The sequence below is a fragment of the Dermacentor andersoni genome, chromosome 1, assembly GCF_023375885.2.
Source record: "Dermacentor andersoni chromosome 1, qqDerAnde1_hic_scaffold, whole genome shotgun sequence".
Lineage (NCBI taxonomy): Eukaryota > Metazoa > Arthropoda > Arachnida > Ixodida > Ixodidae > Dermacentor > Dermacentor andersoni.
This window is the reverse complement of record NC_092814.1, coordinates 265,706,798-265,995,155: the sequence shown is the minus strand read 5'-3', so window position 1 is coordinate 265,995,155 and position 288,358 is coordinate 265,706,798. Positions and strand designations below refer to the sequence as shown.

At 46.8% G+C, this 288,358-nt stretch overlaps 3 protein-coding genes and 1 non-coding gene across 4 annotated transcripts; 2 read left to right on the top strand and 2 right to left on the bottom strand.

Annotated features, from left to right (window-relative positions):
- Window positions 1-115,886: 115,886 nt before the first annotated feature.
- On the bottom strand, window positions 115,887-115,958 carry TRNAT-CGU (transfer RNA threonine (anticodon CGU)). Its single transcript has one exon. It is a non-coding gene; the product is annotated as a tRNA-Thr (tRNA).
- Window positions 115,959-140,465: 24,507 nt separating this feature from the next.
- LOC126548299 (uncharacterized) lies at window positions 140,466-213,848 on the top strand. The gene is made up of 3 exons (XM_055063095.2): window positions 140,466-141,136; window positions 175,716-175,863; window positions 207,566-213,848. The coding sequence occupies exons 2-3, from the start codon at window positions 175,822-175,824 to the stop codon at window positions 209,423-209,425; spliced, it is 1,902 nt and encodes a 633-aa protein (XP_054919070.1). The 5' UTR covers window positions 140,466-141,136; window positions 175,716-175,821; the 3' UTR covers window positions 209,426-213,848.
- Window positions 176,363-206,831, top strand: LOC140215485 (protein GVQW3-like). Its single transcript, XM_072286012.1, has 2 exons — window positions 176,363-177,717; window positions 206,583-206,831. Exons 1-2 carry the CDS (start codon window positions 176,857-176,859, stop codon window positions 206,829-206,831), a joined length of 1,110 nt encoding a protein of 369 aa, XP_072142113.1. The 5' UTR covers window positions 176,363-176,856.
- Window positions 213,849-213,881: 33 nt separating the features above from the next.
- tkv (serine/threonine receptor kinase thickveins) lies at window positions 213,882-279,495 on the bottom strand. Its single transcript, XM_050196340.3, has 11 exons — window positions 279,389-279,495; window positions 268,861-269,045; window positions 268,052-268,163; window positions 263,805-263,919; window positions 257,076-257,220; window positions 255,095-255,287; window positions 250,975-251,166; window positions 248,171-248,276; window positions 238,851-239,026; window positions 227,796-227,929; window positions 213,882-219,640 (listed from the first exon to the last, which is right to left on the bottom strand). The coding sequence occupies exons 1-11, from the start codon at window positions 279,489-279,491 to the stop codon at window positions 219,503-219,505; spliced, it is 1,599 nt and encodes a 532-aa protein (XP_050052297.1). The 5' UTR covers window positions 279,492-279,495; the 3' UTR covers window positions 213,882-219,502.
- Window positions 279,496-288,358: the final 8,863 nt, after the last annotated feature.

Sequence of the window (288,358 nt, the reverse complement as noted above, 5' to 3'; positions counted from 1 at the left end):
CATAAAACGCCCGTTTTTATGTGTGCGCCACTGTACTGAAAAAGCTGTTTGATTGCAACTCGCTTTATTTATTAGACATGAGCTGCCTTACTGACTACTTTTGCATATAACTTCAACTCCACATGCCCCATCGCTTATATTTAATTTAAAACCATTTATAAAACAAGTTCCAAAGTAAAACGTTAACGTCCAAAATTGGGCTAGTTGGTTTGGCATTATTCAAAGTATAACAGCGAGATTTATTGAACAAGGACAAAACCGAAGGACAGACGAGGACAAGCGCTCACGATGATAACCACTGAAAAATTCAAGGTTAACTTGATATAGCCGTACCAAGGAAAATAGTATCCATTGCTGCTGTCTTGTTTTTCGTTCCCTTTATTTCTTTTTCTTCATTTTGTTTGACCTCGCTGATTTAGACCACTGCAGCTGTTTGTTACCTCTCTGCCACAAATTTTATACAATTGCAAGCAGTATCGTCTCAGCATAAGGGAGAGCGTCCCTGCTTGATATCGCGGCGAAATTCATGATTTCTTATGAGAGAGAGAGAAAGAGAGAGAGAGAGAAACAGAGAGGGGGGGGCTCTTTATTAGAAGAACAGATAATTTTGTCGGCGCGTATATAACCGCTGACATGCTACTCTGTGTAGGGATGGGGAATGGGATTAAAAGATTCCAGATGAAAGTGGGAGAAAAAGAGTATAAAAATAAATATGAACTGTCCGAGTGGACCTGATACTAATATTTACAGGTGACATGGCGGGTAAATTTAGGCTTTTGTATATGAAGTGTGCAATCTTTAAAGCTTTCCTATGAGACCAATTTCTGACAGGTATTTGATCAATAAATCCAAAACCCGTCGCTGTTTTGAAGGGCCGGGCATTGGACCTAAGATGCTCGGTAACGTTAAAGGTTCGTGGCAAATCATGTCCATTTGTTGCTCAGAAAATTGTCTCTCGTCGTGGTACGCGGGGCATTCTAGTAATATGTGCTCCATTGTCTCTAAGTTGCGACAGTTATCACAGTATGGGTTAGTGGTAAGCCCTATGCAGTACAGATAATTGTTCGTGTATGCCACGTTCAGTCGAAGACGATGGTACAATGTCTCTAAGTGTCGAGGAAGGGGTCGTGGAATTTTCGGTCTCATTTCTGGGTCAGTGTAACGCAGGAAGTTATCTTGGTGAAGCGGCAGATTCCAGATGCGGTCTTTTTCTTGATAGGCATATTTTTTGCCGTGTTTGAAGCGTCGGCTTTTGTAAAAAAATGTCCTTTTGAACTTGCGGTATTGGAGTCCATTTCTGGCAGCTTCATCCGCTGTTTCATTTCCCAAAATGCCGGCATGGCCAGGTATCCACTGGAACTTTATGCAATGCCCAGCAACCTTAGCCCTGTGGTGAAGGTAAGCAATATCAAATGCGGCAGGTTGATTATTGCAACGCTTGTGCCTGTTCCACATGCTTTGTAGGGCTGCTTTTGAATCTGTGAAAATCACCCATGTCTTTGGCGGCTGCTGTCGAAGTACATACACAAGGGCCTCCTTAATGCCATATAGCTCCACTGAAGTAGATGATGTCGCTCACTCAAGACGAAACGAGAATCGTTGCCCTGTAGAGGGAACAAAAAGTCCGCATGATGAACGATGTGGAGTTGTAGAGCCATCTGTGAAAATGTGCGTTGCGGCTCCGTATTCTTTGTGCATATATTCCAAAGCTATCTGATAAGTCGCTGCTTGAGGCATTTTCTATTTCGCACTGATTCCAGGTATATATGGCACGATTTCCAGTAGGGGCAGTGTCCATGGTGAAATGTTTCGTGGCATAATTTGTGACGCCTGAGCAGGAATCTAAATAGATATGCTTCCGACGGCCTGCCCAAAGCTAGATGTAGCACGGTTTCTTCCCATGCTGCCCTTACGAGAACCGTGGCAGCCGCCGCTTCCACGTCACACGCCGACGCTACGGCCGTTGATGCTAATGACGCTATGATTGCCAAAATGCTATCTGAACTGTTAGATGGGCAGAAGCGGTTAGCTCATGACATAGCCGACATAAAGTAATTCCAGAAAACTGTCGACGAGCGTTTCGAACGTCTCGATTCTCGTGTGACTGCGCTTGAGTCTTCACCACCGGAAAAGTATACGACGTCTTACGTGCTCAACTTGATTCCTTGACTGTTGCTGTGGCGCAGCTGAGTAAGAAAAGTGATGACCTCGAAAATAGATCTCGTCGCAATAACTTAATCTTGTATGGCATCTCAGAAGACCCAAATGAAGATGGGAACGTCTTATTAAACAAGGTGTCAAACATCATCTCAGAGAAATTGTCGATCCAATGTCCAAGAATCGAACGCTGTCATAGGCTTGGTAGGGTACGCGAGGACCGTCCACGTCCTGTTATTCTGAGAATTTTGGACTACTCCGAGAAAATAACCATACTAACGAACGTACACAAATTTAAAGACACTGACTACCATGCAACCGAAGAGTTCTCCTTTAAAATGCGTGCGCTCCGAAAAAAACTTTGGGAAGCGTCCCAGGTATATCGCAACAATGGCTCTGAGGTGAAGAAAGAGAAAGAGAAAGAACACAGGCAGTCTCTCAAACGTACTGCCCGACATTCTACTACGCCTTCTGTTTGACGTCCTAAGCACAGGCATGAAAAGCTCTCGATTATGAATATTAACGCTAGAAGCATTATAAACAAATTTGCTGACTTCTTGTCTCTTGTGTGTTCGCACTCCCCACATATTGTGGGCATTACGGAAACGTGGCTTCACAATGGCGTCCATGATTCTGAATTTATTCCCCCAGGCTATGTGGCGATACGAGCGGATCGACAGGATAGCAAAGGCGGAGGGGTCGCTCTTATCGTTCGATCTGACATTAAGTTCTCCGTTATGAAGGCGCCAGCAGAAATTGAATCTGTCTGGTGCAAAATTTTTCTTAATGAACAGTCCATTGTAATCGGCATTCTTTATCGACCGCCAGGTTCATCTGTCGATGTATTGCGCATCCTTAATGATTATTTGAACATACAAACATTCAAACTGTCTAATCTTATTTTGATGGGCGATTTCAACACTCCAGGTATCCATTAGCCATCATTTACGTTTTTTGGTCGGGATACATCCATCTGTGAAGACTTGCTGAACATTTCCTTGTTCTTCTATCTAAAGCAGATTGTTAACGAAGCAACAAAAGGTGACTCGCTGCTTGACTTGGTCTTTCTCGGCTCAAATATTGATAAGTGTGGTTTTGAATGTGATAGTGTTGATGGAATTTCGGACCACGAGGCTGTAGTAGTTACTATTAACTGTCCTGTTTTCGCGCCGCTGTCGACTTTCACCACATTTCCTGATTTCGCTCGCGCTGGCGATATTGCTATCACCGATTTTCTTGCTTCTTCTTTCGATGCATTTCACACGATTAGTCACATGGGTGACATCAACGAAGTAGTCAGCAAATTTGAAACTATTGTCAGTGACTGCATGCAACGTTTTGTTCCGCTAAAAACAAAGAAAAAGAACCTCAAAGTACCCTGGATGACATGTGATATCCTTCACGTATCACGCCGCGTTGGACGCTTCATGCGCGTGAAGCGTTTATCAGACCCTGATAGTGCTATCAAGTTTCGTAGGGCAGAGGAAGAACTGCGAGTAATTACGAAATCGGCAAAAGATCGTTTTTTCAATGTCCAATTAGGAAATCTTCTAAAAACTAATCCTCGCAAATTTTGGCGCTCTGTCTTGCCAACAGAGTCTACATCGGCATCTATAATCGTCAATGATGAAACAACTAATGATCCGTTAATAATAGCTGATGCTTTTAATGCCTACTTTAAATCTTTGTTTTCATCAGATACCCACGAAGTTGACCCTCCTTTGACCCTCCTAAAGTTACAACTCCGATTACTGATATCATGATTAATGAGCATGGTGTACTGAACCTAATACTACAGTTAGACATTAAAAAATCAACCGGTCCTGATGGTATACCCAATTTTCTCGTTCGTTATTCATTGTGGTCCGCTCGCTACCTAACCATCATCTTTCAAAAGTCCCTCAATACCGGCATTGTTCCATCCTCATGGAAGCTGGCCAAAGTACATCTATTATTCGAATCTGGTAATAAGCAGCGCTTATCTAATTATAGACCTATTTCATTAACATCATATTCATGTAAGATGATGGAGCACATAATTCACAAACATATAGTGAAATTTCTGGAATCTAATAACATGCTTTCTAACTTTCAGCATGGTTTTAGGAAAGGTTTCAGCACCTTAACACAACTAGTTGAATTCTCACACGACATCCTCTGCGCCCTTGATATCGGCACCCAGGTCGACACCATATTTATAGATTTTTCGAAGGCTTTCGATACTGTACTGCATTCTAATCTCTTAATAAAGCTTAACATGATATTGAAAAATTCTCACTTGGTTAGTTGGATTGCCAGTTTTCTTTCTCATCGGTCACAATTCGTATGTTATAAATCAACTAATTCTTCTTCTGTTGACGTGTCATCTGGTGTACCCCAAGGGTCGGTTCTTAGTCCTTTACTATTTCTACTATACATTAATGACTTACCTCGAAACGTCACTTCACACATACGCCTTTATGCAGACGACTGTGTTTTGTATCGCGTGATTAACACACCAGAAGATCATCTTGAACTAAATTCCTCATTTGTCAGCTTCTGTACCTGGTGCAACACTTGGCAAATGAAAATAAATTTTACTAAAACTGTGATAATGTCATTTTCTAATAGTGCCTCTCCTTCATTGACCAATTACACTTTCAACGACTTATCCTTGCACAGGGTCTCAGAATACAAGTACCAATTGGCGTCATAATTACCACTAACATGTCCTGGCCAAACACATTAATTTCATTTGCACTAAAGCACTCCGGAAGCTCGGGTATTTGAGGCGCAATTTCAACATTTCTCGAAAGGAAACTAAGTTACTAATGTATAAAACTTTAATTCGCCCAATCCTAGATTATGCTTCTCCTGTCTGGAACCCTCATAAGCAGTGCGACATTAACTCCATTGAGAGCATACAACGAAAATCTATTAGGTTCATACATCGTCGCTATGATCACTCTTTTTCACCCTCTCGTGCCTTATCTTCTTTGAACCTAACCCCTTTATCCCTACGCCTTCACATTCAGTCATTGAAGTTTCTGCATGGCATCGTCAATTTTTCTTATCGTGTCTCACATCCCATATATATTCCTTCAGACATTCCTCGGTCAAGTAGGAGTCACCATAGCTTTAATATTAAGCCTTACTTTGCTGGATCTAATAAATTTAAATACAGCTTTTTCCCACGTACTATTGAATTCTGGAACTTAATTCCCGGAACAATTAGGTCACTGCCATTAAACGATTTTCTGTTAAAGTCAACCACACCTGATTTTATGTATTTTCTTGTTGTTACAGTGTATTGACTCATTCTCGTTTTTGTACTGACTCCCAGTGTTGCTGTTATTCTGAGTTTCATTTGTGTCATCTGCCTTATTTCTTGTGAATTTTTATTATGTTATTCTTTACTTGCTTTTTTTATGACTTCATTTTGTCTAACCCACTGCTGCAATAGCCCCATAAAGGGGCTGCAGTATGTATAAATAAATAAAATAAAAGATGTAGCACGGGTTCTAGAAATATCCTTTAAAAAGTGAGTCTTCGTATGAATGACGTGGCGGAGGTGAATCCGAAGTGTCTCCTGCGAAGATAGCACTTCGAGAGGCAGGCATCCAGCTTCTGCTACAGTTCCTGAGCGGGACGACCCCTTCGGAAGGCCAAGACACACGCGAATGCAGTTGTTTCGTGCCGCCTCAAGTTTCCTCTTGCTTGCGGGAGACATATTGTGCAGGATCGAGAGGTAATAACGTAGTGTTCCGTCGACGTAGGCCTTATGGAGGAGCACCATTGATCGACAGTTGCTGCCCCACTGTGATCCGGCTAAAAATCGGTATACGTGCGACGCCGAGGAAATCTTCTCACTCATTTTTTTCACTTGGGGCGACCATGTGAGGCTCCTATCGATCGTCACTCCAAGAAACCGTTGCGTCTTGAAGTATGGAAGGGTACGACCACCCAACACTAGTGGGTATTTTTCCATAGACCTCCGCGTGAAAGCCATGGCAACGCTTTTGTCGGGGGACAATTTCAGGCCCCTTGGATTTAGGTAGACCGATATATTTGCTAGCGCTCTCTGGAGACGTTGCTGGGTGGTACTGCGGGAACGCGCCGCGCTCCAAATGTAGATGTCGTCCGTATAGAGTGTGATATTGACGCCGCGGGACAGGTTTCTTCTCAGATGGATGAGGACTAAATTAAATAATATCGGGCTTAACACAGCTCCTTGTGGCACTGCCTTTTCGACGGCATAAAGTGCAGTGGGGCCATCCGGGGTACACATGAAAAGTTGGCGTCCTTGGAGATAGTCTTCAATCCATGCATAAAGCCGTCCTCCAAGACCAAGGGTTTCCAAAGCGTCAAGTATTGCTTTATGATAGGCCGAATCATATGCTGCCTTAATCTCCAAAAATAATGCAGTAGGTATGTTTCCAGAGACCAATTCCTCTTCAATTGATGAGACCAAGGCAATGACATTATCAATTGCGGACCCATTTTGCCGGAAGCCATTCATTTCCTCCGGGTAAACTTTTGTAGTTTGCAGGAGCCAATTTAGCCGTTTGTAGGTCATTTTTTCGAATAGCTTCCCTACGGAGCTAAGCAGAGATATGGGTCTGAAGGAGGCGTAATTTGTTGGCTGCTTCCCTGACTTCAATATAGGAATAACTTTCGCAAGCTTCCATTCCGTAGGAACCTCCCCAGTTATCCATGAGGCGGTGTAGTACTCAAGAAGGCGTAGGCGAGATGTGCTGCATAAATTTGCGAGCGCTTCATAACTCACACCGTCATGGCCAGGTGATGATCGCTTGTTTACGTCGCCGATTGCTGCCGTGAGCTCTTCGATGGTGAATGGTAATTCTCAGTCAGGAAGGGTAGCTCGAAGTGGACTAGTCTGATGACTTGCAATTTGCCTAAAAGGTTGTGCCCCGTTGGAAAGGAGCCTGCAGTACTTCTCTGCCACCTCTTTCAGGGATGTGCGCTCATGTAATGAGAGGGCGATAAAAGGATAAAGCTGTTGCGGCTCTTTGCGAATGCCTCTGACGACTCGCCAGATTTTGCTCAGCGGTTGTCGTATGTCCAGTGTCCCACAAAAGTACCTCCACCTTTTTCGGTCCAGTTTGATGAGGTAACATCGTGTATGTCTTTGTGCCCGTCGACAAGTTCTGAGGTCTTCGATATTCTTAGTATGTAGAGCCTTCCCTTCGGTACGCCTTCGAATGGCACATAACCTTTCAAATTCCTCGTCGTTAGTTGGTACATTACAATGCTTAGTGGCAGAGCGGGTACTTTGTACTCTTATGAAGTGTTCTAAGTTACGTGATTGGAGAAGCCTAAAAATCGCCCAATAAGTAAGCAACAACAACCGTGTGTCCACTTGTCATTACGTCGAAAACAAGATAAATAAATAAATAAATAAATAAATAAATAAATGTGAAAAAGACAGCTATTTATGCTTTCAATTTAGCTCTAATATTACAGTCATGAACTAAATTGACATATGTTTGGTCAAGGACTGGGATATTGGACTCAGCAAAGCAATTGGATATATCGACGTGGAGTGAATGAGTGAATGAGTGAAAACTTTACAGAGCTCCAGTAATTATTTTTTCTGCGGCTGGGGCGGATTCTTCAGGGTAGTCTTCCTTCTTGTGTATTTCCCGGAGGTCTTCGCCCGCTGCTTCGTCCGTCCTCTATCGCAATGGTCGGCTGCCCTCAGTCCAGCGCTGCGCTGGCTTCTGCTGTCCGTCGTGCACGCTGCGCTAGAGCTAGCTGGTCTTCGCAGCGGTCGCTGGACAGCAGTTCCTCCCATTGCTCCGCACTTGGGTGTGATATGATTGGGACTACGTCGGTTTGTTGACATGCCCATGTTATGTGGCATAATGTGGGTTTCTCACTGCACCATGGACATTTGTCCTTATATAATGTGGGGTGCATTTTACTTGGCACGTTGAGGTTAGGGTACGACCCTGTTTGTAGTTGTCTCCATGCGACAGCTTCTTCCCTGCTAAAGGGACTTGTGCGGCGGGGGTACCGCTTCCTGCTGCTTATGTAATTGTCTAAAATGGCCGAGTACTCTCGGGGTACAGGCGTGGGTTCCTCGAGGCTGTCGACGTTGGACGCTCGGTAATTAGTCTACTCTCGAGCTATCCTGTCCGCCTCTTACGAGCTTGTGTGTGATCGCTTCATGTGGTTCTGTGCCTGTTTGTTGTTGTGTTTTACTGAGCAGAGTATGCGGAGTGCTCGGTGACTGATTCTGCCACGTTGCGGCAGGCTGTTTGCGAGTCCGAGAGTATCGTTAGCGACTGTCCGATCCGGTAGCGCTCCGCTGCCGCTAGGGCAACGGCCACTTCTTCAGACTCAACTACCGTGCAGTCTTTTAGCGAAACGCTGGTTCTCTTTCGTAGCGCCGAGTCGACCATCGTTGCTACTGCATTCTTGCTTGCCCTTTGTATACTGTATATGGCTGCGTCCACATACACCGTTGTCTATTGGGGAGCGTAAATTTTCTGGAGGTATTCGGCCCTTACCTCCCTGCGACCTTTATGGAGGTTGCGGTCCATGTTCCTTGGGATTAGTGCTATTTTAAGCGTGCGGCGGTACTCGTCGGGGATAGCTTCGGTCCTCGAGATTTCCCGCATCTGCTCAACGTAACTGAGTCTCTGGAGGAGAGCTCGGCCTGTGGCTGTTTGCTGTAGTCTGCACATTTGGGCCGTGAGTTGTGCGTCTCTTAGTTCTGCGAAAGTGTTCTGCAGTCCCAGGGCTAGGAGTTTTTCGGTTGAGGTGTTTTGGAGTAATCGGAGCGCAGTTTTGTACGCCTCGCGCATTATCGAATCCACCTGTTGGATTTCGCTCTTGATGTGGCTGTGGTAAGGACATCGTCTCGAACAGACACCATGGCTTGCGAGAAGAAGACACAGTCAAGCTAGTTCGAAGTGTGGTGGTCAGTCGAATGACATACAGTCTCCCGTACCACAGCCACATCGACGTGGAGGCAACGTTATTGCGCGAATCAAGCACTTGCACCCTTTGGCATGCTGGCTGTTAGACACCTTCATCTGCCAGTTGCGAGCGGAATTATCCCTATGTAAATGCACAAACAAAGCTTTGCAACACAATCCAGGCGATCGAGTTCACAAGATTGTTTGTGTACAACCTGAATATCGAAGCAGCTCCGAGTAACGGCATTGCGCCCACTGCCGGGTCCAGTAACAACGAGTCCCACACAGAATGCCTTCACCTTACTTATTAGAGATCTGCAGATTCATTTTCTTTGGTGCAATAGAACAAACGGTTCTTTCCACAATTTCGCCATCCGTATCTAAGGCGCAGAATTGTTATTATTCATTATTTATATCATTTAAAGAAGTAAGTAAATGGATGTGAATGCGGCTTTTATCATGCTTTCGATGTTTCCCAGAATTTAATATGATAAACACGATTTTTTTTGCCCCTCACAATTTCCGAAAACTTTGCGTCTGTACTCATGGTTCGCTTTTCCAGTGTGCCTTAAGTGGACGACTACCCTTGTCTATAGGCGACATTATTGTCTACGCGCAAGTTTTTAAAGAACAACGAAAAAATTCGAGTTCATCTTGTATATAGGGTCTTTAAGAAGCCAACTTTTGCATGAGACCTTTCATTTGAGGGTTTCATGACGCATGCAAAAGAAAGTCCAGCGTCGTATGGCTAAAGTGTAACGGGAGTCATTCTGTCACTCGCTTGATCCACGAAGATCGCCCTCACCCATACGGAGAACAATTAGGGGTCTTCGTTCAAGTCCGCATCAAAGCAAACCCTTTGCTGTTCAGACCTTCTATCAGCGCCGCTGGCAGCTTGAAGTGGCTTAAGAGTTCTGTGCGCGGGTTTCTGGGTCCGTGGTCATCACTACTGACGCAGCACAGAGTGACGTCCCTCAGGCGCGTGTACCAGAAAAGAACGTGCCGTTTTCGCTCGAAGAGTTCGACGCTGAGTTGGCGACCTGCAGGTGTTCTTCGTCACCAGGACCAAATGAAATCACTTAGGCTGCCCTATGCCATACCTCGGACATGACACACGTGGTGAACTCCTCAAATACTACACCCGCCGTGGTTGCTCAGTGGCTATGGTGTTGGGCTGCTGAGCACAAGGTCGCGGGATCGAATCCCGGCCATGGCGGCAGCATTTCGATGGGGGCGAAATGCGAAAACACCCGTGTGCATAGATTTAGGTGCACGTTAAAGAACCCCAGGTGGTCGAAATTTCCGGAGTCCTCCACTACGGCGTGCCTCATAATCAGAAAGTGATTCTGGCACGTAAAACCCCATAATTTTTTTTCAAATGCTACAATGAGTCGTGGCACAATGGAATCCTTCCCAAAAAATGGAAATCGAGTTGCTTGATCCCAATTCTGAAATCTGGAAAGTCTTTGTTTGATTTATCATCATATCGGTCGATTGCGCTTTCGGGCTGCGTCGGCAAAGTTATGAAAAGAATGATTCTTGCCCACTAGTAATGGTACCTCGAGCGATTCAACATCTATCCGGACGCCATGGCGGGTGTTCGTCGAGGCCTCTCATTCATCAACACCGTTATTGACCTCGTTACCTGGGTCCAAGGACAAAAAGGCCTCAACCGCCTATCAACGGCACTTTTTCGCGATGTCAAATGAGCATACGACAACGTCGCCCATGAGGCCATACTGAACTCACTTGAGGCTGTGGGAGTTGGTGGCCAGATGTATCAATTGATTCGGGACTATTTTATTGAGAGGTGCTTTTTCTTACAAATAGAAGACGGCCCGGCCCATCGTCGGAACATTAGATCTGCCGTAATGTGCCACAGGGTGGGGGGTTGAGCCCCAGATTGTTCAACCTCGTGCCGGTAGGACTTGCCGAGTAGTCACCGCGGGAAGTTCATGTCTCAACATACGCCGACGACATTTGAACCTGGGCCTCTGCGGTGACTCGGCCACAGGTGCGGGCCAGACTTCATCGGGCGGCAACCATGACGGAGTCTTATCCCTGAGAACAAGGACGCACAAACAAATGTCTTTGCATCCCGTTTCATCAATGGTCAACCTGCCTCCTATGTTAAGACGCATCGCTTTCTGGGCGTCATTATTGACCACAACCGCTCGTGGAGGCCTCACTGCGTCTATCTGACGAAGAAGTTAGCTGCCATTGCTCAGGTCTTCAAATTTCTGTGCGGGTAAACCTGAGGTACACCAGTCTATTCTATGCTACAGCTGTACAGGATACTGTTCCTGCGACTCCTGCGTTACAGTTTATCAGTTTTCTCAAATACATGCAAGACCAACATTCGCTCTCTGGAGAGCGTACAAGGCCAAGTCCTAAACACGTGTTTAGGCCTGCCTCTGTGCACCTCAACACCAACAATTGCCACCACAAGAACTCTGCGGGATTTCGTGGCAACACTTATAGACCGGGAGTCACATAACGCAAGGAACCCCATCCGAGCACAAGGTTTCAAGGGCGTTTTGATGGCGAGCGGGCTCGTCGCGGCATTTCGCAGAGGCCGCAGGAATCTACGGAGCGCATGTATTTCAATTCCGAAACATTATGGGCATAAAGTTCTCATAAACTTTTGATGCGAAATGTGCATTGACATCTCCAAAGTTGTGCTTTAGATTTTCCATTCCGGAACTTTGTGGGTTTAATGTTCTTATAAACATTTGATACCAAAGGTGCATTAAATTTTCTAAATTCGTACATCGGGCCATACAACGAGACAAGCCAAATCAACCCACTATCATACAAGTTGGCAAAGCACGCAGCTAGGTCCTGTGGGGCGAAGCGTTGTGCTGGTTCATTTGCACCGTCATGTCGCAGAAAAGAATATCAACATTTTTTACCTGCGCCAAAGCATCGATATTAAGACAGCAAAGCCAGCAAAGATAACTACGTTCTTATTTAGTTTTTCTACTCTGACTTTCATTCGCGAGGACACATTCAGCCTCTTCAATTTTCGTGTTCTCGCTACTCGCGGATTGCCAGAACCAGCCAGAGCGCATGCGTTTTTCTCGTGTTGCCCCGACCACCGCGTGGCGCCATTTGGTGCACGTTCGTTTTTCTCTGGACGAGTGTATTTTGGCCTGCCATAGTTTTGGGCGCTTTCTAGCTAGCAGATGAGAAAAAGAAATTAATGGTCGCTCGCCGCAATCACTGTGGGGACACGATGGATTGTAACGCCTCTGCTTTAGGGCATCACCTTCACTTTGATGTTATTGCAACCTCTCCGGAAAGTCTTTTGTCTCGCCCGCGTAGGGCACCGAGAAGTATGCGTATGGTTCTCTGTGGACCAAGCGTTTCACGTTTTCTTCGATATTCCGAATCCTTCGGTAGCCACAATAGGGTCCCGAAGTAGGCATTTGATTGTGGCCAACATGCTTTCCTTTGCGTTTTTTTTCACTTCGGTGCCCCCACCCCACAAAAGAAAGACATCGTTGCGGCGTAGCGAACTGTCGTATGGTGAAAGTTCGATTTTGTTACTTCTTTTGCGGAATGTGATGGGCCATGAGTTTCTGATATTCTTATTAGATTATTGCGATAGCAATTATATAGACACTTCAGGCACATTCCTGCCGTTGCCGTCATATTCCGTGTAAACTCCAACAGCTGAAATCGAATGTTTGAGGGCAGCCCGTCTGGCCGGAAAAATACATGTTGAATAAACGCGAAAAGACTGCTTGATTTTAAGGCCTGAACGACTACTACTACAAGCAAGAACATCGGAGTGCAAGGCTAAGGTCCGTATGCTGGAAAATCATACCTTCCATGCCCGTCGCCGAATAGAGTTCCTGTGCCCTGCCGAAGTTGCTTCAATACAGCTACACGCTAACTTTCAAGCAAGCGTGAGAACACGAAATAACGACGTCATGCACCATGCCAAGCTGGAGAGGCTGCGAACATCCTGAAACGATACGTCCCGAACTTTACCAAGATAGGCTATACACAATATTTCTTCCTGCAAGCCTGACAAAGTGGAATTCTCCGTCCTGAGCCTTGGTCTAAACTTTAGCACAGGGCCCACACGAGATACGAAGTAGCTGATTTGTGCTGTTGAAAAGGCTGGTAAGCCAAGTCGACGCCACTAGACGTGTTATTAACGTGCTTTCAAGGCTTCAAAACCCTTTTTCAAACTCCGCGCTTGCGCTAAAGGAACATTAGTATATCGACCGGCTTCGAAGGAATCCAGACATCGTCATTCTTCAGGCTGACAAAGCAAACGCAACTGTTTTGCTTGATAGTGGTGACTGCACCAAAAAGATGCTGGCACTGGTCAGTGACGCCAATACCTATATTCGCCTGACGCGTGATCCCACAGGAAAACTGCCAAGGGACATCCAAAAGTTTCTAGCTGACGACTTCCATTTGGTCCCGCCCCAGCATAAATCACTCTATTACCGACTACTTTGTCACAACGGATCAGCTACTGCTCTTTATGGCCTACCAAAGATACACACGCAAGGTGTTCCTATGCCGCCCATTGTCGACTACACTGGCTCACCTCTGTACAAGCTGTCAGGTTTCTTACACCGGACGTCTGGTTTGCGAGAGCGGCGTTAACTCAAGTACTGTCCGTACACGTATCTACACCTTCTCTCTCCCTTCTCTCTTCCCCCAGCGTAAGGTAGCCAACCAAACCTTGGACTGGTTAACATCCCTGCCTTCCTATATTCCTCTCTCTCTCTTACACCGGATCATTTCGCCACTCATTGGAAAAAGCTGCACTCACGTACGCAATTCTGGCGACTTTATTGAAAAGATATGACACGTTGTTCCTGCGCATGATGACGTCGTAGTCTCATTTGATATTAAGTCACTATTCAGAAGCGTTCCAGTAGAACTGGCTGTAAAGGTTTGCACCTCTGCCCTCGAAGCTGACGGGTCGCTGCCCGATAGGTCTCCGATTGACGTTTCAGACCTGCCTGCTTAGGTTCTGTTTGTCGAATACATACTTCGTCTTCCAACATAATTTTTACTTGCAAACGCATGCTACGGATATGGGTGCATCTATATCAGTTCCTGCTGCGAATCTGGTCATGGAGGACGTGGAACGTCGGGCGTTGGCATCTTTTAGCCATTCTCCAAAGGTTTTCCAGGGATATGTAGATGATTGCTTCTGCATAATTCACAAGGATGCTCTCGCTGCCTTCACTGCTCATTTTAGGAGCGTGGAACAGGCGACTCAGTTTACTGTCGAGCAAGCATACGGTTGTCTACCGTTTCTTGACGTTATTATCAAGTGCTGTGACTCTGGCCTTTATTTCAACGCCTAAGGAAGCCCCCACACACAGATCGGTACCTGCATTTTAACTCGGTACATCCGCTTTCACACAAAAGGTCTGTTCCTGCTACGCAGTTCCAGCGAGAAAAAACCGTTTGCACAAGACAGAAGGACTGCACGCGTGATATCGGGAACACCTGTGAAGATTTAAGAACCTGTGGCTACCCTCCGTCCTTTTTCTCCTCGGTAAAGAAAGAAGTGTCACTTCCAGAAAGACAGCGTTCTACGTCATCTCCGAGGTGCGCTGCCATTCCATATGTCCCTGGCACAAGTGAGACCATCGCTCGTATCATGCGTAGGTCAGGTACGACGTCAAAATTGAGCATGTGCCAACCCGCAAACTGAGAAACGTTTTAGTAAACGTAAAAGACGAATTGCCGCAGGAAAATTTCTCCGGTGTGGTCAACGCCATAACGTGCGAGAACTGTGACTGCAAGTATATCAGCGAGACAAGTGTCTTCAAGAAACGCGTGAAACAGCATGAGTATGACGTCAAGAAACGGAACGTGGCCTCGCGTGCCCTTGCTGAACAGGTGGAATCTACAGGCCACAATATTGACTGGGCAAGCGCATGTGTCCTGGCCAAGGAAAAGAAGCTTACGTCACGCCTGCATCTAGAATCCTTGCACATGCAGACCACAGCGCACACGCTGAATAGTCATGACGGGACACTTCCGCCGCTGTACACTCGCTGCTTCCGTCACGTACTGAAACGTACTTAAATACGTTTTATATCTGTTATGGGTTTTGTTGTGAACAAGGCTCCCGTATGGGGGAGACGAAACGTCATTAAATTTCCAGTTATCTTGGTTGGTGTATCTTTTCGCCCTTATTCACCAAACTGCAAAGGCGATAACATCGTCACCGCGCGCTGCATGATGCACGTGCAAGTCAAAGCGTAGGGGGGGGGGGGGGGGGGGATAGGTGAGCCGACGATGGTGGATCACTCTTGTGTGCGCAAGGGAAAAAAGCGGGGAGCTAGCGCGCCGTCTTCCGTCGCACGCGATGCATCGGGGAGAGAGGAGGAATGGGGGGGGGGGGGGGGGGGGCGGACCTCAGGATTCCGTGATCTGTGAATCTGTGATTGCGGAACATGTTTATTTGCCTTGTTTGATGCATCATGTACAGTGACTTTTGTTTAGATACGTAGATTTATTGGAGACTTATATGTATATTTAAATATCTTGTTGCGAGCTTTTGTGTATTCATGCAGTGAATTAACTTTATTTTCAGTGACACTTTCTTGCCCTTTATCAAGCTGTACTTCGTATTTGTATATTCCATTGTATCTTAGCATTTCTAATGTATATGTTGCAGAACTGCTTCTTATATGTGCTCTCTGTTGCGACTATAATTTTGGTGCAATTACTCACAATACACGACCGGTGACAGCTGTTCCTGCGCAATACATTGGAACGAAGGAAAGCGCTGTTGACATTTTTCCCTGGCCATTGCATATGTACAAAAGTGTAAAGAAGGCTCTTGAATTACAAAGTTTTATTAAAGTATTTCTCTTGTTCATTTCATTGCCTTCACGCTTTTCATATCAGTGGCATGCACTGCATGGCTGGTTTCGAACTGATATAGTTTTAAAGTTCGTGCAATATTTTCTTTAAATAGACAAAAAAGGTGGAAGCATTGATATCAGTTATTTGTGGCACAATTTTTGGGGACCCCCATACGGATATATTCTTATATGAAAAAACAATACGTATTTTACATGTCTTGACAGTGCGTAGCGCTCAGAAATTCGTTTGCAGCATATTTGGCAATGGTAATGCAGTTATCATAGATATACGTGATCCTTCGACAAATTCTATTAGGAGCAGGCCAAGTTGAAACGTGGAGCTTACTGCGGATGCCTGCGAAATAAAAAAAAAAAATACCATGTGATAAACCCGCTTGTGCGCCGTGATTGCAGCGCTCCCAAACATTTCTCGTACCAAAGAACATAGCATCTACCAGTAAGCAGACGCAGCGGCAGCGCACCCGGCTAAATGTTATGTTCGTCTGTAACGGGTGAGAGCAGTATATATATATATATATATATATATATATATATATATATATATATATATATATATACCGACAGTTCGACCTCACCTACCACAAATGCCGCTTTCGTCGTTCCAGCTAGAGTGATTACAGTTGAATTCAAAGAGTCACACATGACTTCACCTACGGTGGAAGAACTTGAAGCCCTCCATGCCACTGTGAACTACTTCACCGAAGAGCCGGCGCAGAAATTGGCCATATTTTGTGACTCTAAGGTTTCACAGTATCAAGTCGGTCTTACATCACAGAATATACGAGCCCATGATATCCAAAATTATGGAAATACACAATGCTCTAGAAACAGGGCACAACATCGTCCTTGAGTGGATTCCTGCTCCCTGTGGCCTTGTCGGCAACGACTTTGCTCACAGGGCTGCCCGGTTTGTCGACGAAGACACCCAGACGCGTCCAACACCTTTGGCAAGGTCGGACGCTGCCAGGAAACTTCGTCTGCTTGCACGCAAAAAGTCACAAGCTTTCTGGAGTTCTTCAAGTACCTTCAATAGCCGATTGCATAAGCTGGACCCTTGCTACGCATACAACTGCCATCTAGCATTTCCCGCGGCGAAACAACCTTGCTCTGCCGCTTGCGGCTGGGAGTGGCGTTCACGAACACTTACTCCTATCGTATGGGAATGGCGCAGAGCCCGATGTGCGACTCCTGTGTGTGCGAGGAAACCATCGAGCACCTATTGTGTACCTGTCCTCGCTACGACGTACAACGCCTGTCTCTCAGGACAACTTTAAGCCGACTGGACTCGGGGCCGTTCTCTGAGACAAAGATACTCGGAGCGTGGCCACATCCGTCACTGGCACAAAAAGCGATTCGTGCACTATAGTACAGTACTTGAAATGCACCGGTTCGAGAGACCGCCTATAGTGCCCTTGTACATCTCCTATGTGCATTCAGTGCTCACTCTCTTCCTTTTTCTGCTCCCCCTTTCCCTTACCCAGTGCAGGGTAGCAAACCACTCTAGGTAGCAAGACGCTCGTCTGGTTGACCTCCATGCCTTTCCTCTTCTTGCTTTCTCTCTCTCTCTCTCTTCAGCGTCTCAAAAGTGACCTTACTCACGCTTTCGACTTCGGTAGCGGCAACTGACACCATTACCGAATTTTTTTTTCAGTTTCAGTTTCAGTTTATTGATGCGTTTGAAATGTTTTACAGAAAAACTAACTTGAGGAGGTCCCACAGTCAGAGACTAGGGAGGGACCTCCTACAATAAATACATAAAAAAGTACACTAATGCGGTTAACAACAGCAGTAGCCATCCAATGGAAAAGAATGTATTAACAAAGACAAGTCATAGTAATAATAGTAAAGTATAAACACAAAAGGTAGATCCTAGGAGTATTATTTCACATAAATATAATCGATACAATAATCAAAAAGAACAAAATAACAACAACAACCGTATTTTCCGGATTTAGTTCGCGGATTATACAAATTTAAAAGGTGAAATTTTGCTGAGTGCAGACTATATATGCGTGCGGACTATACAAGACTTTATTATATTTTTTAAGTCTGAAGCACGCTTGAAAAAAGCAAATGCTCCTATAAAATTTTTCCCGCGCTTAAACAAAGGGAAATCAGCTGCGCACGAGCGATATTTTCCGCCCATATTGGCAGCTAGTGATATGCAAACGAATGCTGTTCGCCATACGTAATATGGCTGCTTTTAAAAAAAAATTATGGGGTTTTACGTGCCAAAACCGCTTTCTGATTATGAGGCACGCCGTAGTGGAGGACTCCGGAAATTTCGACCACCTGGGGTTTTTTAACGTGCACTTAAATCTATGTACACGGGTGTTTTCGCATTTCTCCCCCATCGTAATGCGGCCGCCGTGGCCGGGATTCGATCCCGCGACTTCGTGCTCATGCAGCCTAACACCATAGCCACTGAGCAACCACGGCGGGTGTGGCTGCTTTCGATTTGCGATCACATGCGCGAAACTTCGTCACAGCATGTAGCATGCATTTATACGCAACTTCATAGATGCGCAAAACGCAAGAACATTCTTTTTTTAACAGCACAAAGGACGAGATGAGTGCACATATACAGCGCTGACTTACATTGTACGTCCTTGTCCTTTGCGCTGTTAAAAAATAATGTCACACCAACTTGCCCAAGCTTCAACATCCTGTACTTTATCATGTACTAATTGAATTTTATTCATCGATGTTCACACGTGCCGTAGGTGCATGCTGCTTTTGTAACTCGTATTGATATGCGCGAGGCGCCTGTTTTCTATGTATATATATATATATGTTTCCAAACGGGCATTCAATATCAGTTGTGAGTGAGCGCGTGTAGTGTGTGCTTCTCCTCTTGCGTCATTTGTGTTTCTAGCCCTCTAAGTTTTCACTAATTTAATCGCATGAAATGTTTATGTTTATGCACTGCATCGCTCATGAGATACGAATGTTAACACCAAATCAGTCGGATTGAGACGTCTATACGCAGTGATATCACGACAACAATGGCGATTTTTGATGCTTGTCCGAGGGAAGAATGGTGATGAGAGGTGTATGGGCGCAGAGCGGTACGACACAAAAGTTAATGTATTTAAGGATCTTATACCCAGTGTGTCGCAGTGGCGCATGCCCGTTCTGGACAGAGAGAGAGAACAAGAATGAATAAAACTTTCTTTGGGATTGCTTACTGTGTCGTAGTTCGGATATTGCCCGGTCAACGCGCAGCAAATGGGGTCCTCTCTCCTCCGTCCGGGATTCCAGGAGCCCGGGCTCGCGCCCGCCACATCAGCTGTGGCTGGTCGTGCGGGTAAAAACTGTACAGCGCAGCTCCCCACTGACTTTGGGTAGAGTGTGGTACAGAGGGCAGGGTCGGTGTGCGGGAGCATTCCCTACTGGTGTGGCAAAGTGAAGCATACCCCGCGCAATGGGGGTCATCTGTATGTGTAAATATAGTTGGGTGCAAGGCATGACAAAAACTGAGGTGGGGGTATGTGTATGCGTGTAAGTGGCACCAGGGGCGACAGCTTCTGCCCAGATATATTGACACGTGTACTTATGTTTAACGGGTAACCACGTTTCGCCGCCTAACAAATGTTATCGCACAGCGCGGGATGCGTCTGCATGTATCCGAAGTTTCTGGAAAGTTATCGATGCTTCTAACGCTGTCTGTTGTCGCCGAACCTTGTATTATCTGATTTCATCGCGTGACTCGAATGTTGTAGAACTTTGTGGAAAGCATGCGGGTCCCAACGATTAGTCTGGAACATTCGACGACTGTTGTATAAAAGCCGACGCGCTTGACCCGCTGATCAGATTTCCGACGATCGCCGACTGTGTTCGCCGCTTTCGTTGTGCTATAAGTGTAGCCTGTTTTGTGGGCACAAGTTCGCCCAATAAAATTTAGTTTTCTCGTTCACAGTATTGCTACTGTGTTCTTCTACGTCACCACCACGTGACATCTGGTGGAGGTGCTTTGCGTTCATGTACCGGACGCCCCCACAAAGCCGTGACCCAAGCCCTCACTCGGAAGACACCAACGTCGCCAAGAACCAGCGAGGTAGCCGCAGGCTGCAAGGACTGCCCCCGGAGCACGGACTTTTGCCTGAGACGACTAGGAAGATGGCCACCACGTCCACCCCAATGGCAGCCCCAGCGTCACCCGTCGTGCTGCAGCAGCCCAGGGAGCCTCCGACGTTCCGCGGTTCAACTTTCGAGGACCCGGAAAGCTGGCTCGAGACGTACGAGAGAGTCGCTACCTTTAACAACTGGAACAGCGACGACAAACTGCGATATGTCTTCTTCGCTTTGGAAGACGCGGCCAGGACGTGGTTCGAGAACCGAGAAGCCACCTTAACGACCTGGGAACTTTTCCGAAGCGGCTTCCTGCAGACGTTCGCAAGCGTCGTACGCCGAGAACGAGCCCAAGCGCTATTAGAAACCCGGGTGCAGCTACCTAATGAGACGACCGCGATCTACACGGAAGAAATGAGCCGTCTCTTCCGCCACGCCGACCCTGAAATGCCCGAGGAGAAGAAAGTCCGCCTGCTGATGCGTGGTGTGAAGGAGGAACTTTTTGCCGGAATGGTACGAAGCCCACCGAAGACCGTGGACGAGTTTCTTCGCGAGGCCACCAGCATCGAGAAGACACTCGAGATCCGAAACCGGCAATTCGACCGCCGCACAAACTCGACGAACTACGCCGGAGTTCAATCACTGGCCACCGACGACCTGCGCGAGGCTATCCGAGCGGTCGTGCGGGAGGAGCTACAAAAGCTGTTCCCACCATCACAGCCTCAAGTGGCTTCGATTGCCGACGCCGTGCGTGAAGAGCTCCAACAACAACTTGGAGTAGCCCCTGTATCGCCCCAGCCTGAGCCGCAAGCGATGACCTACGCCGCCGTCGCACGCCGTCAAGGTCCCCCTCCGCGACCGCGCCAGGGCCCTGTCACGCCGCAGTTCCGTCGTCCGCCGCCGCCAGCGCCAGCACGACCACCCGTCGCCCAGCGGACCTACGCGAGGAAGACGGACATTTGGCGCGCTCCTGACCACCGCCCGCTCTGCTACCACTGCGGAGAAGCGGGGCACATCTACCGCCGATGCCCATACCGGGAGATGGGACTGCGAGGTTTCGCCGTTAACGCGCCGCGGCCACAGATTGGCGAACGACCTCGCGATATCGCCGACTACCTCGCCGCCACTCAGTGGAGCCCTCGACGAGCTTCCCGTTCACCGTCACCAGGCCGCTACCTGTCGCCGCAGCACCGACCATACACTGGCCCAGCCCGGGGCCGGTCCGTCAGCCCATATCCGGAAAACTAAAAGCAGCAACCGATGGAGGTGCGGTTGCTGTTCGTCGAACTGACGAAGATCCTCCGCCGCCGACGAAGACGACGAAGAAACCATCTCGACGACTTAATGACGACACGCCGCCGTCCCGAAGAAGTCGGGAAGCCAAGACTACACCGTCGAAAGACGACTTGACGACGCGACGTTCCAGCTTCAGATCAACACGACGCAGCCGTGATCCGACGCCAAGACCCAACTGCAACGCCAGACAAAGAACCACCGACCTCGACGTGCTTCTCGACGGCCACGCAGTCACTGCCTTAGTCGACACAGGGGCCGATTACTCCGTAATGAGTGGACACATCGCCGTCCAGTTGAAGAAGGTTAAGACTGCATGGGAAGGCCCTCAAATTCGGACCGCTGGAGGACACCTGATTACGCCGACAGGAATGTGCACGGCAAGAATTACCATTCACGACCGGACTTACCCTGTCACCTTCGTTATCCTCCAACAGTGTTCACGAGACGTCATTCTCGGCATGGACTTCCTCAACCAACACGGCGCAGTCATCGACCTGAAGTCGAAGTCAATAACGCTGTCGGAAGATCATGCAATACCGCCGGAGAGCCCTCGTAGTCACCACGCCTTGAGTGTGCTTGAAGATCAAGTGAGCATCCCGCCTCGCTCCAGCATTGTTATTTTGGTCGGCACCGAAACACCCGCTGACGTAGAAGGCGTCATCGAAGGCGACCAACGTCTACTGCTCGACCGTGAAATTCGCGTCGCAAGAGGGATCGCTCGACTGCACGGAGGAAACACGAAAGTGTTGCTGACAAACTTCAGCAAGGAGTTCAAGCACATCAACAAGGGCACGACGATCGCATACATCGAGGAAATTGTGGAAACCAGCGATGCCTTTGTCCTCTCGGATTCTATCGCATCTACCCCGACAACCGTAGTTCCCGAGCCAGACTTCGACATAAGTCCAAGTCTCCCCGTGATTAACCAGCAACAGCTCAGAAGTCTGCTTCGACGATACAAAGGCTGCTTTTCGACGTCATCGAGGATTCGACAAACACCAGTCGCAAAGCATCGCATAATAACCGAAGAATGCGCTCGACCACTACGCCAGAGCCCTTACCGAGTTTCGACGCGGGAACGTGAAGCTATAAGAGAACAAGTCGACGAAATGCTGCGCGACGACATCATCCAGCCGTCGAAAAGCCCGTGGGCATCCCCTGTTGTCCTGGTAAAGAAAAAGGACGGAACCCTACGTTTCTGTGTCGATTATCGTCGACTGAACAAGATCACGAAGAAGGATGTATACCCCCTCCCACGGATAGACGACGCATTAGATCGGCTCTGCAACGCTAAATACTTCTCGTCGATGGACCTCAAGTCTGGCTATTGGCAAATTGAAGTCGACGAAAGAGATCGCGAAAAGACCGCCTTCATCACCCCAGACGGCCTCTACGAGTTCAAGGTTATGCCATTTGGACTGTGCTCGGCGCCTGCAATGTTCCAGCGCGTGATGGACACGGTTTTAGCAGGATTGAAGTGGCAGACCTGTCTCGTTTACTTGGATGACGTCGTTGTCTTCGCCGAAAATTTCGACGATCACCTTAGGCGGCTCGCAACAGTACTCGAGGCCATCAAGTCATCAGGGCTCACTCTGAAGCCAGAAAAGTGCCGCTTCGCCTACGATGAGCTTCTGTTCCTAGGCCACGTCATCAGCAAGTCTGGAGTCCGCCCCGACCCGCAGAAGACAGCTGCCATCGCAAAGTTTCCGCAGCCCACCGACAAGAAGGCAGTGCGTAGATTTCTTGGCATGTGTGCCTACTACAGGCGATTTGTCAAGGACTTTTCACGCATCGCTGAGCCACTGACGCAGCTAACTAAATGTGACATCGAGTTCAAGTGGGAAACGCCGCAGGCCGACGCATTTGAAGAACTCAAACGACGCATGCAGTCGCCGCCCGTACTTGCGCACTTCGACGAGCTCGCCGATACCGAAATCCACACTGACGCCAGTAGCCTAGGCCTCGGTGCCGTCCTAGTCCAGAGAAAAGATGGACATGAACACGTGATAGCTTACGCTAGCCGGTCGTTGTCAAAAGCGGAAGGCAATTATTCCACAACGGAAAAGGAATGCCTCGCCATCGTTTGGGCTACAGCGAAATTTCGCCCCTACCTATATGGCAGGCCATTCAGAGTGGTCAGCGACCATCACGCGTTGTGTTGGCTAGCTAACTTAAAGGACCCTTCAGGACGGCTGGCACGGTGGAGCCTCAGACTACAAGAATACGACATCACTGTAACATACAAGTCCGGTCGAAAACACTCAGATGCCGATTGCCTATCACGCGCCCCCATTGACCCGCCGCCGCAAGATAACGAGGATGACGACGCCTTCCTTGGAATAATAAGCGCGGAAGACTTCGCTGATCAACAACGAGGGGACCCGGAGCTAAAAGCCCTTGTCGAGTATTTGGAAGGGCACACCGACGTTGTCCCTAGGGCATTTAAGCGTGGATTATCTTCGTTCACGCTTCAAAACAACCTACTCGTGAAGAAAAACTTTTCACCAGTCCGCGCCAACTACCTTCTTGTTGTTCCGTCGGCGCTGCGTCCAGAAGTACTGCACGCCTTACACGACGATCCCACTGCTGGGCACCTCGGATTCTCCCGGACGCTGTCGAGGATACATGAAAGGTATTACTGGCCGCGTCTTACCGCCGACGTCGCCCGTTACGTCAAGACATGCCGAGACTGTCAACGACGCAAGACACCACCGACAAGGCCAGCAGGGTTACTACAGCCGATCGAACCTCCTCGTCGACCATTCGAGCAGATTGGGATGGATTTGTTGGGGCCGTTTCCGACGTCAACATCCGGGAATAAGTGGATCGTCGTGGCGACGGACTATCTCACCCGATTCGCTGAAACAAAAGCTCTACCGAAAGGCAGCGCAGCCGAGGTGGCGAAATTTTTCGTCGAGAACACCCTGCTGCGACATGGCGCCCCAGAAGTCCTCATCACCGACAGAGGAACGGCTTTTACAGCAGAGCTCACCCAAGCCATTCTGCAATATTGCCAGACAAGCCACAGGAGGACAACTGCCTACCATCCGCAAACTAATGGTCTCACGGAGCGCCTGAATAAGACCCTCGCCGACATGCTAGCGATGTACGTCGACGTTGAGCACAAGACGTGGGACGCGGTCCTGCCGTATGTAACCTTCGCTTACAACACTGCGGTGCAAGAAACAACACAGATCACGCCGTTTAAGCTGGTTTACGGCAGGAACCCGACGACGACGCTCGACGCCATGCTGCCCCACGTCATTGACGAAGAGAATGTTGACGTCGCTAGCTATCTCCAGCGCGCCGAAGAAGCCCGACAGCTCGCCCGCCTCCGGATCAAGAGCCAGCAGAGGACCGACAACCGACACTACAACCTCCGACGACGCTTCGTCGAGTACCAGCCCGGCGACCGTGTTTGGGTATGGACCCCGATACGCCGACGAGGACTCAGTGAGAAGCTACTGCGACGCTATTTCGGACCCTACAAGGTCATCCGACGTATTGGCGCTCTGGACTATGAGGTCGTGCCAGACGGCATTTCGCATTCACAGCGGCGCCGCGCACGATCTGAAGTGGTCCACGTGGTGCGTCTGAAACCCTTTTACGGACGCTGACGAACTTCCTTATTTTTGTTTTCTTTACTACGGGTGTTTTTCTTGATTGCTTTCATTTGTATGCAGCATCGGGTCGATGCTTTTTTTAAGAGGGGGGTATTGACACGTGTACTTATGTTTAACGGGTAACCACGTTTCGCCGCCTAACAAATGTTATCGCACAGCGCGGGATGCGTCTGCATGTATCCGAAGTTTCTGGAAAGTTATCGATGCTTCTAACCGCTGTCTGTTGTCGCCGAACCTTGTATTATCTGATTTCATCCCGTGACTCGAATGTTGTAGAACTTTGTGGAAAGCATGCGGGTCCCAACGATTAGTCTGGAACATTCGACGACTGTTGTATAAAAGCCGACGCGCTTGACCCGCTGATCAGATTTCCGACGATCGCCGACTGTGTTCGCCGCTTTCGTTGTGCTATAAGTGTAGCCTGTTTTGTGGGCACAAGTTCGCCCAATAAAATTTAGTTTTCTCGTTCACAGTATTGCTACTGTGTTCTTCTACGTCACCACCACGTGACAATATGATTCCGGAAGACTCGCCAAGAATGGAGCACATACCCAGGGACACATTCCCAATAGACCAAGAATGGGTAGCCCAAAAGAAAGGAATTTAAGAAAACCAAGGAAGCCACTGAATATTGACACGTGTACTTATATTTATCGGGCTACCACGTTTCGCCGCCTAACAAATGTTATCGCACAGCGCTTGACGCGCCTGCATGTATCCGAAGTTTCTGGAAAGTTATCGATGCTTCTATCCGCTATCTGTTGTCGCCGAACCTTGTGTTATCTGATTTCATCGCGTGACTCGAATGGTGTAGGACGTTGTGGAAGGCATGCGGGTCCCAATGATTAGTCTCGAACATTCTATGACTGCTCTATAAAAGCCGACGCGCTTGACCCGCTGATCAGATTTTCGACGATCGCCGACCGTGTTCGCCGCTATCGTTGCTATCGTTGTGCTGTAAGTGTAGCCTGTTTTTGTGGGCACAGGTTAGCCCAATAAAAGTTAGTTTTGTCTTTCACAGTATCGCTACTGTGTTCTTCAACGTCACCACCACGTGACAATATCTTGCGCGGTTTTGTTAAGAGGTCTGTGTGCTTTAGAGGTATATATGAGCCTACGTTGTATATTCAGGTTTTATGTCGTGACCAGGGGCGTAGCCGGGAGGGGGGGGGAGGCTTATGGGGCTTAACGGTCGAACCCCTGTGGTTGATTGACACTACCGTAAAATTGTTGCTGTTGCCATACTGAACCGCGTCAACGAAGCAGCTGCCGCCAGGGAGTTCTGTTGAGCGGCGTAGGAGCGCCACCACTCTGGCCTTCCTTCTTTCTACGTTGCGCTGGGGATGCATATTGCGCGGGGCGGGCGATATGATGATGTTATCTTTCTGCTCTTTCGGAAGGCCCTGGTAGGCTTCTTCGACAGTGGCCGGGGGGACGCCCATCTCAGTTAGGAGTCGTCTGCCCGCCCTGGTGCCGGAGAGCCTGAGAATCTGTGCCCTTTCTTGTGCTTCTGCAATCTCTTCCAGGGTATTATGAATAACCAACTGCAGGAGTCGGTCGGTGCGTGTGTAGTTTGGTAGTCCGAGCGCGCTCTTGATCCCTCTCCTTATCATGGCATTTAGCTTGTCTCGCTCGGCCCTCTTCCAGGCGTGCATGGCCGCTACGTACGCAAAATGGCACAACAAGAAAGCGTGGACTAGCCTTAGCAGATTCTCTTCGCTCAGGCCTCTCCTTCTGTTAGCTACCCGCCTGATTAGACCAATGACGCTATCAGTCTTTTTTGCTAGTTTGTGAATGGTGATGCTATTCGTGCCCGTCCCTTCGAGTGTCATTCCCAAGATTCGAATAGACGCGACTTTGGGAATGGGATCTCCGCAATTTGTGTAGAGATTAATGTTAATTTCAGTGGGGGGGGTTTCCAGTTCTGTTGCTTGCGGCCCTTTCTACTTGGGCTGTAGAGAAGGAGCTCCGAGTTCTTTGGGGAGCACCGGAGTCCCGTGTCGGTTAGAAAGCGCTCTGTAGTGTCGACAGCTTCCTGGAGAGCGGCTTCGACTTGTCCGTCACTGCCACCCGCGCACCAGACAGTGATGTCGTCCGCGTAGATCGTGTGGCCGATTCCCTGGACCTTGCCTAGATACCTTGAGAGGTCGACCATTGCGATGTTGAAGAGGAGTGGTGAGATGACTGACCCCTGGGGGGGTGCCTCTTCTGCTCAGCTCCATTTTCTCCGATTCCAAATCTCCAGCCTTGAGGATGGCCCATCGTTTGCTCAAGAAAGACCTGACGAAAGCATGGAAGGACGAGCCCAGGTCGAGTTTGGAGATGGCGTCGAGAACGAACTCGTGACGGATGTTATCAAAGGCCTTCTCCAGGTCCAAACCAAGGATGGCTCTCGTGTCCCGAGTGCAGCGTTCCAGGATTTGGATCTTGATAAGCTTCATGGCGTCCTGGGTGGAGAGGCCTGGCCTGAAACCTATCATGTTGTGAGGGAAAAGGTCGTTGGTCTCGATATACTCGGCAATTCTGTTATGGATGGCGTGCTCGGCCACCTTCCCTACACATGACGTCAGTGAGATTGGGCGGAGGTTGTCCAGGCTCGGCGGTTTACCGGGCTTTGGGATTAGTATGACCTTCGCCAACTTTCATTCTTCCGGTACAATTCCCTGCTCCCAAATCCGATTTATCTCATCTGTAAGAAACTCGATCGATGCGTCCTCTAGGCTTCTGAGAGCCTTGTTGTTAATGTGATCCGGGCCGGGTGCTGACCTACCATTGAGGTCGTGTAGGGCGCGGCGGATTTCACTGATTTTGAAAGGCTCGCCCAGCGCGGAGTTCGGCTTCCCTTTGTATACTGGGTATGCCGCCTCATCGGCCACAGTTTTGAGCGGCAGGTACTTCTTAGCCAACATCTCCAGCATGTCCTTTTCCGAAGACGACTTCTTGGCTTCGTGGAGCGCTTTAGCAAGGACACTTCTCTGGTTTGACTTGGTGCCGGAGTCGTCGAGCAAGTGTTTGAGAAGATTCCACTTCCCTCCCGTGCGCATCTGCCCGTCGATTGAATTACAAATTTCGTCCCATTGCCTCCTAGACAGGGCTTGGCAGTGCTCGTCGATCTGCTTGTTGATCTCGGCTATCTTTTTTCTGAGCTTGCGATTCAAGCGTTGGCTTTTCCACCTCTCGAGAAGTGATTGTTTAGCCTCGAGAAGGTGTGCTAGCCTGCTATCCATTTTGTCTGTCTGTAGATCCGTCTCTATGGTTTTGGTGGTGGAGCAGACATCTTGCAGAATTAGTGCGCACCACTGGACGAGACTCTCCGGCTTTTCTCCATGGGCGGCGCGGGCCTTGCGAACCTCACGGAATTTGTCTCAGTCAGGCACCAAGAACCTTCTTTCTTTTCTGCTCCACTTGTAAGCTGGTGACCGTGATGTAGTGATCACTACCGAGGTCTATGAGCAGATTCGACCACATGGCTGAGCCAGCGTTTTTAACAAAGGCGAGATCCGGGACAGAGTCCCTGGTCGAGGAGGTGCCCCGTCTGGTGGGAAAGGCTGGGTCCGTCAATAGAAAGAGTCCCGCATCTCCCGCCTCCTGCCACAGGCTTCTGCCCTTGACCGTGTCGTGCGTGTAGTTCCACGCGTGAAAGGGGGCGTTGAAATCGCCGGCCACAACCAGTGGAGAGTTTCCGGCGAGCTTCGTTGCCCTAGTGATGATGGTTTTGAAACGTTGTCTGTGATCGCTCGGGCTGCTATATACGTTAAGTATAAAAATGCTAGAGATGTTGGATTGGCTTGGGCTGACTTCTACTACGGAGGTCTCCGTCTTGCTAGGCCGAACACTAAAGCCATCAAAAGTAACTACGTTCTTATTTATTTTTCTACTTTGACTTTTATTCGCGAGGACACATTGAGTCTCTTCATTTTTTTCCCGCTACCCACGGGCTGCCGGAACTAGCCAGAGCGCATGCGTTTTCCTCGTATTGGCCCGACCACAGCGCGGCGCCCTTCGATGCGCGTTCGTTTTTCTCTGGCCCGAGTGGATTTTCGCCTGGCCGAGTTTTGGATGCTTTCTGGCTAGCAGACGAGAAAAAAGAAACAGTGCATTGTCGCTCGCCGCCATCACTGCGGGGACTCGACGGAATGCAACGCGTTCGCTTGACCGCAGCCTCTCCGGAAAATTTTGTCTCGCCAGTGTAGGATACCGAGCAGTATGTGTATGGATCTCTGTGGACCAAGCGTCTCACGTTTTCTTCGATATTCCTTCGGTAGTCACATTAGGTGCCCAAAGTAGGCATTCGGTTGTGGCCAACATGCTTTCCTTTGTGTTTTTTTATTTTCATTTCCGTGCCCCTGACCCACAAAAGAAAAAGAAAGACATTGTTTCGGCGCAGCAAATTGTCGCATGGTGAAAGTTCAATTTTGTTACTCTTTTTTTTTTGCGGAAAGTAATGGGCCACGGGACGCTTCAGTTGCCGGACACTGTTATATTATTGCGATCGCAATTATATGGACACTCCAGGCGCATTCCTGCCGTCGCCGTCGCCCTCGTGTTACGTATAAAGTCCAAGGGTGATAACATCGTGACCGCGCGCCGCATGCTGTTTGTGCGAGTGAAAGCGTAGGGGAGGGGGGGGGTGGCATGGGTGAGCCAACGATGGTGGCTCAGTCTTGTGTGCACAAGGGAGAAAAGCGGGGAGGAAGGTGGCGCGCCACCTCCTGTCGCGCGCGATACATCAGGAGGAATAAGTAGAGGGGGTGCTGTGATCTGTGAATCTGTGATTGCGCAACATGTTTATTTGCCTTGTTTGATGCATTATATACAGTAACTTTTTCTTAGATACGTAGGTTTATTGGAGACTTATACGTATATTTAAATATGTTGTTGCTAGGTTTTGTGTATACGTTGTTACGATCGGCCTGCAGGGGTACTGCTCTGCAAACCTATCCCAGCCCGCTGCAGTTGTTTCGATCGCCCCGCGGGGGTGGCATCCTTCAGATAACCGGCGACGATGACAGCGCTAACAGACCATGCCCTTCCTTCGGAGAACTGAAGACCACGCCAGCGTTAATCCACCATGCGCTTCCTTCGGAGAGTCGGCGACGGCAGCAGGGCTGACCACGTTTGGTGGACCGTGTATTGTTGGTTGATTTGCCGTGGCCCTCGTGGTCTATTTGCAGCAAGAGAGCTCCTTTAACAAAGGGTGTTTTACGGTGCGTTTCCTCGGGCCCCAGGATTCGTCATAGTCTGCTGACACTCGTGGCGGCTACCGGATAAGTCAGCTCTGGAATTAAGAGGCGCCAGCTAGGGTCAAGCGTTACATACTAACTACGAGGACCCGCTCAAACCGGTGGGTTCTGGGAATCCAAAGTGCGTATGTGAGTGTGTGAGCCCTCCCCCTGAAAGGTGGGTCGACTACGCCCCAACGACTGTGGACGGTCCGATTGGACAGCAGTTTTCCCTCCCCTAAGGATCTAGGGAGGACAGAGGCTTTTTAAGCAGCAGTTTGTCGGCTGCTAGGAGGGTGCTTGGAGCTCGTGTGCTGTGTGCTTCGTCTTTCGGGCATTTGGGAGTCATGCTACACTGTTGAAATGTATCGTATGTTTTAATGTAAATATGTAAATAAATCCTGTGCTCCTAGTTCTTTATGAGAGCAAGTTCATCCTTACAACCACGTCCCAAGCGTGGGTGAGTTAGACGAAGGCATGGGCCAGCTACCACATAGTTCATGCCCGACTACAAACCTTACAACGTGCAGTGAACTTTGTTTCCAGTGACAATTTTTTGCCCTTTATCAAGCTGTATTTTCGTATGTGTATATTCCATTGTATCTTCGCACTTCTAATGTACGAGGGCAAGCCAAACGAAAGTTAGCCAGCCCACTCTGCGCAATAATGGTTCGGTTTGTTATGTGGGAAGCATGCGCGTAGCACAGAGGCATATCTCATTTACAAAAGTGACATGCAGGTGTGAGGATAAAGGTTCTTTAATGCTCTCATACTCTGGGTTGAACATGGTTGCGTGACATCATGGACACTCCAAAAGTTGAAGAGCGTGGTGTCGTGACGTTTTTGACAGCTCAAAATGTTTCCCAAAAAGAAATTAGTCGCTCTATGGCTGCCGTGTACGTTGAACAATGAATTTCAGTCGCCACTGTGAAGCGTTGCAGGAAACGCTTCAAAGAAGGACGTGAAAGTTGCAAAGACGATCCAAGACCGGGTCAAAGCCACCGTACAATCACCCCCAACACAACTGCAACAGGGTTTGGGTACGGGCTAGTTGGTATTCCATTGTTGCAAACATCACTTGCAGCGCGTACATAGACAGGGAGCAAAAGAACGACGAATACAAGCGCTATCTTCGTCGTTCTTTTGCTCCCTGTCTATGTACGCGCTGTAAGTCATGTTTGAAACAACTGCAACGGCTGATTAGACAAGAACGGAGGATAAGCATCGATGAATTGGCAGGGTGTTTGAACATGAGTCATGGTTCGGGTCACACCATAATTCATAAACATCTCGGTTATCGGCTCTTGTGTGCGCAATGGATACCCAAGATATCGAACAGCCGCCAGAAGCCCGAGAGGTTCGGCGCTGCCTTGACTCATCTAATCCGGTATCACAATGAGGGCGACGACTTCTTGTCTGCAATTGTGACCGTGGACGAATCATGGTGCCGCTACTACGAGCCTGAAACACGACAGCAAAGCTTACAGTGGAAGCATTTGATTTCACCATCCCAAGGAAAGCAAAGGCCGTTATTTCTGCTGGAAAAGTGTTGTTGACTTCTTCTCGATCGTCAGGGGACATTATTGATAGAATTTGCTAAACCTGGAGAGACTATCAATTGTTTTCGATATTGTGAATCCTCGGATCGGCTGCGTGTCGCAATCAAGAACAAACGACGTGGAAAATTGAGGAAAGGGGTAATCTTGCTCCACAACTATGCCCGTCCCCACGTCGCTGATGTAGTTAATACAAAACTGGCAAAGTTGAAGTGGAAGACGCTGCAAAATCCGCCATGCAGCCCAAACATGTCGCCTTGCGACTTCCAGATTTTGGGGCAATTGAAGAAACTGCTCAAGGGAACCAGATTCATGCCGAACGATGATGTGAAAGAGTCAGTTACAGATTTTTGAAGCAGCGACCCAAGGAGTTTTATGAGACGGGAATCACGCGTCTCGTTATTCAGTGGGACAAATGTCTAAATGTTCATGGAGACCACTTTTAAATAAAGTACCCCGTTTGTGATATATTCGCTTTGGCTCACTTTAATTTGACTGGCCCTCGTATATGTTGCAAAATTCCTGCTTTTTATACGTGCTCTCTAATGTGACTATAATTTCGGTGCAATTACTCACAATACACGACTGGTGACAGATGCTCTTGCGCAATACATTGTAACAAAAGACAGCGTCAGTGAGATTTTTCTCTGGTCATTGCATATGTACAAAAATGTAAACAAGGTTATTGAATGAGAGAGAGAGAGAGAGAGGTGCAAATGACAGAAAGACAGGGAGGTTAACAAAGTTTCGTTATACTATTTGTCCTCAACTTGTTCGTTTCATGGCCTTGACATTTTTCATATCAGCGGAAGGGACTGCTTTGCTGTTTTCAACAAAGCAAACATGCACGAAAAAAGAGACCCTCACTAGCATTGTGGCGCCTTTGTGCATAAAGCTGTTAGGAACTCCCTTTGAGCGTTTATTGTTCCCGTAACGAATATTGCTGGCATGGCTCTACAGATATAGCTTATATGTGTCGTAACATCTGCATCACAAGGGTCCATAAGCTTATAAGCGCCAATGATGCACTATGCGCGGTAAGAAGCCACGAGCGCCAGCCTCGGTGTGCACACATGGGTGTACACACGTGGACTTGCACACAGCCCCAACATGGCACAATGTGTCATACAGTTGTGGTTGTGTGTCCCAGAAGCGCCTCTGTCCGCATTAATTCGCATATCACACTAACCGATACGCACATCTTCGAGTCACACCAAGGCTTTGACCACCAACCAAGAAACACAGTCGCTAGTTGCGCGTTTTCTTGCTGTGTAAACTGAGGCGTAACAGCTCCAAAGGGACGCGAAATCATGCGCTACGTGGCTTACTTCATCAACTACAGGTACAGAAGAAGAAGAAGCGCCGATATCTGTATACAGCGTGGTGCAAAGAGAGGAGGAGATTAAAAAAAAAAGAAAGAACGTTGGGAAGGCACTAAAGTAAACATGTCTGGAGATTCCACACGCAGCGGGGGTCTCCAAAGCAGCTCAATGAGTATACGTAATGCTCCTAAGCGGCCGCGTGAGTTCACAGAAATAGCTGCGCTCTTTTCACGAACGGTCGGTATATATATACAGTCGACGCGGCACGGAAGGCCGCAAACACGTAGCATCGCTGGACGCTGCAGTGTTGAGTACACTCGCGCAGGGCTATCGACCCAATTTTACTCCAAACAACTGCGCCCGGCCGTCCGTCTTTGGCGCCGAAAGGAGCCGTTGCCTGTAGTCCTTAAAAAGGAACAAAGATACAAAGAAAACTATATTACAAAGCCAAAACATATCAAGCACGCGTCAGAAGTGAAGCGGCGAATACGCGCTCGCTCGAGAACGTGCGCGGCAGACGTATACGCTCCAAATCGAGATTTCGTGTATGTCCGTTTCCTTGGGGCATTTCTCTGCCGTTTCACGGTGCGCTCGCTTCTTTATGGTCGAAAGAGGATAAAGAAAGAAAGAAAAGAAAGACAAACAAGTGAAGCGGGGGGAGCCTCTTAGAAGAAAAAGTAGGTGCCTGTCTTGGAGTGATGGAAACAACTGTATAGAAAAATAAGAACAGAATTCTAGATTATACGCATCACAGCACAATTTCTGGCAATACACTTCGAAGTGCTGCCTGCAGGACGCGCGTGGCCTTGTATGATATAACAGGTGTGTCTCAAAGGCCTCTGCATTATGTTAAAAAAATTTATTCGCCAAACTTCCAAATACGTCAACGTGGCCACCTTCAAAATTAATACTCCCCTTAAACACAATACACTGGTTCCACTTCTTCTTCCATTGCTGGAAGCACCCTTGGAAGACCTCTTCTGCTAAATGCTTTAGCGGCGATGTCATTTCCTTATGAGTTGTCGCCACTCCTCCGTGAAATACCGCCTACGGAGCATCAGTTTGTTGCATTCGGGGAAAAAAAAAGAAATTCGGCAGATACATTTAAGACTGCTGACGTGCGAGAATGTGAAAGCAATATAGTCGCTTTGGTGAAATGTTTTTTCTTTTTTCCTGCGCGTTCCTTGTCCGCGCAAGCTCTCGCCTGCGTTCTAACGGCGTCTCGGTGAAGCCAAATGAAAACGCGCCAAGCATCTCAACGCACTCGGGTACCCGCGAGGAGTTCATAACACGAAGGACCGCTCAGTGGCGTTCAGGTGGACATTAATTCTTGTTATTATATACACTCATGACGTGGCACCACCTCCTACCCGTTGGCTGCGCTGTCACGTGCCCAGCGATGCATTCACTATTAGCCCTGAGAACGAACTACAGGGGAGCTGCGAGCGCCGCTCGCGTGAGGTCAGGGCACGGACTCGCGCCTGTCGTCTGCTACAGTTCGGGTACAGTGACTATAGTTCAGGCGGCGTCCGGGTGCTTTCTGCGGCGTTTTCGTTTGTTCGCCCTCGTTCTCTCTGCTTGTGTACTTATGGCGGTCGTCTTAAATATATTTTTACGACATCTTAATTCGCAACAATTTATTCAAAGAGCTCATTTCTTAGACGACAATGCAGCTCTCAAAGGCAACGCTACCGTGCAAGCCGAAGGAGCGCAGACCGGCCCACTGCGGGTTTTTCTTGCGCGGATCGACAACCGCAAGAACATAGCATATAAGAACCCAATTATGATACCATGCCTGCCGCGGTGCAACAAGTATGTCACAAACGCTGGCTATATATGACTTCTACAACAGTTACGTTGATTTAAATCCGCTAAAACAGGTTTGCTCACGATGAGTAGTTCACGGTATAATATCGAATTTTTGCATTTCTTCACAGAAACGCTCGGCAGTAACACGAGGACTTAACACTGCAGTTTAGATTCTACAAACACCACTTGCTTCTTTATCTGCTTCTCAAAATTAGACGGTTCTTCACGCGTTTATATTAAGTGGCAGTAATTGGAAATAAAGCTAATGAATGCTTACAGCTATTTGCAGAATACGAAAACGAATGTATCAATATATATTCGCTTTTCTATGCTAAACGTTGAACTCACTTGAGAAATTTACTGGTGCTTGTTGCTTGAGGAATATACATGACGAATCTGTTTGGGGAACTGGCACAGGCTGCTCGGCCCAAAGTTTTGTGTGAAATAAGCCTTTTGGACCGTATAATTGCAGCCAGAAAGAAGTCGAAGTGTCAATCATTCATAGTATGCGACATATTGAAGATATCATAATTCCCCGGTGGAGGGTCAAAAATTGAGTGAAATATGTAAGATTTGTGGTGTTTTCTTTGTGAAGGTTTGCGAGGTTCTCTTTTATGTACCGACGAAACGAATAGGTCTCTGTTTGTATAATTAAACAACGCTGAATCGAGCCATGGTGAGGCAGAAGGTACTTGAATTTTCCTTTTCTAGGCATTCTAAGCTGCGCTGTAGTACCTCGAGAATACTTTAGGCATTCCAATTGACACTGTAAAAAATGCTTTCGGTGTTTAGGGAAGCATCATACACAACTTCGCGGGTTGAATTTGCAGACATTCCTTTTACGCAAAATTTATGGACAGACACGGCACATATATGCATTGTAAAACCGGTAGACCCCTTCAACGCTACATAGCTTGCCATATCCAAGCCGTAAATTTTCTCGACTCACGCGCTTTTGAAGAAGAAACTGTGGTTCAGGCATGACAGCAGAAAGAAGCCGACATACCCTTCATTAAGTACGGCTCGAGCCGCCCATACCCCAGGCATCCACGAAGGGAACGAGCGCGCGCAGCAGCCGAGCCAGCCGCAGCGAGCGGCGTCCTGGCCGTGACGTCACTCGCGAGAGGGCGCCACTCCAAATTCACGCCGCTAATAGGCCACATGTTTAGTCAGCCAGATGGCTGCGACGTGACGTGCGCAATGACGCACAGACCAGGCACGCATTAAGTCAACCAGAAACGTGGAGCCGACGTGGCGTCGGGGAAGCGTGCTCGTCCCTCACCCCGGATGCCCCAGTTTGATTCCCAAGGAGACCCAGGTTTACCTCATTTCCTTTTGAAAGGAATTAATTTGCTTTGCTTACAGGAACCTCCCCGAGAAGTTTCACATCGATCCGAGTATTTTTCGACGTGTTTTTACTCTTTGCCGTAGGCCATTTTTGGTAACATAATTCGGTCACGCCGCCGACTACAACGCCGGATTTTCGCGTAAAGGCTTTCGCATTAAAAGTCCAGGAGGCTAAATCCAAAAAGTAGGGAGGGGTGTTCCAGCACAGTGATAGCAGTGCGTGGCGAAAACTCTCACGTACTATCAATACGCAGAGTGCTCAGGGGCATTATCCTGGAACAGAATCCAGAGCCCGTCTTTCGACAAATTTCGTCGCACACGCGGCGCACACGATCTTTTTGACGCTACCCAATCTCCACGTATATAGAAACCTGTGCAGACAGTTTGACGTTAAGGTACGGATTCGTGGTACACAATTCCGTCGCAGTCAAAAAACGCGGTCAACATGAGTAACTTCTGCTTTGTTCTTCGTCGCTTTATTTTTTTTTGGGGGGGGGGGACGAGGGGGGGGGGGGGGGGCTTGACTTACGTTTATTTTTCCACTCCTTACTCTGCGACTTGAGCTCGATCTCGTAAGTCAAAGTCTTGTCGCCGGTGACGACTCTTTGCAACAATTCACCGCTGTAGTCTTTCAAGGAATGTTTTTCAATGAATGCAAATCTTTAGGTCGCAACTTTTCTCATTAGTCAACAGTACCGCCATCATCTTGGCGCAAACTGCTTTCATTTCCAAATTTTCAGTCAAAATCTGGTGAACGGTTGACTTTCCCAAACCGAGTGCTTCTGCTATCGTTCCAACAGTCATTCGGCGGTCACTGAGCGCAAGAGAACGCACACGATCGATATTTTCATCTCTCACGAGGTGGACGGGCGTCCTGATGTTGGCATCGTCCTGGCATGGTATCTTCACGGCTTTCCCAAGAACACTGGGCCCACTTGAACGCAGTTGTTTCCTTAAAGGAGTCTTTTCCATTGCCCTTTGGAAGATTTCATGAATTTCTGCACCAGTCTTGCCCAATTTCCCAAGAAATTTGATATTACTCTGTCGTTCCGTTTATTCTTCGCTCTCCATTTCGATGAAGACTCAAAACGGGTCGCACAAAAAGGGCACGCAAAAATATTCTGCCTATGCATACAGCAGTCCCGGATTAAATTTGGCCGCCTGGGTCCTTTTAATCTGCACCAAACAGCACGGTATATAATTAGCGTTTTCTTTTCTTTCTTTTTTTTTTACTTCTGTACTTTCCGAGTATAATGCGGCCACCGCGCCTGGGAATCGAACCTTCTGCCTCAGGCTTAGCAGCAGGACGCTGTAGCAGTTGAGCCAAAATTGGCTGGTCAGTGTCAAAGGTGAAGCAACTATAGCGACTACACCCCAAACGAGGATTGCCATAGATTATCCCTCCCCCCTACCCCGTTGTAACCAAATGAAAGAAAAAAAAGTAAGCTTTTTTATTTACGCGCAGCAATACGTAACACAGAAATGGCTGAGGTTCCACACAGTATTAGTGTGCGTGCTGGATGCAAGTATACGGCGGCAGAACCGATACTCGCGATTCCCAATGGATAGTCCACAGGGTCCGTTTATGGTTAAAAAAAAAAGGAAAAGAAAGAAAAACGCTTGACGCGTTTTTCCAACGAGGCCGCAGGCCGGGTATAGTCACGACCTATGCTGCCGAGCATCATCAGTGTCGTTGTCTTTTTCTAGAGACACGTGCCAGGAGGCGTTCGAAACAGCTCTACGAGCGTTTGGATGTACGACCGAACACATCTTCGCGCCATGCGGCCGAGAGTAGGGCAGCCCTCTTGCCCGGTCCTTTCCCGCAACATGATAGCGTCGGATAATAACGCTTCTGAGCCAACAAACGCGGTGGCCGATCGTTATCCGCGCACGACCGAACCGCGCGGCCCGCGCACACACAGGCAATACGGGCGCAAACGGTGCAACCGCGCCGCAAACGGTGCAAACCGCAGGCAGGCATGATGCGGTCGACCGTCGGACCACTGGTACGGTAATGATATCTGAAGACGCGTCCCTTTAGAAGGCGGAGGCACGGCGGATTCTTTTTCTTGCCTTATATTTCGTGACCAAAGAGGAAACTTCTTTTTTTTTTCGGATACTCGCCGCGCAGCAAACAAGTGAGTGGGAGACACTAGCCGCGATATACGCTGTATGCACGGGCCGCACGCGAAATTCGGCGGTTGCTCTGAGGCTGTACAGGTGCTTAAAAATTTTTAAAAATTACGCGATTTTACGTCCCCAAACCACGATCTGATTATGAGGCACGGCTTAGTGAGGGGCTCCGGAATAATTTGGGCCACTTGGGGTTCTTTAACGCGTATCTAAATCTAAGTACACGGGCGTTTTCGCATTTCGCCCCCATCGAAATGCGGCCGCAGTGGCCAGGATTTGATCCCGCGATCTCGTGCTTTTCAATGAATGAATGAAGCCACGGTGGGTACAAGTGGTTACCATCGGCCAGGACAAGCGGCGTTACAGTGTATGTATACATCCGACCGATGCTGGTGAACTGACTCGCCGCTGCTATTTATCCCTATTTAATAGCATATGGCTAAATCATGGCCGGGTCGTGTCCGTGAGCCTTTAGTTCCTACGCGAGCTTACGGATAGGGGCCATTCGTTGAGTCGGCGATGCTGTGTAACCCAGCAGCCTTAGTTAGTAGAATAAGAAAATAAGGTTAGTAGTAGTAGTAGTATAGTAGTAGTAGTAGTAGAAGTAAAATGTCGCAGTTTCGCGTGAAAAACGAAGCATCGATTGCGATAGCAAATTAGTGGACAGCTATACGAAGTAAGAATAGGAGCTTTATTGACCGTATAAACTTGTAAACATAGGCATACTAACTAAATTAACAGGCATGGTGTCACGCGCGCACAAGCAAACATGAACACATATCACTCGACGACCGCCGAAACTCGCTGTCAAAACGCTGCAGTGGGCAAACGCGGCAGCAGCAGCGAGCGAATTGACCTTCCTGCTGCCGCTTGCATCAACGCGAACTAAGAAGCGAAAACTGAGCGAATCCCGGCCACGGCGGCCGCATTTCGATGGGGGCGAAATGCGAAAACACCCGTGTACTTAGATTTAGGTGCACGTTAAAGAACCCCAGGTGGTCGAAATTTCCGGAGTCCTCCACTACGTCGTGCCTCATAATCAGAAAGTGGCTTTGGCACATAAAACCCCATAACTTTTTTTTAAAACAGAGCGCAGCGTGGGACTCTGTACCCGTCGCAGATGTCTTTAGATACAGCGGCCCGGCCGGGTGCTCGCAGCCGTCCGCCCTTACAAAAATATTTATAGAAGGTCTATAGACAGTCTATAGACATTTGTCTATGAAGTCTATAGACTATCTATAGACATTTCTTTAGACTATTCTAAAGACACTCTATAAACTTATATCCATACACTTTTATAGACTAGTCTAAAAAGTCTGGGTCTATAGACGGTCTATTGACGTATGGCCATACACTTTCTTTAGAGTAGCCTATAAGAAGTCTTGGTCTATAGACTGTCTATACACTTTCTATGGATTAATGAAAACACGTTTGCTGACAAATGTCTGGAGAATGTCTATAGAAAAAAGTGTATAGGCTTATATAGTTCTACTTTTGTAGACTGAAGTCTATAGAATGTTTAAAGATAAATATCTATAAACTGTCCATGGAGAATTGTATATAGACATTTCTTTAGACTAGTCTATAGACAGTCTATAGACTTACGGCCATACACTTTTTATAGACTTGTCTATAAAATGTGTGAGTCTACAGACACTCTATGGACTGTCTATACACTAATGAAAATTCATGCTTGTAGACAAATGTCTGCAGAATATCTATAGACAAAGATGTATAGGGTTATACAGTTCTACTTTTGTAGACTGAAGTCTATGGAATGTCTATAGACAAATGTCTATAGATAAATTAAAGACATTTGCTTATGGACATTTTATAGACTTCAGTCTACAAAAATAGAACTCTATACAGCAGTTCTACTTCTGTAGACTGAAATCTATAAAATGTCTATAAACAAATGGCTATAGACTATCTATAGACATCCCATAGACTTCACTCTACAAAAATAAAGCTATATGAAGTTTTACTTTTGCAGACTGAAGTCTACAAAATGTCTATAAGCAAATGTCTATAGACTATAGACAATTGTCTATAAACATTCTATACACTTCAGTCTACAAAAGTAGAACTGTATATTCCTATACATTTTTCTCTATAGACATTCTGCAGACATTTGTCTACTAACATGAATTTTCATTAATCTACAAACAGCTTACATAGTATCTATAGACTCGCACCTTTTTTAGACTAGTCTACATAAAGTGTAAGGTCATAAGTCCATAGACTGTCTGCAGACAATTCCTGCAGATCAGTCTATAGCTAATCCACAGGCTTTAGCCTAATACTATTTGTCCATTATGGTCAATACAGGATGTCCGAGCTAACATAAATTCAGTGACGCTGTTGAACGAAGAATAATGTAAAAAAAGACGGTGCAGTAAGATCCGAATTTAAGACTTATGGTGTTCAGCCGTCGGAGATCTGACCTGTAGGTCTCTTTATAATAGTATATCTTGCACCGTGTTCGTATTAAATCTTGTATTTTCATTGCGCAGATTGGCTAAAATAGTCGGGATCTACATCCTATATACTAGGTATATAAACCATGCATTTTGCCAAATACGTTTCGATTATATATAAGTACTCGCTGCTGGGGTTGTTAACGAGCAGTCTATTGGAAATGTCTATAAATATGTACTGCATCCAGCATACATATGGGAACATACCCAGGGAACTGTACATAGAAAATCATGCATGCGGATGGAAGCAGTCGAAAAATCCCAAATGCATGTAGCCTTGAATCTTTATGCAAGACTGCATGAGTATTTGTGCACGAGCACATTTAAGAAATATTACAGTTGCATGCAATGCATCCGATTGAACGAAATCTGCTAGCTATCTGCTATCTACGAGTTAGTTACATTTCTGTTTACACATGGCGGCAAAAATTTTTGAATGTATATTATGTATGTGCACGTGTTGCTCCTCATCTGCACTTATGCAGTGATGACGATAGCTTAATAATGCTCCTGAACCAGCTGCACTTTCATATGTTGCATTAACAGAAAAAAAATTGAAGCAATTCCACTAGTGCTGAATCAGGCAATGAAAAAAAGAAAACTAGTGCACCGGAATTGAATTAAATCTTTTTATTGCGCGATATATTAATTTTCTTAAAATGCAGGTCTTACGCTATGATCGAAATAGACTATTTACAGACTACTTGGCAAGCAAGGCCGCCAGGCCGGCCTTGACCTTCGTGTCATATGTTCCAAAGACGCTGCAAGTGTATGCTGCAAATAAGTAGATGCAACAATGTGAGGCAAAAATAACAATTGTGTATTCTTTGTATGTTCATTAATCCGGTTCATATATTTACTCAAACCATTTAAGTCAATACTCAATGCGGTTTAAGTATGAGTAATGGCTGGTTGTGAATACAAATCAGCACTATTATGCAATGTTTCATTTTATGGCTTGATGAACAATTAAACAGTCCCAACTGCTGCTAGTGCCACAGCAACAGTATGTTGCCTTTAAGACAAGTTCGTATATGACAAATCATTGTAATTATCCCTAGTGGTCTCTATATCAATTGCTGAAACAAGGTTACCGAGTTCGAATGTCTGTGCATTTTTGACGTGTAATTAAATATGCCCGCGCCGAGGGACATGCTCAGAAGAGTAGCTGGACTATTCACAGTATCATGCCAAAGATTGTAATTTATTTTCCTTAATACGCATTTAAATGTATTTCTCATACTCTTAAATGAATGGGTCATTGGCCATAACTTCACAGAAAGCAGACGTATTGATTGTCTTGATATGGTCACTTAGTTTCTTACAGGTAATGAGGCCTCTTAGGCATGCTAACACGTTTGCTAGTTAGGTATACCACATGAGCACCCGAAATACCACGCGAGCACTTTGTGTCATGGCACGACAGACATGCACCTCCTAGGAAACAGAACTGATACTATAGTTCGAATGAATTCTATCACAGTAAATTACTTAAGGTGCTTTCAAAGTTAAAAATTTTTTCTAGGATTTCGAGGATCAAGACTTTTAGTTAACGCAAAAAAACACAAATTGAGTAAGAAATGCCATGTCAGTATCCTTGACTTTTCTTTTTTTCAATAAATAGGACCAATTTGCCTCAGCTTTTAATGAGGTGAAACGTTTTAAAAATATATTTAACAGAGACTCTCTGGAAACTTTGTATGACATATAACAAGACAGCATACCTATGCAGTCATTTTAAAACCCCCCGATGAATCCCGGCCACGGCGGCCGCATTTCGATGGGGGCGAAATGCGAAAACACCCGTGTACTTAGATTTAGGTGCACGTTAAAGAACCCCAGGTGGTCGAAATTTCCGGAGTCCTCCACTACGGCGTGCTTCATAATCAGAAAGTGGTTTTGGCAAGTAAAACCCCATAATTTAATATTCCCCGATCTTTTTACAAGCCTTCCTTGACTGTTTCCATGAAAATTTCCTGGCAATCTATGACACCCGCAGCTTAAGTGCAATAAAAAAAATATTGTGGTCTAATGCTTGCCAAGTACTGCCAGTCCATAATATTTAGATAAAAACGATTAACACGTCAGTCACTTGACATGCGGTATTAGATCAACTGACTTGAATCCCTTGTTTAATAAAGCTGACAAGTGCTTGGGCAAGTTCGTAATTCATGGCCACACGAGTACAGCACGGAAGACAAGGACACAGAAAGACACACACGCAAAGCAAATGCAACAATGTGAGGGAAAACTATTCAATGAGTTATTTTTACGGTTCAATAGTAGTTTCATATATAGTTTGCCCTCATCACTTATGTCTCTAGTTAACTTGGCTTACCGCATGGCAATATGAATCAGTACCATTATGACGTTTCGTTACATTACAGTATGATGAGCAGTTAGACAGCCGTAATGGTCGCCGGTGCCAGCAACAGTACGTTTCAAGACGGATTCACGTGACACACAGTGTACTTATAAAAATAAAAGAAATGCGAGAATCCCAAACGATTCCTATAATAATAATTGCTGAAACAAAGATACCAGGCTGGACTGTGCACATTTTTCGGGTGTTAATGCAATATGCCTGTGCCGAACGAACATGTTCAGCATAGTGACTTCGGTTTTGAACAATCACGTTAAGAATTGCAATTTATTTCCGCTTAGAACAGTATGCAATGTCTCTTTTCTGATACTTCGAGACGAATACATTTGCCATACTTTCAGTAGAATTCACATGGATGGGGGCGCATTGATGAGGTTACTTATCAGCTAAAACATGTTATGATCTCTTACGTGTGTTGATAAGGGTAGAACAAGTGCAATTTGCACTAAATTATTTGAATAATATGTGCGTTAGCTACTAAGAAAAGACCACCAAATGGATAATCTGGCTTTCTTTTTTTTTCTTTTGTACAGCGCATGTAGTATACAGTCAGTCCAAGACGACGGCACTAAATGCAACAGTAATGAAAACCGGAACACTTATTACGCACGACAACGGCTTCATACCATGCACGATTGGCTCAATGCGAATCTGCGCCAGCAGCCGCCTAGTGAATAACAGCACGTAAACTGCACAACGCCGTAGTATCGAACGGCGCTTAACGCTTTTCAAATAGCCCGGAAGATAACTTCTGCTGCTAAAATGTTTATGAAAGAGACAAAAAAAAGATCTTTCAACTATCGTCGAACGCAATGCCTTCAATTTCAAACGTGTAAAGGTGCTTCCCCAAGTGACTAATTTATTGTTCTCTAATTTTTTCGGCTAAGTTGCGAAAAAAAAAAATTCTGGGGTTTTACGTGCCAAAACCACTTTCTGATTATGAGGCACGCCGTAGTGGAGGACTCCGGAAATTTTGACCACCTGGGGTTCTTTAACGTGCACCTAAATCTAAGTACACGGGTGTTTTCGCATTTCGCCCCCATCGAAATGCGGCCGCCGCGGCCGGGATTCGATCCCGCGACCTCGTGCTCAGCAGCCTAACACCATAGCCACTGAGCAACCACGGCCGGTGTAAGTTGCGAAGCTGCGAGTGACTGAGCTTATCGCAGGTTTCATGCTCCAAAAGCTTTGTGGTTGCATATATTTACATTGGGTGAATCTAGATATTTCTGCAAGTCTCGTGTTTTGCTTGCGGTAACTTCCCAAAATTATTTAGATTGGTTACCAGGAAACTTAAAAATACTGCTACTTTTAAACTATGCGAAAACAGCAGCGCACACACTGCTGATGCATGCCCTGCAAACATGGCGTTTCATCCGAATACGCTAGCTGTTATTAAACTATACGTCTCTGTTTGAAAATTCTTCATGCTAACACAATTTCGAGATATATACGTGAAGCGTGTCACGAGAATTTCACTGCACATGCGACGCAGAATTCATCGCGGCCGGATCGAGCGCCACGAAATGATATCTACCACACTGGCTGCCCAACTTACACATTCTGCTTAGTGGCAGCTCAGTATCAAGTTAGAACATGGTGTACTTCCTTTCTTACGCACATCAGCTATGACGCTAAAATCAACAAGCGTGAGCGATCGCTTGCCGTAAAACATTGCGTATAGTAGAAGCGAGAACAAGAGCGCGTTATCAAATCATGAAAACGACAAACCGATACTATGCCGGAGTCACCTGCGCTACATGCAGCCCGTTCGCGCTACGAAATACGCTAACCTAATGATGAGCTATTGACGGAAAACATCTTTGCTAAAGCTTACCGTTCAGAGTAGTTGACGTGTGATGCCACAAAGAAGATACGCATACACAGGCATCAAGGTTCAGGCAGACACCGCACACCGCTACAAGAGTTTACGTGCCTGGCGCACTCGTTGAGAATTCAAATTGACTCGGACAGATGGCGCACCGCCATTGCGCATGCGCAGGAACTACGAGAAGTCTGCGCACCTTTTCCCTTTTCATTTTTTTTTTCTTTTTTTCTCTCTCTCTTTCTGCGCGCCATGCGCGCGGAACGGGTTGTTTTTCTTTTCCATTTTTCTTTTTTTTTCATGAATAAAGGAAATGCGCTGACAAGTTGTATTACAAACGCTGTGGGCTATCGTATGAAACTGGAACGCACACATGGATGAATTCACTGTTTGTAAAAGCCGTTAGAGGGCCTTTCAGGCGCTTGCATTATCGCCAGCGACGATGAGTAATACAGTGCATTTGTAGCATATCTTCCGGCGTACCGCCAAATGTGATACCCGCACGTATGTTAGCGCAAATTTTTCGTTCCGATGATAGGTCAAAGCAATCAGTACAGCAATGATGTCCTCATATGCGTGGCCGCGCAGGCATACTGCCTGCGAAATATTGGGTGGGCTCAGAGAATTTGGCACATATTTTAAGTGAATGAGAAACTTTGATGAGTGTATAGTGCAAGATATCAGTGAACGAAAAAATACCCGATGTTAGTGATGAAGCCGCGATATGAGGACAACTTGAAAAGTATCTGAGAATCGGACGACACACAACGCGCACGTACACCACATGCGCGACATCGGTTCATCGCACACTCACAAAGTCTGCGTTGTCAGCTACAAACATTACGAGTATCTGTGCTGTTAGCTTGATGCCTGTTTGGAATCCGCTTGTAGCTAGACTTGGCGTTCCTAACATCTATTATCACGATTGGATAGCGTTTTGTTGTCTTTAGTCTACTGCCGTAAAAGTTATGCTATGACAACTGTGAAGAATGTCTTGGGATTGCCGAGAGCGACTACGTAGATCATATCATGTGGTCAACAAATGCGGAGGTATACACTATGCGTATACTAAAGTCTACAAATAGGCTCTACAGCAATATCAGCAGTATAAAACTTCAGTGGCTTAGATCAAACGCAGCTCCGTATTATCCACCGGTACTTGCGCTTGGTTACAGCGTACACGGGTTGGACCGAGATTAAAGACTTATGTCTATTGTCAATCTATAGACGGATGTCCCACCCTATGGCCTTCACCGGCGGTGATATAGGAAACTGTGGAAAATAATTCGAATTCCAAAGAAGTATACGGGGTGTATCACTTAACTTGAGCCAGACGTTAAAATACGCAAATGCTACGTAGCTGGAGAGAACCAAGGTAATGTTGTTTGCCGTCGCTTGGAGATACTCATATTATTTTTTTGCCCTCCCCCTGATTAGATAGTTACAGTCAATTAATTTCTCTATTATCATAAGTAGATGAAAATTCTCAATGATAAAATTGTAGGGCAACATGAGAACTCCCGATACAGCTTGCTGTTGCTCAACATGTGCTCCATAGAAGTGTTTTTCCGAGCGTGAAGAAGCCCGCGATTACACGCAATGCGCCTCGAGCGACCGGTCGCGCAGCAATATATATATATATATATATATAATATATATAAGGTGCCTTGTGGATGTCTCGTGCTGAAGATGCCCTCTCGGTGAGCGCATATTTCACCCCTCATCTTTTAAGAGGTTCAATACATACAAGCATTTGTCTAGCAAACCAGATTTTTTTTTCAAGGGAATTTTCCACGTCTCAGTAATTTCTCTCGTCGTATTCGAGTGCTGATTGCCGTGTTATAGTTTGTTAACGAAGCTTTCCCTCAAGTCTAAATATTTTAAGGCAGTTTTCCTAGCCTCTAAAGCCGCTCGAGTTCGCTCTTCTCCTTGAGCGGCCATTTTTCCTAGAAAGTATGCCTTCCAACTACTCCGCCCTTAAACTGGCTCTCTCAACTACTACACGCAGAGACAAAGAAACAGCGCGCGCATTAGATCCCATAGATGAGATGAATATTTACAATTAGTATTAGGGTTATAATTATATTCGAGTGCTGATTGCCGTGCTATCGTTTGCTAACGAAGCTTTCCCTCAAGTCTAAATATTTTAAGGCAGTTTGTCGTGTGCGTATCATGGCTACGCACGCTTATATCGCATTCCGTTTCTCTACCACGGCTGCGCTTTAAAACCACGGCGCTGCAGTTTTTGCTTTTCTTTTCTTTCTTCTTCTCCGCCCTTAAACTGGCTCTCTCAACTACTACACGCAGAGACAAAGAAACAGCGCGCGCATTAGATCCCATAGATGAGATGAATATTTACAATTAGTATTAGGGTTATAATTATATTCGAGTGCTGACTGCCGTGCTATCGTTTGCTAACGAAGCTTTCCCTCAAGTCTAAATATTTTAAGGCAGTTTGTCGTGTGCGTATCATGGCTACGCACGCTTATATCGCATTCCGTTTCTCTACCACGGGTGCGCTTTAAAACCACGGCGCTGCAGTTTCTGCTTTTCTCTTCTTTCTTCTTCTCCGCCCTTAAACTGGCTCTCTCAACTACTACACGCAGAGACAAAGAAACAGCGCGCGCATTAGATCCCATAGATGAGATGAATATTTACAATTAGTATTAGGGTTATAATTATATTCGAGTGCTGATTGCCGTGCTATCGTTTGCTAACGAAGCTTTCCCTCAAGTCTAAATATTTTAAGGCAGTTTGTCGTGTGCGTATCATGGCTACGCACGCCTATATCGCATTCCGTTTGTCTACCACGGGTGCGCTTTAAAGCCACGGCGCTGCAGTTTCTGCTTTTCTCTTCTTTCTTCTTCTCCGCCCTTAAACTGGCTCTCTCAACTACTACACGCAGAGACAAAGAAACAGCGCGCGCATTAGATCCCATAGATGAGATGAATATTTACAATTAGTATTAGGGTTATAATTATATTCGAGTGCTGATTGCCGTGCTATCGTTTGCTAACGAAGCTTTCCCTCAAGTCTAAATATTTTAAGGCAGTTTGTCGTGTGCGTATCATGGCTACGCACGCTTTTATCGCATTCCGTTTCTCTACCACGGGTGCGCTTTAAAACCACGGCGCTGCAGTTTTTTTTTGCTTTTCTCTTCTTTCTTCTTCTCCGCCCTTAAACTGGCTCTCTTAACTGTACTACACGCAGAAACAAAGAAACAGCGCGCGAATGCGATCCCATAGATGAGATGGATATATATATATATATATATATATATATATATATATATATATATATATATATATATATATATATATATATATATATAGAAAACTATCAGTCATAGCTCTCGTAGTATAGCCCTCTGGGCCGTTTCCTTTTTTTTTCGAAAGTAGTCCTATTAGGGTTATTATAATTACACGAAGGTACTTCGCCCTCATCAGCAGCAGTCCTTGGTATAGTTATTCTGGCGGCTAGCTTCCCACGCTATGCGTGACGCCATCGCACCTGGTTAAGCTTTTCCTAGACGCTAGAACTATGCTTTGTCCGCGCAACCTTGAGCGATCGGAAAGCGCGTTTCCCCCTCTTGGCCGGCGGAGAAGGGATGCTTCGTTCCGGCCGCGAAGCTCTCCACATCTCTGTAAGGTGCCTTGTGGATGTCTCGTGCTGAAGATGCCCTCTCGGTGAGCGCATATTTCACCCCTCATCTTTTAAGAGGTTCAATACATACAAGCATTTGTCTAGCAAACCAGATTTTTTTTCAAGGGAATTTTCCACGTCTCAGTAATTTCTCTCGTCGTATTCGAGTGCTGATTGCCGTGTTATAGTTTGTTAACGAAGCTTTCCCTCAAGTCTAAATATTTTAAGGCAGTTTTCCTAGCCTCTAAAGCCGCTCGAGTTCGCTCTTCTCCTTGAGCGGCCATTTTTCCTAGAAAGTATGCCTTCCAACTACTCCGCCCTTAAACTGGCTCTCTCAACTACTACACGCAGAGACAAAGAAACAGCGCGCGCATTAGATCCCATAGATGAGATGAATATTTACAATTAGTATTAGGGTTATAATTATATTCGAGTGCTGATTGCCGTGCTATCGTTTGCTAACGAAGCTTTCCCTCAAGTCTAAATATTTTAAGGCAGTTTGTCGTGTGCGTATCATGGCTACGCACGCTTATATCGCATTCCGTTTCTCTACCACGGCTGCGCTTTAAAACCACGGCGCTACAGTTTTTGCTTTTCTTTTCTTTCTTCTTCTCCGCCCTTAAACTGGCTCTCTCAACTACTACACGCAGAGACAAAGAAACAGCGCGCGCATTAGATCCCATAGATGAGATGAATATTTACAATTAGTATTAGGGTTATAATTATATTCGAGTGCTGATTGCCGTGCTATCGTTTGCTAACGAAGCTTTCCCTCAAGTCTAAATATTTTAAGGCAGTTTGTCGTGTGCGTATCATGGCTACGCACGCTTATATCGCATTCCGTTTCTCTACCACGGGTGCGCTTTAAAACCACGGCGCTGCAGTTTCTGCTTTTCTCTTCTTTCTTCTTCTCCGCCCTTAAACTGGCTCTCTCAACTACTACACGCAGAGACAAAGAAACAGCGCGCGCATTAGATCCCATAGATGAGATGAATATTTACAATTAGTATTAGGGTTATAATTATATTCGAGCGCTGATTGCCGTGCTATCGTTTGCTAACGAAGCTTTCCCTCAAGTCTAAATATTTTAAGGCAGTTTGTCGTGTGCGTATCATGGCTACGCACGCTTATATCGCATTCCGTTTCTCTACCACGGGTGCGCTTTAAAACCACGGCGCTGCAGTTTCTGCTTTTCTCTTCTTTCTTCTTCTCCGCCCTTAAACTGGCTCTCTCAACTACTACACGCAGAGACAAAGAAACAGCGCGCGCATTAGATCCCATAGATGAGATGAATATTTACAATTAGTATTAGGGTTATAATTATATTCGAGTGCTGATTGCCGTGCTATCGTTTGCTAACGAAGCTTTCCCTCAAGTCTAAATATTTTAAGGCAGTTTGTCGTGTGCGTATCATGGCTACGCACGCTTTTATCGCATTCCGTTTCTCTACCACGGGTGCGCTTTAAAACCACGGCGCTGCAGTTTTTTTTTGCTTTTCTCTTCTTTCTTCTTCTCCGCCCTTAAACTGGCTCTCTTAACTGTACTACACGCAGAGACAAAGAAACAGCGCGCGAATGCGATCCCATAGATGAGATGGATATATATATATATATATATATATATATATATATATATATAGAAAACTATCAGTCATAGCTCTCGTAGTATAGCCCTCTGGGCCGTTTCCTTTTTTTTTCGAAAGTAGTCCTATTAGGGTTATTATAATTACACGAAGGTACTTCGCCCTCATCAGCAGCAGTCCTTGGTATAGTTATTCTGGCGGCTAGCTTCCCACGCTATGCGTGCCGCCATCGCACCTGGTTAAGCTTTTCCTAGACGCTAGAACTATGCTTTGTCCGCGCAACCTTGAGCGATCGGAAAGCGCGTTTCCCCCTCTTGGCCGGCGGAGAAGGGATGCTTCGTTCCGGCCGCGAAGCTCTCCACATCTCTGTAAGGTGCCTTGTGGATGTCTCGTGCTGAAGATGCCCTCTCGGTGAGCGCATATTTCACCCCTCATCTTTTAAGAGGTTCAATACATACAAGCATTTGTCTAGCAAACCAGATTTTTTTTCAAGGGAATTTTCCACGTCTCAGTAATTTCTCTCGTCGTATTCGAGTGCTGATTGCCGTGTTATAGTTTGTTAACGAAGCTTTCCCTCAAGTCTAAATATTTTAAGGCAGTTTTCCTAGCCTCTAAAGCCGCTCGAGTTCGCTCTTCTCCTTGAGCGGCCATTTTTCCTAGAAAGTATGCCTTCCAACTGCTCGGAATCGGAAACCGACTATCGCGGACAACATGAGTCTCTTTCCACGTAAGTGTGAGGCTCGGAGGAGGAGCTGTGGCGCTTGAAAGTAGCCTGGGGCCTGACGAACCAACCGACTGAGCTATCTTTCCGGGCAACATCGAAGGGTCACGAGTTCAAATCACCTGTTATGTTCCTTTTTTTTTTCCGCCCCTGTTTCTTTCTCTTTTTTTTTCTTTCTTTTAATGTCTTTTCCTTTATTTTATCACTGTACGGGAACCCTCCTAAAAAAAAAAAAAAAAGAAAAAGAAAAGAAAGATATATATCTTCAAATAGGTATGGCCTCACACTCACATGTGCAGGTCATAAGTACCAGGTTCTCTAGCCGAGTGCCATCCATGCGGTATAACAGAGCTCAGATTGGTCCACCTTGACTGACCAAGTAGGGCACCACTGTAGGTTAAATGAGGCGTACAACTCCTGCGGGACCCGCCGTGGTTGCTCAGTGGTTATGGTGTTAGACTGCTGAGCACGAGGTCGCGGGATCGGACCCCGACCACGGCGGCCGCATTTCGATGGGGGCGAAATGCGAAAACACCCGTGTACTTGGAATTAAGTGCACGTTAAAGAACCCCAGGTGGTCGAAATTTTCGGAGTCCTCCACTACGGCGTGCATAATCAGAAAGTGGTTTTGTCACGTAAAACCCCATAAATTAATTTTTAATTTAACTTCTACGGGGACGGTAGAGTATCCGTCTCCAGTGCAAGAGGACCGTGATTCAAACCCCGGTGCCGAGCTATTCTCCACCGGAAAATACTAAAAAAAAAAAAAAAAAAAAAACCGTGTGTTGAGAAAATTGCACAAACAGGCCTGGAGTGCGGCCTGATCCCGGTGACCAGAACCGGTAACGCACTCTCTCACCAGAGCAGGATTGGCCACCCTGGTGCAGTACTTGGCCACAACCTCCTATATGAATACAACAATCGAAACCCGGCCCTCAGTCCCCAGCAGCCGCGAAGCAACTGACCACGGCGGCGGTCAGATCTGTGACGCTGCAGAGGGTGCTAAGAATACCTGGCTCCGGACAGGCCGCCATTGGAATCTGAACCTGGCAACGTTTAACGTTAGAACGCTATCTAGTGAGGCGAGTCTAGCAGTGTTATTGGAGGAATTAGAGGGTAGTAAATGGGATATAATAGGGCTCAGTGAGGTTAGGAGGACAAAAGAAGCATATACAGTGCTAAAAAGCGGGCATGTACTGTGTTACCGGGGCTTAGCGGAGAGACGAGAACTAGGAGTCGGATTCCTGATTAATAAGGAAATAGCTGGTAACATACAGGAATTCTATAGCATTAACGAGAGGGTGGCATGTCTTGTTGTGAAACTTAATAAGAGGTACAAAATGAAGGTTGTACAGGTCTACGCTCCTACATCTAGTCATGATGACCAGGAAGTCGAAAGCTTTTATGAAGACGTAGAATCGGCGATGGGTAAAGTCAAAACAAAATACACTATACTGATGGGCGACTTCAATGCCAGGGTAGGCAAGAAGCAGGCTGGAGACAAGTCAGTGGGGGAATATGGCATAGGCTCTAGGAATAGCAGAGGAGAATTATTAGTAGAGTTTGCAGAACAGAATAATATGCGTATAATGAATACCTTTTTCCGCAAGCGGGTTAGCCGAAAGTGGACGTGGAGGAGCCCGAATGGTGAGACTAGAAATGAAATCGACTTCATACTCTGCGCGAACCCTGGCATCATTCAAGATGTAGACGTGCTCGGCAAGGTACGCTGCAGTGACCACAGGATGGTAAGAACTCGAATTAGCCTAGACTTGAGGAGGGAACGAAAGAAACTGGTACACAAGAAGCCAATCAATGAGTTAGCGGTAAGAGGGAAACTAGAGGAATTCCGGATCAAACTACAGAACAGGTATTCGGCTTTAACTCAGGAAGAGGACCTTAGTGTTGAAGCAATGAACGACAATCTCATGGGCATCATCAAGGAGTGCGCAATAGAAGTCGGTGGTAACGCCGTTAGACAGGAAACCAGTAAGCTATCGCAGGAGACGAAAGATCTGATCAAGAAACGCCAATGTATGAAAGCCTCTAATCCTACAGCTAGAATAGAACTGGCAGAACTTTCTAAGTTAATCAACAAGCGTAAGACAGCGGACATCAGGAACTATAATATGGATAGAATTGAAGAGGCTCTCAGGAAAGGAGGAAGCCTAAAAACAGTGAAGAAGAAACTAGGAATAGGCAAGAATCAGATGTGTGCGTTAAGAGACAAAGCCGGCAATATCGTTACTAATATGGACGAGATAGTTCAAGTGGCTGAGGAGTTCTATAGAGATTTATACAGTACCAGTGGCACCCACGACGATAGTGGAAGAGAGAATAGCCTAGAGGAATTCGAAATCCCACAGGTAACGCCAGAAGAAGTAAAGAAAGCCTTAGGAGCTATGCAAAGGGGGAAGGCAGCTGGGGAGGATCAGGTAACAGCAGATTTGTTGAAGAATGGTGGTCAGATTGTTCTAGAGAAACTGGCCACCCTGTATACGCAATGCCTCATAACCTCGAGCGTACCGGAATCTTGGAAGAACGCTAACATAATCCTAATCCATAAGAAAGGGGACGCCAAAGACTTGAAAAATTATAGACCGATCAGCTTACTGTCCGTTGCCTACAAAGTATTTACTAAGGTAATCGCAAATAGAATCAGGAACACCTTAGACTTCTGTCAACCAAAGGACCAGGCAGGATTCCGTAAAGGCTACTCAACAATAGACCATATTCACACTATCAATCAAGTGATAGAGAAATGTGCAGAATATAACCAACCCTTATATATAGCTTTCATTGATTACGAGAAAGCGTTTGATTCAGTCGAAACCTCAGCAGTCATGGAGGCATTACGGAATCAGGGTGTAGATGAGCCATACGTAAAAATACTGGAAGATATCTATAGCGGCTCCACAGCCACCGTAGTCCTCCACAAAGAAAGCAACAAAATCCCTATAAAGAAAGGCGTCAGACAGGGAGATACGATATCTCCAATGCTATTCACAGCATGTTTACAGGAGGTATTCAGAGGCCTGGAGTGGGAAGAATTGGGGATAAAAGTTGATGGAGAATACCTTAGCAACTTGCGATTCGCTGATGATATTGCCTTGCTTAGTAACTCAGGAGACCAATTGCAATGCATGCTCACTGACCTGGAGAGGCAAAGCAGAAGAGTGGGTCTGAAAATTAATCTGCAGAAAACTAAAGTACTGTTTAAGAGTCTCGGAAGAGAACAGCAGTTTACGATAGGTAGCGAAACACTGGAAGTGGTAAGGGAATACATCTACTTAGGGCAGGTAGTGACCACGGATCCGGATCATGAGACTGAAATAACCAGAAGAATAAGAATGGGTTGGGGTGCGTTTGGCAGGCATTCTCAAATCATGAACAGTAGGTTGCCACTATCCCTCAAAAGGAAAGTGTACAACAGCTGTGTGTTACCAGTACTCACATATGGGGCAGAAACCTGGAGGCTTACGAAAAGGGTTCTGCTGAAATTGAGAACGACGCAACGAGCTATGGAAAGAAGAATGATGGGTGTAACGTTAAGGGATAAGAAAAGAGCAGATTGGGTGAGGCAACAAACGCGGGTAAACGACATCTTAGTTGAAATCAAGAAAAAGAAATGGGCATGGGCCGGGCATGTAATGAGGAGGGAAGATAACCGATGGTCACTAAGAGCTACGGACTGGATTCCAAGAGAAGGGAAGCGTAGCAGGGGGCGGCAGAAAGTTAGGTGGGCAGATGACATTAAGACGTTTGCAGGGACAACATGGTCACAATTAGTACATGACCGGGGCAGTTGGAGAAGTATGGGAGAGGCCTTTGCCCTGCAGTGGGCGTAACTAGGCTGATGATGATGATGATGATATATATATATATATATATATATATATATATATATATGGGGGGGGTGTACGTGAATGTGTGCATGTGTGTGCATGTGCGTGTTTGTGAAGAACTACGTAGAGTGGCAATAGACAAGACGACTCTCCTCTATAGCAGTCTAAAGACAAGACTGAACAACAATAAATAGAAAGGCAAGGTCGTCTATAAAAAGTCTATAGACTTACTATAGACAGCCTAAAGTCATTTTTGTAAGGGCGCGCGCCCGGAGCAAGGTACATATACCTGGTAGCGAAGCTTCCATAGGAGCCCATACGTTCAAAACATGCGGTTCATCGGCGGTTCATGGGGCTTAGCGCCTCTGTATGTGGAGGGAACACTTTCGGCGGAAGAATAAATAATGTGACGTCATATCCATTAAAAACAGAAGTGACGTAATTTTGTTTTAGAAGGCGCGAAATTTGTTTTGTTGGCCTGCCTTTAGAGCTATATATTCAAATGCCCCGCCATTCGACTTGATGGGCGTTTCGAGCTTTCAGCGCGGAAAGAGATGCAGGAAAAGGCCAGCCCTACGGTCGTTGAAATCGCACCCCTCCACAGAACATACTTTCGGTGGAGGCCGTCGAAAGCTTTAGGTGTAGAGTGCTGATCTTATCGTCGGATGCCAAGCCCGTCGGCCAGCGCAGTCGCACGAAAACAACTACACAATTATCTGGCGGTCGTAACTCACTACTTTTGACTGAACAAGTTAAGAAGCAATGAAGCTACCCGCGTCACACAAATTAAGACAAACTTCGACAAACTTCGACAAGCAAAACAGCACAACGTGTGAGGGGGGCGTATTTCAACAGGTGAACTTTACAAGCGCGCCTTTCTGCACATTTCAAGTGGTGCATTGCATGGCGAGTGATAGCGGCGTCAACGCCCCCTGTAACGATGGGCGCCGAAATGTATTTATTGATACTAATCAAATTAAATAAACTTGTATTTTCTTAACTCGTCGCGAATATGTAAAATTGACGAGGAAATGCTGTTTTCGTTGAATGAATCTAACTGTGTCTCGCTTTAATTAAAAAAATGCTTTTTTTTTAGGTTTGTTCCCTCCAAACCTAGTCGCGCTTCAATCGTTGCTCCCATAACATAACCACCCTTGTTGATGTCGGCGACAATTTGTACTGAACCGCTTTTCATCCGAAGCTTCGCGACCTATTTGGATCGACCTCGCCCGGAATACAAATATACACCACCCCCCCCCCCCCCCCCCCCCCCCCCCCCCCCGCTGAAGCCTTGCGAGCGACGGAAGGCGGCGTGCTTCCTCTCAGCTTTCCGCCGTTTCGTGCGCGAAATTGAGCCGCGATCGCCGACTTTCACTCGCACATACAGCACATGGCGAGCGGCGACGAATTTATCTCCCTTGGACTTTATCCAGAACCTCACGGTGACGCCGACGTCGACGGCAGAAATGCGCCTGGTGTCTCCATATAGTATCGCAATAAAATGCGAAGCAAAGAAGCAGCGTACGCTGTAAAAGCGCATGATTCGCAGTCCGTCTCCACTAATTGCATGGGGAGTGGTTGCAGGCGAGTATCATTCTTGAGAAGAAAGGCATGCAGATTGGGCGAGTTGGTGGTTTTCCATAATGTTTAAAAACAACACTGTCGACACAAGACACAGGTAGTCGATAGCACTGTATTTCTTGGTTCGTTGTGTTTGGGCGATAACACAAGGATCTCAAGATTCCTTATTTTTCTACTTTTGTGACACGTTCTTTCCTTACCTGTAGTATACACAAAATGCACGAGATCGCTATAAGGATGCATTCTTTCGTTAAAATAATTTAAAATGGCGAAAAAGTATCTCTCCGCCTAGAAATAATATATGTAAAAGTTCTCTGCGACTTCGTATTCTTGTTTTTCGGCTAATAATCCCCTGTGCTGGACGATGTCCTATTCACTCTGTTCCCGCACTCACCCCTTCTTGTCGCTAACAACGTTACTTGAAGTTATTTGCGTTGTTAATCCCGGCGCGATCTATCTTGCTTATATTGAACATTGCGCTTCATGCTGTAAGAAAAAAACTAGAAAAGTGGCAAGCACTCTGGACGAGCTCTTGTATCGTCTGCTTCTTGTCCTGGCCACTTTCTTGAGTGCACACCTCTTAGGCACCCGTTCCTGCGGTGAGTGTTCGCGTTGTCCTTCGTAACCGAGCGAACACAGCGAAGGATCAAAGCGGACACGGAGAGCAGCTGGGGAAGAAAGACGGCGACAGCGAGGAGGAAAGCGCAGGAGAAGGGGGCAGCGGAACCATGAGGAGGAAAGCGGATGAGGAGGGTATGGCGAAAGCGTGAAAAGAAAAGCGTAGTGCCGTGCAAGTCGGGCTTTGCGGCGACGATGGCTACGAGATGGCGCCAGAGTAGCGTGTGTCGTCCGCATGGAAACAAAGCGCTGCATGAGCAGAGGTTTGTCTGCGGGGGCTGCTGTCACTCGCACCCCCGCGTCACCCACGTGCTGTGTCTCTGCGATCTCCCGATTAGTGAGGCAGTCGCGCCGCACTTCGCTCCGTTTACAACGCGCCGCACGAGACAGATTGTCCGCGCCAGCCAATATATCGCGAAATGAAAACACGTATAGAGCCGCCCTCAAATTTCGCATTAGGAAGTATCGTAATCGTCGGTAAATTTTTTCTCTCTGAACGGCATCCAACTTGCCCAACATACGGTACTTCAGCGTATAAGCTCGTATAACGTAATTTAACTTTACCTAACTTAACCTAACACACCCGCAGGTAGACTCCTTGTAAAAAATATACTGGTTATGCTGTATGTGGCCGCCACGCAGACTATACACGCAAGTTCCAACACCCTGCACAACCTCCGCATCGTATGCGTGCTTGTAGTGCTCCTCAATAGAACTGTCGGCGACGTATGTACCTTAGTATGCTTTCCTGGGCATTTATGCACAAGTACGTACTTTTGATATAACATATTATAGGGCCAGGGCGTTTAGGTACTAGAAATGCTGTTTTAAGTGCCTATGACAGGAACCAAACCTGTCATTTAATTATTAGCGCTCAGTATCTTCCTTTAGACGTATATAGGCTCATTTAACAAGAACATCCGCTGGGTATATTGGGATAAATTATTATTTTCTAAGGAACACAGCCGACTAAACCCCCGTTTTGAGAAATTCATTTTATGTTTCCGATAAAACGGAATGAGGCAAGTTGTGCAAGTTACAAGATTTATCTGAAACCTAGTGTAACTAGACATTACGAGAAAAGTTGTGAAAGCAGTGGCAAAGAAGTATCATCTTAAGATTATCCGCTCTAGTGGCTATGATTTCGCGCTGCAAAACACAATGTCGCGGGATCGAATCCCGGCCGCGGCGGCCGCATTTCGATTGGGGCGAAATGTAAAAACGCCTGTCACGTGCATATGGGCCACGTTAAAGATCACCGGGTTTGAGCCCTTCTCACAGCGATGCTCTAGTCTGCATGCAAAGCTGTTAATAACCTAGGCGCTCACTGAATTAGTGCAGAAAATGCAGCCAAATCGAAGCAACCACAAATTTCACCGCACGAAACAGACATCGCGTGGCGACACCGTGTCTTCGATGCGGATGCACGCACGCTGCGACGCTACTCACGACTGAGTCGCGGTTCGTCAAGTGTGATCTTAATCCACTGAAATGCGTTCCGACATCTCGTAACCAAGGCTAGCAGCAGAAGCCGCAGCGAACAGTAGCACGACGCTCTTTCATCCCTGACACGAAGACCCACACCCACGGGCACACGAGAACCGCTCGGAAGGCTAACAATTGCTGCCCTCGCGAACGGCACAATGGGAATGCCATAATTCGAGAGGAAAGTAAACTTGTCTACAGCGAGAAGAAAAGAGAGCAAAGCAACGAAGCAAACAAATTTCTGGCACCAATCACTTCTGTATGCGTTAGGCTGCAGAAACATCGCCGTGGAGATGAAAGGCGATCGGCCCGTCATTGAGCCAACGACAAGGCGCGCAACGCCGGCAATTTACACGGCCCCGAATTGACACGTTTGCGCCCGCTTACACGTCACACTGTGACAACGCTACGGAGCGTACCGTCGATCGGCGAATTCGCGTTGCTCCCGTTGCATACGTAATACACCCGTCGGGCGCCTATACAGGTGCGTCGTTCTTATACGAAATAACAGTCGTTCCGAAGAAATAACGGTACTTCCCCGCTTCGGTTAGCGCGTCCGCCGCCAAAGGGGGCCGAGAGAACGAGAGCTGCCCGTTTCAGGCGGGCAGGCCGCAATCAGTGTAAGGAGGCCGCGTCGCACTGATCGCTGCGCTGCCGATGGATTCGAGGCGAACTACACGAGTGCCCGTGTGCCCCGATCAGCCATACATTGATTTAAATAACCCCTTGGCGTGCCGGTGAGCGCACTCCGAGCTGCCTGCTCCAGGGTGAGCTCGACGTTGTCCGGTAGCAAGTTGGTTCACGATGGGGGCACAATGTGTATGCGTGTCCCGTGAGCCGATTTGATGCGCCGTCGATCCCCACGGTGAACCTGCACGTAGAAGAGCACAGCAGTCCTGCTCCTCCACCGGGTATACCGAGCTCGTGCCCCGGAGTCAATGTGCAGGTGTTGCAAGCAGGACGCGCTGACCGCAATGTTTGCGCTCGCGGCTTTGTGCGTGACGCAGATTCTGAAAGTGATGACGTCTACGTGCGTGCATTTCAGAATTCGCAACAGCCAATACCTTAGTGAACGAAGACGGCGTTGTACGCTCCGCATAGAAGTTGGTCTCGAGAAGATAGTGGTAACTGCTCGTTTCGCAGTGAATAAGTTCAGAGCAGGAAGAAATGCTCGAGTCTATCGAATTTTTTTTCTCGATTTTGTACAGCAACGCATATTAGCGGAGGTGTACTTTATTCGCTATATGCGATGATTAGCGATTAACGGATTGTCTAATATTCAGTATTTAACATTTCTATAAATATTTTAGCGATAATGTTGCGATCGCGGAATTAAGACCGGCCAGTTTTCAAGGAATGCTCTCTGTCCCCAGCAATCCCAAGACTACCACTCCAGTTTTTAGAGATATTCTTCCCCAAAATCTGCTACGAAATACAATAATGCTCCGCATATAGTTCTGTCCCGCTGCGCGCAAGCAAGGCTTCGTGCACGGGAAGATATGGAGCGAAGGCGCCATAACATTTCTCCGCAAGACACGCGGCGCAGCAACTGCGTTGGACTGCACTCCACGCTTGGAATCCGCGCTTTTGAATAGCCATCTCATCGCAGTGAAACCCACAGCAGAGGCCTCGCATGGGTGCACGCGGCTTATCTAGACGGCCGCAATCGGTCCATCAAGCAGCGACTGCTGGCGCGCCGCCGCCTGATCCCAGGGGTCGACCGACCGACCGAGCTCCGCCCGTCTCGGCCGTAATGAAGGGATTGGAGTCCGCGCGGGTGCCCGTCTTGCTCCTTGGTGGGCGCGCGTGCGAGGAGGTTTGCCGCCGTGCAGAGCAGCACCTCGTGACCTGTGTACACCCCCAGCGTTCATGTCGTCCACATCTGTGCTCGAGAATGCGCTCGTGCCGTATACTCAAATAAGAGGAAAGAAGAAGAAGAAAAAAAAAAGGGGGGGGGGGGGGTTCTTTTAAGCGAAACTATGAAGACGTGACCAGAGAAAGCCTTGCCGGTGTCAGGCAAAATGCACCCCACAGAGTATACTTTGCTGTCAGTGGGCTACCTCAGCATAACGGCTGCACCGACGTCTTACTCTCCAGCCATTCCCGTCGTTCCACTCTCCTATGCGCACAGCCGTGTAAAACCATCGAGCTTCCAATACGGCCCTCTCGGGAAGTGCCTCAGGATAAATCAGGAAGCGTATTCTTTTTCGAGGAAACACAAAACGTCCACTTTGCCAACAATTTATTTATTCTTGAGGGTCATATTACTGGAAGTGAAATTAATTCAAATTTCACAAATGGTCACCTAACACGTGAAAGCAGATTTACTGAAATACTTATCTATAGGCAGAGTTCAGTATGCCGTACATATATTGTTTTTCTGCTTAGTATCATTCGATAAACTATTCCGTAAGTTTATAATATCACGAAAGAAATAAAAACTGAATAAATCAGGGTAAGCACAAGAAAACTAACTGCTGCACGCAAACAATAACACTAACGATGTCATCACGATATCATTGCCATCATAGGCGCTACTTGTACGTTCCTCATGGCGTCGGAACGACGACGAAGTGTTTTTATCATACAACGCTTGTACCTTTGTCTCGCTTTGTTTCTTTCCAAACTCTGGGAGCTGCCGCTCCCTGGTTGCGGCAATGGATGAAGAAGCCCTCGAAGACCTTCCTGGAGCCAAGCCATCACGTGGGGTCGCGTCCAGGAAGCGTGGAAATGCGTCAAGTGACACAGACAGCGAGGCAACCGAGTTGTACTCGGACAGCGCCGACTCGTCGGACGATGGTTTCACACTTGTCATGAGCCGAACCACAAAAAGAAGACTGCTATGTAGGTCATCGTCGCCAAGTGTCTCCACCGTGAAGACAACACCACAGCGCTGGCCGTACACTATGCTCTTCATGCCTGTGGACCCAGTGTCCAATCTGCTACTCCTAAACAGGCAAGTCCTTTCTGCGTTTCTTGAGGGAATCGCGCCAAACGAGATAAAGGACGTGAGAATAAACGCACGGAAGAATGTCCTTGCAGTAGATGTTCTACACCGTAGTGCACTGCAAAGCCTGCGGCACGTAACGGAGATCGACAAAGTGCAAGTGCGATCCATGATACCTACAGGCTGCAATGTCACTGTCGGCGTCATTTATGATGTCGATATTTCTATACCAACCGACGACTTACCGATATTAATAAAGCCAACTACAGAAGGCACTCTTATCACGCACATCACAAGACTTGGCAACACACGTTGCCTGAAGCTGTGGTTTAAGGGAGACAGCCTTCCCTCCCACGTCAAAGTTGGCCACGTCCGCCATCCAGTCCGCCCATACGTACCAAAGCCCCTGCAATGCTACAAATGCTGCAAGATGGGACACGTAAAAGGTGTCGGTAGGAATAACCTTCTGTGCCCACGGTGCGCCGAATCTCATTCAGCAGATGCCTGCCGTGCAACTGTGTTAAAGTGCCCTAACTGCCATGGTACTCATGAGGCCTCATCCAATTATTGCCCGCGGGTGAGGAACGAGCGAGCAGTACTCAAACGTATGGTACGGGACCATTCAACACACGGAGAGGCTGCCGCTACTCTCAGGCGACGACGAAATCGCCACCGAAGAGCATCACGAAGCGTTACATCTACTGAAAGATATACACCATCTTCCGGCAAAGCGGCTACCGTATCTACGCCGACTTCCACAAAGACAAAGACAGACACTGTGAAAACGAAGAAAGGGGCAAGACTTGCACCTCCTGAAGAGTGGCCTACACTTCCACGAGCACAACCTGTATCGGAGTCACATCAAATTGCGCCGCCCTCAATGACCTCACAAACCGCGGATGCGACGACGACTGAAGACCGCAAAGTCATAGTGATGCTGAAGTCACTTATGGACGCCATGCGCATTCTACTGAGCAGCATGAAAACCCCGTCGGCACAGAGCGCATTGCAGGTGCTGGACACCTTGAGTCCGGTTCTTGCGGCTCTAAGGTAAAACTACGGCCCTAGAATTGCCATCGTATCAAGAGGAGGTGAAGAATGCATCTGTCTTTCAGTGGAACTGCAGAGGGCTTAAGTCACGCATGTCCGACTTTAGACAGTTTGTCTTTACGCACCAATTCCCCATTATCGTGATTTGCGAGCCCAACCTGTCAGCTCCTATCAGACTGTCCGGGTATGAGTGCTTTATGTCCTCTACCCACGGAGAGTGCAGCAAGGTCGTTGTGTTCATACGCCGTGACTTGACTTATGTACATCACCCAGTGCCTCCTGACGAAGCAAATCAATACGTTTGCTTAACAGTGAAGACGAAAAAGGTCACGTTCACAATTCTTGGAGCCTATTTATCTCCAACAAGCCGTCTAGATTGTGAGCGCTTACGGGGAATTTTGACATCGACTCCACAGCCGTGGGTGCTCACTGGGGACTTTAACGCCCACCATTACTTATGGGGAAGCTCCAAAGTGAACTCTAGAGGCAGAACGTTGGTGTCCTTTGCCTATGAACTTGAATTTTGCCTGTCAAATGATGGAAGCCCTACTTACCTGCGAGGATCAGCGTATAGTAGCTGCTTGGACCTTACCTTCGTTTCACATTCGCTTTCGAGAAGAGTGCACTGGTTTTCGGAATTAGGAACGCAGGGTAGCGACCACATCCCAACCTATTTGAAGATCGAAGGTTTGACTAGTTCCAAGTCCTCCAGAACCGTCCAGTGCACCGATTGGCCTAAATACAAAATAATAATGGAAGACTGTTGTCGTGACGGCACCTCCTATAACCTACAGAGCGCGATAAAGGATGCCATACAAACAATCACGCATTTGTTTTCGAAGAGTTCTCCCCGCACTGATTTCGACATCGAACTAGGGAAACTTCGAGCAATTCGCCGTCGTGCGGAGCAAGGATATAGACGCACGAAGTCCAATTATGATTTGAGATTGGCTAGACGAACACAAAGGAAAATACAGCGTCACATGAACAAGCTGGCTTCGCGACAATGGGTATACTTTGGCTAGTCCCTGGATGCGCGAAAACCTTTGTCGCTTACATGGAGGACTGTTCGTGGCCTTCGCACAACCTTTGGTCAGCGCCACCCGTTTAAATCTCTGGCACTCCATTTACAATGTAGAGATATTGACGTCGCTGAATCTTTCTGCAGAAAGACTACTGGCGAAGCAAATTCCGATGGAACGGGTACGGGAATGCTTGACCACCCACTGTTCTCACGCGATCCGCGCATGGAACGCCCTTTTTCTATGGAAGAACTAGAAGCTGCGCTGGCTTTGCGCAGGCGTTCTCCAGCGCCAGGACGTGACGGCATTACATACCGTGCCCTGTGTAACCTAGGAGACCAAGCTCGGAAGGCACTCTTGCTCCTGTACAACGACTCCTGGCAGACGGGTACGGTTCCGCAAGAATGGAAGTCAACTCGCCTCATTCCACTTCTCAAAGCTGGCAAGTCGCCTTTGGACATTTCCTCATACCGTCCTATCGCACTTGCCAGCTGTGTCGGAAAAACGACGGAAAGAATGATTTTAACACGTCTAGAATGGTACTTAGAGTACTATGAAATCTACCCAGATGCTATGGCCGGATTCAGACGTAGCCGTTCGTCAACAGACAACGTTGTTGACTTGATAACATTTGTGCAACACCAAAAGGCCTGTAAGCGACTATCTGCTGCTCTGTTTCTAGACGTTAAAGGGGCTTATGATAATGTCACCCATGAAGCCATCCTTAGAATGTTAGAAGCCATCGGACTTACAGAGCTACTTACAGAGGAGACCATTCTACGTGCACACAGAAAATGGCCCGACATCCGAGCATTACGGTAGCCGAGGAGTCCCTCAAGGCGGAGTGCTTAGCCCGACTCTTTTCAATCTCACCCTCTGTGGATTAGTTGACAACCTGCCAAGCACGGTACGACTTTCCATCTATGCGGACATTTGCATTTGGGCATCAGGTGTGACACGACTTCAGCTTCGCGCTCGGCTTCATAATGCAGCCACAATGACATCTTGCTACCTTCGTAAACAAGGACTTGAAATTTCATGCGGGAAGTGCGCAATGGTGGCATTCACGAGGAAGCAAATGTCTGCTTACGGCGTATCGATTAACGGGCAACTTATACCATACAGCAGAAGTCACAGGTGCTTGGGAGTCGTAATTGACAGAGACCTATCTTGGACTCCGCACGTGAATTACGTGAAAAAGCGGCTGACTGCTATCTGTCACCTGTTCAGGTTCCTGGCACGAGAAAGTTGGGGAGTATCTATACACGCTATGTTACCGCTGTACATGGCGTTGTTCGTTGGATTCTTGCGATACAGCCTGCCTGCAATATCCAACACCTGCAAGACTAACCTGCGTACGATTCAGAGTATTCAAGCCCAAGCCCTTAAGATATGTCTTGGCTTACCACGGAGTGCATCAACGGCTGAAACCATTGCCCTTGCGCAGGATTACCCAATCACGACGCACATTACCGTTGAGACAATGGGTATGCATCTAAGGCATTATGCTAGGACCCCTTCCCACCACTTGGCGAGCCTCACTGCTGCAAGGCCCTGCTCGACATTTAGCGGTATTGTCAGTGCACATCGTGCGTCGTTTACTTCAGGGTACGCACCTGCGGCCAAGCCAGCATTTCCTCCGCGGTGTTTGAGCCGTCCACAAGTACATATAATGATTCCAGGACTACAGAAGAAAACAGATCTACCGGCCCCTGCTCTAGAACAGCTGAGCTTACTTCTTTTGCATGAAAAGTACAGCAACCACGTGCACATCTATACCGATGGATCGACTACGTCACGCAGTTCTGGTGGTGCCGTGGTTATACCAACGCGAGGAATGACACTGCAGTTTAAGACATGGTATGTCACGACCTCAACGGCGGCAGAACTAACGGCCCTGCGTCGAGAACTGGAATTCATTGATTCTGAAAGACCTAGAAAATGGGCTGTGTTCTGTGATTCAAAACCGGCATTACAGTGCACGCAGTCAGTTCTCCGACACGGATGCCATGACCAATTGACATACGAAATCGGGAAACTTTACCATCACGTCCAACAAAAAGGTCACGAGGTCGTTTTTCAATGGGTACCTGGCGATTGTGGAATCAGTGGTAATGATTCCGCCAAAAACGCTGCTCGCACAGCACATCAAGAAGAGCACAGCGTTCCAATTCCGCTTTCGAGGACAGACGCCGCAAGGCAGCTTGGACACATGGCACGCAGTCTCACACTGACCGAGTGGAACTCGCCAAACTTACGACTTACACGACTGCATCGACTAAACCCCTCCCTGCAACTCCAACCTCCACTAGAACTTCCTCGACGTGAAGCTACGCTTCTCTGTCGCCTTTGGTTAGCAGTTGACTTCACAAAGGCATACTCTACATTAATTGGAGTGACTGACCGTGCAGCATGCGAGGTCTGTGGCACCGAAGAAAACATCGACCACCTGCTGTGCCACTGTCCACGATACACCCAAGAGAGACAAGAACTTGCCAAAGCTTTGCAAAAAAATGGACAATCGGCCGCTTTCTGTGCAGGTGCTGCTAGAACGCCGCCCCCATCGCCCGTCGGCCCATAGAGCGGTGAAGGCGCTCTTCTCCTTCTTAAGGACGACGGGCTTGTGCGACCATCTGTGACTATTAATGCAATTTCTGTAAGACCACACACGTCAGCGAACTCACCGCAATTTCCTTCTTTCCTTCCCTCCTCTCTCTCCCTGTTATCTTTGTTTTCCCCCTTTCCCATTCCCCCGGTGTAGGGTAGCCAACCGGACGTTATTCTTGTTAACCTCCCTGCCTTCTACTTATCTCTTTCCCTCCTTCTTCATGGCGTCGAAAGGGTGGGGGAAGGACAGGGGGCACTAGACCCGACTTCTTTGAGCGATAATGCACATGGAGGCATTTCCAATGTTAAAGCGATCCAGATAAGTCTTGGCATATACAAAATCTGCGTTGAAGTACGAGAATGTCTGCGGAGTAACTCCTCCTCCCTCCTTACCTTCTTTCTTTAACGAATTAAGCTATACAACTGACAGTATCGTATGCTATTTTCTATAGAAAAAAAAATCCGAAGCGTAGTTGGCCTTACATCATCATCAGCAGCAGCCTAGTTTATGTCCACTGCGGGACGAAGGCCTCTCCCTGCGGTCTCCAATTACCCCTGTCCTGCGCCAACCGATTCCAACTAGCGCTCGCGAATTTCCTCATTCCATCGTCCCACCTAGTCTTCCGCGTCTTCGACTGCGCTTCCCTTCTCTTGGCACGCAATCTGTATCCCCAATGGTCCAACGGTTATCTAACTTATGCATCGCATGACCTGCCCAGCTTCATTTATGTGTCTTAATGTCAATTAGAATATCCGCTATACCCGTTTGTTCTCTGATCCAAACCGCTCTCTTTCTGTCTCTTAACGTTATGTCTAGCATTCTTCGTTCCATCGCTCTTTGCGCGGTCCTTAATTGTTCTCAAGTTTCTTTGTCATTCTCCAAGTCTCTGCCCCATATGTCAGCACCGGTAAAATGCACTGATTGTTCACCTTTCTCTTCAATGATAATGATAAGCTTCCAGTCAGGAGCTGACAATGTCTGCCCTATGCGCTCCAACCCAATTTTATTCTTCTGTAAATCTCCATCTCATGAACAGGGTCCCTTATTCTTGTACCTTGACCTAGGTAAATGTACTCCTTCACAGACTCTAGAGGCTGACTGGCGATCCTGAAGTCTTGTTCCCTTGCCAAGCTATTGATCATTATCTTTGTCTTCTGCATATTAATCTTCAACCCCACTCTTGCATTCTCTTTGTTAAGGTCCGCAATCATTTGTTGTAACTCGTCTCCGGCGTTGCTGAACAGGACAATGTCATCTCCGAACCGAAGGCTGCTGAAATATTCGCCGTTGATCCTTACACCTAAGCCATCCCAGTTTAATAGCTTTAATATATCATCAACAATATATTCGACCATGTAACACAACACGGACATAATTATAGCCAGCTGATCAGTTAAGTCGAGTTTAACGCTTGCCTTCCTGTTCTTTCTTGCAAGACGCGTCTGAAAGGTCCTATAATAAGTGAACGCAATACTATTACCGATCCGCGAGTGGGGCACTGGGGATATGCGACCTGCGCGGCAACATCGGTTCTGAGCCGAAACAAAATTGGCCCGCCGTTGGCAATGCGGTATGGCATAAACTTGCGGCCTAAAAGAGAATAGTATAGGGACGATAACGAAGGGCGGATCAACCGGACAGCGCAAGGAAAGAGAAGCCAGTCAACGACGTACAAAACACTGCATGTGGGCTTCTCCACAGAGTGGGGCGCCATCGCAAAATTTGCGGTACTCACGTTCAAGGCGGCGCAATGCAGGGAACGCATGCACGCGGTGGGGTGTGCTACTCTTGAATTTTTGCGTGGGCATGCTCGCCATGTCTCACGCGAATTCGGGCAGTAACCCCTCGGGGCTGGGGGTGAACATTTTGCGAAGAATTCTAGGTGCTTCTATCAGCACATTGGAAAGCCTGCTTACGGAATTTTGCACGTCTAAATTCCTTCGTAAAAAGTGTGGCCTGCAGATGGTTTGCAGGACGGGCTTTTTTCTTTTCGCTCTCTCATCCCCCCCCTAAAAAAAAAGGAACCTTGCCGCTGCGGCACTGACAGAAATTGAGAGAGGCATAAAGGAGAGGAGGCGGGGCCCACCCGCAGACGCGACTAGGCTGCCGGAGTCGAAGGTCGTGTGTGCACCGTCGGAGAAGGGTCAATGTCGCAGCCGCCGCGCAGGTGGGGCACCGCCGAATTATGGTCGCGTCCTAGAAATGCCGCTTGACACGGCCGTCTCGCCCTCGCGAAACCCGCTGCCTCGGCGGCGGCGACTTCGGCCTCACGCGAGCGATGCGTACAGCCGCTCAGCGGGTGTTTAACGCGCTAAGCGCCAGGGGCGTGGGAGTGTTGGCAGAAGAGAGGATTGGGAATTGCCGGGACCGAGTACCGTAGCTTATAGGCCTATGACGAGCGTGTCCCCGGTTCTGTTCGGGTTGTAACAGGCCATCGCCTTTTTCTCCTTATTTATTTATGTCGAAGTATATGGACAGGTCGACGCGCCAGATTGCTTGCATAAGAGAGCAAGCGAAATTGGCATACCGCGCGGAGTTCTTGAGATGGACGAGAGAGAGAGAGAGAAAGAAATTAAATGATGTGGGCAACAAGACCAATAACGAAAATGGAGCACCCCTTTAAAAGCTTAGCACTCGGAGGACTTCCTTCTTCGGGCAGGTGAAGTTTTATAACGGTAGTTCCGTTCAACAAGTCTATAGTTATTTTTTTTTTCATACTGATTAAGCGCTTGTGTCGCTTTATTACGAAATAAAAGCGAGTGTCGCGTCGTGGGCGTGTGGTTAAACACATTTGACGGTGGGATGACAAGAACATTTCTTTCCTAAACGCTCTTTGTACCGACAAAAAATAGAAGAAATAAAGAGAACACGCGCTTTAAGTTACGCACTGCGCGTCGGCTGCGCGTCGGAACAACGTCATCGACTTCGAGGCACACGCTTCAAGGATTGTGCCTCCTCCGCGAGGCACGGCAGCGCTTGCTTCGCAGTCCTGCCTCTTCGACGCTCGGACCGCTAATATTCACCGCGGCTCGACCACCCTTTTCCACGATCGATATCCCTCTCATGCCGTTTATCTCCCCATCGAACAAAGGGGGCTTTACTTCGCCTAAATGTTCGGAACACTCAGACATATGGCACAAATAAACACATCAGCCACTTCTCATTTCTTCGAATGCCCGCTTAGAACCGACATCGCTGAACGAGATCTCGTGCGAAGAAAACATTTTACGCCTTCTCCCAAAGCAATAAGGCCCAATGTGCCGCGTCAGCGAACTCTAACGCCACTAGTGGCCGGCAAGGTGTCACCGCTGATCGACACACTTCTGTGTCCACTTCCATGACAGAGTGCATATGCGGCAGTGTGGTAGCCGTACATATAGCCACGCGAAGCGAGAATAAAAGGCGGGGCTACGCGTCGACGGCAAACTTCTACTGTGCATGCACTCCCGCATGAACATCGAGTGCCTTGTACTGACTGTATGCACCCACTCCTGTAACAGCCCAGCAATAGCGCTGACGAGATCAATCTAAATGAACGAAGGAATATGTCTGTTGAGCGGTGTTATAGGCTTAATGAAACGCGGCGCGAAGACGTCGCACTAGTTCCTTAGGAAAAATAATCAGCTCCCATATTCACAATAAACCTCTCACGCCGGAATTGCCCCCTCGTAAGAAAAAAAAATTCAACCACTCCTGATTATGGACATATTATTAGCGATGGCGGCCGGCCAATGGCAAACAGTACCGTAGGAAATAAAGGTTTTGTGAAATTCGGCCTCCAGGTGCTTAGAACGACAGAAAGCTGAGCAAGTTGATGGCGTGGAGATTCGTGGTGCACGAAAAGGCAGGCGTACACAGAAGCAGGAATAACTAGAAGGACACAAAAGGTTAACGTTAATTTCGACCATCAAGGCAGAATAAAGTTCACCACCTGCCTGCCTACGGCTTCCTTATAACGAGCCCTCAAATTTGCACGGCTTGTTCGAGCGCGTTTGCTTTCAGTGCCGATCGCCAATGTGGTAGCCACTGTCTGGAGTAGCCCGCGACTCCGTATTCGGCAGCAGAATGCCATAGTAACTGAAAGACCGCGGCGGATATACATGCTATACGGCGTGACAGCTTTTAAATTTTCCGGAATTCTTAGAAATCGCCTATGACAGATACGTGCCCTTGAGCTGGATTATTCGAAGAGGCGAGCATTACTAGCACGAACAATCGAAACACATATTCAACTACGTAACAAAAACTCACTTTACGGCACATATTGCAATTTACGAACTGTAGCCGAAGAGCTTGTAACACATATACACACTTGAAATTATTCTCGGGGATGGCACCACTTTCGAGATATTATTGCGCACAGTGTGGGACGAAGTACATCGACTTTCCAGTTACTTTTGTACTTCCATGCATAAAAGAACGCTTTGGTAAAAAAAGTAAGTGGAATAGCGGTATGTTTTTACGGCCTGTTCGATGGCGCATACTTCCAAACCGGTGTCATTCTGGAAATTTATTTGAAGTGAATAAGCCTTGCAAGCTCACCGGCTACAATCCGGCAATTGCGATATGTGCCATTAAGTATTTGACTAAGAAGTTAATCAGTGATTTTTTTCATTAGTTGAATATTTCTTTCGATTTCCCGTGCAAGTAGTGTCCGCCTCTCTGAATAATGCAGCTCAAGGACTAGAATTATGATATCCCCCACAGGCGATCTTTAAAAATTCCGGAAAACTTAAAGTGATCACCCCGTAGAACGCGTCATTAAAAGCACCAACGCGTTTGATCAGGTTGCTCCTCCGCTGCCACAAAACGCCAGTAACAAGCAAACATTCGGCGCACCGATGATGACGGTGCACATGAAGGAGAGGTAATCTGACGCACGCAATTCACATTCAGTGGCGTAGCTAGGAGGCGGCACACTTTGCATGTGCCCGCACCCTCCCCTCCCCGAAATTTCTGTGTTAGCATGCGGCCTGCCCAGCCTCTCTCCCCCTTCCTCCCCATCCTCGTCCCCGGTCAAGATGGTGCGCCCTCCCTCTCTCCCCTCCGAAAAAAAAAAATTCTGACTGCGCACGCATGCGTTCAAGTTCTCTATTGAGCACGCTTGCTATGCTGAGAGTCATGCCAGGCCACGTGCATCCGCCGTTCGTTCTTACGCTGATCAAATACGGTCCCCGTAACATTTGTCTTAGCGGTGCGCTCAGTAGTAAGTTTCCCTTGTTCACGTATAGGCCACAACTTGCTTTAACCGTGAACGGCAACTGTCGGAACCATGGTTATGGTACACGAATTTTTGCGCTCTGTGGTATGAAGTTTGAAGCTTATTCTGATAAAAAGGCATATACAAAGTTGGGTATGATATTGTTGGGTATGAATTTGTTGAACGACCACATTGCAGCTCTTTTTATCCTTCTTTGTGGTTCAATAGGCGATATGCTAAATTCTGCGAGCGGGCTTTCGCACGCACCTAACTCACCGTAACCAAAGATGGTCGACCACACGTTAGTCGAAGCTCAGACACGTTTGTTGAAAGCTTGGGTGGTCATCTTGGTTCGCTCGAAGTAGGTGCGTGGCGAAACGCACTTGCGGTTAGCTGCACAATGCGTCTCCCTAGCAGTTAAGCTCGGTTAGCCCAGAATTACTCCCTTCTATCACGCAAAGTCAAGTGCATGTATAAATGCAAGGTAATGTTGAGCTTCCGTGTCGCTAAGCTTAAATTATGTTTGGTAAGTAACACTCAACATGCGTGACTCTTATTTTGTAATCCGTATAGATATATTTTGTAATGATCTGAAAACCATCGAATGGTATAGCTTATAGGCTAAATGAGGCTATATTTATTTTCATAGGACGTATCTGCTATGAAAAATATGCTTCAAGAAGGCTAATATAAGAATACAAAAGGTCGTGCGAAGCCACATGGACGAAGTTTGGGCTTGCGCTGTCAATCATTCACATACTGGATGATCAGGCATACTGGCGACGCACGCGCACAGACAGTATTCGTAGTAGATGTGCGGCCGTAGCCCATACACTCGCGATTCCTGCTCGGCAATCGGGTTTCACGGCTTCCCTTTTCTCAACGACTATCTCTACCCTACGCCAAACCAGCCTCAGCCCTCTCTAGTACAGCAGTCTGTACAGGCTGCATATCGAAGGCGCGTTTTATCGCTTAGCGTGGCGTATCGCTCACTGCAGCGCATGTCTCCGGCGCTGCAGTGAGACACAGAGATGTAGAATATAGCTACGTGGTTAGGCGTGAGTAAATCTTAAAGCACACACACGCACACACAAAACTAAAAAAGAGGATGAAGCATTTTTCGCTTTTCTCTAGTTTTTGTCTGCTCATCGTTTGTACGCCTATAGCTGTATACCTCTCATCGTTTATTCAATATAAGGGATATCTAGGTTGATATTCGTCCCACTTCTTCACCGTCACCTCAGCTACGTACGGCTTTAAACAGAAGAAGAGGGGAAAAAATACACATACAAAGTATTCTCTGCGGGGCACAAGCGCGAAGAGCACACACTTATGGCCCCGCAGTAGTTTGGCGCTCCGCCGAAGGGCTCCGGGACGCTCGGAAGCCGGAGACTGCTCCACCCCGGGCCATATCCGCGCCGCGAACCGGTTCGCTCGACGTTCGCAGGCAGCAGCATGCTATCCCTCGTCGGCACACTGCACTCGGCAAACAGCTAGAGACCCGACGATCGGCACCGCCGCCAACGGCGTGACTCGAGCGGGAAACCTGAGCGTCCCGGGCGTGTTCGCATGCGTACACCGCGCGCACAGACACGTGCAACGCGCAAGCCGGGTCCTCAGGCGTGCTCGCACCATTTTCGCCCGCAGCCAAGGAACGCGGAACGCGCGTCGGACGCTGCCAGCTCCGCCGGGTACCGTTTAGGCCGGGTAGACGAGTCGCCGAGCGATCGGAAATGCCCCCTCGTGACGCGTCCCGGAGCGCCATACAGCCCCGCGGCCAGCACTGCTTCGTTGCTGCTGACCAAGCAGTGCGTCTTGCTGCCCGTGTGTGTGTGTGCGCGCGCTCAAGGCGACGCTGCCGAACGGGTAACCACCACGAACTCTCTTTTTCTTCGCCTTGTAAGAGTGAGAGAGAGAAATCACTAGACAGAGGGAAAACAATGCCGACTGTGGCCGTTGTTTTCACGGTAGTGTATTCGTCCGATAGGAGCGCGTTCCGATTGTGAGTAGTCACGAAAGCACAAAGAAAGAAAGAAAGAAAGAAAGAAAGAAAGAAAGAAAGAAAGAAAGAAAGAAAGAAAGAAAGAAAGAAAGACGTCTGCCCGATGCAACCCCGATAACTATACAGAGTCGCAATCATGGCTGCACGCGATAAAAAGAAAAAAGAAAACTAACTTTTCAACAAACAAATGTACAAATATGAGGGCGGGGGGGGGGGGGGGGGGCAGTACAGAAAGTAACATCTTCATCAGCAGCGGGAGGAGCCTATCTTTAAATCCACTGCAGGACGAAGGCCTCTCCGTGGATTTAAAGATAGGTTGCTCCCGTGGTTGCTCAGTGGCTATGGTGTTGGGCTGCTGAGCACGAGGTCGCGGGATCGAATCCCGGCCACGGCGGTATTTCGATGGGGGCGAAAACATCCGCGTACTCAGATTTAGGTGCACGTTAAAGAACCCCAGGTGCTCGAAATTTCCGGAGTCTTCCACTACGGTGTGCCTCATAATCAGAAAGTGGTTTTGGCACGTAAAATCCCATCATTTAACGAAGGCCTCTCCCAGCGATCTCCAGTTACCCCTGCCTTACGCTAGCTGATTCCAAGTTATGCCTACACGTTTCCTTATTTCATCAGACCCCCTGATTGCCCGACGTCCTCGACTGCGCTTCTTTTCCATTGGCACCTATTCTGTATTTCCAATAGACCACTGGTTATCTGCCCTACGCATTACATATGGCTTGCGCAGCTCCACTTTTTTCTCCTAATGTCAACTAGAATGTCAGCTACCCCAGCTTGCTTTCTGATCCACACCGCTGTCTTCCTGTCGCTTAACGTTATGCCGAACATTTTTTATCACTCGTTGCGCGGTCCTTAAAACCTCCAAATTTCTACCCATTGTGTTAGTACAGGGAAAATGTAATGACTGTACACTTTTCAATAATAACGATAAGTTACCGGTTATGGTTTGGTAATACCTACCGTATGCGCTCCAACCCATTCTTATTGTTCTGTAAGTTTCCTTCTCATGACCAGGGTCGCCTTTGAGTAACTGACCTATAGATAAACGCACTCCTGAGCAGACTCTAGAGGCTGACTGCCAATCATTAATTTGTGTTCTCCTGCATGGGTCTTGAACACTGCCTTTGTGTTCTGCACATTAATCTTCAACGCTACTCTCACACTTTCTCGACTAAAGTTCTCGATCACACGTTGCAATTCGTCCTCAGCGTTGCTGAGCAGGACAATCTGCAAGCCGTAGTTTGCTGTGACATTCACCGTTAACCTAAAAAAACAAGATATCAGGTCATAAAATAAGACTGACACGCTAGAGGACATACGCGCTAATGTATATGGGTAACCAGCACTGAAACTTCGTGTGCCAACACTGCAGCAGTACTGTAATACACAGCCAAGTGAGCGGAGAAAATAGTTTTCAGTGCGACTTCACGTCAGAAAATTCACCGCTCATCTTGAGGAATATCAGTCCATGGTCTGACCTGATTGGTCACCGGATTTAATGAACGTATAGGAGAGCGTGGACAGGGCGTGGACAGGGACAAACCCTGTCCACGGCCGTGGACACGGTTTGGCTGGACACGTCGGGCCATACGGCAAATGTTGATACATGCGCACGTCCGTCATCGCGCAAGGTATCGTGCCACTTTTCGCGTTTTCTCCCAGCGGACGGTGTCGGCGTACATTATACTGCACGCTCAAACTGCCGTACCGCCTATTGGCCAACGCTGGTTCCCGACGCAGAGCAAAAAATGCATTGCTTAAGACGTGATAGCGGTTTGAGATTCTGTCCCTCCGCAACCAAGCCCACAAGTGTTATGGTGGTCTAGAAGGGTGCTGTCATATTCCATAACTGATGACCTCATCGCCGAGATGATGCCCTCCGCATTCTTTATATTTTCTTTTTTTTATTATTATCTCTAGCGGGGGGTGGGGACGAAGGGAGGGGACGGCAAAATAGTACTTTCACAAAATGCACACAGCGATCGCCCACCGCCGCAAAGCCTCGCGGGGTCTCCACTTTGTCCTCGAGTTAAACTTACCGAGTAACTAAATATAAGTGCAGAAAAGCATACGCCGATTTCTACCGCTATATTTGAACGTTGAAAATCGGGGTCCGTATTGAAATAAGCTCTTACGCTAAAATTGTTTGTAAGAGCAAATTATAGCCTATTCTGATGCTGGTCGTATTATCAGAGAAAGTGGCCTGCCAATGGCATACAGCACTCACGGACGAAAAGCTTTGTAAATTTGGACCCACAGAACCACAAAGCTCTCGGCTCATATTCACAAAAGCTCTTACGCTAGAAATATTCGTAAGGGCAAATTCCATCCAGTCCTGATCGATGCAGGACCTAAGTTAGCGAAGGCAGCCAGCCAGTTGCAAAGAGCACTTAGGAACGAAAATCATTGTTAATTCGGCCCCTCGTTCGTAAGTGAACGTAGCGAAACAACGCCTTCGCTAATGTTCAGCATCAGTATTGGCTAGAATTTACGCTTTATACGTACGCGTTTTAGCGAAAGCGCCTTTGTTTTTTTGGTTTTTCTGAATACGGGACCGGAAGCATTACTATGTCGGTTATCATAGTCTGCCGGACACTTGACACACACACGCACACACGTGTATGTGTGCGTGCGTTGTTAGAGTTGTAGGTCAATCCCAGCGCTGACATCCAGTTGTTAGGATTGGGGGCTCAATCCCATCGCTTGTAATCAGTTGTCAAGATTGGAGTCGGGCATGAATTAGATGGTAGCTGGCCCATGCCGCCGTCCAACTTATCCACGCTGAGGACGTTGTTGAAGCGAAGGACTGCTTCTCATCGAGAACGAGGAATATGGGTTTATTTACAGTATCTACATGCAGTTTCTAGCATGACTGCGAGAGAAAGTGAATCAGTCTAACATGACTGCGAGAGAAAGTGCATCAGTCTAGCATGACTGCGAGAGAAAGTGCATCAGTCTAACATGACTGCGAGAGAAAGTGCATCAGTCTAGCATGACTGCGAGAGAAAGTGCATCAGTCTAGCATGACTGCGAGAGAAAGTGCATCAGTCTAGCATGACTGCGAGAGAAAGTGCATCAATCTAACATGACTGCGAGAGAAAGTGCACTGAGCAGCCGCACAACAGCGGTTTATAAACACTCGGTCCTCCCTCGATCCCAAGGTGAGGGAAACGGCCGACCAGTCATCGTAAACGAGTCGCCTCTCTGCGAGACGGCTTACACACACACACTTCCGCACAGGTTCACGGTCCGGAAAACCGACGTCAGACGGACTTCGTAGAACTCGGGGCTTACTTCAGGAAAGGCGCCTTTTATTCCCCGAGCTGAGCCCCGCAGCGCGCCGCCAGGTGCCCATTGTCTTGCCTCTTGAACGGCGCGTGGAAGGAGTCTCGAACTACGTTCCCTCGGGGACTCCCTCGTTCACAGCAGACCAGGTTGGCGGTGGCGGGTTCAGGCACAAAGCCTGCTTCGTCGCACTCATCTTGGCTCCAGCGACGGAGAGTCGAGGACGCGCGTATTGTTCTTCACACACAGTCGACTTAGTGACGCCGTGGCTAGAGGTTTGCGGTGGCGTTCCAGGAAAGTTGACGCCGCTGTCGCAACTGGCTGGTAAAACTTGCACCTCAGCTGGGCCGTTCTTAACAGCGCCTCCACGTTCTTAACAGCGTGTGATGGCTGCGTGCGTGCGTGCGTGCGTGCGTGCTTACGCCATGTCAAGGTATGGACCGAATTCACAAAGCTTTTCGTTCGAAAGTTCTCCTTGCCATTGGCCAGCTGCGTTCGCTAATCTGTCCAGCATCAGGATTTGCTGAAATTCTCTCTTACGAACAATTCTAGCGTAAGAGGTCCCTGTGAATGCGGGCCTAGAAGTGTTGTTAAGAGCAGAGGCCGAATTCACAAAGCTTTTAATTTGTAAGTGTTCTTTGTCACTGGTCCGCTATTTGTTCATCTCGTTGGGGAGTTGCATTTTCAAGATATCCGCAGCCGCATGGAGCGAAAAAAAGAAAAGGAGGAGAGAATAGTCGGTAAAACAAAAAGCCACTCACATTAACCTCACTGTTGATTATGCAATTAGCTGCGGGACGCCACCACTGCAAGCGCGAAATTTGCCTTCCGCAAAATTAACACGATCAAGCATGGACAGGGACGTACGAAACATTGTGCGTCTAATATAGAAATGACCGTTGTCGATCAACGCCTGTCCCTTTATTTCAAGCAGCGATGTCGTCCACTGAATACTGAAATACACGCCGAAAAAAAGTCGTAGTTTCGCCATAAAGGCGAAGCATCGATTGCGATAGCAAATTAGTACACAGCTCTACGAAGTAAGGATAGTAGTTTTATCGGCCGTATAAACTTGGAAACATTCGCTTACTAACCGAATTAACAAGCATGGTGCCAGCGCGCACAAGCAAACATGAACACATCACACTCGATGAGCGCGGACACTCGCAGCAAAGCGCTAGACGCTGGTGTGAGCAAACGTGGCAGCAGCAGCGAGCGAAGTAACCTTCGTGCGGGGTATCGCTTCAGCACAGCGCGCACGAAGGTGTGAGCCGTCTGCAGATCCCTTTCTAAAAACGGCGCGCGCTACCGTGGGCGGCCGCGCAAAGTACGCACTTGTTGGCGGAGTCGAAGCCGCCTCCCCTCCCTCCCATGCTGCCTCTCCGCTTTCCTCCATATATGGCGCGCCAGATTGAGCCGCGATCGTCGTCTTCCCTCGCATGCTTTCACTCGCACATACAGCATACGGCGCGCGGCGACGGTGTTATCGCCCTTCAACATTAAGAAGTGTTGTTAAGAGCAGAGGCCGAATTCACAAAGCTTTTAATTTGTAAGTGTTCTTTGTCACTGGTCCGCTATTTGTTCATCTCGTTGGGGAGTTGCATTTTCAAGATATCCGCAGCCGCATGGAGCGAAAAAAAGAAAAGGAGGAGAGAATAGTCGGTAAAACAAAAAGCCACTCACATTAACCTCACTGTTGATTATGCAATTAGCTGCGGGACGCCACCACTGCAAGCGCGAAATTTGCCTTCCGCAAAATTAACACGATCAAGCATGGACAGGGACGTACGAAACATTGTGCGTCTAATATAGAAATGACCGTTGTCGATCAACGCCTGTCCCTTTATTTCACGCAGCGATGTCGTCCACTGAATACTGAAATACACGCCGAAAAAAAGTCGTAGTTTCGCCATAAAGGCGAAGCATCGATTGCGATAGCAAATTAGTACACAGCTCTACGAAGTAAGGATAGTAGTTTTATCGGCCGTATAAACTTGGAAACATTCGCTTACTAACCGAATTAACAAGCATGGTGCCAGCGCGCACAAGCAAACATGAACACATCACACTCGATGAGCGCGGACACTCGCAGCAAAGCGCTAGACGCTGGTGTGAGCAAACGTGGCAGCAGCAGCGAGCGAAGTAACCTTCGTGCGGGGTATCGCTTCAGCACAGCGCGCACGAAGGTGTGAGCCGTCTGCAGATCCCTTTCTAAAAACGGCGCGCGCTACCGTGGGCGGCCGCGCAAAGTACGCACTTGTTGGCGGAGTCGAAGCCGCCTCCCCTCCCTCCCATGCTGCCTCTCCGCTTTCCTCCATATATGGCGCGCCAGATTGAGCCGCGATCGTCGTCTTCCCTCGCATGCTTTCACTCGCACATACAGCATACGGCGCGCGGCGACGGTGTTATCGCCCTTCAACATTATGCGAAACATCACAGCGACGGCGGCGGCAAAAATGTACCCCGAGTGTCCATATAGTTACTATCGCAGTAATACAATGTATAGGGCACGCATCGCTCGATTCCCTCGACCCCGACGAACCTCATAAGCTGAGCGCATGCATCTCGACGATGCCGCCCGTAGTCGTTGCGTCGGTTGCTCTCAGCGATGTGTCGCATATTGCAGCGGCTGTTCCGCAGGCACGCGGGCTGTGCACGTCGGTGATTGCAGCCTTCGGGCGAGCGACGATGCGCGGGGGCGGACGTGCTCGCTGGCGACAGAGGGCAACGCATTTGCACCAACTGACAGCTGAATGAACACACATGCGCTCGAGCGAGCGAGCCGATCTAAAAGTGGGCGTCGTCGCTGGCTTCGCTCCTCGGCTGCCACGCCCGTAAGAAGCCGGCTTTTTAATCAGCTCGTCCGAGCTGGCTGACGTGCTTGTGCCGCCTTCTAAGGGGGCGCCCTGCCCTTCGCTAAATCGTTTCGGCCCGAGCAGCGCGGTACAATAGAGCTGCCTGCGCACTCGAAACGGAGGCAACCCAATGCCAAGCACAGATGTGACCGCCTGTACACGCACTCTCGAAGCGCTAGCGTGTCAGAGAATAGACCCGAGAGTAGCCTATAGGAAAATGCTCGGTGGCTTACAGTGCACGAGCAGTTGCGGCGAGCCTAGCTATTAACTTCGGGCAAGTGTAATTTACAGGAACGAAGAACGTCTTGCGTCTGCTCCTTAATTCGATCGTCTAGCGGCCAATCCTGGACACCAGATGCGCAGATGCTACAAAGGCACGCTCCCTACCTGCTTTTATAATAATAATAATAATAACAATAATAATAATAATAATAATAATAATAATAATAATAATAATAATAATAATAATAATAATAATAATGATAAAGTAACTGTCAGTGTGTTAAGCCCTACAGCGTCACAAGGTCTCCACCAGCATGTCCTCGGCGTTAACGGAGCGCGACCTTATTTCCTAAGGCACCGTCTGCGAACAAAAGCAGCAACCTCACCGCCTGTTTGGACACCGCTTATACTACTCCCCTTCCGCATGAAACGAACCGATGCAGTACATCCGCGTTCGACAACAATTCAGAGGTGTTTCGCAACGGACAGCGCTAACTAGCTCTTCGCACTTTTCGCTTTGACCAGAGCGGTCTCTGTTTGCAGTCGCATATAAACATACAACGTAGTAATTTTCGTTTTGCGTGAACAGTTGGCAACCCTCATTGAACGGAATGTGTGAAAGTTCAAGTTACTGAAGAAACGGGAAGTTGAGAACATTTTCATATATATGTTAACACCATATTCTCAGGGACGAGAATTACTGCAACTAGCGAAACCTAGCTTGGTCTGTCTTTAACAAACTACAACGCTCTGTATACATAGCGAGTGCTGTACTTACCTACCCAGTGGGAAACCACATGATAATCTATATGTTTGTGGTTACTACAGTTCGCGAAAGTTTGTTAAACACATCCCATTAGTTCTAAACCTCAATGACAAAACATTAAAGACAGTTTAGCAATGCATAAGGCAAACGATCTGCGATGATTTTTTTTTTCAAGGAAATAGTGCTGATTATGATTTGTTTCATACTAAATTTGTTTTCTTGAGTAAACAGCGCACTTCGTGTATGAAGAATACAAGCGCAAGGATTTAGGAAAGCCTTGATTCAGGAGAGAACACCTAAAAAAGAAAGAAGCGAGAAACATTATATGCTGAATTTGTAAGGACACGAAAACGTGCTGATTGAGAAGCTAGCGAAACAAATTTACAGGATAATTAAGAGACACAAAGCAAAACTATCCACCGCAAGCTTTCTCTATGTGCGACAATGGCAAAACTTTAAATGACCTGATGGGACATAAACATATAAAATTTTCACAAGAGGAGGCACCGCTACGGGATGTGATATGGTAAATGCATTAAATAATTATTTTACCAAGAGACGATGATGATGCGTCCGGAACATGCAAGACGACATCGATCCTACCAAATAAAAGCAATTTTCCTCCAACCAGCACGCACGCACGCACGCACGCACACACACACACACACACACACACACACACACACACACACACACACACACACACACACACACACACACACTGTGTGACTGGATTTTTCAATGGGCCAAGTGTATTTAGAAAGATGAGCAGCACAACTTCGGCGGTTATCTTTGGTTTATTTTCCCAACAATTTCGGTCGGCAGACCGACCTTTTTCAAGGTCCACTGACCGAAACTGTTGGGCAAATAAGCTGATGATAGCAGCGAAGTTATGCTTCTCATCTTTTATATATATTTAGGTATAGTCACTTTGTCTGAATCTCTGTCTGTGTTTATTGGCTTGTCGTTGACATGAAATTGTACCATTTTTGCTGTGCACCATATAATGTAACCCTATAGTTGTGTTCTTGGGCACATAATAAAGACATGCATGTATGTATGTATGTATGTATGTATGTATGTATGTATGTATGTATGTATGTATGTATGTATGTTGTATGATACATTTTTATGAGACATATTATAGAAGTAGTTCTATAAAGTTCTATAGAAGAAGTTATAGAAGTTATAGAAGTATAGAAGTCCAGCCCAGCAGGACGTATTAGTGGGATATGTGAAAGGAAGCAGTCCATGCTGAAGCGGCTTGGCGGAGGACGCAGCATTTAGCGCCCTCCTGATAACTCGGTTTATGCGCGTTATCCAAACTAGCACGCGCTATGGACGAAAAATAATGAGAAACACGATGTCGAGAAAAGGAAAAACAACACCAGCTTCTTCTCAAGGAAGGTAATCGTTCGTGGAGCGACTGCCGCGCGGACAGCCGTATTCGGACGCCTCCGCATGCAGGTCCGACAGACCGGCTTCGGACGAGCCGGATCGTAACGCGTGTCTGTGTGCGTGCGTCTGTTTTAGATGAAGGTGCAGTGGTGTGGCAGCCGGGGCGTGTGTGAGGTCTGCGCGAGCACGGGGAAAGGGAGTGCGTGGAGACGGTTCCCCCTTTTCTACCTTGACAATTGTCACTTACGGACACGGCGCGCGAGAGTGCGTCGTTGCGAAGAGGCCACGCACACGCGCGAGCTGCCATCCACACTCGCCAAGGATACGTGTCTCCTCCCCCTCCCTCTTTTCTGCCTCGTCAGCGCGACTCCGTAATGGTTGCGGCCACTTGAGGAGTGTGCGGGCCGGCCAGTCGGACAGCAGCGCTGACGCCGTCGTATCCGGGGCGAGTCGCGCGTGCATTAAGAGAGCGGCGAACGAGGGGGACCTCGTCTGCTTCCGTATATGTATTTGACGGAGCCGTGCAACTTTGCGGCTCGCCGATCGTCAAAGTAGGAAATGTCTTCCTCCTTTCCTTTCATTGCACCCCGAGAAACCGCCGAAATTAGTTGCCGTAACGCTTGTCAGTCGTCTGGTCATAAGCATATAGCACGCTCATGCACAGGGTGTCCCAGCTAACTTTAACCAGAGTGTTAAAATATGCAAATGCCACATAGCTGAACAGAACCAAGGTAATGTTGTTTGCCGTTGCTTGGGGATACTCAAACTATATTTTTCATTCAACCTAATTAGATAATTAGTCTTACTTAATTAAGCAGCTTCTCAAATATTATAATTAGATGAAAAGGGTCCATGAGAAAATTGTACAGCGACATGAAGAACTCCCGATAAAGCTTTCTGTTGCTCAATAGCTGCTACGTAAAAAAGTGTCTCCCGCACGTGAAAGAAGACCGCAAATGCACGCAAAGTGCCTCGAGCGGCCAGTCGCGCGGCAATTTAGCGTGCATTTGAGGGCTTCTTTCACGCTCGGAAAAACCCTTTTATGTAGCACGTATTGAGCAACAGAAAGGTGTATCGGGAATTTTTCATGTCGCTCTACAATTTTCTCATTGACACTTTTCATTTGATTGTAACATTTGAGAACCTTCTTAATTAGGTAAGACTAATTATCTAATTAGGTGGAATGAAAAATATAGTTTGAGTATCCCCAAGCAACGGCAAACAACATTACCTTTGTTCTGTTCAGTTACGTGGCATTTGCATACTTTTAAACTCTGGCTAAAGTTAGCTGGGACACCCCGTATATGAGCGTACGAGTTCTTAATGCGTTAGCATTCTTAGGTACTTCACGCACTGTCCTTGGGATATCTATCTATCTAGCCGTTTTCCCGCCTACTTGGGTCACTGGGTGGTGCGTGGTCGAAGGAGCATCAGGCTGATGTGCTAACAGGATTCGAAGCAAACCATTAGAACAACTTGGGTCACCGTGTATGTGGCAATGTGTGCATACGTGCCGCTCCTCAACGAACCTCTTTCACGCTGACATGGGTTGCTGTAGACGCGGGACTGAGGAGGTGCCGCTGTTCGTCTTTGACGCCCACTTGGAGCACTGTGTGCCACTTGGTCTGTGGTGGTCTTCAGTGAACCTCTTTGACGCCAACTTGGGTCGCTGCACATGTGCGAGTATAGGCGTGTGCCTCTCTTCAACGAACGCCTTTGTGACGCCAACTTGGGCAGCCAGGCACGTGCCACTGGGAATGTGCCGCTTCTACAATGACGCAGAAGATCCCTTAAATTTCCCCCCATGCTTAGCGGAATCGAACCCACGTCACAAGGTTTTCTCAAGGACAGCAACCCGATGCATGATCAGGCTGCGCCACAAATGCACTGGGCATGTGCCGCCCTTCAGCGAACCTCTCGCCAACTTGGGCCACTGAGTCTGATGGGCGACTGGGTGCGCGGCAAGTGAGTGAGCAATTCTCAGCGTTCACACGCACCGGCGCGCCACGCTCCTGGTCTCGGAGGCCACGCGCGAACTTCTCGGCAGTGCCACTAGATGACGAAGCATGTCCAGAATGAAGCGCGAGAGAGGAGCCCGGTTGCCGCATGACGCGTTTCTCAGCGCTCGCACGCACCGGTCGTGCCATGCATTTCGGATGCGTTAGATGGCGCCGAGTGTTCTTAGGGAAGCGCGAAAGAGGAGTCCCGCGGCAGTACACGCCTCATACATATACCTCGTTTCGACGGTGGCAATACGTTGTGTCGCTATATTGATTGAATGCGAATGCATTACCGTCGACAGCCATCATGGGTTCTGCAGAATGTTTTATTCTTTTTTTTTCTCTTCTTTTTCTTTTCTTTTTTTTTTTTGGGGGGGGGGGGGGGGTCTTACTTGCAGCACGCGCGTGTTCTTCGGCTGACTGTGGCGCTCGGAGCGCCTGAGGAGCAGTCACACTCCTTATTCTGTGACATGATTGCGCGTGCAGGCTGCCTCGCAGGACAGCGACCACTGCCTACAATTCTTCGTAACCTTGCGCCCTTCAACCCCCCGGCCGCCTGAAGTTCGTATGAAAAGTTCAATTCGTACAATTTTCTGGGTGCCGGGTCACACCGGAATGGAGGGTAACCAGAGGGCCGACAGTCTAGCTCGCGAGCTCACATAACGAGTGGGACAGTCAATGGACCGGAATACCACTATGACGGTGGAACCAACGTACGCGGAAATACTAAACCATCACAGAGGCAAAAGGATAATATATCCACCACCCCACCCATCTTTAACACAACATGAAGCAGTCGGCTGGCGAAGGCTGCAGACAGGAACATTCTCCAATCTACACATCCTACATAAAATGTTTCCCAGTCAATACAGGGACACATGTCCATGGTGTGGGGCTATCCCAACACTATATCACATCACATGGAAGTGCAGAAAGAACTTCTCTTTCCACAGAGGAAAAAAAACCCAGTGCGGAACAGTGGGAGGGCCTGCTCACCAGCGGCGTGCTCACAGTCCAAAAAGGATTGGTGCAACACGCTCTCAAAGTGGCCAGGCTCAGCGGTGCTCTGGAATAGGGGCGCCGACCACTCAAAACGACGGAGACTTCAGTAAAACATGAAGACCTCTGTTAGCCGCTGAAAGATGTAAATAGAGCAATAAGGTTTTTCCTTCCTTCCTTCAATTCATAAACCCTTGGTATGTGTAGTGAAATGGACAGGATGGCCTCTCCGTGTAAATATATTTTTCAATATTTCAGTTTATATTTTACTGTACTGTAAAATGGTTAGGACACCAAAATTATTGCTTTCCGTTCTTTTCCATTTTCTTTGCACCACGATTGAATATAACGGCGCACTATAATAAAAGTGTATATTCTAGCCAAATCATTACTTATATGTGGAATAGGTGGAAAGACTTTCTCGATTTTGATTATTGCTACTGAGTTGCCAAATATTAGATGTCTCGCTTAGCAGGGTGACCGAGAAATCATAAGAACACAAAAAGGCCTTCTAAATGGCTCCGTTGGACCACAGAGAAGTATACATATACACTCTCTTTGTATAGTCTGCTTTAGCTTCCCTTAGCTCAGTACAATCACTAGGCCGGATATGTTGCCGTCCATTTGTTCCTTCAATAAATGAGTTCATTCACAACGTTCAGCGGTGTTTCTTTGTAAAAATTCTTGCTATAGAAATTGCACCTATGGGTGTTGCGCCATAGAGGCTTAATATTTTTATTTCTTTGTGTGATTGTTAATGATATAGTGGTTTCATAAGCTCCTGTAGGCACGTAAACACAAGTCTACTGTATAGGGATCGCCGAATATTAAGGTACTTGCGTTTGTAATGTCGTAAAAACTGTGTGAATTACAGCTGCCCTTTGCTTTCATCTCAGCTATTACCACAAGTGAGCAGTCCTCGTATTTATGAAATGTTCTTACGCGCGAACGACGTTATGCATCGATCCACACCTCAAGCACGCACCCACACACGCACACAAACACGCACACCTGAAAGCGAACGCAGACACGTATACCTGCCGCACAAAAAAGAACGAACAATCGCATCACTGCCACGGAGAGAAAAGTCGACGTTTGCCAATAAATTCTGCGGCTTCCCAGCCGCTTGAGGTCCGGACACCCAGACTCAACTAGGCGACGCCCGCACCGACCAGTGACAATCGTTTAGCATGCCAGAGAACAATGCAGCCTACACATTTCGTGGCCCCGTCAAAAAAGACAAAGCCATCTCGGCGACACCAGTGCCACTAGGGAAGAGCGGGAGGGGCACAGACGCAAGAAGGCAGGCGTTATACGGCTGACCCACATACTGGCCACTCGCGTCGCATTCGTCCGTAAAAACTGGCCGACCACGCCGCCACGCGATGGACAGGCATGCATGCGCCCTTTGCGTACAGCTCCCGTTACTCCGCTCCACGTTTGCGCTACATTCTTTCCGCAGCACATTCGCATTAACACGCGCACGCACGCACCCTCCCTCCCCCCCCCTCCCCACTCTCTCCCCAAACACGCACTCTTTGTCTTACTATTCTCCCACGAGGCTAAACCCGCGTTAAGGGAGGAGGAGGGGTCAGTAGCTGCGCTCGAGCTTCGGTGCTGTATACCACCGCCTCGGCCGCGGCACGGCGGGCGCAAACGGGCCCAACCGCGGCAAGGTGCAAGGGTCACGCCGGATGCACTCGCGGGCGCATGGTGCAGCATCCCGAGTGAGTGTGCCGCACAGCGCCGCCCAAGACGCACGCAAGCGCTTCGCTCGATCGGTCTAGCACGGTACGCAGGCCTCCACCGTCCTGTAGAGCCGGTGTGCGTGGCTTGCAGCCGTGCGTGGTATACGCGTACGAATGCGCCCGCTGCACCACGCGCGACCACCGGCTGCGGGCGCCGCTCCTATACGTAAGCGCGCTTGTTGCGTGGGCCCGCGAGTTTACAGGTAACGAACGGTAGTTTGGGGGGAGGCGCGCAAAGTAGTGCTCTCCTAACACCTGTGCAGCCGCGGACTCGGTGTCCCTGCCGGCGCACATCCGCGCGTGCGAACGTTCCAGGAGCACCCTGTTCTCGCTGCACGAACATTAGTTGGGAAGGCTCGGTTAGGTGGGCCGACACTTTTGTCTTCTTTTTGTGTGTGTTTCTTAGCTGTATGTTGAATGTCACGGGCATAAACAACAGGTGCGTAGTGGCCGATGAGCGATGGCCTCTCGAGGTGGTCGGTAAGAGAAACAACGGGGGCCGCGTCGATGGCTCCCAATTGCGTTTCGCGCGCGCTCGCGGGTGCGGCTTTTGTGAATAATGCCTGCCCGGCTATTGTGAAAGGCTTCATCCTGCTGGCTTTCTAGCGCACCGTAATGAGGCCCTCGACGGTGTGGCAACTCGCGCACATGACCGCCATTGTGCGTCTCGCGGCCGACGTACAACAATAATGAAGAAGGTACGAGTTCGGTGCTGGATATGAAATATCGAGCTCGGAAGGCCAGGCGTGGCTCCCGGCGCATCTTCGAGCCCCGACCTCGCTGAGCTCATTTCGACTTTCCATCGGTGCCTCCGGCGACGACTTACTCTTAATTGTTTCGTGGTCTGTCGTTTTGAACAGCATCGACCAAGAGACGGGACCACGCCATGTACAGCGCAGGAGACACTCAGGACTGTGAGGATCGACGACTGCGTGAATAATTGAAAGCATTAAAGTTAATTAGCTGTGTCTTGCTTTAATGACGGATTTCGAATCAGGAAAGCAAGGCATTGAAAGAAAAGAAGGAAGGATGAAACGAACGAACGAACGAACGAACGAAGCAAGTGATCCCGGTGCAGAAACGCGCTTTTCACGGTCAGCACTTTCGATTCTTGAGCGCGCAAACGATTTTACTGCGACAGCAATTATATGGACTTTCGAAGCGATTTTTTACCGTTGATGCGGTATTCCGGATATATATATATATATATATATATATGGAGGGGGGGGGGGGGGTTACCCGTCTACCTACGCCGCTTGCACAGAAGGAGGATGGCTGGCGTAACGCGTTGTAGGAGCCCGAGCAATAGAATGGGACGGGAGCAGCGGTTATGATGTCGGGGGGAGGGCTACGGTGGGGAGCGCAAGAAAGAGGACGGGGCGCCGGCGGCCGGGATTCTGCGGCGTCGGAGGATGCGCGCGGGGCGAGGATTGAGAACACGCGCGTCCGCGCTGGATTGACGAGCCTCTCGGCGGCGGCAGCTGAGTGGCCCCGGCGCAGCGTGCAAAGACAGCTGCGGCAGCGAGCTGGACAAGCGTGAAGACGATCTCGGCAAAAAAGGAAGAAGTTTCGCGGTCGCCGCCATCGGCGCACGGGGCCAACGCCACCACTTTGCGGATGGGCGCACGCCTCTCGCACATCCGACCGTCGGCTCGAGGCCGCGGCTGCCGTGGCGGAGGAGTCGTTATTCCGCGCGCCGGGAAAGCGGGATGATGAAGCAGCGCTCGTCGCGGGCGCCACGACGCAATCCGGCACTGCTTCGTCTTGTTTCTGCCCCTGAGAAAAGAACATCTATCCGTTGCCTCCTGACGTTGCGAAGTCCGCGTAGATCAGCCCTTTACACGCCTGCCAAATGCTTTATCGTCCGCCTTTTTTTTTTTTTTGCTTCCTAAAAATGCTTTTAGCTTCTTGGATGGAAGTTGTTAGAGGGCAAATGGCAGTAGCTTTATCCTCTCACATCTGTAAATCACGCCCGGACTTAGTTGCGAGGGGAAGAAAACGTCTTTGCGTAAGATTGCCGAACGTGGTTTCACGTTCAGCGGATTACGTCGAAGGGTACTCATTCTTCCCGTCTCCACTCTTCCGAAAGAACTGCAGGCTGAATAAGTCACAAAGCTTCTCGTTTAAAAAAGGAAGAAAAATCTACATATATTGAAAGGCAACGCCAGCAGTTTTTTTTTTTTTTTACCTCTCCCTAAAGACCACTGGGATTGCCTTTTAATATATGTAATTTTTCTTCTTTTTTTCAATTAAGAAACGTTTCTCTCTCTCTCTCTCTCTCTCTCTCGTAAATGATCTTTGCGATCGGTCAGACGCCTTCGCTAAAAATATGCCAACCCTCTTTTTTTTTTTTTTCACTTCTCCTCTTGCCCTTTGCAGTGTCCAGTGTGTAGAGTACAGTATACATCAGGCCTACCACTCTACGTTTCCTTCAATACGATCTATCTCTCCAGCCGCTGCGTTGACTGCAATTTCCTCTTACGAACAATTTTAGCTTAAGAGCGCCTCTGCGAAGGTGGGTCCGCGTCTCTCTGCGGCGTTCGCGATTTTTCGAATGGTCGAAACAAGCAGCGTCAGGCATGCAGCGTCTCGCCGCTGCAGATTGTCGCCGCCTTGATAAGTGCTTTCATCCGAGAGCTCGAGCGTTTCCCTCAGCACCGCGGCTCGCATTTATGTGACGCACGACATTCTGCACCGAATCGCGGGACCGTGTGCGCGATGTCTCAGTCACGTAACAAAGTATCTGACGCGTGCGAACGCTCTCGCTGCCCGTTATTTCGCACGCGGACCTGAGCAAATACAGGGCGGCGGCTACGTGGCCAATCCTGGTGCAGCCTCGGCCAGATCGTTCTGTCCCCATTTCCATCCAAACTCGCACAAACATTCCGCGAGCGGCGCGTTTTCTTCTCGCGTATGCCGTCGCCTACAGGATGCGCGGCCCATGGCGTCGTCGTCCTTGCAAGGTCCCTGCGGGGAAGCGGCGCGCGATTCCGGCGGGCGCCCAATTAAGGGCGGCTCCTCCGGCGGCGAGGAATGCCCCTCGGGCCCGCGGACCTGTTACCGGTGCGAGCCGTGCCGTCCGCGCGGCCACTGGGCCGCTCGCAGCTCGAGGCTGTTTCGAACGAAGCGCCCTGTCGTCGTCGCAGCGCCGCTTCCGCCTTGGCCTCCCCCCTCGACCATCGCACGGGGCCGACTGCGCGCTGGGCCATGCCGCGCTCTGTATGGCACGTAGTACACTAGTATAGCAGTATAGCGCGTAGTGTGTGGTATGCACACAGACACAAAGGGAGAAAAGAAGCCAGCGAAGCGTTTATTGAAGCCCTGTCTACTCACCCAAGTTCATTGGCGAATTCTTGGGAGTGGACCTTCCAGTGGTTCGTCTTTACCTCACTTTAACTCGGGGAAAGTCCAGTGGCGTTTCAAAACGAGAGTATAACAAAAACAATCAAAGACTGAAAAGAAACAGGAGGGAAGTTTAGAGCACAGTGCTAGTTGCCCTGCAATGAGCGCTGACGCTTCGACCTACGATGTCAAATGTGCTTTCATACCTAGCTTCCCCACAAAACCGATGAAAACCGCGTCCGACGGGCGCATAGCAGAAGAGTGGTTTGTTACCGCCACTTGTGACTGGCATGCCCGAATACAACCTTTTTACGAGAGTAGGTTTTCTCTAAACTGAGTGAGTGCGGGTGACAGAAGATGAAGTCAGCGGTTGGTTCGCTGCCCCGTTATCGTGGATTATGTGAGTCACATCACCTGCCGGATCCTCCTGGCGTCTTTCCACAGTGGCATCGTGTGCCAAGGACGCATAAAGGTTACGCTGAAGCCGAATGCTACAATAACTCAAAGATCACGGGAAAATTCGGTTTCGGTGCGTCTTGCAGGGTCATATGCTACTTCCGTGGTAGTCATATGAGACGACACGAAATGAGGTTGCGTGTGTATGCGTCACATCACAGCTTCAATTAAACTTTTGAAAGCACTGAACGGCACACATTTACCACAGGTGTGAAGCTTTTGACGCGCTTTGGGTGCGCGTTAGAAGAACGAACAAATGGTTTGTGGGACAGAAAAGTGGCAAAGCGTCTGACAAGCTGACTATATATATATATTAATGATATTGCAAACGTTGTCTACAAGCATATAAACATCAAACTCTTCGCAGATGACTGTGTCTTGTACATATTGGTTGGATCACCCGCCGACCAAACTTGATTTAATGACAATTCAACTAGTGTTGCTAGGTGGTGTAAGGACTGTGGGATGGTTCTAAATATTAATAAATGCGGTGTACTGCGTATTTGTAACAAGACTACTTCCATGACGCACCCTTGCTATATAGAAAACACACCAATAAGGGTAGTACCAGCAATCCAGTACTTGGGAGTAACAATCACGCGAACGCTAAGTTGGAACGACCACATAGATAACATATATATAGTACGGCACTCCGAGCCCTACGAGCCATCCGACGCAAGCTTTGCAACGCGCCGCTCCAAGTTGAGCTGATAGCTTATAAAACTCTTGTTAGGCCCAGTTTAGAGTATGGATAAACCTTGTGGGGCCCGCATACGAAACAGAATAATGCCAAGCTAGAGAAAATGCAGAGGATGGCTGCAAGATTCATTTGTAATAGGTACAGGGGTTAAAAAGATAGGTGAGCTCGTACGCGAGCCAATCTCTGATCCTGATATCGACATCTGCCACAGGGTATCCACGGCAAAAAAAGAATCAACGAACCATTGTTGTCCGACTCATTTTACGCACAAAACGTAATGCGCTACTCGCGAAATCAACGAAACCGAAGATGGTTTCGACTGACCGAGGCCACAAGGGCACAGAAAGTGTCATCTATGTTACCGGCACCTGACATGACAGAACAAGCAGCTCTTTGGTGCAGCCATAGCAAAAAAAAAAGAAATCCGCACATGGAAACATGTATGGACGAGTGGAGGAAAAAGTCTTGCTCGCGAAGATGAAACTTCAGATGTAATCTGCATAACAAGCACTACTGACTTAGATCTCATCAAGTGAAAAAAGGAAGGACAAAATGGACAAAAAAAAATCTTTTTCCTTGTCAATGGAAAAAACAGCACCGATGAGTAGTGATGCGTGTTCTAGATCTGGTTTTACCTTACTACATGAAAATATAAGGAGTCTTAAGAATACGAAGGAAGAACTTGATATATTTTTGAGTTCTCTTCATGCTGACCCTGATGCAATACTTTTCACAGAGACATGCCTGTGTAATATTGACATGTCTCCTGAATTTACCAATTATTCTGCAGCGCGATTGGATCGCGCTGGAAGAGGCGGAGGGTTAGCTATATACCTGAAGCAGCAATATTCATTTCAAGTACTTGATGGTCTTTCTATGAGTAATGGTGACATAGAATTCCTAGCAATAGAAACGAACTCGTTTCTGCTTAATGTACTATACAGACCCCCAACTGGATACAAGCGCCGTTTTCTAAGCTATTTAGAACAACTTGTGCATTGTTTTAATGACATAAAAAAGCTTATTTCATCATGGGTGATGTGAACATTAATATGATGAGTGAAGGTTTATTTGCATGCGCATGATCTTATAAACCTTATAACATCCTATGGATGTGAAAATGCTATTTTAGATCCTACCCGTGTTGCTCACAACAGCTCCACATCTATCGACGTCGGTATAACAAGCCTAAACAAATACGATCACAACGTAGGCATATTGTGCTCAGGCCTTAGTGATCACCTACCTTTTTATATTTGTACACAAAACTTATTCATTAAAGAAAAACTTCCAAATCTCCCGCGATATAGAAATATTAATGACAAAACTCTCCTTAAGTTTAGCGAATTAGTTAAACGAGCTGACTGGTCACGTGTGTATGTGCAAAATAATCCAGATAAAGCATATGACACTTTTTAAAGATCTTCGTTGAATGCTACAACACTGCTTTTCCGCTACAACAGTTCAAAATAAGAAAGGGTAAGAATAGAAAGCCATGGATAAATAGCGACCTTTTGAAAAGACTCAAGCAAAAAAACGCACTTTTTTTACAGATTTCTAGCTACGAGAGATATTACAATATTGCGAGAGTTCAAACAATTTCGCAACAGGTTAAACAGCGACTCTAGAAAAGCAAAAATAGCCTATTATGAAGTAATGTTCTCGCGCATAAAGTCAGATTCTGCAATAATATGGAAGCAAGTTAATTCTTTAACTGGAAGAACTGTGCCATGCAGTGCCCCTAAAGAAATAAAAGTTAATGATAATATTTTAGAAGGTAGGGATCTTGCGAATACAATTAATCATTACTTCGTGAATGTGGCTGTTAGCGATGAGGATACAATGCAATATGAAATTGAACTGGGTAACCAAGTGAATTCTCTCGTGCTGAACGAGGTATCACCAGAATAAATCCGCAGATACATAGCAGAACTAAGAAACAACGATGACGTTAAAGTGGCACCAGTTAAGGCTGTTGCATCTATACTTAGCCCTGTATTAGCATACCTTATAATTTTTTTTTCTGGTGGGAACTTTCCCGACGAACTTTAAAGTGGCAAAAGTTACTCCTATCCACAAAGGCGGCAATATTTCTGAATTAACAAATTATCGACCGATATCCGTGCTACCTGTCTTCTCGAAAATATATGCAAAATGCTTAAACAAGCGTCTCACGAATTATCTCGACAAACACAGTCTATTATCGCCATATCAATATGGTTTTCGAAAAAATAAAACAACGGAAGAGGCTCTAATAAGTGTTTAAAACCACATAATAGAAAATATAGAAAATAAGATGTTCACTTTAGGTGTCTTCCTTGATTTGCGTAAAACTTTCGATTCAGTTGTCCATCATATCCTATTGCTGAAAATAAGCCGCTATGGAATTCGTGGTGTTGTCCTCGACTTATTTACAAGCTACTTATCATCAAAATGTCAATTTGTTGGCATAGACAATGTAGTGTCCCAGTACTTAAGCGTAATAAAAGGAGTTCCACAGTTCCATATTAGGTCCCGTGCTTTTCCTTCTATATATAAATAATATTACGGATGTTCAATATACACCTGAAATTACAATGTTCGCTGACGACACTAGCCTGTTCTTCACAGGATCTATTATTCATGAAGTAGAAGCTTCAGCAAATCTATACCTCTCTAAACTTTCAGGTTGGCTAACAAAATACAAACTAAAACTAAACACACAAAAGCTATCTTTTTTTATATTCAGGCTATTAACAAGCACATCCGCGATAATATAATAATTTATTATAACGACCAACGCATCGAACAAGTAAACACACAGAAATTCCTAGGAGTCTGGTTCCATGAACACCTGTCATGGACACCACACGTGAAACATCTCTTAACTGATCTGGCTCGCTCTGTAGGATGTCTCAGTAGAATCGCTTCCCTTCTCCCTTTGTGGTTAACTAAATCACTCTACTATACATTATTTTACTCAAAACTACTACACGGAATGCTGGTGTGGGGAACAATTAAAACCAATTATGATAGGTTAATAATCCTGCAAAAGCGCATCCTTCGTATCCTAGAAAAATATAGAGGTCATGCCAAGGACCTAACCACTGAACCACTTTTTCCTAAACATGAAATCCTATCCTCAAAAAAAGTATATAATCTAAAGTTGATGCAACACATACATAAACACAAATTACAGGATGCCTTCCCGAGCACTGTATCCACGATATATGGGCTCAGAAGCTCCAGCCAAAAAACTAAAAAAAAAATACGCACGAACTATGGCAAACAGGCCATTGAATACAAAGTTGTGCAATTATTAAACCTCCATGAATCAAATATTGACCTTACATTACAAACCAAGAAACTCAAACGCAATTATCAATCATTCCTTCTCACTACTAACCTCATAGTCGATCCGTAAATGTTGTCAAATTATGTTTGTATATTTTGAGATGATTTTTTTTTGCTGGTAATCGCGAAAACAAAATTGTTAGATTCCATTTCAATGTATCTCTTTAAATGTATAATGTATCGTAGAACATGTTGAATACACATGTATAAACAAATACGTATGTGGTCCGATGTAGAGAAGCAGACGCATAGTACTTGATGAAGTGTATATTGAGTCGTGTCAACTGCTGCAGACTGTCTTGTTGATCAGGGGGCCAAGACCTCCTCAGGCTTTCTCGCTTTCTGTCTTTGCCTCCAGCAGGGAAATATTGTATTCTTCCTGCAAAATAAACATGTTTGATTTGATTTGATTTGACAGTGCTACAGAAATTATTAGTTTTCTTGGCCTCGAGTCCCTGCAATCTAGGCGGGCCGAAACAAAGTTGAAGCTCTTGTATCTCATGTATCATGATTTTTTACCAATTTATTTGTCTCCCTACGTAACCCCTGTGCCTCGCGGCCAACACTCGCTGCAATAATGACAAACAGCTCGAACAGTATCATACAAATACTGATACATTCAAGTCTTCATTTTTCCCCAGCACCATAGCAGCCTGGAATCTGTTACCGAGGGACGTTGTTGTCAGTCCCAATGTTGAAGTGTTCCTCGCAAAATTGAGAGCTATGTCTGAATGATGCATCGCTTTTTTTGCTCTTTCCATATCTTTGTAGAGAATGTCTACTCAATGTTGTTGTTTCTTTCTTCTTTTTTTTTTGGCAGTGTGTCTGCTCACTCCTGCATGGACTCAAGATAGTCGGCAGTATTGTAAAATAAAATTATATATATATATATATATAGAGAGAGAGAGAGAGAGAGAGAGAGAAATGCAGATCCTCTTTGCTCGTAAAAGGGGAACGCAGTACCAATTGCCACTTGTGAGAGAATTCCATCTTTTTTAATGTAATCTATATATATATATTTTTAAATAGTTTGCACCGTTTACTGTTGGAGGACAAATAAAACAGTAATTAAAAATCACGTAAAAACGCCTGAGACCGTCTAAGAGCGCAAAAACATGCAAAATAATTCCGCGTGTGTTTGGCCAGCACATGCGAGGTTGGACCTAATCTCTAAGAACGTTGGTTTGAACAATTGGAGCATATAGAAATCGCCAAATTCTGCGCAAAAAAGAACTATTTGTGAACAAAGTTGTGCACGAACTGTCCTTTAAAGTAGGTATAAGAACACGATATTCCTTATTCTTGAAAAGTGTGTCTTCAAAGTGCATAAAAATTTTACCTAGTCGCATTTTTCCACCCCTAATCATAGACCATCCGGTAGACAGCCATGGCTAGTCTCGAATACAGCAAACGAACGAACTCTGGTGAGGACCGCACCTATAGCACCAGCTGGTGTCGTGGTGCCCTATAGTCTATAGTTGTCAGTGGTGCCGAAAGTATGCGCCCTCAAAATTGGCTAAGCTCTGATTACAAAACAGCTCAGCGTACAATTAGGCAATGTTACTTTCACGCTGGCAAGTCTTCGCCTTGTTATGAAATTACGAAAAATACTGACCACATATCCTCTTGTTCTGTTTATCAGATCCGTTTGCAATTGATCCCAAGTGACATTGGAATAAGGGGAAATTCAGTAGTGCACAGAATGGTGGCTGCTGCGCATATTTCGAGGGAATAATACGCTATACCCGACCTCGGGGAATGAGGCGCAAAATATAAAAAAAAAGAACAATGGGGATCGAGGAGCGGGCGAAAATCGTATCTTTTGGACAACATAGGCCCCTTTCTTACGCTTCTCACCAAACATCAAGATGGAACAGGCATTAACAAGCATTAAGCGCACTCCTTACATCGTCTACACCTCGAAGGTGCGTATACGTACCCCGTTTTCTTCGTCGTATACGGAAAACCCCCTCCTCTTCAGACTGCGTACATTGTGGCAGACTGGAAGCTTCTGTATGATTTATCATCGAATGTCCACAATTTGACCAGTATAGGGAACAACTGCGTGATCTTCTTGACTCCTTAGATAGGGGTCCCTTAACTGCAAAAAAGAAAAAGAAATCTCGGTTTCTGGTTTTGTCTCTATAAAGAAGTAGCTCTGAAAGCCTTGCGTGATTTTCTTGTGGACAGTGACCTATAATTACTTCCTTGTGTATATATTGCTATTTGAGTGACGTATTTTTGTTTCTCACGGTAATGTCAAGAGTTTGTCGTCTCATAGACATTTTGTGTTCTTTGGTATGTTGTAATTTTTTTCATCTCAATTTATTATCGTGAAGACTTATCCGCCTTAGTGACTTTTTATGCACTTTGCCCTTAACTGAGACATTTCAACATGAGCAGACACTATACACTCGGGCTTGTCACATGTCACACGCTGACTGTGCATTACGTATGATTTTTATAGATTCGCAACATAATATCAAGCTTTTTCGTGTATTTGTAGGGTGAATGTAGAACGTTCTTTTTCTCTATTTTTTTTTTTCACTCGAAGCGATTGTGACGACATTTTATCATTATTATTTTTTACTATCCTCTCGTGTAGTGTGTTTTTTTAACATGTGTATGTATGTTTAGCTACGATTTTGGCATAGCGGGTTCTTCAGTAGGCCAAACTTTCCCAAAAAATATAAATTAAATTCTGGTGTTTTACGTGCCAAAGCCACGATTTGATTATGAGGCACACTGTAGTGAGGGATTCCGTATTAATTTTGACCACCTGGGGTTCTTTAATGCAAACTTCCCACATTGTCGCAGTCAATAAACAACAACAACAACATCCATCGTCTAATGGTAGCAACTGGCTGGGATGAAAAGCAGTCAGAGGAACTACAGTCTGACTAACGTGAGCACTTAGTGGAGACTTCCGTTTCTGGCTCCTTAAGTTATTCGCCCCTGCTTTCTCCTTCTCAGACCATCGGTTAAACGAATCTTGTCATATCGTGTCATGATAACGCGTTCACTTACTTCTCGCAAACAGACTCTAGGTTGTAGCCGGCGTTAGAATCCATGGGCTGCTGCCAACAATCGCTCGGCAAGACACGAATATTTGCCGAGGAAACGGTGCCAAGGCGGTTGCTTAGACGTAAAGGTTCTCACTTTCTTCGCTTACAATGCGGAACGGTAATAGTTCGAACTGGAGATTTAGGTTTTTCGTGTGTGCTACGGTTTTTTCGGACAAGATATACGTTAACCGGACGCTTGTCTGAAATTGTGGGGCGACTTAACATGAAAGCTGCATTACGTACCGTCCGTTGAGGTACTGTATTTTACGAGGAGACAACATGAAGCAGGAGATACGATCCCGGAAAGGTCATCCTGTCTATCATGATCGTGTTGATGTCCCACGAGTTGTCCTGTCATTCATGGAAGCTGTGCAACGCGACGACTATAGAAATGGGCAGGTGCAATCAGTTTCGGTGTTAAAGGGACCATTGTATACGGCAGTCGTTACATATAAAGTGTACGCAAGTAAGATGGCAGTCTCCACTGCGTAGCGTGCATGAGAGAGTTTGCGGGCATAACTAGCGCAGTTGCGGCAATTGCATTCGCAGGAGTTTTGTCTTAAGTAATCAAAATGGTTCTAGGCGTATTCGAAAGTTACCTCTCAAGCTTTCTACTGTAAATTCTTGAATGTGCACTTCGGGTGGCAGGGCCACACATGCGCACCGTACACATACACATCGCTGCGCGCGCTGCTCGCGTGCAGCTGCCGCGTACACAGTATATAACGAGGCCATCCGGGAGGACGCACTTCGTGGACCGCGTAGGACGAGAATCGATCACCACGGCGTTCATTTCCTTTTCTTTTTTCTTTACCTTTCGGTGGTAAATACCAAAATGGGAAGCGCGCGCGAGAGGCCCAGCGTTCACGAGACCGGTCGATTCATTAGAACGTGTCGTCTTCGAGATTAACGGGTCACCTAGCCGGACACACGCAGAGAGGGTGTGCGCGAGTGGAGATTCGTTAATGAAGTCAGCACGAGGCGGCCACTCCGAATCGGGCCTTCACTTCGCGCCCCAGATAAAGGAGAAGGCAGCAGAGACCGCATTCGAGAGTACGCGTGCGTTTAAAAGATACACACCGCATTTGTCGAGCCCTTGCGCGCGTTTGTCAGCAGCCCGCCTATAATCCAGATGATAAACGTACAAGGACGTCGAAGCATCAAAAAGGCATTGGCCTTTATTTCGCGGTTTCCATCCCGCAGCACAGTCGGATTTTGCTGAGGCCGTCGGCCTTCGAATTACGCGTTCCGCTGATGCACCGGAAGTGCTTAAGCGGATGTTTTTCGCTGCTTGTAAAATGCGCGTTTGCTGCCAACCATGTGAAGACTCGTTATGACGTGTGTCCCAGCTAAACGTTGTCGAAGCAGTTCGATGAAAAGAAATGTGATTCAGAAAAACAGGGTGCAAGATACAATTGTAAGACCTGAGGCGTTCAGTCCTCAGAGGTCTGACGACCGAACACCATAGGCATTAAATATAGTATTTTGCACCATGCACGCTTTTAATCTTTTTTTTTTTCGTTGAACAGCTTGGGTTACGTTATCTGGGACACCCTATATGCATAGCCGGCCATTACGAACGACGCCATTACTGTGTATCCGGAGCTCCACAAAAGCTGCGTAATTTTTTTATATGTCCATAACCAATTTCATTTGTTGCTATTCATTCTGGATTATTTGAGAGCTGTCGAACGCTTCACCAGTGGCCACGGTGACCACATGAATCAGGGGCAGAAAGCGGATAGCACTCTCTAAGAATAGCCAAAGTGTCTCGTTTGAATTCGCAGTGTACATATATGTACACTGCGAATTTGATTTTGGCATTATTAAAGGGAAATCAGACATCCACCCGTTCGTAGCAATTGCTACAAAAGAAACCCACACGGATTCGTCGAAAGAAAACCTCGCAGTTGAAGAAAAAATAGTACTGGTCCGGGACTTGAACCCGGGACTACCGCCTTTCTGGGGCAGCCGCTCTACCACCTGAGCAAACCAGGCGGCTACCAGATGGCAGGGCGAAGTCGAATTTGTCAACAACTCGAAGCAAAGACAAGAGTTTGATGTAATAGTTCTGCGGAAACCCGCAAGGTGGAGAGAAGTAATTATTAAAGGGAAAATCAGACATCCACCCGCCCGCAGCAATTGCTACAAAGGAAACCCATACGGGTTCCTCGAAAGAAAACCTCGAGCGAGGTCTTCTTTCGAGGAACCCGTAGCAATTGCTACGAACGGGTGGATGTCTGATTTTCCCTTTAATAATTACTTCTCTCCACCTTGCGGGTTTCCGCAGAACTACTACACCAAGTTTTGGCATGTTATTTGTGAGATTACTGAATTTGTTAAGTTGGTTAATAAATTTTGCAGAGGCAACCTTTAGTTATGTTTACAAAGCGAGTATTGCGGCCGGATACGAATGTCCTGCTTCGCTGCATCACGCGAAACTTGGAGATAGACAACCGCTCGGAACGTGAATCGAGATAAGCCCACTGATCGAAAGATTGCCTACAGTATTGGCGGAAACGAGCTCTGTTTTTCTCATTAAACGTGGATTTACATTTACAGTTCTTCACTAAAGGTTGCAAGAAATGACATTTGTTGCCCCACACGGCAGAAACATGAAATGACTTATCACGTGATCTTCTACTAGTGTATGCGGTTCTTGCTAATTTTATTAGTACTTAAATGCAATATACTCTTTTATATGATACTTTCTTTTCGAACTTGCAGTGTTTGTAGTGAGTAGAAAAATGGAGCTGCCTTCGCCTTCATTTTCGATTAGTTGGCTTGGCTCGTCTTTCATCTAAATAACGACGGCGGAGGCGAATAGGATACTTGGGGCAAAACGCGATAGACATATAAGAACGGTCTGTACAACAACACAAACTTATTGTACCAGCTTCTTATTTTCAAGAGTGGTTGAAAACGCCAAAGTACAGGTGGTTAACCACACTTGCACTCACTCCTGTGAAAGCAGAATGATAGATGGCTTTCACAATTTGCGAGGCGGGCTATCGGCATCGCTCTCACTTCTCACCGTCGCTGGAGGAGGGACTCTTTCTTTTTTGGAGGTTGCTCAGATCAAAAGAATTCTGCTTACAAAATATCTACGCGCTTTTGGAAGTCACCGCTGCACGTGTAAAAACTACCGAGGGTGACCTTTTCGTTGCATCATAAACGCTGGGTCCCTAAAAATTGGTTTTCAGTCCCTTTAGCGTTTGAACGCTGGACCCAACCAGACCGACGCCTTATCAGTCTCCATAACGGTGACCAAGCCATGAAATTCCACATGCCTCAAAAGTTAAAGCGCAAGCGAGCAAGTATGGTTGCACCGGAACTTACCTCGGTGTCGCGTTCACCAGGCTGCCTCTACCTAATGCACGCGACACACAACAATCATCTCATTGTTCACAGTGGACATTAGCCCAATTTGTGAACGTTGTCAGGTAGCCTGAGGCGCTTGTGCAAGTGTGCGTCTTCTGCCCCATGTATACGCGACAATGACAGAAGCTGGTCTGTGCGTCTGAACAAGCGTCGACGGCCCGACCACTCTCAGCAGACTACGTTTTGGGTCCTTTTAACTAATGCCAAGTGAACGAAACACTCGATGAAATGCATAAGCACACGGGAATAAATGCGTAAATTGACCTAAGCGCACACGCATATATACACAAACATGTACACGCGCACAACGAAGCCCACACGCACGCACGCACACATAAAGAAACTGGAAATGAAAGCCAGTTACTTCTTAAATAATTTTAGACGCAGCTTCAAAGAGTTACCGAGCAACGTCAAAAGCCTGTCAAATCTGTTCTTCATTTTAGAATAGACGTGCACAGCCTGGGACCCTAATATGAAGGCGAATATCGAGCTATAGCGAGAGCACAGTCATGATGTGTCCGTGTTTTTTCGGGTATACCTATTAACTACTTTACGAAAGGAGTTGACGAAATATCAAAATATTGAGATGGCCGGTTCCTGAAGACATGTTAAATTACACGTACGCTTATGCGATTTCACAGCATAATGGCTGAAGGAAGATTCATACACTCTTAGGCAAAGTTACACCCTTTGGCTTGCCCCTTCTGCCACACAACAACAATCGTCATCTGCCTTGATGCGTTTCCTTTCTTTAACGCTGCGAGCCCGGAACTTGCCAGTAACGAACGGCACGCGCGTTATCGGAAGCGGCACTCCAAAGGGTGTAAACTGTTCTATGCTGATAACGCGCGTGCCGTTCGTTACTGGAAAGTACCGGGCTCGCAGCGTTAAAGAAAGGAAACGCATCAAGGCAGATAACGATTATCGTTGTGTGGCAGAAGGGTTAAGCCAAAGGGTGTAACTTCGCCTAAGAGTGTACAGAGCACATTTAAATGAGTATTCGCCTGTGTCTTCCTGGATAAACGTATTCATTTTTTTTTTCTATAACCGCAGAATAGACTGGCCGGCCGGGAGAAAGTGGCTGTGCATCTCCTCTCTTCATTCTTCCTCCAAACGTTTCTTTTAAATTAACGGACTAGATATAATGTTTCAATTCAGTGTCGATATTTCTATTTTTTTTTCAGAATGCGTTACTCATCCTACTCATTTGTATGTCGTTTTTGTTTTAATGTTATATTGAGGTGACCTGGCTCTCCTAAATAACGTGGTAAGCGCGCGTGCTTCAGGGCCAGACTTCTACATAAGGAATTACTTAGAATAGAATAGAACGAAATGGAATTATTTACTAGTAATCAATTACATTTAATGAAATGCTGCGCTTCATAGATGACCCAGACACGAACATCGTGGCATCCAGTAACTACAAACTTGTGCGCAATGTGTTCATACGTAAAAAGCGCAGGACTCTGCAACAATTCTGTCTAATGGTGCATTTTTTTTCTTCCTTGTTATAACATGTTCTTTTGTTGAATGAAGTTGTGCTCTAAGGACCAATACTGTCTGACGATGTATCTTTCTTTTTCTTCATTAAGATAACATATTCGGAAGTTGTGTTTCTCAGGATGTATATGTTGTGACGTAAATTATTTTGCATTTATTATGAAATGACTTGTACTGTTTGTTGTATAAACTATTTGACCCCCCCCCCCCCCCACTGTAATGCCACACTGGCGCTGTGGGTTCTGTAATAAATAAGTAAATAAATAAATAAATAAATAAAAGCACCGTCTTTCCCTCCAGCGCGCACGTCGAGCGAACCGTCGCTGCCTGAATGCATCGCAGCCTGAAGCCTTCACAACAAAACGAGGGTAGACGACCAACGAAAATTTTTCTCAAAGCGATCATTACTGAAGGTAAATAACGTGTGAATGTCTGCAGTGGATGCACTGAAACAGCCAGGCCAGCTCGTTCTATTCACATGTATTTGTGCAACGTTAATAAAGCTTCGGAGAAACGTAACCTAAAAGTAATCAATTACTTTTTAGTAATTGATCAATAACTTTCCTGGGGCAATAACTGGTCACTGTGATGAATTACAGTTTTAAATTAAGTAATTTCCATTGTAATCGGTACTCTTTTTTTTTTCTGTAACGTGTCCAAGTCGGGTCAGGACCACCCAGTCCGTCCAACGACGCCTCGGAAAACATGGCTTCTCGAACTGTTGGAACATGCTGGAACATGTTGGAAAGCTGACGGAACCTTGCCCAGAATTTGTTGGCTGCCTTGTTGGTTGGACTCGTAGAAATGCGAATTATATGTTTCTTCAGCACGTGTGTTTTTCTTTACTTCATGTGCCCCTACTACGTGTGTCGTATCTTGCCTTCGGACTGCCCTTGCACCAGCGCTGGACAAAGATACCTTGGAAATGCACCATGACACAGATACAAAATATTGAGCCGATAACTATTTGCGATACAAGATACTAACTGATTAATTGCATCCGATACGATACCTGCCGTTTGTACCTTAAGGTACTTCGATACATTAGTTAGTTCATCACTATGGCTTCCGTGTAGGGGCCACTGCACGTTTACAATGTTCGTTACGCAAATATATATCAACTTCTCCAAATAGCCTATCAATTAATATAATTTTTTTTTCTACTAACACAGACAAATATTATTCCAAGTTCTAGAAAAGTAGTATATTGCCATCTCGCAGGATGTCAGGGCTTGTATCATATCAACAGAGATAAGCTGCGCAATCTATGATACTTCCACGCCACCTTTATAAGTTCTAGGGTGCTATGAAGGTGGCTATAGTTGGTGGCTCTTCATACTTGCTATGCGCTAGGGCCCTTTTTAAATGAAAGGGGAAAATAGACAACTACTCTTCTTGCATCACGGAGCTACAGAGGAAACTCACTGAGGTTTTTCAGAAAGATAGCGTTGCAGTTGAAGAAAAAATCGTCTTCGTCCGGAATTTGAGCGAGCAACCAACGCCTTTCCGAGCCAGTCGCTCTTCCATCTGAGCTAACCAGGAAGCTAGCAGGGCGAGGGCTAATTAATCGACAACTCAAAGCATAGGGACACTAAATCACGGTTGAAAAAAAAATTCGTCCTGGTCCGGGATTTGAATACCTCGTATAGATTTGTAAACGGTATGCGAGCCAGTGGTCAGGGCGCAAACCTTAAAACCGTTCAGCGAACTATTCTGCTACTTGTTCTCTCCACGTAAAGTTTGAGATTACGCACTGTGGAGGTCGGGATTGTTCCGTGGACACGACGATGTTTATAGACTACAACATCGCTCTACAGACCTCTCGTTGTTTTATTTTTTATTTTTTGGAGACAGTAAATAAACAGGCCTGAATGATAACTGCTAAGAATAGATGCACGAATTTTCAAAGTGTGCGCAACTTCAAGTGAAGGTACAGCTGTACGCACGGCCGATGATGGTCTTCCAAAATGTGCATCTTGCTTTCTATTTGTACCCGTCAGACAAAGAAAGGCCAGGTCATGCAATGGCAGTTGCATTGCCATCTGAAGTTGCCCGCTGTATATCACTAGCCGTGCTCAGCTTTTCGATATTCGATAGAAATTTTCAGAGAATAGAATCGCAAATCGTGCAGACCTCGCCTATTGACCGCACTTGGCAACGCTCCTCGTCTTACCGCAGTGCTTGTTTGCGCTCTCTAAAATGTGGTTGAAAAAAAAACGAGAAACTTTGCAACCTTTCGAAAAAGTTGACTCAAAGTGGAGCGAATAAATCACGTAACTATCCAGCAAATATTACGTTATCCTCGTGGACAGTGGCAGAGTAAATTGTCTTAGACCTAAAATGAGAACAGTGGGAACAAAATACTGAATAGGCGTACTCGAGAGGAAGCCAACTATCGAATTATATCAAACTACATGCAACGAAGTCAAAATAGAGAATACCTGCAGTAGTTCAAAGCGCTGCGCCCTGTTAGATGCCAGACTAGTATTTCTGGTTCTGGGAATCTGGCGTAATGAAGAAAATGTGCCGGTGACAATTCGTCCGTGGCGTACGGAAATCGTACATAAACTACTGAGCATGCTTTGTTAGCATATGGAGGTATCGCTCTAGAGGCTACTGAGGACCGATGCTTACCCTGTCCAAGGTCTCAGTTGTTAAGATAGCACGGGAAAACTGAATAAGCTTTGGGGAGACAACAGTTAAAAAAAAGGGCAGGAGTCACAGAGTTGGCAAAAGCAGCAAGTGGCTAAAACGTAGAGCTAAAGCGGGCTCCGCGTTACCTTAAACACTATTACGCTGCAGCCTAAACATGGGGACAGCCTTATTATTCTGAGTCGTTGTATCTAGATCATTCCTTGTTGTGAATTACCGACTAAATTCGGTGCAACTACTCTACAATCATCTGGCAACAACTGCTGCTTTTTTTTTTATTTAGGTCACGCATATTTAAACAGCTTGGTGGCGCACAGGGAGATGTGCGACTACGAGGCAGGGGCGACCGAGGGACAGCGGCGAACGGGATAATTGCAATAAAGCATTGGTCTTGCACTTAACGCCTGTGTTTGCGCATTTAAATTCCGTTACCGAGCGTCTGTGCGGGTATTGGGCAGTGACAGGATTTGTGTTCGTAAGTTGTATTCAAAGGTGTCAAAATGCTATGCTAAATGCGCTGCCCTTTAAAATAATACGTTTCCGCAATGAGGAAAATGGATCACGAGAAACGCTAAACTGAGACAGCAACGCCTTCCACGATACATTTATAATTCATATTTCTAAAAACTAGTCATATGTACAATGTTTCTTGCGCAAGGGTATAGCGTGTATGCTTTGAGTACTAGCTGGTTTCCATTCCAGAGTTACAGTTGCCTACCGACGACAATATGAAAAGGTAAATAGTGATCATTTTTATTAATAATCGCATTAGTATTACGTCATCAAACTTTAGCTGATTGGTCGTATGAATAATGACGACCGCTTTTAGTTTTCCTTCACTCCGCTTCTCGTGTTTTATATGCTAGTGCCACACACCGTCGATTTTATCGATACAGGTTGGCCGACGCTGGAGAGTCATTAAAATTGAAAAGCGAAGAATGTTTAGGTGGCACGTTGGTTCTGCGTTGGTTCATATTCTTCATCGAGCAAAAAAAAAACAATTGTTGTCTCTTAAATATTCCTCTATTGCCACCATTTGCTACCCTCCACTGAGTGGGCGTCGTCGTTGATTTTGCTAATTTAGGTAAGGGTATCTTGTTTCTTAAGATGGACGATATTTCAAGTGATGTATCGAAAGTACAGATACTGATACACGTCTGGCCGAATGTATTATGACACAAATACAAGATACCAGAGGATTATCTTGAGACAGTTCCTAAGATAGATGTATCTATAGCGCAGTTGCACTATAGTTGCGCAGTCACCATGTATCATGACAGCGCATCAGGCACCTGTAGCTGAGGCTATGCTCTGACTGCCAATCATCACTGATCTCCGCTCTCTGGCGGCTTACGTGTCTGGGCGTCGGCAAAAACGCTGACAAGCGCGGCCACTCTCGTGCACTCGCTGCGGCCGTTAGAGGAATGGCAGTGCGGACGATCGTGAGAAATCGCTTGTTCGCTAGAAAACTGCCGAACCAAGAGGTTCACGCAAGTCTGTCGCTTCTACGTCGTCTAGCTACGTAATGTGCTGACGGACGCCTGCTGGGACTGGAGTACTTAGACCTCCCTCTCCTCCCCCCCCCCCCCCCCCTGCCCCTCCCTTCTCTTAAAAGGGGAATAAAGTTCATTCATTCATTCATACATTGATCTCAAGGGACGTTTGTCTGCAGCGATACAGTGTCATGTAAAAAAAGGTGCGCCAGAAAAGAAGGCTCAATCGGAGGGCAGCTTAAGGCGTCTTCGTGCGTGCTTTTCGAACTAAATGAGCCGTCCCCTACCTGTATTGTGATTTCGAAATCTACGTTATTATTCAGCAATATACCTTGCAGTCGTAAACTGGAGACTGACACACATGCACAGAATTATCAAAGGAATCGTTTCAGCATTGATAGTCATTTAGTAGCTGCTCAGGTTTTGAAGAACTGTTTTTGAGGCACGACCAAAGGGGGCATTTTGATCTTTATGTTTTTAGTTGCGCGACCAAAAGGCATTTTATCGCTATTTTCAGCCCGAGTGAACAGACTATGATTGAATACAACTTTATCGTAGAGCCCACACAGCGCGCACCTGTGGCACCGATATTGTGTTCCAGCTTCATGGTGCCGCATGGATCAGAATTTACAGATAACCTATTTTTTACGTACTTTGCGCACATCACATTCAATACCGCATGCATTAGACCATACTGCATGAAACAGCAAGCTGGGCGACATTTAAAGATGCCATAACGGGACACATGGCTTTTCCTATATTGAATGCCTAGGTGTTACGAGTTCACCTGAGTAACATAGGTGGTAATAAGCCAAGGAAAACTTTTAACTTTGTATTTAACGACCACGCGCTATAACGGCCAAAGAACACCGCTTGCTCGAAACGTAGAGTGGTTTCGTGGGCCTGTATTGCGACGTCAAAATGTTATCATCCTTGACCAGCGAAAATCAACCCCCTCCCAACCCCCTACTGTCGAATGGCCTCATGTGGGCCATCTACGCGAGATATACGCGACGGGAGCGAAGTATACTGAAGCATCTTTCAACCGTAACATATGGTACAATAACATTTTCTTTTCTTGATACAATCAACCTGGAGCTGTCCTATATAAACACGTTTTGGTAATTTGAGACGTTTAACCGTGTTGTTCTTTCATCTCGCACGGAACAGCTTAGCATCACATGCGTTTGAAAAATAAAAACAACACACCTATCAGCGTGGACAGGCTTACTGCTAACGCACGATACTAGTAGGAGTGCAGAAAGCAGGTCAAATCATTCACCAGCCTTGGGGATCGTCATGGAAGTACCGCATTTCTAGCAACTACGACACCACGCATTATCTTCACGAGCACTAAAAGCACACTGGTCGATCGAAAGCAAACACAAATTGCCGGACATTAAGCACTATGGCCCGGATCCGCAAAGCTTACCGTTCGTGTTTTTTGCCATTGGACAGATGCCTTTGCTAATAGTATGTCCAGTATCGGGATTGGCTGAAACTTTCTCTTGCGAACAATTCTTGGGTAAGTGCTCTTTGTGAATACGGTCCCAACTGAAACAGCAAGAATCCTTCTAGCATAGAGAGCGTTCAAGTTGTGTTCAAGTTCCACAGCAGTGCAGCATGGATAACTAAATCATGCGTAAAAACAGCACTGCAAGTTTTTAGATGGCCTATTAGAGCACGTTGGCAAAAAGAAAAACCCCTGTTATCCTCAAGTAGCAGTCGTGGCCTCCCAGTCAATCGCCTGCAACAGCGCGTTTCATCGCTTACCAGCGGCAGCTCGACCGCCGCGGATCGGCGTCATAATGTTAAGACTGCTACCCCCCATATCCTAAAATTTTATTCGTAGTTCGGTAACTGCGACGGTCGTTAAAGTTTTGTGAATCGACCTGCGCTTAGCTTTAGCTCAAGTGTGGAAGTTTGCACCTGCGGATACGCGTCTGTTGTCGACTGCGGAGCTCGTTTTTACAGCGGTAGGCAATGTGAGCTTACTGGTCTTACGAACGTTTTTAGCTTTGCAAATACGCTTTTTTTTCGCAACATTTTTCTTATGCCAAAATTTGTTCGTAAGTTGGCTTTGCAAATTTCGTCCCTAGGCCGGTATTCACAAGATGTTCTTACGCTGTAGAAATGTTCGTCAGAGAAAATGCTAGCCAATCCTGACAATGGACGCATCATTAGCGAAGCCGGCTGAACAATGGCAAAGAGCACTCACGAACAAAAATCTTTGTGAGTTCGGCCGCTAAACCCCGGTTAAGCAATCGCCAATGCCTCCACGGCTCACTATCCCCTGTGCGCCCGCATCGCTGCTCCTCTTGTCTGTTTCCTCGTCGTGTCTCTTCTTTTTTTCTACTTTTCATTCTTGATTCACGCAACCCTCCTGCTCCAGCGCAGCGTAGCCAACTACAGACGTAGCCGTCGCCATAGTCGCAGGCCTATCCTTTGTCCTGCCACCTCCCCGTCCCAGATGCCGCTGTGCGGCTCCTCCAGTGTGAAAAGCAAAGTAGCGCAGTACAACAAAGCGGAGGACTATAGTCCGTGTGAAATAAATCGAAGCGTCTGCGGTTTCTAGTCTCTCTCCATGGTTCAGTGGTTCACGGTTCAACGCCGCACCCAGTAAACGGCGGTTAGGCATGCACGCTACGCAAACCGGAACAAGTTTTGAATCACTTTTCGTTGTCGAGGCGCCCGTGAAAATGAACGAAGCGGGTAGCGCACAATGGGACCCCGTGTTACGCTAGCAGCGCGCACTCGTCGTATATCATTCGAGCTTTGCCTCTGTGCCTCTGCGAAGCGCGCTCGCACTTCGCTGAGGGAAACAGTAAGACGATAGAGAACATCCGCTTTTCAGGAAAAAGGGTGTTGGTCTCTATATACGCCGACGTCCACGGCGAATTTAGAACATTCGAGTCTATTTGTGTGTGAGAGAGACACAGAGGGAGAGAGAGAGAGAGAGAGAGAGAGGCGCATTAAAAAAAAACTTGAGCGGTTTGCTTGGTGGACCACCTAGCTAGCTACTCCAGATGAATTCGATGACTAGTGAAATGATGCGTACAGTACACACGACAGGCACATGAAATACACAAAGCACACCGTAACACGCAACATGAAAAATTATAGCACCTCGTTGAGACCGGTGCCTCTCAGGAAGGTTAAAAGCGCCTTCGTAGGGCAGGGCGCACTGGCTATCTGCCCTTGCTTGACACTCGTAGTACGTCTCGCAACCTTTTTTGTCTTCACTTACTCATTTCCTATAGACACTGTGCGGATGAAAACAAATCATTTTCCGTTCCACCAGAAATGATGGCCTCTTGTTAGCTTGAGGTCGGAACCACGACCCTGTTCGAACAGCTCGAAGTTTACGCAGACTATGAGCCCTATAACGTAAAACTATTCCAATACGTTTCTATTCCAATGTCCTGACGTCAAATATGGGTAACCACAGACGCAACACCGGGCGGTCACCCACAGGGTTGTCTGAACAGACCAATCAAACGCTCTCCTCGTTCATAGGAGGTCACTTTTGTTTGCTTGAAAAACGAATAACATTGCCTACACTGAGCGGCTTGTCGTATCTAATTGGCTGACAAGAGGCGAGAAGAACGCTCAAGTGGAGAGGGATTCACTGGGGCAGAGCCAGTGCACTGAAAATCGGTAACCGGATGAAGAGAGTGGTGCCTGCGTCTGCGGTTGGTCGGCTTTCCCCTACTTAGCTTGTGGTGGCTGATCGAAAATCGCGGCGGCATGTAACGGAAGCTTAAGAATGACGCTAAAACTGACCCTCAGCAAAGAAGAGTTGGCAGAATGAAATAGTAAACGGGCCGAAAGTGCTTGAAAACGTTACACGGCCACGCAAGAAGTTTTATTATACGCAAATACACATATGCTCTCCGGCAGGTGCGAGTAGCCAGCGTCTCAACGATGGCGGCACACATCTTTTATTCCTTTCGGAACGGGGCAGCCTGCGGCTATTCCGAAAGAAATTCAGTTTTGTTCGGCATATTAATGCATCTTTGTCGCGTACACGTCACTTTGACGCGGTGAGTTCGTGCGGTTTTGTGACGTCGCGTGACAGGCAGGTGAAGTGGGTGCAGCCCGAAAACCTTTTACCAATAGCCGAGGGCTAATGGCGAAAGGGGTCGAATCAGAAATAACTGTTTTTCTTTTTTCTGTCAAATCATGCATAATCAGTGTGTACACATCATATCAGATGGGGAGGTATTGCGGTTTTCGTGACGTCGCGTGACAGACAGGTGAAGTGGGAGGTGGTCGAAAAAAGTTTTTGACCAATCGCGGAGGGCTGATAGCAGAATGGGAATAGAAAAGTTTGGAATAGTTTTACGTTATAGCGCCCTATCTTACTTCAAGCATCGCATCAAGAATAGATCGCCCCAGATAAGACTACCAAGTAGACCGACGCAGTCGCCGTTTGGTTCATAAGCCACGCTGACGTATCCAGACAGCGCTGTCATGAAGGTACCAGCTACGGACAAAACAGGTCCCACAAGCCCCTAAGGCTGATCGGACACCGACACGGGCTTGCGATATCAAATTAGTGGACAGCTATACGAAGTGAACAAATTAGTTTTATGGGTCATATAAACTTGTAAACATAGGAATACTAACTGAATTAACAAACATGGTGTCACGCGCACACAAGCAAACATGAACACATCTCACTCGATGACCGCGGAAACTCGCTGTCAAAACGCTACAGTGAGGAAACGCGGCAGCAGCAGCGAGCGAATTGACCTTCCTGCTGCCGCTCGCATCAACGCGACCTAAGGCGCGAAAACAGAATGCAGCGTGGACTCTGCACCCGTCGCAGATGGCTCTCAAGATACAGCGGCGCGGCCGGGTGCACGCGGCCGCCCAGAATAGAACGCCCCCCAGCCCCTCTCCCTATCCTCGCCCCGAAGCCTTGCGCGCAACGAAAGACGGCGCGCTTCCTCCCCGCTTTTCTCCGTTGCGTGCGCGACATCGCCGGCTCACCCTCGCACGCTTTCACTTTCACGTACAGTATTGGGGGCGAACTTCACCACTGGAAAAGCTGGCGCCAACGTCGGCGTGACGTGGCATGAGGAAGCGCGTGGACACAGCGGCCGCGTCGGCTGCTTCGGAAGCGCCGAAGCGAGCTGAAAAGGAAAGTTTAAAGTCCCACCTGCGCCGCGGTTCTGATTAAGTGGGGAGGCTTTACCGCCTTGGGTGTCTGCTTGACAACATTTGAAAGTACTATAATAGGTAGTGGCTGCCTTTGGAGGCGTGCAGCATGGTAGGCTACTGCTCGGTGCCGCAGTGCCGGACGCACGCAACGGAGCCCGGTGTCAGCCTTATTCACGCGTAGCCGCAGGACAAGGAGCTGCGTGAAGCTTGGCTGGCGAAACTTAGAACCGGCAGACAGCCATCGGCTACAACTCGGGTATGCAGCAAGCACAGGCGCGAGCAAGATTTCTGCTACGGCGCCGGGACTGCGATGTTCGGTGAGTAGCAGAAAACGCGCACTGAGACGCTCGCCCGCGCCCGCTGTCCGGCTAATGTCATGACGGTTTTGGTCTATGAACTTGTTGATGCTAGATACTGGCAAGTTGACTGGAACGGAAACGGAGCGGTAAGACGCACATTAAAAAAGGGCATGGCATATGGTCATGTTTGTGTTATGAATTAATGCACTGGATTACGAAAATGAAGCAGAGGGAAATCGCACGCTGAGAAGACCGATAAACATACAGTGCGAGGTAACTTGAGAAATATATCGAAATGTCCAAGAAACTAGAAGACAAAAAAAGATTGAATCGTCGCGACGGTACATCACAGTCGCCGTAGGCGTCGAAGTCTCTATAACAAAATTATTTTTGAACAGTTCTGATAGCGTCCACGCAACAATGGTTGCTAGTGTACTGTCAAATGCTCATATGATGCGGCCTGAAGCTCACGGCACGGTGCGAAAACGCGCTCACAGCGAAAGCAAAACATTGTGCCTGCATGTTCATGCAGACGCGCAGTCGGTCCCTGCGAACCCGTGTGATCGCTGCATTGAGGCTTCATTCCGTTATGCCCCGTTTGGTTATACAGACAACCCACTATAAGAACATATTTCACATAGTTTACTCTCAGCGTTTGTCTACCTCTTACGCAAGAAGCCGGTTTGGGATACTCCATCGCGGCGATCGCGCGCAGTGCGTGTTCACTGTACGTATTCGGTAAAGAGATAGCGTCTGTAAACAATTCTGTGCTTAGCGTCTGTAAACAATTCAGTTTGCCCAAGATTATTATATCGACAGTCAAAAACTTCCCTCGTTTTGAGAGTACCTACATAAATGTCCAGGAGGGCTGTCGCGTGGTGTTTTTATTGAGCGCCGTAAGCGAAACCGATGAGGAGCGCGCCGCGTGATCCCTCATACAACGCAAGGGAGACGCTTCCGACAGATGGCGACTCCGTATGTCTTCGCCCCAAATACGGCGCGCGGCAACGATTTTATCATCCTTGGACTTTATAAGGAACCTCACGCCGACGGCGACGGCAGAAATGCGCCTGTAGTGTCCATATAATTGCTATCGCAATGAAAAAAGTAAAGGAGACCGTAGGATCGACAATGCATTAGTCAGACGAACACCCGTGTGGCGACATCAACCCTCGACGTCCTCCACGTAAATGCTTCCGAGTACAAGGCACGCAACGAAATCGGGACACCGACGACCATGAGCTATCAACCACTACCAGCGGCAGTGTATATGGAGCCCGATTAGCGGCGGAGGCCGAGAGACGCAGGTGGTTGAAAGGGTCGGTTGTCTTTTTCTATGGTCCCGACACGGGGACTGAAAAACAAGATGGGGGAACAAGGTCTGTTTGTCCTAAGAGCAATGCGACAGATAAAAAAAAAAGGAGAAGAACTTGCCTGTGCAAGTTCTCAACTCCAATCCAGTTGCTTCCACTATCACAGTCCGGTTTTATCCCGTCAACGCTTTATTACTAACCCATCTTCCTACTTCTTTCCTCATTGCGGCTCCTGCATGTTCTTATATTTGCTCGAGATAAGCTGCTCATTTAATATGCAATGCAGCAATGACAGAGAAAATGTGACGAAGAACTATCTTCGTTGTTGTTTTTAATACGATAGCTTTAAGGGCACTGTGTCGCGAAAAATCCGATGTCGGCGTCGGACGTCGCTTGGCGAAAAATTATTCCGAACCACAACCACGCAGGCCCTCCGCGTGGCGCGGATGCGTTACTGAACAAATTGAACTCCTCAGAGTAAAATACGTAAGAAAAATCGTAAAGTACGACCTAAACACACCCTACAGACAAGATATCGTGGGAGTTTAATTAGAATGTACGAGAAAACGTAATTCTGTTACGCGGAAACTCAACAAGGCAAAACCCCTTTTCCGAGCGGCGCGGCTCGCTCGGTTCCTTGCAGCAACACTATCCATGTGGTGCTCTCCTCCGCGCAACCGCAAGAAAGGAAGCGTGAAGAGCAGTCAGAGATCTTTGAACTCCATCGGGGGTTCCACTCTCAAAGGCGAAGTTTAAGCGTCCTCCAAATTTTGTTGGCTTGCGGCGGATGGGTGGGCCCACATTGACTACAACCAGTTGTGTGAATGGGGTATCGAAATTATGCCATTCCCTGCCTATAACTATACTGTGTAGTTGGCTGCGCCGAGTCTTTTTACCAGAGCTTTGCATGAACATGTAGTTTAACATTCACTTATTCGATATTGCCATCAAAGAGTGAGTCCAGGGCTTGTGTCGTCCCTTACCCGTGTCTTTTCCGCTGTTTTCAGCACGGAACCTAAGCTAACCGAACCTAACCTAACCAAGTAAGCCAAGCTAATACCCTATTACCCGGACATGTCAGTGATATACCTGTCTTCAGTACGCATAACTGGTCAATCCAAACTTTTTCTTAAACATTTTCGGCGCGGTCGCGCGGTCGACCCGGACATGTAAGTGATATACCTGTCTTCAGTACGCATAACTGATCAATGCAAACTTTTTCTTAAACATTTTCGGCGCGGTCGCTATTGACCTGTCAGTGCGATCTGGACATCATCGGCATGTTCGTAGAGGCGGGTGTGTACAGGTTGTCGCGCGAGTGACTTATATCCCTGTTGTCATACCCGCAACTTAGATGCTCATCGAAATTCTTAGGAGGGATCGAAACAAGATACAGCTACACCGCCCAACTTGGTGCTCAACAAGATGTTACTCCTGATTGTTCTCCTGTATAGCAGACGTCACGAGATGCGCCGAAAACAGTAAGGTATAACGGGTTGACGAATGTGCCTGTGACGCAGTAAGAACAACGTATCTATAAGGTCAGTTCAGCAAGGAAAAATCCGTTTTATCTATACAATTAGTTGTGTAGGCGCAAGGAAGGCTATGCTTACTCTTTCAGCTGTGCCAACGATTGCAATCGTGGATTTGCAAGTTAATGTGCTATCTAAGCAAAACTAGTTATGTGAAACATTATCCGTTTGTCTTTATTCTTGTTCACGTTATTATATATTTTTTCTTGTCATTTTCTTCTTTCGTGCATGCTAGCTCGATAAGCTCGAGCGTCTTAAAGGCATCCTCAAAGGGCGAATTTCTATCGTCATTGATGAAACATGCCTGAATCAGTTAAGATCGAAATCAAGCCTGCTTGAAATTGACTATGCTGTAGCATTTCTTTAGCATCAAGTTCGATCACATTTGACTCAAGAACACTGTGATGCGTCTGTGTGGAAGGATAATCATTTTTCGTTTTGCTTCTTTTGATATGGCCGTCCAGCTTTGACATGAATAAGTATGTTTCGGTGCCAACATATCCTTATCTATTCATATCAATAAAAAAAGTGAGGTATGATGTCGCAGCTGAGGCAGGGACGATTGTATCAGTCACGATGAATGCCAAGCTCCGCACAGAATGTCAAATGTCATTTTCACGTGGAATGAATAAAAGGGGGTTAACCGAGGGGCCCGATTTTTATTAATCATATCATAATAAGCCAACACAGCATGTATGGTCGCAAATGGCATAATTATGTACTTATTCGTGAACATTGTCTGCTTGGTAAAGTGTACTCTTCCTGTATTTGCATATTATGTAAATCTCTTTTTTGGTTGTTATGAATACACTAGTTTTTTCATATCTCTTTTGTTCCCTGCACTGTGATTTCCCAGAACTAATCCTGTATTTTTTACTCTTGGAATGTATTCTCGCCCCTCTTCTCTGCAATGTACAACTATGTACGTTCAGGGTCTCACAAATAAATAAATAAATGAAGGACAACATAGGAGAAATTACTTGTACTGACTAATTGAAATAAAGAAATGATAAATTAATGGAATTGAAAGTGGATGAAAAAACAACTTGCCGCAGGTGGGGAACGATCCCACGCCTTCGCATTACGCGTGCGATGCTCTACCAATTGAGCTACCGGGGCGCCGTCTTCGCATCCACTTTCCGGGGTATTAATGTGTTACTACTATAACTAACCCTGGGAGTGTCAGCCAGCGCCACAACTCACAGACCATGGCGGCGGAGTGGAGCGTCCTTTCTGCCGCAGTTTCACGTGGAGTGTTTCTATAGGAGCTGGCCGACGGGCCAACAGGTTCCACTGCTGCTGTGCGTGTGTCGAAATGTAGAATGTAGACGTCTATCGAGCGTGTAGAAACACAAAGAACGAGAGATAAAATGGGGGTAAAATAATGTTTTCCTTTTATTATTATTTTTTTCAGTAAGCGCTGTGCTGTTTGTAAGTGTAAGACTGCTCAAGTGGAGCAAATACTGAAACGGCAACCGCAGCTTGAGTAAGTCCTGGCACTGATAATAATAGGCCCACAGCGCACCACGCCACCGGATGCACGCAGAACGCTACACCGGTTACATATGTGCTGCGGTGTAAGGTTTAAAGTGACCGTCTCGTTCAAATAAGGAATTAATATTCATAAATACAATACCACACACCGCGTTGCATGGTGGCGCTATAGCGTGTTAAGTCCCGCCAAAAGAGCGAAACATTGGGCAAGTTACGAAGCACCCTCGATTAGGTGCTATATGTTATCATGCCGTGCTAGAAGGAAACAAGAATTGATACCTGTTCGACTACGGTAACGGTTCCTTCCGGGCAACAACGGGCGCTTCCTGCAGCACACAAGTACTTATTCGGAGCCGAGTTTACCGGAAGAGAGAAGTATTTCCGGGCTAATAAGATAGGCTGAACAGCTGGCAGTGAAGCCACCAGTACAGAGCAGACATTGCCGGCTCTTTGCCGAGGGATGAACGTGCTGCAAAGCATCTGCATGTTCCGGAATAAGAGAGCACTCGAAAGCAACTAATGTCGAATTCTCGAACCCATTAGTTGAATTCAAATAATCAAATATGTTCCATGGACTTGTATTTGAAGCGTTGAACATTGGCACAACCTTACAGAAAATAATTTTCTACATACGCTTTCACCTCGTCGTGTGCGGATGTTGCGCTGGCCATCGACTTTGTCGCCGTATACGCCGCCATGCTCCTCTCCGTCTCGCTGGTTGTGGCCACTGTCCCCTTTGCTTCATCATTTATCTCGCCCATAAGCCACTTTGAACGACATTGCTCAATAAGCTCGCTGTGACAATAGTGACAGCCATGGAACTGACAATTAGCTATCGTTTAGAAGCGTTGAGTGGTTAAAACGACGACGCGATATCGTGGGCGGGATATTGCGCCCGACTCGACAATTGTGATTGGCCGTGATACATTAATCAGGTTCCCCAGTCTAGTCGCCTAGGGAAGACGACGGTATTAAAGGCGGAGACCTTTGGTGCAGTGAGGATGCTGACGTGCCCTTATGTGAACTCAGACGTTTAATATGCTCCTCTATGGAGTGGGCTTCCCGATCTGGAGCCAGTGTAAATAATGTAAGATAAACCCTTTTTCCTTCATTCCTACTACCGGACGTCCTCATTAATGGGCTTGGTGGATTCCTGGTCCAAACGCCACTTCGAGCCGCAATAGGAATGACAATGAATTTTTATAGTACCAGTTCTTTTAAGTGCCACTGAAAGCTTATTGGTCAGAGTCAAATTGAAATTCAATTTCAATTTGACTCCTCAAACGAAATGTACAAGGAAGAAGTAGCCCCAAGAAGAGTAGCCACAAAGCTGCCCCTTTACATCTTAAGCACCAGCCAAACTTCGCTTGGTTATGCTAAGTTGGTGATTTGTGCTGAACGTGCCTTTTTTTTTTTTTTTGAGTCGTTTATGCACTTGATCGTTTGTAACTGATCCTTCTTTTTTTATTTACTTCTATTGTTTGTGCTTTATTTAGTTGCGTCTAACTGCAAAAGCTGCAGAATGTGCGAACGTTTCCGAAAACTGCTGCATTGTCCAAATGGCTCGCACATCTCCGCGTGTTATCATCCTTTATTCATCTAACAATTTATTGTTTGTGAAGTCGGCGACAAAATAGTTGCCAACATTTCCCCCCCAATGATATCCAAATAAATAAACCAGTCAATAGCTTGCGTGTATACGACTGTTTCGAAACAAGTCGCGGAAGAACTTACAACAGGAGCTACATATATAACGAACGGGCCCCATGCAGAGCCAAGGAGCGCAGACACGCGTTTATTCGTTTCCGCGCATCAATCCGTCTCCATTCCCATGGGCGCCGCTCGCGCAGGCGCGAAACACGATCACGCAACAAAGTTGCGTGCGACGATACACGCAGTGGTGTACGCGAAGAAAAGACGATTGATGTGCGCCGTCGGAGTCCCGGGTATCCCGGCGGGGGTAACCGCGGCAGTCAGCTGACGAGGCGTGCGCCCAATCGAACGCCGGACTGCGCGCACACGCGTTGTCGCCTGCCCCGAAGAAAGACTCACAGCCAGTCCCGGCGAACGGCGCAAAGTGGTCCCATCCATCGAGCGCCGAGTACACACTTGTTGCCTCAACTTGGTTGCCGTGCCGCGTCCCGGCCTCTCTCTCGCCCGCCTCAGCGTCGCTTTTTTAATGACCAGCGCCCTGCCTAGACCTGCGTAGATGCGGACGTTGCTGTCAGGACGGAAGCGAGTGGCTCACTCGAGTGCCGCGTACCTATACTAAACTGCCAACAGACGTCTTTATTTTCCTTTTTATAATACGGCCAGCCAGGTGAGCACACGCCGCCCTATCGCACCGATGAGCTCCGGCGAGGTCCGTCCCTACACGTAGCAGGTGCGTGCGCTCGCTCTACGTGCCATGAATGAAAATTGCGGATGATAAGCGATCAAAGGGTGGCTACAAAGCAGCTACCAGGTGAGAGCGCGCCTTCTTAAAATGTACGCCCGGCGCAGTAATACCTCCGTAACAGTCAAGGAGAGCGAGCACATTTACACGTCGCAGGCATGTGATACACACCCCGCTGCCAGCTGCCTATCCCCGGCTTCTATTCAAGGGGTCGGCGCGGGTCAGCCTCCTCACAAGAAAAATGAGCTTATAATCCGAGCAGTCCGATTTCGCACTTTCCTAGCGGACGGGCAGCCGTCCTATCTTCTTCCGTCGACGTCTGTTTCAACCAACGGAAGCGCATACATCCTATATGACGACGTATAATACATAGGACAACGCGACGATGTGGCGTATTGACACACGTACATTATCTGTTTTCGGTGACCGTTTTTCACCGTCTAACTCAGTACCGTCACTACAACGTAACAGCATTAAGTACTAGCATGATGTGCGTTCATTCGGGGGCATTCCATTGCCGGACAAGGCCAGATTCGAACGTATGTCTCGCCGTACGCTCGATGAGCTTCTCCAGCGAAACGTGCCGCGGCAGCCGCGAATACCTTCCGCTTGCGCCAAGCGCTGCCAAGCACACGCAGCTAAAGAAGAAAACGAAAACAACAAAAAAGAGACAGACGACGAGCCCCCGCTCCTATACCTCTTTCCGCAGCGATGACCGACCCTTTGGCAAGTCGTCAGGTCGCACCCGTTAAAGAAAGCAGCAGCAGCAACGCGATCTCTTCGCGCGTGCAGCTCGGCGCCGCACAACACTTCCCTGAGTGTCACTCATCTCAAATAACGCTTTCGCGACGCGCAGTGGACCCGACCATTTCCTCAGTGGCTCAGCACACGCGCGGGCAGGTGCCGCTGCACGAGCCCGGAGGAGCCGAGCGCGCGGCGAGCGAGACGGGAAACGCGCGGCTAAGGGGCGGGGGGGGGGGGGGGGGGGGGGCCGTGCTGCGCTCTCTCGGCTGGCGCGCAGTGGCCCTTCCGCAGCCCGAGAGACGCGAAACTCGCGCGCATACCGGCTTCGTATACAGATGAGAGTCGCGGCGCGCGAAACGACGACTCCGCCGCAGCGCTCGTCACGGCACAGCGCGCGCCGAAAACAAACTCGACGGAAGAAGAGCACGGCGAAGTGCCGTGCCACGGAAGCTGCGCGGGTAAATACGTCCGCGTGTGTGCGTGTGTGTGTGTGTGAGCACACGCGCTGCGCACGGAGCACGTACCCGCCGCGACATTGGCTCGTCGTGCGTGCGCTCGCGACGAGGGCATGCGGTCGAATATGTTTGTTCGGCCGGGGCGCATTACGTGTGTGCGTCGTGACGCGGGACATCCTTTCCGGCAACGCCGCTTATTATTAATTCGCCTCCTGCAGCGCCCCGCAAAAGCGGAGCGCAGTTCGCGCGCTTGCAAAACGGACAGGAGGGGAGTGCGGAAGAAGGATGGCCATGGCCTCTCAGCGCACAATACGCGGCGAGATGCCGGCCCCGGCGCCTTAACCGCCTCGCGTGTTGTGTAACACACGCGTACATAACGCGTGTGTTCCGTATAGAAACGCTGGGGAGGTGCGGCCCGCCGCTTGTATTTTCTCAGCCGCCGCGCGCTCCCTGGGCTCGATTACGGAAAAGAAAAAAGCGTAGCACCCGGTTGTACGGGAACATCCGCGAGCAACCTATAGCGGCGCGAGCGCTGCGCCGCGAAGATTGGGGAAGGCGTCGACACACACGTTCGGCTTTAACGAAATTGCTCCCAGGAAACTCCCTTCTTCACGCTGCGTAAACAATTCACCGCGATTACAGCGGCGGCTCGTGTGAGCAAAGAGCGCGCCCGGCCCGCTCTGAGTTTATTATTCTCATTCGAAACACGTGCGCTGAATCGATGCGCCGAGCTTGCCGCGAATATTAAGCCGAACGAGTGTCGATGAAAACGAAACGAATACAGAATATCCGGGCTACATACAACGCGTGTGCATAGTTGCACGTACACAGCCGCGAATCTATAGCACGTCAACACGACAAACGAGCCGCGGTAGATCGGGCAACTGTTAGCGAGCAGCCGTCGACTGTTGCCGTTCTCAGTGGGCATGTCCCATTACGCAGAGGCGTTCACAATAGTCGCAGCTCGAAAAAAGGAGCCTCTGCACGCTTAAGTCGTCAAGCGAGAGCGCCGAAATCGATGCGAGCGTGAGACGTCAGCCAAACACACGCGCACGAACCGCGCCGTGCGGTCGCTGTGCGCTTCGTCCGTCATCGAAGCCGGAAGGACTGTCGCCCCAGCACTGAAAGCGGTCCTGTGCACTGTTACGTGCGGCGAAAACGTGAGCACAGGAGCCACCGGAGAAGTTGGGCTTCCGGTCAACGGGACTGCTCGCAGCATGGCACACAAGCTCGAGGGCACTGGGCTCCCGAGGGACAACCTTCGGAGGCCGTCCTCGGGTAGGCGACGACGACGACGCACATTCAAGGCGAGCGGCCTCGACGAGACGCGGTGGAGGTTCTGCTTGTGAGAAGGACAAAGGAAGGAAGGCACAGGCAGGCAGGGATAAAACTTGCGACGGTCTCACAACCCAGTGCACGCGCCCGTCTATCGTCACGGCAACACTATATAATGAAACCGTATAATTCTTTTTTGGGTCTTGATATAAACTCGAGATATGTTCGCAGAAATCCCCTTCAGAGAAATTCGTCATTGGACGGCGTCCCCGTGCCCGCTTGTCATGATGGCGATCGACGTAACAACGAGACGACCGGTGGCCGCTGCGATGGACAATTGCGCGCGACGCTTAAGCAACAGACTATATCCTGCGAGAATACGCGCCCTGGGCCCGTATCCACAAATGAACTCTTACGCTAAAGAATTGTACGTTCGTAAGAAAAAATCCCACCTAATCCTGACGCCGGACATATTATTGGCGAAAGTGGCCAGCCAATGGCAAAAGGCGCTCAAGAAAAACATCTTTGTCAATTCTGCCCCTGATTCCTGCCGAGCAATTTTTTGACTCGGTAGGATGGAAAGAAAAATGAATCAACATACAAATCTCATCCCGAAACGTGATTATGTGGGTTAACCGATTTTTTTAACCTGACTGACGAACATTATTTGCGTACATTACTTCGTATAGCAAAGTAATTGGTTGCCATATTTTGTAAGGATGATTTTTTTTTTTCATTCACCCTGTTTGGCCTTCATCGCTCGCTCGACGCATCTGCACCGCTGTTACCGCCGAGAGACGCCAAACGCCGGATGATAATTCGAGGAAAAGAGACCTTGCACAATAACAGCCCCTGAGAAACTAACGTTAGCTAATGATAAAGCACGTAGTTTCGGTTCGTTTAACAAACACAGACAAGAAGATCACGCAGTGAAAACCACGAATATTCTCTGTTGCCTTTAATTTCGTAATGACCTGGATAACCTGAAGAGAACTGCGTTTTTGTATTGGATGCCGCAGTGGAGGAATGCGGATTAATTTAGGCCATTTGGAATTCATTTAACGTGCACCTAAATCTAAGTGCACGAGCGCTTTTGCATTTCGCTCCCACTGAAATGTGGCCGCCACGGCCGGGTACGGAACCCCCGAACCTCGTGTTGTAGTAGTAGTAGTAGTAGTAGTAGTAGTAGTAGTAGTTGTAGTAGTAGCAGCAGTAGTAGTGGTAGTAGTAGTAGTAGTTGTAGTAGTAGTAGTAGTAGTAGTAGTAGTAGTAGTAGTAGTAGTAGTAGTAGTAGTAGTAGTAGTGCCTACAAATATTTACTTCCTTCACTATGGCTTATGTCTTGCAAGTCACCTATACCACGAAAGCTTCTAAAATCGATTTTATTCCATTGCAGAAGTAAAGCTTGTACTTTGCATACCTGAATGGGATGCAGAAGCGCGGTCTTTTAGTATTTTCCAGCCTCATTAGAAATTCTCTCCGTAGAGCTTTTTAGTATGCGAAACACCGATGACGTCATTCTCAAACAAATGCACAGAATGAAGCTTTATCGCGTCCCATCTCGATTTAAGAGCTTAGAGGCGACACGTAGCGCAATCGGGAGAACTGGATTAATTAAGGAAGTGACACTTCCAACAATAAAGAAAGCCGCAGCTCTTATCACTCTCGAGATTTTTCTCATTTGAGCAAGCACTGACGCTAATAATAGAAAGTACATCGGAATGCACAAAGGATATAATTATAGATATAAGGACTCGGGAAGAAAACAACTAAATTTTGAAGAAAAACAAAACTGCTTTTCTCACGGTTTCTTTTTTTTTTTTTCTGATTGAGTGCATAAAATACGGGGAAAGAAACTAGGCCCTCGAATTTGCCGAATAATATGAAGTGCATTGAGGCAAATCATCTTAAACTTGGTTTGGTTTCACTTTGTCTCTAAAACGTTCACATCACACATCATTTCGCCAAGTTTTGTAACACATTTGACGCCAGATGGCGGCCGCTAGGGATTGTTTCCGGCTCAGAGAGGCAACCTCGACATGCAGCAGCGTCTCTTGAAGAGGGACACATGATCCGACCTTTTACGGATTAAAGAGAGCTAAAAGAACAGCCCCGATTATGGTCTCGTTCATGGCGGTTCAGAAAGCACGGCTTCAAAATCCACGTTACATGTGCTGCCAAGCCACTGACTCACTCCGTGGACGTCTGGGTCAGCATGCAGTACAAAATCTGCCCGTCTTTTCATCTAGTGAGAAGGTGCACGCGAGCTGAGACATTGACTATTCTGTGGGAGCATTCTTCAATAGCTATGCGCTGTGCCTGCGTTTTCTGACATCAAAGCAAGCACATAACCTGGTTCCATCTTACTTTTTGACGCTATAGCGCAAAATCACGACCAATTGCATGTTTAGAAATAACTCCGCCTTTCTGCAAAGAAACGGCTTTGCTTTCAGTCTCATTCTGTCAAGGAACAATTCGATAAAAATCTCAGGAAGTTTCTAAATTTATTCGCAAGCACTTATCCCGTCTACCGGTGGCAGACGCCATCTGGTTGCAGAACATGATTCGATACACACCTATAGAACCAAATGTTAATGATGATGCCTTGAGCAAATAATTTGACCAGTCGGTACCACTAACAAATATACACTTTTCCCAATCTACCTCATCCCAATAATTATGCCGACGCGCCATCCTATTTAAATACACGTTCGTTCATTCACTCATTCAACATACGATGTCAACCGGCCTATTTGATTATGTTAAAGGGACAAAAAAATATATTAAGGTGTACTAAAGGAATGACGTTTAAATAACGGCAAAAGGGGCATATTTTTTATCTGAGGAGACTTAGTCAGGCAAAAAAATAAGCAACAATAAGCAAAGATGAAAGAAGGGTGGGTGAGATGCCACACTGCAGTTCACCACGTGGACTCGTTATGATGTCATGAATCTTGATAGCATTCGCGTGGGGCATTCAACACAATGCTTTTTAATTAAAGAAAGACTACAGTGCGTTCTGAAATAAGCCAAGACACAACCTCAGCGAGTACTGAAAACTCTTCGTGCAGCAAACGGTCGAAAAAAAGAGAAAATACTACAAGATTGGTGGCGTCAAACATACGGACAGGTGAGAGGTTTGGTTGAGCTTTTTTTTATTGCTATTGTTATTATTATTAACAGGTGCTTTCTCGCAGGTTGAATCAAGACAGATTTCAATTAATACTTTGACATTCAGGACTGGTTCCGAGCGAATGGTAGAAAAGACGATCTATGGCTGCCTCTTTCATACCGTTACGTAGGTGTATAAGTGCGCCCCCTCGTCTAATATAGCTCTCGCCATGCAGATCCCGCGACATGCAGTGGATCCCGCAACAAACAAACTAAATCAGTACAACTGCTCAAAAAAAAAAAAAAAATTAGAGTTCTGCACGCGGGCAGCCAGTGCACCAACCTACCCTCTCCAGCAAAGCAAAAGAGCAGCTTTCATGGTCAGCAGGCGAGAGTTCCAATAGATACAAAAAAATGTCCGAGCAAAATAAAAAAAAGAAAGCGAGTTATGTCAGCACCTGTCAGCACCTTGTCATAAATAAACTTTGGAAGCATCCCCTTGCACATACATTTGCTTGCATTTGTTTTTTTTTTTTTTATTTACATCGCTGCATGCTACAATAGTTCGTAATATCTTACCAGTGTTTTCAAAATTTTTGAAAAGAATTTGCCATGTTTTCTATTTTTTCACGCCTTCAAGATGTCCGGAAATTTTGCGTCTCTAGATACCGCATGCATTCGTGTCTTGTTTAGTGCCCGCGATGCATACGCAGCATATGCAACATGTGCTCTAGTCCAATGTTTCGTTCATCACCACCGAGTCATTTTAATTCCACAGTTAGAATGCCGCCCGAACTGTCACCTTGGTGAAGTGCGCAGTAAGCCAGACGCAAGGGCGCTGACGCGGAAGGAGCTGCCAAGCAGAGAGAAGTACACGGCAGCGCATGCAGAAGATCGCGCGCGAACTGCAGCACTTTCCACTGAAGCAAGGCCTGCTACCGTCGTCGTTGAGATTAAAGAAAAACAAAAACAGAAAATAAAATAAACCGCAGACGTTTTAAGCGCGTACAGCTGGCAACTCCACACCAGCAGTCACAGAAGGAGAGGTTCAGCAGAGCCCCTCGGTGAATAAAGTGTACGCACTCGAAGCGAGAGCGGAAAGCTGCAGCCCACACGCAGTATACGCATGCGGCAGCCGTTGCCGGGGCGCATCTACTGTGGGGAGGAGGTGGTCTATAATAGCGTGTAATTGTCAGACAAAGGGGTTCGGGGGCAGCAGCGCAACGCGTCCCTTGCGAGAGGCGTCCGGCAAGAAAGCGGGTCAGCGGGCCCCCGGACCACCCGGCGCGGGAATGCGCGCGCGAGGTGCCAACCGGCGCTCCCCCCCTCCCCCCAACACCAGGAAGGGATGCCCATTCTGTTTAGCCAACGCGCATCTGCAAGCGTAGACCATACAGCACACCGACAGAGACAGCTATAAGGCGCGCTGAGAGGCAGCTGGACGAGTATACTTTTGCTCGCCCTTTACCATCCTGCCTGCGCATATATGATTTCGAGGTATAGCGTTGACGTGTACAGCCACTATGGGCTGCTGACACAGCTGCTTTCGGGACGCAGCTAAGCTTGTAAATAAAAAAAGGGGGTTTTACGTGTCAAAACCACTTTCCGATTATGAGGCACGCCGTAGTGGAGGACTCCGGAAATTTCGACCACCTGGGGTCCTTTAACGTGCACCTAAATCTAAGCACACGGGTGTTTTCGCATTTCGCCCCCACCGAAATGCGGCCGTCGTGGCCGGGATTAAGTTTGTAAGCTTCAATGCGACCGCGCAGACACGTTCAGTGTGGGTCACTCGTTTTAAAATTGCTTTAAAAGTTAAACCTATCAAACCTATGCACAAACCAAAGAAACGCCAGCGGCGTGTAAACGCTGCACTCACACACACATACACACAAAAAGAAGTCAACAAAATTTTCTCAATTACGTTTTACTTACACACATTATTGCTTATAGTTAAACTACAACAGCTACTGGCCGGTGCTTCGGATTTTCTGCTCCGCGTAGTCGGTTTACTCCAGACATACCCAGAGCTATTCGTTTGCGAATGAGTTCATCACGGCCACGGAAACGCCGCTGTCGCAGTCCCGGCCAGCCTTCATGGCCGAAGCCTAACGGCCGGCGACGTCGGGCTAGGCCGTGGGCGAGGAGCTAGAGTGACGGTGTCGGCATCTTCCAAAACCTGGCAGCCTGGTGCGCCGTGGTACGACGGATCGAGTAGCTGCATCGCAGCGGTTACCGGTGCCTTTGGTTGAGTCGCAGGTGGCGTAGCGGCAACAGACTCGGGCTGGAGCAGGGCCAGCGATGCTGCGGATTCTGGCTGGAACAAAAAACAGTGGGGCGGTGGTACAAGTGGACTCAGCGTGGCAGCAGTGGACGGTTCGAAGAAGCAGCAGGACTCCGACAGCGGCTGGTAGGACGATCGTGCAGATGGAGACGCAGAGGCTCCGGCAGCTACGGCTGGATCGAAAACAGCTCGAGTGGCGCCGATGAACCTCGCTCCAAGCCCAGGGAAGAGCACGCGAGTCGGCATCGTCCTCTCCGGAGGCGAACGCGGTTGTGTGAGGCGTCGAGCAGAAAAGGACGGAGCACAGCGTTCCATGTTCAACGTCATCTTGATGAAGATGATGATAATGATATTAAAGACAGTGGCGCCTACCAACTCGGAGGAATTGGCTAAGAATCGGGCAGACTCATGAAATGTCTTCGAAGTAATAATTTACAGTTCTAGATTCTGGAGAAGCGATAGTTCTACATTTAGCATCTTTAGTCATGATAAATAGGTGAAAGCGAGTACAATACAGCGATCCCCCCTTTTTTTTAACTGTCAGTCTGATAGAGAACAAAAAAGAAAGAAAGAAATCTGCCTCGTGAACGCACATCATCTTCATCGTCTACTCTCCCTTGTCGAAATATGCATGGAGCAATAGAGCAGTCGAATCGCTCTATTTCCGTATTTTCCTTCTTTTTTCATCTTTTTTAACGTGCGGAACACGGTGCAAATGTGAAAGTCGCTTCAGAACATTTGACCAGACGGATCTGATTATAAGGCCCTGTGGCAATTAACAAAGGGCGCGTGACCATGTAGGGTGGCGAAGGTGTTTTACAATTTAAAAAAAAAATCGGGTATAGGTTGTACGTGAAATGTATTGTGCCTGTTGCACAGGGTGTGTGGGCATTACGGTACAGAAGTGACGCAACCGAACAGACAAGTTACATTTATTCACTTATTAGAAAGTTTACTTGCCTAACTTTTGTTGTGGCTATAGTTGGGGGTCTTACGGTCTAATTTTGCAATCGCTCTAGTGCCCTATTTGCAGTAAGCCCGTTTGTTTTGCAGAGAGATTTTGGACAACAGGATAAAGAAATGACCCCTCTACAAGGTGGCGCCCTAGACTACCTTGTCCCACTCGAGCCCGCCGCACTCGTCGATGATTGGGGCTCGATCCTGTGCTTGCGCTTCCTATAATAAAGACTGACACGTTCCGGCGTGGTCAAGGAGGTGTGGGTATATCCCTCTGTCTTGCTATGCCCGAGTCTCTTCACGCCATTTCAGGACCCACTGTGCCGAACGCGGGGGCGCCATAGCCGAGCGAGCGTGAAATTTCTGCAGCAAATTGCGCATCTAGTAGGTCCTAATGAGCACTAGATTGAGTTGGATGGATTATATCTATAATATGGCTGGGTGAGCTCTCTCAAACGCGACCAATCCTGCTCGAATCGACTACCGTATCTCTGAACGCCGAGCGAGGGGCCAATTTTAGCTCCAATTGCATCATGCCTGGCACGACAACGGCGTCGTCTGTGCACGGCATGCATATGCATCATCGAGTAATGGCTCTTTAACTCCATACAACGGTACCAAAGTAAAGCGCGTGGGTAGCATGGTTGCAAAGGTATAATCAATAATGCTGTAACATTGCATTCGTTACGGGCAGGTTTAGCAAGCGATTCCCTCTGACCGATCTTAAAAGACGTTTCGCGTCTAAATTACTGTCTTTAAAATCAAAGAACACAGTCTTAGTATTTGTTTTCTGCACCAGCGTCAAAATGGAACTCAGAAAAATCAATTGCAGAACATCACGCGATGAGCCTTGTGGAAACGCACCAGGCCTATACCAGACAGAATGATTGCACGAGTAGATGGAACAGTATACATACAAGAAATCGCCAATAAACCGTGCGACAGATCCTAGGACAGCGAACGCAGCAGTGAATAATAACTTTCTGTTAAGTATTTCTTCGAGTGCAGCAAGAAAAACGGCTCAAGAAAGATGTTTTCTTTTTAACAATGACTTCACTAGTAGGCAAACCTAAATTGCTAGGTCTTTATCTTTAGCTTTTTCTTTTTCGCCACTCTTCTCCCCTCGCACCTTTGTCATCGTGGGATAAATACGATCAGTTACGTTTCCTTTGTTCCTTTTTCTCTCCAAAACTGATTTTTATTTGACTAAATGTATCAGCATAGAGAGAGAGAGAGAGAGAAGGGAAGACGAAATGTATCAGCATAAATATTCTATAGGGTATGTACATGGCAGTGCCGTCAAAATTGCGACATATGACCTACACCATTTGCTATGCAAAGCTATATTGGTGCCGTAGCTATTCGCGCGCTGGAATAAATACTTTTGTTGGCTGGGAGTGATCATGCATCTTCATTTTTCGGATGCGGTAAGGTGCTGCTGGCATCTTCACTAGCGAAAGCGTCTTCTTGGCTTTCGTGTCAGCAAATGAAAAAAATCCGAAGCCACCTAAGCACTTCTTACGAGTTGTGAATGCGAAAGCATTGATGTCCACTTGAACGGCGCTAGAGCGGTCCTCGGAGTTTTGCGCTGCGAGTAACGTATACCACAGCGGCGCGTGCTGCCCGAGTCAGCAAGCAGCAGCAGTTTGCGGGGACCAACGCGGCGATGCCCTCTCCCCTCACGCAACACCTGGCGCGCCATTAGAGAGTTTTAGTTAAGGGTACGCAAGCGGCTTGCGTACGCAAGAACTAGGGGCGACGGTACTGCGCATGCGCAGACGTCAGACGCAGAGGTCTGCGCATGCGCAGTACCGTGGCCCCTAGCTCTTGCGTACGCAAGCCGCTTGCGTCCCCTAAACTAAAGCTCTCTAATGGCGCCAGCAGGTGTACCCTTTCACCCTAGGACTAGGGGCGCTCGTGACGTGACCTCGCAGCCAATGGCAATGCGAGTCTAGACTCGCAGACGACCTTCTGTGGATATGAAGGGAAAGCTACGGAGGCAGAGCGAGCACAAGTGAGAGCGCTTCTGAAAAGGGTCCCGCGTTTTAATCCACTTTAAGCTGGGGAAGAGAAAACATAAACACCTTATTAGCAGCAGTTATATAAAACAACACATCGCTGGGTGTAAGCGTTTACTTATTTTGCGGCGGTTCCCTTCCGCGTCTGGGCAAACGCGAGACCGTCGCACGTGGAAGCTGTGTCGATTCCCAGCGTCTGTTCCGAGCTATCAAAAGCAGTCAAACGCGGCGGGACTACTTGGCGCGATAACACTTATATGCAGCGTACACGCGCCCGTATAGATTTCCCTTCATAGTGACAGAAAGTTAAAAAAAAAATTAAATTATGGGGTTTTACGTGCCAAAACCACTTTCTGATTATGAGGCACGCCGTAGTGGAGGACTCCGGAAATTTCGACCACCTGGGGTTCTTTAACGTGCACCTAAATCTAAGTACACGGGTGTTTTCGCATTTCGCCCCCATCGAAATGCGGCCGCCGTGGCCGGGATACGATCCCGCGACCTCGTGCTCAGCAGCCTAACACCATAGCCACTGAGCAACCACGGCGGGTATGACAGAAAGTTGTCCGCGAGTATAGGTGCCGTTTCGCTGCTACAGACGACAGACGCTGACATTTTCGCTCAATGAGCCACTTGACGCTTTCGCACAAAAAAAAGAGGGGGGGGACGCGGTGTTCTTCTTAAGAGATGTTATCCCAGAAACGTGTTTCAAAAGGCACATACACGACGTTTGCCAATTGTTTTCTATTTTTTAAGGTATCTCGATGCACCTCTTCCAAACGATGTGTTTACAATGCTTGGTCTTCCTAGTATTTGTCTATTTATATATGACCCGCACGCTGAAAACCTACGGTATATAGACTTTCTTTTCTACGCCAATGTGCATTACGCGCTCATGCGTTTAAAATGCAGCTTCAACAGCATGCAAAGTTAACTGCCGCGTCAAAGAGGCGAAAGCGTGGCCGGAAATTCTAACCCCCCCCCCTCCCCCCGAGAGAAGTTCGGGCGACCGGTATGACAAATCGTCCATGTCTATCAGGTAGTCGTGTAATCGCCGGAGGAGGTCGGGACAGAAGCGCTGAATCAATGATACGGCTGCGTCCACGGCAGGGCCGGCTTTGGGATGCCTCTGTCACACCGGCAGCACGTGTGTGTGTTGAAGATGTAGCAGGCTTGCACGGCAACGCGCCGAGCTGACTTCGGGCACGCCGCAAATCTAGCAAAGGCGCGCCCTTTCCTCAGGGGTGTATACGCGTTCGTTCGAGTGCCGGTCAATGGTTGTGTCCAAGGGCTGAGGGACACGGGCAGGAGGATGGAGCCCCTGGAAAATCTGGGACTGGTAGTCCCACGCGACACGAGAGGGTCACCCCTCCGGGTGGCCTAGAGCACCGTCCACGTGGAAACGTGCTCAGTAGATAGGTCATTCGCCGCGGTAGCTTAGTAATGGCTATGGCGCTGCACTGTTCAACTCGAGGTCACGGGTTCGATCCAGGCCACATTTCTACGGGCGTCAAACGTGGCTGCATACCTAGACTACGATATGGAAATCTGGCGCCGCAGTCGTTCAGCCACCGGGGGAGTACTAAACAGTACCGTTTTGAAATTTCTACGATTCCGCATTGCACCTGTGTGAAAGCAGGCTGCAGCCTCTTTAAAGCGAAGCTTATTTTACCTTCTTAAGCTCACTTTACCTTCTTAAGGGAGCCACATATGCAGTAACACAATGCTTTTGTCGTCCTCCTCCTCAATGCCATTGCGCACGGCATTGGCTTCGCGCTTCACGCGGAAAAGGCAGCTCGCAGATCGCGGTGACCAACGCCGATACCGATGCTTCGGCACTTTCGCGTGGCCGCCGAGGCAGGCATTGAGCAGAGTTATTTCTTTCGAGTAACGCCTGGGACCACTGGTGCCGCGGCGCCTAATCATGCGGCTATTTTCATATTTCGCACATTTTCTTTATAACGCGGAAGAAATAATTACGCAACACATAGCACACTGAAAACAACTCAATCAGGCGTTTTAAAACGCAGTTATTACTCTTCGATCAAAATTCGCGCCCTCGATTTAGTAATTAAAAAGTTCGCTAATGAATCTCGTTTAATTATCGATAGTTCAAGTATGAAAAAGAAGGAATCTTCCTGGTGGGGCACGTCACTGCTGACAGAATGCCATTGGTTGCGTCCTCGTATGTCCTATATTTTATTTTTAAGAGCTTGACTAACGTTAGCCGGGACGCCCCGTATACATCAACAAACTGCGAAAGCGCGAAAACTTCAACGAATGGAAAGTGTGCAACGCTACGAAAGCCGTGCCCACAACGGACCTCGGGCGTCTGAGCGTCTACCGAAAGCCTACGTATCGGCTCACGCGCGCCAGGGGTCAACAATGCTACCCGAGTCGCCGCCGCCGACCCCCAATTGTGCGGCCCGCGCGGGTTACCCACACGTCCACCCGTCGCGTGCCGGGATCTCGCCGCGGCGCACCCGAGCGGCGCGCACACGCCGGGCAAGCGTCACGCAGCGCGAGCGGCATAATAGAGAGCTGCATAACAGCGGCGTCAGCGCTGTAGATGGTGAAAGATGGAAGGGAGCGAGGAAAGGAGAGAGCGCGCAACCGTCTCAGCTCGTCAATGCACTGCCTAGGTGGCACTTAGGGATGCCTGTCAGCGTCTGACAATACGCGGTCGCACAGCAATCAGATGAAGACCGCTACGCCGGACGGCACGGACAAAGCACGTGCCAAGTAGGGCCACCCGCGCGGCGCGGCTTCTTTCGGTACCTTTCTTGCGTTGCACAAAGGCGATGGGTGGTCGACAATGGTTTTTCCAAAAGGTCCGTTTGGTGCCAGTGGCGGTGTAAAGCAGCGTGAGTGTTTCCTGCAGGATGCTCGGTGCGGATGTCTGTGTATATATATATATATTATATAATCAGTACAAATCGGTATTGGTCGTCTAAATGGTTTTGCCAGAAAAATGTTTTAGATATACGTAGATATGTATATTGGATAGTATGGATGATTAGGAAGGTAGGTCCGCGGGGGAAGCATAGACATGCCGGATTTCGTAACGTCATGTTACCCGTAAACGGCAGCTCCAAATACGAAATGTTTTACGTTAAACCTCGCTTTAAGTTGTGTGCACTGAATATTAGTGACACTGACGGTGGAAAGAGGAGGAGGAGGAGGAGGAGGAGGAGGAGGAGGAGGAGGAGAAGCTTTATTTTAATCAGATCTTCGAATTACGTGAATTACTGCGTTATTTCTTCTGCCAGGCGGCATGAGGTGGCCGCAAGCCCTTGACTTTCGGCGACCTCCAAAGCCCAGTTGACGGTCCGCAGCTGGACTGCGGGATCCGAGATGGACACCGCTACCTCCGAGTCCGAAGTGTTGTTAACTTGGAGTTCCGCGCTAGGCTTTAGCTCGGGGCAGTTGCTCAATGTATGTGTCAGGTCCGCGCTTACGGGCGTCGCAGAACAGCAGTTTACGATAGGTAGCGATGAACTGGAAGTGGTAAGGGAATACATCCAGTTAGGGCAGGTAGTGACTGCGGATCCGGATCATGAGACTGAAATAATCAGAAGAATAAGAATGGGCTGGGATGTGTTTGGCAGGCATTCTCAGATCATGAACAGCAGGCTGCCATTATCCCTCAAGAGAAAAGTTTATAACATCTGTGTCTTACCAGTACTCACGTACGGGGCAGAAACCTGGAGGCTTACGAAAAGGGTTCTACTTAAATTGAGGACGACGCAACGAGCTATGGAAATAATAATGATAGCTGTAACGTTAAGGGATAAGAAAAGAGCAGATTGGGTGAGGGAACAAACGCGAGTTAATGACATATTAGTTGAAATCAAGAAAAAGAAATGGGCATGGGCAGGACATGTAATGAGGAGGGAAGATAACCGATGGTCATTAAGGGTTACGGACTGGATTACAAGAGGAGGGAAGCGTAGCAGGGGGCGGCAGAAAGTTAGGTGGGCGGATGAGATTAAGAAGTTTGCAGGGACAACATGGCCACAATTAGCACATGACCGGGGTAGTTGGAGAAGTATGGGAGAAGCCTTTGCCCTGCAGTGGGCGTAACCAGGCTGATGATGATGATGATGACTTGTAAGGGTTGGCAAATGAGCCAGCCTGCAACTGTCTCCAGGTAACCTGTTGCAGTTTATCCAGTGATTTATGTGGAAGGGGGTATTTTTGGCTATATTCGCGGTAGTGCATAGTAATTTCGTGGAACGTCACCATGCGATCTCTCGCTAAACCCAGGTCGAGGTCTCCCACCGCCCGGCTGACGAGAGCTCGGGAATAATTGTGGGCAGCCTCATATCCTGGGTGCGAGGAATGTGCAGGGACCCAGATGATTTGAATCTGGCGATCAGGTGGTTGATGTTTGTTTAGAATTTGCAGAGCGGGTTTGTGGATTTTGCCACTGACAAAGTTTCTAACTGCAGTTTTAGAATCGATAAAAATGATTTTCGCGGTGATGTCATTGATAGCCAGAGCTATAGCGGCCTCTTCTGCTTCCTCTGCAAGCATGCAACTAACTGTTGCTGCAGAGTGGGCCTGGCCTTGATTGTTGACTATGGCTATAGAGAAGGCACCTCGACTTGGGTATTCCGCAACGTCGACGTGGACTGCATCCTGCAGGCCTGAGTAGTGTTTATGTAGAGCTCTAGCTCTTGCTCTCCTGTTCCTATGATGTTCAGGATAAATTTTTTTGGTATGGGTCTATCCTTAAATTTCTGTGATATATTAGTGGAAGTTTACATATGGATGCGTGTGTAGTTGGATATCAGATCCTTAGGTCCTCCAGTTTTTGTCTTCCTACTTCGGTTTTGGATAGCCTCTCCAGCTGGGCTAGCTTGTGTGCCTCGGCCAGCTCCTCTAGGGTATTGTGGAATCCCAGTTCTAGGAGCTTCTCATTAGCCATGTATCTAGGGAAGTGAAGGGCTGATTTGTATGATTGTCTAATTAGGCAGTCGATTTTCTTCTTTTCAGCTGGGTAGGGGTGCTGGTAAGTAAGGAAATATACTATCCGGCTCAGGACGAAGGCTTGGGCAAGTTGCCTGAGATCCGCTTCCTTCATGTCTTTATGTTTGTTTGCTATTCGCTTGATTAGTCTGTTTGGCTAACGCACCCTATGATTTTGTTCAGGGTGACTGCGTTCTTTCCGTTGTTTTGTACGTACATACCCAGGATTCTAAGGGTCTGCACTTCTTGTACGTATGTGCTATCTACCATCACCTTGATGTCCGGTAAGACATTTTTGCTTGTGGTTGAGCCCTTATAATCAGAAATTCTGACTTTTGGGGGGAGCATGGGAGACCTATTTGATTCGCACGATGTGACACTCGGCCTGCTCCTGCTTGTAGTGTTTCCTCTATCTCACTATGGCTTCCGGTATTAGCCCAGAGCGCGATAATGTCAGCGTACAGTGAGTGTCTTAAACCAGGGATTGTGCTAAGTGCGGTAGCTAGCGGTATAAGACAGTTGTTAAACATGAAAGGGAATAGTACTGATCCCTGTGGGGTTCCTTCGCTGCCAAGTTGCAATGTAGAAGATGCGATGGAGCCTAACTGGAGTCCGGCAGTCCTGTCAGAGAGGAAGGCTTTGATACAGTCGTAAGTTTTGTGCTCGACATTAAGTTCCTCCAATGCAAGCATGATTGCTTCATGCTTAATTTTGTCAAAGGCTTTTGTTAGATCTAGGGTTAGGACAACTATAGTCATTTTCCTGTTAATAAGGTGTAAAACCTATTCTGAGAGTCTTACCATGATGTCTTGTGTTGGTAGATTTCCTCTAAAGCCTATCATAGTGTGCGGGAAGTCATTCCTGTCATCCATGTGGCTCTGCAGCCTACTTATAATTACGTGCTCTCACACTTTGCCTAAGCAGGAGGTGAGAGACATGGGCCTGAGGTTCTGTGAGTCAAGCTTCTTTCCAGGTTTCGGAATGAAGACGACCTTTGCATGCCTCCAGGATGAGCGGAGTTCCCCTCTTTCCCAACATTCGTTGAAGTATTTAGTAATGGCTTCGATCGAGGTTTCATCTAAGTTTCTTAGTGGTTTGTTTGTAACCCCGTCTGCGCCTGGAGCCAAGAAGGTCCCGAGTCTTTCAAGCGCAGCTCGCACTTCTGACTCTTGGATCACCTCGTCCAGTTTGTGGTTCGGGGTTCCTGAGTAGCTCGGCAGAGAGACCTTGTTTGATGTGTTTAAGTATCTCTCTCTGAGTTCCTCGACGACTTCTTTATCTGTGAATGCTTGGTTATGCGCTAGTCTAATGATGTTTTTACTGTGCGCTATTTTACTGTTCTCCGGATCCAGCAGGTGTCTGAGGAGGTGCCGAGTATCCTTGAGGCCAAGTTTGCCACTCATTTGGTCGTAGACTTGGCCCCATTGCTGCCTGGCAAGCAGTTGTGCCTAATGTTCTATCTCTTTGGATAGCTTAGCAATTTTAATGTGCAATGGCCGATTGAGTTTTGCGTTTGCCACCTTCTCTACAGAATGTCGTATGCTTCCCACATATGTAGCAGCCGACAGTCCAGAGATTGTGGTGTCTCTGAGGATGGGATTGATTTGGTTACTGTTTTAACATCACTGATGAGACCTTTGACTCATTCCTCTAGGTTGCTTATCTCATTCTCAGCGTTTTGAGCTAGCTCTGAGTTGTCTGAATTTGTCCTAGTCCGTAATTTGGACTGGTTTCTTGCCTATACATCTGAGGTTTTTTGGCAGTTATAGTAGTTGCCACTAAGCAGTGGTCACTGCTTAGGTTAGTCATGGTGTTCTGCCATGTCGCTTCACCTATACACTTTATGAGCGTCAGGTCCGGGGATGTGTTAACCTGTGTGCTCCTGCCAATTTTAGTAGGGGTGACTGGGTCTGTGTCAGTCGCTTCACCTATACACTTTATGAGCGTCAGGTCCGGGGATGTGTTAATCTGTGTGCTCCTGCCAATTTTAGTAGGGGTGACTGGGTCTGTGTGTAGCGTAAGCCGCGCATCCTCGATGTAATTCCAGAGGTGCGTGCCTTTCTTATTATTGGCTCTGTATCCCCAGGCCATGTTTTGTGCATTAAAGTCCCACACTATGACTAATGGATTCTGTTTAGAAATTTTGAGTGCCCTATTTATCGCTTCGATAACGCTAGGCTGCCCTCCCTTTGGTTTGCAGCACACATTAAGTATGAATGTGGCGGGTATGTCTACCGTTTGTCGAATTAGTTCTACTAGTCATATCTTATTTTGTTATAGCGCAAGCTTGCCACGGACAACAGAAGGCACAACTGACACACACAGCGGAGTTCCACTGGAATCTTCAGCTGAGGCATCTACGTGACTGGGTGAGCAAAGTGCGCGTGAATGCGACCTGCAACTTACATATACCGGAAGGACTCTGCCTCCCTGAACCTGTACGTGATGTCTTGGGGCTCGGACCAAAGTTTGCGCTGCAACCCCCGAAGAAAAAGTCAAAAAGGCGCTGTGTGTGTCAGATGTGCCTTCTGTTGTCCGTGTCAAGCTTGCGCTATAACAAAATAAGATATGCCGTACCAACAAGCCCTTATTGCTATCTACTAGTCATATATTTCTAGGTCATGTATTATGCCTTTAGATTTCTCTGGACTATTGTGGCGATTTGGTATTTCTCTGGAATTTTGTTTTCGTAGGTTTTATAGTTCCACAGTTCAACATTGCCAAGTATTTCTTGCAGGGCAATAATGTCGGGGACTTTTTCTTTAAGGTTTTGTACGTGGAGCTGCAGGTTACTTCGTTTTTTTTCCGAAGCTTCTACAGTTTCATTGCCAGATTGTTATGTCATTATGCAGTCCCGCCATGTTGAAGTACATGGGGAGTTTCTGGACGCTGCCTGGCATCTGAAATCGCTGCACCCTGCTCAAAGGTGGATGTAAAGCTAGCAAAACTGCTTCTTGTTTGCTTTGTCTAGCCTCAAGTGATTCGATTCGGCTGCAAATTTGTGCGGCAAACTGTGAGAAATTTTGCTCTAGCATAGACTTAAGTTCATCCATGGGGATTTTTCAGTCGGTAGAGGTCGCTTTTTTGCGTGGTGGTTGCGTTGTGGGGAGGATGATCGCGAAGAGGCTGCGGATGCAGCGGGTGTGTTAACTATTTCTTTTGGTGGTGTTTTCGTGCGGGAGTGTTGAATTATAGAGCTGTTAGTTTGCTCTCTCTCTTTGTTAGTTTCCTCCTGTGATTGAGTGACTACGGAGATTAGGTGTGTATTTTGTCTTTATAGGTGTATTCTTTCCTCATCTGCTTTGGACCGGGACGTAGGCGGACCCCAGCTTACCTGTTTTGACCGGTCTTTGGAGATGCTTCTGGCCAAGGGCGGGAAGGTCCTTGACCTGCTTCGACTTCTCGCTCTAGGGCCGCGTGAGGCTGAACTGGACCGGCATCTTGAGACGTGTCCGTTATTCTTTTTATTGGGTGGTACAGGTGGGGTAGTAGGTTTCTTTTGTTTTTCGTAGCGAACCTTTTATCTTCTGGTCCCAGTGGCGTGGTCTCCCTCGCAGACGATGCATTTCGGTGTGCAATCTGGTCTTCCTTTCTTCGGATGGTTTTGTCCACATCGGCAGCAGAGCTCTTGCTTCTCTTGCGGGCAGACAACCGCTCTATTTCCTGGTCTCCGGCAGTTTAAGCACGCTGAGGTTCGTGTGATCTCACGACACCACCGATGAGGTCGATGCTCTCCGGCACTCTTGCGGTGTTGACGAAGGTGATCAGAATAGACTTAATCTGTCCCAATCTTCTAGCTCCAGCGATTTCGAAGTCATTGCCTTTGTTACGTTGTTGTAGTCCCTGCAACATTTCGTCGTTGCTGTGGCCTGAGTATATGTTATAACAGATGGCCCGTACAGACTCGTCCTAGGGTGCAGTGTAGGCGTTCAATTCAAAGGTTTCGTCCTTGAGTTGGATGTTCTTGAAAAGTATTGCTGCGCTCTCTGTTCTGACGGAGTTGCGACGGTGTAGGAGTTATATGTAGGGTTAACACGGACCTGGTCTTCTCTCTTCGCATCCGTGGCGTTAACCGTTGCATCACAGATAGTGGCCTGAAGGAGTTCTATGACAGTAAATTTCTTAAAATTCACTCCGCCATTGGGCCTGAACACAATTTTGAAGAAGTCGGAAGGTAATCTCGGCAAAGGCCTCCACTGTGCAATCATGCGGGTCCGCACGGAAAGAAAACTAATTCCATAAACGGCAGCAAGTGGTGAAAAAAAGGATCAAATAAATGTTACATACGTTTGCTTGCAGTTGGAATTTAAGCAGAAACTGCGTGGATTTCTTCAGGAATTGATCAACGCATGCTTTGTAAGTACACTTAAATTACTATTGAAATGATTTGTCGGCGGCCCAAGGCTCTATTTTCTGCACTAGAAAACGAGAACTTCCTGTGTCTGCACGTATTTGGAACGAGAACATAAGAGTCCATGTGAGAGCCTGTCGATTAAAAAAAAACAAAAGAAAAGCCATTAGCAATGATTCTATGTTCCAGCCTGAGCGCGTATCGAGTCAGTACGAAAGCGCCTTAGTTACACAACCCTAACTGCAGCTGGCTGCCTTCCGTGCAGATGCTTTCAGTGACGGGAGATTTGGCTCTACCGGTGGGTCGTGCACCTGCGATTTCTGCATTATTCCTGGAGTCGTAAATTATAGGAAGTCATGGGTTAACAATGCCTTAATGCGGGTGAGTTAGTTCCGCTTCAGATGTTTGAACTGAAGCAGCGGAAAATGCTGTGCTAAGCAGGAGGTCGCGGGATCGAATCCCAGCCACGGCGGCCGCGATTCGATGGGGGCGAAATGCGAAAACACCCATGTACTTAGATTGAGGTGCACGTTAAAGAACCCCAGTTGGTCTAAATTTTCGAAGTCCCCCACTACGGCGTGCCTCATAATGAGACCGTGGTTTCAGTACGTAAAACCCCATACTTTATCTAAAATGTTGTAGAAAAACAGAGATGGTTGACTTCGACAACAGCGGTTGACATCGAGGAAAGACAAGATCTTCTGGAGCGCATTAGTATACATGTGGTTTATTTAGACTGCTCTAACTTCGGTATCGGCCCACCTGGGCTCCTGGTGTAATTTCTGCCTTTTTGCTTTAATTATGCAGTATTCCTGCTCGGTATACGTAGCTCTACGCTAACTTGGGACGTCTTTTTCGTTCCAAGTTTCGTGTTGACGCCTTTTTCGTTGTCCTGCGTGCATATAGAAAGCCTCATATCGCCTAACTTACGAGACGAAAGTGACCAGAAACCTAGATCTCATGAACCAGAAATCGATCTGAAGTCGCTGAAAAAGGCCTTCTCTTCAAAAAAGAAAAAAAAAAGAAAAAGAAGAATGCTCTGTATTCTTCTCTCTTCTACAACTATATCCCCTGCTTCATTTCAAGCACTTAAAGAGCGTGGCTGGCCGAAGCATGCTGTGAAACGCTAATGAGGAGTGCGTGATTTCTTTAGATCCTCACCTGTTTGTTGACCAGGCATTCTACATGCCTGCTTTTGATTTCTTTTATTTGCCGCTGCTATAAGCCGGTGCGGGACTAACCACGTGTGAGCTAACGAGCGCCTTTTCACAAGCCTGCAGACGTTGACGCATCGCGGCTCCGGGCTGCCATCATCGACGCATACGAGTCCCGATTAACCCGAGTGGAATTCCTCTGGATTCCTTCCGTTCCTCCCGGCGCCGAACAGGAGCATACGCTTGAGCGAGGGCACCTGCGCAGAGGAGAAGCCGAGCGTCCAGGAGGCGAGCATAGAGGCGAGCGTCGGGGAGACTCGCGATGCGAGGAGGACGGCGGCTGCGGCGACAGGAGCGGCGGCGGGAGCCGTTCTTTACCTTGACCTTCGCAGGAATGCAAACATTTAATAGGGAGAGGAGGAGCGCCGTCCGTAAGAGAAGGATGAATGGCCGCGCGGTCGGTTGCTCGGTCTGTCGGTCGGTCTACCGGTTGCGGCTCAATGGCTTTCCGCTGTATCAGAGCCAAAAAATAACTGGAACGGGAGAGCGAGAGGGAGGGGGGAGAGGGAGGGAGGACGCCGAACAAGGGAGAGGAGACGCGGGCAGCAGCGCCCGGCTCCTCCGAAACTGGACACACGAGGCAGTGCCGCTGAGCGCGCCGGCTGCCAGTGACGAAGGTGTCCCGGCCAGGACAGCAGACACTACCCAGCCGCACGCCCGCTTTGACACTGCCACCGGGCCCACGTGCTAATCGAGGTTCTCTCGAGATACACCTCGGACTTCGCTCCTTCGATCGAAAGACACTGCTGGGAGCAGCGGCCAGTCTAGCTCGCCCTTCGCCGATCGTCGCTTGGTTCCCCGTGGGCGTGAAATCCGTGTGATTCCGACTCTCCCGCCCGTTTCCGATTTCTTCACGGCGAGGATTTTAGAAGTGGAGGCGGCAAGCGAACACCTGCGACGCGACTGCTATTGCCCTGGACACACCGCGTGATACATCGTCAGTGGAGTCGACGTCTTGATCCGAGCCAAACGGTTGGAGGAAAGGAGCGACCCAACATCCGTCACCAGCAAAGGAATAAGCTAGAGTGGTGAGTAAACCGGAGAAAATTGTTTTCGTCTCCTTGTTTGTACTTGCCGTATGCTGGCTATTCGCCGTTTGGATTTATTGCCTTGCTGAAAATCTTGCTGCGTTCGCGTAGTACAGTGCTGCTTTCACGGAGGAGTAACGGTCACTACCTCTCCACGTAGTAACTGTTACCGCCTGGAAGCCGTAGATGCGCTTTTGCGAGGACTTACACATATTAAGGCTAATGAAAACTATGCGGCATCCGGTTATAAAACCGTTAATAATATTGCAGAATGCGTATTGAGCTTGTTAGACAGAGGGTGAGGGAGTGAGGCTTTCTCCTCTAGAGCCTCATTCTGTTTGCCCGAACGGGTCCTTTTTGACGAAGCAGTAAAAAACGTCGTATCAAGAGTGTTCTCCACGGTAACACGTTAACGGGCAACACAAGAAGTGGCTATGTGCACGATTGTGCTGTAGCGTGGATACAATCTTTAGAAGTAGTTTTGACCGACATTCATTATTTTGTTATCCCAATACATTATTTCATTTTTTAAAACTTTTATTAAATATGTATAAATAAATTCTCTCAGCTCTGAGCATGTCTTTAACTTAAAACATTTCACATGGGTGGATAAATATGCTAACTGGTATTCATATCATCTTCTTTCAATTGGAACCAAAGCTATACTATGTGTCCAAGCTAACGTTAGCCCAACAATTCAACGAAAAAATAAAATATTTAGAAGCACGATGCCCCGTGCTCTTGAAATCTTTTTTTTTTTTCGTCGCACAGCTTGGCTAACGCTAGCTGGGACAACCTATGTAACTGAATGTATATAAGCTTTTTGTAATGCATCCGCGAGGAGTACGACACGTGCACCTGAATGAATGGCGAAAAAAAAAAGAAAGAACATGTTCAGGAAAATCTCGCTCTACTTACAGTACGGGGGAAATTGCTATGGCGGGTATCTACTGTTTCGCGAGTTTGACAACCTCAGAATGGGCGCCAACATTTCAGCAGGTGCGCCATATACCAGCCGTGCTAAACTGACGATAGGCATCAAGCCACATGCGTGGTGTGCACTGCTACCCACGGGCCGCATTGAGACAATTTCGAAGCAGAATGAGAAGGGACAGTGATGGGTCGAGTGCGCCAAAAGATCACGCTGGCCGCGGGTTTGAAACTCCTGCTGGGTATCTGTAGTTCGCTCCTATGCCACAGTTGTTCGTGGTATAATATGGAGTGCTATATCGTTTGATCAACCAACTGCGAATAGGTAATGTGCCACTGCGTTGCACCTGCAAGTTTCGCATAATTAAATGTATATACTTTCGGTGGTAAATGTAGTATAATTGTAGTAATACATTATGCCTCGTGCACTATAGCATTCCCTTAATTGCCCTGGCACTTCAAAAAAGATAGGGTAAACTTGGTAAAAATGTAGCAGTGGCTTCTGTTGCTACCTTTTTACTACGTTTCTTTTTCTTCTCCACCTCTCTCTCTCCTGTTAGTGTTGTATGTACATTCGGCTCGAAAGTTCTGCCACAGGTATTAATGCGGCGGATTCGATTTTTTTTTTTTTTTTTTTTTTTTTGCTGAGACAGCGTGCATACCGATGCGGACATTTCAAGGGAAGAGAAAAAAATTCATCAACTTGTATGCATGCGAAAGTCTAAGCTAATTCAAAGCAACTTAACGCCCAAAAGAGGTGGGGCACCGCACCAGTGTGTGCAAGGTGTATGTAACGTCGTTTACCGTGTGTTGCTCGTCAAGAGGCAAAGACAAATGGCGCAACAGTTGGTCCTTTGAAAGCCGCCGCCACGAGACAGTTCCTATACGTTCCATCGGCTGAGGCGCTCGCCGAAAGGCTGCGTTTCGTACATCTGCGAAAGCAAATCCAAATTTCTTTCGGCTCATTGCGCGGTTATGTCCAGCGCGAAAGGCTGCTACCGTGATATTCATGTTTGCTTCTCGCGCGAGCCTATATCGGCTGCATCACCTACAGTCTCGAATAACGCACTTCGTAGCCTCCAGCAGTGAAGAACATTTTACTGGTGCACCTCCAGAAAATCCCTAAACATCGCTCGTACTTCTGACTGCACTCACGCACTGACGACTACAAGTCGTAAAAGCAGCGCATAGAGGACAATTACTAGCTTGGATAACCTTAGGACCACAGTGATGAGCAGTATATGCGAAGTGGCTGGATGGTGCACTGGTAACGGCACTGGGCACCGGAAGGGATGCAGAGGGTGAAGCTGTGTATGTATATTCAGACCTCCACCTGGGTGCGTGACGTCCGCCAGCGTGAGGCGCACGTCACATATACTATGCGGTATATTATATCATTAATTTAGTTGAGAGTTAGCGCTCGTCCTGTCTGCTTGTAGTCTGCGTCCGTGTCACTTCGCGCTGCAATCCAAGGTCATATTATGTTGTCGCTTCGGTGATCACAGTAGCAATCCCAGTGTGCAAGTTCGCTAACGCACTCTCCAGTTACGCCTTCCAACCAAACAGACGGATCACTCACTCGTCCAGTTGCCAGTCATACTATAGTGGTCATTACGGTCGCCAGTGAAACCTTCACGAACAGTTGCAGTACGGGAACAAGAGCTACAATATCGCGACTCAACGGTGCAGGTAGTCTCCAACTAAAAGCGACGCGAGCGCGCCTTGCGCACAGCAGGTCGATTGGTATGGTCGCAAATGTAGCTTTAGAATCATCGGTGAGGCACACACGGGGAGAAACAAAAGAAGTATTGAGAACTTTTGGTTGTCTACCAGTGCGTTGGCTAGTTTTGTTGCATTCGCCATTACCAAGCAACGATTAGCTGGAGCCTGGCGACTGCTTTAACCAACTCTCCTTGCGCAGAAACGACTTCGTGAATGCGGGCTGCACTGCGAAGGACTATCCTACTGCACTGCATATCATGTCGCTGCTTCTGCTCGCCATTTCGTGCACCTGACGGGAAAACGTTGCTTTCAAAAGAATTATGTGCAAGCTTTTTTTTCTTTTTCTTTTTTTTTTTTTAAGTGGTGTTTGGAAGGCTGTTCGTAGAGTCAAAGACAGCACTCAAGTTAAGCGGCGGCTTCAGGATCAAGAGGGCCGTTTCAATACCGGCTGATCAGCGTTTATTTCGCTTATTGATTATAACGGCACTTAACGTTGCCGTGGTAATGTTCCCCTCATTTTACGTATATTCATAAATACTTCCAATGCTCGTAATACAGACTGTCGCCTGAAAAACGAAAAAGAGCAGTGAAGCGGGCTTCTTCCCACGAGACCTCTTTCTGTGGAGAAGCCAGCTTTACCGAACGCCCTTTCGCTTAATAAATAACAGTGTGTGCTAATCAGTATGAATCCATTCCCTTACCGGACATAGATCAAGGAAGCGCGAGGGCAGTCTTTGCAACGATTGAGAATTTTTCTTGCGCGAACGATAAAAGGAGCCGAGCTACAGGTGATACGTAAACTGTGGCTGCCAATTCGGTTGGGAGGTAAACCTCTTACTGCCGTAACCCACATTCCCGCAAGGTGGAGCGAAATATAGTGTTTTCCCAAGTGAAATACGTGCTCACCCTCTTCCATTATTCCATAGTTGAGTTTTCCTTAGCAGCACTATCACGTAGACGACTCCAGGGTACGCGGAACGCGGCATCTGTGCGTGCCTTCTCATAAAACGTGAAGCCATTTAGTTCAGTCGCCATCGAGCCGTCAGAACTGCCATATTATCCGCACAAAGGGTGACGCCAGCCGCTGTCAGCGAGGCGCCCCTCTTTCGCGGAAGGCACTGACGTCTATCCTGGAGAAAACATGTAGAGGCGCACGCAACGGCCAAACACGGATATATACAACGCCTCCTCGTCTATACAGAGGCGGTACGCGAGCCCTTTCATCTCGTACGAGAACCTTCGCGTGTATCCTTCTTTCTCTTTCGCACTGCTTTGTGAATACAACGCTTGCACGACATAGCAGGTCCTATAACGGGTGTAGTTTCGCTCGCAGCGTGCGGAGAAAACACTGAAAATAAAGATATAAATTCGCGTTTGCAGTGCACGCACCTCGTGACCTGTGGGCACGCGCCGGCATCTCAGCACCGCTGGAGACGTTATGATGCTTCTCGCCACCCCCCGTGTTGGCAGCACGCCTGTGTTGTTGCCACGCTCGGGCGACGACTTGAGAAAGCGAGCGCGTTTTTATAACAGAGCGAGTCGCATTTTATGGACTCCCTTGTTGTACGCACGTCTTAGGGAAGCAGATATGCACACCACATACACACTATATATATATATATATATATATATATATATATATCTATATATATCGTAATTTTGAAATCGTGCTGAAGGCAAGAAAGCCGCCAGATCCCACGCCCTGTGGGCATCGATGTTATGCGGAGAGTCTACCTAGTTAATGAAGCGACCATGAGGGCCCCAAGACGTAGGCCGCTGTTTCATGACCTACATGACACGCATATTATGACATTAATGTCGTGACCTATCATTGATGTTCGCCATACACTCTTGTCATACTATGTCAATTGTGGTACATACCAAGTTAGCGAAGCGACCATGAGAGCACCAAGACGTAGGCGGCTGGATAGATAGATACTGCTAAAGTGGCAAATGTTCGCCAAGAAATGTTTCGCATTTAAAAATGCGTGAGTAGCCCACTGGATGGCGCATTCACTGCGAAAAGGGGATTGGCACGACAACCAAAGCTCGTGTATTGGGACCAGTAAATGTTCCAGCCATTACCTTAAATGGAGTTTAATAGGGAAAAATTCAAGCGACGAACTCCAACAGATAAAGTGCAAGGCTGGTCTGAAAGTCAAAGTGGGAGTGTCTGGAACAGCAGTCATTACGAGCGAATCAAATAGAATCGATTCATAATTATGCAACGCCGTTATCCACATCGGCGTGAGATAAACGAAAGCAAAGGAGAAAAGTGTAGGTCGTCATGCCTTGCTGACACAGCCGAGATGAGTATGGTATAGTACTCTCCATGGTAATGCGGGGACGTTGTTGAGGATTACGAGTCCTTACTAAAGGGAAAATCAGACATCCACCCGTTCGTAGGAAATGCTACAAAGGAAACCCATACGGGTTCCTCGAAAGAAAAGCCTCGCAGTTGAAGAAAAATTTGTCCTGGTCCGAATTTTTCTTCAACTGCGAGGCTTTTCTTTCGAGGAACCCGTATGGGTTTCCTTTATAGCAACTGCTACGAACAGGTGGATGTCTGATTTTCCTTTTAGTAATGACTTCTCTCCACCTTGCGGGTTTCCGAAGAACTATTAAGTCAAACTATTACGAGTCTTATGACGTAACCGAAGCATGCTGCACGTATCGCGGTAGCTGGTCGGCATGAAAGCCGAAGAAGCAGCCATCTTGAGACGGCTGTGGAGCGAATCGAATAAACCGCTCCGTAAATTTCATCCTCTATAAAAGAAGAAGTATCTCGTTATATAGCCGGAGATTCATAAGACGCACCACTAAGTTTCCTACTAAATTTATGGGCGTCTCGAGAAAAATAAATGATAATAATATAAAAAGACACCCCTCTCCCTTTGTAACAAGTACCGAGTTCAACTTCTTGCGTCCTCCCAATGAAGACTGCCGCGCGTGGCTCCCATGCCGTGCCCTGTGAACGACACCGGAAGGCGGCACGCAGAGACTCCAGGCAGGTGACACGCGCCGACTGGTCAAGGTCACGCGACCGACGGCATCAGCCTCGACCAGACCGCGCGCCAAAATGACGAAGAAAACGTGCGCAGCAAGGAAAAAAATAATAATGAGCCACACTGGGGTAGCTTCCGCAAACGATTCTCCGACGTGACGAGAATCGGGCTATAGGGCGCAACAAGGCGGCGATAAAGCACGCCGCGCGCGCGCAGACCGGATCCTCCATCGGAAGAAGAGACGATCCCCAGTGACCCACAAGCAGGAGAGCGATCGCAGCCCCCCCCCCCCCCCCCCCCCCCTCGTGCCGCAGGCGGGCGACACTGCCACCGACGCTCACGCGCTTCCTTGATTCGACCGAAGGTCTCTCCCTTCCTTGATGATGTTGCTTTTGCTTTTTCATTTTTTCCAAGGCCTAAGGCTAAAGCGGTATTCGACAAAGCCGATGTCCGGAAGTGCCGGCAAGGACAGAACTATTTTTTGTCTTTTTCTGAGTTCCGGAGGCGCACGAGCAGATTTGTATTTAACTCACTTCCTCAGAGCGTTTTGCGAGGGAAAACGATCTTCTGAGGAGCAAACGTCTGCATTGTCTTTCAATGCAGTCGCATCGCGCGCGTCATCTGTCGTGGCAGAGCGCGTTCACTCGTCCGAAGTTTGCGGGCCTACGAGGAAAACATAGCGGCAGAGAAAAAGAAAACGAAAAATGAGAAAATCAAGCGTCCGACTTCTTGCTGGTTTCAGAAGCAACGCAGCCCCAACGTATTGAGTGCGCAGGACTGCGGTGCAGGCAAATCGCGATATAGTAAGCCGCGCAATTGTTTTCTTAGCCAGCTGCGTTGAGTTAGTATAGTCTACATTCACATTGCGCATTCATGACCACGGCAACTTACAAGGCGAACGCAACGATGTGCACACAATTAATAAGATAGACACGTACCATGTTTGTGTTGTGTACAACCTTGCTGCGTCCCGCATGTTTGTACAATGTGACCCACTGTTTTATTTCCTGTTCTGCGAAGAGGAAACACACCTCATTTATAATTACAGGTAAAGAGTGAGTTCAAGCTTTCCACCTTACGGGGACGCTAAGCTGTCCTTACGTGTACATGGACACGCGCTTAATCAGTCGTGCGAATACTCTACCAAAGTGGATGGACGCTCCTCAGTGATGTGCGATATTGTATCGACGCGGTGGGGCAGTTTCTCCTTTAAAAGGACACCAGCCTCCAGCAAAAGTTATCCGCTCGTGAGAAGGTTAGCACGAGGCATTAAAATGGGAACTCTTCGCAGTGAGAACGCAGGACCATGTTGTGTATCTTATTCGGAAGGAATGACTGCACTTGGAGGTATGGTATACACTTCGCGTTAAGCTCTCCAGTTACTTTTCAAGCACGTTGGATTACGCTTTAGCGCAAGCACGTCAAGTTAATCGGTCGCAAGCGTACAACGGAGGAGCAGGCGAAAACAAAAGTTGAAGAGGAAAATTTGGTCTGTATATATACAGGCGCATGGGCAAGCACGAAGGCAAACAGGATGGGTGCGTTTTACCGAAGAATCCAAACAATCTACGGTATTGTAGATTCTTTGGAGATAGTGCAAACAAAAAAAGAACAAACAAACTGCAGGTTCAATTAGAGTCACCGGTACAAACGCATAATTGACCTTATACAAGCGTTCCGAGAATTCATCTCGCTCCACACTCGCTCCGGTCGAGTCGGCAACATCCTCGATGCTCTGCATTCGTTAAGATCGTAATCTCTGCTCAGTTTTTTCTTTCTTTCTTCTTGTTCCGCTTTCCACGTTGCGATAAGATGGAGGACGCCCTCGGCTAATTAACTGGCGCCCCGCCTACACTCGCGCGTCGCGATCACACGCGGCTGATGGCGCACGTGCTCTCGTTCGGCGCGGGCGCCCGCGGCATCACGGGCCACCAGGAGCCGGCTCCCTTTGATCCCGGGAGCACCGCGGCTCCTCGTCCGCGTCGGTGCCAGGGCGCTGTCACGTCGCAATTGCGCCACGCGGAGTGCGGCGGCAGACGGCGGGATGAGCGAGAACCAGTTAGCTCCGGGGGCATGGCTGCCGCCCCTGCATTTGTGCTCGCATCTTCCGCTCGTACCAGAAACCGGTTGAAGCTGGTTGACACGGCTGCTGCGCGCGGCGACACGATTACGTACGGAGGTGACCGCGTCGCAAATGGTGAATCAACAACTTGTGAAAAGAGAAGGCTTCTGCGTGCAAGGTTGTGACAGGTGCGAGGCTAAGCAGCCTGCTCAATCTTCTTTTTTTTTTTTTTTGTCTTACTAATAATGCCTACTCTGCGTGCAAGGTTGCGACAGGTGTGAGGTTATGCAGCTTGCTCGATTTTTTTGTCTCCTTTTTTTTGTCGATTTTACTAATATGCGTATTAGTCTGCAAGGGTCGAAGGTGCGACATTTCTATATACTACACACGGGCCGCATTTCAAGCCGAGCAGGGGCAGATAATTCTTCACGATATACGGTATATATAGGAGGGATTAATTCATATACGTACTACTAGTTATACATTTATTCGCTTCTACTTTTTTATAGTCGACATAACTTGGCCGACAACTTCGGGTAAAGCAGAAATGCATATTATCTTGCACGTACGTTGCAGGCGCGATTACTTCATGATGCTTATTTATGGTTTAAACTGCGTCCGCCATCTTTTTCTCGTGGCAGAAGCTTTAATGGTACCTCAGCGGTAGTTCATACTTTAACTTTGTTCACGGGATGTCATGAATTCTCGAGCGAACTTACATCGTAATTTGCGATGCATCTTAATATGCGATGGAATGCGATAACGTATACGAACGTACTATCACGAAAACTCGAGACAATCGCGCCCCGAAGAGGCAGCGCGCCGTGTTAGCCTAACGTCCCGCAGGCAAAGTGAACAGGTGTCTATCTATAGTCAGCAACTAATTTTGTAGAAGTCGAAGAGAAGTAAAATAACGTCCCCGGTCGAATTGCAGCAAGATTCTTGCTTCTGCAGCGTGGTGTCCGTCTGTCCATGCGAACGCTTGCCATTGCCAGCTATAGGCTCGCTCAAATTAAGCGAGCCGCAGCTCGCATTCACGACGCGAAGCAAGCTTCTCAATGCTTCGACCGGGCAACTAAAGTGCAGCGTGAACTCTAACTAGTCGTCCAGCGCTCGCATGTCGGTTCGCGGCGCGAGCGCTGACATTTAAGCCGTCCCGTAATCAGTGTCCGAGAGCTCAGTGAGGGACAGCAAGGTATAGCCACCCGTCCCGTTGTGTCAGTGCCCAACCCACAGCTCCAGTAACCGGCACGAGGCTATAGACGCAACGTACAGGTTCTTCCGTGATAACCTCCCTACCTTTCCCTCTTCGTTTCTCTCTCTCTCCCTCTCTTTCGTAAGAAAATTGCGCAACCCCCTTCCCCTCCCTCCAACCTTCATCAGCCTTCTATGAAAGGATAAATAATACGGGTTTCTTTCAACATCCAGCCGGCGCATCGATCCGGGGACACGCCAGTGCTATATGCGACATTTCTCACAGCTGCAGCGTGGCTTCCGCGGCGCACGCACGACGTAAACCTCCCCGGCAACAACGCGCGTGAGGCGAAGGCAGGCACGACTGCGGTTTCTGAAACTCATCTGCATGCAAGCACGCCTGGTGCGCGCGCACTCTCGTAGTCCGGCGTGCCCCACGACTCCGGCGCGCGCGGAATCGGCGGCGGCAGATGCCGCTGCTTCGGGGCGTTCCCCCTCCTTCGACTATACGGTTTTCCGTCGGGCAAGGTCAGGATACGCGGAAACGACGCTGTTTGTATGTGCGTAATAGCTATGACCTCGCGACTCGTAGCGAGTCAAAAGAGCTTACGCGGGTAGGACCTGAAAAGGGCGAGAAAGAAGGAGTACAGAGAGGAGGACGGTTACGCGGTATGCCAAAGGTCGTGAACGGTTGAAGGAGGGACTGTATAATGGGTGGAAGGTGGCGGGGAGGTGGGTGGCGCAGAGATGCGGTGCGTGTTTGGAACGTACTGTCCCTTAAGCCACCGAAAGTCGTGCACGAGGCATCGTTTCTAGAAGTAAGAGAAATATGGAGACATGGGAACGTGAAAAAGCGGTTAAGGAGGACGCGTTTTCGAGGGAAACACACACACACACATGTTCAGTGTGTCGTTCAATATGATTATTTTATTTGTGATCCTATTCTGCGGTTCTTGCGGTGGAGCGCAGCTCTTTTCCAGAAATTCAGAACAGCCTTCGAAAGTCCTGCGTCATCACTAGTCAATAGCGTGGACAATGAACGACACTTAAAGGTCGAGGAAATCTGAAACTATATGAAGAACGAAGAGGTATTTTCTCTAAAAGCGTTTTGATCAATGTTGGCGTATCGGCTGAGGTACGACGTAGATTCGCACTGCCGCAAAACGTTGGCCACAACTCTGAAACTCCATTATCGTGCCGATTAATGTTGGCTGGACATATAGACGCATTCGCCTGCATTCTTGCACAAAGAAATACATTTTTATTTGCATAAGTCTGCCTGCAGAAGGCATTTGCACTGAAGTATCGTTTTAAAGCCATACGCTCCGTGGTACACACTGGAGGTCTCAACCGAACAGTATGCCGGATCAACCTCACGTCACGTACAGATTCCGAGGCGTGCAGATGCCGGTACCACGCAGTGTCTTTCCGCGCAATCGCGCGAGCGAATCGGCACTCGCCGGAACGGCCAGACCGGCTCGTAAACTGACGGAAATGCAACTCAACGCGCAGCACGTGCGCGATACCGGGAGCGCGGGCCGATTTCCGTCGATGCGCCAGCGTTTTCAAAATGCCGTAGGCGGCACCCCGCGGCCCATATTTCGTTAGCAAGCAGTCTGGATGCTCAGAGGATAGGCGCGCGCGTCAGGCAAGCTCCCACGCCGCACTGCAGGGGGGTGACAGGACACGATACGTTGGAGGCGCTACATCATCGCTCGAACCGGTCTCCTCGGATCTCCACCAGAGAGGCCGCGCTGGGACCGGGTTACGAGATGCAACAGCGGCGTCCGCGAGTGCGTATTATATACGGGGCACGCGCGGGACAAGCCGATGTGCGTTTCGCGCACGCTCACGGCATTCTTTCCGACTCCCATGGGGTACTGTTGGTAAGCAGGGATACCGAGTTTCGCCCCAGAAGACTCAGCCTACTGCAGGAGGAGAGTGCTCGAATTCCCTAACGAAGGCTGTGTATATAGCACATATATGCAGCCGGATTGGTTTGTAAGAGTTGCGGGTTTACTGCAGGCGCGCCTTACAAGCACTGTCGTGAATAGGTCGCGCAGTACTTAAGCGGAGACGTCAAAATGGAGCAAAGTTCGGGCGTCTAGTTCCTTAGTTTTCGTCCCTTGTTTTACATTGTCGGAGGTACACTGTTGCCTCTTAAGTTACGCCCATCTTTCCTGTGCCTCACGTGGCACGCTTTCGTCCCGAGCGGAGACTCGTTCGTTAACAGCAAAACCATGGAACAGAATTTCTGCGCGGCATCGCAGCGACTTTGCAACGATTCCGAGCGATTTGTACGCTGTGTGTATTTGCCGGTTACGACCACGCGGAACCCCGGGCATCCAGCCGTGACAGCACGTCACGCACCGCGCTGAAAATACGTTTGGAATACGTAGCATGCATTCAAGAAACCACATCTTTCTGTGGCGCCCTTTGCCTTGGTTTCATGTGGTCGCTACCTTTTGATGAGATCTCGAAAACAAGCATCCTTATACAGATGGCTCATGTTTCTTATATGTGATATAAGTAAGTGTAAGGAATGGCATTGGCCTGCCATTCCATAAGAGTCATTCCCTCTTATTCGCGCATTTCGCAAGGCTCTGTAGTTAGTGTTCGCGGTTTCCAGCGAGTACGCCTCTTAGACACACACACACTCACACACACACATATATAAATATATATATATATATATTTTTTTTAAACTACTCATTTATAAACGCTTTGCGTAAACGGGTGTGCGCGACTGTACTCCTCTGGCAAAAGCATAAAACAAATACCCTACCAATTTTCAACTAATTGCTATACATCACAAGTAATTTCAGGCCATGGCTGATTTTCACACTATTTTGAAAGATTTAGAATAAAGGAACGCATCACATGCTAGTGCAAGGCACAAGCCGAATCATTCGATCACTTTTTGGATACATGTCCCATTGCCCATGTTGAAAGAACTAAATTGGAAGAACTAGTTGGCAGGAACTTATCTAAAAGAAAACCAGAAATAATAAAAACAACACGACAACAAGTATACTAGAAAAAATGATTCAGATAATCACTATTGAATAACTACACAGCTCTTGAAATCCTAAGCGGGAGATTCTCCTTGCTGGAAAGCTGGAGGCCGAGTCTGCTTTTGGTGCTCAAGAGATTCAACATCATTACCAACACAATGGAAAAAGAAGAAAAATAAACAAGGAAACAAACAAATAACATGGAGGCACAGGCAGGCCCCAAGAAGCAATATTGTTCGTTAAGATGGAAGATCAAACCCCTTGTAATTCCCCTTTTTCTCTTGTTGTAATCAATAAATGCTGCGGCTGCTGGTCCGTTCCCTTGGCTGTGGTCTCCGATGATGGTAGAATCAATACTTCATACTTCCTGTTTACTGTTGCCCCTTCTCTTTCTAATCTCTAATTCCTTAGTTCACATTCCTCCCATACTCTTGACCCCCCCCCTTTTTTTTTCATCTTAACCTTTGTCCCCATCTTTCACCTCTACCTGCGATACCTTGGTGGTGCAGGCTGGGGATCCTCCTGAAGCCCTCCTCATACACTGTACTCCTTTGGCGTCACTGGCCTGCCCGGTGTGTCCCCGCCCCCTTTCTGTCAACACTCCAGGGATGAACGCCTGGTTTTACATTCGATCGAGACATAATGAAATGCACAGGTTCTCCTGACGTATAGGGCTCGTCCGCACAATGCAAGACTGCAAGACAAATGAAACGCAAACTGGGCGCTTCTATCAAAGAGAAGAGGAGATAGGGGTCGTGGCTAGTGTAGCGTATACGTAGCGCGGCTGACGAACTTCCAAAGCCCTGGTCATCGCGCGTAGAAATGAACCGCAGAAAAATAAGAAGGCCGCGGCTGCGCTTTGTTGCGAAAAGCCAACCTCACCAGCAATCCTCTCTCTCTCTCTTTCTCTCTCTGTTCTGTTCAACTTTGAAACGTCCCCTTCGTGCTTCGATAGCCCGCAACAGTACAACTGCGTCGATTTCTATTGACGATAGTAGAAACGTTGGCAGAGAACTGAATTCCGCCGCTATTGCTTCGCTCACACGTGCGACCTCTCAAAACAAACCACTGTACACACAGGGCACTCGCAAGGTGTGCCCCGGCGCTATTCTGCCGCCGCACGGCAAAAGGCAGGTGGAAGGAGGGAGGGAGAAAAGGGGGGGGGGGGTGCTTGCCCGCTCCGGAGGAGGTTGCCCGGCAGAAGCGGCGGCCCCGCGGTGCAGCCCAAAAGAAGGAGCCGCGCGCGTTTCGGCATAAACGGGAAGCACGCCGTGACCCAGAGCCTCGGGCAACAACGGTCGGGCCGCCGCCGGACCGAGCGCCCCGCCGTCGCACTCGAACCGAAGCGGCGGTGGCTTCACGCGCAATCAGGAAGTCTCGGGGCGAGAGAGGAACGGAGCTCGGGCGACCCCGTAGTTACCGGCAATATCTCCGCGGCGATGAGCGGAGGAAAAGAGCAAAACTCGAAGCAGGCGCGGGCCAGCCAGCCTCGCGGGGTCCCGCAGCAGACTCGTCCGATCGCTTCCCTGGAAATGGCCAGTTTTATTACGCCGACGGCGAGGCACAAGATGGTCCCGCCTAGGGGCACGCCTGGAAGTTTGCGCGTGCGTTCGTGCGTGTGCGTCTGCGAGCCGGCCGTCTCGAACTGGCTCGCCGAAAGCTCGCCCGGCATGCGGAGCCGCACACGTGGGGAACCTCCGCGCGGCTTCAGTCGAGAGCAGCCCGCACAGCCGAGTGAGGTAACTGCGCGAGAGGAGACGCTGCGCAGTGGTAATCGGAGACAACGAAGACGTCAAAGCCGCAGACTGCCGATGCGAGATTCGTAGTCGCCGGAGGAATGGCGCACACGCAGAACCAGCTGGCGCGGAACGGGCCGCCGAAGTGAAAGCAACGCCCAATGTCTTTTTGTGGCGTGTGTTATTCGTCCGCTATACACAGTGAACTTGAGCGTTTTAAAGCTTCCTTTCATTTACGTGATGCGAGACGATTCAATAAGCTGGTGATTATTAAACGTTTAGTATATACCTCAAAAGACCACGTTAGCACAAAAGAAGAGGCAAAGTATAATCTCTCTGTTGACCTGATATTATGTATGCAGCGTGTTTTTTTTTATTATTACATCGCACATCTCTTTTTTTTTTAATGCCTACAATATTTACTCGAATTAGATCCCTACAGATCTGCCCAGGCGTACATAACCTTCAAGAAAAAAAAAAACAAAGCAGTCTATTTCTTAATTAATTCCATTAACTACTTTGATACGGCCACCAACTTATGGCACATACTTACATTGGAAAGGCGAAGAGAATCGTCATAAATGTATACAGCGTGTATACCAAGTTGACATTTTCAAATTCCCTGAGTTTTCCAGGTTTTCCCTGAGTGCCATTGCAAAATTCCTTGAGTGACACAGAACTTTGTTTTATGTCAAGACGGGTTGACACCATGTCGCCCGATGCTGTCACTCTCTAATGAGCACGTTAAAAAATTAAAAAAAACGACTTAATCCAGTTTGAATAGTAAGAATTAGTGTCTATTTTAATGAAAAACAAAACAGCAGGGAGTGGTTAGTAAAATGCACAGCGAATAAAATATATCTGAAAAAAATGCTAAAACCCATTGCAAATCGACTCGAACATTCTCAAATACCACTAAAAAGGAAATGCATACAGAAGCAAATATTTTCGAATATGAGCTATTTCTGTCAACTGATAGCAAGGTCGCTGGTGTGAAGCCCGAACTTTGTCACAAGAGAGATTCTCTCTGAGCAGCTGGTAAGTCAACCTCAACTGTCCTGACATACTATCAGCCCGCGCACTACGCCTAAGTGTTGTGTTTCACTGATTTAAAGTTTGTTTTGGTTTGGATGAGGGACACCTGCATCTCGGCGTCAGACAACCCTGTTTTGTGAGCTCAAGCAAAGAAGCGGCAGCATGCTTCCTTCCCTGTTCATTCCTCAATGCGTAGGTCCCTTTTGTTCTCGTGCTCCTCCCGCTATGCGTTCGCTGCACAGACCATTTGAAGCATCGTCTTGGTGAGTTGTACAGTCAACGTCCGATTTTTCGGACTCCCTAGGGACCGCGAAAACGTCCGAAAAGTCGGGCATCTTGAAAAAATGAGTGCATGTCTTTTACTGCCCTTAAACGCTCAAATCGCCAAAGGCACATCTGAAAAAGCTCTGAAGGCCTGCCAGTAAACTTATTAGGCATATAGGTGCTCGTACTGGAACAGGAGATGGCGGGTGCACGCGTGTATAATTAAGGAATACATACATGGTCCCGTGACAATTGCTCCTTCCCACGTTTGTTATGCTTCACTGCAATACTTTTGCGTATGCTTCACCGCGTAACATTTACTGAGGCGAAGCTAACTTCGCGAATTGTCTTATGCATCGCGCCGTGCTTTCCCAGCTTCGACGCCATTGGCGAGGATTACAAAGGTGGAGTCAGCGCCATTGCTGACAGCGGCGAATCCTTTCAATGAAAAACACGGCACAGAATGGCAAGAAGCATAATAGCGAACGTCGACGCAGCTAGGCCTAGCGTAGCCGCGGTGGTGGATCTGCGTGCGAGAGCGCCGGTTCGAGGCGGCGAGGTAATCGAAATGGTGGCGTTGGTGGCTTTGGTGAATGCCGTTTCGGACCTGCGGTCACGGAAAAAAGCCCGGAAAATCGGACGGCGAATGGTTCTTGCGTCCAAATTTCAACCGTTCCGATACATTGACTCTATGGGGTACGTTGTGGTGATCCAGAAAATCGGTCGTTGACTGTGCACTGGCAACTCATCCAGCCGACGCCACGGCGTCAAAGACGATTCGTTACGATTCATTTCTGATACTCGAGCCAGCATTACCGCAACTTTTGTTCCCTTTGAATCAAATTACAGCTAATTTTCCCTGATAGAAGCACAATTTCCCTGAGCCTCCCCGAGTATTTCCAGGCTATTCAATATCCATGAGAATTCCCGGTTTTCCCGGTAGGTAGACACCCTGTGTATAGTTCCGTGTTTCCACATTTCAAAAATGGCCACGTAGACCGAAATAACTGGCGCCAAATTATTCGTTCAATTTACCCGATTCCGCACTCGGCACCGCGAAGCCCGGCTCTCCGTCCAACCCCTGTGTGACGTAAAAAGTGTGGTTTAAAATGAAGCTGCCGCCACGCTTGCCCCTTCCCCCAAGTTCATTCCGATTGTCGTTTTTTGCGCAACTTCCGGTTGGATATGCAGTCACTTCAGCGCGAGACGGACCGCTTTATCGCACCGCGTATAGCCAAGATTCACCACGCGTTTCTTCTCACGCTTTCGCCATGTTCTCCTCCTCCGCTTTCCTCCTCGCGTCTTTCATCCATCGCTGTGCTCCGCGTTCGCTCTTTCATCCTTCGCTGTGCTCGCTCGCTCGGTTACGCCGATGCTCGCCGCAGGAACGGGCGCCCTAAAAGCAACCGAACAAACGGCATTGAGAAAAAAAGGCGTAAGAGCCCGAGAAAGACCGCTCTGCGTATACTTGCTACTCATCGGCTCGACGAGACCGTTTTGTTACGTCCTCTGGTTTCTCGGGACTGCACATATAAGCGCGTGCAGTGCGTGCTGTATTAGCTCCGAGTTTGGCCAGCGGACACCGGCGTGGCTGGGCTCTTATATCGCGACCCGCGCGGGGCAACCTTGCACGACCCTTAACCCAGAGCAGCGCGGCGAAGAGAGGCACGCGAAGACGAACAGCTCCGAAAACCGAATCACGATACGCCACCGACAGCTGCTCGGGACCGCAGCGGCGCGCTGGGCCGGACGGGGGCGTGCAGCGGCGGTTTCCGCCTTCGGAGCGTGCTCGGGCCCGGCAGCGCTGGCAATTAAGTTAGCGTGACTGCGCATCTTATCGCGGCCGCGGCCGGCTGCGTCACGCAACGCAGCCAGTCACCGCGCACGCGGCGTCTGAATTCATTTGCACGCCGCCGGCCTCTTCCTTCCCGTCCGGCGCCTGGGAACCTGAGCGATGATAGCAATCTGCGCGACCAGTTCGGGAACCGCAGAAACAAAGCACGCGCGGTACTGCACATTCATCCAATAAAGAGGCACGCGGCGGCGAATGATAGCCATCAATCGCGTCCGAATTGACGCGCCCATTAAGGCAGATGCCTCTTTACAGCCGCGGCATGCGAGAGATGCTGGCTAATGAGTATAAAAGAAATCGTACCAGTGGAATCTTGCTTATCTAAGCTTAAACTTTATGAGAGGCGCCGAAACTGAGGACGCCTCATTATTGCAATTTTATTCTAAAGGCTGCATCGAAATGCAGCAACACAGGGGGATGGACAAAGAAAGGAGGTGACAGAGCATTACTTGCGCTTTTCGCGCCATTTTTCTGTTCAGTGGACCGAGTGTTCTTCCTATTTCACTTACCTGAGAATGGTTTCCTATGTTTCCCTCGTGGACACAGTTGCGCCTAAAATTTTAGCTACGCGAATGACAGAGTATTCGCCCCTCTGCGTAAGTGAATGTTGCAGCAGAAACAACACCCACAACATCGATCGTGAACAACGCAGAACACATAAAAAGATGGTGCACACATGCGGATGGACATAAATACTTCGCACAGGTAAGAATCTCCTCATGTACTGTAAGAGCAGAAATTGTCCTCGGCCTTATGGTATATAAAAAATTATGGGGTTTTACGTGTCAAAACCACGACTTGATTATGAGGCAGCCGTAGAGGAAGACTCCGGAAATATGTACCACCTGGGGTTCTTTAACGCGCACCTAAATCTAAGTACACGGCTGTTTGCGCATTTCTCCCCCATTGAAATGCGGTCGCCGTGGCCGCGATTTCATCCTGTGACCTCGTTCTTAGCAGCGCAACACCAAAGCCACTAAACAACCATGGCAGGTTATGGTATGCAGAAACCGCAACGCTAGTCGTTTCTTGCGTCCACAATGGCATTCCGCGAACTCGTGCCGACTTCCGTGCGCGTGCTCGAAACAAAACGCGTGCACCTGAAGGCTCAGTCCAGGGTCGTATACCAGCTCCTTTCAGTTATAAATGTCCGGAGAGAGAGAGAGAGAAGAAAGAAAGGCAGGGAGTTTAACGAGACTGAATCTAGATTGCTACCCTACACGTGGATAGGGGGATGGGGGAGTGAAAGAGAGAGAGAGAGAAAGACGTTAGTCTATATCGAACTTTCACATGCACTAATTTAGGTGCAGAATGTCTACAGGCGGGCACTCAAGTCTGTCGCCTTCAGGTACTGACTGAAGAAGCGCTCTAATGGCTTTCTGGGCTAATGAACTGCGAGGCCAGGTTCCCAAGACCTTTGCTTCTGTAAATGGCCTATCGTCCAGTCCCAACTGTCTCGAATTAAGTGTTATGTACATGTGATCGGAGAAACTGTCTGTTCTGGCCGAGATTTGTAGCAGTGGTGGACATCATTATAATTGTGCGAGAATAGCCGATAAAATGATTAGCTGCCTTTTTTCACAAATTAAGATATCTAATGATTTGCTTCAGAGCGAACATTGCAATTGCGAAATATAAGCCTCTCTGGCGATTAAGCCATTAACCACTAAGCACTATGATCCTAAGACTTGCACCAACTTCGATATATTTGTTCCCAAACTTGGTGGCGAAATGTACTAGCGTTTTACCTATCATTTTCCCGTAGAACCTTACTTAAGCAAAGTAGGACAAAGGTACATGGAATGCAAATGTACTTCGTCGTTCGTTCTGGGAACGAATATCTCGAAACTGCTGCCAGTAAGAAAACTTCGATTAAGTGGACATGTGTTGAGCACTGACCAGCTTCGATTTCGCAAATGTGGTGTGTATTGTAATTACTAATTAAACGTCCGATTATATGAACGTTGTCCAGCAAAAATTACCACAGTATCTCAAATCCCGTATCTTTAATAACTCGAGATCGTCGTCGTTGGAATATATCCACGACTAGAACAGAAACGAGCTTTAACTACTCCTATTTTTAACATTTAGAATGTAGATTATCCGGTCGACTTCACGCCAAAATCTTCCAACTTTATTCACGTGTGCAGTATTGCTTTGGTCGCTTGCGTGTCATAGGTGCTGAGGTGCAATGCACAATTGTCGTACAGAAATGCGGGCTTTACAAAGGTGCAGCGCACAAGCAGGCAAGCAGGAAGGCAGCACAAGTATGTTAAAGTAACTTTAAATTCGATAATTTGGTCTGATTTATCTCTGAAGGAAAAACTGACATAGCTTATTTAAGGCCACTGCTATTTTAACCATTTAAGTCAATAAGAAATTAACAGAAAATAAATTGAAAATGCTACTACAAGGTAGAAACGGGACGATAATCCAGTTGAACTTGCCAGTTACTTGCCTGGGATAAGATCATATCGGCGATTATGTAGGAGAAAGAAGGACAGAGATATGAAATGGCATTTGAAAAAAGGGGGAGTGCTCTAACCAAGGAGGAATGTAAGGACTCCTTGCACTCGTGTCTAATTGTATCTTATCATCCACTGTTCAGGACCAGCCGATAGCGGGAATAACGTGGGCGGAGCACCGATCGGGCCACTGATGAGGCGCGAAATAAACCAGCAAGAGCGCGACTGTCGTGTGTCGTTCGGAACGTGTCAGCTAACAAACACACCGGCAGAAACCCCAGTCGGGAAAACACACACACACGCGCGCGCGCACGCACACAGGACGTCGACATAATCAAAGTGTCTGACCACAGCCCGAACTGAAACAATGAGTAAAGTCAAGTAGGAACGAGCCCTTGGCCCATGCAAACATGGCGGAGACGTTGGTAGAGAGGGAGAGGGGTGCAAACATTCATTGATTTATAGCCCCTTCAGTCACTGTATTTGTGTGCGGGACTTCTGCCCAGTGGCGGCCAGAAATTAACCGCGAACATTGAGGTAACCTGAACACTCTGATTTGCTTAAGCGTTTCACTTATGACTACCGCTGCAAACAAACCACTTTGCTCAAGGCCCGTTTGGCGGCATGTTCGACGTGCCACGTTCAGGCAGCAACGGCGAAAGAGTAATTTTTTTCTGTTTCGTAATGCTTGCAGCCAATAAATATCTTGATCGTGCACCCTGGCCTTGGAATTCAATTCCTTTTATGACGACGCGCAGCGTTAATTGGTGAGGAATAAATATAAATTTAATTACTCTTTAATTATGACGACTCACTAGAAAATGCAGAAAGCATCGTCCTATCCACTTTGACTCGTTTCCAATGGAGTCACCAAGCAGCTCGACCTAAAAGTACGTAAACTTCAGACATTTATCGGCGGTCAATTGTAATCCGTGAATGATATGGGATAGTTAAATGTAAAGACATTAAAAGGAACAAGACCAACGCAAAAAGAGAAGTGTGTGAAACAGGCATTGCTCTCGTAGTGCTCGTACTGACGTATTTGATTGCGCAGCGTACATTTTACGTAATTATGCGTCGAGAAAAATAGCTGTATAGCGGTAAAACGAGAAGTATGTAAGGGGTTCTGTGAATTACCAATGTACCTGCTGCGTTGAATAGCTGTGCGATTCGATATTATTACTAATAATTGACGATACTGTACATTCCAAAGCCACAGTTCGGATGAAAGACGCCCTATAGTGGAGCGCTCCCGATTAAAGTAAACCACGTGAGGTTTTCGAAATGCACAGATATTTTAAGTGCGCGATCATTGTGGCATTCAATCACGATCGGAACGCGGCCAGAAAACTGGAACCCGCGGCTTTGTGTTCAACAAAAGTATACGCCATGGCCACCGAGTCACTGCGACGAGTCATACACTTTTAATGCTTCGTTAGAAATGTTCAAAATGGCGCACAACTGACTGTCGCATAGTAACGTGCCTCCCAACTTTGGCACCGCTTTGGCAACCAGAGTGGCGCAGTTTGTGTCCTCAGGAATCGAGGTGCTACTGAAGCTTCTACAGCAGCTATGCTGTACGGAGGCTCGATGTCAATTCACCCTTGGCACCACCAGATATCGAAGGTGGCACCATCGGATAGCGAAGACGCTTCTCACTACCGTGATCAAACCGTGAAAGAACGCGTCCCCCCTCGCCATAGCATAGAAAGGAGCGTAACATCCAGCTTTTCTTCAGTGGATATCGTTCATCTTCGTCGCGCTAATGACGCGTGACCTGAACAAGGATATACGCGCAGTTCCCGAGAGTGTCTGCAGGCTTGTACGGCACGATGGGCAGCCCGATACTGCACACACACCGGCTAGCTTCTCGTAGAGTGTCTCGTGAGGACGACAACAACGACGAGGCGGCAGTTCGTTCGAACGCACAACAGAAGAAAAAGAAAAAGAAAGAGAGAAAAAATAGAGCAAGAACAGGTTGTAGGAGAGGAAAGAAGCAGTAAAAGGCGGGCAAAGAATACGAGGAGGGATGAGAACAGTTTATCCAGTCTGCTGGGCACGCAACTGACGGCACGCACAGTGTGAAGACCAAGAGACCGAGAGGAAAGAAAAGAGAGAAACGACGTCGCCCGTGTATATATACTGTGCGTACACGCGCGGAAGACGTTGCCGAGCTCGGCATTCGTTAGAGCTGGTCGATGGATCGTCCGTGTCGTGTCTCCTTTTTTCCTCGGCGCCGCTCGGTCCGCCCAGCGGCGAGAAAACAATGAGGCCTCGGCGTTGTTCCTCCCGGCTGCAAGACAAAAGACGAGCGCGCGCGACAATGGCCACTCATGGGAAATGGCACGCAGCCACGCCGAGCACGCACGCACAAACACGCGCGCGCCGCTCCACCAGCGCCGGCGGCGCTGCTCTAGGTCTCGGTCCCGAGGAATAACACGGTGCGCCTCGTCCGGTGCGCACGCTGCTGCTGCCTTCTCTTTCCAGTCGAGGATCACGACACCGTGACCCTGGAAAGCAGGCACGTCCAGTCTAATGTGTGCGTTTGTGTGTCCGGCCCTCGGCCAGCGCTCACCAGCCTCCTCTGGCTATAACAACCAGCGCCGGGGATAGTCGTTATTTAGGTTATTTCGGCTCTATGGCCTAAGTCACGTCCGTTCACCGGGCTGGAGAAGAGACCGACGTGTGTACATTTGGCCGGCACACTCAATTTTCTTTCAGCAAGCTATAGGTCGCTAACTTTAGAACAATTATTGGGTTACTTCAAGGAAGAAACCGGCATTTCAATGTTGCCCTTACATGCTACGCTTTCACAGACCGGCGGCAGTCTGGAGGCGCCGAATACGAGTGGCGCTGTTTCGACGCAGAATGAGGCGCCATCAATCATTGGAGCTGTTTTCAGTAGGTTAACTCCTGACAGCACTGACAAAAAAGCAAGCCCGAGAGCGGCCTCTTCCAAATGCTGTGTCGCAGACAGGAGGGGTAAACAGGTGCCGTTTGTAGTAACACGATTAACCACGTTTAAACTATCCCCGAAGGAGATGTGCCCAAGTCCATGATAGCGACTGTAAACTATTGGTCGATTTGCATCGTGACATGGCTACGGGCAAAAGAGGCGTCACTGGGGTACAAAGCATGAAAAAAAGGCTAGGCGGTTAAGCTTTCTCTGCGTATAGATAGCGGCTCAATGTGAATTAATTTTTTTAAGTTCCGACACACTCTGGTAAAGTGAATAAGATGAAGTAATAAATCTGGCTGCTTTATTTTGGACCGATTCGAGCACGCCACTAAGATAAATGAAATGAAGGTGCCATACAATAGAACTATACTCCAGGGATGGCCTAACTTCTCTCCTTGAAGTCCAGTATTCTTACTTCTTCCCGCTTTTTCCAACTTCTAAGGCGTAAGCACTGAAGACCAAATATGATCCCGCCCACATCCAGCTTCACTACCATTACTGTGTCATTCTTGGCAGTTAAACCTTCCTTTTTCGTGCGTCTTGACAAAATACTTACGACTACGTTCCTTCCGTCCCTGTTGGCACCGTAGAAGATCTTCGATTACCTCCCTATATAGTTCCGTAGTGTTGCCCTCTTAGCAGCTTGTGTTTTGTAAGCAAATAAAATCGACCAGCTTTTCTTCACCAATCACGCCCACTATCTCTCTTCCTCGCCCCTTCGTAGCTTCAACGTTGAGCGAAGCTTTCTAAGCTGGAAGGAAAGGTGAGCTCGCCTTATAGTCGCACCTGCTAGGACAGTCCTAGCGCACTTCTTACAGCCAACGGGTGATTACGGAATGAGTGGCCTGGAGAGAAAGGCATGCCGTACCATGCCGCACATGTATGACGAATAGAGCAGCGCAAGCGTGCGTAGCTCGAGGGACGTCTTAGCGCGGTTGAAAACTGGAATACTCAACATAAAAGCTTTCGTCAACAGTGTGGTAGCCAGCCTGAATACCTTATGCAACATATGCAGGGTGTCCCAGCTAACTTTAGCCAGACTTTAAAAGGATGCGAATGCCACGTAGCTGGATGGACAGAACCAAGGTAATGTTGTTTGCCGTTGCTTGGAGATAGTCAGATTATTTTTTCATTCGACTTAATTAGATAATTAGTCTTAATTAATTAATCAACTTCTCAAATATTATATTTCGATTAAAAGTGACAATGAGAAAATTGTAGAGCGACATGAAAGCTCCCGATACAGCTTTCTGTTGCTGAATACGTGCTACATTCATGTCGCTCTACAATTTTCTCATTGACACTTTTCATCTAATTATAATATTTGAGAAGTTGATTAATCAATTAAGGCTAATTATCGAATTATGTGGAATGAAACAATAATTTGAGTATCTTCAAGCGACGGCAAACGACACTACCTTGGTTCTGTCCATCCAGCTACGTGGCATTCGCATGTTTTTAAAGTCTGGCTAAAGTTAGCTGGGACACCCTGTGTGTGTCTATGTATATATATATATATATATATATATATATATATATATATATATATATATATATATATATATATATATATATATATATTAAGAGAGAGAGAAAGAGAGAGTAATTCAGGATTGTTGCATAAGTCTATATGGTTTATACACCATTTTCCTCCCTTTCTTTTTTACTTTCTTTATTTTTTGCGTAGACAAGTTCCTTACGAAAAATGGTTTTCGGGGGATCAAGGGCGCCTCCAAGCTTTCCCGCGACGCGAGCGTGTGCGGTCCAGCGCTGAACGACAATGTCGAAGCGCGCTCGTCATCACCGACGAGAGCAGCAGGAAAAAAGCGAGCAGTGCTACAAACGTCGACACACACCCAGTTAGCGTAGAATAGCGTGTATCCCGACTCCGAAGCGTGGCACTTGCAGCGTCGATGCGTAAAATCAACGATGCGCATCGAGGCAAATGCATGGGCAACCGGGATTAGGAAAGTGAAAACGGGCACTTCCCAATCCCCGGTATTTTAGTTTTAACATCAATGGCGTTATGCGCGTGCCTCTTCTTTCTTCCGTCTCCTCTTTCAATCCCCTTTCCACTTCCCCAGTGCATGGTGACCTAAAGAGCTCAGCCTGGTTAACCTCCCTGCCTTTCTCTTATGACTGCTCTCTCTCTCTCTCCACGAAACATCGGCCCAATGTACGTACGCGACGAAAACTCTTTGACGAATTAAAATCCAGCGCTTCAGCAGATAATACATTCTGAGCGCAATGACTTGCTTTGTAGCCATCGGTACCTTTTATCGAATGTAGGCTAAATGGCGTGCGCCCATGAAGAAACGTTTCGTGATTGCTGCAAGTATGCTTTTCGTGCATCACGAGAAGAATTTAGGCAAAAGTCGCAGATCTTCTGTTTATACGAAGGTTGCGCAAAACTGTCTGCACAATAGCAAGGCTGTAACGCTGTCATTTTGGGCTTGTATTTGAGTCAGCTACATGAGCCACTGCTTCACATAAAGCATGTTTCTCGTTCACATTACGGTGAATTCCTCTGACAGAGCGATTACCCTGAAGAGTACCCTGAAGATTTTTTGAAGAACTCTCTCATTTTTGTGTAGACGTATAGTGCTGGATTATGTTCGGCGAGCACCGATTTCACGAGCAGTCAACCATGCACGCTTTTCACGAGGCTTGAAGCGACACACTAGGCACGTGCCCACTCTCCCATATTCCTGCGTTAGTATGAGGCCTGCCCAGCTCCCCCCCCTCACTCCTTACCCTCCCCATGCCACGACAAATGAGCGCCCCTGCCCACCCTCGAAAAAAATTTCTGGCTTACGCCACTGCACACAAAAGTGCAAGACCGCGTCAAATGCTGCGAAGCAAGTCATGGAGAGCAGATAAACCATGACATTGACGAACATTTCAGAAACGCCAGATGTACAACTTTGAAACACGCCCAACACACGCGGTACACAACAAGAGCCGACTCGTATACCTATACACAGTCACGATACTGCGTGCCTCGAAACGGCCGAGCGAGCAGCTGTTGTTTTCAGAGTTACTACTCAGATACTCGCGCACATGGTGTCTGTCTCGCTGAAATTAACGCAAAAAAAAAAACCTAGATCACAAAGCTGTTTTTAATTCAGAATAATAGCACGGACCAAGGTAATAGCCTAATTTTTTTTCAATACTATAGCATGCCCTTCTATGGGTGATGAAGCGACTGCATGCATGCATTCGCGGCCGAAAAAAGAAACAGCGCGTCAGTTACAGTAGGCAAGAAAAAAAAATATAAATGCGCGTGGTTCGTGACAAAATTAACTTCACGCGAAGTAGTCGTAGCATAACAAGAATTATCGCACGTGAGCAAGGCGCGTAGCAACCCGCGTAACGTCGAAAAGTGCGAAGTCATACATTTTTTTTTTTTTTTTTGTTCTTGTTGTTCGGCGTCCCATCATTGCCTCTCGGTGGTGAAACGTAGCTATATAGACGTTCCTTTGCCGAGCTCGAGAGTTCGATTCCCAGTCGCTGTGGTCCCGTCCCGAAGGGGGCTGGCGTGCAAAAAACAACGCTCGTGCGCCGTCCTTTGTGTGCACTTTTGAAGCCGAGATGGTTGAAATTAATCCGGAGACCTCGTGTACGGTGCCCCATGCGTGACCCGCGGTGTACACAGCTTCGTTACGCTAAACCCCACACGTTGATTTCTGACCGAAATGAAGAATTTAATTAGAAAAAAATAAACGTTGACGATTTCTGTGTTTCATGTTAAGTGCGCGAGCAAGCTGAACGCGTGCCCTTACAGCTGTAACCAAAGCCGTCCTGGGCACTTGTTTTTTGTTTCGTTTTTTTTTTTAATTCAAGAACCTTCGTTTATTGTTAAGACTTCCCACAGAAAAAAATGGTTGAAGTGTACTTTTGTTCTCTGGTGGAGCCTATTTATACGTATAGGCAACAGTGAACGCTTTAAGCGCTCCCGGTGGATGTTTACTTCTTTTTTTTTTATGTGTGCTGACAATTTTTTTTAAAACTGTGTAAACGCATTCCACGGAGTAAACGTTCGAGCTCGAGCTCGTCAGTTGTGCGTGTACGCCTCACGGCGCGACAACGGAGAAACCCGAACTGTTTTCGGTTCATAACGAGAACAAGGAGAACGCTCTAAACAAACGCGCTGTTTGTCGCCCTATTTAATCTTATCAGCGATACAAACAGACTGCCATGCTAAGATTATTGTTTTTTTTTTTTTTGTAACTTTCTTTTCGTATCATTAATAATAAAAATATTATCAGTATTTCTTAAATAATATATTTGTTATAATTGAGAATAACGTAGTTCGGAGCATTGAGCTTCTTCGTTACGACTATTTATTGAAATATCATCAACATTCTTTTACTATCTTCTCTTTAATTTTACACACAAAAAAATCGTTTTGTTTCTAGTACCGCCCGATTTATGGCCCATCCACCGTATTGAGTTGCGCCATTTCACGTAGGATCACCCAGCCCACCAACCGATTTATTAGGGTCAACGTTTTAACACAGCTTTAATTCGTATGTAAAAAAAGGTTTGCTGAATTTCCGAAACAAAAGTTTGACGTGCAGTAGCAGTAAGCGTAATGAATCGGTCTATGATTAGTTCATGTTCTGTAGACAAAAATTTGCATTCCTCAATGCTTAAAAATCACGAACGGAAATTATGAATGGCGCAACTGTTCCTATCGAAGTGATTTAGATTTGTAAAAAAAAGTGTTCGCTTCTTTTTTGGCTCGAAAAAATGTTAAACCTTTTATAGAAAATATATATCTATGAGGTGAATCCCGTCTTTGCACAAGGACTCCTTTGCCGGACGGAAAGCAAAATGCGCAAGCTAAGGTGGTCACAGGTTTTCGAACTGTACATAACTTCTAATGTCGAACTTCTGTGCCCGTGATTAATTAGTGCCTACAAGTGATAACGTAGAGGAATTCGCAACTCAAAGTGCACTAGCTAACATCTGCTGACAATATAAAAGCAGCATAAATTTTTCAGACGGCCTCCTTCATGCTGCCGTTCGGCTTCAGCGGATCGCCGGCCTCGCGGCGACCTTCTTCTGAGCAGGAGGTCGCGGGTCCGCGTCCGGACCACAGCAGTGGCATCGCGACGGCGGCATAGAAAAACAGAAACGCTCGCGCCTTTTTGGTTGCAAAAGGCGCGCTCGAAGGGTCGAGCCCAAGCGGTCAACATCAACGGCGACCCCCCTAGCGAACGAGAAAATCCCACAGTCGATACCATGAGTTTGCTCGATGCATATATACCGTGTGACCCAACTAACGTTAGCCAAGCTGTTCAACGGGGAAAACAATTTAACAAAAATAAACGGTTCAAGATACAATGATAAAACCTATGGTGTTAGATCACCGTGTTTGCACCCTGTTTTCTACACTTTCTTTTTTTTTCGTTGAACAGCTTGGCTAATGTTAGCTGGGACACACGCTATATATGCGTCGAGCGAACGACACGAGACGCGTATATAAGAGGACCAAGACAGCCGCTAAACCCTAATTGGTCCATTCTCGCGCTAACGTCTGACAGAAGAACCGTGCGCATGGCGCTAAGGGAACAAGCACCCGTCATTGTCACGCGTGGAGCAAGTGGGATTCACTGCCGAAAAGATAAGCAGATGCATCGCTACCAACCAATCCGTGCCTCTCAAAATGAAATCCCTTCACCGGCTTCCTTGCCAACACGTTGTTACAGCTGCCCAGCATATACCATAACCTCACAAAGTCGCGTCACATGCTCGCAGGCGATTCAGTGCGCTGGTAAGTGGGCATTGCCATTGTTGTTGTTGTTTTAAATTGATAGTCCATATTGCCCAAGGAGATGCATTCGTGTCCTGTTTGTAACTTGTTTTCTTAAATCTTTGGGAAGAAAAAAATCGATCAGTCAATGTTGCCGCTCCATTCCCCATTCTGATTATGCAACCACGTTTCCCTGATTATATCCTGACAGACATGACGGCAAGGCGCTGTTCAAGTAGCTCGTACAATCCGAGACAGCGACCACGCTTGCACGTCACAGCTGCAGCAATAGGGAGTCGCTTGCTTAGAAATGAATTAGTCTGAAGGATGTGATCATTTTAGGTTTAAATGAAGTGTGGCAAAATGCCCAAATGCAGTTTATATGGACTAAGTAAAACACAAAAAGAAGTAAATCTATGTACTAATATTTAGTCCCACTGTCCCGGACACCTATTTTCACGCAAATGCAAGCATCTCGAGCCCGAGCTCTTGTCACTTTTGGTCAACCGACGGGTGGTTGATCTCCCTCATATCGCTTAAGAATATACGTACGTAGGGCATCCTGGCCAAAATAAACAAACAAACAAACAAATAAATAAATAAATAAATAAATAAACAAACAAACAAATAAATAAATAAATAAATAAATAAATAAGTAATTGAGGTGTCAATGACGTTTCAAATTGGCCGCTGGCATCTGCGGCTTGTCGCAATCTTAATATCTCACCGCTACGTCTCTTTGACAAATGGGCACGCGCCAAACCTCATTATTTATTTACGTGCAGTGGAGGCTAGCTGTTACGGAGAACGTGATGAAGGACGTGCTGGGGCTTGCAAAATCTAACAAAATGGATTAGCCACAGATCGACAGCGATTACATTTAAATTCGCAACGTGACCGTTTCACCTAAGTATAATGTCGATGACCGCAGCTCGTCAATAAACTGCTCACTGCAGCTTTATTGATGACCAAAGTTCATCCCAGCCTGAAACACTAATAGAGGAGCTATTAACGAACAAAATAACAATTACAATATCGCACGCTAGCGACATCCAGACTGCCAGAAATGTCGACGCAGTGGGCACCAACTGAACGCATGCAGCTCTTGGCAACAACTAAGAAACAAAAATTTGCAGTCCCAATTCTCCCGGTCTATGCCTCTGCATTCGCTGGTCGAACGAAGAGGCCACTCCTCCGAAACCTGTGCATGCCGCTCCTCGTTCGGCACGCCCCGCATGTGCGGAATGCCCCAGTGATCAATTTATTTCTCAGAGGTTCGATTACTCACGTCTAATTAATATGTGATTAATCACGTACGTAGAGATACGATTAACTTGTCAGCACAACAAACCAGTTAGAACGGGTCTTACTTAATCACATTTCCTCTGCGCTGAGCCTTTTTTTTTTATGTCAACAAACCCGTCGACAAAAAAAGAGGTCGCATTGGCACCGCTGATGTAGCATTCGATAAATGCTTGGTGTATCGATCTGTCTAACGAGGCAACACGGCCGAGGAAGCTGGATTATTTCACGAGTTGCATGGTATACTGAAGCTAGCCGGAATAAAGAAAAAAAATCTGAATAAATGCGTACGTATACACGTTTTGAGGCTTCCATTCATCCGTCATAAAAACAGCCGCATCGTGTTGCTACTGCGCTGGAATTGAGCTGACTTCACCCACTTTGGAGGTATCCCGTTCCTGTGACGAAAAATATATGTGCCGATCCCGACGGCACTGCACTCTAACACAGCGTCTCGACGAGCGTAAAACTGGCACGCGACGCAAGCGTCAGGCGATTCCAGCAGCGACTTACGCACGATCAAGATAAACATGCATGCGTGCGATCGTGGCCTAATATGTGCCGATTGTTGCAAAACAAAACTTGGTGATTACACACATATATATATATATATATATATATATATATATATATATATATATATATATATATATATATATATATATATAAAGTTCAAAGTTCAGCACGCAGGACTCGACGTAACATACGCAGGAAAAAGACGCCGAACTTTTTGGGAGTATTCTTTATTTAACGTTGTGGGCTCTGACGAAGGCTGGTCCACCAGCCGAAAACGTTAAGTAAAGAATACTTCCAAAAAGTTCGTCGTCTCTTTCCTGCGTATACATATATATATATATATATATATATATATGTAGCGAGAGCGTTAGCGCTGCTAAGCTCTAGCCTATAGTTGTTTTAGGTTTCCTCCGCCAAACAAGATACGTAGTCGATTTTCAACATATTTTCTGCCGATGAGCAGACCAGGTGACGCCCCGCCGCGCACTCGAACAAAAGCAGAGAGTCAGGGTTTCTTTAAATCGCGGATCTGACGCTGCACGAGCGAGCCAGTGAGAGTCGGGAATTTAAAATCTGAGTAAGAACTTACGGTTTCCTCTTGTTCTCTCGGATAATTGTACCTGCTCGCGAGCAACAAACGCAGCTATGGGCATGCAAAGAAGTTCTCAACCCGAACTATCACAAAGAGTCAGTACGGCAGGCCGTCCTGCCGTACTAGCCCTTTGTGATAGTTTGGATATATATATTTGCACGCGACGCTATATACGAAATGACCCGTTTTGGCGCAAAAGGCATATTCTGCCTTCGTGCGGTCGCATAATGTGTGCCGATCATTACGGAAGCAGGTCGGCTTGAGCTGTACGGGACCTAGCCGTTCAGAGAGAAAGAATACAGAAAAAAAAATCGCCCTTTTATTTTTCGGAGGCGAGCTTTGTGCTGTGGGCAGAAAGGATGACTCCCTCATTAGGCTGCACAAGTACCGACGCGGCTGCGATTCGGGGAACTACGCATAAGAACCACGACGACAATAAATACGTGCGAGCAACAGGCAGGCCAACTGTGTTGACGTAGAATTCAGGCGTGACGTGGCGCTTATATAAGGCAGCTACCGGGAGTTTTCCTATGAGAGTAATTAGGGCAAGGAGCCAATTGTTCTATATTCTCGGTTCTTGCTCCGGTTATCGCGTTCTGACTGCTGCAGTGGCGAGCAGCAACGTTCAGCGCCACGTATTTAAGCGGATAAGCGCATTACGGAGAAATGACATCGTACTGCATTGCATACGAGCACAAAATACAGAGAGAGAGAGAGAGAAAAAGAAGAAACTCCTCCATGTTCCCGTAGGGCGTCCGACTACGCAGGCATTAGCAATGATTTCGATCACCACTGCGTCGATATTGTTATGCGCTACATGTTAACTACAATGAGGGGCCAACACTAGCGAAGATGACAGGCCAAAACAAAGTAGACGGCACGAGCGTTGAATTATCGCGGCAATTATTTGAAGAAATTGGCATATAAAGCATGCACAAGAAGCTACAAGCACATTAGTGCAATCAGGATCGGAAAGCGCAGCGCTAAATGAAATGCATCGTTAAAGCCAAACAAATATAAAATAATATAGACACAATCCTAAGAATGAGGCCAGCCGTCAATTAAGAAATCTTATTAATAAATCTTAAATTAAATTCTGGAGTTTTACGCGTGAAAACCACGACCTGATTATCAGGCACGCCGCAATGGGGAACTCTGGATTATTTTGAGCACCAGGCGGGGATCTTTAACGTGCCCCCAATGCACGGGACACGGGCGTTCTTGCATTTAGCCCCTATCGAAATGCGGCCGCCACGGCTGGGGTTCGATCCCGCGACCTCGTGCTTAGCAGCGCAACACCACAGCCGCTAAGCTACCACGGCAAGTGGGAAATCTTATGAAATGCTGACAATTCCAAAAACCCGTAAAAACCAAGTAAAAGGAGGAGACACAGAAGAAGTTTCTAATCAGTTAACAGGGAACAAAACGAATAAATCTAAAGGTGACTGGTGAGCGCAAAGGTGACACCGGATGCTATTTGTCTAAATATCCAAACTGTTAGTCATGAAGGGCGTACTAAATGTGCGCCCTTCTTGCGAACATCGCTTACAGTTAGCTCGCGCGCGCACCGGTCGTGAGACTTGCTTATACTTACTACATGCAGCACTCTTTGCATAATCTTGAACCCAAACAAACTAGCCAAACATCGTACATAGATAGGTTCTTTGTTTGCGCATGCATAGATTTTGCGAGAACCCCTTCCAAGTTACGTCATTCCAAGCCAGCATGTCATTTAGAGTTTCAACGCTCGGAAAAACGGAAGCTACGGGTAAAGGGAAACAAAAGCCAACAGCGGGGCCACGAAAAGACAAGGAAGGTGTACGTGCGTGCGTGGAAGAGTATGGGACGAATTCCTGCGTGCACTACACACTTCCTTGCGTCCACAGCCGGACAGACACAGCATACAGGCGCACGTGAGTGAATGCACTTAACATGCAGTCATCGGCTGTAAGCCCACACCCTGCTGGCGGCTAAAGCCCCTCCATCCATGCCTGGATGGAGGAGCTTTAGTTTCAGCAATCCATCTTTCTCTCTCTTACTTTTTTTTCGTGTGAGGTTCCAAGTAGTCACGCAGTCCCTATGCGATGACCCTGTATATAGCCAAGCGTCACACGCGCGCACGTGCAGTGCGTTGCCCCCCATACACGTACGTTTCTTCTCTGCGAAGCATGCATTCTCACAGCACGTCTGCGCATCTCTGCACATGCAGGCAACAGACGTGACTGCGGCGCCGAAAAAGCGAATCTATGTACGCGTCACGGGGCAACGTGCTAGAAGAGGCGGCTCTCCTCCTGCCTGCCACCTTTCTTTGCATTATTACTGCTGGCGGTGCAAGGAAAACATGGGAAAGGTAAAATCTGCTAGTCGCGCCGCTCTAGCTCGACGCTGACAGCTGAGAATCGCGGCTAGCAGAGCTATAGCGGCATCTGGCCGAATCTGCTAGACGCTTGCCCCACGGAGGAGGAGGGCGCCGCCGTCTTCCGCGCCGCGCCTATTAGGGCCACCGGAGGGCCGATGTACGAGGTTCGAGAGGCACGCGCCGCGCTCTTCGCGTGAGGGGACGACGCGAGCGCCGGTCATGACGGCGTCCCGGCTGTCATTAAGCGGCGCGTCTGCCCCCTCCCGGATCTCTTGCAAGAGGGCCGCCGCCGTGCAGACGTTTCCCTCCGCCTCCAAGAAGAAAGAACGAAAAAGAAAGAGAAAAAGCACGGAACGGACGAAACGATAAGAACGAGAGAAGAGCGATGAAACTATATTTGCGCAAACCTAACCTGCAACTGGCCGCGAGCTTGCGAACTAGGTCACTTCTTTTCTCTCCCGGCGCCACTTATATAATGGCCTACTCCATGTCTCTTCCGTTTCGCTTCGTTTTCTTGCCCGAACTTCAGCGCAGCGATCAACTTGTGTACGGAGGAGCGCTCACCCCCCCCCCCCCCCCCCTCCTCCCCCGAAACACGCGCTGTGCGGGATGAAGGCATTAAAAAAAGAAAAAAAAAGTAATGACGCACAATACAAGAAAGCAAGACAGCAGTCTGACATACACGCAAACCCCGGGGGTAGCGTCACACACACACACACGGGGGGTGGGGTGGTGCAGCGGGTGCGCGAGCCAAAAAGAAAAGCAGGGTTAGCTGAAAAGGTGGTGGGTGCGTGGGGGGCTGACAGCACAGTACTCGCGACTCTCGCGCACTGAAGCGCATCGTTCACGAGAGAAAAACGCGTACCAATAACACCGTTTCCTTTGTCTCGTATCACGTGCACTACTGCTCCTCAGTCCGGCCTCCTGTCTTACTGACGGAACAGAGTACACGCGAGCTTTCTTCGTCCCCGTGGTAAGACAATACAACGGGAACGAAAAAAACGCAACGAGCTAACGTACCACGTAACGCGCTCACGCCGTATCGCTCGAACGCGAGCCAGATGAGTGCGCTTTACAGAGAAAAACGTTGTAGGTAATAAAAGCAAAGCTGTTTCTCTAAAGCTTGCGGCCCCACGTGACGATGGCATGGTTATGCGTACAGCGCATGCGTACATGTATAGTGTAGATGTGGCTATAAAGAAGCGCACCCACTTCATGACTACCCTTGCGTGGGCCAACATTGATTTGATGCCCATTTCGTGTTCTACATGTCAATGCTAAGGTTGATGCTCAGACGGCTTGTTTCTTTCCCTCTTCCGCAACTGAAAAAGAAAACGAATTAAACCGTGTTGCGTAATTTTATTCAGCAATAGTTGCGAAGGTTTTGTGGCGGTAACAGTCAGTGTCCTTGGCTCAACGAGGAACGCTGCATAACAGGCACAACCTACACTTACGTAATCGTCTTGATCGCCAAGTCGGCAGCGTAATTTAATAGCGGTCGGACATGGCCAGAATTGAACAGCAGCGCATTGAGAGTCTCATCACACGTCACCTTGGCATGTTTTTCCTTCGTGTACGCACACCTTCCGATTCTTTTACAATGGTTTCACATAAATAAAGAAAAGGTAAAGAAGGAAAAGGCGGCTTCAGAAACGCCGATGCAGGCCATCAGAATAGTAACACGCTAACATTACAATTCCGTGCAAACCCTGGCAACGCGGTTGGTGACAGTTTCTTGCCAAGAACAAGTATCCGAACTTTTGCGTTCCTGCGGTTTCCCTTCAGCTCACTGCTTTTCTTTCCGTATTTTGCAGCCACAGCAGCAGAAGGGAGGAGGAGAGCCTCCGATCAACAGCGACGTTTGGACCAGCTGCGAACCTGTCCGCGTCGTGGTTGGCAAACGCCACCGTGCAGACCGTCATGATCTTTCTCCGGTTGGGATGCCTGCTGCTCCTCATTGGCGTAAGTATTTGCGCAGGCGAGCGCAAATTCCAGCATAAAATGCGCAATAGCCCACGGCCATTCATGGGCAGGAGTCAGTGAAGGCAACCACAGCTCCTCTTGGGAGCCTGTAGTTGTTGATTCGCGTTTTTTTTTTCTTTCTGTCAGCTGCAAAGTATACTGCTGTCACCATGGTATCCGCATAGCCTGTCACTGGGCCACGCGCGTGGTGGGTCTCCTGTAATAACCGTTATAGCTCCGAAGCACGAGTGCGGGAGCTGAGCAGCACGCCTCAATCAGCTTCGGAGCAGTGAAAGTTTCACAGGCACGTGACGAGGCGGGTGGAAGCTCTGGACTGGCACGCCGTGACTTGGAATTTTTTTCGACAAGTACTTAAAAAAAAAAACAGTGCGTATAGTTGAAAAACACGCGAAGACGGGCATTTTGTGCATCGCATGCCATATACCGTTCATAGCCACCGCGATACTTGCGGTTGCCGTTCTATGGTGGCGGAGGAGGAGGAGGAATAAACTTTACTCATAGAAATGAGCTGACGGCGAAATCATACGAGGTTGGCGGCGTCCCTAGTCCAGGATGCCGTGGGCCTGAGCCGATAGCTTGGCCCTGCTCACCAGGCAATGCCGGCCTTCAGGGCTCGGGCTTGTCAGGTGGGCCTCCCACTGCTCGACGGTTGCCTGGTTGGTTGGTATGGTGGTGTGATATAGTTTCACAGCGTATTGACTGTTTATTCGATTTAGCTGCGCGTACCCTATGTTCTGATGAATTTGCAGACGCAACTGACGACTCGCTTCGCTTCCTTCGACGCGTGCAAAAAAGAAGGCGCGACTTGCCGCGCAACGCCAGCGCAACCGGCAGAATTAGCATCTTCGCATTCTTGTGAGGACAGATAAAGCAACTCATTTGGAAACACCTTAGTACACAATCGCGTTTATCGATACGAGGTCTGTTAGAAACGCATCCGATCTTTTTTTTTTTTTTTTTTTTGAACACCTGATGGATCTGAAACAAGCGCGCTTGCATCAGCCGACCATGAACCTTCGTGCGCATGCGCGAATTTTTTCCCGCCTGCAGATAGCGTCAGTCGCTGGGACGCAGCGTTTGAGTGCAGGTGAGAGCACGCAGTGCTCTCGTGGGTTTTTTATTGCAAGGAAAATGGCGGAGCGACAGGAGCAGCACTACTGCATCAAATTTTGCCACAAACTGGGCGACAGCCAAGTGGAAACCATTCGGAAGATTCGGACGGCTTTTGGTGACGATACTATGAGCAGCACACAGATTAATGAGTGGTACAACCGGTTCAAAGACGGCAGCACATCGGTGGAGAGCGAGCCGCGCTCCGGTCGGCCATCAACATGCCGAAATGACCAGGTCATTGCCGAAGTGAACGCTGTGGTGATGCGGGACCGTCGTGTGACTATCCGAGAAATTGCGGAAGAGGTGGGCATCAGCACTTTTTCTGCACATTCCATTATGACCGAAGATTTGGCCATGAAGAGAGTTGCGTCGAAGTTCGTGCCGAAGCTGCTCGCGGTGGAGCAAAATCAACTTCGTGTTGAACTCTCACAGGACATACTGGATTCCACAAACCGTGACCCCGACTTCATGAACACCATAATCACTGGTGACGAGTCTTGGGTGTACGGGTACGACCCGGAAACCAAATCCCAGTCGTCACAGTGGAAACATTCCACGTCACCAAAACCAAGGAAGGCCCGCCAAGTGCGCAGCAACGTCAAAGTGATGCTGACTGCTTTCTTTGACTCCCGCAGTGTGGTACACCACGAGTACGCACCACAGGGTCAAACAATCACCAAAGAGTACTACAGGGATGTCCTCCGTCGCCGACGTGATGCTGTGCGGCGCAATAAACCGGAGTTGTGGTCAACAATAAATTGCCGCATCCATCACTACAATGCACCTGCACATTCCTCGCACATGATTCGGACTTTTTTGGCGAAAAACCAGACTCCTGTAGTTCAACAGGCTCCTTACTCTCCTGATATGGCCCCCTGCGACTTCTGGCTGTTTCCCAAAATCAAGAGGCCATTGAAAGGAGCGCGATTTCAGATAAGAGAGGACATTATGGCTTCAACGACAGCTGAGCTAAACTCCATTCCGAAAGAGGCCTTCTCGGAATGCTTCCAACAATGGCAGCACCGCTGCGAGAAGTGTGTGGAATCCCAACGAGACTACTTTGAGGGTCATTAGGTTTCCAACGCCCCAGTTCTGCCAGTTTTTTTTCTTCGGCCAAAGGTCGGATACTTTTCTAACAGACCTCGTATATTGGCTGCAGTTCCTAGTGGGATAACATTTTGAAGCGGGACGGATTGTGCTACACTTGGCGACTTTCAATAATGCTTGGGTAACGACGCGATTACGTTGTTACCCAAGCACCGTGGAAAGTTATCAACTAACAACGTAAATGCGTTGTTACCCAAACATTTAGAGCCATCGAAGCCGACGTAAGACTCGTCGCCAACTGTTTTACATTTTCGTCGCCTGCATCCGCAATAAAGCAAAATCACCGAAGAAAGCAACGATCATCAGAGAGCTGCGAAAATTACCGCTAGCGTATTTTAATTTTGCACCGTCTCACGCCGTAGACGCACGGCAGCTTACTCGAGCTAATAATATAAGTTAAGGGCAAGGCGCTGCACGTTGTGCCGAGCCGCATGCGAACATCATTCGATGCCACGGAGGGCGCCAATGGCCAGTCAGCAGCACTGTAATGCATGCAACCCCAGAATTCCCTCGATTCGCGCTGGTCGGCGCTTTTGAGAAACGAAATAAGTAGGAATTATAGGTAACGGCAATTAAAAAAAAAATGACACACGTGTCTCATGGTGTCTCTTTCTTCGCTACTGTTTCGAATGCGGCTTCCGTTTGTTTAAGTAAAATTAAAAGCGGAGACAATGAGGCTCATGTTGCACTGCGCCATCTCTCCGACCCACTGCAGACCTGCTAACCTTAGAATTCGAAAAACACTACCGTGGAAGGCAAAAAATACTAAAGCGCGCTGAAGAATTTTGACATCGCTGCAACTATTCTGAAAGAAATCCAGCGAGATGTTTTGCCGATATTAGGTCCCGAATCTGCGCAGTTGAAAAAAATCTACCTATTGTACCCGAAATCGGCACTGATGTTAAAGCTGTCAATGACTCGCTTGAAGAAGTTAAAATGACTTTGTCACGTACGAATGGTGACTTAGAAGATGTTGTAGATAACTTCAATAATCGTTCGCGAAGAAACAATCTGCTTATCAAAGGTTTAGCTGAAGTTGACAAGGAGGACTATGAGGCTAGCGAGAAGTTAGAGATTTCTGTTCCACTCACCTAAATATAACCTTGCACGCTGAAGGCATTGAACGCGCGCATCGAATCGGGCAGCCTCGACCTGATTTTACGCGTCCGTTAATTATAAAGTTCCTAAATTTCAAGACGAAAGACACACTTCTTCTCAATGCGCATAAACTCAAAGATGTTGAACCTAAGGTCTGGCTTGAGGAAGATTTTTCTACCAAAATACAGTTTGCAAGGAAAATGCTGCGTGCCTTAGCTAAACAAAATAAAGGGAAGGATGACCGCTACGCGACACGATTCAACAAACTGAAGCTTCAAGGGCACATCTACTGCTACGACGCGGTTTCCGCCCGTGTAGTTCAGGCAGACACACCGCAACCACGCACCTCAGATTGTCAAACTGTACGAATCGAGCCTGTTAGAAGAAGGGTACATAACTTATCTATTCTTCTGGATAAATTTCGCAGCATTATAAATAAGGTTGATTCATTACTTTCTATAGTTCACACGTGCTCTTCTGATACTACACTAGGCACACAAACTTGGCTCCGGGGCGACATACGCAATAGCGAGTTATTGCTTCCTGATTACTTCTCAATATTTCGTAAAGATAGAACTTCGTCTAGAGGAGGTGGTGTCTTGATAGCAATAAGGACCATTTATCAACCTTCTCTCGTAGTTATTGATACCCCTCTTGAGCTGCTCTTTGTAAAAACGCGATTTGAAGGCCGCACGTGCATTATCGGCGTATGTTATCGGCCTCCTGACAGCAAACCCGATTTTGTTTATCAAATGACCAGTGCGTTTGAATTTATTTATGACAAATTTCCTCAGTGTGTTTTGTTGCTTGGCGGCGACTAACCACCTCGCTATTAACTGGACAGCGCCATCATCGCCATTAACACCCGCCCGGCTCGAGGTATCTCGCTTCCTTCAAACATTAAACTTGTTTCACTTAACTCAGTTGGTAAAGGAACCGACACGAGGCGAACGCACCCTCGATTTAGTCCTAACGAACAATCCAACTAATGCTGTAGTTCACGTTCTTGACGAAATTATTGACCATAGAGTAGTACATTGTTCGCACCCACTCCCACTTCCTAATAAGCCAACAAAGCTAAAACGCATACTTAATTACAAAAATGCAGATTGTGGAAAAATGAATAGCATGCTAACCGAGTTTGCAAGCTCCTTTTCAAACGTATTTATTAATCGCAAAACTAATGACAATTGGATAGTGTTCCGTGACTTCCTCAAGAAAATCGAAAATACGTGCATCCCTGAGATTTCATTCACATCAAGAACAAATGTTCCCTGGTTTACAAAAAAGGTCAAACATTGCCTGAATAAAAACAAAAGAGCGTATAAAAAGGCCTCGTGAACCAAAACTGATTATGCGTGGAAAAAATATAAAGAATTAGCTCGTGAATCAGAAAAAAAAAAAACAATTCAAGAAGCTAAGGATCATTATTTCAATTATACTCTGCCCACTTTGTTAAAATCCGATCCAGAAAAGTTTTGGCGTGTAATTAACCCTAAAGATACGGACACATTTAATAACCCTAAAGGACGCAGATGGCTGCATGGTGCCCAGTGAAGCATGTGGTGACCTCTTGGACAATACTTTCGGTCAGGCTTTTACCAACGAACCACCACTGGACCAGTTTTGTACCGTCTCTCTTTCTACGATAACTCACCCAAAGGAGCCCATCAGCGTTACTGATGCAGGTGTGTCACGGGCTATTGACAGGCTCCCACTTAGCTCCAGTCCTGGACCGGATGGCATCAGCTCAAAACTACTAAAACCAAGTTCCCACGTATCATCGTTTTTACTGTGTTTAATTTTCGAAAAATCACTGGATCCGGCCGTGTTCCAGATGATTGGAAGTCTGGCCATATCACACCCGTGTTTACATCAGTTTATTGTAAACTCCTTGAGCGCATAATTTACTCCCACATTATGGGTAATGTTTATGCAAATGATCTGTTATTCAAAAATCAGCATGGCTTCAGATACAAACGGTCTTGCCAAACGCAGTTGTTCGAACTAACCACTGACCTAAATGACTCTTTGCACAATTTGCTTTATACTGACGCAATATTTATTGACTTCTCGAAAGCCTTCGATTGTATTCCCCATAAACGGCTAATCATAAAAATAAACAGCCTTAAGTTAGACGAAAAAACTACCCAGTGGATTAACGAGTTCTTATCTAGTCGCTCTCAATCAGTAACTATTAATAACAACCAATCTACTTTCTGCCGCGTCAGGTCAGGGGTGCCTCAAGGGTCAGTGTTAGGTCCGTTATTATTCCTTATATATATTAATGACATAGCTATCAATATAACTTCAACAATACGGCTGTTTGCCGATGATTGTGTGATTTATAGACAGATAACCACCCCTGATAACGTTGCCATATTACAAAAAGATTTAACCACATTAGCTGAGTGGTGTCGCGTATGGAACATGTAAATTAATGCAGATAAAAGTAAAGTAATGACATTTTCTTCCAAGTTAAGCTTTCCGTCCAACGTATGCACTCTACGCAATTGCATACTCGAACGAACCTCTTCTTTTGAATATCTGGGCGTTATTCTTACTTCTGATTTAAGCTGGGCCATGCATGTTGAGCATGTTGAGCATATTACTAACAAGGCACTCAAAAAACTTGGCTTTTTAAAGCGCCCTTTGTACCTTGCAAACAGTGACACAAGACTTCGTGCATACACTTCCCTTATCCTAGCAACCCTCGATTACGCCTCAATTACTTGGAATCCTCACACAGCTAACCTTTCCGATTGCATCGAATCAATTCAAAATAAGGCTGCCCTCTTTATTTTGCGCTCCTACTCTCCATACCAGAGTGTGTCTGCGTTAAAGCAGACCCTTAATCTTCCGGATCTTGGCACACGGCGGAAATATTTCCGTCTGTCTTCTTTTCACTCCCTTTACTCTTGCGGTTCATCTCTTTCATCTGCTCCCATCTCTTTCATCTGCTCCCAAAAAAAGAAAAATTACTTTTTTATCCCCCTTTTTTTCTTTTTTTTTAAGGAAACATTTCAGCTAATGTGAAATGCTACCTGTACAGTCTAAGGACTCCAGAGTTTAAAGGGGGGGAAAGCCTTAGTAAGAACAGTGTTGAAAAAGTACACATATAGTAGTGCCGCGGTTATGGAAGAAGGTTCTCACCCCGTTTGGACCCCCCTTGTAATTGATGATGACTGATGATGACGAAAATGATTTATTTAGTGCAAAAGAGCACGCGCTCCCCTATTGATGCTTACCATCTGGGGAGGAAGGGTAGAGCGCAGGTTAAAATTGCGAGGACAGGGACAGAGGTGCCGCAGGAGAGAGTTTAGCATTCCCTTTCTGTGTTGTGGCTCTCCTCTTGGTTTCGTCTATCGCTGAAAAAACTAAACCGGGACGAAGGGCTGCAGGTAGCCTGCGTAAAGTCTTGCGTCTAGCACCTTTGCTGGAGGTGCTATAGCGATTCAGAAACACAAAAAGTTCTTATTGAGTCCTAACAAGGACCGAGCATTCTGTCACAAAGAAAAAAGAAAATAAAGAGCCAAGCTAATTGACAAAGCCTTTCAATTTTAATAGAATCATCGGCGCTGACCAAACGGTGCTTCACCATCGACAACAGACACGCCGGGAAGAAAAAGCAACACTAATATGGCGACGGTGCGTCTCAGTTGCCGATATTGTGTAAGCATCACATCCGATTAGGCTATTCCTCCTTCAATAGTTAATATTTAGACGTATTCTCGTATTCTTAAGCTATAGATTTATAACGGACGGAGAATAGTTCACGGAGAATAAATACGGCTCAGAAATGGATTAGTGCCGGTGAATGGGGATAAAGTGAGGACGACTACTGATCATGACAACACCGATGAAGACATGAGCCGCCGTTGCAGCTCAAATGACATTGAAAAGATCATGGGTATGGCTAACACCAGCAGCATGTCTTCCGATTTTGTTTCCCTTCGTCAATATTATGAAGGTAGCCTTCAATTATTCACTTTTTGTGTTGCTAATTGACGGCTGGCTCAAGAAGAAATCAACGACAGCAAACTGGGCGTGTTGGCAAATTGTTAAAGTAAAAGGAAAGTTAATCTCAGTCATGCTTTCCTCGGTTTCGGTGTATATTATTGGCTTTGTATGCAGGTTACTTGACTAGAATCCGAGACATTCGATTCCAAAGATTCTTTTCGCACATTTCATAGCATGCGAGAGACAACCTGACAGTAGAGCGCCTGGCACCAGCGGTTTAATGGATGATCCATATTACAGACTAGTTTGATGGTCCAGGTATTCCATTTGCGCACCGACGTCCGAAGCTCCAAAGCCTTCGTCACTATACCTTGCTCAACGTTCAGAAACGCGGAAATTCGACTCGCTACAAGACTGTTAGGGCAATACCAAAAAAAGAAAAAAAGCGCAAACCGCTAAGCAAGGCACCGGTGCAACTGCCTTGGCATGAAGGCCCCCGCATTAAAGAAAAAAAAAAGACGTCTTTTGCGAGGGAACAAAAATGCAACATCAGCCAGAACGTGCATCAAGCGCTAGACCTTGCGCTCGACGCCACCCAACCGACCACCCTTCGCTCCCGTCCAATTCTGAATGAAGGGGTATAACCGTACTCGGGCTGGGGTCAATAAAGGACAGGAAATGCAATAAGCAATACGGGCCGGGCTACGCGGGGTGCCTCTTAACGTTTCGCGGCATAAGGGGCAGTCGCGTGTAGCCGGCGGCTACGGCGCAGCACTGGGTCAAGGGCTCCTCCTCCGGACCAACTGGCGTACTGACGGGCGGCCCCCTCCGTGCCGAAGAAGCGGCTTGTCGAGCCCCGCAGCCAGCGCCTCTTGCCGCGGCGGCCCAGGAGAAGCCTCGCGAGCTCCAAGCCAACTTGTTGCTCCGGCCGCCGCGCGCAGCACGGTTGCGTCCGCTCAGGTGCGCCTTCCGCGCCTGAGCGAGCCGCGCTGTCGCAGCGCGTCTGCGACTCCCGCGAGAAGGGACAAGAATTAAGCCGGCAACGGTTTCGTCTCAGCTACTTGTGTTCGATAATTACTGTAGCGTATACAGCCTAAGTTTACAGACGGGACAAACAAGTGGCAACACGCCACGTGGTTGACTAGCGACAGTTAGAGTAAAAAGAAATCGAGCAACATGTGGCAACGCTGATTCGGTTTTCGACCATACTGTCGCGCACGCGTCAGCTGCTGTTACGGGCGCGCAGTGAGCCGGATCTTCCCACCGTGTAGTGAAAGATGCGCTGGGCCGCGATCTATTCGCGACTTTACTGCTTTTACTGTCAGCTATTCTATTTTTCTTCCAGTCGTAAAGATGTGTTTGTTTTTGCTTGCTTGAAGCAGGAGGCAGAATTTAGACTGCCTGATCTCAAATAAATTCCGTTAATTAGCTTTAAACTTAATTATTTTAGTGAATTCATTGAAATCGCATGCTAGCAAAATCATGCGCAAAGCAAAAGATAGGGGGACACCTAAGCTGCGCCTTTAAGGGTATAACGCGATAGCTTAATTGTTCCCTTCAGTGGTTTTTATTCTTACACAGTCACTGTTGTTTGTTGGCATTCATTCGTTTATAACGATTATCACAGCACAGGTTCTGTATTGTTGTATTGGTGCGTGTGAACTGTTGCACTGCGCAGTTTACGCACATAACGCTGCTTGTATATGCACACACATTTAACGCAGTGCACTGCACACAATGGAATGTATTTGAGGGCCGCCTTGTCGTGATGCATGCATAGGCTCCAACGTTAGTGCACCTCCATAGTCAGCACTGTCGTGCAATGTCCATTGTCTTAATTGAGCACACTCCCTACTATCAGCAATATATGTATCGACGCCATGCCGCGCAGACAGCTACACGTCACTCTGCATCGGACGTGAATATCGGTGGGTCGTTCAATGGCCCTATCGTCGGTGCTGTCTAGTGGAGGCTGCCTGTCTCCCAGCTCTAGCAGCATGGCCTTGTGATCAGTGAAATGGCAGCTGACATGCTTGACATCGCTGATGCAGTCGCGAGTACGGAATGCCAAGTCAACAAATATGTTTCTACTAGTAGAACCGACCGTTGTCGGCGTCGCAAGCTCGAGTCCGGCACGCTGGCGCCGGAGCAAGTCAGGAAACTTCTTAGACACTCGAATGTCTTGATTGAAGTCGCCGACTACTACGAATGGTCCTTTACAAATCCACGGCTGGAGCTCCTTCACTACAAGGTCCGCTGCCGCCAGCTCGGTGCTCCTAGGCGCCACGTACACGCAGACAATCACTACACCGTTAGAGAGCTGCACAGCACACACTTCGCGCGACTCGTACACATGTTGGTCGCCTGTGCACCTTGCGTGACGTAATCGCGACGCCGGCAACTTTGTTTCCGGGCCTTTTTGCCGCTGCAACGTAGCGGAACTCAACAACTTCGTACGGCGCCCCGGGTTCCATCCAAGTTTCCGTGAGGCACAGGACCGTACTGCGCGCGATGCCGAAGTCTTTCGCCGCGTCAGCACAATGCGCACCCAGTGAACGCACATTGACACACGCCACTGCAGAACTGACTGCAGCACGCTGGAACAATATTGCCAGGTAGGGCAAGGCGGCGTAGCCCAAAGAAAGAGAAATTGTTGCCCAAATGTAGCCAAACACATACAAAAGAAGAGCAAAAAAATCGTAGCCAAATATAGCCATTTTTATATGTATATCTATCTTCGCATTCGACTACGGCAATCCCTTTTGCGCAACCCGTCGTAACAAAATGTCCGCGACGCCGTGACGGTCGACCCTTGACAGCAACAGCGACATCATGCTTGCGCACAGAACGCTTTTGGTTGGCCCCGGAAACTCAAGTTCCGGCGAATCGCTGCAGCGGGCGAACCTATCTAAATGAATCTCGAATGTAAGCGCGAACAAAAATCTTGGAGGACGCTTCGCCTTCAAGAGTGCAACGCGATAGCATTCAAAGATCCCCGACTGCTTCTCACGCTTCCCGGCAACTGCAGCTTATGTAACCGTAATGTCTGCCTGCAAACGCTGGCGGCTAATGCTATGCGCAAAAGCGAGCTTTCTGTTTTTCTTTCCCCGGCACGCCGGGCGCCGCGGATGCCGGACGGTGTTGCAAGGAATCGAGCGCACCGTTCCCACTAATGGCGAATTCGGCAAATCGCACCGCAGCACACCGCCCCAATGCACCGTTTCACCCAATCATCGTCGCCCCAGGGCAGCCCGCTGCGCGCCGGTGCGATTTGCCGAATCCGCCATAAGACAGACCTCAATTGGTAGCTAGAAAAGGGGTTTGTGTTTTAGTTTCCGAGCAACAGAAATACGTTTTCTCATATATTCAAATTACAGTCCGACGCTATCATGCTTGTAAGTTGTGTGTAGTCGAAATTTCCCAATTTTCTCACGCACTTTGATAAATTCAAGCAGTTCAGTAACGCCCATGCACCAGGCCGAAGGCCTGCGTGGTTCGGGATCATATTTCTCATACGCGCAACGACGCCGACGCTGGGCGCCGACATCGAATTTTCTGCAACACGGAGCCCTTAACGCTGGGGCCTTAAAATTCATCTCGCAGGTAAAGGAAAATGGCAGTAAAGCTTACCGTGAGAAACGTGGAGTAGGTCGAAACCTGTGCCCGGCGCGATACTTTACCCAGAAATGATGGCCGTGAACACACAGGACCGTGTCATCTATTCGTGCTTCCCTTCTTTCATGCCGGCACCATGATTGCCCAACCCTATTTTATTTCTTTCCCTTTCTGATCATAGTCATGTTAGTACAGTGTACTGTTAAACACCCTTTACTCCCAGGCTCATTCCGATGCCCGGTGATCGGGTGTGATGACTGAAACTGATAAGACGAAGATGAGACGATGTTGCTGGCGCAAATGTTCGCACGGTGAAGCACGGTGTAATTTTAAGTGCATAAAAGATCAAAGCCATCGGCTCAGACAACGGTGCACTGAGGGGAGTGGGGGCATTTCGCACACGCACAGCCGCGCTGCCAGCTCAGCCATCTAAAACATGGCTTCGATATGTGTTTCCACTCGATGAGAGCTTTCTCTGAAGCGAGGGTTAGGGCGCCACTTATAGCCTATACAAAAGCCAAGTCGCAGGTTTTCAGTAGCCCAAATATAGCCACATAGCCAACTCGCCCAAGTCGACGCCGAAAAAAATTTTGCTGTAGCCCAATTTGGCTATATATAGCCAAACCTGGCAACACTGCGCTGAAGACAGAAATGAGGAACGAAGCTGGATGGATGGATGGATGTTATGAGCGTCCCCTTTGAAACAGGGTGGTGGGTTGCGCCACCAAGCTCTTGTTATTTAATTGCCTAATGTCCTACCTATGTTAAATAAAACAAGAATCCACGATGAATTCCCATAACCAAAGTTTTTGAACTCCTATTGTAAACTTTATTTTTGTACGCCTCCGTTGTTTGTCGTTTCCCTACTTCCACAAATCTTCCAATCGCCTCTTACTATTCTCTATTGCGGACGTGTTTACTTTCCCCCTGCTCCCGCTGAACCCAAGGGCTTCAAGGAGGCCAGTGATTCCTAAATCGACCGCTGGGCAGATGTGTTCACATTCTAATAAAACATGCTCCATCGTTTCCCTAGCTTTACCGCAGCAAGCACATGCTTCTTCTTCGTTCTTCTATCTCGCTTTATAGGTGCGTGTTCTAAGGCATCCTGATCTCGCTTCGAAAAGTAGTGAGCTTCCCTTTGAGTTATCATCAATTGTTTCTTTCCTGATTTCGTTTTTTCCTCTTAGTAGTTACTCATGGCAGGTTTCTTTTTCACTGCCGCCACCTATGAGATTATTTCAGCCTCTCTGACTTTCCGCTTGACGTTCTTTGTTGGTGTGTTGCTCACCGTACAGGCCGCATATTTGCTGGTAAGCTTCCTAGTTATTTTCTTCGACTGTGAATCAATGTTTTCCCTGTACAAGTACCTCAACACACTCCCAGCCCATTTCATTATTTTCTTCCATATTCCTCAGTCGTTCTTCATAATCAATTTTACTGTGAGCTTACTTCACTTCAAAACTTGTCCACCCCATATCACCCTGCACAGCTTCATTTGTAGTCTCCCCGTGAGCGCCCAACGCGAGGCGTCCCACTGACCTTTGGTTCCCATCGAGTCATGATTGTGCCCCTGATTTCAAGCAAACAACCGCATTTCCAAATGTAAGTCCTGGAACCATTACACCGTTCTACATACCCCGGAGCACCTCGTACCTATTGTATCCCCATAGCGCTGTGTGTTTCATCATGGCCGCATTTCCCTTCCCCTTTACTGTTATTGTTATTTTACTGTGTTTCCATATATCTATTGCCTTCGTTTATCCATATACCAAAGTCTTTATATTCTTTTACGCGAGGTATTTCCTGGCCCTGTATTGTCACTGTCTGTTCGCTGTTTTCATTGAATACCGTAACACCTGATTTGTTAACGCTAAATTTCAGACCTAACTTATCGCCTTCCTGTCCATAGATATTAGCCAGACGTTGCATATCACGTTGCTTGTTAGCTAGCAACACAATGTCGTCCGCATAAAACAAACCTGGAAGCTGAAACCTGAAGGTACCGGCGTCTGCAATTGGTCGCCTTCCCTGACTTAGCTTGCGGTGGCTGGTCGCAAATCGCGACGGCATGCAACGGAAAGTTAAGAATGATGCTAAAACGGATCCTCAGCAAAGAAGAGTTGGCAGAGGGAGGTCGTACACGTGCCGAAAGTGCTCGAAAACGTTACACGGCCACGCAAAAAGTTTTATTGTATACGCAACTAAGCCCATGCTCTCCGGCAGGTGTGAGTAGCCAGTGCCTGAGCGATCGGCGGCTGCCATCTTTTATTCCTTTTGGAACGGGGCAGCCTGGGCTATTCAGAAAAAAAATTCAGTTTTGTTCGGCATATTAATGCATCTTTAACGCGTAGGCGTCACTTTGACGCGGTGAGTTCTTGCAGTTTTGTGACGTCGCGTGACAGGCAGGTGAAGTGGATGCAGCCCGAAAACTTTTGACCAATAGCCGAGGGCTAATGCCGAAAAGGCATCGAATCAGAAATGACTCTTTTTCTTTTTCTCGGTCAAATGATGCATAATCAGTGTGTACACGTCATATCAGATGGGGAGTTATCACGGTTTTCGTGACGTCGCGTGACAGAGAGGTGAAGTGGGGGTGGTCCAAAAATGTTTTTGACCAATCGCCGTGGGCTGATTGCAGAATTGGAAAAGAAAAGTTTGGAATAGTTTTACGTTTTAGCGCCCCAGAAGTACGGCAGAGTTGTTCCGATAACCTGCTGTCCAGCAGACCAACAATAAATCGGTCTCGAACAAGCCTGTCCTCAATGAACGCTGAGCCGTAGTTACATCTTTTTACCATGTTTTGCAACGCGGAATAAAATGCATCGACGCTTTCGTTTCCTTGCTGCGTCCGCTTGTGAAAACGATAACTCTCGTGAACTTCGTTTAGCGGGTGCACGAAATACGAGGTGAACTTGCTTTTAACAACGCTGTACGACTGAACTTCTTCGGCCGACAAGTTGAAAGACGCCATGGCACGCGTCGACCTTGAACACCCATGCAATAAAGAAGCGTTCGTACCCGAACCTCGTCGGTAGCTTGGTGCAATCCTGTAGCGTAGGCATAGTCCTCGAACTGCTCAATCCAGGTAGACCATGCACTTGGGTCGGCGAAGTCGAAGCTGGATGGCTGTTGGAGTCCAGGTACCCCGGCAAACACAGCGTCCGGCTTGTTCGCCATTACAGAGAGCGAACGGCGACCACTTCTGACACCATGTACGATGTGGGGTGCTGACAGACGCTAGCCGCGTCTACACAAGTGACTCGGAGCCGCCTTGACCGAACGAATGAATGCCTCACACCTTTATTCGACAACCACATATATAGAACGCATGGCGCGTAGCGCCCTCTAGACATATGGCACAGTGCAGTCTATCACGAGAGAAATGTGGCGGTGTGACGGCGTGGAGGGCTGGCAAATGAATGATCGAGACGTGGCGTTGACATTGAAGGATGGAGTTTCTGCCAGTAATCTGCCTCATCTATTGAGCATATACGGGCACCAGTGCCTCATCTTGGTTTCTGGCCGACCACAACTTTGCCTCCGGTGCAATAGAGTCGGGCATATCCGGCGACAAAGTAGAACACCGCGCTGCAGTAACTGTCACTGCTACGGCCGCCTTGCAGATGCATGCATCGGAACCTACGCTGACAAGCTTCGTGGAAATATACCTACCCGCCGTGGTTGCTCAGTGGCTGTGGTGTTGGGCTGCTGAGCACGAGGTCGCGGGATCGAATCCCGGCCGCGGCGGCCGCATTTCGACGGGGGCGAAATGCGAAAACGCCCGTGTACTTAGATTTAGGTGCACGTTAAAGAACCCCAGGTGGTCAAAATTTTCGGAGTCCTCCACTACGGCGTGCCTCATAATCAGAAAGTGGTTTTGGCACGTAAAACCCCATAATTTTTAGTAGACCAGCTGAGGATGAGACCATCACCGATCATCTAATGGATGTGAGTGAAGTTGTGGATGCAACCGGTGAAACACCCGCTAAAGCTCATCGACAAGAGGAGGTTAAGCCTTCATCGGCTGACAATAGCCTTAGCCCGAAGCTAGTGAGGATGAGACTAAGTTGCCTGACGACGAACCAACTATGTCATGGGCAGAATAGCCACCAGTTCAAGATCGCCCACCGTCAATGGAATCTGGATCGATGTGCGAGGCCGCTAAGAAGCGTCCAGCGCCATCTGACAACCTATCGCCCTCGGGAAAGGAGGTCCAGGTTCCCAAAGTGTCAAAGTTGACAAAACCGCTCCGGGGAACGCCTACTCCTGCAGATGTCTCTTGTGTTAAAGTGCAACAAAAGGCCGCCAGTGCATCACCTCATCAAGAAGGGAGTGGCGCACCTCTGGAGCAGCGTTTAAACGCTACACCAACATAGGTAACCATGGCGGGCGCTGTTCCCTCCCATTTAAGTACTTGAAATGTATGTCGCTTACGCAGTAAGCGACGGCAAGTACAGTTTTTTTCGTTTATTACACAATAGAAAATTAGATATTGCTGCTATCCAAGAAACAAAGATTGAATCCGACGAAAACACAGAAGTAGCTCTATCTCCATTCCTATCTGACTATAATGTTTCTGTCAGCCATGTACTAAGTAGGCGTTTTCGCAGGTTGTATGTTATTTGTTAAAAACATTTACAGTGTGACTTGCTGCATTTTTTTATAGATAGGGAAGGGCGACTAATACGGTGCGATATTGATATCAGTGGTATGAGCTTTAGATCTGTGTGTGTTTATGCCCCGAACAAGTTACGTGAACGAGAATGTTTCTTCTTATCTCTAGAACATCATTTGTGTACTGATCGTGCATTGGTCCTCTTTGGAGACTTCAATTGTGTATGTGATGCTAAAGATCGTACGTAATTGAAGCTGAGACATGATCCAAGTAGTGATGCGTTGCAACGCCTGATACGTTTGGACATTGGAGAAAATGAAAAGGCGGGATGTCGCTACACGCATTTCCAAGGTAGTACCTCGCATGCAAGGCTTGATCGGATTTACGTTTCACTTAGTGCGTTATATCTCTTATATTTGGTTACACTGTGCACCCTGTATTTTTTAGTGACCATTGCCTAGTCTCAGCATCGTTTGGTAGGCGTCGCTACCAAAGTCGGCGTATGTGCTGAGAGTTGTGGAAGTTTAATAACCAATTACTTTCGCGTGAGTGCTTCCTAAAGCGCGTTACTGAGCTAATCTGTCATGCCGCAAGGACTTGCCACTATTTGCTGCGTGGGAATTATTCAAACAGGAAGTTAAAATTATAGCTATCGAAGAATCATTAATATTGGCCTTTGAAAAAAAGAATAATTGCAAAGCATTGTATAGACTTCTGAGTCAATTGCATGAGCTTGAATGTCTACATTCGGATCAATATACTGATGATATTCATAAGGTCGAGGCACAGTTACAAACTTTGAACACAGAAAAATACAGAGGTGCACTAGTAAGTGCACGAGAGCGGCGTTTCCTGGAAGAACAACCTTGCAGTAGATCCCTTGGTGTTGAGCGCCGACACGCGCTGTCTAAACAAACACTAGACATAGGATATGGTGGAATCATTGTTAATGAGCCGACTGTAATAATTAAAGCGTTTTTCTAACATTATCAAAAATTATTTTGAGACCATAATCTATTGGATGCAGATCCTGCCAGAAAATTTGCATCGTTGCTGCCCCAGTTAAATCAGGATGATTATAATTATACAAATGAAAACATTGACATTAATGAGGTAAGTGCATGCATAGATTCGTTCGCGAAAGGCAAGGCGTCCGACCCGGATGGCCTTACTGCCGAATTTTATCAGTGTTTTCGTTCCCTCTTATCTTCAGTTGTACCGTGAGGCCTTGGAAGTAGGATACCTAATTGCCACAATGTATGAAGTGCACACTGTACTCGTAGCTAAAAGCGATGATGAGGCTAAATTGCAATAAGTGGACAGATATCGGCCTATCCCCTTATGCAATGTGGATTATAACATTTTTGCAAAGGTATTAGCTAACCGTTTGCAAGTCGTGATAAGATCTGTGGTCGGTGATCATCAAACATGTGGCATCAGGGGCCGGTCCATTCAGACCAATATTCACGTTGCTAGATCGGTGCTAGAGTGTGTAGCTGAGGGGATTGGCGAGGTAGCAATGGTGCAGCTAGATCCGGCTAAGTCGTTCAACGGGAGGAATCGCTCGTTCCTGTTTACTGTACTAGAGCGTATAAATATCGGAATCCTGCTCCTTAGAGGTGTAAGAATATGTTGTGCTAATGACTCAACTAGGCTGATAGTGAATGGCTCTCTCTCCGATCTGATTAGGCTTGTAACATAAGTAAGAAGGGTGCCCTTTGTCACCGCTCCTGTTCTGCTTGTGTTTAGAGCCACTTTGTTTGAGTATTCTGAAAGAACGAAATTTCCATGGGTTTAAACTGCCGACTAATGAGGTTCGGGTTCTTGCATATGCAGACGACGTGGCCTTTTTTTTTTTCTGTACTGATAAAAAGAATGTAAAGACTGCTCTTGCAATTACAGAAGATTTTTGTGCGGCTTCTGATGCAAGCGTTAACTTTGAGTAAAGTTCAGATTTTTGGTTTGGATTATGGGCCACAATGCCATCGCATTACGCAGGCATGCAATGGGAAAAAGATCTGCGTTATTTAGGTGTACCTCTCTCACAGTATAGAAATAGCAACACTCACTGGTCGGGAGAAGTTGGAAAAATTCAACGTAAAGTGAATTCATGGCGAGGACGGAATTTATCAATATTCAGTCGTGCTGAAGTGTGCAACGTGTTCTTAGCTTCCCGTCTTATGTATGTGCTACAAGTACTGCACTGCTCACGACTTCGCGTTCAAGCACTGCATCGCGCATTTGCAACATTTATTAAGGCGAAAGCCTTTCTAGGCTCATGGTGAAGTTTGTGTCAGCAGACCTGACCACCGGAGTGTCCACCGAAGCGTCATCACGCCATATGAAGACAAATTAATGACAGATTAAAAAATGAAAAATGATTGATAGTGACAGTTAGTGAACGATAACGTTATAATAGAGATTGGTAGAGGTTATTAATGACTAGTAATGACTAATAATGACGTGTAATGACTACCAATGACTCCGAAATGATCAATATGTCTAACGACGGCTTGTAATGACCACAATTGATTAGAAATTACTAGAAATGTCTAGTAATGAGTAGTAGTGACTAAAATGACTACTAATTACTTGTAATGACTACTAACTACTACGAAATGACCAATATGACTAACGACTGCTTGTAATGACCACAACTGATTACAAATGACTAAATATTCTTACTAGTGAGCAGTAATGACTGAAATGACTTGTAATGACTAGTAATGACTATGAAATGACCAATATGTATAACGACAACTTGTAACGACTACAATTGATTAGAAATAAATAAATATGCTTAGTAATGACCAGTAATTACTAATAATGACTGAAATGACTACTAATGACTGAAATGACCAATATGTCTAACGACAAATTGTAACGACTACAATTGATTAGAAATGACTAAAAATGCTTAGTAATGACCAGTAATGACTAATAATGACTGAAATGACTTGCAATGACCACTGATGACTATGATGTGACCAACATGTCCAACGACGACTTGTAATGACCAGAATTGATTACAAATGACTAAAAATGCTTAGTAGTGAGCAAGGAAAACAGGGGGACGTCAGGAGATGGAAATTCAAGACGATGAGCAAAACGAGAACAAGGTGAAAGCTGGAGCCATCGTTTCGACAAGTGGACTTGTCTTCTTCAAGGCGACATGTGCTTTCCTCGCCACAGTACTTATAGGTGGGGTTCTTCTAAAGGGGAGAGGGCGTAAGGCGGGTGGATGCGGCAACGAGAGAAGGCGTGTTAGCGGCGAGGGTGTCGAATTGATAATAAAAGAGTGCTTTCCACAAGGCCAGGGACACGGCCGTCTGTAAATCACGTGTAAACGACCGTGTGTCAGCCGGCGTGTCAACGGTGGGGACAGCAGCCCTCTGTTACCTGTTTTCGCTGGTGGTCATGGGCTATCATGTCTCTGAAAGAGATAATAAAAGGAGCGGCAAAAACTGGCGCTCGTGAAAAAAAAATTTATAGAAAATAATAAATCGAATAAATAAATAAAAGGAAAAAAGGGGGGACGGGAAAATCAACAGCTACCAAACTAAGTGTTGTTGCCTATAGCTTGAAATGTAACATAGCGAATAGATTCTAAAGCTCCCGTTGAAACGTTTATGCCTATTGGTTGCAATGTCTTGAACTTATGGATAAGGTATGATTCTCTGTATTTTCTTGCTCGTTCAGAACGGAAATTTGACTGTAAGATGTAGAGTTTAAGTTCATCAAAGTTATGACCTAGTTGGTTGAAATGCTCGGCGACGGTTTTAGGAAGCTCTTTAGCTGTGTCCGCGCGATGTCCGTTCAATCTGGCGTTCATTTATTGTCCCGTTTCACCGATATATTGTTTCTTACACATCCAAACTTGTACAAGTGAAGCTAGATTTGATTTCATGTGTATAACTATTTGCAGTGCTTTTAATTTTAATGTCACTTTGAAGGTGCCTGCAGGTTTTGCACCTGGGGCGACAACATGCTTTTATTACAGGGGAATGACGTTGGCTGACTTTTGCGTGCACTAACATGTCTTTAAAGCTCCTGTTGCGGCGATAGGTAACCCTTGGTACATCCGGGAACGCTTTTCTCAGACGCTCGTTACTTGGTAATGTTGGGTGGTATTTTCGTAAGATGTTGTTTATGTTTGGGAGTGCATTAGAATATTTTTTTTATAAAGGCTGGCGGTCTGTCAGATTCTGGTGTAGGCTGTTTCTTCACTAATTCCGACTGTCTCTCCCATCTTGACGCGACATCATAGGCTCTATCGAGAGCAACTTGTGGATAGTTTCTTTCTGCTAGCGTTGTTTTAGGCTCATTTAGGTGGTGGATATAATCGTGACCTTCCCTGCAGATTCCTTTTTATTCGTTTCGCTTGTCCGACAAAAAATCCTTGCTTGCAGTGTCGCGTGTGATGACTGTTGTAGTCTAAATATTGCCGGCTATCCGTAGGCTTCCGGTAAAGCGTCGTTCTCGGTTTTCCGTTTTGTATGTAGACCGTCGTGTCCAGGAAGTTGATCTGACTAGGAGAGTGGTGAGCAGTAAATTTAATACTAGGGTGATAGCGATTGAAATGGCTAATTAAGTTGGTTATAACGCGCTTGTGCCGTGTTCCCGTATTATAAATATTGTTACGTGTGAAAAGACACAGACGAGAGAGGCTATTTCCAGGCTATTTACACTGGAGCCAAACAGCCAGGCCGACCCTCGCTCGCGCTAAGGGCAGCGACCAACTTCATCTTCGTTCTCGCGGCGGCCCGTCTCTTGAGCATCGCTCGATGATATCGTAATACTACCCTCGCCCCCCCCCCCCCCCCCTTGTGGCAAAAGCACCGTCACGGTGCTGTTAAATATCCAAGGCGCGTGGAGAGTTGTTGGGCTTGAGTCGGGCGACGTGGACAATGTCACTGGCTGTCACAGCGAGGGACGTAGTGGGCGTGGCTAGAACGATTTCATAGGTGACATCGGTCACTCGGCGGAGCACGCGATATGGGCCTGTGTAACAGGTAAGCAGTTTTTCACAAAGGCCAACTTTACGCGATGGTGACCAAAGCAACACTAGGGTTCCGGGCACAAAATGGACGTCACGGTGACGGAGGTCGTAGCGTTGCTTCTGTTTGTCTTGAGACACTTGTAGACGAGCGCGCGCAAGTTGGCAAGCATGGTCAGCATGGGCGATTGCATCACGGGCATAATCGCTAGTTGAAGCTGTGGCGGACGGAAGCACAGTGTCCAGTGGTAGCGTCGGTTCTCGGTCATACAAGAGGTAAAACGGGGGAAAGCTAGCAGTTTCGAGACGGGAAGAGTTGTACGCAAAGGTAATGTAAGGCAGAGCGAGGTCCCAGTCACGGTGGTCGTCTGAAACGTATTTGGATAGCATGTCTGTAAGGGTGCGGTTCAAACGCTCAGTGAGGCCATTCGTTTAGGGGTGGTAGGAGATGGTAAATTTATGTTGTATTGAGCAGGCACGCATGATGTCGTCAATGACTTTGGCCAAATACGTACGGCCACGGTGTGTTAGCAATTGACGCGGAGCACCATACACAACAAATTATATCATGTAGGAGGAAGTCCGCAACATCAGTAGCGCAACTGGTCGGAAGAGCGCGGGTTACGGCGTAGCGGGTCGCGTAGTCCGCCGCGACTGCAACCCACTTGTTTCCTGATGTAGATTCCGGAAATGGGCCGAGAAGGTCTAAGCCGACACGATGGAAGGGCTCGGCAGGGATATCCAGCGGCTGCAGGTAACCAGCGGGGATCTGGGAAGGCTTCTTGCGTCGTTGGCAAAGTTCACAAGCGGCGACGTAACGTCGTACGGAACGGGCAAGGCCCGGCCAGAAAAAACGACGACGTACACGGTCATAGGTTCGAGATACGCCGAGGTGTCCTGCCGTTGGTGCGTCGTGAAGCTCTTCTAGAACGGTTGAGCGGAGGTGTTGAGGTATTACAAGTAGGAACTCAGAGCCATCAGGATGAAGGTTACGATGGTACAGAGTACCGTCGCGGAGGACGAAGAGGCGTAGAGCAGCATCAGCCGGATAGTGTTTAAAACGGTCGATGAGTGCTCTGATGTAGGAGTCACGACGTTGCTCGTCGGCGAAATGAAGCAGCTGTGATACGGAGAATACGCAAGAAGCACTGACAGTATTGGATGAGTCACAGTCGTCAACAGGGTAACGCGACAAGCAGTCAGCGTCTTGGTGCAGGCGGCCAGACTTGTACACCACGGAATATGAAAATTCTTGTAGCCTCAAAGCCCGTCGACCAAGCCGGCCTGTAGGGTCTCTTAGCGATGAGAGCCAGCAGAGAGCATGATGGTCAGTGACTACGGAAAAAGGGCGACCGTAAAGGTAAGGACGGAACTTCGCAACCGCCCAGACAACAGCGAGGCATTCTCGTTCCGTAATGGAATAGTTGCGCTCCGATTGTGCTAGGAGGCGGCTCGCATAAGCAATGACGCGATCCTGGCCACACTGACACTGGGCTAACACGGCACCTACGCCATGACCGCTGGCATCTGTACGCAATTCTGTAGGGGCATCAGGGTCGAAGTGGGCGAGAATCGGTGATGAGGTTAGAAGAGTGACGGGACGAGAGAAGGCGGCGGCTTCTGAAGTACCCCGCACCTCCACCAGAATGCTACGTGTGAAGACACAGACGAAAGAGGCTATTGACACTGGAGCCAGACAGCCAGGGCGACCCTCGCTCGCGCTAAGGGCAGCGACCAACTTCATCTTCGTTCTCGCGGCGGCCCGTCTCTTGAGCATCGCTCGATCGTATCGTAATAATATGTTGTCAATGTAACGAAGATAGGTGTGGGGCTTTAAAGGGTAGGATTTCAACAGGTCTGCTTCAAGCTGTCCCATGAAAATGTTCGTATACGTGGGGGCGAATGGTGTTCCCATGCTAGTGCCGAAAGTTTGCAGATAGTGAATAGAATCGAATTCAAAATAGTTGTGCGCGCGTGAGAACTAACCTAAGGAGCGACAGGTAAGCTTCAGGAGCGTAAACTTCCAAACAACTGAGCAACCACCTCCATTACAGAAAACTCGACTCCAATCCAACTTCAGACTACAGCAATGCTGTGAAAAGCACAATAGTGGAGCTCCAGTCCCGACGTGGGACTAGCCGGGTGCGCGACGAGTTCGTGTGCTCGCCGGAACTCCAATAAAGTTATTTTACTCGTCAACCTTGCCATTCTCGCTGCTGCGCGCACGGAACGCCTTTGAACATCATTGCCATCGAAATTTGGCGCGATGCCAATGTCGTGTCTCGTTCACGGCTGCACCTCCCGTGACCATCCCAGCAGGGCAATGCGGATTTTCCGATTTCCGTCGGTAAAACGCGATCGACAGCGCCGTGAAGCCTGGATTAGGGCTGCACTTTGTGACAGGTATGTAGTGGCATATGCAGTTTAGCTCTCTGTTTTTGTCATTACTGACTCATACGAATAATCTCGACGAAGACGCAGATGTATGTTTGAGTTAGCGAGACAAACGATCTCTGAGCTCGAGCAACCTGGTAAAGTGAAACGCGATGTTTTTTTTGTTTTGTTTTGTTTTTTGTTTTTCTGTCGTCTCTGTGCGTCCGTCGCTATAGAACGCCGTCATTCCGCAACTTCACACCGTGCACAATTACAGCTTTATAAACGCTCAGCGAATGCTCGTGATGTCGGGGTAGTTATCCGACAGAGCCAAGCTCACCTGCACTGCCGGGCTGACGTGGGAAACAGCGTGCACTGTGGAAGTAGCTGATAGTGTTAGTTAACAGTCGTTGCTAGTTGTTGTTTCGTCCTTCTTGTCGGCACCAAGTAAAGTGACATTTACTTGCAGAAGGCTTTTATGTTCGTTTAGCGAGTCGGGATGTAGTACGGTATGTACTAAGGCTCACGTCGGGTGGCGCGTCTTACTGTGCAAGTGACACATTTCAGGGGCGCCTTTGCTGTCGCCCAGACATCTGGACCTCATACTAACACGTGTACTTGTTTATCTTTTTCGGGTGACCGCTTTTCAGCGTCAAACAAATGTTATCGCTCAGCGCGGGACGCGCCCGCATGTATCGGAAGTTTCTCGAATGTTATCGATCGTTCTATCCGCTGTCTGTCGTCGCCGAACCTTGTATAATCTGATTGCACGTATGCGCGATGCGAATGGTGTAGAACTTTCTGACCCGCGGGCACCAGCGATTGCTCTCGAACGTTCGATGGCTCCTGTATAAAAGCTGACGCGCTTGACCCGCTGGTCAGATTTCGACGATCGCTGACTGTGTTCACCGCTATCGTCGTGCTTCAAGTGTAGCCTGTTCTTTGTGGGCACATGTTCGGCCAATAAAAGTTAGTTTCGTCATTTACAGCATTGCTACTATGTTCGTTGCCGTCACGACTGCGTGACAATACCGACGCTGTTTGTGTACACGCACCAGTTCAAAAAAAAGGACGCGGTCGGCGGCTGTGTTCGTACCGCGGCGCGGTCTAAGAGGAAGACAGGCACCCCACAAACAGGGGGTATCACTGATTTTGGTCATTCTGACCATTTTGAAGCGAAAAGCTTCACAACTCTAGTCAACACCGCGCTTCGCGCGATCCGGCGTATGTCGGAATTGGCTCCGTAAACGTGTTCAGAGTCGGCGCAGCTGGCCGCCGCCGAACCTTTCGCCGCTGCCGCGCGTGACGTCACGCGCGGCGCAGGTGGCCACTGCCGCGCGCTATGCGTCATCGTTTGACGTTCGCCGCAAGCGCGTTTATCGCGGAGGCCGACTATATAACCGCTTGCCAGAGAATAGGCGTGCGCATTCAACAAGGAAGGAGAAGAGAGTGATGCTACCGATACAGAGAGCTTGTTTATGGCTGTACAGAAATCGCAAGACAATGTGCCCAACAATGATGAATAAAGAAGTTTAATAATCCTGCGTAACTTATGGTATATATCATTGATAAGCAATTTGCATAACTACACAAGGCACACGTATAGCATAACCATAAGCTAACCAAAGTATATCCGTGAGTTAAACCGTAAGCATAACCATAGCCTAAATCATAAAGCATAACCATAAGCTAAACCGTAAGCATATCCATAACTTAAACCATAAGCATATCTATAAGTTTAACTATAAGCATATCCATAGGCTAAATCATAAAGCATAGCCATAAGCTAAATCGTAAGCATAACCATAGGCTAAATCATAAAGCATAACCATAAGCTAAACCATAAGCATCACCGAACCTTTTCGCTTCGAGATATCCAGGCTTAACCTTAGCTAAGCCCCAGCCACATTTTTTATGGCATTTTTGCAGATGTACACACACTTTATGTGGGTAAATCACGTATGCAACTTGGCATTCTGTTGGCCTCCCCACTGCCTGCGTATGTATGTACGCCTAGCGCATGGCACACCATAAAGCAAGACATGCATTGGTGAAACGTGACATTCGCCTTAAGAACTGCACTTCATGCCATATTCGAGTCATGCGTTTTTGTGCGTACTCCAGTGGCGTAGCCAGAAATTTTGTTCTGGGGGGGGAGGGTGGGGGAGGGTGCTCTTATGTAAATTCATGTAGAAAATTAATTCATTTTTCTCGGCACCCACTGCACCAAATTTGATGAGGTTTCTTGCATTAAAAAGAAAAACTTGAATTCTACTGATTTCTGGTTTTGAAGTTTTCATTTAGGTTGTCAATTCTTTATTAAAAATTGGCAAAAATCGCAAATTTCAAGGAAACGAAACTATCACGTTTAGTACTCTGTAACTCAACAATGAAAAATAATATCACAATTCAGTGAATCGCATCTAATAGTACATCTACAGCGGACAAGGCTGATATCTCACACATTATTCTAGAAAAAAATTAATATTATGGAAATACTGCTTTTTCAGAAGCCTTGTACACCACGTAACCAAGTTTCGTAAGATACAAATTGACATACCAAATTTGTTCGGTTTGACTCTTATAATAGATGCCGTTTACAGAACCGCGATATCTGTTCTTGATGCAGAGCTATTAGTTTGTAAGCGTCGTGCTTCTATTCTTTTCGCACTTTCGAATTTTTTAAAATATTTAAAACAAAATTCAGGCCCTAAATCAAAATTCCACTTCCAACAGACACTAGAATTTAACTTTCGCTCTCAAATACAACAAATTTCATTAAAAGCAATCTAGGGGTTATCTCAGAAAAGCATTTCTGCGTTTTACATGTATTTCAATAGGCCGCGTCGGAGTTGGGCCCGAGCCAGAGCTTCTTCTTAAATAATTTGTCGGGGGATCAAATACATGAATAATAACTACATTGCCGTTGCCAAAGATGCTGCAAACGAATTCTTGAACGCTACGCAGTGTCAAAACAAGTAAAATATGTATTTTTTCATTAGAAGATACACTCGTATGTGGCTAAAGTTGTGCCCAAAATAACCGATATCAATGCTTCCGTGTTTCTGTCTATTTAATAAGTAAAGAAAATATCACACGAACTTTAGAACTATATCAGCTCGAAACCAGCAAAGCAGTGCATGCCAATGATATGAAAAATGTAAAGGCCATGAAGTGAACATGTGGAGGACAAATATGTTAATGAAACTTTGTCAATCAAGAACCTTGTTTACATTTTTGTACATATGCAACAGCCAGTGAAAAGCCTCAATGACACTGTCATTTATTCCAATGTATTATGCATGAGCAGCTGTCACCTGTCGTGTATCGTGAGTAATTGCCCCAATATTATTGTCCCAACAGAAAGCCCGTATACAAAGCCGTTCTGCAAAATATACGAGGGCGGGTGAAATGAAAGTGAGCCAAAGCGCATATATGCCAAACGGGGTACTTTATTTAAAAGTAGTCTCCATGAGCATTTACACATTTCTCCCATTGACTAATGAGTCGCGTGATTCCCGTCTCATAAAACTCCTTGGGTTGCTGCTTCAAAAAGCCTGCAACTGACTCTTTTCCGTCATCGTCCTACACGAATATGTTTCCCTTGAGCTGTTTTTTTCATTTGTCCCAAAATGTGGAAGTCGCAAGGCGACAGGTCTCTGCTGTATAGCGGATATTGCAGTTTTTCCCATTTTAACTTTGCCAGTTTTGTATTAACCACATCAGCGACGTAGGGACGGGCATTGTCGTGGAACAATTAAAAAATAAATTATGGAGTTTTACGTGCCAAAACCACTTTCTGATTATGAGGCATGCCGTATTGGAGGACTCCGGAAATTTCGACCACCTGTGGTTCTTTAACGTGCACCTAAATCTAAGTACGCGGGTTTTTCGCATTTCGCCCCCATCGAAATGCGATCGCCGTGGCCGGGATTCAATACCGCGACCTCGTGCTCAGCAGCCCAACACCATAGCCAGGTCGTGGAACAAGATGACCCCATTCGTCAATTTTCCACGTCGTTTGTTCTTGATTGCGACACGCAGCCGATCCGGCGTTTCACAATATCGGAAACGATTGATAGTCTCTCCGGGCTTACCAAATTCTATCAGTAATGGCCCCTGACGATCGAGAAAAAAAAAGCAAAAAACACCTTTCCGCCGGAAACAACGGCCTTTGCTTTCTTTGCGGGTGGTGAACTCGAATGTTTCCACTGTAAGATTTGCTGTCGTGCTTCAGGGTCGTAGTAGTGGCACCATGGTTCGTCTCCAATCCCAGTTGCAGACAAGAAGTCGTCACCTTCATTGTGATACCGGATGAGATGAGTCAAGGCAGCGCAGAACTGCTCCCTCTTCTGGCGGTGATTAAAAATCTTATACATCCATTGCGCACACAAGATCCGATAACCGACATGTTCATGAATTATGGCGCGAACCGAACCGTGACTGATGTTCAATGCTCTGCCGGTTCATCGATGCTTGTCCTCCGTTCTTGTCTCATCAGCTCATCAACCTTTGCAATTTTGTTGGGGGTGATTGCACGATGGCTTTGGCCCGGTCTTGGATCCTCTTTGCAACTTTCACGTCCTTCTTTCAACCGTTTACTCCAACGGTTCACAGTGGCCAATGAAATGCAATGTTCAACGTACATGGCAGCCATACGGCGACTAATTTTTTGGGGGGAAACACCTTCAGTTGTCAAACATCTCACGGCACCACGCTGCTCAACTTCTGAAGAGTCCATTACATCACGCAACCATGTTCAACCTAGCGTATGAGAGCATTAAAGAACATTCACCTTCACACCTGCGTGTCACTTTTGTAAATGAGAGATGCCTGTGTGCTACGCGCATGAATCGCAGATATTGAACGGAACCATTATTGCGCGGGGTGGGTAGGCTCATCTTCATTTGACTCGCCCTCGTTCAAATAGAAATGCAAAGATACAATGGAATATACAAATGCTTGATAAAGGCCAAAAAAGTGTCACTGGAAAGAAAGTTCACTGCACGTATACAGAAAACCTCGCAACAAGATATTTAAGTATATATGTAGGTCTCCAATAAATCTACGTATCTAAGAATAAGTCGTCAAACAAGGCAAATAAACATGTTGCGCAATCACAGATTCACAGAATCCTATATCCCGCCCTCATTCCATCGACACCCCCCGATGTACCGCGCGCGACGGAAGGCGGCGCGCTTGCTCCCCGCTTTTCTCCCTTGCGCACACAAGACTGAGCCACCATAGTGGGCTCACCCATTCCCCCCTCCCCTATGCTTTCACTCGCACATACAGCATGCGGCGCGCGGTCACGAAGTTATCGCCCTTGGACTTCATACGAAACATGAGAGTGACGGCGACAGCAGGAATGCGCCTGAAGTGTCTATATAGTTACTATCACAACAATATAATAAGAGTATCCGGCAAATGAAGTGTCCCGTGGCCGATTACTTTCTGCAAAAGAAGCAACAAAATTGAACTTTCACCATGCGACAATTTGCTGCTCAGCAACAATGTATTCTTTTTTCCTTTTGTGGGGCGGGGGCACCGAAATAAAAAAAAAATGCAAAGGAGAGTAAGCTGGCCAATATCCAATGCCTACTTTGGGCATCTAATGTGGCTACCGAATGAATATAGAAGTAAACGTGAGACGCTTAGTACACTGAGAACCATACGCATAGTGCTCGGCATCCTACACCGGCGAGACAAGACTTTCCGGACAGGTTGCGCTCAAGCGAACGCGGTGCAATCCGTCGAGTCCTCACAGTGAAGGCGCTGAGCGACCATTGTTTCTTTTTCTCGCCTGCTAGCCAGAAGGTGTCCAAAACTCTGCCAGGCGAAAAATCCACTCAGCCAGAGAAAACCAAACGCGCACCACAGTGCCCCGCGTGGTGTTCGGGGCAACACGAGAAAAACGCATGCGCTCTGGCTGGCTCTGGCCAGCCAGAATTGAAGCGGCTCAATGTGTCCTCGCGAATAAAAGTCAAAGTAGAAAAAACATCGATAAGACCGTAGTTACCCTGGCTGGCTTCAGTGTCTTGACATGGATGCTTTGGCATAGGTGAAAAAAATGTTGATATTTTTTATGCGACATGACGGCACAAATGAACCACCACAACGCTTCGTCCCATCGGATCTCGCTGCGTGCTTTGTCAACTTGTCTGATAGTGTGTTGATTTGGCTTGTCTCGTTGTATGATCCGATCTAAGACTTCTGAAAAGTGAATGCGCAGTCGGTGTCAAATGTTTATAACAACATCAAACCAGCAAACCTCCGCAATTGAATATTTAAAGCACAACTTTGGAAATGTCAACGCACCTTTCACTCCAAAAGTTTATGAGAACTTTATACCCATAAAATTTCGGAATTGACATTCACGTGCTCCGTAGATTCCGCGGCCTCCGCGCAATTCCGCGGCGAGCCCGTTCGCCATCAAAACGCCCTTGAAACTTTGTGCTCGGATGGGGCTGCTTGCGTTATGTGACTCCCGGTGCATGGGCGTTGTCGCGAAATCCAGCCCGAGTTCACAATGTTCGCGGTGAAATGTTTTTTTGAGCATAAAAAAGACATTCTAGACAAAATTCAGAATGATTTCTGGCGCCCGGGGTTGCTTTGGTCGACGTTCCATGGACAGCACGAAAAAATTTCGGGGGGGCTGAAGCCTCATAAGCTTCACCCTCCCCCACTGGCTACGTCCCTGGCGTACTCATATTGTTTTATTACTTACTCACTTTACGCCACAGGTGCAGCGGTTTCAGGCCAAGGAGGAGCTTGTAAAGCGTTGCCGAAGCTCTTCTTACAGCCGTGCGTCACGCTTAAGAAACCTCCGGGTAGAAAGCATTCACCAGCGGGCTCGATGGCTAGCTGACGATGACAAAATATGACGGCGCGTACACGTTGTTTCGGTCTTGTCTCACACGCTGCTTGTTTGGTCGCGAGTCTCACGTGGGGAGGCTGTCGCGGCGCGCAGCGGCGCCTGCCAAATTGTTTCTAGTGGCCACCGCACGATGGCGCCACAATGAATCGCAAAAGGCGGCTTGCAGACCCCACGCCACTGCCGAAGAATATAGAACAAAGTCAATCGGCCAGGTGACAGGCCTACGTCAAACGCCATAAGAAATATAAACACCAACTACGCGACGGCAACGACCACTATGGTAGGTGCCATATAGTCTACGTGGATGCTCTTATTGGAGGACCAGAGGACGGTCCAATGATTAGTCCGGCGTGGACAAATATGGAAGCAACTGAACGGGGCAGTAAAGTCCACCTCACAAGAGATGTCGTTCACAGGTCTACGGCAGAACTGTATATGCCATCCTAGATTTTGCCAAGCATACCGAATCCACTGGTGACAAATTTTCAAGAGATGCTAAGCACCACGAGTGTTTACACTCCCAAGACGCCTTTACAGCTTGTAAGGACGCTCACACAGCCACCGCTGTGGTCCGACAACTCCGCCTCCACGTACGTCGTCAGCGCTACCAAGGCCACGATTTGCATTTAACTGGATCCCGGGGCGTATGGGCATACCAGGAAATGAACGCAACCGTCGACTAGCGCGGGCCGTGATAATATCCGTTCAGTCGATACCGACCAAACAATTGCCGAACAACGTACCTGAAGACACGTAAATACACAGTCAGTGGTACGATCCCACGGAAGCAATATCCGAAGTCAAACGCCACCGGCGCAGCTATCTCCTCACTACGTCCAGCCCCATGGATATTCCTCCCCTTCCCTCTCAAGCAGCTACATCGGCAGCAGGTTTCGCTCCCGCAGGTACAGACTGGAACCCTCCTTACTCCTTTCCTCGTGCAGCGTTTCGAAGAAAATAGGAAGACCCTCGAAGCCTGGAACGTTCGCATGCAGGTACCTGCAGCGCCCGAAACACCCGGGTGGACCTCGAACATTGAATCGGGGACTGCCTCTGTCTTCCGACCCCAGACAAATGGCCCTTGCTTCGTTCTCAGCGGAATGGCGACCGACCTCCCTCCAGACCTGGGCACTACCGAGACAGCAGCGCTGCGACCGCCAACGAGCTATGGCGGTCACTGTATGAACTATTGAATGACCTCGAGACTACAGCCACTGGGACCAGTCTTCTTCATCTCGGGTGTACCAGCGAAAGCATCAGACCCCATAATGTAGATAACTAAGTCTATCCTGTCACCACTGTCTCCCTTCCCTTTTCACCTCCGCCACTTCCCAAACCAATTCACCGCAGCTCTTTAAGGGCAAAGCTGTGAAAGACATCTAAACAACTTACGTTAGTACCGCATGTGCAATCGACGCACCGGTCGTGTCGTTACCACGCCGTTCGCTACCAATACAGCCCGAATGACAGGTCTATAATATGGGCCTTAGTCATGTGGTCATTATATTTAATGTCCCTGTATATATTTTCTTATTGTACTAGTTGTATAGAGCCCTCTATATAAGCGCAGCCACGCTGCGCGTGCGCACATGTGTCAAAGGCGACTGTCGACATACGCAATTGGGTCAAAGCCTGTGCTCGCTTACGACGGTGCACGAACATCATACATGTTTCCGGCCTATCCGCCCAGGATTTAAGTGCGATCCAAACGTATTTTGAAGGAGAATAGTCATTTTAGTAGTCTCATTTCAATGTCAAAAAGCAATGCAGCTGAACTTCTTTATTGGTAAGTTTTCAACTTAACACAGTTGTTCTCTACTCGGAACTTCGCCATAAACCTGAAGCTGCTGGTATCAGTTGATGCAGGTAAATATTTTCTTCACGAGTTAAATATCTTAAAATTCCTATTTCTTTTTTCTTCTTGCAGGCTGTGCTGGCAGGCGACGCAGAGCAGGGTGCGGCTGACCAACAGCAGCAGGTCGGCGTGCAGGAAGAGCTGAGTGAGCAGGCCTCCGAGATGGAGACCAAGGACAACGGCGGAGGCGAGAACAAGGTGTTTCCTTCGCAGCACTACCATGCACAGCAACAAGGATACCCGATCGACGCCATTCCTATCCCGGTACACCAAATACCCATACAAAGCGGCCACATCATCCTGCCGCAGCTGTTCAACAACGGACTTCAGCAGGGCGCCATCCATCTGCCACAGTGGGAGTCGAACAAACTCCAAAAGCCGCCTCAGCCAGTCTTTGAGCACCAACATCAGTCAGCGCAGCAACAGCATGAACCGCAGTATCAGCAGCAACAGCAGCACGAGCAGCAGTACCAACAGCACCAACAGCAGCAGCAGCAGCAGCCACAGCAGGGGCACCACCATCACCATGCTTATCCCGATGTCCACCATCAACCGACACAAGTTGTTCACCATGGTGGTGGAGGTGGCGGTGGTGGTGGCGGCGGCGGTGCATCTGAGGAGCAGCATCACCAGTACATAGAGAACCACAACGTGCATCCGCAGCAGTCGACGGACTTGGCAACGCAGGCTCAAGGCCAGGAGCCGTGGCCACTGCCTCAACCCGAAATGCCCAAGATCGTCCACCTTGATGTCAAATGCGAGAAAAATCTCATGAAGGTAGTGGTCGAGTTCGACAAGCCCTTCCACGGCATAATCTTCAGCAAAGGCCACTACAGCTACGGTAGTTGTGTCCACTTGCCGGCGGGCTCAGGCCGCAAAAGCGTCTACTTCGATGTATCGATCAACAGCTGTGGCACCATTGGAAACACGCAGAATGGCCTCTACGGTTATGACGGTGGCAACTCTGGAACTGGCAGCTTCTTCGAGAACACCATTATCGTCCAGTACGATCCACAGGTGCAGGAGGTGTGGGACCAAGCACGCAAGTTGAGGTGCACGTGGCACAACAACTACGAGAAGGCGGTTACTTTCAGGCCTTTCCCAGTCGACATGCTCGACGTTGTGCGCGCCGACTTCGCAGGTGACAACGTAGGCTGCTGGATGCAGATACAAGCTGGCAAAGGGCCTTGGGCCAGCGAAGTAGCTGGCATCGTCAAAATCGGTCAGACTATGACGATGGTACTGGCCATCAAGGACGACGAGAACAAATTCGACATGCTGGTACGCAACTGCATTGCGCACGACGGGCAGCGGGCGCCCATCGAGCTCGTTGACAGCCAAGGGTGCGTCGTGCGACCAAAACTAATGAGCCGGTTCACAAAGATAAGGAACTTCGGTTCCAGTGCGACAGTGCTGTCGTACGCACATTTCCAGGCCTTTAAGTTTCCTGATACAATGGAAGTCCACTTCCAGTGCACCATACAGATCTGCCGGTATCAATGCCCGGATCAGTGTTCGGCGCAGGCGACCGTCGACTCATCGGCACCCGACAAGCAGGCGCTGTACTCTAACCATGTTTCCCAGTCCGCTGGCCGGCCCAGGGAAGAGAGAGACGTTTCGTACCCCGAAGAAGAAGAGGAAATGGCAGAAATTGGCGTGAACAGAGTGATTCGCGTTGTCTCAGCTGGTGACTTGGCATTCAGCCTGGGTTCCAACGATACCCACCCGGCTCCCTTAGTAAAAGAGGAGCATGAAAGTTCCATCATATGCATGTCTGCGCCAGGATTCGCGTCCGTCCTTGTAGTACTCCTGTCCCTCCTCGTGATTGCCTGCTTGCTGTCCGCCTTCTTGTGGATCAAGCAAAAGACGGCGATGCGGCTTCCTAAAAGTCTTCCCTACGATCTACCAGTGCTCAAAAAGGGAAAGCTCTAATCTGGTTTGACTTATAGGCTCCTGAACTAATGACGATGAACGAGATTTTTTCTTTTTCCAGCATCGCGAAAAAATTTCACCATTCGGCCTCTCCCCTCAAAACGGTGGAATCGCGCAGCTTAAAAGCCCTTTCCCACCCGCAGCACGATTCCACTTAAATACTGCGAAGGGGCTGAATGATTAAATTTTTGCAGGTGGCCTTACGACCCGCTGACACTGCGTATTCGCACTCCTCATTTTACCTTTCATCACGCGAATACTGCTGCTGGTCTCGGTGACTTAGCGAATCCGCCTTGTCAGCGCGTCCGATAACCGGGCCAAAATGTGCCTACTTCTTTAAGCCATAAACATGTTTAACTTACATTGAACATTCAGGGATCATTCATGTTCATTTAACCACATTTGAGTGTTAGCCCACAAAGACGCGTTTGTCTTCGTAGTTCTGCCTCACCAGTGTGTCTAGGAGAAACTGTATGCTACCATTACGAAACGACGTGGAAGTCGCTTATCGGTACGTACATTCACTTCGCTGACGTTTTCATCACGCTCTGCACTTGTAGGATTTACTCCTTAATGGTATTCACTCAGACACAGCGCGCGAGGAGGCCGACTCGCGTACAATCTCCATGACGGCAAGTCCGCATGCAAGATGGATGCCTTAACAAGGCTGCTTTCGTCCGCTTATACCAGAGTGCCAAAGGAAACGTGCAGGGACAGGCTATGCGCTGTCCGCACTTACATCAGTCGGACGCTTTGGATCAAAGTAGCCCGTAACAGTGATGTTTTTCTGTCTTCAGCCCGCTGCGCGTGATCGCGCGCGATAGTGGAGCGCACCGACCAGTAGCAAAATTCCAACCCACGAGTCTGCCGCGGCCGGCCACATATTTGGTCGGGCGTGACAAAATAAATTTTGAACAGACTCACTTCACGTCCATGCTGTTGTCACGTCACATTATTAACATTTGCAGCATTGACAGGTCGGGCTACATAAATGTGGCGTCAAAGGATGCTCTTCCACCAGCCTCAAGCTATGGCGATGCACGGCTACAGACTCGCGAGCGATGCTCAGACGAAGCTTTTTTAGGCGTCGCTCCCGGTAGCACATCGCGAAACTCTACCGCATATTTCGTAAAATCTACGACGAGATTTTTTTTCTACGATTTTACGAATCTTGCGTGAAGTTTTACGAAACGCTCTTGAAAGGTGACATGGTGCAAGATTGAAAAAAGAAATGTATAAGTAAATGCCTGCCGCCGCGTCGCTCGCTTTCGGCGGTTTCCTTAGTTCTGCATAAATTCCGTGGGGCGGCGCTTGTTGCCTTTTCAACTTAAAACCCCTTAAACTTCGTAAAGTACTGCCACGCTTTGAAGAATGCCGCCTCCTCCTCGCGCGCTCTGGCCGAGGCCGACGCCGCGTCGCTATTGGCCTAATAGCATCACGTGAGCCATTTTGCTCGAGAAGCATCTACGGAGTGGCGACGAGCACATGTTGGCGCCGTTGCAACGCTCGAGCAGTGTAGGCGGCGCCACGGTCGAGGAGGGAGGGTGAAAGAGATAAACGAGGAGGATTGAAGGCGGAGGAGGAGAGTGTCACTACTTTACGAAGTTTAAGGGCCGATTTACGCTCGAGCCGCCCATCGCCGCAAGCCGCACCGCAAGCGTGCGGTCGCGCGAAATATTGCACGTATCAAACACTAGTGCACAAATTTCGGTTTACAATGTGTAAGGTATACACTGTGCACACAGTGTAAATGGTAATTTGTGCACAAGTGCTGGATACGTGCAATTCTTCGCGCGACCGCAAGCGTGCGGTGCGGCTTGCGGCGATCGCACGCTTGCGGCGATGGGCGGCTCGAGCGTAAATCGACCCTAAGGGGCTTTATTTCAACTTCCAGCGGCAGCGGCAGCCGAATGCTTCTGCCGGCTCCATGCCCTCCAGGCCTCTAAGGTAGCGCTCTCCATAGGCTCTCTCCCCTCTTCTGCGTCGGCTCCCTCTACGCGGGGCCGAACTAGCAGACGTTCTCCGAATCAAACGCTGTGGCTACGTGTCGCTCGCGCTTCTGAGGCCGTATTTTGATCGGAATTTTTTTACGTTGTATCGTGACTGGCTGCGGCAACATCAAGAGAGGACGTCTGAATGTTGACTTTCCTCCGCGCCTCGCTTCGCAGATGGAATCCAGAAGAGTCGCTTGCCGTCAGTTTCACGTGTGTGCATCCCAAGGCACAGCAACACGGCTACGCGAACACGAAACTACGCTAGGAAAGCACAGAGGAGGCGCGAAACGTAGAGTCTGCGTGCGCCGCTCGCGATGTTTGGCACCCCTATGCCGGCGGAAGCGAGAACAAGCAAGAAAAAAGGTCGCGTGACGGCGTTCGGCCAATGGGAGGGCCGAGCGTCGAGAGAACGCGCAGGGGAGGAGGACGGCGGCAATCTTCAAAGGATGGCGCTACTTCCGTTTTTTATTGAGGGGTTTTACTGCCGGCGCATCGATAGTGCCGATATGCGGGAGTCTGCTAGCGAGCGTTCTGGTGGGCCTCCGAGACGGTAACAGTTGTCATGGCAACCTCAGAGGCTGCAGCACGTGACCTAGGTTGCAGGCATGCCCCATAAACGGCGCTGGTTGCCTTTCGCGGAATGAGAAAAGGGAGAGGGCACGGAACCGGGTTTATAGCATCACGCTGCAGGCATCTGTCGTAAAGGAGGCATAAAGGAGGTGATGGCACTTGTGCTGCCCTCTTGTGGCAGCCCAAGAGGCCACCTATTGCTACTTATGCGCAGTGTCCGAAGGTAATTCAGCATTAATAAAGTGCATGTGTATCTCATCAAAGGCGTGCGCCAAGAGCAAACGCTTCAAGAATGCTTACTATGCACCCCCCCCCATCCCTTTTTTCTTTCTTATTGAGGCTGCAGGAATTTTACGAATTTTAATGTTCACAGGTTGGCAGGTGTGCGATATTGAAAGTGATATGTGAAAAACAATGTGAAAACTTAATGGCCGTCTAGATAAATGACAGCACACCGCAAGCTTCTTGTTTTTTTACCATGACGTCACTCTTCTTTCGTTTTCTTTACTGTGCACTAGGAAATTGAACTCATCATGCAACATATTTTTAAGCACTACTCAAGAGTATACGTGGGATCGGTATTAAAATTATTTTACCAGAACCAATTTGGCATGAAATACACTGTACACTGCCATTGTGCACTTAATTAAGCATTAACCACCCTCTCTTCTGCCCACCCCCCTCACTTTCTCCCACAAGAACATGCATGCCATAGTTGACTCCGCTGACATGGACATTGCCTTCTCCAGGCAGCTGAGTAAACTAAAAAAAGCAGCTGCACCTTCTCTAAATCCTGGCAGCAGCAACAAACTAAGGAAGGCAGTTGCATTGAAACAGTTGATGCTTTCGTGTACAACTGTTTCAATAAGGGCATACTTAAAAACACAAAACCCCAGTCACTTGCGTGAAATGGCCGATGTTGGAATGTTCATAGGCTGGAATTATTTGCACTTACATTAAATCCCTTTGCGGCACTTCAACTCGCCATCTTTGACAAATTCTGCCAAGAGTCTGAATGCAGGGATGTGTATTAAGAGGTGGATGTTATCAATCAGTGCAATCCCTATTGAAAGTTGCACAAGTAGGCTTGACAGTGCTGCATGTGAAAGATTTGCAAGACAGTTGACAATCCTGAAGGAAGTGCTATTCTGCTTCAATGCCCAACCCCTACTCGAGGCAGCACAGAACAGACGTACAAGGCATTGGAACTCTTGCTCTTGGGTCACTTGCCCATTCTTTTGTCACATAACACCTCAATGGGGATTTCGTTGTCTTCTTGACAACAAACATTTTTAGTGAAGTCTTTTCTGAATAAGCATCACATCACTTACTCACAATGCCTGCTTTATCACTTTGCAACTGAGTAGTTGAGGCCTTTAGAAATTTTGGAGATTTAAACCAATGTGTAATAGCAAGGCAGCTGGCCACCAGCATGAGAGGCAGCTTCACCCAAAATTCTAAAGGTTCATGAACTTCCTGTTGCAAGTGCATTACCCTCAATGACTATTACACTAATAAAATATCACGTTGGCTGAGCTGTTTCATTGAGCTTTTCCATTGTTTCATTTGTCGGACATCAACCACTTTCTCATGCGATTATGCTGTTCTTTCTTCGAATGGTGCTAAGGGTGAAGAATGTAGGTTCTGTGCATTTTTCTCTCTTGCCAAACAGTGAATTGCAGCCACAAGATTCTTGGCTATTCCAAAGGTGCTATATATGTGTCATTTGGTCTGGCATGTTTCTCTTGTAAATAAGTCTGAAATGTCTGCTGTAAATAGTGTGTTCTACTGTTTGAAATGTGTTTGACTAACTAGTAATATTGTTGTCAAAAGCCAATAAAGCAAGTTCCTGCTGTCCAGGTGTTGTGCTTCAAGAAAAACTGTACAAATCATGCATCAGCATAAATGTACATTTACTTTTCTTACAAGATTACATCAATGTTGCACAGACTTATGACTTGGAGTTCATTTCCATATCCTCAATGGTATGAAACTGCAGAATTATACAGTACACAGATTTCTCAGTGAATGCACCTTCAGCCAACACATAAGGTAATAATATTTATCCCACACCCAATGACTCGAACAAAATGTTTGGGAAACTGAAATATTACAGCAACGAAGATGGCCAAATATGAATAGCATTAGACAATGCACTATCCACAGGAGGAATTTTTTCTTTAAACTAAAAAGACCCCAAAAATAGGTGAACCCATTAGTGAAAGTTGTTACGATACATAAAGATTAGTTCCCAAAGTCATTATGGCACCAAACACAAAGCAAATGTGTACACTATAAAGCAATTAATTTCCAAGTTTCATAAGGACAGTACACAATAAGCATGCATTAACACATAAGGATACATTAGCACTCATTTTAATAATAAACTGGTTACAACAGAAACAATGCTTTTTGCAGTAAAGGGATAACACAAAGTTATTACTTAGGCATACTGTCTATGTTATACCGGCTCGTGATATTGCACTTAGTGCCAAAGTACTATTAAACAAGCATATAAACGGTCATTCAACTAAAAATACCTAACTTGAAAGCAAAAACAAAAAAAGATTTTCCAAAAATATTGAACCCTAAATGCAGCACACACCTGACTGTGCTACTAAAATGTAGACACACACTCAGCTCCCTGTGTCACACAGTTAATAAACAGGAAAGAGTCACAAAGGGCACCTAATTTTTGATAGGGCACATTATAGCTTATTGTGCATCGCAGCATAGCATCTTGAACACACAAAAATGTCAGGTTGCTTACCATTGAGGAGGTGAAAGTACAACTCAATACCACAAACTGATCACATTCGATACAAAATTAGAAGTAGTATATATAACCCCACATGACACATAACAAAGCCTCAGAACACCAAGCACAAGGGAAAAAAAGGAGGGGGGGGGGGGATCATGTGCTGTGGCATAAATTGCTGTGCTTGCCGTTTGCATTGGGCAACCAGCACACGCATCCTTATGCAGTTTCAAAACTGTACCTGGCAATTCTGGGCATTGAAAGTGCATCATGCAAGCTGCTGAATAAAAATACTTGATGGCACACGAGAAAACAACAGGCATAACAAACATACATAAATATCATTATGACACCTGAATTGGTCTACCTGCACATTAAAAAAGCACTATTAGGAACTCTTCCAGCCCAAAAGAAGCTGTAGAGAAGTTGCTAAAATGCGTGCACACAATTACAAAATCTCTTCAGGCCATATGTGTGCACCAAAGGCAGCGTGGGCTGAGTAATCGTCCTGCAATCCTCCACTAAGCTTGCAAATAGAAAGCAGCACAGCAAGGCACAACCAGCATACCCCAATTGGCTGTGAATGAGAGATTGTCAGCTGTCCACAATCACCAAGTGAGAAATGCAAAGGCATATTAAAACAAGGCAAGCAGCAGTGAAAAGCACCAGAGACTGAAGGGGTCCAATAGGTACTGAAACATGGTTGGAAAATGGCCTGTTTGTTGCATGAAGAAAACACTGTGCAGGCAAAAGGTTCCTGATCTACTTGCACCAATACATAAGAGTTACAATGTCAGGAGCACATACAACAAGCTTTGGCATCATGTGCCACAGCGTGAAACCTTTACATTAACCCCACAAGAAAGAATAAATTACACAAAATTCCTGTGGTCAGACAAAATAAAATTGAATAAAAATAAAAATAAACATTTCAAATAACAATTTGGCCACTGGATTTCGAGAAACATTGCCTCGTGGTATCGGACTCCTTCAGCATAGTCAATTTCATTTATATGCACCATAAAATAATAAATGCGGCAGCCACAAGATAACGAGATAAAAATATGAATACAATGCATACATGACAATAAGTAAAGACCTGTTGGTTGGGACATTAGTAAACTTAATGCAGGTATAAATGAAGGTGAACAACACAGCTATACAAAAACATGCACATTAAGCAGCAACAGCTGCCAGGCAGCTATAAAAGACAAACTGAAATGGCCCAAGATGGAGAAGAAAGAACTGTGTTGAGTGTAACTATGGACGAAAAGGCAATAATTTTCCAACTGCAACACACTCAAAGGGTAGTCTATGTTAATTCAATAGGGCTGAACTGCCATATAGTGCCACCTAAGGCCCCATATTATGCTTTTAAAAAAAGAAAATGTCTGAGGTGGGTTGATACAGGTACTGCTCAAAGCAATGATAGCTATCAGCTTTGGCTGCTGATTACTGTGCTGACAATGTGCAAGTCGGCCACTCAAAGGACCGTAATGACACGATGCAGCATAGTCTGTGAAGAATTTTAGCACCAAGAACTGGGCTACGTTCACCAGAAGGCACAGGCTACAGTATCAATAAAGTCATGATTTCACAAAGAACATATAGTTCTTGTTACGCAGGATATTTAGCTATGCTTATGTGGTCTATAAAGCCTACATCGACTTATACACATATTTTGGTACTCATGAGCGACACAAATGTTGGAAGAATGGGGTGGGGGCACCAGTTCCCATGGTTATCTTTACCAGCAGACCAGTGGCATGCATACTACGCACACACACAAAAAAAAACTACGACTGCAGCACTTATAAGGCAAAGCACGGAAAAAACAAGCATGCTGGTCAGCCATAAAATAAAAGTACATCAAGTATGACAAAGGTACACAATTTGCAGTGGTGCAAACAAGTTATGGAAGCCACATTAATGCAGTTTATTCCTCTGTGTGATAACCGGACAGATACTGTTACTTACCAGGATTGGCCTCACCAGCAAGTCTGCACATCACATATTTGCTGCACATAGCTACTCCCCAAGCTTTTTCCTCGTGAATGAGAACATTTACTTATTTTTCTGCCTCATGCTCACATACAGTTGCATTCAATATGAGTTGCAACACGGTGCCCATGGTCGAAGGGGTCCCAAGATTGTACATCTCTGCCAACATATGCAAAATCGGAGAACACTGGTATGCTAATCCCCGATATTTATTAAACCAGCTTTTTGTATGTTGCAAATGCCATGCAGTCTTGGAGCTCCTTCAACCATGGACACCGTGTTGCAGCTCATATCAAACACGACTGTAGATCGCAGCACCTCAATAAACTTAGAAATGACACAACTGATGCAACTAAATTTGATTTAAGAAATAAAGGGGAAGGGGGGAGTGTCACAGTGCTGATTCAGTGGTGCAATTGAAAATAATTCATAGCTTGCATTGTCGTGCTACCACCAAACCACTTAACGAAAAAGCTGGTGATGACTATGTCTAGCATCATATATATACATATTTATATATACAAGTTCATATTACATTTTGGCACAATATTCAGAAAAGTAAATGTATGTACATTAACTAGAACAGCAATGTTCAAGTTAATTAACTGGACATCCACACATCAACTGTTACATATCACTTTTTACATATTCACAAGAAAAGGTTGTACTCTGTTACGTTCAGATGAGAAAAATGTATGAAGGCTGATGTGTGACAAAGCAGTGAAAAGCAATAAGAACTGCGAGTACAAAGTCTAAAGAACACTTCATATGTCACTGAAAAAATAACACTGCTGCCAATACAAAGCTAGGAAAACATTCCTTCATTTGCATTGTTTTAAAGAGGGAAGTAGCAGCTTAATCAAGCCATTAAGCAATTAATTCTGATGTTCTTGCATGTTTAGGACTTATAATGAATATGATGCACAGAGTGATGCACCATGTCTTAGTACAGTGCACTAAAGAATGTGCCAAGAGTAAATCAGTAGCCGTTGTGGCGACAAACATTAAAATAAAGCCTGTAGGGACTTGGAGGCTAATCACTACCACCTTGAAGTGCACTTAAGCAGTCAGGGGGATGACTGCTTCACAAGCACATGATATTTTACACTCTGTACGCATCTGCTGCAGTTATTAAGGCAGCAGAAGCATGTTGGAGACAAGGCTCTTGTGCCTGCTTTTGCAGCATGCACAAGCTTTTCTTTTTTTTTTTAATAATTACCGTCATCAGTTGTCATTATTTCTGATCATCAATCAAGCCAATTTTTCAATGTCTCTGCTGAAGCACTAACAAAAGAACAAGGTTCGAAACTGCATACGTAGCGCTACTAGGTAAGCAGTTGAAAGATGATAGTAAAATATACGAGATTTCATATTCGTCATTATTTGCCCTAAAATTTATCACATGAAGTAATAGTGTAGATCTTCAAGACCTTTTCAGACATACTGTATAGCAATGGCTTCAATGGTAAACAGTATATTCCCTGCTGTCACATTATGATGTGGGAGGCTTGAAACTAACTGACTTTCGTTTACAATCACTTTGAAAACAAGGAACGTATGTATTCAACAGCTGCAACAGCATGAAAAAAGGAAAGTACGTTGATAAGCTCAGTGGTTATGTACTCAGCTCGTTTATGTCATAATGAATTCTCTTACCTGCATAGACTTTATTTTAAATCCTAGGGGACATCAAAATACATATAAAAACACTAATTATGCTTTACAAACTGTACTAAAATGCTGAAGCATTACTTTGCAGTGGTTATGCTGTTGAATCAGTATGGTAAGGCAAATGTGAGCTTGCATGCAGTAGTTGCGCAGAAAAAAAAAAAAACATGCAATTTTTGCTTACTGCTTTTGTATGAATGTATGAACAGCTTTCATTTTGCATACAACTTAGAGTACTTCTGTCCACGTGTTGCAAGCCATCTAATGACTGTTGTGACCTTTAGAATGCTGCAAACCTTTAAAAGAGCTGATTAAATGTACACATAGAGCAAAACAAAAAACTGATGAAATAAAAAATCCACCAATGATGTCAGTGCTATTTTATGCTTCGTAATATAACAAAAAGCAGCCAGACAAAAGCTAGGCAACAACAAAAGCTGTATAAAATGGCACTTAGAGAAACAAAGCCCACGCAAGAAGAGGACTGCCCATAGCAGTTACTGATGTCAATGTGTCCCTGCGATACACATTTCCTTAGGTAAGAGAGCTTGCACGTAACTCACTCATGGTGAGATGAAGAAGCTGCCCACAGGTGGCTTTCGATTTCAGGACTGGTGTGAGCAAAAAGGCACTAAATCACTAACACTTTAGTAATTGGGGGAAAAAATGTCAATGCCAAGTGACTGAAGCATGGTCACAACCGAGGAACCACCATTCATGCCATTCAGTTTCAACATCGCAGCTCAATCAATTCCACACATGTAGCCGGAGTGACGAAAGGGATTGACAGCAAAAGTGCGTTACTTCCAATGGGCAGGCACTGCAGGTCATGTCCACTAGCCTGTGTCAACGCAGATTGCTTTTCACGAACTCACTACTACAAATGGCTGACCTGCTTGCCACAGTAATTTCAGGCCTTTTTGGCTGCAGCAATGCAATTGCAGACATCTTACGGTGATGCAACAATAGGGTTTACAGTAGCTGAGCCTGCTCATCTAACAACAGCGGCAGACAACATGACCTCCAGGACCTGTTGTTGTACTGCACATCCAGGCTGGTACTCCAGTCGCACAATATACTGAGGTGTCACACCATCTTCCCTCCAATGTAACTGGAATCCACCACCAGCCTAGCCAGTGACTTCTTTACGCGCAGGGCTGTTAGCCTAACACCAGGTCTCTGGTGCCAGCATTCCTGCATTAGCTTGGACAGGCACTGTGTTACCTGTAAAACACAGGAGTTATAACATAATTCTTAATTCACTCATGACATGCAGAAGCACAATAAACATAGCACTAGCATGAAAATACAGTTAACCCTTTGAGGATAGATTTTTTTTGCCATATGCGACCGCCCAGGGTCAATTTTTTTATTGCAGATTCCAATTCTTCTTAGGAAAAAAATTTACCGCAATTTTTCTAGGGTGACCGTAAAGCGAGAAAAAGATATTTTGCATTGGTATATATGTACTCTTCATTCATGAATAACAACAATAAAAAAGGAAATAAACTTATAAGAATTAAAAATTTGATGCATTTTTATAAACATAGTTCAAGGCCTTGAAAATGGGCACAAGAGAATATTTCGCAAGACTCAAATGTTCCTGCTCTTACACTAATTGTACATCCATAGCGTAATCGAATTGCGTAGGTGCGCGCACTCAAGAAAACTGTAGTTGTGTGCCCGTCAAAAAAACACAACGTGTGACAAACTTCCACTAATCTTCATCTTATCACCAACCAGAAGCAATTAGTTTTTGCGAGTGTCAAAAAAAAAAAAAAAGGCAACGGAAACATATGCACGGCGGCATCCTTTCTGTGCGCACCCTTGCGAGCACTAAACGAGCGAGAAAGAGGCGGTCACCCTTCGACCAGTTAGTAACGAGAGATAGCCATCAGTTTTGCAAGCGCAAGAAGCTGAAACCGCCCGCGGAACGAAACCCGAACAGCAGCCCGCACGCGCATGCGCCAATGCGCAAGCGGCAATATAAAGACATGTGGGAGCAAACTAGCTCTAAAACAAACCATGCAATGAAAACCGAGAGGGAGGCGCGAAAAAAAAAAATTCCCTGTATTCCCCCATAGTGGCAGCACATGACAGAAAAGAAAAAGTTAGGAAATTGGCACGCTTTTTAAACGTACAGATGGCGTCGTAAATATACGGCATCGACCATTTTTGGGTTGGTTCGCGGCGCCGTATATTTACGCCATTAGACAGTTTTAGAATCGGGGCCCCAAAGAGCTTTGCAGGTGTTAGCGCAGGGGCACGCAGGAGTGAAGAGGTTTAGAATAAGGTTTTACGTTTGCGGATAGTGTCTTGCGCTGACAGTGCCGCTACGGCGTCAAAGAAAAGCTATTAGAGATATTTTAATAAAATATACCAATTTATGATAGGAATAGTAATTTCGACTTGCGTGTATTCGCATTTAATTACAATTTAGAGGTTATTTTGTAAGCAGCAAACAATTAGTTGCGCTTAGTTTTGAGCAAACCAACTTTACGTGCCTTCACCAGCTAAGCTTAGCCGTGTTAGGCCTAACCATAAACTCCACAATTGAATTCGGAATCCGCGGCGTCTAATGAATCAATCTTCATAACACACGCTAGTTGAGAGAAAGCGATAACCGCAGTCACTTCTAGCTTGCGAACTTCACACGTTACCACGAATCGAACCCAGTTTAGTGCTAGGTTAGAGCCGTCGCTTCGATGGGTGCCACCATGTTTGCTGACGCAAAGCTTTTGGGCCACTATTTGGGCTCCCGCTAAATCGGTGAAATAGTGTTCCCAACGCAAAACCCAAATGCAGTTTGCGTATCGCGCATGCGCAGTGGCTTCGACGCTATTTCTTCGGGGCCCCTATTCTAAAACTCTCTAGTGACCCTCAAAGGGTTAAGCCTCGATATAACGAAGTCGGTAAAATAGGAAATTTGCTTTGTTACATCGAAATTTTGTTGTATTGAAATTCTACCTTTTATGCTATTAATTACAGTCACTGATCAATTTTTTTTTACATGGAAAGGGGCCGCAGAATTTTCCAAATTATTGGGCAATTGAAGAAAGCAAATTTCAATGAGAAAACAATTCATTTTGATAATCTTGGGAGTCGGCGACGAATGATACGGTTTCATGCCACGTACGTTGACGCTATCATCTTGGTGGTACAAATTAAGCGAAGCCAGCTACGCTTTCGCGTGCACTCTGCCCCCGCGGCTGATAGCATTGCCCGTACAGGGACGATGCTATCAGGAAAAGCGCAGGCAGTGGAGAACGAATGCTTCGCCTGCCTCTCGCTCCAACGGGTCACCGAAACTCGAGCTTACGCAACCTCCAATACTAAACGTGCGGGAGGACAGCTTACATGGTGCCATGCCGTCTCGGCACGCTCACTCTTTGCACACGCGGCAGATTACCTGTAAAAATGGATGCGCGGTTGCGTATGCACTGAGGCGCGCTTACAGCCATGCGCTGCCACAAAATGAGCCACGAGCCACAAATCAAGACGTGCACCAACTTACCCCCCACTCCGCTCCCTCGCGCGCGCTTCATCGTGTTACCTCAAGCTTGCTCCCCTACCTCTCTTTCCCTTTGCTCGCGCGGGAAGGCGTCACTCGTGAAGCCACCATCTTTCTTGTCTCACCCTACCACACTTTTACTCGCACCTAAAGCACACAGTGCGACGAGACGTGCATTTGAAGGATCGCCAGCCATTTGCGAGCAGGCGCGAGTAAGAACGGACGCGAGAGGGAAAATCTGAAGGCTTTTGCTCCTTGAGTATATGTCTCTGCCTAGGCACTATGGAGGAGGTTTCTTAGCGCGTGTTGTATGAGTTTGTCCCCTAGACAGTGGGGTCAAGTTAGTTTACGCTCCACCGCTGGCTGCCCCCGTGGTGAGGCAGTGGGCATGGGCGCCCCATTTCGTGATCACTGTGTCTGAAGGGGCAAGGTTCCGACTGGTGTTGTATAAATCGCGGGTCGCCTTTTTCGTTGCGACGATAGATTGGATTTTTTACAAGCACTGCTCCAGGAGGGCACATGTAACCGGCAAACGGAGGCCTCAAAAGAGCACCTGAGGTTATAATAAAGCAGGCGGCACAGGATCTCCAGGGCACTCAAGGGGTAGCGGGGGGATCAAAGCTGGAAGCAGGGCAGCCCGTGGGTTGGGGCTGCGGAGGCAGAAGTGTGCCAGGGGGTGTTCGCATAAAAAATTGGCTGTCCGCTGTCGCGGACAACCGATCTTATACACCCCTGGCACGTGCAGGCCTCGGCGAGCCCCAACCCACGGACCCGTCATGGTTCTAGCTTTGGTGTCCTGGAGGCGCCGCCAATAATGCGAAATAATGACACATTGTTCCAATTAGTAAAAAACACGATTGAATAAATATAATTACATTGACCCGCCAACTTGTGATGCTAAGTTCAGCCCTACCGCGCCCCGCGACTTCTGCAACACCAGTCAGAAATTCGCCTCTGAAGGTACGTTGGACAGACTTTCTCGCGCCTGCGGCGTTGGTGCTGAGTCAGTCATCATCACCGGCGGCCTTTCAACCACTTGCGCTCAACCGCGGTTGCTAAAGCTAAGGCCTTCTAGATTTTCAACATATACGGCCCAGGCTCTACTATGGTTGCTACTGCTCGCACAGAAACATCTGCGCTGTTACCTACAGGTACATCGCCATAAGGCGTGAGAAAGCTATGATCCGCCATGACTGACTTAGCACGACCGTCGCAGGTGCGAGACAGTCTGTCCGACACAGCGGTCAGCAAATCGGCCATCAGTGCCCGCTGCTTCAGCTATTTTACCACGCCGGCAGCCAGTGTCCGAGTCATATATTCAAGGAGCAAAAGCCCGCAGATTTTCTCTCTCGCGCCCGTGCACAAACGGCTAGCGATCCCTCAAATGAGCGCCTCGTTGAGAGCGCCGGTTCGAGGCGGCAAGGTAAACAAAATGGCGGTGGTGGTGGTGGCTTTGATTAATGCCGTTTCGAACCTGCTGTCATGGCAAAAAACCCGGAAACTCAAACGGCAAAGGGTTTTCGCGTCCGAAATTTCAGATGTTCTTATACACTGACTCTAAGGGGTACGTGGTGGTGCCGGGAAGGTGTCCGAATTGTCGGGTGTCCGGAAAGTCGGTCGTTGACTGCACACTTGACAACTCTTCCAGCAGATGACATGGCGTCAAAAAGGATTGGTCACGATTCCTCTCTGTTACTCGAGCCAGCATTACCGTGACTTTCGTTCCCTTTCAACAAAATTACTGCTCATTTTCCCTGATAGAAGCACAAATTCCCCAAGTTTTCCCTGAGTATTTCCAGACTGTTCAAAATCCCTAAGAATTCCTGGTTTTCCCGATTGGTAGACACCCTGCTTGGCAGATGAATGCGGTATTGGAAGCGGACGGCGTTTGTGCGGCATTACAGCACAACTACTGCAGCCTTACAATTTGGAGAAGGCGAAGGTAGCTCAAGAAAAACTGCAACACTTTGCTTCAACACAGCTACCAAGCGAAAATCGGATTTGCTTGCTCACGATATCACTGCGGCTGGCTCGGATGCGATGCAGATGCGATTCGTTATGCTAAGCCACACTTCTGTAAATGCTCTGCTGTCTTGCGTGAAACGCAAGTTGCGGTGCGGCAGTCGGTAAAGGCGAACGTGACTGCAGTCTTGCCATATAGATAGTCATCTCGTGTGCAATCTGCAGCGATGCCACGTCGACCAAACGCGCAACCCATTCCTCATCAAGTCTCTGCTGCGTGCGAAATGCGGAGTACCGGTAATCGGCAAACGACACGCTTTTACTTTAATTCTTTCCGATAATAAACATTTCACACTAGAGCGTACATACTGGGGCATGTGTCAGGGGCATGCTAACCTGTTACAACTGGTGGCATGTATTACATACTTCATTATATTCCTGAATAAATCGAGTTCTCTGTGTTTTTCTCAATTTCCTCAAAACTAACTTTTCGCTCAGCTTGCTTGTTTATGGCAACAATATCTCAAGATCTAGGTCAGCTACAGCTGTAATTTTTTTTACTTGGAGCTAAATGCATGATGGTTGAAGTACTGCAAGCAGATTCCCTTTTTTTCTTCTTCGAATTTTCGAATTCCTTTTGTTTTTATTCCCTAGTAGCCATACTATAAACATTGAACTTTAATGAGCTGCTAAATTGCCAACTGTTGTTGGATTTGAAAAGTGCTTGCAGCACTTCACGCCTTGGACATTCTGCAGTCCACTCATGCATAATTATTGCTTTCCGCCCAATATGTTTTTACCCATTGTCTCCATAAACAATAGCAAAGGACTTTTATTTATGTCAATAATTATTTATTCTATCAAAAAAATAATCCCATTTTTGTAATCAGCTCAAAAAGCTGGATAAGACTATGTCTTCTAATTAAATTTCGTCCAAAAATAACTTGATAACTCTATACACCATGTCCCCCCTAAGGAGCCAGAATGAACAATGCAGCTAAAGCTGCTGAACAATGTGCCTCAGCACAGCTGATACTGTTGACGCACATAAGCGCTCTGTGTCGATGCCATAGAAAGCCTCTACGCCCTATGCCGTGGCTTGATTGTGATTCGGCAAGATATGGGGACAATGACAATGCCATCGTTTGCAGGACCGTAACTAGTGCCATATACAGTGGAACCCCGTTCATACGTTTTTCACCGGACCGGGGAAAAAAAACGTAACAGCCGGGAAAACGCAACAGTGAGGAAAGCTCCGAAAATGAATTAAAAAAGTGCAGCTTCAACTATAGACAAGTTATTTCCACAGAGTGCGCTTAGGACTTAAAAAAGTCTAGAATGGTGGCTTGCCGTTTCTTTCGCTCGCTAGAAATCGCCACACGTTTCTCAATACCCTGGAAGGCCGCATTGCTGTCAGCGTCGCTGTGAGGTGCGACGTACCTGCGGAGGAGGTCCAGAGCCGCGACGGCTTCTCCAAAGCTAGGATTTGGCAACTCCCCGGCATCATGCGGCTCGTGCTTCTTGTCGTCACCGCGCCACGGCAATGGCAACGGACGAACGAACGAATATCCGCGGGAAATTTTGCCCTCTTTGGCGTAATCATGCTAACGTGCTAACGACTGTTTAGTATTACTGCGAAGCGCGCACGTCCGAGCAGCCCGGTTGCGCGCAGCGCGGCGTGGGAGAAACGTAAACAAGAGAGGAGAGCAGGCCCGATAGGCGGAGCAACGCCACGAGCAACGCCAACTTCCAGTTTCACTTTAGCTTCACAAAGAGTGACGTCAGGGCCTCTCCTGAGTTTCCTTCCTCCGTGAGTCGACCCGTCCAACAACCATGCGGTGACCGTAATCACAGTGATGATAGTAAGATCATTTTTCACGAATGGCCACTTAGTGGCGGCCTCATGCGGCCTCTCGAACTGGCGTGCGGCTTCTTACAGCCAGTTCCATAGCCAAGCCCGGCCAAGCCCAGCCAAAACTTGTCAAAAGCCAAAATGGCGGTTGGAGCGCGTTGTCTACTTTAGCCCAGGCGGGTTCGGGGTGCTAAGTTGCGACGTATCATGCGGGAACGTTTTCACAGCTACAACGTAACAGCGGGGTTCCTTATACATTGGATCCTATGGAAGCTATGCCGGGACCGGATGAAAACGACGTAGCAGCCGGGAAAACGCAGCAGTGAGGAACGTAACAGCGGGGTTCTACTGTAGTAGCGCCTTGTGGAAATTAACCAGCACACAGGCATGGCCTCCTGGATCACATTGGCACGCTGCTGCGATCTCGTAGGCCACGCGCACGGTTGTGCGTGTGATGCTTAGTAAATTTTTTTTTTTTTTTCATTTTCATACTCCAAAGTAGGGGGTGCAAGCCTTACACGAGTAAATAAGGCATGCATTCAACATTCAGATCCAACGTATGCGGGTTTAACTGTACAAATAAACAAAGTAATAATATGTGAACAATATATAAATGTATAATGGGTATGTTTTGCGTCAAATTCTAGCCTATGACAGCTCAATATCACCATTATTACAGCAGAGTTTCTTTTTTAAATGGTTACAGTATGAAGAGCTCTAGTTCAAACTGTGAAAGGGGTGGTTTGCCGTAACCAACAGTCTTCGAGGGAGGGAGGGGGTGGGGGTGGGACTTGGACACAGTGGTACCTCATTAGTGTATAGTACCTGGTGGGATATGACAAACTATGTACTCAATGAAAGTATGAGCTAATCAGCAACTACAAATTTGCGCCCATTTATGTGCACCACCACTTTAAAAAAAAAGACACCACAGTAAATACTACCTCAAATACAGTAAAACCTCGTTAATTAAGATTTTGCGGGACCGGAAAAAAATGTCAGAATTAACCGAATGTCGAATTACCGAGGGTATCAAGAAAACAATGAAGAAATGCTTACTATGTCAACACGCTTTTCTTTACTGAATGAATCAGCAAATCCTGTTTCTATTTTGCACAAAAGCATGGCGGAAGCTGCAGTTCTCGTCATCTCGTGACTGATTAGCGCTCGCAGCTGCAAAGGCCTTGCAACTTCCTTCACAGTGCAGCCGCGGCATTCGTCTTCACTGAGATGCTTTTCACTAGTGCACACAGGTGTGCTCTTCAACCTCGGCAGCTTTGGCCCGAGTAAAAACAAAACTACTGTCTGCCACAACTGCTGCGGACGAGACCTCGGCTGCTGTCGACACGGTCATGGATGGCGACCTTGCCGTTCTGAAGGCACGCGGCCGACGCACGCACTGAGTCAAAACAAAACTACTGTTTGATGCGAAGACTGCAGACGAAACTACGGCCGCTATTGATGCAGTTGTGGTTTGCGACTAAGCAATCATGAAGGCACGCAGCCAAAGCGCCCACCAAGTCAAAGCGAAACTACTGCCGCAACCGCTGCGGATGAAACCGTAGCCACTATGAACGTAATCACAGATGGCGACTGTGCAGTCATGAAGGCACATGTCAACGGGGTGCTATGTGTGGCGGTAAACACAAGGATAAAGGCTTCAAAGGCACAAAGAGGCACGAAGCATTCTGGTGTGGGATTTCGACTGATGACTATGGCGATGCAAACTCCGCTGCTTCATTTCGGTGAACACAGTTTCTGCTCCTTTGCGTTGCACATTTGTGGCGCACCGCGCTCGCCAAGTTCCAAGTTGTCTGAATTAACCGATGTGTGGCCAAATATATCCGAATTAACGAGAGTTTCATTGCATTAAATTATGCATACACCTGCAGGGACCATAGGACAAGTCCGAATTATCTGATTTTCTAAATTAACGAGGTTTTATTGTACACACGAAGAGGCTGCTTTCTATCCATCATAAACAAGGTATTTTACAGGGTCCTAAAATACGTGGAACTTATATGCCCTTCAGAAAAAGTGAAAGAAGAACTCACCGAACCACCTGTGCTCCAGCGCTTGGGTATCTGTGGTCTTGCATTGTCCACACACACCACTTTACGCATGTCCTCAAAGCTTGGGTCTGAGGGGACCACATCATGGTAGGGAATGCAGTATTCCTCCACAGCACCTAAATACGCACAGGAAACATGAGTACACCCTATAGAAAACATGGACCAAGAAGTCCAAGAGTGTGTGAGCTTGTGCAAACGTACATACACATCATCTGAAAACAAATACCAATGTTGCTAGAAAACATGCGGATGCCACTTTGTTGAACAGCTTTATCGTTCAGTTGCATCCCGTACCTAGACAACACCACATTTTCCCTAAGGCAGCTGTCTCTGCAGACTCAAACTGAAACCGCATTGACTCTGTGATTCTGCCGTCTGTCATCTCTACCATTCTGTCATTTCTCATTTTGCTTTCAATTTATATGAGGTACTCATGTAAATTCAGGGGTGCAGAGAAAATATGGAATGTACTGTACAAATGTGCTGGCAGCAAGCCGCTCATGGCAAGGTAGCATCATTTTGATCACGGTGGTTACACCGTATGTGATCCTCGATCCCAATAATTAAGTCTCTGTATGACTGTGGCAATCGCATTTCCAGTCACTTCTTTTGTAGAATGCTTTCTTAGAGCACCACAGTGCTTTCATAGATGGGATGGAGAGCGAAAAGTGTTATCTATGTAAGAAAAGCTCAACATGCTCTGTATGTTACAGCCAGCCAATGCGGAGGAAAGTACTTATTGCAAAGGCGCAGGGACTACCCCTTTTCAAACACTACAGCACTGTTTCATTAGGAGCCAGCATCGAAGCAATGCCACACTCTCCAGTCCAAAAGCAAAGCAGGGTTGCGGTGCTAGATATTCTGCAAAGGCAAGTCGCCTCTCAGTGCAACATGGACAGAAATGCGGCTGCTACTTGTCCAGTTCATTCATAGAAAAAAGGACTCATTGACATTACAACTTAACAACCACATTGCAAATGGTCAATAGGCTTATTTTTCACGCGACCTCGTGCTGCTCGCACGCTCATGTTTTGATAGTTTCGGTATTGTGCAGTGATGCATCTGTTTTGCTGTCCGCAAAGCTCATTGTGCCACATCCACGCACTATTCAAATGGCAGTGACGCGACTGACGGACCCAGTCGCACTGTTGTGTCTTGCTGTGGAATTATATACATGGGCGCAACATCGCATGAAAAAGTAGTGACAAATTTTCATTGTTTTCTGAATAAATACATTAGTATGCCTGTAAAAAAAAAAATCTCAAATGTGCTACGAGGCCAACGTTTTAACCAGAGGGTACCAAATCTAGTTGTAATACACTGTCATTGCCAATAAAAATGCATTCCAACAGCGGTAAATACAGTCAAGCACAATATTTTCGTTCATCCAGCCTTTCTCATGGCATCTCACAACCACATTTTTTGGCAGCTCGTCACCTTTCGGCACTGTCTTGCGCTTGAAGACTACATGGGGCGGGAGCTTGCATCCATCTGCCATGCACGACAACATGATGGTAACTCGCATTTTCTCGTTGCCTGTGGACCGGACATAAACTTGTTTAGAACCTTTTTCGTGCACGGTGAGGGGCGATGGCATGTCCAGATAAACCAGCGTTTGGTCAGCATTGCGGATTTGCCCTGGCTGGAAGTTCTTGGACTTGAGCAGTGAAATAATGTGGCGTTGGAAAGCCACAAGCAGCCCTTCGAACGATTCAGGCAGCTTTTGCGAAATGGAAGTTAGGCGGCGTAAGGAAAATCCAGTACGGCACACGTAGCGATAAATCCAGTGCTTGCTCGCTCTGAAGGCGGAGCTCGGTAGCCCTTTTTCTCTTGCAAGCTCCTTAGCTTTTGCCTGCATAAGCTCCGCGTTCACAGCTAGATGTGCGGCTCGCTGTTGGCGTACGAACTCCGTCAGGGTGAGTTTGATTTTCGGGAATGTCCCACTCTTCGGGCCGTGAAAGCTTCTTCGCATTCTGCTGCATGCGAAAAGGGCTTCCTTCTGTCGGCACCATCCGTGAAAGCTTCCCTCGTTGACGCCAAACTGCCTCCCGGCTGCACTTTTGCCGATGTTCTGTGTGGCTAAAATAACCTTTCTTTTGAAAGCAGCCGAGTACTGTTTTCGTAGTCCAGACATCTTGGTCCTTGAATGCGGAATAAAAAAGATGCGCTTCATGAAGCGTGGTTTGCACGTGTGCTGCCAAGGTGTGCATCAACAATAACGAAATGATGCTGTAGTAACGCAGCAATAACGAAACCAAGCTGTAGCTACAGAGCAATAAGGAAGCCAAGCCGTAGCCACGCAACAATAACGATGTCAAGCCATAGCCACGCAGCAATAACGAAACCAAAACTTCTAGCCCAAATTTCTGACTGAAATTTTTGTTCGGATCTGCACATAGTACGAGGGGAAAATTTGGGACGCTAATAATAGAAAAAAAAACCTTGCATTATACGCAGGTTTTTACGGTACATACTGTAAATAAAGATTCTTACTGAGCGATGCGAATCGAATTGTTATCACGTAGTTTTGTTTTGATCACGTCGTTGCTTCCAATATTGCATTAACGGTATGCTCTATCCCAGACACTGATTTATTACTATACCTGCTGGCTCTGAGTGTGAGGATTTGTTCGACAGATCAGCGATGTAGCTCTGTTTCACAACCGAGAGATGTCGCCTGGATGCTGAGCAAGAAGTGCAGTAAAACAAATGTATGACTACGCACTTTTCAGTGTTACGTGGGCTGCTGCGGGACCGCACAAAGTGAATTTTGCCATGAAGCACACACACTTAAATTTTTCTTGCTTATGTAACTACTGCATTAATTTTTGGCCATGAACGCCGGCAGTGTGCGAAGCTGCTTTAGTACTCACAGAATGGCATGTTAATTTTGAAAAATTATGCCATTAACTTTGTTTTCTCATTATTCGAAATTACAGTAAAAGCTCGCTAATTCGAATTCCGCGGGGATGCTATGAAAATTCGAATTATACAAAATTCGAACTAATGAAAGTCAGAGAAAAAAATCGCTCGGTTAAGGCGCGTATATAGTCTGACGTGGCGTGAGCACGCGCGCACACGCTACGTCACGTTGGCGTGAACAACGTCTCTACTTCGAAGCACTGGCGCAGCCAACGTAACCGAACGCAGCCAGCGCGCCCGACGTCGATATGGCTCTTGCTCCATCCGCGTGTTCGTCGCGCTGACTGGGGCGGAGAAAAAAAATGTCGCAGTCTTGCGTGAAAAGCGAACCATCGATTGCGATTGAAAATTAGTAGATAGCTATACGAAGTAAGGATAATAGTTTTATCGGCCGTATAAACTTGTAAGCATGCGCTTACTAACTAAATTAACAAGCACTGTATCACGTGCGCACAGGTGAGCATGAACGCATCTCGCTCGATGACCGCGGAAACTCGCTGAAAAACGCTGGAGTGAGGGCACGCAGCAGTAGCAGCGAGCAAATTGACGTTCGTACAGCCCTCGCTTTAATGCGAACGAAACGCAGAAAGCACATCGCATATGAAGCTACCGGCAATACGCGCACTACTTTGCCCACGTCGCAGATCGCTTTCAAGATGCGGCGACCGCATGGCCGCGCGGCCACGCCGTAAGCAGCAGCCGCCTCAGCCGCCGAAGGTCGTCCCCCGGTCCCTCCCTCGCCTCACCCCTCTGCCTCGCGCACGACAAGAGAGGGCGCGCTCCTCCCCACCTTCCCCTCTCGCGCACGCGAGATTGAGCTAGGATGTGCTGGATTGAGCCGCGTTCACCGGCTCACCCTCGCACGCTTGTACGCAAAGAACATGGCGCACGGCGAGGGTGTTATCGTCCTTGCCGCTGATCGAAAAAGCAAAAGCTGCGCGACCCGCGCGGCGACGCCAGCGTGCTCCCGCGCACTAGCACTCACCCCATCCACGATGATGCGGAGTTCGAATTATCGGTGGCGGTGCGGATTTCAGTGTGAATTAGCGGGATGTGTTACATATTGCTTTCAATACATGGTGGGACGGACCGCGGCAACTAATTCGAATTATCCGAAATTTCGAATTAACGAGTAGTGAATTAACGAGCTTTTACTGTAACAGGTTTGTGCTGATTAAGGTCTTCTGTTAATTTCAGATGGGCAGATCTCATATGAGCGAGCATCTCAGTTGTAATTCTGAAAACAGCACAACTGCTCGCTAGACAGTTTCGAGGCACACAGTATCGTGGCTATATATGCTGGCAGCGTTGCTTCTTGATGTGTGTGTCGCAAGTACATTGGAAGTATCAAAGTTCTGCATTGGGCGTTTCTCAAATGTTTGTGTATGGCATGGTTTATGTGCTTTCATTGACTCGTGTCGTTGAATTTGGCATGGTCTAGTGTGTATATTTTGAAATTTGGCCAGCAACCTTTACATATAAAAATCTTTACACACTCACGCGATACCACTTTTTATATTCCCACTGCTCCTCGAAAAAACTCCGTCCAGTGTGAAGTAAAAAATAAAAAAGACAGAAAAAGAACTCCAAAGGCTCCATGCAAAAACTTCGTCCAGCACGAAGTAAAAAATAAAAAGACAACAAAAACTCCCAAGGCTCCACGCAAAAATTCCACTCGCACAGAGTAAAACTTCTACTCTGATCATACAGAGTATAATAAACCAACCGGGGGGTCACTAGAGGACAAGCATCATACTCCCTCCCACCTGAGAGTTATTTTCGTTTACAGTGCATGGCCCCTGGTTGCAGCTGTCATGATCACAGCGCTCCTGCACGCACTTGTGCTTCTTTGAGTCTTGCAAAATTTGCAGCTTTGTCTCAATCGACACAGCTTTGTGCTTTGTCAACATCATCTTTTACTAAGAGGGCTGTCCGCTGCTTCGGGCCTGCTTCCGCACTCGCTGAGAGCGTGTAGAAAGAGCAGGTGCTGCTTTGTTTTTTGTTTTTGTTTTTTAGTTTTTTTCCCTCCTCTCTCTCTTCGCGTGTGGAGCATAGCTCCGTAGTGTAGAGGGGCAAGATCACAGGCAATGCCGACACGTACGGACGCGCAGCAGCTGGCGCCATCTTATGGCACGCAGCACCAACTTACGATGCTCTCCATGGCTTTTGCAATCGGCGCGCGGGCAGGACGCGCTACCCAGTAATGGCGGCAGATACAAACTCACGTAGGCAAACTTTTCACCTTGTCCCGGCATTGTTCGTTTAAAGAGAACTTAGGAAAGCAAATGTCACGATTATTCTACATGTAAAGTGCCATCCAGAAGGCAAAATTTTGATTGTTATATCCAATATGCAGTGAATATCGTTATATGTGGGTTTCTTTCTCATAGCCCTAATGTATATGTTGGTACTCTTTAAGTCGACTCATCGTTATGCCCAATATACAGTCGAAACATGCAATAACGAAATCCCGCACCAACGAAATTTTCGCATTGTTCCGTATCCCCGGCGAATGCCCATAGGATTCAATGCATTTCGTACCTCTTGGCAATGAAATGTCACTGTACTACAATCCCGCATCAACGAAATTAGCCAGAATGTAACCTCGCATATTGCCTACTCGCGTAGGGCTAGCAGGCTCAAAATGTGCTCAAATGCATCTGCTTTGCACTAAAATTGTGTCAAATACCATCACATTGCACTTGCGTGGGTGCCACCATCTTGTTTGTTGATCGCCCGTTTGAGGCGGCACGCATGTTGCTACCGACATGTGACAACGGTCTTTGCACGCCTACTAAGCAAGATTGTAGATCATTGTTTGAAATGCGCATTCAGTTTGCGTTCCCCGCGACTGATGACTCGGCGCGGCCTAAGCCAATCGCGTGAGGCAAAACTGAATGCAAGCTGAAAGCGCGTTTTGAACAAAGATCGCCAATCGCGGGAATGCACTATGTAATGTGCGCCTCGGTGAGAAAAATGCAGTAAAAACAAGGAAATCCATGTCCCACCGACATGGAATTGCTCATGGCGCTTGAAATGGTGGTCACAGCATGGAGTGCCATGCATCGAGCCATGATTGAGCGATCGTCTGGGAATATGCATCCCTTGCTTCAAGAACGCTGGTTTTGGTGCCACCCAAAAGGCATCGCGTGCGGATACTGTGCCGGACGTACATTTGTGCGAAGGGGCCATAATCTCAATCGATTGCCTTCAAGTACACAAGATACGATCACTTTTGCGCTCAGCACCGAATCCATCAGCACCTACGGGCGACAGCGTGTACTGGAGAAATGCTGCTGCATGTGCTGCTGCTCTGTGTGCGGTGCCAAGTTATGCAAAATCTCGCAAAAGAGATCGTGTCTCCAAAAGCAGTTGACTGAGAATACTGCTCCACAGCAGTGCTGCCATTGCTGATCGACGCATGATGGCATGCTTTGTACTATTGGCAATGTGGTTCTATATTCTTGAGCAAAGCTTGCCAAAGTAGGCTAACCGAATTTTGACAGTAAAGTGTTGTTCTGCTTTGCATTACCTATCTTTGCTGTCTCTTGCGAAAGCTAATTTTTTGCGTTCCCCGCTGATTTCATTATTGTGATGTTCAACTGTATCATTATATGTGGTATCGTTACAAGCGGGCTGCACTGTAGCATTTTATTTTCGGACCGGCTGAAAAATCAAAATGTGGATGGTTAACAAAAGGTTTGTTAGATTTAGAAAAAGTGCACGGCACCACAAACAAAAAGGTGCAGGGGGTGCCCGTTATGGTGTGCCGGGCTGCACCCACTCGCTGCAAGGGTCAAGGGTGCACTGCACCGCGGCGGCACCTTGCCTTGCACCTATTTCAATCGTGCACGGGGGTGCAGGGTGCACCACTGCACCTTGGGGAATCAAAGGCCTAGGTGCAGCGCACCGTGAATAGGTGCAGAGGGTGCAGAGAAACTTGGCTGAATCGAATAGACCTAAAAGCTTCACTCAAGCCTGCGAAAGCCACCCACCGTTCTGCTTTCTCAATTTGCAAGGTGGGCTATAGGCGTTACCCTCATGTCTCAGTGTTGCTCGCATCTGCACTCATAATTTTTTAGAGATTGCTCAGATTGAAAAATTCTGCTTACAAAATTTCTACGTACTTTGGAAAGTAACCAGTGAAGGTATAAACACTACAGAGGATGAGCGTTTCGTTGCACTATAAAAAACTGGGCCTTTAAACATTGGTTGTCAGTCCCTTTAAACTAAGCATTTCATTCGCACAAAACATTTACTGCAAGGTTTCTGGAATGGTCTTTTAACAGTTCACTTTGACATCATATTTGCCGGTAGAGTCCCTTCAAGTGTTTAAGATAAATTTGGAGCTGAGCATGGCCTCAGAGATCAAGTGGTGCTTGATCTTGGAGGCAATGAGCTGACAGACTACGAAAAGAAACAGTCATCATCATCATCATCAGCCTGTTTTATGTCCACTGCAGGACGAAGGCCTCTCCCTGCGATCTCCAATTACCCCTGTCTTGCACCAACCGATAACAACTAGCACCTGCAAATTTCCTAATTTCATCGCTCCACCTAGTCTTTTGTCGTCCTTGATTGCGTTTTCCTTCTCTTGGTACCCATTCTGTAACACTAATGGTCCAACGGTTATCTAACCTGCACATTACATGACCTGCCCAGCTCCATTTTTTCCTCTTGATGTCAATTAGGATATCATCTATACCCGTTTGCTCTCTGATCCAAACCGCTCTTTCTGTCTCTTAACATTATGCCTAGCAATCTTGTGTTCCATCGCTCTTTGCGTGGTCCTTAACTTGTTCTCAAGCTTCTTTGTCAGTCTCCAAGTCTCTGCTCCATATGTCAGCACTGGTAAAATGCACTGATTGTACACTTTCCTTTTGAATGATAATGGTAAGCTTCCAGTCAGGAGCTGGCAATGTCTGCCGTATGCAATCCAACCCATCTTTATTCTTCTGTGAATTTCCTTCTCATGATCAGGGTTCCCTGTGATTAATTGGCCTAGGTAAACATACTCCTTCACAGACTCTAGAGGCCGACTGGCGATCTTGAACTCTTGTTCTTTTGCCCAGCTATTTATCATTATCTTTGTCTTCTGCATATTAATCTTCAACCCCACTCTTACACTCTCTCTGTTAAGGTCGTCAATCATTTGTTGTAACTCATCTGCATTGTTGCTGAATAAAACAATGTCATCGGCAAACCGAAGCTTGCCGAGATATTCACCGTCGATCTTTACTCCTAAGCCTTCCCAGTTTAATAGCTTGAATACTTCTAAGCACGCAGTGAATAGCATTGGAGAGATTGTGTCTCCCTGCCTGAACCCTTTCTTTATAGGCATCTTTCTGCTTTTCTTATGTAGAATTAAGGTAGCTGTAGAACCTCTGTAGATATTTTTCAAGGTATTTACATAACCGTTCTGTACTCCTTGATTATGTAATGCCTCTATGACTGCTGGTATCTCTACCGAATCAAATGCCTTTTCGCAATCTATGAAAGCCATATAGAGAGGCTTATTGTACTCTGCGGATTTCTCGATAACCTGATTGATGAACATGGATGCGATCCATTGTAGAATATCCCTTCCTGAAGCCAGCCTGTTCCCTTGGTTGACTTAAGTCCAGTGTTGCCCTTATGCTATTGGAGATTATTTTGGTAAATATTATATATAATACTGGGAATGAGCTAATCGGCCTATAATTTTTCAATTCTTTAACGTCTCCCTTTTTGTGGATTAGTATAATGTTGGCATTCTTCCAGTTCTCTGGGACCCTTAATTGATGTCGATAGACAGTTCGTATAAAGGGCCGCCAATTTTCCAAGCATTATGTCTCCCCCATCTTTGATTAAATCGACTGCTATTCCATCTTCTCCTGCCGCTCTTCCTTGTTTCATGTCTTGCAGGGGCCTTCTTACCTCATCGCTGGTTATAGGAGGAGTTTCTGTATCCTGTTCATTACTGTTTGTAATTGAGGTATCCTGACTCCTCTGGATACTGTACAGGTCAGTATAGAATTCTTCCGCTGCTTTTACTATATTTTCGAGATTGCTGATGATTTTACCCTGCTTATCTTTTACTGCATACAAAACAGAAACAGTAGGCGCGCCATTTTTTTTCTTCTTTTTGCATCTTTAAAGGCAAGCTCGAGGAATTAACAGTTTCAAGTTAAAACCCCTCTGCCTTCCATTATTTTGGTGGTTTCATCAATGTTACATCCTCCCAGCTACAGTTGAGACTGGTCAGAATGGGTCGTAACAGCACAGTGATAAAGATTCGTTATATTTAAAATTAAGGCTGAAGTAAATTGTGAAATAGAGGAACTTCACATATACTACTGTCTAACAAAACACGCTTTGGGGCTAGTTGGTGATGCATTACTTTTGCATCGTTTGGCCATTTTTGGCTAGTCGAAGTAACGTCCGTCCCATCATTTTTTCTGTGTCCTTTTCTAAAAAAGCAGCGCTGGATTACTTCCTTAAGAAATAAAAAATACTACTACTGTCTAGTGTTGGTTTATTAAGCATAAGGTGATCTCAAAACAATTAAAATTTAAAGTAAAATAAACGTACTTACACAGTAAGCACTAGGAGCATGGCACATAGGTGTACACCATTTCTGAGATGTTGGCTGCCAATAAATGGCAGTTTCTCTGCACAATGACACAATTTTCGTGCCGGCAAAAAGATGGGTTCAAGAGATATTTATGTGGCTGTGGCCAGGTCGCCACGTTATCAGCCGACTGATGGCCCAAGCACATTGTCATCGTCAATGACACAAACATCGGCTACAACTACAATTTGTATTTCACATAGAACAATTGTTGATAGAATAAACTCTCGAAATTAATTATAATTTTTGGTGACAAGCGACAATCACTGTCAAACCTCTAACACAAAAGAGAGCTGCATGAAAAAGCAAGTACAACTTGAAGCCCGTGTATAGCTGCTGCTGCACTGAATGCAAGGCTTGACCGCATCACACACTTCGTAGCCTGGACAGCATGAATAGCAGCCTATTTTCTTTTTTCGTGCATACTAATGTGATAAGAAATAAAGTATTCTCCATACGATGCATTTTATGATTGTTGGCGTTTTTTTTTTTTTTTTTTTTCAACTGCACTACACTACGGCTTTGAAGCGAAAGTGGTTAGGACTAATGGTACCATTAGCACCTGCTTTGCACCAAACTGACGCGGTAGATGACAGTGAGGCGCTTATGTGTTTGTCCATTAAGAAAATGTGTATTTTCGCACTTTCCACAAGTGGCCGAAACAAGTTTCATCAATTGCACTGCTATAAACACACATCGCGGCAGCAAGGTTCACTGTATATGCATCATCTAGACAAAATTTGCCCAAAATTTTGTAGATTGTAGCCAATAATCTGTTACAGCCGGTTCCATTAAAAGCAGAATCTGTTGAAGAAATAATATAGGCAGGACAAACCAAATAAGAATTGTCTGTTATATCAGAAAGTATGCTGCATATGGATCCGTTTTAACAATGTGGATTTTTTTTTTCCAATTGAAAAACATATCAATGGGGTTCTCTTAATTCATATCTTACTGCAAACAAGACACAGGCTGAAGAAGTCTGTTTGAATTAAATGCATAAATTTGCCAAACAAAACAGGATCATAGTGTTTCTAACAAATAAATTAAATTAGCCCCTGAGGAACTATGGTAGAGGTTGCACTAATGTTCAAACCACAAGATACCCAAGTTGTCACATGCACAAGTTGTACATGTTGAATAAGGAGGTACGCAGTACTAAGAACCTCTCAGACAGCTCCCTGGGTGTCACCAGAATGCCGACTGAACTGTTGTAAGCATGCAGAGCACTTGCACAAAAGCACAGGGGAGAGACCAGCACTATGTGCACTTTGTACCTATGTACAAATAGTCCAGAGTGGCGTGTCCTCATCACCCCATGAGAAAGTCTATAGCAGTGAGATTTGCTGCTGCGAAGTAGCACTGATATTAATGTTAACAACAGAAAGGAATAAACATTTGTCTTTATCTAAACAAGGGGGCAACAAAATTTAATGAGTTCAGTCAGCAGACTGTTTAATATTGTGCTGATGTGAGTGGAAGGAATAGCTCGAGGTTCAACTTACCATCCACAACGCAGCGCAGAGCAATCTCCCAGAGCACCAGGCCAAAGGAATACATGTCTGCCATGCGGTAGGAATCGAAACGATTCGGGACAAGAGTCTCATCAAGCACCTCCGGTGCCATGTAGCGCTTTGTGCCTACACGGGGGTTCACAGCAATGTCCAACTCATTGGCCTCGCTGCACAGAAAACAGTCAGTGATACATTTTCTGCCGCCATCACCATGGCGATTTAAAATCCAAACTAATCGCATCATGTTAGCTTCACCAAAGGACATCTAGTGCATTTTTCCAATTAGCTATGTGGGCTGGTTTTCATATATTGTGCAGCTTTTTCTACATTTCTAAACTGTATGTAAAGATTAACATTTGTGTGCAAAGAAGATAAGAATTCTGGGGTTTTATGTGCCAAAAGCACGATTTGATTATGAGACACGCCATAGGGGAGGACTCCAGATTAATCTTGACCACCAGGGGATCTTTAACATGCCCCCAATGCACGGGACATGGGTGTTTTCGCATTTCGAAATGTGGCCGCTGCAGCCGGGACTTGATCCCGCAAACCTCGTGCTTGGCAGCAGAACACCATAGCTACTAAGCCTCCACGGTGGGTTTGTGCGCAGAGTACTATTATGCACATAAATGACTACTATTGTTTTACAGAATACCTGGTAAACATACTATGTGACCTTATTTTTAAAAGAAACAGCAGAATACTGTCACATTAGCTGGACTATTTAACTCTTTCCCTACTGTAAGGAAAATGACCGTTTCTTGAGCATTACACCAGACTTTTTTTTTTTTTCCAGAAGAAACTATTGCACTAAAAGTTTCATGTAATACATGAAAGGAAAGCAGAACGCAACCGCCTTACAGGCGTACAACCTTTATTAACGAGCTTTATGTGATAAAAATATAAATTGCCAAAAACAAGATTGTAGAATCAAATTGAAAAAAAGAAAGAAATTGTAAAACTTTTTTTGAAGTATACAAAATTTTAAAAGAAATTAATGATGCAAACTAGATGAGGACAAAGAACACAATGATAGGATGGGTCTCTCGTCTAGCTTGTACCCTGAATTTTTTTTAATTATGACCTAATTAGCTCAAACCAAAATTCTGCTTGAACAAAATGTTTAGCCATCTAATATCCACTATTGTGAATCAAAATATTTCCTTGAAAACTACTCGCACTACAAAAATTTAACTGGAAGCTCTACAGGTTGGGTGTGACTTGCGGCAAAGCAGCTCCTCGATGTGAAACATTGGGGAACATTGCAAGTATTGCAGCAAACTAGTGTATTCTGCTGCATTTTGCTGTCATAACATTCCTTGCAGTTTCAGCATGTCTCCATATCAGCTGCCTGGTGCTGAATGGCTTCAGTAGGTGGAGGAGTGCTAACTAGCGGTGCATGCTCAAGTTCCAGGTCAACGTCAGTCTTCATCGCAGATGAAAAGGCAGCATCCTCCAAGTTGCTACTGCTAGAGCCCCTGATAAAATTAGCCAGAGACACAGTGCAATCGCAAGATCCGCAATGTTTCGGAGCCCACATGCCGCTTCCGGAGGAGGCCATTTTCACTTTCAACTCCGACAAACGCGCACACGTCTTTGGAGCCCGTTCAAAAATTTTGGCCAAGCGGGAACAAAACAAACTCCACAAGTAACGACAGTTGAATTCTCCTACTATGTCAGATGGCGCAGTGCATCCATGAGTGGCATGGAAGGTCTCAAAAATAGCATTCGAAACCATAGTTAGTGGGCTAACGATGGGCACATTAAAGAAAGAGTTAAAACATGATGGACATAAATTTAAAATATTCTGGGGTTTTTACATGCAAAAACCACAATTTGATTATGAGGCACGCCAAAGTGAGAGACTCCGGATTAATTTTGACCAGGTGGGGTTCTTTAACATGCACCCAATGCATAGTACACAGGCATATTTGCATTTCACCTCATCTAAATGCAGTCGCCATGGCTGGGAGTCAATGCCGTGCCCTCAGGCTCAGTAGCACAATGCCATAACCACTACGCCACCATGACAGGTAGTGATCGACATTACTTTGCATGACCAATACGATGTCATTTAGCTAATTAACAAAATTTCACTAATTTGTAATAATTCACTTCAGGATATATGTTGCAATTGCAGGACTGAAGCTGAGCAGCAACAAAGCCTTATTCACTTAGCAGAAATCCTGTGCATATAGCACTGATATTCACGTGAACACTCATCGGCACTTCCATTTTTCCATAATACTGTCTGTGCTATCGTCACAGACAAAAGTCTGTGATTCTGAGCTCTATAAATAAGCATCATCTGTAAGGGCAAAGGAACATGTGCTACTCAATGAAGATTCAGTTACTTGATAATACAAAAGTGGGGTCGCCTATACTTTTAGATATAGGAACAACCATTTATTTACTATAATAGTTACATCACTCAAAAAGGTTGAATTCTTTATCTTTCTACATAATCACCATTTCTGTCGATGCATTTTGGTAGACACTGTGGCAGTTTTACAATGCCTATGTCATCCCTGCTCACCGCCATGTCCTTTATGGTGCATCCAGACGAAGGACCAAATCCGGATTTTTAGCGGACGCGGACGAGTATGTCACGGACCGTCCGGATGCAAGCGCATCCACACGGCGGACGAGGCCCTAGCGGACGACAGCGCCACAGAGCCGGATTACTCTCGACCGCAGCCTCTGCGCTGCCTAGCAGCAGTCTGGTCTGAGAGTTTCTTCCACGAATTGTGAGAGTGTTCGACAAAATGGAGGCCGGCAGAAAGCGACGTTTGGCCGCGATGGCTGTTGTTGTCAGAGATTGACGAGGACTTTGATTTGCTTCCACGAAACCGGCATTGTTGGCGGAAAGACTGGGTGGGAAGGAAAAAATTGGGGATCCAGAACCTGCTCTACGAAGAGCTCCTGAAGACTGACCTCGACGAATACCGGAGGCTACTTCGTGTAAGCAGAGAGCAGTTTCTGCAACTGCTGTCACGCGTGGGGCCCCGCATACGAAGGGAGGATACCGTTATGCGCCGTTCTATATCGGCGGAAACACGGCTGCAGGTGACACTGCGGTACCTTGCTTCAGGTAAGTGTCACACGTTTCGAAGTTATTACGGAGAGCGCCGTGGTAAATGTATATCGGTTGAAAACTGAGCTTGGTGCTGATTGAAGGCCGCTACACAAGTGTGTTGAAGCGCGCTCGTGTGGTAGCGTACGAGCTGAATCGCTCCCGAAATATGCAATGCAGATCCAGAGGGTTCGCGTGGAAGGGGTATCACGAGTAAACACAAGTTTTGTACGGCCGTGCTGTCCGCACCGACTTTTTGCATAAACATGCATGAGCTAATATTGACCTGTTTACACTTAACTACGCCAGTGAGCGCGATTGCTTTTGGCTGATACTGTATTCATTTACTGCTCTGAAACAGCCAGATATCAGATGTATTTGTTGTACACTTCCTACTTTTTTTGTAGTCTGCTCGCGAACAGTTCACTGAGATGCCTTTTTTTTTTTTTTATTTACAGGACAGAGTCACTATTCCCTGAGCCGACAGTTTAGGCTCGGTCATTCAACTGTGAATGACATTATACATGAAACATGTATTGCCATTTACGAGGAACTGGGAAGCAACTTTATAAGAACACCCCGCACGGAGGAGGAATGGAAATATGTGAAATAAAAGGCGGCGTCATCGCACAAGTTCATTGTTCAATAGACGTGAACGGCACCAGGAGCTACGAACCACTGAAACCACGCGCCAGCAAACTGCTGATGTTTACTGCAATGCGGCTGTCCTCGAGCAGGAGAGAAGTTTACTGGTTGCCAGACACTTTTCTCCTGGCCAGTTAAAGCTGCAGCTTTACCCCGCCAGAATGTGGATGTGAAAAACGGGTTGGCGTTATCCGTCCGCGCGGCTCACTGAAGAGGCGCGGACGAAGCACATCGCTGATGTGAGGTCACGTGACGCGCCGTCCGGCCCTGCACATCCGGATTCGGTCCTTCGTCTGGATGCACCATTAGGAGCGTTGAACCACACCTTCCACCTCATCGTCAAAGCAGAACTGCCGTCCAGACAAATGTTCGTACAACTTAGCGAACAAGTGGTAGTCGCTCAGTGCCAAATCCGGATGGTATGGTGGGTGGGTAATGACATTCCAACCAAAGTTTTGCAGGCGCTCGACAGTTTGATGAACGATGTGTGGGCAGGCGTTGTCGGGGAGAATGCTTATTCCCTTGCTCAATATTCCTCTTCTCAGGTTCTGAATTGCCCTAATGAGTTTCTTTAGTGTTTCACAGTACCTGTCAGAGTTTATTGTTGTCCCAACAGGTAGAAAGTCGACAAACTCCCTTCCCGTCCCAAAGCACAGTTGTCATGACTTTACTGGCAGACTGTGTTTGGGATGCCGCCACTTGTGTGACTGTTGTTTTGTCTCAGGTGTGAAGTGGAATGCCCAGGTTTCGTCACCAGCCACAATCGAGTCCAAGAAGTTGTCCTTTTCGTCAGTATAGCGGTGAAGAAATTCGCAGGAAGAATCAACTCGTTGCCGTTTGTAATCTGTCAGCATACGCGGTACCCATCTTGCACACACCTACTGATATTGCAACTTTTCTGCTAAAATCCCGTGGGTGGTACTTCAGAAAACCTCAGGAACCAAAATGCAGAGGGCATCCAGAGTGATCCTCCAACCATCACACATGTTTTCCTCAACCTCTGCGACTGTCTTGTATGAAATTGACAGCCTACCACTCCTTTCTTTGTCGTGAATTTCAGTACGACCAGCTGTAAACTTTCGACACCACTCGAAAACGTTCTTGACATACATGCATGATTGTCCATACACTTCCGTCAAATGGCGATGAATTTTAACCGGTTTAACGCCTCTTGCATTAAAAATTCGAATAGGTGCGCGAACTTCGCACTTCGCGATAGCATTCAACGGGAGCTCCACTTTGAATGGCTGCCAAGCCAAGACTGCATCCGAGCAAAGCATGCGCATGCTTATTTGGGAGTGGAGGAAGTGCCACTCAGAACAGTGTGGCCAACAACCATATAGGAGACCTTTTTTTTTTGGATTGTCCTTATAAATGTGACTGTTCTTTGAAATCCTGTCCCTAAAAGCCACTGGATAAAACAGAAGCTAAAGCTGCATGTCAGCAAAACCATAACCCCTCAATGTAGATGGGGGGCAGCATGAGGGCAAGACAGCTGAGTGGTGCTACAGTCAAACCTCGATATATCGAACACGGATATATCGAATTATTGCGTATATCGAACAATTTCTATATCACATGGAAAATCGCATGCATTTTTAATTCTTTATTTCGAACGGGGCCGGATGTAAAATGGATATATCGAACTCCGCCGCCCCAGACCAAGTGCGCTCTGTTGACAGGAGGCGAGCTTTCCCGCAACACTCTCGAAGATAGCGGCGGCGCGATCGGCGTTCCAGACTGCTGCGTACGACAGCTGCCCACATCGGTTGCGCCGAGGGCGCCATTTGAACGTAGCGGCGTACACACGCGGCGGCTTGGAGCCAGCACGGCCGCCTCGATCACGCGCGCACCTATGCGCGCACGGCGGGGGCAAGCCTCGCCGTGCGCGCGTGATCGAGGCGGCCGTGGAGCCAGTTGGAGCGCTTTGTCCGTGCTGAGCCACACATCATGTGCATTGCGGACTTCGTTGGCGGTGACGACAGCACCGAAACAGTGGCGGAGTTAACAGACGTGGAGATCGCGGCAGAAGTGACTGCTGAGCGGCCAAACGAAGACGCTGCCGAGGCTGATCCAGCAAGCGCTGATGTTGCCCCGCTCCCGACTGCAACTGAGGCTGTAGCTGCTTTGGCTGTTGTACGCCGCTACTGCGGCGCAATAGAAGGCACTGGACTGTCTCTTGTGGACCGTTTGGACTATGTTGAGGACGCCGTGGTCAAGCACGCGGTTGCCAATATGAAGCAGGCTACGCTGCTTCAGTACTTTCAGCGAACTAAATAAATACTTTGTTTGAAGCTTCATGTGAGTATCTATTGTGCAACGATTGGTTCATTGATTGATTTGCGCTAGTTTCTGACGCGTTTTCTGCGTGATTTTATATATCGAATTCTGGCTATATCGAACTATTTTGCGATCACCGCGCTGTTTGATATATCGAGGTTCGACTGTACTTTTACAGCAAACAAGAACCTTAGCCCTTTCTAGCCAAAGTTGTACATAAAAGCTGAGGTACCATCAGCACTAGAGTGGCTAGCTTCGCCCCATCAATACTTTCGAAATTCCGGCTCATTGCATCTTGTTAATACAAATGAAGGAAATGCTTCGAGTGGCACATGAGGCACTCTCTGCGTCAATGGGAGTGAAGGGACGCACTGGACCAAGTCACTGCACGTACCCCTCAATATTGAACGTTTGCCAGTGTCCTCTTTGCACTAAGCCGGGCCCACCACCTGCAGGCTTCGAATATTCTGGTAATTTACAATGCATGCATTCAAGTTGGGACCCAAGACAGTTCTATTAAAGCAATAATTCGAACAGTGATTTTGTTGCAACGAAGGTTTAAGTACAGCCACACTAGTGTAAAAAAAGAGCATGCCATCACTAGCAAAACACATGCCACAAAAGCAGGTGAGCAGAAACATTTCCCCGCAGCAAGAGGTCTTGAAGGTATACTGTGCCATGTGCCACACACCACCAATCAAGAACAATAAGAAATGGCCAGTTCATTCAGGCTAGAAGCACTAGGAACTACTGCCCTCTCAGTTCCACCAGGAATCATCGCTGATCCCATCCACAGTGCTTCCAGTCTAGAGCGAGGTTATCACATGACAGCCACGGTGGTAGATAATATCAGCCAGTGTGGCCATGCCAACACGGCTGCATTTCGACACAAACAGCTGACCATGCGCCTTACAGCACTAGGATGGCCATATCTTTACAGTATTTCAATAAATCTTAGCTCAAGCAGGAAAGAGAGTATAATTACACTGGTCCTCTGTTTACATTTACAGTCGCACCCACTTATAACGATACTGGTTTTACCAGTATATCGGTGGTAATATAACAATAGACGCTGCTGCACCGGACAGGTCGCTAACGATGGAATGACATGGATGCTCGGTGTCTGATTTTACCTTAGTGTAGTATGAAAAACTTAAGAATGTTCTGCGTAGGTGTAAGGACCATTCGTTGGACTCGACGTACAGACTTTTAACACGGCTCGTTTTACAGTTAAACGAGTGAACACAATCAGTAGCCGGATGAAGGAATGTGGTGGGGAGGGGCTCTTGATAGCGGAGAGCCACTTGTCCTCATTGATTTGTTCTGTGCCTCGTAACGAGGGGCAACGCCAGAGCATATGGTCTAGGCTAGCGATGTCATTGCAGAGCCTGCAAGAACTAGCGGCATAGGTGTCGGGATAAATATTGTGGAATAAAGCCGGGTTGGGATATGAGCCTGTTTGCAATAATCTGAGGGTCAATGCCTGCGCTCTATTTAACTTCTTGTATGGAAGGGGAAAGTCTCTCCTGCCGAGATAAAAGTGATGCGCAATTTCGTTGTATGTGGTCGGTTGATCTCTGTTCTCCACCACTGCGGGCCGGCGTTGGAGTTCTCCATGGTTGCGGAAAGCGAGACCTCGCGCCTTGGAGTGGGCCAGCTCGTTGAGGCTTGTGGGGCCTCCCATGATGGATCCCATGTGAGCGAGGAACCACGTGAGAGTGTGGGTGGCGATGCTTTTGCCGTCAAGGATGCGACAGGCTTCCTTACACACGGCGCCAACGCTGAAGGCGCGAATGGCTGCCCTGTAGTCGCTAAAGATATTGGTATGTCCGTCGTCCAGGAGGGCCAAGGCAATGGCCACTTGCTCGGCCGCACGCGACGACGTGCTTCGTACCGAAGCAGCGTTAACGGTCGAACCCCTGTGGCTGATTGACACTACAGTGAAATTGTTGCTGTTGCCATACTGGGCCACGTCAACGAAGCAGCTGCTGCCATGGAGTTCTGTTGCGCGGCGCAGGAGCGCCACCGCTCTGGCCTTTCTTCTTTCTACGTTGCGCTGGGGATGCATATTGCGCGGGGCGGGCGATATGATGATCTTATCTTTCTGCTCTTTCGGGAGACCCTGGTAGGCGTCTTCGACAGTGGCCGGGGGGACGCCCATCTCAGTTAGGAGTCGTCTGCCCGCCCTGGTGCCGGAGAGCCTGAGAATCTGTGCCTTTTCTTGTGCTTCTGCAATCTCTTCCAGGGTAATATGAATACCCAACTGCAGGAGTCGGTCGGTGCGTGTGTAGTTTGGTAGTCCGAGCGCGCTCTTGATCCCTCTCCTTATTATGGCATTTAGCTTGTCTTGCTCGGCCCTCTTCCAGACGTGCATGGCCACTACGTACGTAAAATGGCACAACAAGAAAGCGTGGACTAGCCTTAACTACCGGAGGGACATGACCATTTTCTGCATTAGAGACTGAGGCATTCTAGTTGGCCAGAACGTAACATTTGGAAGCTGCAGCGGCATGCCACTATTCTGCGAAGTTCTCCGACATCGGGGTCCAAGCCTCATGACTGGATGTCAGTCACACAAGAGCCATAAAATTATGCTAACTTTGTCCCTTCAGGCAAAAAAATGTGATGTTCGAAAAGTAGAATGTCACCGCAAACCGTTATCAGCAATCGGCAACGCGTAAACGAAGCATCACTGAAGCAATGATCCTTTGGAACATTATGTGGTGGCAGTGAGTCGACTCGGGCCGCATGTATATCGACAGCAACGACAAGAAATGTTGGACGCACACAGATGGCCGTTCCAAATGGTTGAAATAGGCACAATGCACGCGGTGCCACAGGGACAATTGCGAAAAAACGAGAGTTCCGCGATTGTGGCACTCAATATAGCATCGGCACAAGTGCCAGTAGATGCCCCGCACTATGCTGTTTATGCTGTATGCTTCTCCCTGGAGGCATGCCTTTAAAGTGAGCAACCTTCTTCACGACTTCAGAAATGTGCGTGTGACAGTCGCTCGCTCATCTCGAAGGACGTATCATCCTCGCAGTTTGACTGAAGCGGGGCATACTTTGGTACTTCGCGTGCGCTTTCTTTTTACCATGACTGGGTTTGAAGTGTTCCCTGTAACAGTACAGTAATTTTTTTTTTTTAATGTTTGTTATATTTGAAAGCAGTTTCAATAGGCAGGATTGGAAAATCATAAATGCACTGAAATTTGGTCATTACAACCAATAGATTGTTATATCTGGGATCGTTATAAGTGGGTTTGACTGTAAACAAAGAGACTAAATGCAAAAGTCAAGTTTTACATACCTGCTGAATCTCACTGCCAAGCCAAAGTCTGCAATGGCACAAGTGCCATCTTTCTTCACCAAGATATTCTTGCTCTTGATGTCCCGGTGAGCAATTGCTGGCTTTCCTGCAAGGCATTAGGTAATGCAAAACTCCGCTTCAGAGCTGAATAGATTTGACACATACTTCAATAATGCTAAGCAAGAAATTTTCCTGAGCCGTTATTAACATTTAAAAAAAAAATATATTAAGGGTGTGCAAATATGACATATTGTCCTCGAATCCAATATCAAACCGAATAAAAAAACTAATGTAAAATAAAGTAGACATTAAGATGCACACAATGTCGCATGAAAGCTTTGTGGTGTCTGAAGGTTTAGATGCTGTGGTCACTGGTGGTGCTGCGTCACGTTTCTCCGCTACCTGGGCTGACGGTTATGGGCTCCGCTAGACTCGAAGTGTGTGCACGTAAAGAAATGCCTGGTTTGTCTGCCCTGCCGTCCATTTGAATGTGCACTGCCACCAGATGGTGTGTGCGCGCATCTTCACATGACCTTTGTTTCCACAGACATATTTGTGACGCAGATTGACCTTTGTTGTTCCAACCTTTCAACACACACCTAGTGTTTCATTTTGTAGCACGAAAGAACTTGTACGGCAGCCGACCGACAATTCGGATAATAATTCAAACATGCTTGATTATTCTAACAACACTGCGGCACCGCCACTGGCCCCACAGACTTACCGTATTTGGACGATTCTAGCACGCCCCCGATTGTAATGCGCAGTTACATTACTGGCCAAATAATTAAAAAAAGATAACTTTGTGCTGAAGTTCCACAGTGCACATCAAGTAACGAAACCTGAGTCAACACATATCGTGTTTAAACAATTTTATGGGACATACAAAGGTACACAGGTACGCATACAGCTGAATCTTAGCGGCTAGTCGCTATCGGAGTTCGACGATACCTCCTTATCGCTGCCTACCGACCACAGAAAGTCATCTTCAGTTCCATCTAATGCATTACAAACGCCACACATACAGCAAACTACCAAATCGCGACCGCAAACCAAGGCAGAAAAAAAAAAACGTCCGTTCGATGGCAGTGTGGCTAGCTACCTTGCATGGAGTTTTTTTTAAAGTAAGAATCAGTTTTGTTTTTCATTTTGAGTACATTAGTTACAACAGTGATGCGCATGCAAATTTGAACGCACCTTTTGTCCAAAAAAGGTGCACATCAGAATCATGCAAATATGGTAATGTATAAGTATGAACGAAATTTCTAACATCTTACAGTGCAAACGTCTTACAGTGTGCAATAATTCAGACTACAATTGCATGACCGTGTGCTAGTAATTTGGCCACCAAGTCAAGCAGAAATGGCAACATATCTTGGTTTTGATACGTTGCCTGCATGGTTGTCGGCCATGTTGCCGACGCCTTCTACTAGAGAGCGAAACTAGCGAACCTAGTTTATTTAGTAGTCACCAACCGTGCTCAAACCGCAGGGCAAGCCAAGCCACTAAGTCGTAAGGGCTGCATTTGTGATTTGTGCAAGTTGTCATGCAAATTCTATTCCGTGCAAATTTGTAGCAATGCTTTATTCCGCTCCATTTTATGCTACCCTTATCATCCCCCTTTCCCGGTAGCTTGATCCCACTGATAACACAGGTAGAGCTCTGCTCTGACCTCTGACGAAGCACAAAAAAGTGTGAAAAGTAATAGCATTAAAAAAGGCATTGCTAGAAAATTGCAGCCAGGGACTGTCTGGGCCAAAGGCAAGTGAACATGTGCACAGCAATGAGTTGACAAACATGGGCTGCATTCTTGGACGATGACTTTCACATTATTTAGCATGACCAGCACCAGATGCGAGTGACAGCGTTTCCGGCACTGTGATAAAACAGCATGCTTGGCACTGTACCAAGAATGCCTTCGCTTGTAGACACTGATGCGTCTTGCTCTATAGTCATGCGAAATGGAAGGTATCCCCAGAAAGAACAATTGAAGAATAAGGTACACCTTTTCTGGCCACTTGTGGTATAAATTCACTTATTTTCTGGAAAACCTGGTATTTTAGACTCCCCATTATTCAGACATTTGGTGGTCCTCGCTGAGTATGAATTAACGCTCAACAACTGTACTTTCTGTCCATATGCACTGCTCCTTTCATTGTTTTCACCTGCTCTGGCAGACCTGTAAGGGTGTGCTCTGTCAGGGCCATGCAACATGGAAAAGCTGCACCCAGTCGGGCACCGATCACAGGTGTTTTGCCAAATTTTCGAGGAATTGAACAGTACATATTAAAATTAACGAACTGACCTAGTTCATGTCGCTGTTCTGTTCGTTATCATATGTTTGAAGGGTACAAGATTGTGCTAGCTGGCATTAATTATTTTTATTGCGAGTGCGTTAAGTGTGAAACGGAACAAGATGACACAGTAAACGATAAGCAAGATGACACAGTAAATGAAACAACAGTTGTACTCGAGTGTTGCTGTCTTGTTTACTTTCACCCTATATGGCCTTGCAACAAAAATAACAAGTGTTTGAATATTTGTGCACCTGTAAAATAAATGGTTCATCACCAGCACTGTGCTAGTCCGTATACAACGCTCAGACCCTGCCTAGTTTGCCTTTTCCTTTCAGGCATACCATGCATATGAACTACGTCAGAAGTCAATTGCCATATAACATAGCACAATTCCACTGTCCTGCAATGCTCCACTATTCGTGAAGCTAAGTCTGAACAGAACAATAAAGACAAGGCTTTATTGCTGGCTTTAGAGGTTGGACACTGTGGCCCCATGCTATCTCCTACCTTGTTTGCCAATGATCTCAATGTGCAGATGGGCCAGGCCGCAAGCAGCTGAGTGAGCCAGTCGCACAGCATCCTCAGGGTCTAAGGCGTGACTGGACAGGTAATCATGCAGAGAGCCACGCTCATGGTAGTTTGTGATGAGCAACATTTGTGTCCACGAGCCTGTGCCTCTGATGTCAGAAGCAATGAAGCCTGCAGACAATATCACATGCTTCAGAGCCAAGAGTCATGACCTCATGCTAGTGTAACTATTTCAGCACCGCAACACATACCATGGCAGCATTAAAATGAATCATTTACAATGTGTCAGACAAGCAAAGTGTTTTTCAAGTTGCCAAAGCGAAGAAAGGTTATACAGTTAAACCTCGATATAACGAAGCATTTAACTTTCCATAACCTTTTGTCCATAGAACACCATGTATTTAGAACCTCAATATAACGATGTACCGTATTTACTTGCATAATGATCGCACTTGCGTAATGATCGCACCCCTGAATTTTGTCGTCAAAATTCGATTTTTTTTCTTTCCCATGTAATGATTGCACCCTGAACATCATCTTCTTAGATTTTTGCAGGGCTTTTGATAAAGTGTCCCATAGTCTGCTGTTGTATAAGCTTGCTCATCTTCATATCGACCCGAATGTTCTAGCATGGATTCGTTGTTTTTTATCTAATCGCTCGCAGTTTGTCCACGTTAACAGTCTTCAATCATCTTCGATGCCAGTTACGTCAGGGGCACCACAAGGACCGGTACTCGGACCCTTGTTATTCCTTGTGTACATTAATGATCTGCCTAACAATATAAAATCTTCTATCAAACTCTTTGCAGATGATTGCATATTATACCGTGAAATTAAAAACGCTAATGATGTCTACTTATTGCAAGCAGATTTTAACTGCGTTACTGACTGGTGTACTAAATGGAGAATGGTTTTAAACTCATCAAAATGCAAATCCATGCACTTTTCACGTCAAGGCGTCTCACCACCAGCCTCTTACAGCATCAACAATGCTTCGTTAGTCCCGGTTACCTTGTATAAGTACCTCAGCGTACATCTGACATCAAATTTATCCTGGAACCAGCATATCACCTACATTACTGGAAACGCGAACTGCATACATAAAAAGAAACTTTTCTAATGCACCCATTTCAGTCAAACTCCTTCTTTATAAAACATTGGTTCGTTCAAAGCTTGAATACGCCGCGTCGATATGGGACCCTCAAGCCAAGTCACTTATATCTGTGTTGGAAGCTGTTCAGAACCGTGCCGCTCATCTTATCCTCCACAACTATGACCGCACATCAAGTGTCACACTAACGAAAAACACTCTGTCACTACCATTACTTTCATTGCGCAGAAAAATGTCTTTTTTTTAAGATCTACAATCTGAATCCTGTTTTGAAAAACACTTTGTTCTTTCCACCCACCTACGTGGGTGGATTTCTAGTTTGCCTTGTTAGTACTTGTTTTCTTTTCTAGTTTTTTAGCTTTCCGTGAATGTGCACAATTGCTGAAATCTGTGAATCTGTGAAATCTATAAAACTCAGTGCAGTGAGCTATATATATGTAATGCTGTGACCCATGAATGTATTTCCATTTCTTGTTATCTGTGTTATTGTATGTCTTGTTCCACTCCCCTCAATAATGCCCGCAGGGCCATGAGGGTATTTGAAATAAATAAATAAATAAATAAATAAATAAATAAATAAATAAATAAATAAATAAAGTAGGGCGAGCCATCCAATTGGCTGCCCAGGGCTGCATCATTGATCATTTTTACAACTTTATGGTGAACAAATGTTGTTTGTAACAGTTGGAATGTTCGTTAATTTGTCTCTATAAAAAGAAAGTAACAGAAAGAGAATGCACAAGAACAATTCCTCACTACACTTCGGCACTTCTGGAACACAGCAAGCATCAACTGCTTGTGTTACAACGTGCTCCAATTTGGCGAGAGCTCTGCGGTCAGTGTCGGTCAGTCTTTTCGCGAGCACCATGATTTGCCTTTGTAGCGTTGTGGGCTGCAAACGTAACGACTGGCAATATGTCAAGCTGCGGCATCGTGCGTGTCCCTCTACAAGGCAGCAGACGAGCTGAGTGGCTGCAGCGCATCGGACTGTCGCTATCCAATCGGCGCCTAGGATTTGAGTGTTTGCTCCCGTCACTTTACAACGGTGGATTACTATCACAATAGCATTTCGAGAGTCCAGTATTCAGGTAAACGCAAGTGCAAGGCGACAGGGCCTGGCCGTTTGACTGTGTTGTTTCATGGGATGAGCAGAAGCACAAACGTGAATGGTCTGCACGGTGCAGAAACCTGGTGGCACAGAACTCAACGAAACACAGTAGCAGTAACGAAGTACAGTAAAACCTCGTTAAACCGTACCCGCTTAAACAGTAGTTTCGTTTTAAAAGTAGTAAAGTCAAATCCCCGACTCAGCGACCATTGAACATAATGTGTTTTGTATCCACATAAACCGTACCAGCTTACTGCGTACGTATCGGTTAACACGTAGTGTTTCCACTTTTCGTCACACAAACACGGCGGTGCGTCATCTCCATCGGGTGGCCCGGCAGAACAACAAGTCTCAGAGGTCAGCACAACGGCCTCCAAGCGCCCTGTGCGTTTGCGCATGAAGCCGCATCAACATCAACATCATTTCGGCGCTGTGCCAGAGAGCGTTGTGGCATCGTGCAAGCGAAAACTCGTGTCATGCCGAAACTCGGATAAAGAAGACGCCGGGTGCTCAGCATTAGAAGAAAAATTTGATATCATTCATGCTATCGAACGTTACACGAAAAGTCGGCGCTGGCACGCATCATGGGTCGACTGTTCACTACGGTGTGTGGCATTTGGAATGCGAAGTTGCTCGCCAGCGCTGGTGTGACCACGAAGAGATGTCGGCTACGAGGTTCGACTTTTTGCCATCGTTGCCTCTGTTTTTGCCAAAGTGTCGCCTGGCGACAGTGATAAGGATGACACGGAAAGTGACAGCACGGGCGATTCAGGCCCAACAGTGGCAGAAGCTGCGCGTTACGTCAGCCTCATGAATGCAATCGTCGCGCTGAGAACAGCACCCACAATGAAAAGGTGCCGCGCAACTTCTGCAATGCTACCGCGCCTGTTCACGGAGAATATGCAACGCCAACAAGGAATTTGCCATGCGAGTCTTCGCTGAGCAGAGGGGGCTGGCTGAAAAGCAAGCTCACATCTTCAGCAAGTTTGAGGCCGCTGTCGTCGTTGCGAGGCCGCCACGGCATCAAACGAAAATAACACGTTTGTCGCGCGAAGTAAATAAATACTGCACGTTTTTCCCCTTTCATCGCAGTCTCTCCGAGTTTCGTTTTTGACAGGTAAGTGGGCGATTTCATGCTATTTCGGTTAAGCAGTACTACCGTTTAGTACGTACTTTTTCCGAGCTCCGGCCAACTATGGTTTAACGAGGTTTCACTTTATATTCTTCTTTACTGTTGGTGTAAATTTTTCGCAGGAGTGCATTTGTTAATACATTGTTTTTGTAAATGTTTAAAATGTTTTACACTTGGTTAGAGCAATATTAGCTCTTTGGCTGGTTAAGCTCTGCGCCAAGAGGTGGCTGGACCGTGCAGACTGATCAAGCCGCTCACGTACGTCTACGCTAAAGTTCCTTTATCAGCTTGAGTTTATGCCTCCACTCATCCGTCGAAACGCCCAGCTCGCCTGTGGTTACCGGAACACCAGACACATTCGGCGCAGCGACAGAATGCTCGCAACGCACGCTGCTTCAATAGCTCTCACTTGGGTGGCTTGGAGTCGACTGCCAAGCAGCTGGTGAAGTGATTGGAGAGGCTTCGCGCGCGCGCTCCTAGAGAACCGGAAGTAGGCGACACGATGTGTCATCATGACGCAGAGCCAATGAAGGCGGAGCTTAGTCCCAATCACTCGGCAAATGAGTTGAGGAGAAATTGCATGGATGGCTATGGAGGAGGGTAATTTGTAATCTATTAATATGAGGCGCTCCACACAAATTGTGGTGCAAATGATTAACTTTAGCAGTACCCTACGCGTCTACGAAATTTGTCCGAACGTTTCAGGGGCCCTTTAAATTAAATGTGCAAACAGTACATGAGCACTAACCAAGGATATTGTCATGGCGCAGAAGCATGGTCTGGTAAATGTCAGTTTCTCGTAGCCAGCTCGCCTCATCCGTTGTAAAGAACACCTTGACAGCAACATATTCTCCTCGCCAATGAGCTTTCCAGACTTCACCATAGCGTCCTTTTCCAATGATATCAACCATTTGTATTTGCCTTGCAATGGTCCGTTGAACCTGCATTGTCAAAAAGATATGAAGGTCTAGTGGCCATAGCACATTTATACTACAGATAGCATGTGTAAATTATGAAAAGCGAAATAATTGAACAAGTCAATGTGGCAACACAAATGTCTCTGGTTAAATGAAGCTAGAAATGAACAGAAAAATTATTTAATTAGTTAAAAGACTTCCCTAGACAGCAATGTATGCAATAGTACAATTGAAATATGACCACTCACTCAACAAAACACACAAAAGTTTAAAAGGATTTTTTAGCTTTATGTTGCACTCGTGACCAAGGTATTGTTCCTTCCGCGCACCAGCCCCACAACAAGTACACTGACCTTTATTATCTTTTGTCCAGGTTTTAATTTCAAAGAGTTAGGCATTAGAAGAGCACTCGAGTTTCCAACTTCAAAATATTGCAACTCTTGTTCTAGGTAAGGCAGATCAATAATGTTGGTCTTACAACGCTCATTGAATCATACAGAAGTCATTGATATCCTGTTTAGCAAAATCTGAGGTACTAATATTTTGCAAATATTTGCAAAAGATTGATTAAGGAAGCTTGCCTAAAATTAAAACAAAAGGAAATAAACAACAATGGTCCTCATTTTCGAAATAAGCACATTACAATACACATTATACAGTAGAACCCCGCTGTTACGTTCCTCACTGCTGCATTTTCCTGGCTGCTACGTCGTTTTCATCCGGTCCCGGCATAGCTTCCATAGGATCCAACGTATAAGGAACCCCGCTGTTACGTAGTAGCTGTGAAAACGTTCCCGCATGATGCATCGCAACCCGAACCCGCCTGGGCTAAAGTAGGCAACGCACTCCAACCGCCATTTTGGCTTTTGACGAGTTTTGACCGGGCTTGGCTATGGAACTGGCTGCAAAAAGCCGCACGCCAGTTCGTGAGGCCGCCACTAGGTGGCCATTCGTGAAAAATGATCTCACTATCATCACTGTGATTACGGTCACCGCATGGTTTGTTGGACGGGTCGACTCACGGAGGAAGGAAACTCGGGAGAGGCCCTGACGTCACTCTTTGTGAAGCTATAGCTAAAGGGAAGCCGGAAGTTGGCGTTGCTCATGGCGTTGCTCCGCCTATCACCCAGCTCTCCTCTCTTGTTTACATTTCTCACGAAACCACGCCGCGCTGCGCGCAACCGGGCTGCTCGGACGCGCGCGCTCCACAGCAATACTAAACAATCGTTAGCACGTTAGCATGATTACGCCAAAGAGGGCAACATTTCCCGCGGATATTCCTTCATCCGTTGCCATTGCCGTGGCGCTGTGACGACGAGGAGCACGAGCCGCATGATGCCAGGGAGTTGCCAAATCCTAGCTTTGGAGAAGCCGTCGCGGCTCTGGACCTTATCCGCAGGTACGTCGCACCTCACAGCGACCCTGACAGCAATGCGGCCTTCCAGGCTATTGAGAAACGTGTGGTGATTTCTAGCAAGCGAAAGAAACGGCAAGCCACCATTCTAGACTTTTTTGTGGAAATAGTCTATAGTTGAAGCTGCACTTTTTTCATTCATTTTCGGAGCTTTCCTCACTGTTGCGTTTTCCCGGCTGTTACGTTTTTTTTCCTCGGTCCGGTGAAAAACGTATGAACGGGGTTTCACTGTATACAAGTTTTCAGCACCATACCTCGAAGAATAAAATTTTTGCTCGAATTTTGGTCGAAGGCCCATGTCCCACTAGAACCAAGGGCCTCAACACATTCCATTGTTTCATTTTTCTTTTTTTTTACACAAAACCAGTAACACCCACTTTTGTAAGCACTGCACTTACCAGCTGAGGCAAACCTGATCCACTGCCAGAAGTGATGGAGTGCTCAATAAGTTCTTTGAGGCAAGGCCCACCCTCTTCAATGGGAAGAAAAGGCTCACGGCACCCCGATGCAAAAAAGCTGCGACTCTCCAGTGCCTTTTTGTGTCTGGGGAAAAAAAAAAAAAGCTTGTAAGCAAATAACCCCCATCACCAAAACCAAAAAAGTGTAGAACAATCTAGCAGGTGGGGAGCTGCACTAAGAAGACCCTATATGGATCAGCTTTAGATGACCTGCAAGCTCCTAATTAGGTAAACTTTCATATTGTTATGGAAGGATGATAGAAGAGAGGAAGAAGAAGATCGTAGACGCTGGCTGCTGCGTGTTGTTGGTGGTCAGCCATCTTAACTACTCTGACTCATCCTGTGTGTGTGTGTATGTATGTATGTATGTATGTATGTATATATATATATATATATATATATATATATATATATATATATATATATATATATATATATATAGTCTTTCTATACTCGCAACATCCCCGTAACATATTGGTGGGAGGTGCGGGGTGCCACGGCTGGAAACGGAGCTCCGCAGTGGACATCGCATCACCGTTCGCACCATGAATGACTGTTAGCACGCGGGATCAACGTCACCGTCGCCAGCTACGTCACTGTCACCTTGCGTTGTGGTTGTGCAACCCAAGGATCCTGGAACTCTCTGCGGCACCGATGGCGCCGACGTCGAAGAGTGTGTGGCTATGTACGAACGCATGAGTGGAATCGACAGATGGGACCCAACACTAATGCTAGCTAACCTGTTGTACTACCTAAAAGGCACGGCAAAGCTGTGGTACGAAAACCACGAAGAGGAGCTAACCAGCTGGGGCCAATGCAAAGAGAAGTTGACAGAGTTGTTTGGCAAACCAGCCAGCCATAAAATTGCTGCAAAGCAAGAACTGGCCTCCCGTGCCCAATCCCCCACGGAGTCCTATGTCTCGTACATCCAGGACGTGCTAGCACTTTGTCATAAAGCTGATCATGACATGACAGAAGCTGAGAAGGTCAGGCACATGCTGAAGGGCATTGCTGACGACGCCTTTAATCTGCTAATGTGCAAAAGCTGCTCTACAGTTGATGCTATCATTAAAGAGTGCCGACAATTCGAGCAGCCCAAAAGCCGACGTGTCTTGCACCCATTCGCCAGACTCCCCAATACTGCCGCGACGTCGATGTGTGAAGATCAACCTGCACAGCAGCAAGCATTGCCATCAGAGGACGTGGTACGAATCGTTCGACGTGAACTGGATGCGATGGTGCCCGCAGCTTTCTGTTCGCGTAGCCCTGATGCTACCACTTTTTCCATTCTTCTCGTACAAGCCATCGTTCGCCAGGAACTTGAAAACATTGGTTTACATTCTGTATGTACTGTCACCAATCCCAGAGCTAACGAACGGCCTTCTACTTTTCACTCCACCCAGACACTTCTCTCCGCGTTATCACAACCTGATTGAGTGGAGGACTGTGAACGACCAGCCAATATGTTTCATCTGTCACCGCATTGGTCATGTCACCCGACACTGTCACAACTCGTGGCCCTCAACACCTCGCACGCCGATCAACCTGAGCCGTTTTGATGCAAATGCCCGCAATGTTTCGCCCACCGCCAAGTCTAACAGCACCGACAACTCTGCTAGGAACACATGGTACAGTTGCTCACCATCGCCGCGCGAACACCAGTCTCGTTCACCGCAAACACGTTGTCCAGCTACCCGTTCGCTGCAGCCACGTCGCCTTTCATCCCCTGTGGCGTTTGGCCGCACCCTTCCAGAAAACTAAGAAATGCAGCCCTCGGAGGTGGTGCTGCATTGCCTACTACCGCAGCCAATCCTCTGTCTGTGCCCACAAGAAGAAGTGTCATAGACGTTAAAATAGACGGCGACCTGTCTAAGCACTCGTCGACACTGGAGCCCACGTATCTGTGATGAGTGCTAGCCTACGTAGATGTTTAGAGAAGGTCCTCACCCCAGCAGCTGCCCAAGTGCTTCATGTGGCCGACGGCGGCGTGCTGGTTGTTCCTGGAATGTGTACTGCGCATTTAATTATAGCCGGCCGCCCTACTTCTCTTTGCTGTGATCGTCAAATTCTCTCACGACGTTATCCTTGGATTGGACTTTTTATCCACTCATTCTGCTCTCATCGACTGCGCGACTGGCATTCTTCAGTTAGAACACAAAAGTTTAAAAGGAACTGCCTCAACTCGCTGATGCTCTGAGTACCGCCCCACCGCACTTGTGTTCGCTTCAAGACGTGTGTCTGTCACCCGAGGCAGTTACTTACGTCACTTTGACTGCCCAGCCATAGGTTCCCGACGGTGAATATGTGGTTCACCCCATCATCGACGTGCTTTTGAACCAAAATGTTGCTGTTCCGCATAAGCTGGTCACGGATACTAATAACGACGTCATTCTACCGCTTCTGAATTTCAGCCTGTGCCCTCAAGTGATTCCAGCTGGCATGTTCTTGGCCAGCGTTTCTAGTGGTTGCAAATTTGACATTGAGAGTCTGAATGCCGAGAGTGGCTTATTAGCGCCAATTGCAGCTGACAGCTCTAGTTCCTTAATGGATGACTTCACGAAAATGATTCCACCTGTACTCACCTCTGCACAGGCTACGGACATACGACCCCTGCTTGAATCGTACAGTGAAATCTTTGATTTCAGCGACAGGCCCTTAGGCCAAACATCTGTTGTTCACCACCATATAAACACTGGAGACACGAATCCTATTCATCGGCGTCCCTATCGTGTATCGCATGCTGAATGTAGAGTCACCCAATAAGAAGTGGACGAAATGCTCCGCAAAGGGGTCATCAAGCGTCAGCCAGCCCTTGGGCTTCGCCTGTCGTCCTTGTGAAAAAGAAAGATGGTACCTGGCATTTTTGCGTCGATTATCGCCACTTAAACAAGATCACGCAAAAACACGTCTACCCACTACCACGCATCAATGACGCCTTGGACTGCTTGCATGAAGCTAAATACTTCTCGTCCATCGATCTTCAATCTGGCTACTGGCAGATTTCCGTTGATGAAATGGACCGCGAGAAGACGGCCTTCTTCACACCGGATGGCTTATATCAGTTCAAAGTCATGCCCTTTGGCCTATGCAATGCTCCTGCGACATTTACCCTATGATGGACTCTCTTCTGCGGGGCTACAAATGGACCACCTGTCTTTGTTACCTTGACGACGTTAGTTTTTTCTCCCACAATCGGCAGCCACCTTACCCGACTCACTGCAATTCTTGCGGTCTTCCGAAAAGCCCGCCTTCAACTTAACTCCACGAAGTGTCCATTCGGGCACCGTCAGATCACCGTGTTGCGACACCTCATTGACGCATCCGGTGTCCAACCAGATCCGGAAAAAGTTTGCGCCGTATGCAGTTTCCCTGTGCCAAGTTTTGCTTCTGACATGCGCTGCTTCGTCGGCCTGTGTTCTTACTTTCGCCGTTTCGTCAAAAACTTCGCCGACGTTGCTCGGCTTTTGACAGATGGTCTAAAGAAGAACACGCCATTCTCATGAGGCCCGGAGCAGGCTCACGTGTTCGCCGCTCTCATCAAGTTTCTGACCACCCCTCCCATACTTGCCCACTTTGATCCGTCTGCACCGACCGAAGTCCACACTGACGCAAGTGGCTATGGCATCGGCGCTGTTCTCGCCCAACAGAATGGTACCGAGTGCGTGATAGCTTATGCCAGCCGCCTGCTGTCACCTGCCTAGAGAAATTACTCCATCACCGAGCGAGAGTGCTTGGCTTTAGTTTGGGCTGTCGCCAAGTTCCGGCCATATTTGTATGGCAGCACGTTTTCGCTCGTCACAGACCACCACGCACTCTGTTGGCTGTCTTCCCTACGGGACCCGACTGGACAGCTTGGTCGCTGTGCTTTGCGGCTCCAGGAATTTTCATTTAGTGTCCATTACAAGACTGGAAGCCTCCACAAGGATGCTGACTGCCTCTGGCGTCACCCTGTGGATCCTACCGATCCTGTTGCGCATGATCCGGTGACCTGCGTGATGGCTTTGACTGACATGACCTACATGCGCGCTGAACAACAACGCGACGCATCCTTACAGGCCATCATCGCCGGAGTACAATCTGGCAGCACCAGTGGCACGTGCCGCATGTTCGTGCTGCATGACGGCATCCTCTGGCGCCACAATATCAACCCTGACGGCCCCGAGTTGCTCTTTGTCCTTTCTCGTCATCTGCGATCCGTTGTTCTCGAACAACTTCACGATGCACCGACGGCGGGACACCTTGGAGTTTTGCGTACATACAACCGCATACGACGCTGGTTCTTCTGGCCGGGTCTCTACCGCTCTGTGAGTCATTATGTCGTAACTTGCTAATTGTGTCAGCACCGGTAGAAACCTCCCCTGGCACCTGTCGGACGACTCCATCCAATTGAAGTTCCCTCTGAACCGTTCTTTCGTGTAGGCCTTGACCTGCTTGGCCCTTTTCCGAGTCAGTGCTATTTGTGTACAGTTCAAAAATTCACTATTTGAAGTCAGTGAATTTTCGTTTGTTCAATACTGTAATGTATAAGAACAGTTGTTGTAGTACGGGAAGAAAGACCGGTGCAAGTGGAGTCTTTCGCAATTGATTCTGGCGCTGGAGAACTGTGGTTAATGTACAGACACACCAGTTCCTGAGCAAAGGCATGGTGATCAGTCATGCCCAAATTTCCAGTCATTAAATAAGCATGCCTGCTTTAAGCAGCGTACATATAAGTCTCAATTTAATAAACAAATCAATTTAATATTTGGCCAATATCGCCATGCTTGGGTTCCTTTCAGAAAGAAGTGCGGTGCTGTAGTATTACAGTTAAACCTCAATATAACGAAGTCGGTAAAATTGGCCATTTGCTTCATTATACCGAAATTTCATTGTATTGAATTCGGCCTTTTATGCAAAGAAGCACAGTCGCCAATCAATTTTGGCTGCAAAGTTTTCCAAATTATCGGGCTATCGAAAAAAGCAAATTTGAATGAGAATGCAATTCATTTTGATGAATTTGGCAGTCAGCAACAAATGATATGGTTTCATGCCATGTCGATGACATCTTTACATCAGTGGTACGAATTAAGCGAAGCCATCCACGCTTTTGCGTACACTAGGCCCCCACGGCTGATAATGTCGCCCGCACTGGGACGACGCTATCAAGAAAAGCACCGGCAACTGAGAGTGAACGATTTGTCTGCCCCTGGCTCTAACGGGTCACCGATACTTAGGATTACGCAACCTCCAGCATTAAACATGCAGGAAGACAGCTTACATGATGCCAAGCTGTCTCGGTACACCCACTCTTTGCACATGCGACTTTACCTCTAAAGCATGGTGCGCAGCTGCGTATGTATTCAGCCGCGCTTACAGCCATGCTCAGCCACAGCCGAGACACGCGCCAACTTACCTCACCCCTTCGTGCACACTTGATCGTGTTACTGCAAGCTAGCTCCCCTGCCCCCTTTCCCTAACGCTCACGTGCGAAGGCGGCACTCGTGAAGTCACCATCTTTCTTGTCTCACCCTTGCACACTTTCACTCGCACCTAAAGCACACAGTGCACAGGGCACGATAGGATTTTATCGCATTTGGACTTTACGTATACGGAACATGAAGCAGCTCCATTTTGGTAATCACTCTTGTCGCGCGGCGCGCAATTTGAGAGGTGCGTTTACAAGCAGCTGCTTGTAATTCAATGTGGCTATCTGTGTCCACGGAAGTTCCAATTTATTATCTTGGCATTCCTTTGCGATGGCAGTGGAATTTCGCCATATTGAAATTGCGTGCAAACATACTTTGTTATACTGAGGTTCTAAATACATGGTGTTCCATGGACAAGAGGTCATGAAAAGTTAAATACTTCGTTATATCGAGAATTTCGTTATATTGAAGTTCATTATATCAAGGTTTAACCGCACATACTTAGATCCTTAAGTGAACACAGGACTCCACAACATGCATGTGGTAACACGTTGCTGCTTCTTTGTTCATCATTGTTATTTCCATGGTGCACCTGATATAATCACCTTTCAGACCTTAACGAAGTTGCATGTCTCAAATGATGTAAGTAAGCATTTTTTTGCCAGACAGGCTCCAAGAAACTTGCATATCTCAGTTATCCTTTATGAGCTCTCATACTTGATGCCAGCTGAAGTGAGTGAAAAAAAAGAAGTTACTGGCAAGAGACTTCGAGGGCTTTTAATGTTCTCATGTAGGGATGCACTACCGACAGGAACCTTTGAAATCATCATAAAGGACTGAACAAAAAAATTAATATCAAGTTTTCTTTAACACAACTGACAGTTGCAGGTGTGCAATAATGGCAAAACCAACATTTTTCTTTTACCTAGCAGGCTGGAGTAATGCACACTATCATAATGTAAACTAACCTTTTAAGCAACCACAGCGTTACATGGACTCAATTACAAACGTCTATTCTCGGCCAGTGAGCAGACACGATGAGCCTTTTCAAAATTACCTCTGAAAGTACTTGGAAGCAGACCTTTGAAGGTACAGTACTAGCCTAATAACTTATTGTACTTGTCTACACTGAACTCTAGATATAGACCAACATTATGCATAAGGAAGTATATTCGACTTACCTAAAGCCTGACAACTAATGAAGCAAATACAGTAGAAAACTTAAGACTAGCGCATGCCATTACCCCACAAATGAACACCCTACCTTGTATAGAATATGTAGCCAATCAAGCCTAGGCACAGCACAACACCCAGGACAGCAATGAAGATGACAATCTGAAGATAAGTGTCCTTGTACAGATACACAGTAGGTCCATACTCTGCAAAAGAAATGTTGGATTTATACGACCCTGGCAGGGCAAATTAAGATACACACGCCATTTTTTAGGTCTAAACAGCTAGAAAACTTCTTGTTGTAGGGGCTGTTTTAACCAGGAATTTAGAAATAACAGGCATGAACACAACAACCAGTAGCTTCCAAACCTAGAAGTTAGAGAAATGACTGCGACTTTAATAATGATGGTATTCAGCATGTGACTGCAGAACTGACAAAGCAGACTTAGCAACACCGAGAGAAGCAAAGCATTTATGATGCTATTTATCCCTACAAGCATATGTACACACAATGTTATTACATACTTTTTGTGGATGCCACAGATTTAGTCTAACAAATTAACAGTTGCGCCCATATGCAATTTATTTTTATTTACACTCGCAAACTATTATGCTCATTCCCAGTCAACATTTATTTAGATGCATGGTGCTGACATCCAATGACACCTCCGTGCCCTGCAACACCCAAGTGGCATGCCATGGACATATCATGCTGCATTGCTAGTCTTGGAAGCAATAGAAGTGAAGCGGGTGCAGCCCTCCCTCATTAGGTGGCTTAATATTGCCATGGCTTTCAGGTTTTGTATGTTTCCAGTGTCCAAATGCATGTCGATTCATTTGCGAGATCTTCTAATGCAATTGAAAGTTACAGGTGTGCAATAATGGCAAAACAAACATTTCTGTCTTTTACCTAGCAGGTTGGAGTAATGCACAATATCATAATGTAAACTAACTTCTTATTTATTTATGAGACCATTTGCAATGTACAACTACCGTATTTTCACGATTCTAAGCACCCCCCTCAAGTTTCGCGAAAAAATTGGGAAAAAAATTTTGCATGCGAATCTAAGCACCCCCCTATTTGTTAGGAAGAGCGCGCAGCCAACGCCGCCAAGCGCGCTTGCTCGCTCTGTCATCGAGCCGGAGCCGTCGGAGTCCCGAGGTGGAACGGCGTCCGCGGCGCAATTTTGCCGCACAGCCGGACTGCAGAGCCGCGCGGACTCGTGAGCGGCAGTGATAGTGACTGAGCATCCGACAAAAGCGGTGGGTTCACTGTCTTCACCGATTTTTCTTTTGGATGTTTGCAAAATAAAATGTTATTTCTCGCACCCATCTCGTCGTGATGTCGCAGCGAAAAGAAGGAGGGGCGGGGGGGGCGGGGGGGGGGGGGTCATTCTAGATTTTTCTAATCTTAAGCACCCCCCTCACTTTGGGCATCGCGATCATGAAAAAAAGGGGGTGCTTAGAATTGAGTAAATACGGTATGTACCTTGAGGGTATCACAAATAAGTAAATAAATAAATAAATAATCCATTGTGAAGTGCTCTAGATAAATTTGGGATAGATGATTACAGGAAGAATTTGGATGAAAATAGGTTCTTAACATGAACCAATATTTCAGTAGACGTCACTTTGAATTTTGTCCTTGATTGAATGTGGCTGCTAGCACTGGGAAACCTGCCACTTTAAGCTCAGAAAACATACATTATAGCCACTAAGTTGTCGCAGCTGGCTCAAAACACACAGCAAGAGCGAGATTACAGATCGAAAAGATTTATCATGGCGCCTGCAAAAGTACAGCTGTGTCATTAGTTTGTTTTCAAAATAGCATTTTGCTGTAGTCCAAAATACAGGGCTCGTAAATTACTGTTGCTTGTCTGTTTAAAGGTCCTAAGAAACAACTTCAGTCAAACTCAAGAGAATGAAGTCGAGACTGAAGGTATATTGTCCAAACAATGCTTCCTTTTAATTAATTAATTAAGAAAGCCTGCCACATCAAAGAAATTATGAGTACAGTTGAAACCCCTCAATAACAGGATCAACAACAGGAAAGCAAAAAAAATTCTATTTCGAGAGAATTTCGTTATTGCAAAATGCAACAGCAAAAACAGTGAATGCGTTGCAAAATGCAAATTTAATGTCAAAATTCCATTAGCCTACTTTGGCAAGCCTTGCTTAAGAATACAGAACCACACTGCCGACATCCCAAAGTATGTCCCATGCTTCGGTCAGTGATGGAAGCGCTGCCATCAAGCAGTTTTCTCAGTTGATTGCTTTTGAAATTGCAATCACATTCATGACATTTCATGTAACCTGGCACCAGACATGGTGCAACAACATTCCTCCAGCACACACTGTCGCCCGTAGACGCCTACGCATCCAGTGCCAAGTGCGGAAGTGATTGTGTCTCACATCCCCGAAAGCAATCAACTGGGAATATGACCGCTTCATGAAGATATATGTCCAGCATCACCAAATCCGAACGCAATGTCTGTGGGTGGTACCAAAACCAGCATTTTTGAAACCGGAGATGCACATTCTCAGACGATCACTCTACCACGGCTGGAGGCATGGCAGCCCACACTACGACTGCTATCTCAAGCACCGTAAATGAGCCCATGTCGGTGGGATGTGGATTTTTTTTGTTTGCTGCATTTTTCTCACCGAGGTGCAGTTATGCACTACGCTAGGTACGCAAAAACCATGGTCACATGTCGGTAAATACATGTGGCTGTGCCATTTGAAACGGGTGATCAACAAACTCGATGGTGGCCATGATGGGTTTCTGATGCAACGCGATGGCTTCCGGAGCTTTGGTCTTTTCTAAACAAAAATGGCAGCAGACTCACCAGCATGCGGTGATGGCATTTTATGCAATTTAAGTGGGGAGTAAATGCATCTCAGCATTTTTCGCGCCCTGTTAGCATTGTTATACAGGTATATAATATGAGGTCTAATGTACTGCCAGACTTTGTTAATGTGGAAATGCAGTTTAGCAACGTTTTATTGTAGAGATACGAAATGCATTGAATGCTATGGTCATTCATTGAGGATATGAAAATATTTTGTTGTGAGAATTTCGTTACCTCTAGCTTTCGTTTCGTGGAGCTCAACTGTAATTAAAATTTGTTGTATCAATTATGCCAATGTTCGATCCACCAGGCAGCATGTCCTACTGTGCCAACAACTGTTCTCTACTTCTGGATAGTTTGAACGAGTGTGCTATATATCCTCCTGTAACTGTTTAATTCTAAAGGGTTTAGCATTTGTGCCTAGCCATGGGTCCTGAACTTAAAGCAGCAATGGCACCCTCAATGAGAAGACTAAGGCATAATGTGCTTTTTGCACATGTTTATCAGGCTTCTCCAAGTATGTGCATGTGTGTGCACAAATGCCTTGAGGATACACCTTGGCAAAGAAATGGCTTGAACTGCCTGAATAATCAATATTTCACTCATGAGGGACACACTGGTGGAGAGCTTAACAATAATTTTGACCATCTGAGTTTCTTCAACAGGCCCCTAAATCTATGTATACGGCCGTATTTGGCATTTAGCCCCCATCAAAATGGGGCCACTGCGACTGAGAATCCAACCTATGACCTCAAGCTCAGCAGCAGAACGCCATAGCCGTTGAGCCAGCAAGGCGTGCAGTCCTGGTAATGTTCTCATTCTGTACAGGTTATGCAGAGTGCTTAGCACAAATGTCAACGAGGGCCACCTCTGTCATTACATTGAACGTGGTCATCAGACAAGTTCCAGCATCCCTTTAACCTCTCAGGACCCTTTGGACATGATATTGTACATTGCCTCCAATCTTTTCCAAAATTAACTCAGAAGCGATTATATAATATAGTCATTTTGGCTATGAAGCACACAGACCTGTATGGAAGTGGTTCAATAGTATTCTTGCTGTCAGCTTTTTGAGAAAATTGACGCTAGTTTCATCAGGATCATTGTGTCGTAACAGACAAGAAGCAAATGTGAGGTGCATTTCAAGTACTCTGAGTTGAGATCACATTACAAATCTTGAATGCAGCAACACGGCAACCTACCACACAATGTTATATCTTCATCTCAGTGTTCAGGCAAAGTGGCTTCCCCATAAGAAACACAAGGAGAGAGTTACTTTGTCCACAAGCATTCAAACAGTGCTGTTGACATCTAACCATAATAGTTAAACAAAAAATTGGTTTTTTGAGTTTGTAAAACACAAGTTGGCAATAAGAAGAGACTTCAAAAGCTATTTTGTCCCTGAGATGTCTATGGGTCTCAGAAAGTTAAACGAAGGCTTGCATTTGCTACACAATAGCACATGGAGAATGCAAGTTGTACTAACCATCCTCAACCCCAATACGGTACACAGGCTTCAGGTACTTATTACAGAGGTCACCACTCCTGCAGCAAGCAATCGATTTCGGCACTTTGTGTGGGACAAGATGAGCCTTGCACTGAAAGAAAGGATGAAGAAAGATCAATCTACAAATGCTTCAAAAATAAAGCCAAAGTGTCCTTTTGTGGGAGTATGGATAGGTCTACTTGAAGACTACTGTGCAAATAGTTAATAGTTCGTCTAGTGATGACCCAATATCTCTCTTTCCTTTACAATTTCAGTTTCAATGTGTGACTTTGTGAAAAACACTTCTGCCTTACCATTCACTCCTTCTTAGTTACAATGCGACAGTACAATTATACATTGCTGAAAAAAGTAAAAAATAAAAGCACACTGTATGGAAATAGTCAACTAAAGCTGGTGTCGAAGAGAGCTAGAAATTGACGTGTCAATATTATCCAGATACTGCACTTCAATACAATAAAACAGCCTGCTGAGTTTGAAATATATTCTATTTGTATACAAATCAATTTAAAAGGCTGTTGAACTTTGATTTCTTTGCAACAATTCATAACACAAGCAAAAGCAGAGTTACGTGCAAGTATCTATCTTCAGTGCCTGTTTGTGCTGCCTTCATTATAATTTTTTTCCACACAATAACCAACCGTCACCAAAAGCGATTTATACTTTCTCTTGTGCTCTTAGGCTTTTGTAGCTGCCAAATTTAACTAAAAAGCTACCCAATAACAAAAAAGAACTCACTTATTTCTGGACACATAAAAACAGGAAAGATCATTAATGGCAAATCCACACACCCACAGTAGGCTGCTTTCTTCCGCAGGCAAGCACCCATAAGTTCGCTCAGGTTCCAACAGTCCTGTCTCTGGATTCAAGACTTCCTCAACAGCACTGAAGCAATCACTTTCCGGTGGTGCAGAACATGTGCCATTGTAGGAACCATCAGGGCAGCTCCCGAGACAGTAACAATCTAATGCTCTCCCTGCAATGAAAATATTTAAAAAGTGTTGAAATGGCTTGAAGCTCAGAAAAGTGCCTACAGTCTGTCTTGCCAAATCCGTGTAATGTAATGAAATCTATGGGTTGCATGAGCCAACCCGGAGAAGAACACATCCATTGTTTGACATCAATCTTCCAGTGCTAGATGTGGAAGGCTCATAGAAGTACTACTGGTGCACAATGAGCAACCTTTCTTCCTTTTCTGAGATACACTGCCAGTTTTTATTCCCAATTGGCTGGTGTGAGTGACCAATAACTTTCACTGCACTGAGCTGGCGAGATGGAACAAATGAATGAATGGCATCAACAAACTTCAAATGTACAAAATACTTCAGCCAAATGGTGCAGTTGCACATAATGGCATGATAACACTTTCACTGCACATTTTCAGCAGTTTGCCATGCTGCAGTGAAGGTTTCAGTGTACTGGCTTGACCAGCAGTAACATGTATTGGTCAAGTTAGATTACGCAATAACCGCTACTCCCAGTGTGACACTGAGAAACCAAGCCACAGGCGTGGAGCACATATACTTCAGACATCAAATAAGAGCACAGTAGTACACCTGCTGCCTTGGACAACTGTGAACTTTACAAGTTGAAAGCCTGTAGCCAACACTTGAAACAGGGCAAGTATAATAAATAGACCAATGTTTTACAAGTGAAAAGGAACAGGCAGGAAATGCCATTTAACTTTAAAGCAGTACTGACATGAAAATTTTCTGTACTCCTTTCTTTTCTTTTTTAGGCAGCTGTTGACCCCATAATGACACCAAAAAGGTTGTTTCTTGAGCAACAAATAACTATCTACAGCATCTTCTTTATGAACCTGTCCAAAACTGATGCCATCAGGCAAAAAAAGAATAGAGTGGTGATTCAGCAGCAAATACAAGAGAAATGTGTTAGCATTACATCGCACCTCTTTGAGGTCCCGTATCCGTGATTTAAACCGCATTCACCACATTGCAAAAAGTTGTTCAGGAGCTTACTTGACATATGTCCTGACTCTTCGAGAAGCGAAGTGGAACTGATGGTGGTCCAGAGCAGACCACCGTCAGTTGCCCTAATATATTTATATAGTTTTAATAACGGGAAAATGAGACATTCACCCCAACGTAGCAAATTGCTACAAAGGAAACCTATATGCTACTCGAACCAGGACAAATTTTTCTTCAACTGTGAGGCATTTCTTTCAAGGAACCCGTATGGGTTTCCCTTGCAGCAATTTGCTACGTTTGGGTAGATGTCTCATTTTCCCTTTATTAATTACTTCTCTCCACCTTGCGCGCTTTCCGCAGAACTATATATTTTAACATACACATACACAAACACACTGTTCTAAGCTCTCCCATCCCCTCTCTACCTCTACTACGTGAACGGCTTCCCACACTTCACACACATACACTTTTTTCTGCTTTGACACTTCTAATGCTAATGCATTAAAAGGATGTTTTACATCCATTTGCCATGGCCCTGAATAGCGCTAGCTAACACTCTCTAGGTTAGATCTAGTACCCATTGTTACGATCAGCCTGCAGGGGTACTGCTCTGCAAAGCTATCTCAGCCCGCTGCAGGTGCTTCGATCGACCCGCGGTGGTGGCACCCTTCAGAGAACCGGCGAAGACGACAGCGCTAACCGACCATGACCTTCCTTTGGAGAACTGGAGACTACTGCAACGTTAATCCACCATGCGCCTTCTTCGGAGAGTCGGCGACGGCAGCAGGGCAGGCCACGTTTGGCAGACCGTGTATTGTTGGTTGATTTGCCGTGGCCTTCATGGTTTATTCGCAGCAAGAAGAGCTTCTCTAACAAAAGGGTGCTTTGCGGTACGTTTTTCCTCGGGCCCCAGGATTCGTCACAGTCTGCTGACACTCGTGTCGACTACCGGAGAAAGTCAGCTCAGGAATTAAGAGGCGCCGGCTAGGGTCAGACGTGACCAGCTGGCTACGAGGACCCGCTCAACTCGGGTTCTGGGAATCCAAAGTGCATATGTGAGTGTGTGAGCCCTCCCCCTCAAAGAGGGGCCGACTGCGCCCCAACGACTGTGGACGGTCCGATTGGACAAAGGTTGGACAGCAGTTTTCCCTCCCCTAGGGATCTAGGGAGGACAGAGGCTTTTTAAGCAGCAGTTTGTCGGCTGCTAGTGTGTGCTCGTGCTCGTGAAGCAGTGTGCTTGGAGCTGTGTGCTGGTGTGCTGTATGCTTCGTCTTGCGTGCTCCATTTGGGAGTCACGCTAGACTGTCGAATGTATCTCTTGTTTCAACGTAAATGTGTAAATAAATCCTGTACTCCTAGTTCTCGATGAGAGCAAGTTCCTCCCTACAACCACGTCCCAAGCGTGAGTGAGTTGGACGGCATGGGCCCGCTACCACATAGTTCATGCCCGACTACAAACCTTACAACTGGATGCCAGCAGTGAGATCGTCCTACAACTCTGACACCATAGATACCCAAGGCGATGCTCAGATTGTTGGGTTGATGGCCGTCGCCATAGCACAATTGGTAGTGCGATGCACATGTAATGCAGAGGTTGCAAGTTTCACTCCCATCGGTGACAAGTTATCCTTTCGTCCACTTTCATTTGCCCTTTTTCTCATTACTCTCTACATTTCAATTTCAACCACAGCTTTTCACTCCTATGCTTTTCTTGGCTTAATTTTAAGCCTGTTGGCTTCATACGGATGTGCATGCGATATCACAAATGCCAGTCAGCCCAGTGCCGTGGCTGAAGGCCATACAATGACCATAAACGCTGAAGGCTGCCAAAGTGGTCCTTCCAACCGTTTGCTTATTTTGGAAATACAGGGGAGACGCTCTCCCCTTCTGTCCTGTCAAGTGCTGAAGGAGCTTAGCTTTCGGCAGCCAAACGATAATGTGAGTGTAAGCATCAGTTGTATCTGGTACCACAAGACCGCCACAACATGTTTCAATAATGTGATGAGTCTCCTTTTTTAGGTCTAAAGCCACACTGCACTTGGTGCACATTTTGAACTGGTCCCATAAAATGCAATAGAACTATTTATTGTGCTCTCTGGGAATTGAGGCTCTATGGCTATACTTGATCGATGGCTGTTTAACAAAGCAATAAGAACTTCCAAAAAAATGTTTGACAGTACTCTTTTAATTAGTATTTCATGCCTTGACTCCACAAAGGTAGTTATAATATTTCTCTCTTCCAGCTAATTCTAAAGGACACAAAATGCAGCGAACAAGAGGTACCACATTTCAACAATATGTTTGCTATTGTTATAGCATTGGATGCCATTCATCAGAACAAAATGTAGCCAATCATAGAACCTAGAAACAGGATGTATTGACACCTAACAAGAAAAGTTTGCAGCGATATGCATATCCCTTTCAGGCGCTAATTCTGTTGATCGAAAACTTGCTTTCACCACATTTCTTAAATCTTCAACAGTTTACAGAATGTGGACTCCATGCAAAAACTCGCTACAGGAACCTCGGATACGAGAACACCAACTATTTAATGTCTAGCAGGTTCGAAAAGCACCTATCCAGCCAGTTGAAAATTATGAGTGGTGTAACACATTGTGAAAAGCAATGAAAGAAGTGAACTGGCTACATGCAACGTGAACCAGCTATATGCAACAACGTACTCACACCGAGCAAAAATACCCAACCATCTACTTTGCCACTCGTGTTACTAAAACATTTTGCAAATGTTATTCGGACTTACAGCACAATTCCAATCAGAAGTGTTTCAAGACATATTCGACACATTATAAATATCATCACTTCAATCAATGCTTTAGCTGTTGATGCTATAACTTGGTGCACATAATTGTATCCACAGCGCCTGAAGGGGATGTACAGCAACCATTTCTGTAGATACTCAATAAAAAAGTTCATTTTGTGCTTAAAGCTACCACACAGCCCAATGAATGGATGTTTAAAGAATTGCTGGCTCGCCCGTAATCGAGAGTAGATGAAAGCATGAAATGGCAACCAGCAAAGCAGATTGGTTGGAGATGATACTAGCCACAATCTTAAAATGGGTGTAGTGCATGTTCGCAATGGCACACCCCACCATACCACACAACCCCATACTGTGCACTGGTCCATATGGACACTGCCCAGCTAGAAGAAGAAAACCGGCTGAAGGCATCACAACAGTCAGCCAAAGACACTAGGGAGACGGAGTGCACTGCCAAGCTATGTACAGTCCAAATGCACTGCTTCACCAAAATCATGGAGCAATAACTAGCTCATCATTACCTATTAAATAAAAATACATAGTCAACATTTGTGTATGCACACTAAAGTGCCTTTACAACCGTGGAAACCTTTGGAGTGGAGAAAATATAAGCCAGCTTTCTGATATTTGGGAAGCAAGGAAAGAAGTAATGTAAACATCACCATGAATGCACATGTCTCACTGCCTATATCAGGGTGTCTACCAAGTTGACATTTCCAAATTCCCTGAGTTTTCCAGGTTTTCCCTGAGCACCTTTGTGAAATTCCCTGAATGAGCCAGAACTTTGTTTTATGTCAGGACAGGCTGACACCACGTTGCCCGATGCTGTCACTCTCTAGTAAGCATGCTGAAACAAAAAAATGACTTAATCCAGTTGGAATAGTAAGGAGTAATATCTATTTTATTTAAAAAGAAAACAGAAGGAAGGTGTTAGTAAAATGCACAGCGAAAGAAATGGTAAAGCCCATTCCAAATTGAGTCGAACATTTTCAAATACGAATGAAAAGGAAATGCATGCATAAGTAAATATTTTTTTAATATCAGCTATTTCTATCAACTGATAGCAAGCTCATCTGTATGAGGTCCTGAACTTTGTCACAACTAAGGTTCTCTCTCAGCAGCTGGGAAGTCAACCTCAACTGTCCTGACATACTCTCACCCCGTACACAACATCTCAGTGTTGGGTTTCACTGCTTAAACAATTTATTTTGGTTTGGATGAGGGACACCTGTGTCTCAGCGTCAGCCAACACTTAGTTTTTTTAGCTCAAGCTCCTTCAAAAAGGCGGCGGCACCCTTCCTTTCCCGTTAATTCCTCAGTGTGTCGGTCCTTTCTGTTCTCATCCTCCTTCTAACACGCTTTCACCACATGGATCATCTGAAGCATCCTCTTGGTCAGTTGTACAGTCAACATTTGATTTTTCGGACTTCCGAGGAGCCGCAAAAAAAAATTGAAAAAAAAACGGGCAGTCTGAAAAACATTAATGCATGTCTTTAACTGCCTTTAAGGGATAAAATTACCACAGGCTCGTCTGAAAAAGCTCTGAAGGCCTGCCAGTACGCTTATTAGGCATATCAGAGCTTGTACTGTGACAGGATACGGGGTGCACGCATGTGTAATTAAGGAATACATACTGTGTCCCGTGACAATTGCCCCCTTCCCACGCTTGTTATGCTTCACCGCCTAACACAAATGTACTGAGGCGAAGCTAACTTTCGAAGACTGGCATTACGCAACGCGCTGCGCTCTGCGAGCTTCGAAGCCAATCGCGAGGATTACAAAGGCGGAGTCGGTGCCATTGGTGATAGCGGCGAATTCTTTCAATGAAAAACACGGCACCGCACGGCAAGAAGCTTAATGGCGAACATAGAAGCAGCTAGGCCTAACGTTGCCGCGGTGGTGGTTACGGCTGCCAGCGGATCTGCCTGCGAGAGTGCCGGTTCGAGGCGGCGAGATAATCAAAATAGCGGCGGTGGCGGCTTTGATTAATGCCATTTCAGACCTGCAGTCAGGGCAATATACATTGACTATATGGAGTACGTGGTGGTGCCGCAAAACCATGCAAATTATCGGGCATGTCCGAAAAATCGGGCGTCTAGAAAATCGGTCGTTAACTACTCTGGCAATACATCGTGCCGATGACACGGAGTCAATGACGATTCGTTGCGATTCCTCTGTTACTGGAGCCAGCATTAACACGACTTTCGTTCCCTTTCAATAAAGTTACAGCTAATTTTCCCTGATAGAAGCACAAATGCCCTGAGTTTTCCCTGAGTTTTTCCAGACTGTTCAAATTCCCTGAGAATTCCCGGTTTTCCCGGTTTTCCCGGTTGGTAGACACCCTGCTATATACACCATGACTACAAATGTTCAGCAAGATGTTAATGCAGAAATATGGTTTCAGTGATAAATAGTCAAGGCCGCAGTTCTAGCCATCTCACAGGCATTCACCAATTTCAAGCAGCAACACAAGAAAATGTCAAAGGAGCTACTGTGTATCTGGCTCCAACACTCTATGCAAGCCATCGTCCCTGTTCCTGGAATTAATGCACCTAAACGAACACTAGACCCAACTCCCTCCTCTTTCTTGGTAGATGTTGTGTGGTACAACTATCACTGTCCTGTTCCATAAACTGATCGAATTATCAACCACAGTGACTGTCCTCATAACGTCCATCTACCTATATACTCCGATACGACTGTAGAAGGCAGCGGCATTTGCCCTCAAAGGCAGACGCACACGAGCCTCCCCGCCAAACACTCTCGACTGACATCGTGAGCTGGACAACCGGTGACCATGCCGATGGAGAACATGGCAGCCCGCGCTTCAAAATGGGCCGAGTCGTATCAGTGGGACTATTTCTTTAGTTGCGTACGCAATCGGCAGCCGCGCTTCGGTCATCTGGATGGGGCCTCTCCTGCCTTCATAAGTTGTACCCGACTGTAGTCTATTTCTCCATGCTTTGTTAGGTTATGAGTAACAACAAACTGTTCTTGGAAAAGAAACTACAAGAACAGTGACATGTGCAATGTTATGCAAAAACTCCGCTTAAAGGGCCCCTCACCAGGTCTGTCCATCTTGAGCTGACAAGAGCAGTGCATATACAATTCATGCTGACAATCATGTCTGCTAAGTATTACATCCCTGTGCGCCATGGAAAGAGCTTAAATTTCAAACAAATTGCCGTTTGCCCTTCTCGCGGGCATCGCATTCCCAACCGGAGAGTCGACATATATTGCACAAGTGCACCTATGCACATGGCAGTGCTGTGACTGAGAATTATTCAAGAGAACAGTAGTTATTTGTTTGATCTGTTGCTGCAATAGATGAATTAAAGTTTAGGGACATAATAAAGGTTACAAACAGAATGCCTGCGTGTTTTTGTTTTACACTTTCATACCGTCGAGAGAGAGAGGTACTTCCGTTTCGTCTGAGTGTTCCCATGTCAAGTAGTCGCATGCGCAGAGAACAAAACTATTTCCTACCGTGCTACAGCATACAATCATGCTCTGTGATCCACGTGCGTGTGCCTCAGTGTTTATGTAGCACTGACTTATACCGCTAGTCAGGTGTTCTCGTGCACAGTGCGCAAAATCATGCATTGTGCGAAATGAGACAAACACAACAGCCCGCGTGCAAGGCTGTCAGCGGAAGTGCACCGTGCAGCAAAAAAAGAAGGCAGGGCCTATGATGTATGTGTCACGCGATCCTCTGGCTCTGGCATGGGAGAATGCAAGGAAGGAATTTCACTTGCGGATGCTGGACGGGGGCAAGTGGAGAGAGAGTTATGTTGGCGTTGATGCTCGCCTCATGAAATAGAGGGTTCGTGGCACTATATATTCCTATCTCGGCTATTAATGAACCAATCTGAAAAATTCTAGCAGTATAATGCTCCTTAGAGGGCATGTAACAACTTGCAGCATATAGCCAAAATTTGTTATGTGACCTGGTGAGGGATCCTGTAAGTTTGGCTGATGCTGCTTATTGGTCATTCCAACTAAATGCTCGCCTCCTAGCAGTTTCACCGAGACACAGCCCATCCAGGTTTAAGCTTGAAGTCAAAGAGGGCCTCCTATCACGGCATGTGCTGAATGTCTCATAGTTCAAAGAACAAGAAACGCATAAGTGCAGCACCGAGTGAAAGAGCTGCTGTGAAGCTGGATGTCATAGCCATCTTCGTTTATTCAGACAGTGTTGCCAGTGCAAGTAACGGATTCTGGAGTTGCCAATAAGCATTTCATCCATAGGAGGATGGACGGCCAAAGAAGTTTCATGTAGGTTACGAGTCAAGAGTGTATCCAACATATTACACTACCTGCAATTTAATAATGGCTACCATGAAACCTTTCAAGTGTCTTTCTGCATTTTCAACACTGTTGAGGAACATTCAATAAATCCCTTTATTATAGGATCTACTGCATCCATTATTATGGATACGACAATGCTTACTGCTCAAAAATGTACTTAGAGTAGTCACCACTGTCAAATCCTAGTTACAAAAGCAACTTTGATACTTTGATAGTACAGAGGTACAGCACGAAAACCACACACTACAACCGAAAACACAAGACAAGCACTTGTCCTTTGTTTTTCATCAAATGTGGCTGCCTCACTGCAGTTTATCTTACCAAGACGAACATCAACCAACTAGCCTGCCTCTCAGTCCTTCGGCAGTTTTTCAAAGAAAAGAATTGTACTTCCCAGCAAAACAAAATGTGGAAAAAGAGTGTTTTAGGTCCCAACACAACTGTAAAAAGCAAGCATTCTCAGCCTAAACAGTGTGCATCAAGACACTGCTAAACTTATCTTCATACATAGTGGATTGTGTAGACAAAATGGCATCGTGCAGACTACACAGAGGGAAAAAAAATGAACACAGAAGCGGACAGGTCGAATGCCTTATCTATGCTACGAGCATTCAACTAGCCCAGCTGGCAGTCAACAATTCTAAATAAAGGCAGCTTGCCTAGAAGGAGCACATATTTAGTCTGCCGTGGCTCACAAGCAGGTAAAAAAAAGAAAAGTTGCCCATTCCAGGTGTAAGTACACACTGGGATAAAAATTATTTTTCTTGCCCTTTGTCAAGTTGCATGCTGCTGTACTGCTGAAATGCCAGAAGTTGGTCCTTCAGCGTGACAAGTAACAAGGAATAGAATTAAAGGCAATGACAAGCTACAAAATATTGCCCACGAGTTTGACTTCATAACTTTTCATATGGAAATCAAGATGTTAACAAATATTTCTCCAGCCTGCTGATTTAGTAAACATCTATTAAGAAACTTCCCTGTTTCTTTTAACAAGCAATGCTTTCCCTCATTCCTGCTTCATACCCACATATTTTCAGTAAAATGTAACAAACCGACTTTGGTAAACTATGGTCACAAATTTAGCATTTGTCGATTCTCATAATGATTTGTTCAACTGCTCCTCACTCCATTGGGAAGAGGTCGCACACATACCAGACAGCACTGCTGGAGTAACACCCCAACAACGTGCATTATTACGCAACATTTCGTATCCTGTTCAACTCCGCCAGATCTCGAGGTATGAGCACAGTTACACGAACCAAAGTAAACTTGATCGCGCGCGCCCCCCCTTCTCCCCCCACCCTACTTTTTCTTTTAGTTTGTATTTGCTCTCTATGCTGTAAGTCTAGCAGAATTAGATTAAGTGCGGTTGTTCTGCTTCTCATTCGCGATGCTTCGCTGCGAACTGCACTTATATGCGATTCGTGTTTCTGCGAAGGCAAGTCTAAATAACACGCTCTCCATCAAGTAAAATTAGTTTTTTACGCATATATTTTACGTTTGCCTAGAGTAGATTGCGTTGGTCGCTGTGTTCCATTAGGCAGTGAAAACCAAACGCAGGCTACAGCCACTGAAACAAGCTATACATTTGGACTGATACAGTAACCGTATCTGTGAACATGCCAGAGATCCAGTTACTAAGACAGCCTATACAACTGAAACACCTAGAGCGCGCCAGTGGTACACATACCTTAAATACTGGTAATGAGCAAGTCATACAACCGTAAAGACATGCCACGGATGCATACCTGGATGAAATTACCACGTTTCGAACGAACTTCACGCAACTAGAGCAAACGCTCACGAAAACACTGTCACACATCCGCACCCTATTTGTTAACGTAATTGCAGAGCTCCGTAATGGCGGTGCTTAATCGTGTTAGCGAAAAACGGTTAGCAGCCCTTCATGAATTACAACTTCGCAGCAAGTGGCTATTTAATGAACCTTCCTGAATTAGTCACGGCTCTAACATTTCTACGCTCTGACCAAAGCGGCTTACAACACAAGCAAACACTTCAGTTTCTACTGAAGCTACTACAACTGTTCAGAAGTAAAATATTTGCACCAGAGTGCAGATCGAAACACCCAAGAAATAGCAACAACGTCCACACAGCAAGAACTGAATTATTTGACAGCAAAAGCATAACTTCAGCGTGAATCAAACAGCAGTTATGGAAGTTATGCGCTAATAACAACACAAACAACGCAGCTCAAACGCGAAAATTAACGACTTGGAAAGTGCTTATACGAAGCGATAATAGTAGCTATCACTTATCAGACTAAATGCAAGCAGCCTAACTTACCGCTTGAAACCATTAGTGCGAGAAAACCGATGGGTAACAGTCCCCAAATTTTCAATCTTGTTCGCATCTTCAGGCCACAAAATCCACCACCAACAGCAGCCATTTTGCCTTGGGTAGCAGCAACGGTCACGTGACAAACAAACAACCGTTCATGGACCAGACCAACGCCTCCTATAACATATTATAGGAGGCGGTGGCGCAAGCCACCGCCCCGTTCCATAGGGGACGCTCATAACATCCATCCATCCACGACAGTCTATGCTTCGAGTTAATAAAATAGTTAACGCTACCTTCTTTGCTGCTATCTTATTTTTTAAATATATTAGATGCTTAAAAAGTGACGTCTTTGACGAGTTTTCGGCTCCACGATTGCTTTCTTTCGGTGCATGTCATGGAGTTTCTCACTATGACACCTAGAGGGAAATCTGGCGCCACCATCTATGAAAGTTTCCTGAGGAGCGCTGTGCTGTCATGGGCAGTTATTTATTTATTTATTTATTTATTCAATACTGCAGGCCCAAATAGGGGATACATACAAACTGGGATACATAGCGCAAGAATGACACAAGGACAAACGAGGAACACGGGTCGAGCGCAAATATTTACATATGCACGTATATATATATACATACACACATGAAAAGGAAATACAACAGCAATATGCAGCATATGTAAATATCAGAAAAAAATGAAAGCGACGACTAAGATTAAGAGAAGGTACACTGAAGGAAGACAACTTGACAAACATTAGAACTGTATCACACGCATATATGAGCACTTGCAACCACTATCGCGAGAGGAAAAAAAAAAGTACGAGAAGTAGAACGACCATTGCAAAATACTGAAAATAATAGAATAAGGGAGATGTGGAAAGTATCAAACAAAATTCACGTGTAAGAAAAAGAAGACAGTAACAAGGCTTGCCGACATGGCAATACCCTTAGTATTAAAGACACATGCGTTCAATAGAATCGGTGTTTATCAATTGTGATAATGGCAGGCTGTTCCAATCTGTTACAGTGCGCGGGAAGAAGGAAAACTTAAATAGGTTGGCTCGGGTGTTATAAGGTGTTAAAGAATCAGCGTGACGATCCCGTGTTCGACGCGCTGTAAGTGGTTTAACATAAGCCTGTGGGTGGAGGGATAAACAGTTGTTTTTAAGCAAGAAATTTCAGTCGTATTTTCCTGCGTAGCTGTAGCGTTTGAATGTTATGTTGATTCAGTCACTCAGTCTATATTTAGAAAAAATAAACGTGACAGCTTTACATTGGACCATTTCTAAAGCGTTAATGTTAATTTTCTTATAGGGATCCCAGACATGCATATTCTAGTTTCAGTCGGATGAGTGAAGTGTGAGCCAGTAATCTATAAAAAAAAGCCAGTAATTTATATCTATAAGTACTAGAGGGAGCGTGCTTTAGTTCGTGCCTGATGAGACAAAGCTTCCTGAAAGACGAGTTACATACGTTAGAAATGTGGCTATTCCGACTGAGGTCAGTGGTTATTGTGATTCCAAGATATTTATATTGGCTAACTTTGGTCAGCGGTTCAGAGTCGAGGTTATAGACAAACGACATTTTTTTTGTTTTTTTTTTTTGTTATGGACATGTAAACAGTTTTCGTTCTCTGTTCCATTCCATACCCCACCGACTGCACCAGGAAAGAATGTTTTGAAGGTCATAGAGTTAAGCATTAATTGATCTTCGTGGCAAGTAACCTCGTTAAACAACACACAATCGTCAGCAAATAGTCTACTTGGAACAGGATGAGAAATTTCGTTAGTGGTGTCGTTTATGTATATTAGAAATAGTAAAGGTCCTAGCACGCTACCTTAAGGTACTCCAGAGTTTACTGAAAGTTCGTTAGAAGAGTAAATTATCAATTGAAACAAACTGCTTGCGATTAGACAGATAAGCCGCCACCAAGTTAATTATATAGGCTGGAAGGTCTATCGACTGTAGTTTTTCTATAAATTTATTGGGAGGAACAAGGTCAAACGCTCTCTTAAAGTCTAAAAATATTACGTCAATTTGGCTTGACTTGTGATCAGGAGCACTTGCAAAATTGCGAATATTTGGGGTTAATTGTGTCACAGTAGAGAAACCCTTTTGGAAACCATGCTGATGAGGAGACAGTACGTTGTTGTCACTTAGGAATTTGGTTATTTGATTAGCTATAATATGTTCGATTAACTTGCAACATCATGAAGTTAACGATATCGGACGATAACTAGTTACTAGGGTTCTGTCACCTTTTTTCGGTATGGGAGCGACACGTGCAGTTTGCCAGTCTGTAGGAAGATTAGCTGAAGATAACGGGGAACGGAAGATAACAACAAGAAAAGGGGTTAACGCTTCGGCGTACCTGCGCAGAAAAGCGTTCGGTATGTTGTCTGGTCCTGGAGATGATTTAGCTTTGAGGTTCAGCAACATCGACGCTACACCCGGTTGCGAAACAATATCAGAAGTCGAGTTACATGACATGCGGTTAAGGTTTGTACCATCATCAAAATTGAAAAAAAAAAAACACTCTGAAAATAATTATTGAAGTGCTCCGCGATACGTTGTTTTTCGACAACGACATATGGCCCTCGTGAACAATTTGGTCAATTGACTTGTTTTTTTGCGCTTAGAAAAGCCCAAATTTTTGGGGTGCTGTTTGAATAAAATTTGGCAATGTATGGTGAAAATACCAGCACTTAGCTTTCCGTACTTCTTGGTTTAGTTTATTTTGGATTTCGTGAATTGAAACACGCGATGCACATCGATCGTCGTCTTAAGTGCTTAACCTTTCTTTTAAGGTACAAGATCTCTATCGTTATCCAGGGAGTAGTCTTGGAAGATTTTTCAGTTTTATTGGAAAGAAATGTTGCTAAGGCAGTGAGTGAAAATTTAAATTTATCCCAAAGCACAGTAGCATTGTTACTGTTAATGTTATCAAGGCATTGTTCAAGATAATCCAAGACACTTTCGTCTCTGGCACGAGAAAAATCTTTAACAGTGGTTGTTTTACATTTTTTGGTGTTAAGCACTTCCAAAGAACAAGAAAAATATACCAGACTATGATCAGAAATTCCAGGTTCAACGGAAACAAAAAAGTTTTCTAATGAACGACTTACAAAAACGAGGTCAAGTATGGTTGCTGACGTACCATAGGTGCGCGTTGGCTGTCTCATAACCTGTTGTAGATTGGGAGACAGAATGATGTCATGCAAGTAACCTAAGTGTGAATTAATCCCCGTGCAGAGAAACCCGTTCTCCCAATCAATATCTGGTAGGTTAATATGTCGCCTACAAGTAGTACTTTCTCACTTTTGAATGAAACCATGTGTTCAAAAAGATCACGAAGGAATTCTGGGGGCGAGTCAGTGCTCGATAAACTGCAAATAGCAAAAATAATTTATCCCGGCAAGTAAGGTTTATTGTAAAAGATTCCAAGTTATCGACCTGGCATAACAGAGTAGCGGATATAGTTTCTTTTACCAAAACTGCTACCCCGCCCCCTCTAGTACACCTGTCACGGCGATATGCTTGATAAGATGGAGGAAACACAACAACATCTTTAATATTGTTATGCAACCATGCTTCTGTTATCACAACCACATGGGGATTGTAAACCATGATAGTTGCCTCAAGGCTTTCCGATTTATTAACGACACTGCGGTCGTTGATGTTTAAAATTCTCAGTTCTTTAGAAACGCACATAGAGTTAATATGTCATGCATAGGAATTAAGTCATGGGAATGACAGTACATGTATGGCATAAAGTTTCTCACTATATTATAGTGAGAAACTCTATGATGTATCCATGGTCCCTAGAATCATAGGAAACTCTATGCCTAGAACAGATAGAATTACTATACTGCCTCTAGAGGACAATTAAGTTACCCATAGGGCCCATGCATTGAAATCGGGAACCGCAAGAACGACGCCGATGATGATGATGATGATCTGTGAAGCCTTCCTCTTTGTAGAGTGTACCAAAATGGGGGAGTCGGTCCAAAGGAAGCCCAGGCAAACGGCAAGAGCGAAGCAAAAAAAAAAAAAGAAAGAGAACGTTGAAATTTGCGGCAGCGCTGCCATCGTTTTTTTCTGAAGTTCTGGCCACAGGCGAGCGAATGTAAATGCGCATCCGGCGCCTCGGCGTCGCAGGGAAGGCGGGGCATCTCGCAATTTCTTTAGCATGGATGGATGGATGGAAGGTAGGAGCGTCTCCTTTGAAACGGGGTGATGGCAGTTGCCACCATGCTCAGCTTTTTATTTTGCCTTTTATTTTTATTTACCTGTGCTGTGTGTTATTAAAATTCTCGATTTTCTTTAAATACGTCTTCCTACCCTTTTAACCTTATGTCACCTCTCTGCTTTTGAGCCACCAGTCCTCCAATCGCCTTTTGCTAATTTCCACCGCATATTTATTTACATTACTATTATTACCTCTGAACCCTAGGGCCTCAGGAAGCGTGACTGTGGCCGCATCGACGTCGGGATTATTACCATCACATTTTAGTATGAGGTGTTCTATTGTTTCTACAGATTTACCACACTACATGTGTCTTCTTCTTCGTTAAATTTCTTTTTATAGCTCCGCGTTCTAAGACATCCTGACCTAGCTTCATAGAGTAGGGCACTGCCTCTTGAGTTATCATAAAACGCTTCCTTCCTGATCTGCTGTTTCCAGTATCGATATAGTTCCACACTATGCTTCTTTTCCATTGAATTTATCCAATTTTTACCTTCCGCGTTTTTAACCTGTCGTTTAAGGCTCTGTCTTTCTTCGTCCTCGTGTCTGGCATTCCTAGTTCTTTTCCGCCATTGTGAGTCAACGCTCTTTCTGTACAGGTATTTAAATACCTTAGCTGCCCACCTGTTATCGTCCAATTTCCTCAGGCGTTTTTCGTATAGGATTTTACTCTGAGCTTTCCGTGCTTCGAACGATGCCCAGCCCATATCCCCCTGTACTGCTTCGTTTGTGGTTTTCCCGTGGGCACCTAGTGCTAATCTTCCCACAGCTCTCCGATTTACTTCTAGTCTCGACTGAACCTCTGCCCTTAAACACAGGACCGCATTCCCGAAAGTAAGCCCAGGCACCATTCATCATCATCATCAGCCTAGTTACGCCCACTGCAGGGCAAAGGCCTCTCCCATACTTCTCCAACTGCCCCGGTCATGTACTAATTGTGGCCATGTTGTCCCTGCAAACGTCTTAATGTCATCTGCCCACCTAACTTTCTGCCGCCCCCTGCTACGCTTCCCTTCTCTTGGAATCCAGTCCGTAGCTCTTAGTGACCATCGGTTATCTTCCCTCCTCATTACATGTCCGGCCCATGCCCATTTCTTTTTCTTGATTTCAACTAAGATGTCGTTTACCCGCGTTTGTTGCCTCACCCAATCTGCTCTTTTCTTATCCCTTAACGTTACACCCATCATTCTTCTTTCCATAGCTCGTTGTGTCGTTCTCAATTTCAGCAGAACCCTTTTCGTAAGCCTCCAGGTTTCTGCCCCATATGTGAGTACTGGCAACACACAGCTGTTGTACACTTTCCTTTTGAGGGATAGTGGCAGCCTACTGTTCATGATTTGAGAATGCCTGCCAAACGCACCCCAACCCATTCTTATTCTTCTGGTTATTTCAGTCTCATGATCCGGATCCGTGGTCACTACCTGCCCTAAGTAGATGTATTCCCTTACCACTTCCAGTGTTTCGCTACCTATCGTAAACTGCTGTTCTCTTCCGAGACTGTTAAACAGTACTTTAGTTTTCTGCAGATTAATTTTCAGACCCACCCTTCTGCTTTGTCTCTCCAGGTCAGTGAGCATGCATTGCAATTGGTCTCCTGAGTTACTAAGCAAGGCAATATCATCAGCGAATCGCAAGTTGCTAAGGTATTCTCCATCAACTTTTATCCCCAATTCTTCCCACTCCAGGCCTCTGAATACCTCCTGTAAACATGCTGTGAATAGCATTGGAGATATCGTATCTCCCTGTCTGACGCCTTTCTTTATAGGGATTTTGTTGCTTTCTTTGTGGAGGACTACGGTGGCTGTGGAGCCGCTATAGATATCTTCCAGTATTTTTACATATGGCTCATCTACACCCTGATTCCGTAATGCCTCCATGACTGCTGAGGTTTCGACTGAATCAAACGCTTTCTCGTAATCAATGAAAGCTATATATAAGGGTTGGTTATATTCTGCACATTTCTCTATCACTTGATTGATAGTGTGAATATGGTCTATTGTTGAGTAGCCTTTACGGAATCCTGCCTGGTCCTTTGGTTGACAGAAGTCTAAGGTGTTCCTGATTCTATTTGCGATTACCTTAGTAAATACTTTGTAGGCAACGGACAGTAAGCTGATCGGTCTATAATTTTTCAAGTCTTTGGCGTCCCCTTTCTTATGGATTAGGATTATGTTAGCGTTTTTCCAAGATTCCGGTACGCTCGAGGTTATGAGGCATTGCGTATACAGGGTGGCCAGTTTCTCTAGAACAATCTGACCACCATCCTTCAACAAATCTGCTGTTACCTGATCCTCCCCAGCTGCCTTCCCCCTTTGCATAGCTCCTAAGGCTTTCTTTACTTCTTCTGGCGTTACCTGTGGGATTTCGAATTCCTCTAGGCTATTCTCTCTTCCACTATCGTCGTGGGTGCCACTGGTACTGTATAAATCTCTATAGAACTCCTCAGCCACTTGAACTATCTCGTCCATATTAGTAACGATATTGCCGGCTTTGTCTCTTAACGCACACATCTGATTCTTGCCTATTCCTAGTTTCTTCTTCACTGTTTTTAGGCTTCCTCCTTTCCTGAGAGCCTGTTCGATTCTATCCATATTATAGTTCCTGATGTCCGCTGTCTTACGCTTGTTGATTAACTTAGAAAGTTCTGCCAGTTCTATTCTAGCTGTAGGATTAGAGGCTTTCATACATTGGCGTTTCTTGATCAGATCTTTCGTCTCCTGCGATAGCTTACTGGTTTCCTGTCTAACGGCGTTACCACCGACTTCTATTGCGCACTCCTTGATGATGCCCATGAGATTGTCGTTCATTGCTTCAACACTAAGGTCCTCTTCCTGAGTTAAAGCCGAATACCTGTTCTGTAGTTTGATCCGGAATTCCTCTAGTTTCCCTCTTACCGCTAACTCATTGATTGGCTTCTTGTGTACCAGTTTCTTTCGTTCCCTCCTCAAGTCTAGGCTAATTCGAGTTCTTACCATCCTGTGGTCACTGCAGCGTACCTTGCCGAGCACGTCTACATCTTGAATGATGCCAGGGTTCGCGCAGAGTATGAAGTCGATTTCATTTCTAGTCTCACCATTCGGGCTCCTCCACGTCCACTTTCGGCTAACCCGCTTGCGGAAAAAGGTATTCATTATACGCATATTATTCTGTTCTGCAAACTCTACTAATAATTCTCCTCTGCTATTCCTAGAGCCTATGCCATATTCCCCCACTGACTTGTCTCCAGCCTGCTTCTTGCCTACCCTGGCATTGAAGTCGCCCATCAGTATAGTGTATTTTGTTTTGACTTTACCCATCGCCGATTCTACGTCTTCATAAAAGCTTTCGACTTCCTGGTCATCATGACTAGATGTAGGAGCGTAGACCTGTACAACCTTCATTTTGCACCTCTTATTAAGTTTCACAACAAGACATGCCACCCTCTCGTTAATGCTATAGAATTCCTGTATGTTACCAGCTATTTCCTTATTAATCAGGAATCCGACTCCTAGTTCTCGTCTCTCCGCTAAGCCCCGGTAACACAGTACATGCCCGCCTTTTAGCACTGTATATGCTTCTTTTGTCCTCCTAACCTCACTGAGTCCTATTATATCCCATTTACTACCCTCTAATTCCTCCAATAACACTGCTAGACTCGCCTCACTAGATAGCGTTCTAACGTTAAACGTTGCCAGGTTCAGATTCCAATGGCGGCCTGTCCGGAGCCAGGTATTCTTAGCACCCTCTGCAGCGTCACAGATCTGACCGCCGCCGTGGTCAGTTGCTTCGCGGCTGCTGGGGACTGAGGGCCGGGGTTCGATTGTTGTATTCATATAGGAGGTTGTGGCCAAGTACAGCACCAGGGTGGCCAATCCTGCTCTGGTGAGAGAGTGCGTTACCGGTTCTGGTCACCGGGATCAGGCCGCACTCCAGGCCTGTTTGTGCAATTTTCTCAACACACGGTTCTTTTTTTTGTATTTTCCGGTGGAGAATAGCGCGGCACCGGGATTTGAATCACGGTCCTCTTGCACTGGAGACGGATACTCTACCGTCCCCGTAGGAGTTAAATTAAAAATTAATTTATGGGGTTTTACGTGACAAAACCACTTTCTGATTATGCACGCCGTAGTGGAGGACTCCGAAAATTTCGACCACCTGGGGTTCTTTAACGTGCACTTAATTCTAAGTACACGGGTGTTTTCGCATTTCGCCCCCATCGAAATGCGGCCGCCGTGGTCGGGGTCCGATCCCGCGACCTCGTGCTCAGCAATCTAACACCATAACCACTGAGCAACCACGGCGGGTCCCGCAGGAGTTGTACGCCTCATTTAACCTACAGTGGTGCCCTACTTGGTCAGTCAAGGTGGACCAATCTGAGCTCGGTTATACCGCATGGATGGCACTCGGCTAGAGAACCTCGTATTTATGACCTGCACATGTGAGGCCTTACATATTTGAAGATATATATATTTTTTTTTTTTTAGGAGGGTTCCCGTACAGTGATAAAATAAAGGAAAAGACATTAAAAGAAAGCAAAAAGAAAAGAAAAAAGAAAAAAAAGAAAAAAAAAGAAAAAGGGGGCGGAAAAAAAAAAAAAAAAAAAAACGGAACATAACAGGTGATTTGAACTCGTGACCCTTCGATGTTGCCCGGAAAGATAGCTCAGTCGGTTGGTTCGTCAGGCCCCAGGCTACTTTCAAGCGCCACAGCTCCTCCTCCGAGCCTCACACTTACGTGGAAAGAGACTCATGT

Bases quoted from the DNA above. Each gene is read 5' to 3' on its own strand.
- LOC126548299 (XM_055063095.2), top strand. From the start codon at position 175,822: ATGATCTTTCTCCGGTTGGGATGCCTGCTGCTCCTCATTGGC. The intron at 175,864-207,565 runs GTAAGTATTTGC...TTCTTCTTGCAG, and splicing joins GCCTGCTGCTCCTCATTGGC to GCTGTGCTGGCAGGCGACGC.
- LOC140215485 (XM_072286012.1), top strand. From the start codon at position 176,857: ATGGATCTGAAACAAGCGCGCTTGCATCAGCCGACCATGAACCTTCGT. The intron at 177,718-206,582 runs GTGCGGCGCAAT...TTCCTCGTGCAG, and splicing joins TCCGTCGCCGACGTGATGCT to CGTTTCGAAGAAAATAGGAA.
- tkv (XM_050196340.3), bottom strand. From the start codon at position 279,491: ATGGCTGCTGTTGGTGGTGGATTTTGTGGCCTGAAGATGCGAACAAGA. The intron at 251,167-255,094 runs GTTAGTGCTCAT...TATTGTCTGCAG, and splicing joins GCGCCATGACAATATCCTTG to GCTTCATTGCTTCTGACATC. The intron at 248,277-250,974 runs GTAGGAGATAGC...AATGCCTTGCAG, and splicing joins TGAGATCATTGGCAAACAAG to GAAAGCCAGCAATTGCTCAC.